Genomic DNA, 259,585 nt, shown 5'->3' on the forward strand with positions numbered 1-259,585 from the left:
TATGCAATGTGACCAGATAATTCTGGTTTTCCTTATTCCCAGTGTTCTGGTAGAAGGGATCAATCCCTGCTAGTCACACAGATGTCTTGGCTCCTGTTCCTCCTGGAAGACTGATCCATACATTGCATGAACCCCTGTGGATTTAAAGGAACTTGGCTTAGGAATGCACTCTCCTCCATTCCAGTCATTATGTGTGGCCAATTCACTGTGGCCTGGAAACATTAGGAAAATGTTTCTCTTGTACAGCATCCAACATGCATAAAATAGAAAATAAAAGCAAATGCAATGTTGTGATTGCAATCATGCATGATACTTTCGGTGTGTGCTCTAGGCCCCAGGGATGAAATCATCTGTAAGTAAACTTGCTGTTTGATTCTGTTTGATTCATTTTTGTATTGAGCCCCCTTAAGAGTATGGCCTGTGAAAAACACACAGATCCCCTCAAAACACAGTGAACAGAGGCCAAAGAATGTGGGCCGGACTTGTGGTCAAACCCAGCAAGTCATGGGGGGTAGAGGGACCTTGTAGATCCACCCCTTGCTCCTTAGCCCAGATTTATGCCAAGCAGTTATATAATTCAATAAACACTTCCAACTCTGTGGCTGAAGTCCAGCCACAGGCAATCTAACCCTCAGACAACCACATGATCAGCATTTCCAGCTGTATTACTACCAACTAATTATAGAACAATTGGAAAAACTGAAAGCAATTATTAAAATGTTTGGATGATAGATGCTGATGTATTTTTATATGGCATCTGGATAACATAGAACTGAAGATATATATTTTTTCTTTGTAAAACATTAACAAATATCTTTCAGCCTTCTACTGTTTACATTTAGATGACCACTGGACATGCTAACACTATCTCTGTGTATGTCATTTTGAGCAAATATCTTATCATCTTATGTAATGCATTCCTTCCCAGTGTGCTGCTATCCAAGCAGGCAACAGAGCAGTGACAGTACAGTACGTAGATTTGCAATACTACAGAAAACACCTACATACATTTCCTATCCTTTCCTTCTCATCAGAATCCCAGACATCCTTCTAACCAGGTACCCTAATCCTTTATTTTGCATGTTTCCCTCTCTCCTCCCCAACCCTTAGCCTTTTTTGAGATTTCCACTCACTAGCCCAGACAGCCTTGACTCGGGGCCACCCCATGCTCTCACTGTCCAACTATTTAACTAACCGCAGTGAAACAGCTTTAATTTCAGCTTACTGCTCAGCTTGGCTGAATGCAGCATCGCTTGGGGGTCTTTCTGGAAAGCCGTGGTATTGGGCCCAACAGGCCAGGCAGGCAGACAAGGGAGAACAACAGCCCTGTGCAGTTAGATCTCAGAGACCCCAGAGACGCATACGTCAGTCAGAACAGCCTCCCTCAGGAGTCATTCAGTTAGTTATGGCTCTCTGTACATCTGCACAATACACAAAGGTGAGGTTGTTGGATCGCCAAGTAAACTGCTGGATACATTTTTATTTAAAGACTGAGTGTTTTGCCTGCTGTATTTTTTTTTACATGACATGAATTTTTGGTGGGCTTAAAAGGAAGAAAACAAAACCTGAGTCTGCTTTCCTCTGTCTGTTTTAACTATGCCCATCATTTCAAGCATTTACGATGTGGTTTCAGGTGGTAGAGCGGTCATCTAACAATCGGAAGGTTGGTGGTTTGATCCCTGGCCCTGCAGTCCCGTGCCGAAGTGTCCTTGAGCAAGACACTGAACCTTAAGTTGCTCCCGATGATGCACCATTGGTGTGTGAATGTTAATTTGAAGCCGCTTTGGATAAAAGCATCAGCTAAATTTAATTTAATATAATTTTACACACCGTATTTGATTGCATGGACATGGGGATGTGGTGACACCACTGGCTTGGCATTGCTCAAGTAACACACGTTTTCTGAAAACCAGGCAGATTTAAAACAAATCTCCATTTTAACCAAATAAACGAAAATGAGAGTAAATGCTCTGCATTGTGAAATTGTGTTGCACTTCTTGAAAGTACACTAGGGTCAAAGATGAGCCAGGAAGTAGCTTTGCAAGTAAAAAGTGACATTCATTGTGTTATTTTACAACATGAAAGCGTGCAAATGTAGGAAAGACCTAAAGACCTACATCTCTTTTGTTGGGCAGGTGCGTAGATGAAAGAGTAACTTATTAGTTTTACATTTTGGGAAATATTTTTTTTTTTTCTTGCCGACAGTTAGATGAAAAGATGGATACCACTCTCATTTCTGTACATCAAATATACAGCTAGAGCTAGCAGCTGTTTAGCTTAGCTTAGCATACAGACTGAAAACAGGGGGACACAGCTAGCCTGGCTCAGTCCAAAGGTAAAAAACTAAACAAAAACAAAAACAAAAAACAGTACTCTGGTTTTTTAGCCAGGACCAGTAACTTTCTGAAGGCTCTGCTGGTTGCTTGGCAACTAATTCCAACCAAAAAATAGTTCAGCTCATAACCCTTTATAACGGGGAGTTGTCCTTTTTACACGTTTAGTACATATGAAACAAGAGAGATATAATGTGTTTGTGAGCTTAGTCTCAACGCTAAGCTAAGCTAACTGGCTGCTGACTCCAGTTAGCCTACATCATTATCATATCATTATCATACAGACATGGTATCAAGAAAGCAAATAAGCATATATCCCAAAATCTTGAACTACATACCACACTGAAAAGCAGTGTTTCATTGCCCTCATTGAAAGTTTGAAATCTGTTGCACCTTCAATGATTGGTGCGGTTGGGTTGGGTCAGAAGTAGTCTATATCCTTGACGTTACACTTCCGGGATTACTCTGGTGCGGCAGGAAATTCCGCTGGATTCATGTCTTTTCTGTTTCCTTCCGCTTTCTTTGTGTTGGAATTTTAAATTCGGTGGATTTATGAGGACTATTCTTGACTGCTCCTCAGATCTCTGCATGGTAAATTGAGACAGCTAGCTAGACTATCTGTCCAATCTGAGTTTTTTCTCGCACAACTATTTTGCCGCTGCTCTGTGCAGTTTAACGCCACCCATGATGATTCTGATTGGTTTAAAGAAATGCCATTAAACCAGAGCACGTTTTCCTCCCATCCCCCGAATGCTATTTAGAGTAGCCAGACCCTCCTTCAGCGTGCTTTGGAGGAGGGTCTGGCAAAGCGAGACTAGGTCAGAAGTTGACTTTGTGGCACCTTAAGCCAAATATCACCTAAGATTGACATCACAGTGTACTGACACACCCTGAGGTACACCTCTACATCACTGCAGTAAGCAGTAAACCACTTGAGGTCAGCAAAAACAAGGTTTGTAATAAGTGTTTTGGATAATATAGTGTGTCTGATGCTCATTTGGTTGCCTTGCAAAAGTTTGGCATAGTAAAATAGTCACTGTTTCAGATTGGTAGCCAAAAAAAGAAAAAAAAGAACCAGTTTGTATATTTCAAGTTATGAACAAAGTATAAGGTAAAACAAAAAGTGAAAAGTCTATGTTCTAACAAAGGTGGATGTGTGTGTATATATTTTTGCTGACACAGACTGTAGATATGTCTGGATGAAGGGGAATATATTTATGGTTTTTGAGGAGTGAGGGCCCACACCAGCCACCCTAGGGTCTTGTTATCCTCTCCTATGTCTATGCTCTTGGGGCAACTTTAATGAATGCTCCTGTTCCAGCCCTCTTTCGACTCCAGTCAGGCTATCTACAGGGCTGCCCCCATCCTCCCTGTCTGTGCCTGCCTGTACAGCAAAGCAGGTCCCTCTACAGCAGGAAGGAAGGCTAGGTGATCGAACTGAATAATTGATGTTCAGAGTTCACTCGGGAACACCTCAAGAGTTGGTCTGAACACACTGACCACCATGTGTGCACTTGCTCCTGTACAGATTTTAAGGAGAAAATGTTAAGATGGTGTATGAGTTCAAACTTTTGGGTGGCAGGCATTTGCCAGACTTGTTGTACCTTATATAAAACTTGAAACATAGAGATTTGCTCATTACAAAATGTCACTGATTACTAAATATCAAATTACCACCAGCATCCAATTAGGGTATACAGTAATTAATGTAAACAGCATAATAAGTAGTGATATCCTTCCCCTGCCTAGACTGATAAGAGACACCAGTGTCTCAAACGTGTACTGCTAATAGGGAACCTCCCATTACCTCATGGGTAATGGGAGTTGACAGTGTAAAACAGCCAAGAGACATGAGGCAGTATGAAGTGAAGACATGTTAAACACAATATCTCCCTTTAATGATAAAAAAGTCAAAAGCAATCTCACAAATGTTCTCAATAAAAGTTCCGTACAGTGTAGATTAACTGAGTTGAGGAAACATGCATTGTTTATGAAGTTAAGTGAGAAGTGAAGCAACAGCTGTTCCTAAATGTGATGTTATGTGAATAGTCCTTTTTTTCAATAGTTTGTGGGCTAAAAAAGATCACGGACACACTGATAGTAGATCTCCATTTGACAGACTGTCCTAGAGCAAGAAACATACAGCATTGGGTATTACTGATTCATATAATGCAGCCAAAAGTTGTATAAAATTAACCAAATCAGGGTTATAATAGTGTATGATTCCTGTTGTATGGTTTGTTACAGTATTAAAAACACAAGTGAGTTTTTTTTCTTATTTTTAGGGCAAAGGTAACAGCACAGTGTGTCTGCATGTACAGTATGTGTATGTGTGTGTCTTTGAATGTGGTGAAAGGCTCAGAAAACTAACACTTCTGGAATGCCCCCTGCAGAGTGAGGACTTCGGGGTTGGATGTGTGTTTATGGGAGCGTTTTGGCAGGAAGAAGCAGGGACCCGGTCCAGAATAACGGAACAACAGTGGAATGTGGTACAGCGGGAAATATCCTGAGTCAAACACGAGGCAGTCCTGGGGTCTGAGGAGGAGCAGTTTGTGGTAAGACTTTCATAAACAGTATTTATATATTAAGATAGATGACACCCAGCACACCATTCTCTTGTGCGGCTGACAGTGCTACATGGATGCCTGCAATTGGTTTGCGTTTGAATCTTTTCATTTTACACCACCACTAAATTAGAAGACCATGTCCCATGAAATATCTTTCAAACCTGTGACTCATTCACTGAAAATCTCTATCCAAATGTGAGAGCCTCAACTGTGGCAGTGTTGAAGTCACAGTGAATATGAAGTGTTAGTATTTCTCTCCAGGCTGTGCATTAGGCCGGATGCCACGCACCTTCGCCCACATGCCTCCCACGACCCAGCGCCCGTATATAGAGGGCAGAATCTGAGCCCAAGCTGCAAGCAGGCAGATAAAGACAATCTCATTGATGTAGGAGCAGCTCACTGGTAAAAAGAGACATCTCTGACACAACCCTTGTTTGCGTTACCCTTGCTACAGAATCAGATTAACCACCGCAAAAATATTGTGCTAAGGCTGGAAGGCGTAGAGTCAGCTTTCACATACATATCAAGCAGTTATGGTGGATCTGTATATGCCAATATGTGTGTGTACACAGCCTTAAACCTGGTGGTTGTAGGGAAATACCTTTAAGTGAAAAATTGACAAGCAGCTCAATCCATCAATTCCTTCAGGAACCATGTCTATGCTTGTAATGCCATAAATATGCACAGTGAATGACATGTTCCACCCACAATGCAGTCTACAAACTACACATCTAAATACTTTATGGTATTTCTTTTCTCATGTGAAAACATAATTTACAAAGAAAGTTAAAATGTAAACTTGGCCATCTCTTTTGGGAATTCAAGGGCCATTTTATACTACCTGGTGAGCTCAGTCACATTTTTTCTAGTGTATGTGTAATCCACACAACCCCACAGTACCAACCACATTAAACCAAAGGACATTTGACAAACACCACCAGCATTCCTGTGTTGTATCTCTTACACTAAACCTGCCTTCAGAAGTATCCCACCTGTTTTGTCTGTTTTTTTTAATTTATTTATTTATTTTAGATTTAGATTTGTGCAGAGCATTATGAGCAATGGTTTAGTATGAGCTAGTGCTGGCTTGTTTTGCTCAATCTGCCTTTTTTCCAACTGATATGCTTTCTCTCTCTTTTCTCCCTCTCTTACTCCTGGTCTGTTTCCTCTCACTCTCTTTGTCTTTGCCGTTTTCTCTTGCTATGTCTCTCTTTGCCAGACCTCTACTTTACACTCCTCCTCCTCCCTCGCCTTCTCCCTGAAACCAACTCCTTGGCAACCAGTTGCAGCGTCTCCCAGAAAGGTAGACAGCCTCTCTGTGGTGCCACAGCAACCCAATGCAACATCAGACAGTGAAGCATGCTACATTATTAATGTAACCAGAAACAGCCAAGAGGGGCTGTCGAGGACAGCATTGTGGACATGAGGGAGGGATTGAGGGAGAAAGAGAATACGGGGGGTACAAGTCCCAAACTGCTGGTTGTTGCATTATAAACTTCAGAGGGGAAACAGCACTTCCAGCTTTGACTGGACATGCTTTAAGAGAGAGAGAGAGAGAGAGAGAGAGAGAGAGAGAGAGAGAGAGAGAGAGACAGAGAGAGAGAGAGAGAGAGAGAGAGAGAGAGAGAGAGACAGACAGACAGACAGACAGACAGAGAGAGAGAGAGAGAGAGAGAGAGAGAGAGAGAGAGAGAGAGAGAGAGAGAGAGAGAGAGAGAGAGAGATAGCGGTTACATTCAGCCAAAACCACAGGGGGATCAATAAGGAACATCTGGGTCTGGGGTGGACAGGGCGGATTTTTTTTGTTGCAGGCAGTACATTGGCCTGACACCTCACCCAGATTCTCTCTGGGTTTATACATAGAGGGAGGGAAGGGAGGAGAAATTTTGGGGGGTGCGATTAGGCAAGAGAAGTTGTTTGCTTTTCTGCAGGCAAAATGTGTGTGCTCCAAGGGAAGGCCAAGGTATTACCAAGAGTGATCATACCATAGTATTTGTAGGAAATTGATTCAATTTTTTAGATAGAAATCTACATTTGTTTTGTTACTTTATGTTTTCAATTAAGACTTAGCTATTTTAGGCTGTATCTGCTTTAATTCTGACAAAATGCGTTCAACCATATTGAACAGAAAAGCAAAGGACATATACAGTACTGCATTTCTAAAATAACATAAAGAAAGCATAACCTCCCCTATAACTCAAATAATAAACATATCTATTAATGAGAGCACTTTTTCAAGTGCTTTGAAACTGGCTATAATAACCCCTGTATACAAATCCGGAGACAAACAGGAGTTAAGCAACTATAGACCAATTAGCATACTCCATGCCATCTCAATGGTCATGGGTAAGGTTGTAGCAGAACAACTGATTTTACACCTTGATTCCTTTTTACACCCTATGCAATTAGGTTTCAGAAAAACTGACACGGCATGCTGCTACTACCTTGAAGTCATTGAAGTAAACTTATATTAAAGGAGGGGTGGTGGAAGCAGTCTTCCTTGACATGCAAAATGTGTTTGACATAGTAAACCATCAAATACTACTCAACAAACTGGCTGACTGCAACCTTTCCATAACTACACACAACTGGATTAAATCATACCTAAGTGGCTGACAACAGTGTGTGCGGATAAACAACCCCTAAAAACCTGGACGATGGGATGCCACAAGGCTCGATTTTAGAACCACTGCTCTTAAGTATGATCTCCCATCTGTTTGCAATGATCTTGAAATAATGATGTATGCAGATGACACTGTGCTAAACACCCATGTGAAAAACACATTAGAAGTCGCCACGAAATTATCAAAGGAAATGGAAAATGTTGCTTAATACCTAAATGACTCCTGTCTAACTCTAAATGTCGGAAAGACAGTAACTATGTACTTTTCCAATAGATACAAACTTAGAAACTGTCTTGAAATCTGTGTAAACGGGCAAATACTTGGGTGTCACTCTTGATCCAACTCTTGACCACAAAAAGCATATTAAAAAGCTTGGTAACACAGTAAAATATTACATTGCAAATATAGTTGCGGCATCACATACCTATTTAAATGCAATGAGTCTTTCATATACTGTATGACAAGTCTCAGGCAGCTAAAAGCTTATGACCACTTTATTATTAAATCATTATCATTAAATAAATAAATAAAAATGCTCTTGGAATGATTCAAAAACGTGTCAATATCACTACTGTAGTATACTCACTTCATATAATCTGTAACATTTTGAAAATGTGTGCTTAATCTTTAAGATCATTCACAATGCTCTGCCTCCCCTGAGGAACTTTGTTACACTCAGCTCAGAAATAACAATGCGAGCCATAAGGTCAACCACTCGGGAGTTGTCTAATCTTCTTGTAATATTTAATCTTTCTCACTGTTTTTTATTCTACCTACCTGCCACGGGGCTCAGGGCAGAAATAGCAATTTGCTAAAACCCAGTACATGACATCTCTATTTGTTTTTAATAAGGTTAATGTTCTTTGTGCACTGTCCTTATTCAAATAAAGCAGGTAATAAAGTAGCATTAGATAACATTTTAATGATAGACAGTAAAATATCTAAAATAGTATCAAGCCCTTTTGTTAAGGCAAACTTTCCAAACTAAAAAAAAATCAGATAGCTTAAGTTGGGTAGCTGGAGTTAAAACCAATAGCGACTGATAACCTGCAAGGGACCTCCAGGGCAAAGTTTAGCTGCGGCCCCCTATCAGCTCTCCACACTCTCTTGCAACTGTGGCTCTGTCCGAAATCACACCCTATTTAATATATTTTAATTTTAATATATAGTGCACTACATCTCCCTCCTTGTGAAAATGATCCACTGTGCCCTCGAAATTTAAGTAGACCAAAAAAATGCAATGCAATACATTGCATTTTATAGATGCAAAGAAATCACTGCTGTGTGATTGGACACCTGGCAGTGATGACACAAAATGACAATGATCCATAAGTGTTATAAAAATGTCTATAATGTGAGTGGATATTGTGCTTTAGTGGTGTATATTCCAAAACATAATTTAAAGACGCTTATGTCGCTTGTAAATCCAGCCTGGGAACAGACAACTAGAAGAATGCCACTAGATGCCTCTAGATAGAAAATCAAGAGTAAATATAAATAATTCAATAAATAAGAGTCAGAATATAAAAAGTATTCTCTAGTTGGATAACATGGACAAAACTAAGGGATACAAAGGCTGTCAAAACAAGCAACAAATCTATAAACTTTATGAACCATTTACATTCTTAATTGTTGAACACAAATCAGAAATGGTTATTGTATGTTGCATGTTCATCTTTCAGTAAAGTTAATACAATAATATGCTAGAAAGATTTCTCTTTTGTATTAGCAGGAAGTTTCATACAGTATCCTTGACTGTGCTGAACTACAGAGCTCCACAGAGTCAGGCGACAAAAGAAAAACATCATCTATTCTTCATCAGGTGGTTGAGTCTCTGGCAGCCAACCCCACTTCCTTTGCCTACAGATGAATGTACTCTCCTCAGTCTGCTCTGCACTTTAAACACAGAGAAACAAATGTTGAACTGGAGAGAGAGACAGAGAGAGCACAAACAAAGGCTGGGGAGGACTGAAATGGAAAAAAAGTAGAGGAGATGAGAGAGGCTGAAGTGGAGAGAGAGGGGAAAACTAAAAAAAGAGAGACAGAGAGTTGGAGGGTGGTTTACTCAGCGAGAGAGAAGGGGAGAGAGAGAAGGAGAGAGGAGAGGTAATGAGGCCAGTGACTGGCTTTACACCTTGTCTCTGTGGAAACTAATTGGGAGAGAGCTGGAGGGCACTAATTTGAGCACTCTGCTGGGTAAATGTAGTGCAACGAACTATGAAGGGTAAATCAATGTACTACCTCTCCCTACACCTCGCTTTCTATTTCTCCATCTCATACCCCCTCCTCCCATTATTGTTTCCTAATAAAAATTCCATTGACTTCAACTATGCTTGTGGGCATAAAGGTATCGACCTGGGTAGATATCATGCATGCTGATGAGGTACAGCTCACCAGAGAGGAGTTCAGCTAGTTAGCCGGCAAAAAACATACTGAATCATCAGGACTCAAGATCTCTGTTCAATCAAAATGGCACCATGAGGAGTCGCCATGTGGCATAGTTCCTACTGAGCACAGCTTTACTGTAGGCCTCCATACTGTAAGGCTGTAGAATATCAGACAATACATTTCCCATCAGTCTGGAGATACAGTTTCTTCCCACAGCGACTGAGAATCAGAGGGATGCAATGATCGAAATGCAGCGATGCTTACATGGAAAGTATTATGTACAACATGTGTGTTCTCTCCCAGGGCGGTATGCTGTCTGATGGGAGAAAAGGAAACAGAATGTATAGTTACCCCCTGTTGTGAGCCCAAGGGTGGTTGAACAAGGATCCAGAATTTGGGAGGTCTTAAGGGGAATTATCCTCACCCTGAGGCTTGGGGATATAGCAGGCTTTTCAGCATCACATAAGAGAGAAGCCCTGCTCTCATCGACATACACAGTGAGATTCAACAATGCTGAAAGAAAAAAAGGCAACAAAGACTGAGCTATGTGCTTTAATAGAAGCAGACGATTCATTGCTTGTTTATTTATCAGATACAGTAGTGCTGACTTGAACTGCATGTACACAATGTATGTTGGTTTATTTGTCAATTGTTGGTAATATGAAATAAAATGGACGTGAATGCAATATACTGAGTGATTATGTGTGTTTGTCTAACTCCACCTTTCATTGTGATACTTGGAGGATGCTGATCTGCTCTGTTCAGCGCCATCTGCCCCCCTCTCTCTGCGACTGTGCCTTGCAGCTCGGCCCCCTGGGAAATAGCTGTGGATAAGTTATTCAATTAGAGGGGCATTATTGGCCCGCTCTCTCAGAGGACAGAGCTGATGATGCTGTGATTATACCGCTCTGCATTCCTTTATGGCTCGGCACCCTCTGTCTGTGTGTGTGTGTGCTGAGACTTCTACACATACACAATTTTGCAGTGCGAGTGTGTGTTTGTGGTTTTATGTGTGTTATTGCAAATCAACAAATAATGTTTGTAGGGTGAATGGCTGTGGAGAGGGGGCGGGGGTTAAAAATAGGGGTCTATCAGTGATGCTTGGGTTATTTCAAATGAGTCAATCTAAGTTTGAATTGAAATACACACTCACACAACACTCATGGACTGACCACGCATCTTGTCGGAGAGGATGGAGACGTGCCCTCTCTGAGTGACTACTCAGTGTGCGATGGAGAGTCTCAATAACTCCAACAGGCTTTCAGTTATCAGTTCATTTTTAAATCATACAGTTTCAGTATGTGTTACCATACAATTAATTGTCATTATGTTTTTTTGATAATAGTAAGCAATGGCTACCACTGGATGGAAGTTTTTCCAAGATTCACACTGGAGTCAGGGGATTTCTTTTCCCCCAGAATTCTGGTCAGAAAAAGAAACAAAGAAATGGAAGGAAGGATATCTCAGCAGGCCAACACTGAGGCCCACACACCCAAATCCAAACACATAACCTCTCTACGGACCAGTGAGGTGGTCTTTAAAGTGCTGCCATGCTGGGTCTGCCCTATCTGCCCAGTGCAGACCCACAGATGCCCTCCCGGGGGGACAGGCTAGAGGGGAGCAGGGCAGCGGGCCTGGAGCCTCATCTGCTCTGCCCAGAATACAAATAGGTCAGTGTGTGGTGGGAGAGGAGGAGCACAAGGAGACACACACACACACACACACACACACACACACACACACACACACACACACACACACACACACACACACACACACACACACACACACACACACACACTGACCATGAACAAGAAGGGGTCCTGCCAGCTGAATTCCTCCATTGGCCATGATGGGAAGGGCCATCTGGTATTAATGTGGGGAAGTCAAGCAAGCTTGTGAGAGCACACACATTCACACCCACACACACAGCAGACATCAATTTGTGCCTCCCAATAGTGAGACCTTTTCCACCATTCAACTTAGATACGCTAAGTAAGCTACAGCTGTCTGTTGCTTGACTAATGCAAACAGCATGTCCACTTGATGAAAACATTATTGTAATGACATATGCATTTACATCTACACCTTTGCTTCTCTTTGAAAATTATTCATCAATCGTTCGTCTTCTCATTAAAACCATAAAACAGCCAAACTCACAAATTGTTAAAGCAAGAGCATTCGTTGAAAGGTTTCTAACACTTTCCCTTATAAGGGACCAAACCAGACAGACTAAACCAATTCAATAAAATACTGTATTTCAAGTTAGATTATTATTAGAATGTTAGTGTATATTTCAAAAGTATTATAGCATTTTCAACAATAAAACCTTCTGGGATAAAAACCTGGAACTAGTTGTTTTAACACAGACCTGCCCTGTCCCAACCCTCTTAGATTACAACTCCAAACACCCCTGGATGATGTTTAATCCCTGTCATGACCCTGCTTTTATGACTGCGGTTTAATTCAATGTTTGCAGCACTGTGCTCAATCTTTCAGATTTCTCCTGTTTTGGAAATTCCTGGAAGTAAGAAAAACTTGAGCTGGGGTAAAAATAGACATTGTTTGGCTGTGATGTAATCCTGTGGCTGTATTCTAAAGTTTTCTTTCTGCTGCTGGTGCAGACTCAACATATTGCTGAAGTTGGCTTAATATCAAAACCTGGCCTGATGAGGGAAGGTTTGCACAGAGTAAATCAAGTAGAAAATAAGCAGGGTTGAATTATTTTCAAAAGCCAGCATGCTATTAAGCCGGAGCAGGCCTGTGGCAGGAGCTCATGAAAAGAAAACATTTCTGGGTTTTCCATCATACAATTTCTTGTTTCCTAATATCAGCACCTCTGCCTAGATACATAAACTGTCAGAAGGACACCAAGAGCTTTACATCAGCTGGCTGCAGAAGTGTATAGAAACGTGTGCCATAAAAAGTTTGTAAGACCTCTGCTGTACAGTATATCTGCCAATTGCAATGTATAAGCAAACAAGAGTTAGAGAGGTCTGGATAGGCAGTACTGTTCATGTACTTTGTTCCGATGTTTCAGACACTAAACTGCTAGTTACACAGATGGATCTGCAAAAGAACCTTCAGCTCAGAAAAAAAGGAATTGATTTGTCTCCCAGACATTCACATCCTCTCACTGAGACGCAGTTATTGAAATTATTACGACTTGAGCCTTCCCTCCTGCACTTGCATTAGCAAGATAAGTTCTGCACCATGGCTTGCAAATATCTCAAGCATCCTTGTCTACACCCACCACAGTCTTATGTCTGGAAAAAAAATCATTTGTTGTGCAGCAATCTGCGTCTTTTTGATTAACACCCCCATTCTACTTCCTTGGCATGCCCCCGCCTCACCTCTCTTTCTTCCTCCTTCTCCCTCTACGCACATCCATCTCTATGATTATTTAAACGGGTGCCAGAAAAACACTGTGACCCGTCTAATTTGGACTGTGTGAGAGCGTAGAGAGGAGAGAGGGGCCCAGCAATTTTCCACACTCCCTTTTACCGAGCGGGGAAGTGGCGGGTGAGAGAGAAGCTGTTGCCATGGCTACCTGCTGGCAGCTTCTGTCCTTGTGTTTGGAGAGCACTGGCTGTTCCCTCTATACCCAAACGCCTGGGAGGGAGTTGAGGGAGGTGAGGCAGAGGGAGGTGAGGGGAGGAAGGAGGTGAAGGGGGGAAGAGTCTGGGAGGGGTCGAGCTGCCAAAGGGGAACAACACGAGGTCTCGCCGCAACAAAACCAAAGGGCTGCTGGCTGGGAAAAGAGCAACAAAAGAGCAACACTGAGGGCTCTGGTGGCTGATCAGCCTCTGCTCCACACACACACACACACACACACACACACACACACACACACACACACACACACACACACACACACACACACCAGTGTGTGATGACAGCCTCGACAGCAGGGGGGGGGGATGTGGAGGAGTGGCAGTGGATAATTGCTTCAATGCTGCCATAGAATTCAGGTGTCTCCATTGCTATGTGAGGAAGCGTATCTCTCAGCCACTGCTCACTGTATCTTCTGGTCAAAACTCAGAGCAACGTAGAGTAAACCAGAAGATCGATATTGTCATATTTCACACCATTACGTATTTGGCTCAAGTTGCTGCCACTAATGCCAATGGTGAACCTTCCCCACATTAGTGTCGAGGTGTTGCATTGTCACTCAGTGGTTTCGCTGATGCCTGATGTCTAACTTAAAGCCTTTGCATGATATTCCTTGCAGCACTTCTTGTGTGTACATAAGTGACTCTGGAATTTCAGGGTGGCTTCAGTGTCCCAGGCTCCACCCTGGGTCTAGCCACCTAGTAAGCTGATCCAGGTAATGAATAGCTATGGAATGGACATAATACAGAGCTAGCAGTTATAAAACACACAGGATGCCTTGTTACTTTCCAAGCTACCCTTTCATCCTCTTAAGCTCTGCCGCTATAGTTACTTTGTCGGCTAATTTCCGTCACTTTTCGTTTGTCTTATTTGTAGAGTAAAAAATGCGAGAGGCTTGCTACAGGCACCCCCTTCCTTGAATGTGTCTCTATGTCTATCAGCACTTGCTTGTTTGGGAATTTATTGTGTGTTTCTGTATTGATGTTAAAGTTCATTTTAGGAGAGTGTGTGTGTGTGTGTGTGTGTGTGTGTGTGTGTGTGTGTGTGTGTGTGTGTGTGTGTGTGTGTGTGTGTGTGTGTGTGTGTGTGTGTGTGTGTGCAAAGCTTTGCGGTTGCTATTAGACACAGTGTGCAGAGGCCCTGGTGGTCATGCTGAAGCGTCCCCCTCTCCGCCCCCGCCCCCCCGCCCCTGGCAGGAGGCTGACCTTGGCAGGGCCTGACAGAGAGCTGGCCTGGAGGGGGATCCACAGAGCTCCACGCCAGCCCACTGAGCCAACCCACTGAGCCAACCCACTGAGCCAACCCACTCAGTCTGTGCAGGTGTACTGACGCCTGGACAAACACATGCATGCACACAGACACATGCATGCATGGCCACTAGACCTGGGGAGGCTCCCGGAGCAAGCAGATGTCCTAACACTCCATTTCTCTGTTTTGCTTTTCTTCTGGATTTCTCTGGTGTTCATTTCCTCTTCTATCTCCTTCTCATTTGTTACTATCTTACTGTATTCTTTTCTTCTACTTGCAGCCGCATATACACTTATTGCATTGCCACATAGTGGAACATTGAAGGCAATAGAAACGTGGCTAAATCGTACTTTTAAAGTGTGACATTCCAATAGTGTGTTTTATTGTTTAAACACAAGAGCATTTCAGCTATTTCTGTCTGTCTTTTCTGTCAGTTTAATGTACCAGCCAATGTCAGACCATACATCGCTGCCTGCCTGGAATCTATTAGTTGATGACAGATGCTGATGAATATATATATATATATATATATATATATATATATATATATATATATATATAAATGTACGTATGAACACTGGTGAAGCTCTCTTCACCAGATATCCATGTATCAGATTAAGAGAGGCCAATACATCTGGGAAGGTAGATAGATCTGATGTGGAGGTCCCAGTGGAGGTACAAACCTAAGTTCAGCCACACACTGATGTTGTATAGTACATACTCTTGAGTTATACTGTATGCACTGCATCCACTTCCATATCCAAACCCTCATTCACTGTGAAAATTCAGCAATCTGTTTTGAAACCTCACCAAGGTATTGCATCATATGAATCTACTGCAGGATCAGAGAAAACACAACATATAAAAGAATAAAAGGAAGAAGGCAATCCGTAAGTTTAATTTAATGAAACCCAGACATGTTTGGCTTTTTCGACTTAATCAGTAACTAAAAGGACCTGTACATCTGTAGCAGATTCATCATCAATCATCAATCTCAATCACATAAAGTATGTTGTATACACTGTATATAGTCAATGTTCTGTTAATTGTGATTCGATGACATCAGCGTGTGAATTAATAAGAAGGTAAGGTCATAGAAAATCTGTGTCAAACAAGAATAATATGGAGGTACATAAGAAAATATGACAAAGAGATACAAATCTGGAAAATTACAGAGGAATAAAGACTAAAGAACAACCTGGCTCATAAAGGCCATGACAAAGTGGGAGACACACCGTTTCTTAAAAGTTAAACAAAGTAATTTCTTAAACAAACTAGGATTAATGAAATAGGCTACACAACAAAGGTACAAAAAGCACACAGAGAGTGGAGGTCAGTGGAATCAGTACTGAAGGGTGTGCATGAGAGTGGAGAAACCATGTTGTGGGGTGCATGTAAACAAAATAAAGAAAAGAACCTAAGAGGAACTGTAACATAACCAAACAGGTGCCTGCAGGGAAGGAAGGAGATATACTGTTTGTAGCAACCAGGGCTACAGAGTGGGCACACTGGGCCAAGGTGTTTCCAGTTGGCAGTAATGATCCCCTGCCACCAAGTAGCGGAAAAACAAGGCCAGAATGGCAGGAAAGGGCAGGGGTCATCTCAACTAATAAAATGTATAATTACATACAAAAATTGCATGATTAAGTTGATGAATGTTTCGGCCTGTGCCAAAAAGTCTCAAAAAAGTGTTTTGCTCATTGTTACTTTACTTGTATGTGCAGAAAGATGTCTGTGCAGTTTGATACTAGAAGACTGTTTTCACATACTGATTTACTTTATTTATTTATTTTACCAGTAAATGTAAGCTTTTTTTAGGAAACAAATGTCACACTAATTATTTTTCCAAGCAGATAATTTTCTTAAAACATATCTGTAGGGGATATCTAAAGATGACGATGATTTTAATTTGTATTTATTCAATAGGAACTGGTCATGTAATATTGAACTTAACCTTATAAACTGGAGGAGTTGTCTTGGGTATTAATGTCTATATTTTTCATAAACAGTTAATGACACTGTTACCATTTATCACAAAATAAAGAAATGAAAGAAAAAAAGCATTATTTCATAGTCACTATATAGGCTGCTGCACATCCCTGACTGTAGCATAAGGCGTTCTTGAGGGAAACTGTTAGATGTTTTTTTACTGAGTGACATGCAAGAAAAAATATTTTCTGCTTGAACAAGGCAGCAGCAAACATGACACCTTGTTGTGAAATGTGATGATATGTGGATTGTGAATAGGATTGTATTCGTCTGTGAGATGCAGAGTTTTGCAAAATCAAGCAAGTACACAAATGTCAATGTAATCAAATGCCAGAATTGAGCCTCACATCAAAAATATTGTGTAATGCTGTGGTAGTACCCTCTTTTGGCAAACAGAAACAGAGTCATGACAGGCATCATTCATTACCCAAAGTTTTGTCAAAATCGGCGAAGATATTGCACGTGACAGGCGGGCAGACAGACAGACGGACAGGCTGGGGCCAATCCAATGTGCTTCTCAGATTTCATTCTGGAGGACAAAAAAAAACCTTGACTTGTGAAGCTGAAAGTAATTCTCATTTAGTGCATGTGGCCCTATTGTGTTGGGCATTCACAGTGAGAACAGAGTGGGACTGCAGGGGATAAAGAGAAGCTCCAGAGGTGAGCACTTTATTGCCTAGAAACCAGGACTGTTTGACAGTATGACTATTCTTGTCCATCCTACTTTCAAGCTTTCATGTTGATTCTTCGCTCTCAGTTTTCTTGCAGCCACTTTAGAATTTTTTTGTCCTGTCAATTCTATTACTCTTTTGATATTCTATCTAAAGCATATGCAAAATAAAATGAGCTATAAATTAAATTCCACCGTGTGTCCTTCAAAATGGAAAGGAAAGTAAAGGCATGCAACATGTGTTTTAGCACATGTCTCCCCCCCCCCCCCTCCTCCCTTCCTCCATCCTGGCTGTACAGTAACAGGTTGTGTTTAGCTTCTCTGCTCCCTACTTCCTCATCTGGCATGTCTGTTCTTTCAGTCCAGAGTCTAAAGTTCAGCCAGAGACAACAGGAAGGGAGCATCACATCGTTCAGTCGCAACATTTCACAACACACTTTTTTTTCTTCCATTTCTACAAAGACAAATACAGGCTTCCTTTGCACAGTAAGAATACTCGCCCACTCAGTGTAGAAATTTTGCTGGGTGTGACTAAATGATGAATGGTGTTACAATAATTTGATGAGATTGGGTCAGATGATGCAAGGAAGAAGTGTGCAATGATAATGCTCTTGATGATGTCTTACAGCTTATTATGCCGCTCCACAAATGATGCCCCCAGACACCCACACCTCCTTTGAACTGCTCCCACCCCAGAGTCACACATTAGCAACCTTTTTTGAGTGGGCGTAGCCTTGGGAGAGGCGTCTCTGGTTGTATTAAGCCCTACTAGGTGCACCAGGATGACACTGGAAGCTCTGACTGGAGCAACGACCCCCTTCAGATACCTCCCTTCCCATGCCTGATCCCTCCCCCATGTCCCTCAGACCATCTCCCACCATCCACTCTCATTCTTCTTCCTCTTCACACTCTCCTCAAAAGATCTCTGTAGCTTCCTCCTCTTTTTTTCCGTCCACACTCCTCCCTCATCCACCTCCCTCGAAGCGCCTGTTTGTGCTCCACTCCGCCTGCCTTCCTTCAACACATGCCAGGACTCCTGGGGCACCAGTTACACAGCGAGGATTTCATTTGAAAGAACTCCTCAGGACGTCATTATAAGGATCATCACCGGGCCTTACGGCTGATGTTACATTAATGTTCCATCACACACAGAGCCTTCATAGCGCCTATTAACTAGCCAGCCCTCTCATCATGCAAATCTGAATTTTTCTCAGAGATTGGTAATGTCATATTAATCTGTAATTGCCATGTATCAATGCACTCAAGACCGTGAGATGAGTAACCATATGTCTGTCTTTTGAAGTGTCCGTGGTTTTATGCAATTGTACAGTATTGTGCAGATTCACTGATTGCTTAAAAACTAAAACAGCATGTTGCATTGGCTTTAATTGCCGCAACATGCACATACTTGATATTTTCATGCAGCTTCAGTTGCAACTAAAATAAATCCAGTGTGCATTTAGCTGTGTGTGCAGTTCAATGTTGTGCAATTCCAGTTCTGTTTGTTTTGTTTTTTTTACCCAAAGAGCTGTTCTTATGGTGTGATTGGTTGGTAGGTGGCTGTGCTTATGGGTGTTTTAGTAGGTGTCATGGAAACACGCACAACAAAAAGCTTTTTTGGAGGTTCACTGATGATAGAAATAGTTTAACACAGTCTTATTTCACCCCTATCAAATCATCCTCAGATCATCCCTCCTCTCCATTATTCTGTCCATCCATTCATTCAACCAGCTCCTCTTCCCATTGGACACCTAGAGCCCCTCCTATTCAGGCAGCCACAAAATACACTTCTTAATTCACCCGCATACAACCATCCCTCTATCCTGCCTATCTAACCTTATTAATCTCGTCCTCCATCCCTTTCGTGCCATCCTTTCGTCTCCACCCAGCCATTTTATCCTCCATTCATTGCAAACACAAGACCTACAGTATCTCAAGTGAAACAGAATGAATATTAAGTGGGCAGCAGTTGGACCAGGCTCACTGTACTACTGAAAATAGTATTTTTTCTCTCTCTGTCTCTCTATCATCTCTGGCTCTCTCAATCATGCTTCTCCAGCTCCACGATAGAGCACAATGTAGAGTAGGTATGGGCCTCTATCAGCCATGCAGATGAGTCCTGCTTCCTTTACCTTAATTAGAGCTCCCAGGGGACTGGCTGTGGGCGCTGAGCAGCATCAGCCTTTCATACCACAGAGATACCTTTCATCAAGCTGGAGAACACCAGGAGGAAAATGACATGGGTACAGTAGCTCAGTCCACAGAAGAGATTTTAAAAGCAATCATTATTGGGAAATGTTCCAGCATGTTATTCAAGGCTGGTCATTTAAACAGCAGGCAGAAATATGGCATTTTACTGTTGGATCAGAAACTAAAATTCACCTGAGAGGAAAGAAATAATAGATATTGTTCATGCAAACTTGAACAGGCAAATATCTGGTGAGAATTTAAAGAAAAACAGCCCACAATCCACTGCTTCCAAGTTTTGAAAACGTGGATTTATTTGCTGCTTTTCATAGACTTATATGGAAGTTCATTGAATATCTTCTGGTTTTAGACTGCGGTATAACAAACAAGCAAATTAAATATACCAACTTAGATTGATAGACAACTTGGATGCAATGTTTGTACTATATTGTTACATTTTATAAAGCAAACGGTAAATCAATTAATCAATAATTCTCTTAATTAATCGTTTGATCTATAAAACCTCAGAAAACAATGAAAATGCCCTTTTTTAAGATCCCAATGTAACGTCAGCAACATATTATATATGTTTAACCTACCAACTGCAATACAAACATGTGCGGTTTACTATAATATGCTATGACGCACACTCTTGAAAACTGATTTGATTATCAAAAATAGTTCCCAACTGGTTTTCTGATCTAATAAAGGATTAATCAACCAGTTGTTACTTTCAGCGCTAAGTAAATTACGTTATTAGATTTGTTATTAAATTAAAATATTTAAAACAATATCATTATATACAGCTATCAAAACATTCTTAAATTCTCAAAAAAAAAAAAAAAACGATCACACGACTAAACTTATATAATTCAAACAGTTATAATAATAAACTGTTTCTCCTTTTCCCTACACCTTCCTCTCCGTCCCCTTTAAACGGGGAGGTGCTCCGGTGCTCACCCCCATCCCGGGGCTCTCCGCTGCGCTCCGGGAGGGGTAGAGAGTGAGTTCGGGCTGACTGAGAGCGGACGCGTCGGAAACCTCCCCGGAGGGGCCCCGTGTAATTCGATGCATGCTGTTAAAGCTTAGAGTATATTGTCTTCCCTTTGCTTATGAAGCCTCCACCCACCGGCCCACCCTACATTTAGCGGATCATGTGACTCGGGGTAAGTCATTTGCAAGTACAACAGTTCTCTGTGCGCTCCCATTCATTTCCTGAGAACTGCCTGAGCCGAGCAGCTGAGAGGCAGAAGGGGAGGGAGCTGCTCACTCACATACACTCACTCTCACTCGCACACACGCATTGTCACAAACACACATACACAAGCACATACACGCAGAGTGAGAGGAGAGGAGAGAAGAGGAGAGGGAGAGGAGGAGAGGAGACAGAGAGGATTGTAGAAAGGAAAACAGTCTCCACGGCTCTGCAGCTTCTGACAAGGTCTGTGCAATTTTTTGTCCTGTTCCTCTGCTGGCTGCTGCTGTGTGCTTCATTTGTCACGTTGCTGGGCATTGTACTTGTGATCAGTGTGTCTCGTTCAGCTGTCAGTTCCCTGTCAAAGCAGATGACAGCTCAGATCACCTATGGTATTGTGTTTGGTGTCTGTCAGTGGGGGGGAAACAAGAGACCATGCATGGTGCTGCTGACTGGACCTGAAACACTTATTGCCAATGTAAATTCATAAGCTGTCATGACAAGAGAAAAAAAGTAATTATACACTGAATGACCATGGGCATGGGCAGCATCCTGACTTTACAATGCCGGCACCAGTTGTGAAATCTCATATGTCTCACTTATTTACTTCTAAAGAAAGTTCAAAACATATCAGCTGAGCAGTGTAGCAGTGTTGTAGAATACTGACTGAGTGTCTTGGTGACAGTGTGAAGTGAGACAGCCCCAAACGCACTCTTAGCACTTATCGCTGGAAAAGTTTGCTGCTTGTCAGAGTTTTGTGCATGCCTTAAGATAGTTGTGTGTGTGTGTGTGTGTGTGTGTGTGTGTGTGTGTGTGTGTGTGTGTGTGTGTGTGTGTGTGTGTGTGTGTGTGAGCGAGAGAGAGACAGGCTTGTTTGCCTACCGTTGCCCACTGTAGCAGGTTAGAGACAGAGAAACAAGGCTGTTAGCAACGGGTTAAACATTAGGAGGCTCGGGTAGCGGAGGAAGGACACTGGGGGGGTGGTGTGTGTGTGTGTGTGTGTGTGTGTGTGTGTGTGTGTGTGTGTGTGTGTGTGTGTGTGTGTGTGTGTGTGTGTGTGTGTGTGTGGGAGTGTTGCAGGGGTGGTGTCTTGGATGTCATCGGCAGCGCTCTCACTTCCAGGGTAATAGTCATTGGTATTGATGGGTGGCTGTCAGAGAAGCAGAGAGCCACCAGGTTGGGTAGAGTGGCCGGGGGCTGGCCCTTGGCTGTTATTTTCAATTACAGGGGACCAGGGCAGAGCTGACAGCAAAGGCATTTGTACATCCAGCAAGGGGGAGGAGGAGGAGGAGGAGGAGGGTGTGTGTGTGTGTGTGTGTGTGTGTGTGTGTGTGTGTGTGTGTGTGTGTGTGTGTGTGTGTGTGGGGTCGGCGAAAGGAGGGGAGCAAGAGAGAGGAGGAGGGAGGGAGAAAGGTGGGAGGGGGATGAGACTCTGGCCTCTGCTTCTGGGTTTGATGTGGAAACTGAGCAGTGACCTCTGTGACTTTACCCCCGCGTTGTGGAGAGAGGCCCTGCCTTGCCTTTAACTGTGTAACAGCGGTTTGTGTGCGTTTAAGTGGGGGGTCTCATCAAAAAAAGTAAAAAAAGTAGGGGGGTTGGGTCATGTGTGTGTGGATGAGACCCCCTGCAGCTCACGGATGTTCAGCGAGTGAGATTAGTAAGCATTTAAACTCTCACTTAAATCCATTTACAAAGGGGCCTTCTCCCTGTGCATGAATAAGCAGGCTAATATTACCAAACAAATTTAGAGAAGACACTGTGCATGAACAGCGAAGAATCATATTGAAGCTCTGAAACAGGTAAGAGAGGCTGCAGGGTATTTCTACGATTTCTACGACGATATAATAAAATGCTGAAGAATACTTTAATGTTAATCATTGCAACAATGAACCACATGTCTGAGGGGGAGGCGTTATAGTCAAAACTAGATAGTGTAGCTGTCATTAGTGGCGTTTAGTACATGTATGAATAAATCTTTCACACTGAATCTTCAAACTGAACTGATTTTAATGAATCATCATTGTCACTTAAGGAATCAATGGCTTCAGCAGTGGAGCTTCTCTCAAACCGAAAGCATTGTTAAGTTTAGTCGTGATACGCAGTACGTAAGCATATTGAAAGACTACAAAAACCACAGAAACAGTCTTTATGTGATAACTTGCAGCCAGGTGGCTGCTGAGCTATTAGCCTAAAAAATAGTTCTTGTGTTTTTGTACTGAACTGAACATAAGGTTCAAGGTTGGGCTTGAACAAGCAACAGACTGTACGTTCCACTGAGCTGAAGTAGTCTAAATCAGCGCTGAATGTTGCACTGCTGTGAATGGTGATGCATTTACTTACTGATGTACTGTATATACTAAAATTCAGTTGAACAATTATGTGATTGGTTAGCTCAGAAAAAAGTTAACAAAATACATAGTCAGTGACTATGTATGATCAATTTTAATCGGCAAAGTGCGTCTAGCTGCCATCTTCCTACAGCATTTTCTGCCGAGTTGTTTTAAGCCATCCGTTTCAAATGTTTGGATTGGCATCTTTAGCAAAACAAAACTTCACCAATTTGTCAATTTTCTTTCATTGTCTTACACTGTATGTCATGTGGAGTACACTTGGTCAATAATTCAAACAAGTCCCTTCAAATTAAAGAACAAAATGCATTGTTTGTCGATGCCCATCTGACCGGCAAGACAATATCATGACAATCTAACGCTATGGTTAAGATTTGGTACCCTGGAAATCCAGAGTTCTCACGAGAGCACAATTTGAATTTGCTCAGCGAGTCACTCTGGCATTCAGTAATGATGCTCATTAACTATGCCCTTGTAGCCGTGCTGCACCAATCACATCGGTGTATCTGATACAGGCGGGCAGTGTTGGGAAAGTTCACTTTCTACATGAACTAGTTCAAAGTTCAGTTCACAAATTTTAAAATGAACTAGTTCAGTTCATAGTTCATACTTAAACATTTTGAACTAAGTTCACAGTTCCAAAAATGAATTAGTTCATAGTTCTTTTTTTTCCATATGTTGCTGCGAGCTATTATTTTTCAAAATTATTACCACAGCCCATATAGAACCACAGACAGCAATTATTTTATCAGTTTTAACACTGAAACTATGCGTCAGATTTCATCTTCATATCCAATCAGTTCAATGTGCCGTTTCAGGTTTGCTGTGGATGTGACTGAAGTGCGGATTTTCTTTTTGAAAGCCGGCGGGCAAAGTTTGCACAGAAATGTAAGATTTTTCCCATCCTCTCCGACCTTGTCATAAAACTCGTTTAAATGATCATACGACGCCTCCTTGCTGCTTCGTTGCCTCCATGCTGCTTTTTGTTTTGATGACGCATGCAGCGGTGTGACACTGGTGGCTGGTGTTGCCAGATTGGGTGTTTTTTTCCGCTACATATTAAGGCCTGTTTACGGTGTGTTTTAACCAGGTTTTCGCCTGGAAGGCTCTATAGAAATCTGGCACCCTATTGAACGAAGTTAAACTGAGAGAGCGTGCTGTTCACAGACACCAGAATGAACGAGTTCACAGTAACGTTCATCAGGCAGTAATTCAGTACGTTCAGTTCACGTTCGCCCAAAATATGAACAAGTTCATGAACTACCAGTTAGCTCCGCTGGTAGCTAAGCGTATGGGGCTCTGGATACGTCACCCCGTGTATTGTTGTGATTGGTTGTAGTGTTATTCAATTGTGTGCAGTGAGATTTTCAAATGCATGCTTGGTGCCGCCCCTCAAGTTGGGCCATTTTCATTACTCAGTGCCAGACCCTTAATCTTTCGGATTTGGGTCTGGATTTCCAGGCTAAAGATTTGGTTAGGTTTAGGAACAAAAACGACTTGGATAGAATTAGGAGAAGATCATGGTCGGGGTTAAAATGACTACTTTGTTAAGGTTAGGGGGCCTTCAACATCATTATTACCTTAACGGCCTAACTAGAAGCCTTTGTCATTAGAGAGTTCTTGGGTATTTGCTGAGACGACTGATGCTGTTGTTTTTCTTGGGTGGACAGTCTCAATAAATTTGGTTATATTTATATATTATATAATTATATAATTATATTATACTCCACAAATGATTTCTGGCTTTCACGTGCAGAATGAATATTCAACCTATCATCTAGTACTCAAACAGGTGCTTCAGCTTGAGATGATGAAATAGGTTTGTTGTGTTGTCATTTTTTGTTGTTAACGTCTATATATAACGTATATACGTACGTATGTATTTGCTTGTTAATGCTTACATACACTATGTAAGTGTACACACTTACATACATACACTTGTTAAAATCCTGATATTTTTTATATCATAAAAAACTATACGGGTATGATCATGAACAATATGATAAGGTACCTAGTTGTTCTCCTCTACAATAGCATCAAGCCGCCTAACTGCCCTCCTGATTCCTTCAATGTCTCAACCTCCCACCCCAGACACGGTCCAAGGGCTTATGATAGAGATCAGTGCAGGTGGGGGGACTCAATTAAAAAGCCAATCACCAACAGATAGACTCTATCTGTCCATCAACATCGCTCTGCCTAGCGCATTTAATTGCGCGGCAGGATTCCCCCACTAAAGGCATCATCTGTCTGCCACAGATCACAACACACAAATTGGTCGCAAGTTGACAGATTGAATCTTTCAGGATGAAGTGCCATGCTCCAGTATGTGCAATCTAACAACATGTACAATCACTCTGTTATTCAGGGAGATTGAAATTCCCTGTATTACCCCTAATCTGCTGGGTTAACTGCTGGCATATTGACTTACTGCTGTATCATTGATCCAGGTGGGTGTTATGGAGTGAATGGTAATTGATTGCAGATAGACTGCAGTGCACTATCTGGCTGGATCCATTTGGGTCTGACTGTAAGCCAAAGCTAAAGAGGAGTGAGACAGATTTTAGAGGTTGGCTGGGCTCAAGGTGCATTGTGGTATATCCTGGTCAAAGAGGTGGTGTTGCGTCAAACCCAGATTTTTAGCCACAGGAGTCTGTCATATGCAAAGACCCTGCAACACATACACAATGACCCCCACACACCCACATGCTCTTACAATAGACCAGCATGTCAAGGGCATTAGTATACAATGTGTGAGACCGACAGCACCCAAAGAGTGACATTGTTATTGATAGATTTACCTGCCCAAAAATCAACAGGACAAAAAGGTCATAGATCAGAAGGATTAAACATCCAAAATGTTTGCAATTATTTTGCTGTTGTTTCATTGTGAATAGCGAGACATACGTTAGTAGTTACGTCAAACTGCCTGCATGTGAAATAAGACAAATATTAATAGGCGATGGCTGTGAGCTGAACTCCCCGAGCTGTTATTTCATCATGTCAGAAGATGACAAAATGTTCTCTCCCTTTGCGATTTCTCTTGTGGATTCAACCTTTGACCCCAGTGTCCAGCCCACGTTTGTTTACCAAAATTGAGTTAAGGGTGTACATGGAGTGCTAGAGCATGTGTGTTTTGTGACAGAGAGAAAGAGAGAGAGAGAGAGAGAGAGAGAGAGAGAGAGAGAGAGAGAGAGAGAGAGGGAGAGAGGGAGAGAGAGAGAGAGAGAACGGAAAGTATTGTGCAACAGCCAGTGACTCCTTGATAGTCTAAATAATGATCACAGACAGAAAGGACTACAATATAAAATGGGTGATTAGAGCTTGTCAAACATCACTGTGAGTATTTTGATTTTTTGCTGCATTGCTCTGTTGAAGTCTTATAAGGAGCCTATTATTGTTTGAACCCTCTCTCGAGCAACCTAGCTTATCTTTAAAATTGCTAACAAACCAACATAGGGAGGCAGAATTTAAGATGATGTTGCCTGACCAGTGCAGTGATCCAAGTTTTTTTTTCTTTCTGTAATGACACCATCTACAGAGTAGCACAATCAGTGCTTACTGGAAGTGACTCATTTAGCAGAGCTTTCCCCAGACTCTGATTTTAAGGTTGCTTGACATGTTTCCATGGCTAGGATGGAAAGGTATGTCAATGGAAGGCCTGTCTATCTGTGGAGATGTTTCCCCTGTCAACCAAGTGTGTATTTTACTTTAGCCAAATATGGTTGGTGAACAAGGGGAAGAAGAAAAGGAAGAAAGCCAAGAGAGGAGGACAGGAGAGCATTCAATGTCAGCATTTTCTGAGTGTTTTGGACTCTTTTTAAAGCTGGTTTTACATAAAGAGTTTCCCTTTACAGAATCTTTGGAGAGCTGCATCTCTCCAGCGTCAATGCCGATGGTTTCAGCAGACCTGTGTAAGGATGCTGCAGGGATTGTACTGTAGGTCAACTGTTAGGAGAGGAAATTATGCAAACAACATGTGGAATCCATTTGGGGTGCCTGTGGCATTCCACAGTCTCTTTGGCTAGAACTAAACCGAATGCAGGTTCAAGCTATATAACGTAACTTCTCTCAATTAGCTGCTTTAACCAGGTATCAGCATGGCAAAGCATCAATTGAAAAAGGCGTGAGTAGATGAGTAATAGAGGTAAACACAGCTGCTGGCTTTTATTGAGTGGTGTTGGAGAGCTGGAATGGGTCAAACCAAGGGGAAAAACTCGGTGAGCGAAAATAACTGTGCACACATTTGATGTAGTGAGTGTCAGTGTATTGGAATGTTTTGGTTGGTCCGTTAGTGTCTGTTTCCATTTGGCGTGCGTTACAGTGGATTTGGTTGTGTCAGCACAAAGTGAGGTTAGATAGGGTAGTCACGTCATGATGCTGCATCAAGAGGAAGACTATTCAAGTGAAATGCACGTGATTGTGTGAATGCCTGCATGCATAGCTTTGTTTGTATCACAAGAGATAGCAAGTGGGGAAGAAAAGGCACAGGGAGAAAAGCAAAAAAAGTGTGTTAAAGTGCTTGTGACTTGTTTAAAGTAGATACTGTAGATGAGTCAGTGGTATTGGTGCCTCTGCATGCTCGCATTGTACAGTTATTGTAAAACATCTAGGTCGATCTTTGAGAGTGCATGTGAGTGCACATGTGCTGTGATGCATTCAGTAGACAAGCTATTGTGAGTAGTACGTACACAGTGCATATGTTGGGGGAAGGGGGATCGCTCACACACACACACACACACACACACACACATTCAGACATACATGTTGTAACACAAGCACACATGCACTATCAGAGCCTAAGGGGATAAAAGGCAGTAGCCTACTCAAAGAATCCCCCATTAGGGCAGTAGTGTACTGGCATCCCTTGGGGATGGGGAGGAAAAGAAAGAGAGTATGTGGGTGGTTAGTGGTGGTAGTGATGGTGGGAAGGATGCAGGTTATTGTGAGGATTCTAATCTAATGTATCCCACCTCTCCCTGTTAGGGCAAGAGATGAGAGCAGGGTTTCACTCTGACCCTCTGCTCCAGTAGAAGCAGCTATAACCTTTGCATGAGACGAGCAATGACTGGGTGTCCTGATTCACTTGCTTACACCTTTACAATATATTCTCGTGTGGTTTTATTTTTAACACAGTCTGTCTACAAAATGTTGTAGTGGTTTCCATACACCGTAGCTATTAAAACGTTCACAAGAACTTATTCACTGGTTTTCAAGTGTTTTATTTACTGTAAATTCTGTACAAGACTGTACCCACGATGTTAGAGATGATTACCAAGCCCTGCAGTGTGGTCACCTCAACCTAGGACCTGTGAACTGAGAGTAAATAAGAGACGGAACAGAGTCACTGAGTGCATTTTTTATTGATTCACTGGAGCTAACCTCTTTCTATCTATCTACCGTTCTCCCATGCGCATATACAGTTCAGCCCTACAGTGTGTAAACTTTACTATAAACATGCAAAGAGTATTGCGGTATCTTCCTGAAAGCTGGCGGCAATTACTAACACACGTTTATCCTGGTTTGCTCGGCCTCACCTCCCCCTCCTTTGGTACAAGTGAGGTTTTTGTGTCAGAGGCTATTTTAGATGCACAGCCACTGACCCTACTGCATTTACTGAGGTGTGTGTGTGTGTTTGTGTGTGTGTGTGTGTGTGTTTCTGTGAAGGGTGTTCTAGAGAGGTCACCCGATTATGTTGAAGCAAGAAGACCTCATAGGGTATTGGCTCTTTAAGAGCTGTTTTGTGGCATCTATTTGTGGTTTCTTTAGTGCCGAACTAAATCCAGCCCTCGCACAGAATATTTAACTTATTCTTTCTCATGATTACATCAAAATGATCTTCAATTGAACATAAACTGTCTAGAATAGTGTCACAAATTGCTTTGACTTCTAAGTCGACGCTCACTTGAGTAATGCCACCTCACTTTAGAGCTGTCACAGTCACAGCTTGTTTAGCTGTTTCTCTGCTGCATTTGAGGTACATGATGCAAGAGGATGTCAGACTCTTCTGTTTACCTCTCTCTAGAGCACTGTGGAGGAGTGTGTGTGTGTATTTGTGCGTGTTAGCGTGTGTGCACACAGTAGGTGTGTGTGGGTGTCTGTTTGTGTTGAATGGGCATCTATATTCTTCTTTCATGAGCAGAGCTGCAATATTGAGAGACAGAGTTGTGTGTGTGTGTGTGTGTGTGTGTGTGTGTGTGTGTGTGTGTGTGTGTGTGTGTGTGTGTCTTAATCTAAGATAAATATGGTTCATTGTGGTTGCAGGCTGAGGTCACAAGGTGTGTGTGTCTGTGTGTGTGTGTGTGTGTGTGTGTGTGTGCACGTGCGTGTGTGTGTGGGGGACTCAGGAAGTCAGCTTTATAAGAAGTGCATTTGACACACAGACGGAGACACAGACAAACCAGACAGCGACAAGTCTTCTTTTCCTCTCGGAATAAGTAGCTTCTTTATTTCACACAGTTTCACAAGACCCGAAATGGGGTGGAAGAGGTGTTATTGGTGGAGGTGGGGAGCTTTCACAAAGAAAAACAGAAAACAAATTCACAAAATATTTTCTCTTTTGACCTATAAAAAAAACTGATATTTAAGACAGGAATATAGAAATTCAAGTTGTTGAGTTATTTATCCTAACGTTCGACATTTTAAAGAGACACTAGAGACATATCTGGTTTAAGTATCATTACTGACACAATTTACCTGTCACCTGCTTGGTTTGAATAAGTGTGTTTGGGCTGAGTGTTTGACAGGCTGGCTGTAACGCATTCTCATGAACGGGTCTGTATGATATCGTACGAAAATGTATGCACACGAAAACGTATGATATCCTACGAAATTAGGAGACCGCTGGCTGGTCACGTGACGTTTAAGCCGCTACAGAGCTTCGTGACGCCGACCTCCATTGTATCAGCGGTAGTTGGTGGTTCAGTTACCCGAAAATAGGTGACTTTGAGCCGGGTACAAAGCACCGCGAGCTGCCGGACGTTTCGGCGGACATTACGGTTAAATTTAGTCCACAAAATATGAGTGTTTTGCCGTGACAAAAATTGAGATTAGGCATCAAAACGACCAGTTAAGATTAGGAAAAAGATTGTGGTTTGGATTAAAACACGCATTTCCCGGGTGAAAGGCTTTAGTTTTCCCTGGGAAGCGAACTCCACTCTTTGGCTTGAAAGTCCTGTATGTTAACGCCTAGCCATCCACCCCAAACACCTTCCAATGTGGCCAGCCGCATTAAACGTGAATTATTCTAGACGCATGGAGCGTGCCATCGTGACTTCAAAATCACGTAATATCCTGCCGGCGCACCCGATTTATGGTGCGCGAGCCGAGGTCGCGCACGGTTCTTTTCTTTTCAGCGGCGCGCGACAAAGCGGAAACAGGATGCCTGAACGAGTTCGCCGACAACCGGATGCCAGGACTCTCAGAGTGACTGCAAGTCTCTCATGTAAACTTACTGGGTTAAGATGAGCTCTTTTATGGTGAATGAAAGGCTTGATCCCACCAAGTAGCTCATCGAATCAAATCGAAGCATTGACGGCAATGCTGCTGCCAGTTCTGCCGTTTCTTCTTCTTCTAGTCCGTAGAAAGAGCAACGTCGGTAGCCTTTGCTCATTAGCGCCACCGCTGTTCAGGAGAAGACTGCAACTAGTGTCGCGAGCACCAGCGCGGGTATAAATAGTCCCATGACGTCACATTTGCACGCGCCAGCTGGGCTGTGTCCAGTGTAAAAGAGCCTTTATTATACAGCGGCCGTCAATGCGGCGAATACAGCAACAAAAATGTGGAATGCTTACGAATTACAGTGCTTAGCTTTTTGTAGCTTTTTGAACAAATGGTTCAAACAGGCTGTTGACAGTGACATGTAATTTTTTTCATTTTTGTTCAGTATGTTTAGCTGCGTTTCTGCCCACTGTTTGATCACCTTTTTATAAAAAAAGAAAAGAAAAGAAGCATACTGACACAGTTGTGGATCTGTATGTAGTGCCAACTCAGCAAAATGTTCCCAAAAATTATTTTCATGTGTATGTTTGTGTGCTAGTGAAGGCAGTGGACTTGAGCTCCATCCGGCGGCCTCATCCCCCTCATCCCGACAGGATTACTGACACAGGATCCCCCTGGCAGAAATAGCAAGGACCCAAGGGCAATCCACCAGAATATGGGAACTTCCGTGGGCCTTGCTAGTGTGCAAATGTGTGTTGTGTGTGTGTGTGTGTATTTACACGGGTATCAACTCTCTATAAATGGAGCTTGTTTCCTCCCAGGTGCTGAGGCAAGAACATGAGTTCACTGCTCTTTATCATACACACACACGCACACGCACTACACATACACACACACACACACACACACACACACACACACACACACACACACACACAATTTACATTATATCAGACTGTATACTGTAAATGAAGGAACATTTTTGTATGAGATGTGTACAGGAACTTACATAATGAGGTCATTGTGCAGGGCTAAAAAATTTGGCACGTCACGTTGTTGCTGAGCCCATTTCCACATACTGTATCAAACCCCCTGGACCCAAGCTTATTTAACCTTACATGGCATCCATTCTGCATTGCACACAATTCAATAACTTGCTGTCTACTATAAAATAGATTATTTAAACTATAAAAGCAAAGGTCGTTAATCTGTGGAAAGTTCCAGTTGTGCCTGTTTTTCTAAACTAGGTCAAATGTGTGCATTTTTTATTTTTTTTTTAGGTTTTTGTCAAAGCTGTGTTTCACCACAATGGAGCTTGATTTGTATTCTGACGTATGGATCAATCAGATCAATGCTCACACTTTGCCATCTCCATTCAGGCTGTGCAAATGGTTTTAGTGTCCATCTTTTGGGCTGTCTCAGTCTATTCTCCTTTGTGTCTTTGGGTTTATAAATTCTTATTTTTTCATGTACATGACATTTTTGACAAGCATTTTGTTGATGACATTCTCCCTCCTTAAGAGTGGACATGCAAGGCATATCCATAAGTCTTGTTGCATGGTGAAGGGCTCTTTAAAAAAAATGATCCTCTATTATGTGTTTATCGTGCCGCAGACTTTTGTGATGCCAAGAAACAGAACCATTAGATGTTTTTTGAATTAAGGCTGTGCGTATGAGTACAGTAGGGAGCCTAGTCATTCATGTACACTACATCAAATTCAACAACAAGTGAAGCCCGGATAGCATCAGAGAGATAGAGGATGACATTCAGTTTGAATTGATGGGACCTGATAAGCTCCCCAAGTTTGGAGAAGAAGTGTATTCTGTCTAATAATAACTGTTTTCATGAAGAAAAAGAAGCTATTTTCCCTCTGTGGAGCTGATTTATTCCCAGAGTAAAAGGGCAGGGTGTTTTGAGGTAAAGTGCATCAGTTGAGTGCATCTCTAAGGGGGTTTTAACCCTAAAGGGAACTTTTTTTTTAAAAGGTAGTGAATATAAACTGTGGTTTGATTCCATTGTGCTTGTCGGGGGTTAAAGAAGTCCACGCTTCTATGAGCAGCGAGGTAGCAGCACTCTGCTCTCTTGAGCCCCGTTCAAAAATGTCCCAGAAACATCCAAAAGACTTTGCTTGCTGCTCCTGCCAAGGAAAATACGGCTTATGAAATGGAAATTCTGAGACCATTCACAGAGTGCCAGGAATGATTAGAAAAAAAGACTATGTCCATCTCAGTACATCCAGGATTGAAGTCTGAGTGGGAACACACATCGCCACCTTTCTCACACACACACACACACACACACACACACACACACACACACACACACACACACACACACACACACACACACACACACACACAAACACACCATAAAAAACAGCATCCTCTCTGTATACCTGGTATGTGCTGTTTGGGGTTAGAAAGTCTTTAAAGGGAAACTCCACCAATTTTATACATAAAGGTCAGTTAACTCGTCATGGGGAGCACTACTCAGCCTGTAAAAGCAGTGGTTATGTGTCTTCTGTGGCTCTGGAGGGAGTTTTGTCAGGTCTGACAAAATAAGCCCTGATGATGTCATCCGAGGCTGGCGACAAATTTATTACGTTATAATTTCTTTGTTACAAATGTGGGACATCAATTGGATGTGGATATTTATCTGGCAGGGATGGTCTAATGACATTTTTTTTTTAAAGTATTGGTTGCATTATGAGAAATGTAGGATCTAATTGGTTTTTAAAGTTTGATCCATTAGGACTAAAAGTCAGGATATCTCCGCCTCTGCTGGTACTCTTTCTCTTGTGAGTGTACACTCTATGTAAGTGCAATACTAAATTGCTGGTATAAGTATTTAGAACGGGGGTCTTCAACGTTTTTAGGCCAAGGACCCCTCAGCTGAAAGTGAGACAGAGCAGGGACCCCTTACTATATAATGTATACAATCTGCATATTAAACTGGGCCTACAATAACGTGTAGGGCTGTTAGGGGCCTTTAGATATACCTTTTTATGGAACATACAATACTAAGGTAAGGTGTTAAAATAATAATTGTTGACATATTTATATATTTATACATCATGTTTTAATGTTAAAATGTGGAACAGTAACTGTATATATGTGTGTGTGTGTGTGTGTGTGTGTGTGTGTGTGTGTGTGTGTGTGTGTGTGTGTGTGTGTGTGTGTGTGTGTGTGTGTGTGTGTGTGTGTGTGTGTGTGTGTGTGTGCCCCTGTTGAAGATCTCTGATTTAGAAGCTAGAAGTACTTACATTTAGGGAATTTTAGAGTTCATGTTTAAACAGAGTAAGAAAACCGTGGGAGCTTAAGTCAGTCATTTTTGAGTTTTCCAGTTGTTCCTCTTAAAGGGTAACTCCACATTAGATCTTGTGTGGAGGAAAGGCATTGCAGCCCTCTGCCTTACAAAGGCAGACAACAGTAACTACAAACTGTGAAATTTAGAAGAACAGGTTTGAAGTTTGCAGGCTAGTAGGCCAAAGTGTGTAGTAATGATAATAATGATGATGATGATGATGATGATGATGATGATGATGATGATGATGATGAAGGTGATTATTACCCCCCAAAGTTAATCTAAGTTAGGTAGCTTTTAGCTTTCCACCCACATTTAGCCAGTGCCTTATTAAGGCTTATGTGGTATAAAAACTCATTTAGAAACAGTTTGGATCATCAAAATAGATTTTTTTTTTTTACAGGAAACATGTTGGCAAATTAGCTCTTGCTAAGCTAGCAGTTTGTTTTTACCTCTGTTTACTATTTTCAATGCAGTTTGTTTTTACATCACACAAGGCACACACTTATTTAAGGCATATTAGTTTCTACACAGTGAAAAAGTTTTCAAAAAGTTAGATTCTAGTGACAAATATGTAGTTTATGGGTTTTGGCTTTGTAGTTCAGGACTGACCTCAACCATGGGTTGAAGGTTCAAGTGTTTTTTAAAATCTTTGACCACTCAAACTGCTGTTCTTTGCCTGGGTGCAGTTACTCTTTAAGCAGTAACTCTGCAGGGAACTATTTGAATGAGCTCTCAAGACCAGAATGAGGCCAACAAGATGAGGTCATGAGCAGACACAGCTTAACATGAAGCAGACTGAGGTTGAGATCGAAAATCAGCTGTGATTCAGCTGTGGCTCTATACTGTCTACACTGCTAGCAAACAAGATAAATGTTCTCTTAAACATATATTAGACTTTTATTTCCTGGAGTCTGCAAAGTGTCACTCAGCAAATCCTATTTTTCAGACAAGCATGTTTATGAATGTAGACAGCTTTCGCTACTTTTCTAAAAGTTGCACTACTCAGTGACTCAAAAGAGAAGAAGCGGAAGAGTGTGCTGGTAAGCTAGAAGTTGTAGGCTGGTTATCAGGCCAATGTGTCACATTTGGGTGTCCAGGGGCAAAGAAGAGGGAAGTGAGCCGCAGCAAAGAGGCCAGCGGCACACAATACTGGCAGAACACAGGACATGCTCATCTCATATCACCTACAGCTCTGTCCTTTTTTTTTTTTTTTTGTGCATTTGCACTAATCCCACTAGTTAATCGTTTTTTCCTGATTTGCAACATTTTGAAATGTTTTCCTTGCTGTTTCCTTCTCTTGCTTTCCCTTTTTCTTTCTTTCTTTCTTCTCTTTGGTAGAGGACCGGGTGGGAGGGGGTCTGTTGGCATTCTTGCACCGTGTGCTTTGCGCTCGACCGGGCCTTGGCTCAGGTCCATATCCCCTCTCTACCCTCTCTCTCTTCTCTGACTCCCGCCCCTCCTCCTCCCCACTAAACACCCTTCCCCCCCTCCTCAACCTCTTCAACCCCTTGGTTGCTTCCCTAACCACTGCTCCTGCCAGCAACTCTGTGCTCTTCAAAGAGCCCCCACCCTCACTCACTTCTCTTGCTATCACCTTCCTTAACACTTCCTCATATATCTCTCGTAATTCAGTGCCCCCTTCCCTTCCCTTACCCATTTCCATCTCTCTTCCATCCCAGCTCGTGGCAGCAGGTCCAGCCTCTGTGACACAGATGCACCCAGTTGCTCTGGGCGCTCGACATGGGAACAAAGCATTGGCGGGGCCCGTCTGTTTCAGGGTGTGTGATGTTTGTGTGTTAGTGTGCAAGTATGTGCACATGAGAGAGAGAGAGAGAGAGAGAGAGAGAGAGAGAGAGAGAGAGAGAGAGAGAGAGAGAGAGAGAGAGAGAGAGAGAGAGAGAGAGGAGATGGTACACACAGCCAGATACTACATATTGTTTCATGAGTTTCTTTGCTTTTCTTTCACTTTAACAAAAAATGTCTTTCATTGCAGTGTGAGCAAAACACAATGTTAAGCAGGATTTGTCTTCACACTCGCATGTCCTGAGAGAACATGAACTCACAGCATAGGTAGTTTATCTGTGTTTTAAGCCCCCAACGTCTCCTGGAAGTCACTAGGATTAGGCAATGGTTAGGGTTAGGTGCCTTTTATATTGATGGTTCGGAGTAATTTCACCCTAGGGTCCTTTGCACCATGACCTCGAGCCAAACATGCCCCCAGAAGCTTTTTTCACCTGGGTCTAACATTGGGAGAGTTAGCGTAGTGTAGCGTTATCAGCTGAATAGCTTAGCGCAGGGGCTAATGGACCCATGTTTGTATCTCGTAAATGACCCCACTAATAATGCCCGAAATGATACCAAACGTCTACACTAGTACAAATATGTTATGCACTCATAAAATGATGGATTGGAAAGTTTGAAAGTACACCAGAAGTTTATGAACACTTGCCTGCTGGCTTCTCATCTCTGCTGCTGCTGCTGCTGCTGCTGCTACCTGCAGTTAAACGAGTGCTTAGGTACCGTCTACAAATTACTACACCGAAAAGAGATACAACAAAAATATGTATTAATTTAATGATTAAATAAGGTAATGTCTCCAAACTTACCTCAATTATTACTTGTCTTCTGCTAGTTATACTACAGCACTTACTTTAAAAAAAAAAGTTAAATTAAAAATTATTTTTGTTGCATCTCTTTTCGGTGTTGTAATTTGTAGACGGCCCTAAGCACTCGTCTTACAGCAGCAACAACAGCAGAGAGCAGAAGCCAGTAGGCAAGTGTTATTTACATAAACTTCTGGTGTACTTACAAACTTTCCATAACAGTACATAACCTATTTGTACTAGTGTAGATGTTTGGTATCATTTCGGGTATTATTAGTGAGGTCATTTACGAGATACAAACGTGGATCCATTAGCCCCTGCGCTAAGCTATTCAGCTGATAACGCTACTCTACGCTAACTCTCCCAATGTTAGACCCAGGTGAAAAAAGCTTCTGGGGGGGTGTTTGGCTCGAGGTCATGGTGCAAAGGACCCTAGGGTGAAATTACTCCGAACCATCACTTTAAGTCAACGGTCGCAGCACTGCCTGGAAGGAGACATTGGGGGGCTTAAAACACCATCGAGCACCACCTGCACTGGCTGATTGGTTTTGTAGGCTTGTTAGATTTCCAGTTTCCTTTTGAAACATTGACATCAAATGCACCAGTGTTAGCCAGTCAGCTAATTTTCAACTGTAGTCCTAGTTGCATGCATGTATTTATGGTGGGAAGAAACCAGAGCACCCGGAGGAAACCCATGCAAGCACGGGGAGAACACGCAAACTCCACGCAGAAAGGCCTGGGACGACCTGGGTTCGAAGCCAGAACCTTCTTGCTGTGAGGCAGAAGCGCTAACCACTGAGCCACCGTGCTGCTTTCTAGAGAAGTTTGTCACCTCTAATTGATTCAGCTAGTCTGTTCAGGGTTGGTTTGCCTGGGCTTTATCCTTCCGCTCTAGCTAGTTGCTATCGCCTCCATCAGCACAGAGTTGATAGCCATCAGCGAACTTTGAGATAGTGGACCTGAGGTCATAGATGCGGCTATTTGGTGGGAGTTTCAGTTTATATTTCGAAATGCATTAGCAGACGCACAAACAGAAAAGCGAAGAGAGCAGCAGACACTGAAATATGTATATTTCAATCACTTTGCTGCTAGGACTGGTCTCAGTCTTCACCTGCTACCTTTTACCATTTTTTTTCTTTTTTTTTTCATTCTAGGGATTTTGGTGGGGATGGGAGGGCGGGGCGGGTATGAGAGAGAAATGAGATGCCTCAACACTCCACTGCTCTCCTCTCTCCATCCAACTCCCCCACACACCTGGGATGGCCATTTCATTTCAGAGTGCAGCAAATGGAAAGGTGATCTTAATCTACCCTGTTTCCCTCTAACCCCCCTCCCTCTCTCCATCTCCCACACACAGAGCCTCATACTGCTGATGGACAGCACACTGCTGGTTGCCTAAGCCTGCCGCCAGCAGACCAAATTTAGTGTTAGAGAATACTGGATACGTATTGGTTTATTACCTTGAACAAATTCTCTTAATTTCAAACTCTTGACCTCTCAAATCTTTGTTCATTTTGTTATCTTTTTGTTTGTGATAACTGAAGTACTAACTGGCAGACATATTCCTTTTACTAGAAGCAAAAGCAGTTGACAGTTGACATCGGTCAAAGCGTTTTGACATAACCTCTTCAATACACAGTGCCCCCCTGTTAGCTGATCATTACTCAGTGTTAGGTCTCTCTCACTGCTGTTAGCTCTTTGGCCATTACAGTCACAAGCAGAGGTATGTAATGGCCATTGATTTCCTATGAATAGCCTGCTGCAGGCCAGTTCATTAGGAAGGTCATCACAAACCACTGGATTAGCTGGACTGTAGGCACACTGGGAAATGTTGATTTCAAGAAATGTGTTTTAAAAAAAGGAAAGGTGTTTTTATTTTTCTGGTTACAGGAGTGCACGCATTTATCACAGAGAATAAATACGTTTGAATGAGGTAAACTTTTTTGAGGCATAAAAAAGTGAAATTTTCCCCATGAGAAAATCTGATTTTATCTGAAGGGCCTTCTTCTGAAAAATATATATCCTTTCAGAGAAGCAGAAAATGCCTCTGCCAGAATGATGGTCATCTTGAGGAAAACATGCCTCACTTTCTGCCTCCTCTCTCTTCTTCTCCTCAACACATGGCTTGAGGCTGGACTGAGGCTGCAGCTCCACCCGCCCAGCTGTTACTATGGTAACGCTATCTGGGCCTACCAAGACCTGAAGCCGAAGGACATCCTGGACAACAATACAAAAGCAGCACAGCCAGGGTACCTGAGGGACTTAGACCTGAGAGGGGAGATCTGGGGGGGTTGCAGATTGAGAGAGTAAATCCCTCTTTCTCTACCTCCCTCACACACAAACACAGTCAGGATTAGCCTTTTGCCTGAGAATCTAAGAGGTAGTGGAACAGTATGTGGCTTTAAATGATTTTTCTGTTGCAAATTCGTATTGAAATCTGTAAAATGAAATGTTTTTGATGACTGTCTTGAGTGGATTTTCTGGTGAGTAAAAAAATCTTGATTATTGGACAAGTCACATGGATGTAGTGTTAGTAGTTTAGTCTGATGATTGGGCAACCAGCTGCAGAGAAAGGGTATGGCTGAGCTTCTTTTTTTCTCCGCACGAGAGTGGCTATGGTGGCTGCAGCGCTGCTGAGTGCACGGATTGGGCCACAGATCTTGCTTCTGGTGCCAGCAGTGGAGAGTAATAGAGATGTTTAGAGTCTATTTGCCTTGCTTGCATTCCTCCATGTACTGCTGCTAAAATAATAAGAGGAAGGGTTACCTCAGGTCGGCCCCAACTGAGGGATACGGAACATGCATTGTTGTCATTGGCTCCACCTGAGTATCCCTCTTAAAGCCACAGCACGGAGCTAAGGAGCCGGGCACTGCTGCCTACTTTGCAGAGGCACAGTGCTCACAGGCAGCAGAGGGAAGAATGTACTGTATATATGTACTAAAAAGTGTGTTTTTGTGTGTGGTTGCATGTGTCTAAGTGTCATATTGTGGTATCAATATTACGTGTATCATCATGAGTATAAAATATTATCTTTAGAAGTGTCAAACGGATCAAAACTTCACTTCTATTTCCAAGTATCAATTATTTTATTAAATCAGTGGTTAGAGAGGACATGTTGCGTGGCTGTTCTGTTGCCATTGCTGTTGCGTAACTATATATCAAACCCAGTGTTTGTATTCCATATAAGTCTTAAGAGGATTTTATTCAGCATTAAGTGTTATTAGCCTTGCAACAGCCCACCAGGCAACTGGAAATCTTTATTATGGAGAAGAGTCATGTTGTGCACTGACTGAGTTTCCACAGTTTGTGTGCATTTCTTGTCCATCAGCTTCTGATGGTTGTGAAACATGAATTTGTGTCTATTTAAAATGTGTTTATTTCTCAGTGGGTGCAGGCACAACATCGTAGATGTGCATACGTGGATAACTGAGTGTGGGACCTGCTTAGTCATGCTAAAACACACGTCTTACACCTCCTCTTGTTTCCTTTTGCAGGCAGCCTAAGAAACAGGATGTTAATGCTTGACGGAATGCCTGCAGTCCGAGTCAAAGCTGAGCCCCTGGAATCGGAACAAGGGGTAAGAGAGCAGTTGTTTTCCAGACAATTCCCTTTTTTTTCCCTGCTTTCCTTTCTGTCTTTCCTCCTCCTGGCAATGGGCTCATAATTACTCCCAGGCCTAAGCAAGTGAGTGAGAGAGTGAGTGAGTGTGGGGGCTAAGAGGAGTGGTCGGAGAGCATGGTAGTAAGCAGGAAGAGGAAAAGAACCAAGAAGAGGGGAGAGCCACAGCTGGAGCAGGAATGCATTGGGGGGTTTTCGTGGAGGTGACTGGGGCCAGCAGAGAGTCCGGTCTGGCTGGGGGTGATTGTGCAGATGTAGCCACTGCTCTGGGGAGGAGGGTCACATGGGAAAATCTAAATCTTATCTATCTCTTTCTGCCCCTGCCCCTTTACAGTACGTCTCTCAATTTCCCTTAATCCTCCCATACCCTTCTTTCTCACAAACACACACATAAGCAATTGCTCTCTCTCTTGCACACATACGCAAATACACACAGACAAATACAACACACCACACTTATAGTCTTCCTCCGCAAACACTTATCACAACTCCATCTTTTTCCTCTACTGTATCTCATGCATGCCTCTACTCTCTCACAGTGCTCTCTGTCACATCTGTGTTGCTTTTTTTTCATCACTCAATATGAATAAATCACAGAAAAGATGTTAATTGTCACTACAAGAATTGTGATCGTTGTTAAATTTGCACCAGGAATGTTTAGTTTGTTTTACTTAAAATGCACAACTGAATCTTATTTTTGAGTTTTATGTTCAAATAGACAGCATATTGACCATGTTAGGAATAATGGAGTTACCTCATGCAAGGTTTTCATGGCCCACATACAGTATCAGGGCTCTCTGGTTCGACATACCTAGAAATAAAGTGGTCTTGTTATGGAGAAGCTGTTGCTAGGTTACAAGGGCTTTGTGTTGCTGCCACAGCTGTGTGTGCAGTGTGTGCAGGCCACTTAATATTTGAAATCATGATGAATTAGCATTCAGTTATTATTGATTTCCATTCATAACATATCAATAATATCCTGGCCCCTAATATATCCCCTAGAGCACTTTGTGGGAGAACAGCAGAACAGTTTCGGTTGAGACGAAACAGAGAGCATTAGCCCATGATTGATGAGAAAAATACCAGCTACCGATAACCCATCAGGTTACCTCGGTAGAGAATTGTTTGGCCGTGTAGGTGCTTTGTATTGATAAGAATCGAATCTGTCTCTCCACATCTAAGAGCTTGACAGAGAGGCAGCAGGTGGTCACTTTCTGGGTGTCCTGCTCTCAGCTGCTGGCTCAAGGGTTTAAGAGCTGTGCCCCCGTGCTGCTACATATTACCTGGGGTTTGAAGTCATTCCCCATACGTGTAGTGATGTCAGTCACAGACAGGATGTGAGCACTGCAGCCCACGCTGCTTTGAGTGCACTGAGATCCAATCTTACCCGAACAGACTGTGCTTCCCTTTAGACGGCAGACGCAGACAGACAGTTTAGGCTGCTGCAGAAATGTGGTCTTCATTTGGGTGGCGGGGGGCCAAGGGCTTGCTGGAAATGGTCTGCCTTGTTAGAATTTGCCCGCAAGGGGCTGGAAAATCTGCCCTGCTAACCAGTATCCCCTAATAAAGACAATGGCATGAGGACAGAGGCAGGCAGGCGGGTCGAGCATATCTTTATATGTGTGTCAGCGTGTGTGAGAATGTGTAGGTTTGAGCGCATACATGTGTTTATATCTGTCAAACTGAGAGCAGGGGGTGGCTTAAGTTTTCCATTTGTGCTGGTTGAGATGTGTCTGAGAACCTAACTCCAATATGCAAATAACTTTCTGTTTTCACTTTTGTGTAATAAGACACACTCTGTTGTTTTGACCTTTCCACACAAGTGTTCTTTTTACACAGGAGCAACACAGGATTGGCCAATTTTAACAGGTTGTCAGTAACTGACTGTATTCCATATGTCATGATCATGATCACTCCACGAACAAACAGAAAGGCTACAATGAAAGTGAGTCTGACACTTTTTAATTTTTTATGCAAATGAAAAGTGGCATTCTCCCATCTTCAATTCCGTTCTCTCAGATGCTTTGCCACAACATTCACGCTGTCACTTTTTCAGTGAACAAATCCAAACTAACACGTAATTTGTTCAAATTCAAAAATTCTAAATAAAAATATATTACAATGGAGTATTAAAGCTTTAGTGTGTAACTTTTTGATATTAATGAACGTCTGTTACATTCAAGGCATTGCCACATGAGTTGCTACAAAACTAATTAAGACTATCAGCTCCACACAACTCTCTGTATTTCTCACTATGGCTATGTTCAGAAGATTGTGTCATCCGGTGACTTTCCTGCGCAGAGACTCGAGTGAAGATAATTACCTCTTCTGAAGAGTCCATCATGTTTTTTTAATCCTCTGTGTCCTCCTTGGCTTCTAGGGGGAGTGGTGCGGAAGGCTTGTATCATGTGGACGCGCCAACAGTTTTGTTGTCATTACTTAGAATTCCTCATGGGGCGGCAGGAACGACACACTATAGCTTTAATGTTTCAATGTTTCTCCACCGCTTCACTTGATTAACAAGCTAACATTACTTTTATGTATATTAAGGCAGTTGCATTTGTGTTAGCTAAAAGAACAACCATAACCTAGTTTACTGATTTGGCAATAGGACATGCGATGGGTCAGAGAGACCTGGAGTACAGTAAGAGGAATTTTGAGTTTGAGCAGACAATTACAGATCAAATATTTAATTGTTTCAGGTGTGTGTTTGCTACAACAGCTTCAAACATGGCTCAGCCAATCAGAGTTCAACAACCTATCTGTTGATGATGAAATGTTACTGAACAGCATTCAGATTCCACTTGTGGTTGGCACAAGTATATTTTCTTCAGTTTTCTCTTTTTCCTCTGCCTTCTTTCAGTGTTAGGGAGAACTGGCAATACGGCAGAACTTTCGTAGCCAACTAGACACACTCTAAGAGCACTCACTGAGAAAGACGAGATTTCTACACTGAGATCAGCCTCAATGGATCTAATGCCTTCGAAGCCTTGAGGCAGTATAGCTCGAGGCGGTCCGTGACACTCACATCCTATACAGAACATGCAAACACAGAGAGATTCTGTGCAAAATCAGCTGGATGATAGCCTGAGGGTCTTTCAAGAAAGGCAGTTGATGCGGGAGTTGATGCAGGAGAAGCATAGATGATTTTACATCACAAACATGCATATTATCAATTAAATGATATTTCTTTTGAAAGGTTTCTCAAGGTAAAGCGGCAACTGTAGATACATTTACAGGCTGGAATAAAATCAAATGAGAATTTAGATAGCCTAAGGGAGGGATTTTTTTTATGAAGAGAGACTAGAATAAACTAGACTAGACTGCTGCAACACCTTATTTTATATACTTTTAATGGTTATGACCATTGGTTAAATGTTTGTATACTTCAAAAAAAAAATTTTTTTAAAATATTAACGAAATTTAATATATTTATTCATGTATTACGCTACTTTTGTGAACCCAAGACTTTTGTAATCTCATTTCAAGCACCAAAACAATGTGGGTATGTTGTGATTTCCTTCTTCTTTTTTTCAAGATAATTTTTTGGGGCTTTTCCGCCTTTAATGGACAGGACAGCTAGGTGATAAAAGGGAGAGAGAGGGGGAAGACATGCAGGAAATCGTCACAGGTCGGACTCGAACCCTGGACCTCTGCATCGAGGCATAATCCTCTATGTATATGTGCGCCTGAGCAACTGAGCCAACCCAGCCACGGCTATGTTGTTATTTTCACAAGAGATTTCAGAAATAGTTCCGCTTTAGGGCCAAATTATCTCTTTATACATTGCTCTGGAACAATTTTGGGCGTCACTATAGTGAGTGTATGAGTATGATTTTGTTCTGAACATTTTGATATGAAACACATTGGGATCAGTTACATGGAAATACCCTTAAAAGGAGAATTCAAGAAGATATCTAAAAATTAAAGTGACTTAAAGTAAAGTGTTACAGACTCTGCTAATGGTGACTGAAATCTCTGCATTTTTAAGCTTATGAATATTGTAAATACCAGTGAGCGCAGCTAATGTTTACTCTACAAACTCAGTGTCATATGATTCTCCACCCATCAGAGTCATGACCTAACAATCGCCCAAGGGACATATTAGCTTTATGAGTGGACAGCCGACATTTGCAACTCGAAAATGGAGCATCGTGTTAACTCCGGCGGAAAGTAGAGCTTGCATCAGCTGATTGGCATCAGCTGCTTTATTCATGCTCTACCATCAGTGGCTCTTTCAATAGCTGCATGGCTACGAACGGACTATTCAAATCCAATCCTATTCTTACAGGTAGCCATTTGCTGCCACAGCTTCGTCCTCCACCCGAGCCTCCTCCTGTTGTGTTGAAGCCTTTACTATTGTTGACTTTGTTATCTATTATCTTTATTAAGGGAGATTAGTTCTCCCAGCAGAATCTTCATTGGATATTTTGAGAGCTCCCTCAAAGAGCATGGGCCTTTTCTGCCAAATATTACTGTTTAACTATGTGCTATAAATGGTCAATTTCTTGAGGGAAGTGTCTCTGATTTCACTGTGCTGCTAGAAGTTTCCACAAAGGAGGCACAAGGATTTCTCCCCACAGCACAACATAAATAACAGCTTTTTTTCAGTTGTGTAACATAAGGCTGTTTATATTCTTATATGTAAAGAAAGAAAAAAGCCTTAAGAACATAATTCCATAATTAAAGTTAAATGTAAAAAACACACTAAAATGCTTGGTGGGTGGTATTAAGAAGCAGGCCATAATGTGCTGTGAACCCTGATCTTGACACCACTGACCCTGCGATGAACCCCATCAAGGCCCAGAGATCATCAGAGGGCATATTTCATGGGGTAGGGTTTGTTTTCTAACTGAGGAGGAGTTACACGGGGAGAAGCACTTTTTGATTCATAGGGCCGTAACATTTCCTGTAGGCCGAAAACAAGTATACAAGTCTGGAGTAAAAATAGCAGTCTACTACATAAAAGAACACACTCACACTCACACACCAAAAATTCGTAATTCACCACAGATCCACTCTCAGCCAGCATTACATAAGGGGAAAGAAATGTAAGTCTCAAAAACAAAACTCAGGATGAAAATCCTCAGTACAGAATGTTTTTTAATATCTGCTGCAGCTGTGTAAGATAGGTAAAGTGTTTCCCTTTACTTTAATGAGCTTTTACTGTATGATTAGTAAAAATCCTGGATGTACTCGCTCCCTGATGGCCCAAACTGTGACTCAGCCTCTGAAAGGCTCCACTGTGAGGATGAACACCACTCACCACACACTCTAGCACCCCTCCCACATCAAACATAGTGAGTCTAGATCTGCTACATCACATGTAACATGGTTCTTTTGACATTATAAGAAAATGTGATATCAAAGAGGATCCAAAAGTACGGCAGTCCGGAGAAACAAATAACTAGTAGCAGGGTTAATGTCACTTCTCTACTGTATATGTTCTTCATTATCTTTTCCAAGTAAACAGGTTCCTGAAACTTGTGCAGACGGAGCGGTTGTGTTACAGTCTGCTTGGTGTTAAGTGAAAGATGTGTTGAGGGATACACTGAGCCACCAGCGTTGGCCTTAGGAGGCCCATCGCTGAGAGACAGAGAGAGACGGTCAGGAAATTGAGCCCATATGATGTTTTTCCACCGTCACAAAGGAGATTTAGGAGAGATAGAAGGGGAGCCAAGAGAGCTGCTTTTCTGTGGGAGTGATGGAAAACAGGAGGAAAAGAGAGAGAGCAACCCACGCCAAGAGAAAGGAGAAACACAAAGTAGACAGTGAAAGGAGGCGAGTGTGAAAGACACTATCTACTCCTGTTTCATCTGCGTATGACATAGTGCTAACCAAGGAGGAGTTGAATGCTTGAATGAACATGAGAAAATCAATTGCTCCTTTCTCAATAAATGTCACTGCATGTAGCTTTCTGACATATCTCTATCATGCAGTATTATTGCTCCTGAAGCTGAATGCTAGCACAAAAACAAACATCCTTCACATGAATTCATTGACACGTCACTTTCTGGCCTGACTGAATGAGCAGAGTATAATTATTGCAGGGCTAGTCATATAATGTTACATATATATGTTGTGCCATGAATACATTAATTGTATACAGGTGTTTCACTTTTTTCATTCTTCCCTGTTGTGTGTTGCGGTCTAGTGCACCTTTTTAAGGCATTAAAATGACAAAAATGAATCACTGGAGAAAAGAAATCTAACATCAATGCTTCTCTTCTACTTCAACAGTCACCTAAAGTGCGCCCTTACTCTGCAATGGACGGCGTTCCCTTCTTCCTCAGCAGAGTTAAACACGAACCTCCAGAAGACCTGCTCGCTAACGACCTGCACTTCCACACACAGACCGAGCCTGTCGACCTGTCAATCAACAAACCCCGCCCCTCCTCTTCATCAACCACCCCTACCACCACCTCGTCATCCTCCCCTCTCAGATACGCTTTCTCCCCGTCTTCTTTATCGTCGTCATCCTCCTCCTCCTCCTCCTCTCCATCGGTTATCACCTCAGCCTCATCGGTGCTAACCCCTGGAACCGGGCTGAGAGGTCAGCCGTATTTGCACATTCTGCACTCTGTGCCGCCACCTCCATCCAGCCCGTTGAGCCTGCAGGGAGCGGGGAAGCTTGCCAGCCATGTTCACCGCATCCCTGTCGTGGTACAGTCACTACCACTCATGTACACCACTGCCGTTCGATCACCCTCCAGCCTCAACAACGCCATCATGCTACCTCTGCTGGACGAGGTGAAAAACCATGGCAAAGGTGAGACCATGCTCACTGAATTTTCTCCATATTCATATGGCTGATTTTGTTCTTTTGGTATTTCTATGAAACCTCTTTCATCAATTCCAGTTAGACACGCTATAACTCAAAGGTGCTTCAGCAGCTATTTAAGCACTGATAGAACTGTAGAGGAAATGATGATGCATTATGATTATATTAGTTTTACATAGCAACATAAGCTGTCTGAATTTTCTCCAACTTTTATAGACTTTTATCCCAACCTACTGAGAAACCTCAATTAGAAATTAAAGCTGCAAGCAGCGTTGGACGGGCCCTTGCTCCTCTGCGCACGTCGGGGTTACTGGCGGACGCCACTCCTTGCGACCGTGCATTAGCACTCAGACACTACAAATCATCACCAATGAAAAGGGAACTCCCTGCTGAGTTCAGTGATACCTCACACAAGACACTACTTCAGTTCATTAGCCATGAAAGGGGGTGTGGCCAAAGCACAGGGGTCAGGGCAAACCATCCCCAATGAAGAAGGAACTCTCTGCTGAGATCAATGATACCTCACACAAGGGTCTATATCAAACCGGTCATAAGTTATAAAAAGGGGCATGGCTACAGCATAGGGGGCGGGTCAAACCATCACCAATCAAAAAGAAACTCTCTGTTGAGTTCAATGATACCTTACACAAGACTCTACCTTAAATGGGTCACCAGTTATGAAAGGGGTATGGCTTAAGCATAGGGGGCGGGCCAAACCATCACCAATGAAGAAGGAAGTCTCTGCTGAGTTCAGTGATACCTCACACAAGACTCTTCCTTAAACGGTTCAAAAGCCATAAGAGGGGGGTGTGGTTAAAGTATAGGGGGCGGCTCAGTATCACATACCACACATTATAAGTTTCATGTAAATTGGATGATGTTTGTCATATAAGGCAGATTTCCTGTTGCCACGAGACTATGTCAATAGTTTTAGACCTGTTACAAAATTCTTGGTTCATCGATAAATGCTCAAAATGGCCGCCACGCCACGGCCACACTGTTTGATGAAAGGTTTTTCTTTTAATACCTTTTCATCTTTAAGTTGTTGAGATGGTACAGACCAAATTTGAAGTCCATTGGATGAAATCTCTAGGAGGAGTTCGTTAAAGTATAGCACCTTGACTTTTAGGTCTACTTCCTGTTGCCACTAGGGGGCGCTATGACTTTGAGCCAATATCGGCCTGTAGATGTTGTCAGGGTTGGACTCTTATGAATCCTGAAAAGTTGCGAGCCAGTTGGACAACGTACACTCAAGTTACACCCACTTCCTGTTTCAATGGCAAAACGCACAAAATGGCCACCCCGCCACAGCCATGCCCTATGACGAAAAGTTTTTCTTTTAACAACTTTTCATCTTTAACGTCTTAAGATGGCACAGACCAAATTTGAAGTTGATCGGATGAAATCTCTAGGAGGAGTTCGTTAAAGTACGACATGTGGAAATGGCGAACGTTCAATTCAAAATGGCAGACTTCCTGTTGGGTTTAGGGTATGGCTCCAATGAGCTTTTTTGTACGTGTTGACATGCTACATATGTGTACCACGTTTTGTACTGCAGGGGATCCATTTTTTAAGTTTTGTAGGGGGTGCTAGCGAGCCATTTTTGTGTGCCTATTCCCGAAACCCTTAAAATACGTAAATATTCACCAGGCTTGATGCGGCCGCCAATTTTTATGAGCTTTTGAGTATGTTAAGCCCCTCAAAAAGGTGATTAATTTGCCGGAAGACTAATAATTCCTTCAGTTTCAATAGGGCCTTCGCTGCTGTTGGCGCTCAGGCCCTAAATATTCACCTGAATCTATATGGTTGAATATTTTCAGTTATCAGTTGTTAACCATCACAATACACCTTGGTTATATTCTTGCGAAGCCTTAAAAGCCTTACCAAAATAAATAATAAAACCACCCAAAAAATTAATTGGAAACCTTTTCAGAAATTGAATAAAATAAATGGTCTATGTTTGATTAGACTAGATCAAAAACAAGGGACAACAAAGACAGGTTCATGCTGGCATCAGGCAGTGAAAAAATGGCTGCAATAACTGTGATGGGGCTTGATATATCCCAATAGCAGGCTGTTCATGATGGTAAGTTTGTCTGCCCAGATGTCCTGTCTTCTGTCAAAGAACTTGCAGACACAATGCTTTGAAAGCTGACTGTGTGTGCATTCTTTCAGAGACGGCCCCTCGGGCCATAATGTTCCCCCTTCAGAGTGAAGATGTGGTTTACAAGTTGAAAGGCTCTCCCATCTTTAACTGACCGAGATTTTGCTTGGTTGCTTACAGCCTCAGGTGCAGGTAAACAGGGCCACACCCGTTGTTGCTTTTCTTTCTATCAAGAAGCAAACATCCGGGGCAGTTTGAGTATTAGACCTCGCTGGCCTCGCCTAGACTGTGTTATTGGTTTTCTCACTGGGTGTGGTTTTACTGCCAACCACTGGGAGTGAGCCTACAGTAGGTGTTTCTGTCCAACTCTGAGCTGTACACAAGCCAACTGTTGGTTTTAAAAGAGGTTGCTTCTTGTTACTCCCTGCAGGATGGACAGACACACTTAGACTTTAACTCACACCCGTGCATGTACTGTACATACAAGCAAACATGTGTAATTAGAGCATGTAGTCAGAAAGACATTTAGTCGGCTGGGTGGGGTGGTCCCCTTAGAGATGGGCGTTTTTATGTCTGCTCCAAGGAGAGAAAAGGAAAGAAGGAAGGACAGGAAAAACAAGACTTGCATAACAGGGTGTGGATGGATATTGAAGATTGGTGGCACTTACACAAACACTTACATGCACACAAATACACAGTCCAACATCAGTTTTGCCCGGCTCTGAAAGCACAAAACACTAAGGAAATGGGGTAAATGAGTGTTGAATGTTGTGTGTACAGTCACTTTTAATGAGATCGCAACCAGTAGACAAATGGAACATTTAGCTATTTATTGCACTTAAAATGATTTAATGTGAACATTTACATAAAAAATCCCCAAGTCTAATGAAAAATAAAGTGCTACAAGATGTAATTATTATTATTGTTTGGATATGATTTTTTATTTGGTCTAATCTTATCAGGGTTTTTTCCTTTAAGGGTTTCACCATTTTTGTGATGGCTGGAAAAATGAGTTCAGGAGAGTTATCTATCTAAAGCCCACTCCCCCCCATATGAAGTTTAATGTGAGGGTCAACAGCCCAGATTTACCTTGTTTGACTTGATACGAACCGAACAATCATGTGCAATGATGCAAGTCTCAGTCATACTGAAGCTTTCAACATAGATACAAAAACACTTCCATGCATACAAATACACACACACACACACACACACACACACACACACACACACACTTCCACTCACCCACACTCACACACACACACACACACAAACACGCGACCGCACGCACACATACACACACGCACACACACAGGTTGGCCATCCTTTTTAAGAGAGGGCGGGTACCCTTCTTTTCACTGCTGTCTCCCTGTCTCCGACAGGAGGTTGCCATGGAAACAGGGCTTGACTGGAAACAACAGGAGAGAAAGAAAGAAATCCGGTGCTCTGCCCACCTCTCCACCACTCCTCCTTTGTGTCCCTCGCTCAAAATACCCCTTTTCAACACACGATGCATTTCCAACTAATTACAGGTTTTCCATTGGGTAGGCGAGCTGGTGACCACTCTGCATGTCTAAGTCTACGACAACACTTAGAAATCATTAAAGCATAACAGAGTTACAGCATTATTTCTGTGCCCCCCCCCCTCCCCCCCTGTAATAACACCATGTCTGCTCCTAACTCTAGACCCTTATTATGGGCCACTATGGCCACAGTCTCGGCTGAGAGAACAGAGGAGGTGAAGTCCTGATAGCTTTTATAAAAGCACCAGGCGTACAATAACTGGGGATGTCGCTGAACTCAGTGGAAAATGTATCTATGTACTATATATTCTGTGTTTGTGACGATTACATCTTCAGAAACAAGAGCAATTGTAGCAGTTAAGTATTCTTCTGTATTTTTCTAAATACCTTTGTAACTTAATCAGCGTTCGATCCAGTGCATTTCCAGCAACTTTTCTTTGACAGTTTTGTTTTTGTTTTTTGACATTCATCTCTTGAGTTATCCAGGATCGCAGCCTGTGTCCTTGCAGACAGAGAGGACAGAATGGCTGCAGGCTCTGGCAATATATCCAATGAGTTGTCCATGGGAGAAGTTGTCACAATTTGTGGAATAGAAGTTACTTTGTCATGCAGCTGAAGAGACAGAAACCCCTTTGCTCACTGGCTCAGAGGCTCATGGTTAATAGCATGTTGGCCACTCAAATGTTCTGTCTTGGCTACTGTGCAAAAGAAAAGAATCAAAAAAAGGGACAAAGCTAGCTTGCTAATTATCAGGATGTTCTATAAAAATGAATACATTGGGAACCGGCTGCATTTAGATGTTTGTGTTGTCTTCAGGGTTTTATGTGAGAGTTATTATCATGAATATGATTCTCTGTCAGTTGCACATGTTGGGGAACAGAGAGCAGAGTGGCACTCGTGCATGCACACATACTTTTAACTTGGACATTTACCCACTGACTCCCGTGTCTGTTTCCCTTCCTCACAGCACACATAGACCCCAACGGCCTGTCGCCAAGGCAGATCAAGAGTGACAGCGATGACGACGACCTGCCAAACGTGACCTTGGATAGTGTTAATGAGACCGGCTCCACTGCGCTGTCTATAGCCCGCGCCGTACAAGAGTGAGTATCATGATCTGTACACGTGTGTGTGGGAAATGTTTGGTCTCCATACTGACCTTTTCTCCTCTACTGACACTAACAGCTCTAAAAAAAAACCTCGTATCTTTGTCTTGAGCTGTTTTTTTCTGTTCTGTGTTGTCACAGGAAGATGTTTGGGAAGTATGGTCTTCTCCGTACTGTTGGCAGCTGGTTAATTTAGTGATATGGGAGGTTAAATTTGTTCTTCTATATTAGTTGGAGAACTTTTCTTCACATTATCACTCACCCAAATAGTAAACCGTTACATCACAATGTAGATATTTATTAAATTAAGTGCTTGATGGTATCTTATAGTAACTCACCAACCATGTAAAATGTCACTGCTTATAGAAACACTTTAATCGTTATTGAAGATATTTTTTAGGGAAAATATTCTGCCATCTTAGAATTCATGTATATGCATATCTTTATTAGGAGATTTTATTTGAAGATGTTGTCCCTCTGCATTGTATCTAGTTCCAATTCTGGGCTACCAATAGTCTCTTTTTTCTTTGCCATTAGCCATTGTTTATCAAGCTGTTGAGTTTCTGGGTCCTAAAAGAAAATATCTAATTTAAAGAAGGGATGACTATTTGAGGAGGGATTATAAAAATTGGCAGCATTTTTTTGGCAGCACGTTTTAGAAAGTTTGTATAAACAAGTATGTATGTACAAGATCTGACATGGCATTACAGAGTTCAGAGTACAGAGTTTAAAATGTTTTTCCTGACATTGCTTATTGTTAGTCACCATAGATGAGAGCATCATTTAAATATAAACCCAGTATAAAACCTAGCATTGTGCACTTCTGTGTGCTTTTGTAACTGCTCTTCCTCATTTGGATGAATATGCGTGGGAGTGCATCTATAAGCCTAAATGCATATGGCTCAGACATAGTTTATGCCCAGACATCACAACTCCTGTGGTGCCAGTCCATCTGTGTTGAATGTAAAGACTTCCCTCTCCAGTGGATGACAGCTTACGGTGTCCTGATCAGAAACAGGAAATCAGGCGCAGAGAAACAGTTGGCTCAGCCTTGCCCTCATACTCTTCTGCCCATAAACCCAGAACAGTCATAACCAGCAGCCTGGCCACACTCAAGTTAATGCCCACAGGACTTTTATTTAGACTAACTGTGAGGAAAGTATTCCGGGACTCTGTGAGAATCCTGCTAATGATGAAGCAACATTAACAAGGCTGTGGCTGACGGTAGCCCGACCCCGGCTGGCTGGGTTTTGGTGGTAACAGTCCAGCTTACGGGGTTGAAAGTACTTTGTATGTACAAGACATTGTATTGTTTGCTTCAGCATTGCTGGCTGTGTGAACATTTACAGTAATGAAGCTAAATGAGCTATTGTGGTGACACTATGCAACACATTGTGGTAAAGACTCGTTCTCTGGCTGTGCTTGTTCAGTGGTACAAGTAGAGGTTGCCATGTTTCAGGGAAGACACACACACACATGCACGCACGTACGCACACGCACACACACACACACACACACACACACATGCACTCACTCACTCTCACACACGCACATACATACACACACTGGAGGACTCAGGTTTCAATGCAGGTTATTGAAAGGGACAGGCATGCCCCTGAGTGCCACACGTGGGCACCGGGTGGTCAGAGGAGAACAGAGGTTGGCAGGACCCAACCTTTCACTGCCCAAGCTTTCACTATGGAGAGAAATCACTAGCCAGGCTTAGCAATACCCTGCCAGGACCTGCCCACACACTCTCTTCTCTGTGTGCAAAGTGCTATGTGGAAACTGTGCTCCTGCGTGCACGCTGTGTATGTGACTGAGCGTGTGAAAAAGTATGTGTGCACGTCTGTAAGTATTAATCCTCCGGTGTATGTGTGTTTGTATTGTATGCATGCACGTGTTTCTGCACAGTGGACAGAACAGCTGGTTCCAGAAGGAGGTCAGCCATTGTCAACAGGAACACAGACTTTGCATGTTTGTCTGTGAAAAACAAAGCAGTCTGTAGTCTTCTTGAGTTACACGCCGGTTTGGCCACATAGAGGAAGAATGTGCATTCTGTTTTGACACAACACATGTGCCCTAAAGGACATCTGCAGTGCAATTGCAGTGCAACAGAAGCTGACAGCACTTCTTTGAAACACATCAGTCAACTGTGTTGTTGTATTTCTTCCTTTTTTTTATTTGAACGTGTGCACTGTGAGTGTAGAAAGATTTGCTTTATGTAATTTAGTATCCACATTTACACAAGCAGTCATCCAAAGAGCATCAGAAAAGTGAAGTGTAAGGGCGGAGGATGGGAGTGCCTGTCGCTTCCATTCCAGGTATCCATATATAAATAAATGAGTGAAAGGAGAGAGTGTCATGTGCTTCTTGGGCAGCCTCCTCCATATTCATGTGTTTCCCTGGGGACGGGTGGATAGGCTATTGTGGGAGAGCACGAGTGAAAGAGAAGAAGACAGTTCAAGAGAGAGGAGAGGGCTAGAAGGTGTGTGTGTGTGTGTGTGTGTGTGTGTGTGTGTGTGTGTGTGTGTGTGTGTGTGTGTGTGTGTGTGTGTGTGTGTGTGTGTGTGTGTGTGTGTGTGTGTGTTGGGGTTTAGGGGCTGTGTTAGAAAGGTTGTCTCTGCTGAAGTTTGGCTTGTCCCCAAGGACCTGGGGGGCCACGGAGCAGAGCAGGTGGAGAAAGGGGAGGGGGGTGAGCCAAGGGGTAGTATCCTCGGACAGGTACAGGAATGCCCAGGGGGCAGTCTTCCAGTACACACACATAGTCACACACACTGCCTTTCCTGTTTTCTTGATAAATCCATTATTACTGTAGGTCTGTTTAAAAACAGTGTAGCTTCTTTGCTGTGTTGAAACGGCCTGTTATGACCTTGTTTCCTATGTGAAGTTAAAAAGATGTGTTTGTGTTTGCATTGTGGGAAACTCCTGTTGTAGGTGACACACATACTGCTCACTTCCTCGCTCTCTTGCTCGTGGAGAGCAGCAGATGAAAACGGGGACAGAAGAAAGGGGGAAACAAATGAAGTAAAACAGAGGTCAGCTCTGTTTGAAATCGTTCTCAGCTGTACTTCCTATTTCTCTCTGCTGCTTTGGGAGACATAAACAGACACATTCACACGGCCATGATGCCGCGGTGACACAGGGTTCAAGGCAGTGTTAGTTTGCTCCTGGGCTCACATGAGAAAATACAATGAATCGATTCTCACAAAACAGCTACTGTATGACACATATGGCCGGAGATGTGGTATTAAAGACATAAAGATAAATTGTTTATGCAAATAAATACACCCTACTTACAACGTTCTTGTTTTCTACAGATTCTGTCACATTTGTTGTCTTCTAAACTGAGAAAGTTATAACTTCACCCTGTTATAACTATACATAACACAAATGTGAAACAGTTGATCTCTAGTTGCTGATTTTGAACACACCAGTTGATCTAGTGTGGGCACAGTGATATTTTACTATATATTTACACATACAGTAAGCCTGCAAATAATAGATAAATAATAAATAAATAGCAACTTAACACTGTTAGCAGCATCTTTCAGAAGCGAAGCAGAATAAGTTTCTCAACCTACAAAGAAGCATGAAAATCAGCTATGAGTTTTTTTAAATTTTTTTTACATGACAAGAGCGACACGGAAAATCTTAAAATTGATTCTTGTATTTAAGGCTGAAACAAAACATTATGGTCATCGTCGAATACTTAGTCAGTTATCTTTACGATTAATCGCTTAGCCTTTGTATGTCAAAAAGTAGTAAAAAATGTCTATCGCAGTTTCCCAGAGACAAACGATGCCTTCAAATGTCAAATTTTCTTACAAGGATGTATACTCATTGTTCAGAATGAAACTTTATTGCTATATCTCTTTATTTTATCCAGTTTTATTTTTATTATACTTAAATGTTATTTCCTCTCACTGAATTTATCATCTAAGTGTATTTAAAAGTTTGTAACTGTAAGGACTGAAGCTTACTAATCAATAGCATGTCTCACAGTGGGAAATTTCTATGAGTACCCAAAATGGTTCAAACCAGAAATCTGTCACAACTATCAGCAGCAGTGGAAAAACGGGTGATGTACGTTAAATGAATTAATTCATGATGATGAGTAATCGTCGTTCGTTCTTTGTTTTAGAACCTATTGTACTTCCTAAATTATATCATAATCATGGAGTCACTTTTTGGATGAAGTCAGAATGTAAACATCCGCCTCATCTGCGAGATGTCTGAGCTCAGAGTGTTTTCACTGTAAATCCTGTCTCCACACACACACACACACACACACACACACACACACACACACACACACACACACACACACACACACACACACATACACACACACACAGCCAAGTGCGTCCCACTATCTTTGTGGGGACCCATCATTGACATAATGCATTCCCTAGCCCCTTACCCTAACCTTAACCATCACAACTAAATGCCTAACCTTAACCCTTACCCTCACCCTAACCATAACCTAATTCTAACCCTAATCCTAAAACCAAGTCTTAACCCTCAAACAGCACTTTAAACTTGTGGGGTCCAGCATTTTGGCTCCACAAAGCTGTCGGGACCCCACAAGTATACTGGACTCCCGGTTTTTGGACCCCACGAATGTAGTTAAACGAGAACACACACACACACACACACACACAATTCTAGATGCTTGTCTGCATTTCTCTGTTAAATTAGTAGATGGCATGATAATCTCATCAATCAATTCTAATTACAATTTACTGTTTTTTCAGTTTCATTAACAGACATATTTCTCTAAATGTTTATTTTTGACGTCACTTTGCAATGAGATATTTTCTGAACTTAAACGAGAGAGAGAGAGAGAGAGAGAGAGAGAGAGAGAGAGAGAGAGAGAGAGAGAAAAAAAAAAAAAAAAAAAAAAAAAAAAAAAAAAAAAAAAAAAAAAAAAAAAAAAAAAAAAAGGGGGTTAGGGGAGTTGGAGTCCACTTCATATCTGATCCGTGTGCTCATTTCCTGTACAGCTTCAGATTGGCAGTAAGCCAAGAGCAACAGGTGATCTGTATGGATGTGTGTTTTGCTGTATTTCTGTGTATTTGTGTAGCCTGTGTGTATCTATCTTGATTGCAATGCGTATATATCTGAGCCTGCATTTGACAAATCGTGCTTCAGTGAAACACTGAGAGACAGGAAGTGGGTTGTGTGTGTGGTGGAGACAGTTCAGTGGAGGGCCTGTCTGTCCTCTTTCAAATCCCTCTAACATGACCAAAGCTGTTCCTTTTGTACGCTCCCTCCTTCCCCTCGCCCCCGTCACCCTCTTACCTTTTCTTTCTCAATATCCACAGCAGAGACTCTGAGACCTGAAAGAAAAGCAACTATGCTCCATCACAGCTGACAGAGCCCCGTTCGATATATCCCACAGATATCACTCCTCCCTTCTAGTAAACAGAGATGTTCTTGTTTTCTGTCATTGCTGTATCTTTCTCTTTCTTGCTTATTTGTTGTGTGTGCAGCAGTCATATGTGAGAAAGTTGCTCGCTGCTAAGCATGAGACATGAACTACTGACCATCTACCACAATCTTTTTGTTCCTTCCTGGATTTCTTTTTATTTTTGTGTGTTTGAGTTTGTGTGTGTGTGTGTGTGTGTGTGTGTGTGTGTGTGTGTGTGTGTGTGTAACATTATATTCAGAGAAGTGAATTTAAGATTTGGACACTACACAGCAAATACTCACACAAACACCCTGGCATGCAAAGGCACACACAGTCTTTGCTGAAGGGCTTCACTGTTGGAAATGACACATTATTAATCAACAGGGATATTGACTTGTTAATGGAGAGGAAATGTCATGCCAAAATGTATTGATGACAGAAATAGCTCAGGAGTCATTAACCTCATTGAACAACATTGAGATAAAACTCCACCTATGAGTGATGAAAGTGTTGGAGCGAAAACAATACCAGCCTTCTTACCTCATCTACTTCCTCAGTTACTGTACAGCAGTGTTGCACTGCCACCTGCTGGCAAAGCTACTGTTGCACTACCTTACATGGTAGTTGTCTGTATATGTCATATACTAATCTTTATAGGATACTGTTTTTTCAGTTGGTACCAACTGTAAACAGGAAATTAACATACTTGACTGTTTTTATACCAACAAAAGAAATATATAATACTTGCGCCTGTGGATGTCAATTGGTTTGTACATGCATTTCTCTATACTGAACGTGCACATGCAGCTCAGCACAACATATTTCCAAAGTATACTAAGGCGACCAAAATACTTCATACACATCTCAGGATCAACTGTCCCAACAAAAAAATGGTGTCCCTCATAAAACAATGACCTAAACAACTGGTAGCATGTGTCACTATTGTCTTTGAAGTCATTTTTTTTTTTTTTGTTCTTTGCATAAATGAGATGGCACCTCCTTCAGTGCATAGGTTGTGCTGAATTACAGTATATGCCACAGTGTAATATGTTTCAGTCAGCTTTATTTTGCTTAACTACTGTAAATAGCATTTTTAGTTGGCAGCTAGACACTGCCAACTAAACTTCACAAAGAAAAGGCTGTGTGTAGCTTTTCAATGTCCTTTTGTGCATAGCAAAGTGTGGGACTAGTTTCAAGTTTGCTTCATGTTGTCACTTTTTCAGTATGAATACATTATATACTCAAAACCTGCTTAGAATGATAATGTTGATGTCATTGTCGCAGTCTAATAATGATTTTATGTTGATTCTCTTTCTCCCATTGCAGTTCCATGTCCCCGTTCAGTATTGACAGCATACGGCGCCCCCGGAGGTCAGAGTCACCAGATTCCAAAAAGAGAAGAATTCACAGATGTGACTTTGAGGGCTGCAATAAGGTGTACACCAAAAGCTCACATTTAAAAGCACACCGGAGGACACATACAGGTCAGTAGGTCTGAGTCTGTATGCTAAGTGGTTTTTATTTTATTATGTTGTCAGCTCAAGCTGTCCAACAGTGATTACATTTGCATGTTCAGAAAGTCACACTCTTATATGTGTTAGGCAGCACCATGAGCTTTGCACATATGTAACACAGGTAATATTGTGCTATGGTTGCACTAAAAGCCATTTGAGAATTTTAATCTGGAACAGGTCAAAGGTCAATGCCAAATCAAGACTGAGACCAGAGCAATTTTAAAAAGACAATAAAGTGCACATTATTCATTCTAAATCTGGAAATAAATATCTAAAAATCAAGTAAAAATTAGCATACGGTAGATGTGAACCTACTCTTAATATTCTGTCCCCGTACCTTTTTAAGCATTTTTCTAATCAATACCTGTGAAATAACTAATATTTGTGTACGTATGTATGACACCTTTACACATTGGTTTTAACTGGACCAAACATCAATACATTGACACATTTGTCATGTACAGTAGCTTGAGTGGAAGACAAAGGTAAATCATGGAAAACTAGCCAGACCTGAATAAAAATAAGCACAAAACAAGTCCAAGATATCAATAAAGCGTCCTTCCTGGTGGCCGGGTTTGCTCAGTTGGTAGAGCAGGCGCACATATATAGAGGTTTACTCCTCGACGCAGCAGCCGCAGGTTCGACTCCGACCTGCGGCCCTTTGCTGCATGTCATTCCCCCTCTCTCTCCCCTTTCATGTCTTTGTCTGTCCTGTCCAAAAAATAATCTAAAAAAATATAAATAAAAGTATAACTGCTACAGGAAGGTTTACCTCCTCAGATTCTGTGCACGTGCATGTCTTTTACAAGTGGGAAAAGTAACGTAACGATCATTTAGTTAAACATATGGATGGCATATTGTCCTTATGAGCCACACAAGCAAACTGTCATGTGGAAATAAAGGCCTAAAATTCCCCCAAAATAATCTTAATAAAAATGAATAAAGCATCCTTAAGGCCGGACTCAAAACTGAGACCATGATCTTGAGAAACCTGCTACAGCTGCCTAACTTATTCTGATACTGAGCTGGCTATTGTGGCATGTAAACAATGTTGTCCTTTTTGTTCAGTTTTTGTCACTCAGACTCACACAGAAGAACATCTTGATGCCATGTTAGGGAGGCAGAATTGTTAACAGTGTAATTGTAAGGAATGTTAAAAAAAAGACAGCCATCACTTCTAGGAACATCATTAATATTGTTCAGTCAAACAAAAATGCGACAGCTTTTGGCACATTTTCTCTTAGGTCTACATCTGTAATGCATTATATCGATATATGTGCCTACAGTGCAACAACACGTGCAGTATAATTTTGCATAATAGTTGCTAACATATTTAATAATTAATGTTATGTGATGTCCTATAACAGCAGTTGTAAAGCATTATTTATGGTTATGATACTTTCGAAGGGCAAAAATCTCAGTTTCTTATAGTCACTTACTCTCTTATACCATAACGATGGAAATCTGTGGTTGTGACTGCCAGAGGCCTTCCTGATAGCTTATTGCCTGCTTTAAAGGACCAAAGTATTTTAGGGGGATCTATATATATATATATATATATATATATATCACTATATAAGTGAAGCTTGGCACACAACATCATGGCTTGACCACTGCATTAGCACTGCTGATGCCCATGCAATCTTGCAATCTATAGAAATTCTATATGGGACATCCATGTCAGACCATGTGCCATTTGCTATGAAGCTTGATGTGGAAAGTCTCCCTGAGTTGACTCAGGGGGTGAATGATAGCTGCAAGACTAAATTGGATTGGGCAAAACTCACAAATGATGATCTCTTGACATACTGTATGAAAACTGAGATTCTTCTTGGGAATATTTGTATACCCAAAAATGCTATTATGTGCTCGGATGTGAACTGTAATGATATTTCCCACTGTGAAACCCTATGTGCCATGTATGACAGTATTGTGGGTGCAATGTGTGAGGCTAGTAGATCATATCTTATTCTACCTGTAAAAACAAACAACATTAAGCCTGGCTGGAACAAGCATGTTGAGGCTCATCATGCAGAAGCTAAGGTAGCATTTAAGGCATGGGTGCAGGCAGGCAGACCCAGAATTGGTCCTTCCTTTGAGTATAAAAAGCGTACTAGCGCTAGACTCAAATATGCCATCCGCTACATTGGTAAACATGAACAGGCTATGAGAGCTAACTCTATGGCTGAGAAACATCTGGGTAAGGATGTTATTGGCTTTTGGAAGGAGGTGAGAGCTCTAAACAGGGTCAATACATTGCTTCCGTGTGCTATAGAGGGGGTGTCTGGAGCTGACAATATAGCTGAGCTGTGGAGGCAACACTATTCTGCCTTATTTAACTGTGTTAAAAGTGACTCCTACAAAGTGGCAAATATTGTCAACAGTAATCCAGAGATAATCACCTCCAGTCCATCCAGACCATATCACAGCAGAGCACCTTAAGTTTGCTTGCCCAAAGGTGGCAGTACTGCTTGCTATTTGCTTTTCTGGATTTATGACCCATGGGATGCTACCTGAATCTATGTTGTCAGTTACTCTTGTACCTGTCTAAAGTACTGGAAAGAATTCTGCTTGATCGTCTATGTTCTTACATTGGTACCACTGACAATCAATTTGGCTTTAAAGCTAAGCTTGGTACTGATTTGTGTATTTATGCCTTGAAGGAGGCAACACAGGGGTACATAAGGCAGAATTCATCTATGCTAGTTGGTTTTATTGATGCTTCCAAGGCCTTTGATAGAGTCAATCATTATAAGCTATTTGAAAAACTGAGCCAAAGGGGTGCACCTGACAGTATTATAAGAATTCTGGCTTACTGGTATGCCAACCAGAATATGCAGGTTAAATGGGGTAATACAGTCTCTGCCTCCTTTGGGGTAAGTAATGGGGTACGTCAGGGGGGGCTACTCTCACCAGCACTCTTTAACGTGTACATGGATGAGTTATCCAACCAATTGACAAGATGTAAAACAGGCTGTATGATTGGTAACGCTTTGGTAAATCATCTCATGTATGCGGATGATTTGGCCATCTTCTCTCCCAGCAATGCTGGTTTTCAGTAGCTACTGAATATCTGCTCTGAATATGGGGTGAAATATGATGTGTTGTATAATGGTAAAAAGAGTGCTGTCTTAATATGTAGGACAAAAATGGACAAAGACATTTGTTTTCCAGACTTTTATCTATCAGGACAAGTGATGAGTGTCTGTAATAAAATTAAATATCTGGGTCACTACATTACAGATCAGTTATCTGATGATGAGGATATACTCAGGCAACGGCGCATATTATATGCCCAAGCTAACATGTTGGTAAGAAAATTTCACATGTGCACGAATGATGTCAAAATGAGTCTGTTTAAAGCTTATTGCACTCCTCTGTATACTGCTCCCTTATGGACTAAGTTCAAAAAGGCAAGCATGCAGAAGCTTAAGGTTGCTTATAATGACTGTATGAGGATACTGCTCAACAAACCCAGGTGCTCTAGTGCAAGTGACCTGTTCTGTAATGCAGGGGTCAACACCTTCCAGGCATTGTTGAGGAGTCTCATCTACAAATTCATTTGTCGCCTGAACGTCTCCCAAAATAGCTTTGTTATGCTATTAGTAAATCCTAGGTTTAGTGCCATACGATACCAATCATCACTATGGAAACACTGGTATAAGTGTCTTTTATAGAAATGTGGTATTGTTGTTTCTTCTGGATTTTATTTCTTTGTATATGTTTTTATTTGATTTTAATGTATGTTGTATGTCATGTCTTTGTCTCTTGAATGGACCTTGAGTCTGGAATAAAAACGTTGATGATGATGATGATGATGATATATACAAAAATGGAATCGTTGTGTTATTGTTAATTTAGAATGAGCCCTTCATATCTACAAGGGAGAGGTTCCTCTTCCACGGAGCCCGCCAATGTAGCACCACCATGTTTCTACAGTAGCCCAGAACAGACAAACATTGGCTCTCGAGAGGGCCTTTTACATTTCTTACCTTACGTTACCGGAAGGCCACCGTAGGTTCTACTTCACTGTTGGAACGGAAGGGGTGAGGGAAGGGATATTCAATTGGTTGCAATCTGCAACCTCACCTCTAGATGTTACTAAATCATACACACTGGTCCTGTGTATACTGATTTTTCATCCCAGAACAATTGGAAAATCTATTGGCAGACTCTTGAACCTTGTTTGAGTTGTCTAATCCAAGTCAGCAATAATTTGGGTCAAAGTACCATTATTGTTATGAGGTAACAAGTGCAGACTTTTCAAATCAATCTGCGCCTTAATAAAGCATCAAGGCCTAAGTATGTCCACAGTACTAACTGTGCACTGTGTTTTCTGCCTTTCTCTGCAGGGGAAAAGCCATACAAATGCACCTGGGACGGCTGCACGTGGAAGTTTGCCCGCTCTGATGAGCTGACGAGGCATTACAGAAAACACACAGGGGTGAAGCCCTTCAAGTGTGCAGACTGTGACCGCAGCTTCTCCAGATCTGACCACTTGGCCCTGCACCGACGGAGACACATGCTGGTGTGAATAAGATGGAGAGCGATAAAGAGAGAGAGAGAGAGAGAGAGAGAGAGAGAGAGAGAGAGAGAGAGAGCGATCAAAAGAACAGACCCACACAAACACAGGCAGCCGGGGGAGCGGGATCTCCCTATGAATGTTTTTCAGCTGGCCTGGACACGCACACATACACATACATACACACACACACACACACACACACACACACACACACACACTCTCTCATCCGTCATAAGGAGAGAAGATGGAGAGGTGCACAGAGCTTGTTGAGCACAAAACAGGGTCACTTTTGGATCCTCTTTGGGTTGGAAGGAATAGACGGCAGGATCTGTTATTGTTATTCTTTGGAGTATAATAGGGAACTGTCTTTTACAGCACTGTTTGTAAATGTTTCACTTTGATTTTTAAAGATAAACTCGCACTCTTTATTTGGACAAAAAAAAATATATATAATGCAATCGCAACAGTCTTCTTTTGGTATCTTTCTTTTCATCATTGTTAAAATGGCTGCTTTTCCAGCACTCATAATGTGAAAGACCCCAATTAATGGAATGGATTTCCTCTGTGAGCAGAAAGAAGTTAGGCCTGGACTAGATCACAGGAAAGGACTTGGGCCTAGTTGGAGTTACAGACAGTATTGTTGCGCCGTGTCTCCATTTGAGTCTGATTTGTGACCAGCAGAGGGCGGCATTTAATCACAGATGGTTTCCTTTGCCTCCTGGCGCCTGCTGTTATAGCCGAGGCATCCCATATAGAAGCTCAAAGAGGGCTGGACTTTCACCTGTCTCGCAGCCAGCAAACGGCAAATGACATTAACTCAAATAGCCACAGCCTGAATGGATTAACCTCATCTACACGTCTACTTTTACAGATATTCATTGCTTTATTTCAAACAATTAAAACTGGACAAGCACATCTTCACACCAGCAAAGAAACACACCGTTTATGACCCACTCACAGGGCCGGACAACCCCAAATCTCATCAGTGCTATTCTTTATGTTGAGCCTCTTGAAAGCATTTCTTTAAAAAAAAAAAAATATTTGGTGGAATTTGTGCTGTGATTAGCAATCAGTAAAGTGCAATCTTAAAGGATAAATATACTTTCAGTATGACAATGTTTTGTTTATTGAATCTTGCTTTTTTTCTTTTTAAATGCCTGCTTATTGCTTATGTTTGACTCAGAAAAATACAACCCCTCATGTACAGTAAACTTTGAAACAATCAGAGGAGATTTCTAGTATGTGAAGAAAAAAAATTAGAGGCACCTTACAGACTCATGCTTTTTATTCTGTCCCGATTGATCTGTTTTATTTTTTATTATTCAGCTCTGTTTTCTCAGCTGGGTTTGACAGTGAAAGGAACTTGCGTTGTGGTTTTGCACAACGGCACTTGAACCATGAGCTGAAACTGACATCAGCTGCAGTGTTACAGGGATAGTGTGCTACCTGATGTACAATACAGAAGAGCAATACATACTGAACAAATTGATGAGAAGGAATGCCAACCTCCTCGTTGTTCTGTTTGCTGATGTCAATACAGGAGGAGAAGTTTCAAACTGGGCCAACTCCTCACTCTGTACCATGACTCCATCTGTTTGATTGGTTCGTAGCTCCAGCACAAGGCTCCACTCTGATGTGTCTCAGTTAGGGAGTTACTCCGAATCATTTTATTTTGTTTTGTTTGTCTCGAATACAGAAAGTCACTTGAAATGTTTCACCTCAGACCAGATATATGATGTGATTTACCTGAGATTTGGCTACATATAATGCTTAAAAAAATTGAGGAATCACATATGCATACATACAAAGTACATAGAATTAAAACAATACATATGCATGTACAGTACATACATGAATTAATTATGTAAGTACAGTAAGACTACGTTTTAGATGCAGTTACTGGCAGAAATATCTTACCTCTTAGAGAACATCACTTAACCTTAATCAGGAAATTTAATTAAAAAGTTTTTTTATAGTCATAATGACAGATATGTTTCCAAGTATTTTCAATAATCTTCATGCTGTGTAAGACCTGCACACATAAACTCAGAGCATCAGGCCATCCCATATTATTTGATAGTGCTGCTAAATGCATTTATTGGACCGAAGCCAGTAAAAAGAAATGGCAACCTTTTTGATAATAGCACCTTGAAAACCACTCACTCACACACTCATGCACATGTGCACACACACCTGCACACTTTGCATTGAACATCCTCACTTTCAGTAAAGTAGCCAAATCCAGGAAGTCATTTCCACACATGCACCCAATGTATGTGATACCCATTTGATGTAACGGAGAATGATAATGTATGTTATCATTATTTATGTATATTCTTTGCGCACATGTCATTATGCCCAGTTGTATTATCATTTTGGCAAAAGCATATCAGCACCTTGTTTGTTTATTAGTATGATTTCAAATTATTTTATTTCAGATGTCAATTTATAAACAATAATCATGATCATATTTTATCCTCCATATAATGTATAAGAGCATTTTATTATTGAGGGGCCCTTCATCTTTTCATACAAGTCTTTTTCTTCTGTAAAAAGGATCTTTTGAAATGTTGTAATATATGTGATAGTGAAGATAAAAGTTATTACAAAGTTCTACAGCCTGTATATACATTTGAAAAATAGGGCTTTTGATTAGTAGATGCAGAAAATACATTTATACATGTAAAGTCTTTTTTCAGAGACTGTAATTTATCTAATTTGATATACAGTGAAATGGGGCTAATGGTATCCATCATGTAAATTTTCATATGTGATGTTATAGAACAGTTTGCTTTCTTTGGTTTGTGGTTAAATAAGTTCATGATCAAATCATTTTTATTCCCAAGGCTGAACCAGTGTTTGCTATATTCAACAAGTTATTTATATACATTGACCATATTAAGGTACTCAATTCCCTATGTTGCTATTTTGCTATACCCGGACAAGAAATTACATTGATCAAGCACATATCAACAACATGTGTACTCTCGTATTCAGTTATGACGTTGCATGCCTTAATACACCAGTTTTTGCTAGATTCAATTAGACTTGAATATGGTGTCTCCACAGGACAGAGTGTATTATAATTCCCTTCAGCATCGCTTTCCTCATTTTAAAAGCATAATTTTGTTACGGTAACCAGGGTCAAAGTTATGCAATAATAATGAATAGTGCCTCATATTGCAAACTTGTAATATCAACTGCTCTGTGCAGAGTTTGGATTTCAACATGTTTGTTCAAATTAATAAATATCAAATGGGAAACCATACATTTTGAAGAAAAAAAAAAGCACAGATAACATTATGCAAGTCGGACCTTTAATGTTTAACTTTCTTTTCGCACTGAGCCTTATGTCATGTGTCAAATGCAGCATCCTCCCATACCACTTTCACAGGCTGTTTATAGCTTGTGTTATTCCTTTGCTTGCAATAAGTCACTTCCTCTAAGTTGGAACAAAAGTGAGTTACAATGATGTTTCATACAATGGTGTTCATCACAGGAACTCAACATGGTAGATAATGAGGAATCTTGTGTCTGGCATTCCGGCTGTAGAGCGACCCCTTTGTTAATGAATTCTGGTCATACAATTCTCTTCAGTTCAATATCTATTTTACTTTCTGTGTAACATCTGCTTTTGATTTCCTGGTTTTGAAAATTTAAGTAGTAAAGCCAATGCCTATGTTTCAAGTTTGCTGATATTACGTACAGTAATCGTTGTTCCTGTATTTATGTAAAGTGAGTGTAGTGTAAATATATTCAGATCTTTTCATTCTTACCGTTAAAAAAAAAAAAAGTTGTGATATTGCTCAGCATTGCTTCAAAAGGGAGATTCTACTCATGGAATTCCACATCTGTAAAAGAAATTTTTAATCCTGATATTTTTCAAAACTTCGAGAACAGGTGTCCTTTTTTTCTGTTACGCTTTTTCTTTTCTTCAAGAGTTGTTTAAGTATCCAGTCAGTGTTTTTGCCTTTTTCTCTGTATTTTTCATATGGATGGAGCTGTGAAATTAAAATAAGTTCAAACATATACATGTATATTAATATGAATGGAGGCATGAAGGTTAATAAAGTTGCATTTTGTATGTAACACACTGGTATGGAGCTAGTTGCTGTCTGTGACAAGAGATGGATGGTATGCGGTTTCGATGTCACTTAGACATCTGAGTACTCTACTCACATTCTCAGGCATTCAGAAACCTAATCTTGGTATTAGTGAAGACATTATAGATGATATACAGTACAGTAGCTTGTACACAGAGTACAGTACATCTGAACACTACAAGAAGTAGGAAATAATATTGGACAACCATTGATTCACCTGCTCATATAAATTTACAGTCTAGTCAAAAAAAATCTTTTGCACCTGAAAATCCTTGATCACATATTTAAACATTCAGGTAAAACGTTATGTTCCTCTTTGTAATATAATATTGCTTTATCATCTAGTAACAACAGAGAGTGGTATTTTAAGACCTGGTATGTTTTAACACGCTAGGGTTGTGAATACAGTTTCTGAGAAAAGGTTGCGCTTAAAAGAAAACGCCCAGTACATCCTGTACGGCACTCTATTATAACAGGATCTGGATGGATGCTTCTGTCAGTCAGCAAAGGATTCAGATGATTACAATAACAAGCATTCAATTCCCACTCCGCTTTGCATTTCGATGTGCAGTGTATCACACGTGTGATTTATCACTCACAAGAGCCTATACTGTGTAGGGCATACTGAACAAGCAAAGAGAAGTACATGAGTAAATAAGAGTGATACTATAACAATCTCCACAGGGGACTTGCTCCATACTCAGGACAAGTTCAGACAACTTCTCTGGTTTGTTCAGTCTTTCTTGGCACCTTTTGTCAGCACCTCTGCTATGACTCATATAAGGACACTTTGCAACAATTAAAACAACAAAAGAAGAAGTCATCTTGTAGGTTATGTACATAAAGGGTGTTCCTGAATAACTACCAAACACTTTAGCCAAATCACATGCTGTTCCACTGAGAACCAAAAAGAAGTGGAACAGCAAAGATGATCGAACTCTGGGAAATGTGAAGAAGGAATCACTTTTTTTTTTATACAATCACTTAAATTGCAAAAAATACATCTGTCGAATTTTGCAAATATTTCACATGCATGCCTGTTCTCTTGTTTCCTCTTTTTAAGTGGTTGTTTAGCAGTGCTCATCCTTTATTTATAATCAGAACATACTTTACATTTTCAAAATGTAATTCTAACTTTAAAAAAAAAAGTAAAGTGTTGATCGTTGCTTGATGTATGCAAATATTGTAAAGTAAAAATGACTAGCACTGCAAAATCTGTTACTGATAACTCGAATCCACATCCATGCCACCTGGTTAACCTTTAACAATAAGCTGTGGTATATGGATGAATAAAAAATATAAAATGCTGAATGTGTTACAAACAGAAGGACCCATACAGAAGATTAAATTACTGTAGTACCTACAATGTGAAAGCCTAACTTTTCTTTTTTTTTTTAAAAAAAAAAAAAAATCAGACATAAAAAAAAAAAAAATATTCAACACAAAACTTTTATTTGCACTGAGGGTCACATGGCTTCATAGCACATTTTATCAATTTAGGCTACATCTTCATGTTATGAAGCTATGACACAAAATATTGTTACGCCTTTCATGTCAAAATATCTGTGTGTATATATATATTTTAAAAGTATTGCAATAATTCACTGGCACATACTCCACTGAGCTGCTATCTTGGCTGGAGAAAGTGATGACAGTGTAGACTGTAACAATACTCTATAATTTGATCCTTCTTAGTCTTAGCCAGAAAATAAAAATAAACAGTCTCTGCAATTAAAAAAAAAAAGTTTAAAATCTTTATACACAACAACAATCACCAGATTGTATCCTTAAACACCAGATAAAAAATATAAACATCTTAACAAATTATTTGTTCAACCCGACTCTAATTATAAAGAAACTTGGTCATAAATAGAGATTGCTATAGAGTGGAAATAAGGAGGGGCAGCCAACATAAAGAATCATTTAAGCAGAGTAGAGTACCTGATAAAAGAACATTGTCCCAACGGGGCAGCTTTGTTTTTCATTCGTCCAAAAAAAGTAGTTAAAGGCACTTTCAAATGGTATTGGAATACATGGATAGTAGTCAAAGAAACCAAAAAGCTTACACCGATGTTCAGACTGGCAGGGGCCCAGTCTAAGCCTGAAAGAAATCTCAGGCTCACTTTGTAACCACTTATGAAGACAAACCGTCAGTAATATGGTAATCCTTCAGATAATTTGCAACCAAAACAAAGTCGAAAGATGAACGAGTTTAAATTTGACCTGCTGCTGAAATGTCACACTGTACTCAAAAGTTATTCATTTAGTTTGATCACGAATCTCTTAACCACCATTGCTGCGTGGCTGAAATTAACATGGGACAAAACAAGCCCAACATAATACGTAGAATCTTTTCAATAATTAAATAAAATCATGCAGAGTCCATAGAAAACAAACAACGAACCATTTGGATTTATCTCTGCAACTGCCTGAAAGACATTTAACACTTTCTGTAAGGACGATATGTTACCATACGGTATAGGGGGCATAGATATAGAACATTCATAATGCTGTCCAAATAAATATGATTAATATCTCAAACCCATTATCTTCCTTTCATTTCAGTGTTACGAGTAAATATAGATTTTGTTTTGAGTTATCCTCAGTGGCAGAGTGACCCATAAATCTGGCAGTGTTAAAGTCATGCTGTAAGCGCTGCACTCACCACACGGCTTGCAAACAGCGCTCATCCCAATATTTATTCCTCCTACTGTGTCTTTTAGTAAATCCCCAACTTATTTACGTACAACTTTAACTAACTGCTGTTACTTTCTATATTAAACACACACTATCAATCCTTTGACCTGCTGACTAAAACAACATATTCTTTGACCTTCCAGTTAAGAGCAGTACTATATCTGCACTCACAGTATGGCCGTTTGCTATTAACGTTAATTTAATAAATGACACGATACCATGTTGATATGATCTGTACAATGAAAAACTTGAAAATAAAATATTGACACTTGAAGTTGTTCATGTACTTCGCAGTGCAACATAATCCAATGAAAATAAAGGTTGAATATTATTTCATTATCACATTTGGTTAATGATTTTTGACTGACATCTTTGCAAATGTCCCCCAATATTGGGGCATATTTGTGGAAATAAAGTAAGGCAACAGTAATATTTAACCTTTTTACAATAAAAGAAACAATTATTTGTGGGCCAGCACTGCTAAGAATGTCTCCACTGGGGAGAGAGTGAAATAATCCACAGTTTTTAATTTGTTTGTTTGCTGATATGTAAGTGCTGGTTCTTTGTCCATGTTTACTGAAAAAAAAAAAAAAAAATGTTGGTTTGATTTGCATGAGAGGGTTTTCTAGCTCTGGTGTCTCTTCATGTGCAGGGCCAGGTGATCAGAGCGGGAGAAACAGCGGCTACACACGCCACACTGGAAAGGCTTCACCCCCGTGTGTTTCCTGAAATGGCGAGTCAGCTCATCAGAACGGGCGAAGCGCCACTCACATCCCTCCCAGGAGCACTGGTACGGCTTCTCTCCTTCAGCAGACGATAGAAAAAGAAGCAAAATGAAGCTACAGTAGATGGACAACACATATTTGGATATGAGGATCGTTTCCCTAAATAAATAACATTACTTAAAAGTATGGAATATTTCTACATATCTCAGATGACTAACAAGTGAGTTTCAATGAGGAAAAAGCTGATACTTTTCCTTACACACAACTCAACTGTGAGCCATAAATCACAGCGTGTCCTGTCTTTTTCCCTGCCGCCTTTATGAGAGCTGTAGGGTTTATGTGATTTGACAGCAGTGAGATGTGGGCCAGGTCTGTCAGCAGACAGAATGCATCTGCATGCCAAGTACATTTTTTCTGCCTGGCAACATCACCACTTTCACCCCAAAATAAGAAGTGCGACTCAAAACATTTTACCTGTGTGGGTCCGTAGATGGGCTTTTAAATGAGAAGACTTGGTGTATACTTTCCTGCACCCTAAAGGAAAAAAAAGGTCATTAAGATTGGGATGCTGTGCTCCCACTTGGATTTGAGTTTTAGCGTTGCAAAACTCTAAATTCAACTTTATTGTTGTTGTGCAGACTGAGCAGAAGTCTTACCTGGAACATCACAGTGGTGAATCCGCCGTCTCTCCAGATCAGGATTATTCCTTCTGTTGTTCCTAACTGAAGCCGACTGGGCCAACACCGGGGACAGCGGGCCAACACCTGGCGTCATCTGACCTGGTGTTAGGCTTGAACGCTGGACTGTCGCAGGACCTGGGCTTTGGACTAATCCACGATTGGAATTCTGGTCTGGGCACTGGATTGGAGCTACACTAGAAGTCTGTCCTGAATCAATGGGATTATGGGTCTGAAAAGTTAACTTGGAGGCGATGCTGGCTTCGTAGGAAGGAGGTGGGGACAGATTGTGAAGAAGCTCCTTCCCCCTGTCTGGACTCGGGGGATCAGAGTTTGGCGGAGAGGGCGGCAAATAGGTTGGTCTCTGCTGATGGCCTAAGTGTTGATTAAATGGAAAACATTCATTTTTGTGGGGGGGTTTTTTTTTTTTTTTTTTTTTTTTTTGGGGGGGGCTCCGGGGGGGTTCCTTAAGAAGACTTAATGGGGCCATGGGGATGGAGTTCAGCTGTGACCCATGAACGAGCTGCTCCATATCAGAGTTCAAAAGTTGAAACAGGGGGACATCCTGGAAATCTGGCACTTCCTGTTTGATGAAAAATGTACCGCTAGCTGTGTCGGCTGCACTAAAAACACCTGTGTATTCTGGGAGTGTTAGTGGCCCTCCGTTGTTGCCCTGACAGCTGGGGTGCATCAGAGAGTGCGATGGCTCTGTTTTGATCGGTCTCATAGTCCTGCAGAGACCAGGGTGCAGGTATGGGACGTCAGGAAGGAGCAGGCTCATGTTGGCGCTGTACGGGGAGGCAAAGTCCTCGCTGAAAGGCGGCTCTGGCATCAGAGCGCTGTCCCTGCACAACATTTTGGAATTCATTATGTCCTGTTGGTGCGGAGACAGGTAGTCCATGTCAGATTTACCCTGGAAAACAGAAGAGAAGAAAATGCGTAAAGTTGTCTTAATCCAAATGCAATGGTGTCATCTAATTTATTCAGGCTCTCACATGTTGTTAATGTATAAGATAGTTTCCTTGAACACTTGATATAAGCAGTTAGGATGGACCCTGAACGCCTCAGCAGTGATTTTCTTCTTATGAAAAATAATGACTGCAATAGCCAAAAAAAGACCAGCTTAATGCAGAATCAGAACTACCCACTATTCTCCACTGATGCTGAAGCACCATAAAACTTACAAAACAAACAACTAACTGGTGTGAATAAATGTGGGGGGATGCATTTGGGGCCTGTACTTGTGTACACACTGTCACATCAAAAAGCCCCCTTTTTTTACAAGCAGCAGACGCCCTTCTGAAACGCTCCAGCCTAAGCTGTTTGGAAATACATGGCTGAAATTAGAACATCCAGTTGCTCTGCAGCGCTATGCATCTCTTCCTCACAAGTTTCGGGAGCGGGTGCAACGTTTCACATCCCAGCCATGCCCTGCTGAATGTCAGCATCAATACCACATTCAATGCGAATTTTCCGTCACGTGCTGGGGCACTATAGCTGTGAATATTACAACACACAAACACACAGGCCTGCCTGCCTCCAATATTAGGCTTACATCTTTACGTGAAATCGGTCTTTTTTACGTGAAATCCAGCAGGCATCATAACCATTGTGACGCTCTAAGGCAGATGCAAGAAGATAAAAAAAAAAAAAAAAAATGCAATCCCCTACCAAATTATAATCATGAAAAGAGGAAGTCCCCGGGATGGCATCCCTCGTGTTACAGAGCACTTGTCCATGATCTTCACCTCTCAGACCGTCGGCTGTCAGTGGCGCGGTGGTTGTATGAAGAAACTGCGCGTCCTGCCCCGGAGCAACCCAAACGTTATTCCTCACGGCAGCGGCCATAAAAGCAGAGGTACAGTCTAACTATCCGAAATCGTTGACAAATAAATTAAGCATAGGTATTGTTTTGTTTCGAAACAATCTGTACGAGCAAGAGAGCCAGCTGTCAAACGTTCATTCTCCCTATTTTTCGCTTGTCAAATTACGCAACTGCGTGATACCAGCGCGTCTGCAGGGCGGGGCGGAACATGTAGAAAATAAACAGGACAACGAGGCGATCGAGAAACACGTAATGTGTAATGAATGTTGTGGTTGTGTGATGAGCTGAAATGACTGAAGGGAGAAATAACACTAAACACTTAGGGGGTAAAGAGGCAATTGAGGAAGTGTCAAGTGTTTGTGTCCATAAAGGAGCAGCGTATTCGCAGACTTCAGAATAAAGTGATAATTGGTTTAATCAGAGCAGCAGTGTTCCTCAGGATCATGCGAAACAGGCTGAGTGGCTTCATTAACTTTCACATGACTCATATATGTTTGAGAGCCAAAGACATGTAGGGTTGGAAAAGTAAACCTTGAATTAAATGCAGATTTGTTCACATTTTAATAAAAAAGGTTGGTTCAGTCATGTTTGACCTTTTTAGACCTCTATTGACACATTCAAAATGATGATTTATCCGCTTCTCAGCTGCCACCACAGTGAATCAAGTTAGTACAGTACAATTTTCCACTCAATTTTGGATGCAGTTTTTTGATTTTCTTTAGAGCCTCCAGGACGCTTGGGTCCTGGTCTGGCATGTTAAAAACGCCACTGCAGTGCAGCTGTCTGTCAGGACTGCATACTTGATGCCAACATTCCTGAGCCGGCAGTGAAGCCTGCACACATACTGGCAGGGGATGTTTACGTCAAAATAGCTCAGCATTTCACTCAAATACATGGGGTGTCACACTTAAATGAAGCAATGATGATCTGTACCAAAGCTGCATGTAGTCCTCTTAACTTTTCACTATGTTAAACCAAACTAAACTGCAAATGCTGCATTCATGATGCACTTTTTTGCAATTGCAATTTTTACTCTTTACATACCTTTTGTCGTGACCTTGTTCGAATTTTGAGGTATGATGTGTTTATCTGCCTTTTTTGTTCTTGTTCTACATCCTTGGATGTATACTCTAGATAGCTGGCTCAGCAATGAAAAACAGTCGGTAACCTATATCCTCCAGCCGTCTTAAGATCACAGTGACAGCAGCTTTATACCTCAGCTTAACACAGAACTCGCTTGTCAGGGTTGTGTTTTTTTCCCACACAGGTGTATGAAGTACTACCCTATGTCGGTGATTGTGTCAGTGCAACATGCTGGAACTGGAAACACAGGTATGCAACAGCATTGGCACGGATGTAAGGCTAAGCAGCATTTTATTCTTCGAGTTTTTAATTATGTGACATTTACTGCCACTCCCTTCCATGTTTTCCTTTAGGCAGTTTTTGTCCTCTTATTGAAATGTTGTAACTGCACCCACTGTAGGCTTGACTGAACGCGTTTTAAATGTGAGAATCTCTGAGGTTAGACAGGGTCACAGGGTTGAAAAAAGCTGTTGATGTGTATGTGTGTGTATGTGTCATATGAAATTACATTTTTAACACTCATACACTGAAAAGTCATATTCATCCACTGCTATTTACTTGGGAATGAAACGTGACAGGTCTTTGCTGTCCAGGCCTCTCAGCTGTGAAACTTCATGACCGAGGATCAAAGTCTTCTTATGAAATCCCTCCTCAAAACTAACTTTTATCTCATGGCCTTCTCCTAACTCACTGTAATTTGTTAGATTTGTTTTAATCATGATATCATTTTACTTATTATAATTTAAATTCTTATTTTATTCTTTTTTTGTTGTTGTTCTTCTGTTAATCCTTGTTTTGCTGCAAAGCACTTTGTAATGTTTTGGAAACATGCATTATAAATGCATTTACATTATCACCATTATTTGATATTGTGTTTCTACTTCTACTAATTATTTTTGATTATGTGATGATATTTTTTCGGGTGCCACACAATAGAAATTCTTCAAAGCACTAATGTTATCCAAATGAGCGTTCACCAAGAAAGTGCTCACATGTTCATATTTTACACGATGCAGTCAAAAAAAAAACGGAGACATATTCAAATGACTGCTGATCATCCAATTAGGGGCTGATTGATTGCATGTCATGTGCTGACCTTTCACAGTGCAATTTAAATCCATGGATGTCTCAGCTCCAAGAGGAGCAACTGTCATTCTTGGCCGTGGCTCTTCCTGCACAGCGAATGTGAGCCGAGCCCTCCTCCATATCCCCCGTATTAAAACCTCACAATATGCCCAACAACTGCACAGCGGAGGAGAGAGAATGCACGGTATGTGCTTACAGCATCACAACTCCTCTCTCCTCTCACATGGACTAATATGGCCAAGCCAAGAGGGGATAGGACAATAAACACATAGAGCACATTGCTACTGTAAGCACAGTGTGCTTTTATTTTGATTTTGAAAGGGTAAAATAACTTTCGATGAGCAGATCAAATTATTGGGTGTTTTGTTTGTGAAATAAATGCAATGACTGATAGTGTGCATATTTGTGTGCAGCTATGTCATCTTTGTTTGTCTGTAAATACTCTTAAATGCTCTGGCATTCAGTGTAACACAAGAAATACAAACAAATCTTGTGCTCTATATATAGTCTATCTTCAAGCAGGTGCTTGGCACTCCCACCAGAGGGCAATGGTCAGCTACAGTGGAACTTCATTTTTGGATTTACGTACTGTAGCTTTGTACTGCTGAACCATCAAATTAACACTGTTAATGCATTCCAGTTTTATATTGTGTATAATTAGCTTCTCTAGCCAGTGAGCGGAAACAGCAATAGGATGCTTTTTTAACGCAATCAATTGACACTTTCACTTAGTGCGATTAAGATTTCTGAATAAGATTGTTTTGTATTCATATGTTTTTGATGGCACATACAAATTAATTTTAAAACACTAATTATTTTCATTGTAAATTAAAATTTTAACATATGCATGGCACAAGAACTATTATTTTTAAATAGCTTGCTGAATACACATTTGTTTCTATATTCTCTTTAAAACCTCAAGTAGGCACTCAGAAGTATAATTTATTTGATGTCAGCTTTACAAAGCCTGCCCTTGGGGAAAAAAAAAACAATCAATAATTTCTTCTTTGGCTTTATTATTTCGTCTCAAGTTTGGCTGTGTTACAAGCTTGCCTTGTTGACTCTGTACAGCATTTATCTGATCTGACACAGTTTCATTAGGCATTAGTAATCATTTCCATAGCACACAACATTAGAGTACTCCTGTTTGTAAAACAGCAGATGAGGCTAATGCCGTGCTCTGGGGAGAAATTCAATATAATTCGTTAATTAAATGGAATAATTTAATTACAGTAACTTATAAAGCATTCATCAATATAATTGTTTCTGGAGCCACCATTATAATTGAGGTTTAAGTGAAAACAAGTCAGTTTCTAATGTTGGTAATGTGCTGACATAGTTCTCCCACCCTCCATTTGTTCCTCTCTCTGATCTTCCACCATGCCGTTTCTCCACAGCGTTTTCGTTTGATAGCCAGCCATACCACATCAGCAAGACCAAAACATTTATTACAGCCATTTAATTTAACCTCTCTACAGGCACGGACAAGAAGACAGAGATGATAGCACAGCCACACTGAAAGACTCTCGCTGTTCAGCTTCTAATCTGATCCTCTCTGCTGCCCTTTCATAAAGACACCAGAGTATTACCCTGACTCCAAACATACCTCTGCCATTTAAACTGTCTTGGATTTCACCACAAAGGCGACCAAATAGAGTCCGATTCATTCTTCAGGGCCAAATAATAAAACATAATTTTAGTCTAATCTGCCTAAAGAATGTCCTCTGTTTGAAGTTGACAGTGCTCTATCTTCTGGGAGAAATAATTGCCTTTTGAGTACAGCAAGAGAGGCCACTGAGGTAAGCCTGTCGAGGGTCTGCACCTTACAGGTGTGCCCTTGGATAAACAACCCCCTCGTTGTTCTGGAGAGAAAAAGAGAGAGAGAGAGAGAGAGAGAGAGAGAGAGAGAGAGAGAGAGAGAGAGAGACTGAAAGAATTCATCTGCCAGTTGAAACTTTACAAGGCACCGGCATAGCAGTGCCACTGCATTCTCAGATCACTGTGAGGCCAAAGTGAAGTGAACAAAGACCCACTGATCTCCAGTAATTCCTCCTGTCTGATACAGCTGACAAATTCTTGTGAGTTTTATCGTTTTGTTGAACAGGTTTGTGAAATTGACCTCATTGTAATCTGTTTGATTTGGACAACTGCATTCGTGACAAAGTTACTGACAGTTATTGTCTAGAAATGTAAACGGCACTCCTCATATCCTGCAGGCTTTGTGTGCTTACAGAAGCAAATTTCAATACATCGGCCAAGTTTGCCTACATGGACACCGAAATTCTGTGCGGCCATTGATTATGAAGTTAAACAATAATTTCTGAGTCATTTTTGTGAAATTATAGCCATTTATCAGCAATAAAACGTGGTTTATTTTGAAGCCTTCTGTCTAAGACAAACTGAATCTCTGCTTCATTTGTCAAACTTCCCCCTGATTTTTAATGGGGCCTATTAATTGAGCAGAGAAATCTGTCCCTTTCTGAACATGGCATTGAAAGCTGCTGAACAGCTGTCCCAGCTCTGGAGAATCATATGGAAGAATGCATTATCGGCCTTGTTTGAATATTCCCTTAGATTTGGAATAATCAGGCAGCTATTCAGCAGTGAGATGGCCACGCACAGATGCCAAAGCACAGCTGAGGGGAACACAATGGTGTAATGCCGCACACAAACACACACAAAACCAACGGCATGAAAAAAACGTGAATAATGCAGGTGTGCTTTATTTCTGTACAGTGTGCTTATCATACATAATAGCTAAGACACTTTCTTTCAGTCCTTTTATCTCCCTTTTTTTCTTTCTTCTTCTCTTGTTCAAGGTGATCCTAGCTTTGCATATGGCTGATTAATCTTATTGCACAGTAGCTAACATTGATCACAGAAATGATTAGAAATGCATTAGTCAGCAGACTGTTTGGAGTGGTTGGGTTTAAGTGCTAGTGCCAAGGCATTTTCCATAGGTGTCCATGTTTTTAATTTTGTTATATAGAATTTTGCAAATGGATGCATGCATGCCGCCCAAATACAGCATCAAAGCTTTAATGCTTACAGACATAATTTAATCTCCTAGATGGCAGGCCTGATGGACTGTGTAGAGAATGCATCCCGGCTAAATTCATTATGCTAAAAGTTGCTAGATCTCACAAGCTGATGAGAGAGAGACAGAGTAGCATAACCTGTGTTTGTATGTTGTGCTGTATAAGAAATCCTGGCTGTGCATTGCAAAGTTGATGACAGCAGACTCTATTCTATCAGAGTGTTTGCACTTTTTTTTACCAGAGGGCTTTCAACAAGTTAGGTGAATGGTACCAACTTCTACATACAGTACATAGCCGTAACCATAACTATAATGTGATATTAAGTTTTAATTTGATATTTTTGGTTGTTTTCTCCACACAAATAAATCAAGCACGGTAAACCATTGCCCAATCACATACAGTAGTTAACCACGTATTGTATAACACAGTGCAAGTCAAGTGCTGATTTGTTTAAAAAGTGACACTGCCACCTAGTGAATCAACTTCAGATGATCTGTTGTTCAACTCTTGAAAGTGACTAACTATCCATTCGCTTTGGAAACAGTGTCGTTCCTTAATCCCTACAAAATAAAAGTTAAACGCAGAAAACCCTGCCTTCATCACAACACTTTTTGAAGCCATTCTTCATTTTACCCTGACCTCACTGACTGCAGCCCCTCCTCCTCCTCACTCGTGTCTCAGATGCCTCCTTTAATCATTAAACAAAGTCTTTCTTTATTCACAAAATGTCTTTTCTTCTTCTGATTTCAAAGGTAATGGAAGTTCAAGTTCACTCAAAATGTCTTTTAGCTTTTACATTTACTGTATTTGGTAAACAAGAACACCCACTCCAAAGCTACACTAAGTTGGGTTTAAGTATACGTTGCAGAGATCATGAGCATAGGGGAACGTAAATTATTTCACAGTTACAAAAGAGGAACAAAAAAACCTAAAAAATAACAACTGACAAAACATTGTATATAAAGTGAAATTAGAATTAAAATAAATAAATAATCAATCAGACTGCTTGAATGAAAGATGCTTGTACAATTCATTAAACAATAAAATGTGCTCGATTACTTAGCCCAGGGACATCTTTACAATTAAAAAGCATGCATCGCTTCAACGGCAGAGGTGCAACTCATAAGGGTCCCACCAAGACAACTCTTGCCACATGTTCAACACTCCCCATTAAAAACCTGGGGAAATTAATGAGCTTCCATTGGCACCCTCACAACAAAGGGATCTATAAAGCAGCCTTAATGTTCTCAGGGAAACTTTACTCTTCAGTAGTTCCCAATCAACCGGTAGCAGCAGACTTTGTTTTATTTCCCTTGTAACCGACAACGGGAGCTAAAAATGCTACTCTCTGCAACTTTACCGAAATGTTATCCTTGATTGAAATTGCTTTAAGCTCATTCTTAATCAAAGAATTGTCAATAATTAACCATGTTGGGTTGTCAAAATGTAATTATGTATAAATATACTGTACATCTTTAAATAAAGGCTGAGCAGTGTGCTTTCAAAAATCTATAAATGTGTAAATATTGCCAAACAATATTTATGTGTTATATATTTACAGTTGAAGAGTACTAAAAAATAAATAAGATATATATCGTGTACATGGAGAACAAACCCTCTCATATTGTGAGCATTGATTTGTACTTTCTACCTGCTTGTACACAATTAAGAACACTTAGGAATCAAAGAGCGCAGAGGTTTGCAGAAAGGTATTAATTAGAACTTTATTTATGCAGATGCTTTGTAAATTTGCATAAAAAGCAATTCCACAGATGGGTTTATGGCAGTAATGACTGTTGCAGTCTGCAATAAAACATCTGCTTAATCACAACAGAGACAGTCAATGGCTGCTGTGAAAACAGGCTGTCCAAGTACATCTCAAAGAAAGTACTGAGGTGAAGAGTTGGTGTGGACAGCTAAGGAAAAAATAGTAAAGAGATTTAGGGGAAAAACCTGTTCAAAAGAAGTGTTAGTTAAAAGAGACACACTTCTCCCAAACATTTGCTGGTGGTACTTTGAGGGCTCTGATGTTGAGAAAAATACCCTTATCGTGTTGGCAGAACAATCCACTTACTGTGTCTAAGAGAAGACCAAATTTTGTTCCAAGTCAAGCCAAGTCTTTGTCAATGTGTGCCAACTATTTTGAAAATATTCCACTTTGTGTCTTTCTAATCCACGAGAGCCACACACAGATGCGAGCGTGTGCACAAACACACACAAATTCTCTTACACACACACACAAACACACACACACACACACACACACACACACGCACAGCAGTGTGGCTGCAAGGTCACTCCAAGTATTGATAAATCACCCAGCTGTGATTCCCTCCTGACAGCTCAAACTAACATCAAGCTGGATGGGGGAGAACAAAAGACCATCAAGCGGCCCTTTTCCTGACACTTTTATTCAATCACGGCCAGATTGCTTACGACAGCACCAGCAGCTGTTTCGTCTTCATCTTTCCCCATTTGATAAAGCGTGTCAAGTCATATTTCTGTAAGTACTTCACCTCACCCCATACTGTGCAGATCTGCAGCGATTCGGCATATGCACATTCCACATGAGGGGATCGTCAAATGGGTCAGGGAGTAATGACACCCCTCTGAAGGTCGCAGCACACTGGCGTGGGGGCTGGGAGCAGGTAGGTGGGTGGAGGGGGGGGCGACAACAAAGCAACAAGCTGAAGGTCAAAGATAAGAACAGCCGCAGAGATATCTAAGATAGCCAGCAGAAATTAAACAATGAGGGAAAGGCAGTCGGGCTTTGATTGCGTGATTGTGTTGTTAAAGAGAGAAGGGGGGTGGGGTTGTTGGTGCTTGGGATTGTTATTTTGGGATCACCATCCCATTCAGAGCTCTTCTGTTGACCCTGTTCCTCATGGGATGGAGGCCTGTGACAGGACAGAGAAATATTGCAGATGTCTATTGTTTGTTTGTCATCAGACATCAGCCCACACAGAAATGAGATTTCCATTTCGCAACTACCTTTTAATGTTTACATTTAGATTGCCTTTACAGGCCCCTGGTTTCCTGTGCGAGTATCTGATAACAATTACAGGTGTTTGAGTTTATTGTAGAGATGACGAACGCCATATTTATATAACTGCACCCAAGGATGAAGTACTCAACACTGCCAAGCTCGGATTATTTTCATGCAATTATTAAAGGCCATGTAAGATTTCATAGCTCCGGTAATGGTCACATATTAGTATAACCTCCTCAAACTTTGTGAAAAATACAGCTGTTTCTATCTTCTGCTTTCACTTATGCCAAACAGAAATAGCCTTCCCTGACTGGACAACCTAGTGTGTATCAAACTTCTATCATAAATCATTAGAGGAAGAAGAGTCATACTGTCGGCTACCACTAGAACGTGCGCTGTAGCTCTTGCTAACTGTGTCACTGGGAAGATACAGTTACACACCTGTTCAAGTCACACGCCTTATAATACTTTATAATATGTCTCAGGATCACCTCTTCAGCATCTTTGATCGGGAAAAAAATGTGATCTTCTAAGTCAGGCGCTATTTTGGCCAGAGTGAATGGCCACCAGTGTAGTGTGTGGAAAAAGAGACATGTAAATCAAGTGGAATGTAGGAGACGCTCGTATCAAAAATGGGACAGCTCACTCCACTCAGACTTGGCCTGGCTCCCAGGAATGCAGTTAGCTAGCACACAATCACTGCCTATTCACGGTGGCACAGCTGCTGTGGACATATGTTCCCCACCAAAGGAGGAGGACATCAACCAGGCACACCTTGAACAGGTTAGCAGATGAATAGCATTCAGTCCTTTGACAGTCTGCCCTCGTCTCGTTGTTTTTTCCCTTGCTCAACAAATAAGTTCCTCTCCAGTGTGGCCTAAACTTTTCCCGTTCATTCATCCATGACAAAACCGAGGGCATTAAAACACGACAGTAACAATATTGCAGGTTAGAAAACGCGAATCACTAATAGCGTTACTTCTGTAAATAAATATCGGAAATCAGTGACATTGTTCAATCATTTAGGGTGTTTCAGCGGGACCTTGAACCTCAAGGAACAGTAATAAGGAATATTAATAGTGAAAGCGCATACAAAGACTTTTTTCCTAGCCCTCAGCAAATGACCAAATGTGAGAGAAAAGATTACATTTATTCATAGCTGGTTTTCATCAAGAAGCTTAAAACCCAAACTTCCACTGTAACCCCAAATTATATGCATATTGAGCTGACCTCTTTCACCCTTTTTCTTAAAGCCATAGAGGAGGCGTGATATGCAAAAACCCACAGATCCTTGAGCTCATCATTTAGACGATTTCAGCACTTTTGGTTTTCCTGCTGTCCAAGGGTGATCACGTTAGTCACTAATAGATAAAGAAGAGGCTCCTCCATTAGCATGGAGGTCGTACGTATAATGTAAAAATTCCCAAACCTTGCCGACACTGCAGTCAGAGAAAAAAAACAATGTGATTTACACTTGAAATTCACTCGATGCAATGTCAAACACTTTGAATTGAGAGACAGAGAAAGCACCAGATAACTGCAATCCATTCACACATTATCCATTGTTAACACTCATGCTTTTGTCACCCATCTCTGCAGCTATGACCTATTAGCTTTAGTGGAGTGCTCTGAGGCCACGGAGCCATGTGAAGGCTGTTCACCCATCCAACAGGGCCATTTACAGGAGAGAGACCCCAGAGCTGCACCGCAGCAGCTCTCTAATGACTCTATCAGCTACACTGATGAGAGCAAATGGCACCCAGAGATTTCAACACATTCGTTGAGCATGCATTTCATTTTCTCTCCTTCTTTCCGTTATTGTGTCGTAATGGTAATACATAAGTGTGCATGTAAGGGCATTGAAAAACATTTGAAAATAGATCATAGCAATATCTTTTTATTTTTTTATATTCAGCAACCCCTACTTACACCACACACACACACACACACACACACACACAAAACACACACACACACACACACACAAACACACACACACACACACACACACACACACACACACACACACACACACACACACACACACACATACCAAGTTTACACTAAAGTTAATATGGGATGATGCCACTGTCATCTTAAGTTGCAAACACATCTTCAAATGATCTGTTAGCTCTTTAACCTAAATACAGCCTCTGTATAATTATTGTGATTTCCAAGGGAAGCGGGATTGATCTTCCACCTCAATCCAACAATTACAGGAAACTATGTGTAAGATAAAAACAGAATATGTGCTTCCCTTTGTGAGAGATGGTGTGAAGTCACAGGAGTATTCATTAAGGCCTTTGTGTCCTGTTTGAAATAGTGCTGTTAAAGGCTTTAGCTGTGGGCATCTCTCTGGAAGAGATATAATGATCCTCCAATTAGAGACAGAGTCATGAGACCTGTTTATTAGTCCTAATTCATCTCCTCATTGTGCTGAGCATATCAAATACCACAGAGGAAAAAAAAATCAACAATTTGCCTACCATAATTACAGATCTATTAATAGTTTCACAACAATGACAAGCAAAGCTATTCACATCATTTTCTGCAGTCAAGAGCAATGCCGTAGCACTGTCAATATATCCATTAAAGCCTGCATTTATACCAGCTCAGTGACATCTTGCATTTCAAAGATGACTCTGAGCCCTTTCAGATAAATTACACTTTTTCATTAACCAGAATGGTTTGGGTATTATTAATTCTTAATGGATTTCGAGACACCTCGCTACATTTGTAGCTTATCATACAATAGCAGGCATTTGTGGCTGTAAAGGTATTTTCAATTAAGAATAAGAAAATTAAAAAAACCTGCAATGCATTGTTGAGGTTTCAGTTTCAGGAGGTAAAAAAGAATACAACCTACTACAATGACAAATACCTATTGTAACTTAAAACTTCCACAAAGCTCACAACATAAACATGGAGACTGTTTCCCTGATCCGACAACCATAATCCTTAAGATTATTATGGTTTTTATTAATTCTCAATGATGACGACAAAAACAAAATGAACATAAAATTCTTGATTGGTGATGGAACCTTTTATGTACATTCAGGTTATCTGTAGTACAAACAGTATACTTTTTTAGCATTACATCATAGTAATTTTCTGAGTGTACAATAGTCCCTTATAATGAGTTCAGTAAGCACTGGGTCTAATCTCATGGTAATGATACAGTTGTTTATCTTTACATAATACAGATGTAATAATTACTATATATGTTAACAGCGATAAAACTAATTAGTCAACTGATTCACAAGGTTAAACTTTTCAGTGCAAAAATATATATATATTTTTTACAAATCTCCCATTACTTTCTTGCCAATATCAAGCCAACCTTTCACTAATTTTCTACATTTTTGTATCATTTCTGTGTAGCCAACACTTCCTTACAAAAAAGTATAATTTTACTGTGAATGTTGGATGGCATTTTCTTTTACCATGGCTATGTCATGGTAATGGCCATGGTACACTGAATAGTAAACCATGGCACTGGCCAGGGTACTATGGTGTAAATACAGCAATACATCCATGAAATACAGCCAAGCCACAAACAGTGGCAGCACAGTACATCACTGTCATCGTTGTTGTCCATATAGTACAGTTTTGCTATGTTTGCCACTGTATGGTGGTTTGTGCTTAAATAATACAATGACACATTGTACAAATAGTATAGAAGTGAAGAAGAAGAAGAAGAAGAAGAAGAAGAAGAAGAAGAAGAAGAAGAAGAAGAAGACTTCTGGCAGTGCGAGACAAGTTGCTGCACCAGGTAAACTGACATTTCGGCAGTATGGACTCTCCCCACTATGAGGTGTTTGACGTCCTGCTAACCACCACCAGACCATTGAAAAAGTAGCCAGTAGTAGCAGGGTAAACTTCAGGTAACTTCGCTTTGACCCGCTCCAAACTCCAGCGGCCATCACACACACAAACACTTGACGACGGAAAAGCGCAGGATGCGCCGCATTTGCGCGCGTGGTAAGAATATTCCGGTGTTATGTCGAAGTCTGTCCCCATATGGTCTGTCCCCAAGTCAGATGGCGTTCCCCTCCCGTCCCGTAGCGCCAGAGACTGTTAACCTTTGGTAGCGCCACCTCAGTAGAGCAGTCCGTTCATAACGTTACGTTAATGATAGCCATAAAACGTTAGCTAGCTTAAAAATCTCAGCTCGTGTTAGCTGGAAAATTATTCACCTAGAAACTAGCTAGCATTAAAGCTTGGCCAGTAACGTTACAAAGTACTAGCTAGCTACCAAAGTACGGAAGGACTGTATCAGCCAATGTAAGTAGCGTTAGCTTGAAAAAGTTAGATTAACGTTAAGCTAATACAGTAAAATGTTAGTTTAATGTTGGCTAAAGGCTAAAGTTCACGGCCATCTATTATTTTTTTTTAAATAAAGAGTTACTATGTTGCAGATATTGTGTGGATAAAGCTAATCTAGCTAAATATAACGTTAACCTAATCTGTTGTGAAAACCTCATACTGTAAGTAACGTTAATGTTCATTAAGTTGTCATACTTGAGTAATGCAAGGCCTATCCTATTTTACTTTATCAAAAAAAGAACCACAGCAGAAAGCAAGAAGCACACTGCAAAATGCCTGTGGAGGACCTGCCATGCCACAATTTAGAAGAATTCACAGTAGATGATATGCAGTATGTCTATTCACAGATTCATTTTTGTTTCTGTTAATCACAGATCAGAAAAGGCACTGTCACTAATGCTAGGAATCAGGACAGCTCATTCTTGGTATATAATAAGATCTAGCTACTGGTTTTGTTGAACGTTTGGTCAGGATCTTATTTTTTACAGTCTATGGTCAGGATGATAAGATGCAAAGACGATATGATGGAACATTGGCCATATTCAAATACTTACATTTAACAGTCCAAATATTTTACAGTCAGTGACTAGAAAATATACCTCCTGTACAATTTAATGCCACCCAGCACAAGAGCCCGGCCATAAATCCTAACTTGGTGAAACTTAAAATATGACATTTTTCTTCAGACAGAGAGACAGAGAGGTGTTGATTCACCTTTATGGCTCATGATACTTTATTGGGTGATTATGTTTTCACTGCATGAGGTGACACAACCTCACCAACACCACAGGTACGCATTCACTGTGGGGAAAGTAACTGATTTCAGGGTCTAGAGGAAGTTTGTCAGCATGAAACATGTTTGGCAGGTAAAATTTACTATTGTACTGCACTATCATACTAGTTATCAAATTACCGTGCCCTTTTTTTCACCTTAGTACTTCTTATATTTGACGTTAAACTAGAAGCTATGGCAACATTTTCACAAGGCTTCATCAAGTTACACATTTGCCACTGAATCAAATTACACTTTCCTCAACCACATGGCCATGAGCTTCAACGTGATGTTAATTTTTTTATCATCTGCCCATGTCTGCCATGGACTTAAAGAACAATCTTTAACTGTAGGAATGCAACCCTATTGAATTAAGGTGAATGACAATTATGTGAAAAGGGGATTTCATAAGAAACTTTAACAATTTAACATTTTTTTCCTGAGTTCTGGCTTCATAATTATATTCGCTCCTGATTGGTCAGAAATTGAATAATGATAGTCTCATGGCAAGTCAGTGATACTGTTTTTTGTTAAACGTTATTCATTCATTATCTAAGGATAGACATTTTCATTCTTCCTAAATAAATAATTTTCCATTGTGTCTAACTGATGATGATGATGATGATGATGATGGTGGAATGATGGTTTGTCATAGTTCTGTTTAACATTCTGGACTTATGGTGAACACAATGCTTGGAAGAGTGGACTCAACTTCAGCAAAGTGAATGGAATCACTAAGTGCATGTGCATTGCAGTTTAGTTTTTGATATGGGTAATACTAACATCATAATGGGACAACATGCTTTTAAATTTGCAGTGTTTGGGATTTTCTAAGCAAGGTGGCTGCAGTGCCGTCGCAATGCGGTCCATCCAATCCTCCTGGCTCGAGAGTGTTGGCAAGCTCCTCTGATCCCCAAAATGATGGTGGCAAGTCGACCTCAAGTCAAGGTAATACTTGTTAACAGATAACATAACTTTATAGTTATTAACTTTAGAAAGCCACAACACCAGTACAGTAGATTTGAAACATCAGTACAGCTATCAGAGCCCAACCCACTGTCATATGCATTTATTGTTTCCTTAAGAAAAATCTTTGCTGCCTCTATGACAAATAGTACAGCTCAAGACAGTAGAAGCAGATGCTGCTGCCAGTTTTTGGGAACAAATTGTGGACTGCACTAGCACATCAGCTAAACATTGTGCCGGCTCCCTTCTGAACTCCATCATATTACCAGCCAGAATGAGGCCAATGTGTTGGCACATCAGAGAAAATGTGAGGTTTTCTTACCAGTATAGTTAAACCTGGCCCAGCTCTTGCCACAACACAATACAACATCATCCGGCAATGTAACTTGAACTAGGTAGTTCTAAAGTTCATCTCATGATCAAGTTGTAAATAGACTGGTTGTATTGTAATCCACTGTGCAGTGTTTTGGCATTTGATAAGCCTTAAAACTCCTGGATCTATTACTCAAAACGGTCTTCCTGGATTGTATTTTCCTTCCACATTAGAACAAGGCTGTTTAAAATCTGATACCCAGCTAATCTGAAACGTTACATTTCCCAAAATCCCTCAGTTAATGAATGATGTTTGTGAATGGTTTACCATTTTATATTGGCTTATACAAAACTTTTTTACGTACAGTTCATAGCAGATATTCTGGGTCTTGTGTTATTTGTGAATTTTGGTTGTGTTCCATATCAGAACTTATGTAATTTGTCTTCATAATAATTTCATACCAATGGTTTTAAGACACAGATTGACCTATAAAGGGCATAATGATAGCTCTATAACTTTTCCATAAATTTGGGGGAACTGCATAAAATATTGCCGATCACGTCACCTGCAATAATATTATACATATTGTTTCAGCAATAACACATTCCATTGTTGTTAGTTTTCCTGGCATTTTCTACTGTGGTGCATACTTTCATCTAGCCTACTTCAATACATAAGCAAAATATCCAGAAATAGCCTACTGTTTTGTGACTCAAAGGATTTTGATGCCACAACTTTTTACCTAGCAGCTTAACTTGAATTTAGTGTCGTAGTGGCATTTAACACATTCATAACATTGTTTGGTAATAAAAGGTCATTATTAATTGGTTAGGTTAATAATTCTCACTTACTCTTACTATGTGCCCACTATAAATGTGTTAGGGTAAATAAGAATAAACAAATGCTGATAAAGAGAAACCTTTTGTTCACCTAAGTGAGACAGACTGAGGCCCGGCTTGTCTGTTAGGACAGGGCAGCTCTACTTTGGACAAATTAATCTCCAGCAAAGATGACTTAGATCAACTTTGAAAAACACTAAGATGAAAACCCATAAAATGATTACGAACGGCGGCCAGAATGACAAGTATTATCAACAAAAATTAATCAGGTGCATCTTTTCATGAACTCAATTAATAATGTGCAACAACGGGGTCTTTTTTCCCTGGAATGAAAATTAATTAGCAGGGGAAGGTCACTCGGAGATGCTGACATCACTCATCAGGCCACTGTGGCAGTTCTAATTATTTGTCTTCCAGGCTTGGCTGATCAAAAATTATTGCCATACCTGAGCAACATTTAGAAAAAAAGCTTTGTTTAAAGCGCTTTTAATTAGACCTGCTATTTGATTAATGCCGTGTAAGCGCTCAGGATCGGCCCTCTTATCAGCATTTCTGACAAGTTTGCTGGGTATTGTTGTGTGAAAGACATTTTACTGACGCTAACCGACTGTTTAGTATCTAATTCGTTCATTTTAGTTGCAATTAAAAAGCTATTTACTGCGAGGGCACTTGTTGATATTAATATAGATGTTGTAAACTTTGACAAAGCACTCTGTATTGATACTTGAAATACATGTGGCATTAAGTGATAATAAGAAAAGAAAATTGCATTATGTGGATTAGACCTAAGTTAAGTTAAGCTAAGCTAGTAACTAACAACCTGCAACATCATACATGAACACAGTGCTCTTATGAATTTTGCAGTGATCACCCAAGTTGCTCCCTGCACATTCTAAGAGTGAGCAAGTGTAGCTCTAAGGCCCCGCAATTTATTGCGTTTTTGTCAGCCATAATTAATAACAAAAGACAAAGGTCACAGCAAGCAAACATGATTACCTAACCCCTGCCTGATAACATATCTAGCCACTACTGGGCCCCTTGGTCACACACTGTACAGTACAGAGAAGACTTGTCACAAAGCAGCGTTATGATCAAGGCTTTATCAAGCTCTTGCGTTTTTCCACAGAGTTACCGTGGTGACTCGTTGCCTGAACTATCTTCAACCCTTACTACATCAATTCACATTACCTGCAAATTAGCAAAGTTCTACTTTCAAGCTCACAGTACATTTGATCCAAATAGACTCTAAATGCCATTTCTGTTCCTATTAACCTACGGATCGGTGTGGCAGATATTTTCATGAGGTTGCTGGGGAAAAAACACGAGGCTAATGGCTTGGTTGTGACAGCGCTATTCATGATGATTTATGATTCTGTGTTTAAGTTGATTACTCCACTGCTGACTCGGAATACTATTTCAATTAGTGCACTGAAGGTCACTCCACGAAATCCCTCCATAATCTATTCCTATTAACACTAATGCGCCGAGTATCCATATCTGTTCACCCTTGTTGATTCAAATCATCCCCACTCCTAACGGCCAGCTTGTTTACCAGTTTACTGGTTCGGACGTATCCTAGATGGTAATTTTCTCTCCTCCGTGTATCATTAATGTCTTCAGTCTTGACACATGGCTAGGAGGGACATCTCAATAGAGCTTGTGTGCATTTTTATTGCTTTTATTATTTCTAATTTGTTTTACAGATCAAGTGATATTTATGCTGAATGAAATTGATCCTGAAAGCCCTATAGGCAAACGTGGTAATATTGTGAGGTTAGAAAGCAACAACCTCCTATTACTTGTCATCATGAGAACCAAAATAGCCTCAGCGTGATCAAACTTTTAGAGGTCTAAATTAATTTTACATCACTTTCATTCATACTCCCACTCACCCATGCAGAGGAGGAAATTAGCTACCTGTATTTAATCTAATATGTTCCCACTGTAAGCGCTGGTGGACATGATAGACTTAATCAGTTCACACTGAATCAAAAAGCTCAGCAGACAGTGCATAGCCATGAACAATGTAATACGTTTTAAAGACAGGGTTTCTAAATTTTATTACCTACAATGGAGGCTTACTTTATTCTATAGCATACGTTACTCTCACAATACAAATATACCTAACCATCTGATTTAGTTGTTCTGATTGCAACTGAGGCAAGGTATGAATCAGAAATTGGCAACATATTTACTGCTGAAAGTTTATTGCATATAACTTAAAACGTTGTTGTTGTTTGGGTTAGAAGCAAAAGATTGTATTAGATGTTAAACAAGCAGAATGAAAGAGGTCAAAACTTTGACGGCTCTTATCAGCTACAACAGACCACTAGGCCTTAGGACAGGAAACATCCCTTTTTGAGAGAAGGGTAAAAGTGCTGACATTGTCACCACTTGATGGGACTCTATCCAAGGGATAGGTGAAAACACTTGGGCACAGTGACATCAATTTTCAAGATGATTTAACTCCATGCTCCTGTGTTGGAGGAAAGAAACTTCAGACCCCTGATTTACCTCCGATGACAGCCACGCGGCCCCCGAAACAATGTTTCCAAGGCTACTAGCGAATGACGAGTGGTCACGTCTGTACAGCCGTCCCCATTGGTTTGATTTATGTGACCGGGATCCAATAAAAATGGCAATCAAATCAACCCAGCCACTTTACAGGTAGAGGGCTGTCTGATTGAGTTGTCGAAGGCATGGCTGAGGCTCAGAATGATTATGCCAGGAAACGGAGAGGGGTCCATCTCTCCGCACCCAACAAGGACACCATACATCTCCCCATGCAGCTTTCCTACTCCACTGTGAAATGTATCCAAAATAACTGCACACCTACTGCTTGCCTGCCTCCCCTCTCTGAAGGTTATTTGTCGTCTGAAGGACTCTCCCTGTCAGAGTATGATAAATACCATGTACACAGACAAGAGCAGCGTCAGGTCCAGGATTAGCCGGAAAACTCACTGATCTGTGAATAACCTAAAAAAGAGGAGCTGAAGATTAGCAATGATGCTTTTAGGAATGATCCATCAAACTCAACTACCTCAGTCACTCAAATGAATCATCTCACTTGATTCTTTAACCCAGGCGAAGTACGAGTGACTGCCGCGCTACCTGCAGGTCACAGAGATCATTTTGAGGATGTTTATTAAATCAGTGCTATCAATTTTCTTACTGATCATCTTTTATCTGTCCTGTCCTTGGGGATGAGTCAAGCACACAATGATGTTAAAGGTTGCGGTATTCAACTTATGGCTTTTCCATTCAGCCTCCAGAGCTCCGCTGGCAATATTAAATTACGGCCATTGCCATAACGTACAAATTGATACCTGAAATATGCCCCATATTGAGAGGGCCTGTCACTAAAGTTAACTCACTTTTGTTAACAGAGCTACTGTACAAAGTAGAACCAAAAAAAAAAAGAACAAACAATAATCGTGAACTATTTGCCTTGGCTTTGAACTAATGACAACTTAGGCAGGCCTGTTTACTGTGCATGAGGAAGCACACATTCAGGAAGTAAATTGGATCAAAGTACAAGCAGCTGCTTAAGTACTTACTCGCTTCGATAAGCAGAGTGAAATCACCATCATTGTTGCATTAGAGTGACTTGCTTCAGTCACCGCCAGGAAAGCAGACAGGAAGAGAAGAGGGGAGCTGATAGTGTACCAGCTCCATGTGTCATGAAGGAGCTGCTGGCTAACAGCCAGCCTGAAAAGGAACAATTGAACATCGCTGTAGAAGCCTTTTTGTGTTGGAAACACAATCACCTTGTTAGAGAATAGAATGCATTGTACAACAGGTACAAACACATCCTCTGGAATAATAGTCAAGCACGTGCAATTTAACCAAATCAGTCCACACATTTCAAGACATACATTTATGAGTAAGGTTTTGTTTTGTGTTTTTTCATTTGGCTGTAATAGTTCAATATTATTTCATAGAAAAGTAGGCTATCACAACAGTCAACAGGATACAAATTTAAAACAAAACATGGAATAAGCTTGTCAGTAATATAAGCAAACAATAGCATATATAGGAACCTGTGGCCCTTTCAATTTTTTCTTTTTAAGGGTCGAGGCACAGAGGGAAAACAAAGCTTCTCTGATCCGAAGGATCCAAAATGACATCATCTTAAGTTTCCACTGAACTCTGAAGACCTTTCCTCTCCAGCAACGAGGACACAAGGAAAGTTCAAGGATTGAGCAAGTCAGTTGGACTAACATGCCACAGAACAGGAAATAGCCATTCATTGATTTTGTGTGTGTCCAGAAAGATCAATTTTATTCTTCCTTTGTTTTCAGACTACAATGCACTAAAGCTCCTGCAGCAGCAGGATGTGTTTCGTACAAGCATGGTCCAAATGAAGCTATAAATCAAGTGTTGGAGCAGAAACACATAATGTCATCCCCCATAGACCACGTACTGTACAGTACCGCACCTCAAACTGCTCCATTCTGCTTTCTGTCTGTCTGCACAAACAGCCCTACAATGTCAGACAATCTAATTAATATGACTGTCAAAATATGAAAACAAGGACTATTGAAAACTGCTCAGAAAATGTAGCTTGATGCACAATATTTTCTTTGGATGTGTTGAATATATGTAGGCTTGTTCTTATCCTAAACTCTTCATTGAGACGTTATAGTCATGGTCTGATTACGTTGTATTGCATTCACTTCTTTATGACTGTTATCTAGTTCAACATCATTCTGTTGTTATGCAGTTTGCTGATTAAGTGTGTGTGTGTGTGTGTGTGTGTGTGTGTGTGTGTGTGTGTGTGTGCGCAAACGCGCACATATGCGTGTGTGCATAAACTGACACTTCTTTAATTGTATTGCACTTGTGCTATCTGGTGCTGGAGTTAACTCGTAAAAGTGAAGTCTCAAGCAGATTCCCAGCGTCTGCCTATTTAAGATTCATAGAAAAGAGCATCCACCCCAATCAATATCTACTTGAGATTTAAGTTGCATTATGTGTCCCCTTCACAGGCATGATTTAAAACATCAGCACAAAGTATTCTTAATTTTATTGCCTGCCGTAAATTAAAATTAATGATGCTGACATCCACAATTAACAATGAAAAATGCAGATTCTTATAATTACTTTAGCAGTAATATTGTTTTCAGCCCAGGCTCAAGGTGCTCCTCATATGCTCCTCAACATTCAGTAAAACACAAAAAGACAGCTTCATTACATTTTATTTGCTATAGGAAACAAAAAAAGGGTCTAACAAAAATCCACAGCTCATTTGGGAATATCTCGCCATGCATAATTAAGCAAATTTGATTGGAATTAAGCATGACTTCTTTTGGTTGGGTTTTAATGAATGCAAATCAGGCATCTACATCCCTAAGATTAATTTCAGCCAATTAAAAAACAAAGCTTGTTGGAAAGTGTAAAAGTGTTCAAAGCAGGGTAGCAAAGCAGTTTCTCTCTCCCTCTTCCATTCCCTCTCTCTCCTCATCTCATCTTCATAACTTACACTCAGGAGAATCCCCCCCCCCCCCTCTCAACTTTGATCATTAGCAGTTACAGGCAAACAGTATGAATTCAAATGTGGCAGAAATGCACTGCCAAGATCCTTATGCCTTTTTAATCTGAAAGTTGCACCCCTTAATAGTTTCTTTAAACAATTATTGTTTAAGTACTTCTGTGTTAACACTGTTAGCGGATGCATTTGTCAGAAAGTATACCAAAGTATACTCACATTTTGATACAATGTGCTAATTTCTTGCATGTGATGCAAAGGTAAACTTTAGAGCATAAAATATATCATTGTTCTGGCTTTTGATGGGACAAAATATGACAATTATTCTGCATTAGTTTGCCCACAATAATGTTGGCATAACCTGAAATCAACCTTTATCAGTGTTCAAGAACATTCAATCCATCTGACTTAAGCACTCAGGAGATCTCATCGTGGTATTTTCCATGTGAAGGCACCATTGCACACCAGACCAGTGACAAATAACGCAGCTCACACCAATAACAAATGCCAGTGTCAGGCAGTATGTATGGCTTACGTAGGTGTTTGTCTCATTATGACAGACAGCCTTACATTATCCTCCATCTTAAATGTTATGCTGTTTTTGCACAACAGCACTGAGTAAATCCTGATTATTTGGAGAGTCTGACGCCAACACTAATGATTGAGGGCAAGCAGGCACCTTCGGGCTAATGCTAATCTGCCTGCACATTGCTCAGAGAACACCGTGTACATTGATTTGATCTCTCACATCAAAAGACAAACAGTGGTGCAAGTCAGCACATCCCCAGTCAATGTCATTCCTTGAAGTGATTCCCCCACATGTGCATTTTCATGGGCCTGGGGAGGGAGGGAGGAAGGGAATAGAGAATTAGGTGATCGGATCTATTGGCATTTCTTTAAAGGAGATTCATGGTGGGAGGACATAGGAAAAGTGAGGAAAAGTGGTTCCCCATTCGCCTGCTAGCCAGAGCCAGTTCTGAGAGGCTTGCTGTGTTTAGATTGCATTAATCCCTCTGTCTCTACCTGTTACAGAGCTTTCATTAATGTTGTCTTTTAACATCAAGTCTCCTGCAGAGTGGGGAATAAGTGGAAAGTTCTCAGAACTCTACCGAAAGTTCAAAGCGCCACAAGAAACCCTTTATGTGTTCCCTTAATCATTCAAAAGCCCATCCTAGTATGCCACTTGCGTAGCTCCTCCATATGACGAGATGAATTAATATTTGGCCTCTGATGCATTCTTTTTGAAAGAATAAAGGAATGTGAAGGAAAAGCATTATCTATTCAAGGAGCGCAGGGAATACCCTGACTGTGTCTCAGTTCTGTTGTAGCTGCTGCGTCTCATTTTGTCTGTAGCAGATCACAGGGCTGCAGACTGGTACGTTTCTGAGGGAGAATGGAGAGTGGGAAATTGTACTATTTTATTAGAACCCTGTGGGAGAGTTTTGTAGACGCAAGCATGCCATTGAGCCTATTTGCATCATGCTAGCAGTGAATAGATATGATAATATTGTAATACTTTGGAATCACTCCCACAAAAGTGGTTTATATGATGATTTTTATGTGGTGAGAGCCTCTGGCAGAAACCCTCGTGATATCAGAGAGACAAGTTCACCTCACCATTTTATATTCATTCATTTTTACCTAAAACATTTTAGATCAACAGCTTTTCAGACTAAAGTATATCTTGTCAAATCCTTGTCAAAATAAAAGTCAGTATAATTTTTATTTCAGGACTGTTCTCTATCATTTATTCTATTCCGCTTCTTAGTATTTTTGTCTGTTAGTCCTCCCCTGTGTTAATGTATTAACTCTAATGCCTTAGGCTTTTTATTTCATTCAGTAAAGCCTCATTGCTATAGAGTTGGAGTGATGCTTACTTTATGCACCAAGGACCACACATTCAAGTGCACTAGAGCAGACCTACACGCCTTTTGAAGCATTTGGACAGCGCTATTATAAAAGTATAGTGTTTGTACATTTGTAACTGCAATTGCAACTCAGCCATCAGTGCAAAATTTGCTATTCTAAGTTTCCTCAATGCAACGAAACAGAGAGTGGGAAAGATGTGTGTACCCTTTATTTTCACACATAATAACACAACAGAGATTATTATGCAGGGGGTAAAACCAATGAAAGGCTATTCAGTGCATTTGTTTCAGACTGCCATACTAAAAAACTGAAAACTGGAGTAATTTGCACAAAGGCTTTAAACGTTCTATGCATGCAGTGGCTTTTAAAAGCATTTTAATTAATTTTCATTAAATTGCATTGAATTATTTAAAAAGAGGGTACTGTGGAAAAACGTCTGTCTGCTAGGTGTAGCCTGGCTAAATTGTGTGGAGTGAAGAGATGTTACTGGGAGATGGGAAGCCCAAGGGACAAGCAGGAGGACAATGCTGTCTCTTGGGAGAATTTTATGCTGCTGAAGTGAATTTGAATACATAAAGGAGAAGTTGGGTAATAAGGAAAGGGGGGTACAACATAGCCTGTGTTCTCCTGGTCCCTTCTGTGGGAAAAGAGGCAGATTCCCCTATGTTTTTTTTCCATTCTGGCCCTATTTTCAATTCATCTAATTTTGCATTTTAAGGTCTGCAATTGTGCCACGAGTACATTAGCTCAAGAATTGCTTATGTTACCTCCGCACATCACACTTTTCAAAAGTCAAATGTGTTGCTCTTCAATGGTAATTAATCTCTTTCTAATGAAAGTAATCATTACCGCTTCAGAAATCTGTTACAGATACAGTGCATTGCAGTAAAAGTATTGGACAGATGTATTGCTTCCACTAAAGAAGTCACATGGTTCCACCTAGTTAGTTAACTGTTCTGCCTCTCTGTCAGCTAGATATCTCAAAACCTCAACAGATGAGCACAAAATTTGGTGGACAGATGGACCTTGTGCCAACAAGTGAAGGATTTGATTCAGGTAGTTCTCTGGATCCAGGATTTCCTGATACAAGTCTGTCCTATGTTAGCTGTAAAACTACCTGATCTCAAACCTTGTTCATAATGTCATAAAATAATGCACTGTCCATGCGCCTCATAGTTCTATTTATGCTCTGATTGTGTATAAACTGAACTGGGATGTTTTCGGTGATTACTTAATTCACTTACAAACAGGCAGCACAACATTACATAAAACATAAAAACAAAACAAAAAAAGAAAGCAACATATTCGTATCAGCACATTTTCCTGCTCAGGCAGGCAACGCCCCGCACATTCTCCCTTCTTAGTTTTCCTGTTTGGTCTGCCCTCTTTACTTTGTCCCTTATCTAAGCATCATTCATTCCTCATCTGTGATCCTGCACTTGGCTGTGGTCTGCGTGGCTTGGCACCCTCCCATTCCTCCTCTACCCCACTAAAGACACTGCTCTGCACTGTTCTTTGTCTTCAACTAAAAGCAGAGGGGTTGGGGTGTGTGAGGGCATTACTTGTTAATATGCAGCAGCCTCACCTGTTTGCATTACACCTTGCCATAATGTCTTTCGGCATCTTGATCCCTACTGTATGCAGCTTATAGTACAACTAGGATGTCAGCAATACAGTATTTAAAAGTAAAATCTTATGTTAAATTGAGATTTTATGTAAAGTTTTTTTCTAAACAATATCTGTTTTGGTCTTTTTTTTTCTTCTCCAAATTGTGTACCAAATTTCTCAAGGAGCAGTCCATGGGTCCCAATTGGTCCTTGTTGAGCCAGATCTAAAGGTATCCCAAGGTAAATGGGGAAATTATTTTTCTTTCATATTTGTATCATAAACTATACATTATACAGTCAAAGCATCTTTAAGAACGACTTTCAAACTTTGGCCGGTAATAACATGAGAAATACAATTTAAACTAATACTATATCAGTAACAGAGGTCTTTCCTTCGTATGTCAAAATCTGGTAAATTAAAGGCGTAACGCATCCATTTCAGGGTCCATGACCTGAAACCATCCGTGAAACATGCAGAGGCATGTTACAGTATCACAGTAAGCTTGAACTCGACTGCAGCTGATGTGTTCTGTGTTCCTGTAGAGGTCACTGTTGTGTGGTGCCTCTGTGTCAGATTGGGATACTATCAGCAGCCATAATGCCTTCCCTAATGAAAGTCTGCAGCAAGTACTGTGACATTGAAATAGACTCAGAGAATGTGAGCAAGAGAATAATTACAAAGTTAATTTTGTTTGCAAAGCCATAATGTCTAGTACAAACAACATTTTAAAAGGGAAAAGTTTGTTGGTGCTTAATCTGTACAATGATGAACAGTAATTATTTTTTTTGTGCCAGTGTTAATCATGCTGTACCAGTAGTAAGTTAATTCGGACCAAATAAAGAATCTTATGTATATGTGTCTGAAGGCATCTTAGAATTGTAGGATTAATTCCTCTGTGGAAGAAACACATTATGTTAATCACAAAATCCCCATATTTGTGTATCTGGGAGATGATTGTAGTGAGCGATTATGAGTGGGCTTTATTACCAAGAACACAAATTAGATACTATGAATGAGTTCATCCCAAGCATTTGTATGTGCCATTTAACTCCAAAATCCTTGTTTATTAAACTCCAATTGCACATATGAATCAACTCTTTGGCATTAATCATGAACAACAAGGGCCCAGATGGTACAATCTTAGCCAAGCTTGAATTAATACGAAAGGTTGAATCGCTGCTGCATCGAGATCCTCTCAAGGACCTTTGAAGAATGACATGAATAATCATTGTTGTTGGATGCATAGTTTACTAAGTCAGCAGAGCATAGTAACCTACTGCAAACTGAGAAATATTATAGCACATGGTGCTGCCCTGCTAAGACTTTTTGATGTATTGCAGCGTGGATACTAAAATGAAGAATGACTTATTGCACTAATTCATACTATAAAATTTTAGTATCATATCATGCACCATAATATCAGTATCATACAGTGATTATGGTAACTAAACATAAACATGGACAATGTGACACCCTAATAATGGTTACAAACCATTGGTTCCTTCCATTGTTACAGCCTGTTGATGCTGTTAATGGTTAGCAGCTTCTCTTTAGCTTGGCTCACATAACAGTATAGTAATTTCAAATTTGTCTTTTGGTGCTCATGTTAATGACCCAAATGAACCGATATATTGGATTGGTATCAGTGCTGATACTGACATTAACTTACGGGGTTTTGCCAGATATGAGTGATGCACATTAAATACAGTTTTTTTTAGGCCAGTGTTATAAAACTGGAACAGTTCAGTTTGAAAAATTTGTCAGAACAACCTAACTAAAATTTACTCCAACTTAACCTATAATATCTAAGTGTAGTTACAGCTTCATGTTACCTTACGTGCAGAAGAATATTCCCAGGCCTTATCAGTTCCACACAGTCAGAAATACATATTTTGAACTGAAAATTAAAACAAAACACTGGAATAGGATTAGGGTGAATACCTTGATCAGTATCAGCAACAAAATGCTTTTCACTAATTAATAGATCTTGATATGCAGTCATTTAGTGATAACTAGTATAACAAATTCATGTCTGAAAATGCAGTCAACAAAAGGTCAACTTGACACTATTGATTACTATTTTCAATCATAATCACTGTAATATAGTATTGTTATATCTGTACCATTACCATTAATAATTCCATGTGTCTTATATCAATAGCATACAGTAAGAAGGAAGGGGAAAGGGAGGAGAAGAAGAAACAGTATTCAAAAGAATGGAGCTAACAAACAAGGGTCAAATGGCAAAACTGGTGTGTATACTACTTTTGTGCAACTAAATGACACTTGAACAAATATACAAAACTGTGTAGGATTACAACTTATTACATGAATATCGTGTCACTGTCTTCTGTTTACAGTCCTCATCCACTTTGCTTTGGCCTCACACCTAATGTATTCCAGCTTTGCTGATCTCCTGATTCCAAAGGACATTGCATCTCATTTCTTGTCACTTGTCTCCTAAATTCCTAAAGGTACAATTAGCATTTTGTTTGACGAAATGTTGAAAGGTTCATAGATTGATATTTGCAAAAATGTAGCAGGGTGTTTTTTTTTCAAATGCAAATTCTGACATTTATTAACTTTTATTACAGAGACTCTGTTTATGGATTGTAAAGCTCTGCATAGATTTAATGGGAATAAAGTAAAATTGTACTGTTTAAACACAATCAGTGTGGCAAACCAGCAAGTGTGTAATTTAGTGTTGTGTGGCAATGAAATGTTTTACGGGCCTTGATTTATGTCCTGTGCATGGCATTTCTAATGAGAGAGACCAACATTGCAGTGCGCCTGTGTTCCAGGAAACTACATTTACAGCAGATCTTTTTTCTCAAGAGTGTTTTTCCCCTGTGAAATAATGTCAGCACTTTCCCACCTTCAAAGTCCTTTTGTTTCCAGATCTATTAACAATTCTAATTGTACAGGAACACTTGTTAAGTAAGGCTGGTAAATAAAGCAGGAAACGCATTATTTCCTTTTAGTGCAGATTAAAGGTACAGCTATGCTGGGTTGAAACACATTAATGAGGTTTTAAATAAAAATGCTGGCAGGGAATTTACACCGCTGACTGGTTTAACTGCAGTAAGCAGTTGATTTTCCTTGATGTTAAAGGGGAACATTATTTCACTCACTAATGAAAAATACATCTTTCCACCCTCCTATCTGTTAATTAACATGTTTGTGTTAAGGGATTTTCAAAAAGGGATACAATCGCTTTCAATCTGATTAAAGTAAGTGATACATAATAGGGAGGTTGTTTTTCTTCGGTCCTTCTGTTAATTGAATAGCTTTGTATGACTTGGAATGTTTTTCCTAGTCACAACAGTTTGCCTGGACCTAGCTGCTCGGGATGCCCCTATCTTAATTACGGATCATTTTCCAAATGTGGTTCAATTTCCTCAGCAGGACAGTTTCTGTTAACTGCTATTTTTAAGGCCAATAACAACGTCAAAGCTAGGGATGATTGTAAAGTTTCATTTGTTTTCAGCGAGACCGTTGTTATTGTCAGTAGATCATCGATGAAGTTTTTCAGACTATTACTTCTATAGCTTATGGCTGTGATTATCTTGATTTCATCAAAAACTAAAAAAAAAAAAAAAAAAAAAAAAAAAAAAAAAAAAAAAAAAAAAAAAAAAAAAAAAAAAAAAAAAAAAAAAAAAGGAAAAAAAGAGACAGAGAGACACAAACAGAGAGAGAGAGAGCGAGAAGGAAAAAAAAAAAGAGAGAGAGAGAGAGAGGAGAGAGGGAGGGAGGTTTAAATATAATTTTACCATCGGAATTTCTCAATTAGCATACCACATTTTCTCCATTAGATAAACTGCCTTTAGAGAGCTGGCTGGTTTAATCTGTTTAATGTCCGTGTAAACTATAATCTCCTGATTCTAAAAAGAAATCCCCTAAGGACATCATTCGCATACACTCTTCATAAGACAGTTTTTGAAAGACATGATCGAGTGCAGCTTTTAAAGAGGGATTGAACGGTGATGGGTTGTTATGCCTATCATGCTTTCTTTTCTGTGGCACATGGATTGCGCAAGTTGTGCTTTCACTTGCTGGAGTTTAGCTAATCATTAGTAATTATGCTTTTACAAGCTTGTCCTTGCTTGACTATCAGTAGAGCATACAGTATAGACGCATTTCCGATTGTTCCAATAGTATATAGGTTTATGTGAGTGCTCAGTCTTCCGTTTAGTAATTCTAGGGAGTGTCATGGCAACAGCCTGTTGTCTCTGAAGTCATATGCTACATTAAGTCACTTCTCTTGAAAGAGGGCAGTTGCCGTTTTCTGAAAGATAATTTAGAAGAGAAATCACCACGTGACCGGATACATGAATCAAACTTTGAGCTCAGATTGAACCTGAAGTGTCAGCTGTGTATACATGTGCATGACTACCAATGATAGCAGCACTGGGCTGTTAGTGTATATAGATATAGAAATCAGGATTTGTTGTTATTCTATTGAACGATGAGCAGAGAGAAGTCAGAGTGTTTACATGCATATCATTGCCTTCCATCATACACTGCAGGCTGTATGAATTAGGGCCTGCAAACACAGTCTCATTCTCCTTGCATCACGCCAAGAGTCACTCCATTGATTACCCTTCCCTGCTCCCAGGAAATGGCTCATGCATCTCGTGTACATTATAACAAATGTTCTCTTTGCATTACAATTGAATTGTGATTGTTATGTTCAATCAATGGGGAAAGGTCACGGGATCGCTCCTGCCAGCGCTTTAATGGAGAAGTCGATGAGGATTCATTTTAATCACTGCGGCTGTGGCAGAATGAGCACAACACTGAGAGACTGTCAATGGCCCGGTAATTACCGCTGTTTATACAGGTTTCTGCTTTAGCAATTTAGATATCCACAAATCTCTCTGTTTCTTGCACCCGTTATATTGGAAGCTGCGTGGCATCAAATGAAGTACTGTAGGATGTGGGCCGTGACTACTCTTAATTGTCGGTGAGGCTGGCTCTTTAAAAATGAAGCGAACTCCATTTGCTCCTCTTTTGAGCAGTCACATTACCAGAAAGCCGTTATTTTACATACTTGGTGTGAAAGAGCATTCTATTAGCTCAGCTGAATCCTGAATGCCTGTGACAGTTCAGTTGTATCGAGAAGTGAAGATTGTGTTTGTACATCACCCATATTTCAACCCAGTCTCACGGCAGTTCGTGAAATGGTCACGTAATTTAATCTATTGATTGGTGTACAGGGACACATTTTTCTTGTTTATTTCGTGGTGGCCAGCACGTTTTTTTAAACTAATGTATTTTAATGGGAAGCATCTTTCGTGATCACAGCACGACTACGGTAGGGAGTTGTATGAAAGGCCGAAAATCCACGTAGGGAGGTTGGTTGGGGTGGTGGATTGGGTCAAACGACACAGGACTTTCACCCCGGACTTTCCTTTCCCCGTTCTTCTTTTTCTAAACCCAACCCGCATCCCCCAGAGACCGGCCCGCGTCCCCCAGAGACCAGACCACGTCCCCCAGAGACCGGCCCGCGTCCCCCAGAGACCAGACCACGTCCCCCAGAGACCGCGGATCGTTTCCCCTGTGTCACATTTCCTTTCTCTGTTCTTCTTTTCCTAAACCCAACCCGCATGCCCCAGAGACAGGCCCGCGTCCCCCACAGACGGACCACGTCCCCCAGAAACCACGGATCGTTTCCCGCGTGTCACGTTTCCCGCGTGTCACGTTTCCCGCGTGTCACGTTTCCCGCGTGTCACGTTTCCTTTCCCCGTTCTCCAACCTCCGTGGACCACCACGAAATAAACAAGAAAAACGTGTCCGTGTACACGAATCAATAGATTAAAAATGACATGACCATTTCACGAACTGCCATGAGACCGCGTTGCATATTTACAGTGCATGTCTGTCTCGGTTGATTCTACTGTAAGTGTGCAAATAAGATATTGGTACTAAATGATCTTATTCTGTAATGTCATTGCTCTTAAAGGAAGTGTGATTGTATAAATAGCTACAGCTAATGTAGACTTAATTTCCCAGAACTCTCGCTAAATGTGGATTCTGTCTTCCTTTTCCGACTTTATTTTCTGTGTTCTTTCTTGTATGCTTCTCTTTGGTCACTTTTAATCAACGTGTGTTGTTTTGAATGTGCTACACATAAGGTCTTGACTTTGTACATAAAACTTGACTGTAAAAAGTAGTTTGCAAATTATGTATAAGCAGTGTTTGGAATAACGCCGTTTAAAAGAACGGCGTTAGGTAACGACATTATTTTTTCAGTAACGGGGTAATCTAACTAATTACTTTTCCCGTCGTTACAACGCCGTTAACGTTACTAGACGTTAAATGCGGTGCGTTACTATGCATTGATTGAATAAACGGTGTAATCCGAACGCACTCCTGGCTCACAGCTAGTGAGGAGGTGGGTTAATAACGAGCTAAGCGATCATGATTGGCTAAGGCAGAGTCATGTTTCATGGTAGCCAATCAGAGCCAGTGTTTTAACACACATGCCAGCACACGCGCCACAAACACAACAGCTAAACAGAGATTCGAAGAAGCAGCAGAGATGGCGAGTCAGGAGAAATCCGATGAAAAGTTGGCATTTTCAAGGTGGAGATATAAGCACTACTTCCAATTCATTGTGGTCAAATGCAAGAACGTGCATGTAATGTGTACATTATGTCCAGGAGCGAAGACTTTGTCGACATCCGTTGTAAGCAACTCTAATTTAATGAAGCATCTCACAACGACACACGCATCTACAAAGCTAGTGGCCAAAACCACAGATACCTCCACCACAGATGATAGCTCGCTATCCACTAGCAAAGAAGGACTCGGAGCAAAGTCCTCCAAGCAGCAAAAGCTAGATCTTTCTGCCTCGCAACAAAAAGCTACGACACAGGCTGAAGGCAACCGTATGATAGGAGGTATGTTGTTAAAAGTATACAGTGCCTTGCGAAAGTATTCGGCCCCCTTGAACTTTTCGACCTTTTGCCACATTTCAGGCCTCAAACATAAAGATATAAAACTGTAATTTTTTGTGAAAAATCAACAACAAGTGGGACACAATCATGAAGTGGAACGAAATTTATTGGATATTTCAAACCTTTTAAACAAATAAAAAACTGAAATATTGGGCGTGCAAAATTATTCAGCCCCTTAAGTTAATACTTTGTAGCGCCACCTTTTGCTGCGATTACAGCTGTAAGTGCTTGGGGTATGTCTCTATCAGTTTTGCACATCGGCTGCATTTTTGCCATCTTGCAAAACAGCCGAGCCAGTGAGTTGATGGGTTTGTACAGCAGTTTCGTTTTTACAATTCCGTTGCGGTGTTTGTTGCCATTTAACACCTGTATTTTTTGTGAACATTCATTGTTTTTTTGTTGTTGTTGTCGGTCCCAGTCAGGTTTTTGCAGATCATCATTTTGTTTATTTTTTTCATCATTTTACCTCTCCCTGCCAGCAGGCCAAACCTGTGCTGACCACCATGTTTGCAGTGGGGATGGTGTGTTCAGGGTTGGTGTGTTGCTTTTACGCCAAACATAACGTTTGCATTGTTGCCAAAAGTTCGATTTTGGTTTCTCTGCCACAGCACCTTCTTCCACATGTTTGGTGTGTCTCCCAGGTGGCTTTTGGAACTTTAAACGACACTTTTTATGGATATCTTTAAGAAATGGCTTTCTTCTTGCCACTCTTCCATAAAGGCCAGATTTGTGCAGTATACGACTGATTGTTGTCATGACAGAGTTCCCACCTCAGCTGTAGATCTCTGCAGTTAGGTGATCATGGCCTCTTGGCTCATCTCTGATCAGTTTCTCATTGTATGAGCTGAGTTTAGAGGGACGGCGGGTCTTCGTAGATTTGTAGTGGTCTGATACTCCTTCCATTTCAATATTATCGGCACAGTGCTCCTTGGGATGTTTAAAGCTTGGGAATCTTTTTGTATCCAAATCCCTTTAAACTTTCTCACAACAGTATCTCGGACCTGCCTGGTGTGTTCCTTGTTCTTCATGATGCTCTCTGGCTTACGGACCTCTGAGACTATCACAGAGCAGGTGCATTTATACGGAGACTTGATTACACACAGCTGGATTCTATTTATCATCATTAGTCATTTAGGTAACATTGGATCATTCAGAGATCCTCACTGAACTTCTGGAGAGTTTGCTGCACTGAAAGTAAAGGGGCTGAATAATTTTGCACGCCCACTTTTTCAGTTTTTTATTTGTTAAAAAAGTTTGAAATAGCCAATGAATTTCGTTCCACTTCATAATTGGGACCCACTTGTTGTTGATTCTTCACAAAAAATTACATTTTTATATCTTTATGTTTGAGGCCTGAAATGTGGCAAAAGGTCGAAACGTTCAAGGGGGCCGAATACTTTTGCAAGGCACTGTATGTGTCATATAAGTTTATATGGTGTAACTGTTTACTTTTCTTACAAAGATAATACTTGAAGTGCAGGATAAACCTCTTGCTGTCTGTCGACGTGCAATAAATATTGAAAGTTATTTACAAACACTTATCTGTTCTACTCATTCAACTGACTTGTGAAAACTGCTAAAAAAAAATCTAAATTCTTTGACATATAGCAACTTTTTTTTAACAGTAACGCAAATAGTTATTTTCCTGGTAATGAGTTACTTTTATTATAGAGTAATTCAGTTACTAACTCAGTTACTTTTTGGAACAAGTAGTGAGTAACTATAACTAATTACTTTTTTAAAGTAACGTTCCCAACACTGTGTATAAGCAACAACTTTGAACCAGAAATGCAGTTTTGTGTAGGGCTGCAACTAAAGATTCTTTTTTATTATTGAGTAACCCACTGATTATTTTACTGATTAATCGTTTGGTCTATAACATGTCAGAAAATTACATATGAAAAATTCCCGGAGGGCACCCCCCCCCCAAAATAAAATATAAAATAATATAAAATAATAAAACAGCAAAATTATCTGGTTGGAGAAGCTAGAATAACATAATGTTTGGAGTTTTTGCATAAAAAAGGACTTAAATGATTAATCGATTAATCAACATAGTTGCTGATTAACTTCCAGTTGTTTCAGCTCCAATAAAATATTATATATATTTTGGATTGTGACTAAGAAATGTAAGTTGTTCTGATCAGAAGAATATAGAAACTGCCACTAAACACTCAATGGGTTAACATTATGCGAGACGTACTATGCTGTTATTTGTAATTAGAAAGAAACTGATGTGGCCAGTGTAGAAAAATGATCACACACCCTCTGCTAACGGTGTGCTCTCTGACATCTCCCCTTCACCCCAAGTGGCGTGTTTGTGTTGGACGGTGTCTAAAGATAGATGGGGTCAAGGCAGTGTAACCTTGGAGAAACAAATATTCATGATCAATAAGTGCTTTATTCCAAGCATCTAAATGATTCCTATGTCTAAAGCTGCTCCCCCTTTCCTTCCCCATTTGCCCATGCAGAAAAGCAGTTTGAAGATTTATGCAGACTAGGTAAAAGGACATTTTAAAAGACTACACAGTATCACTGCTTTCAAATGTCATGTAATCATAGGTTAGGAGAGAGTGCTGGGCACAGAGAGCTAAGTGATGTTACAGATAATGAATTGCCTCTGGAATATAATACATCGTGAGTATGATTCTTTGTTCCAAGCTCTGTACACCAAGTCTGTTCAATTAAAGTTATTTATCTCTCTTGTTTTTTAAGTTCATCAATTATATTGTGATACACTTAATGTCCATAAGAGGATGATGTATGATTGGTCTAATTATTTCTTATTCACCATGCTTTCTAAAGCATATCAATTTTGTTAATACCATGTAATTAAAACACGTCAGTGCGCTACAAGTTGCTGGCTGTATTAATGACTATGAAAATTATTTTAATTAAATAGCCAATTATAGAAAAATCCTAACCATGAGAATTGACATTTAAATGAATTCAATTTAAATTGCTTTTCAACATTGTTTTATCAAAGCTTTATGGGGTGAATAAATTATTACATCAAACAATATACTGTGTCATTGATCATACACAAGTCTCGTCCCATATCCATACATTTTGAATCACTTTCCTGATGCCATACATCATACTGGGTGATTACATTTTGACATAGTCATTTGTTTACTGCAATCTCATCCACTTGTACTGTACTTCTGTGTACTTTTGGGAAAACTCTGTTAACTGTTTATGTTACTTAGTTGACCAAGTATTTAGTCCTGCTAGAACTTCATTCACGGTACTAATTTCCAACTATTTTGCGAAGGACAATTTGACACTGCCACTACATAGTCCAACTGTGCCTGAAGAAAATATTTGAGACATTTTTGTCACAAGTAAACAGTATCTCTTCGAGATAGGTTCCCATACATTATTTTTACATGCAGTGGTGCTTTTGCACTTGTGCTGAATTATATCAACAAATTGTTGTGGTGTAATGTACAGCAGCAGTTTACAGATTTTATGTTATGTTACGCTGTGTTTTCATAACCAGGGTCAGACACATGCGCCCACCCAGTCTGTTGAAAGGCCTTTGTATCTAAAACATCATACATATCCTGTGGTGCCTTTAATACCTATTAGGCTACTCAGGCTCATATATTTTTTTTCCTGCATAATGTTAATGAAAGTCATTTTTCAGACATTACAAGAACAATGATTTGCAGTTAACCCATGCAAACAAGAGAAATAGTAGGCAAACTGTTGTGACATTCATTGTATATAATGAAATCTTAATATGGTGCATATTTAAGTGAAAGGTTAGCAACATAAAGGGCAAATGGATTGCCTTGCAATGAATTTTAAGCAGCTATTGATTTTTACACTACAAGCTACCTCTTTCCCTGAATGATAATTTTGAAATGGCACACTGCTTATCTTAAAGCTGATCTGACAAAACTGGACAACAAATACACAGAATATTAAGGCAAATGCAGACTGTGATAAGCAACACCCTTACTGATGTGCATCACACTCATCCCACCTAATGAGAATACATAGTAAGTGCTGATGTACTCTCCAATATTCAGCTAATACAAATACAAAGTATATATAAATCTAAAAGCACATGGAGAACTTTGATAAAAATTGTGCAAAGCAAAAGTAGAACTAAGACTTACACTTTTGCATATGTATCTCGAGACCCAATGATGGTTGTTTGGAAATGTAATGTAATCTAATAAGCGCTACCAAATAGGGGAATGGAAGGTGAAAGCCCTTATAGTTGGGCTGTCTGTTTAAACATCACTTTAATCTCTGCAAAACTCCAAAAAAGCTTTCTGAAAACCAGACTTCAATAAGTCCACTTATGGGTTTCTGCCATAAATTAAAGAACACAAAAGTATTTTTACTGATCCTATCTAACATATCCAAGTCCTGTTTTTTAGTATAGTGTGATCTATTAATGAATTGTCCAAGTTAGGATTATCCGACTGCATGTTTACATAGTTCACTGTCCTACACTAACAGTTTGATTTGTAAGAAAGGCAGGAAGAAAGTTACTGTAATGCATGATGTGCCACAGTGGTTGAATACATGTGTAAACTCTATCAGCTCTTTATTGTACATGGACTTGACCGACCTACCCCCATGATACAGGGCTGCACTTCCTCCCTCTCTGCCTTTAGCCTTCTTTCCTGTACTGTCTGAGATTGAAAGCAAGTTTGAGAGTTCACGTTCTACGGTGGGTTAAGCTTGGTTCACTTCTCGGCATCATAAAATAGTACAACCCTTGAACAAGCTGATGTTCTATCTGGAGGTTGTGCAGTATGTGTACAGTGGATTAAGTTGACACTGCAATCCTGTACAAGACACCTGAAAAGCAAACTGTTTCCATTTTGATGTATGTCTGGTTAAATGTTGATCTTTTTTTTAGGTTTTAACTCAACATTTGCCAGTGTTCTCACACAACTTTTAAATTGTTAAATGTAAAGGGGTACAGTATGTACATTAGTCATCTGTATCTACAGCTAATTTGACTTCATTAACAATGTTAACACTGTTGCCATAGTTTGTTTGCCATTGTTTGACATGGTCACCTGCTCACCTGCAATTCTTACATTATAAAGTAATAGTTATCGTGGGTAATGAACTTGAAATGGACAGTAAGTGGTAAATAAAAAATGAAGCTGTTTTACGATGCTTTCTAGGGCTGCAAGTAACGATTATTTTCATAGTCGATTAATCTGTTGATTTTTTTCTCGATTAATCGATTAGTTAAATTAGTTAACTAAAGATGGTCTATAAAATGTCAGAAAATGGTGAAAAATGTGGATCAGTGTTTCCCAAAAGCCCAAGATGACGTCCTCAAATGTCTTGTTTTGTCCACAACTCAAAGATATTCAGTTTACTGTCACAGAGGAGAGAATAAACTAGAAAATATTCAAATTTAAGAGGCTGGGATAAGAGAATTTTGACTTTTGTCTTAAAAAAATTAGAGTAAAAAAAAGAGTTGACAACTAATCGATTAATCTTTGCAGCTCTAATGCATTCTGTTAGAGATTATCGATAACAGCCACATTTGAATTAGTAACTTTACTTTTATATAAAGGCAGTATACACTGTAATTTATATAGTGTTTTAGTTTGAATACAAAACGTCCATCTCAGAACAACAATTGCCTCATCTTGTGCCATGCTGTTACTTCATATGAAAAGCTATAGCCACTTTAACTGTGTACATACAATAATCATAAAGGACTATTTAAACAAGACATGTTTTCCTGTCCCACAGGTAGAGTGTACCTTGAACTGTGACTCATATTGGCATGCTCAGTTAGAAAATATGACAAATATATCAGAATTAAAGTTTAAAAAAAACCATTGCAGTATTAATGCCTGGAGGAAAGAAAATTGTAGGTTTGTATAATTCTTTTAAATAGTTGCAGGATGCAAGCAAACAAAGTGCAAACGTTTTTTCAAAAGATTGTGATGCTTAGAGTGATCAACTGTCAATAAGGTCACGGTGGTGCAGTGGGTTTGCATACCGTTGGATGGCAGGTGTAACCTGTGTGACCGTTAATGTGCTGTGATAACCAGAAATAACTGTTAACTGAAATTTCAGGAATAACTTGTGAGTGCATGTTTTTTGACCAAAGAAAAAGAAAAAAAAGCATGCAAATGTTCACGAATATGATCCGATATAACCGGATCTCTCTTGTATGGAATAAACAGTTTTAATAGACCTGAAACCATATTAGTGTAGTCCAAGCCCAGTTATCTGTTCTTCAAAGGCTTCCACTGTCCCCTAGCTCCTCCCTCTCTGTACCGTGTGACAACAACAACTCATCCACAGAGCGGAGCTGCACTTTTCAGCTCATTTTCCTCCTGTCATTCCTCCTCCTATCTTTGATCATTGTCCCGCCGCTCAGCCCCCCCAAAACCCTCACTCAGCACGCCTTTTTTCGGCAGCTCTTTTTACTTCCCAACTTATCTGAGGAGCTAAACTCTCGTGGATTCTTTCATTTAGGGGTGTCTCGGCAGGCTGGGTTTTCTACTTTGAACTTCGGCTACTCTCTTCCCCTCCTGTAGGTGACCATGGCCATACCGGCTGCTCTGATCCCACCAACCCCTCTGGTCCCACCGCCTCCGATCTCGACTCCCTCCGCGACGACGTCCCCGCCGTCGACAACTTCATCACCATCTCCATCCCTGGCTCCCCCATCCGGACCCGGACAGAACCTCTTCAGATCAGACCTCCTTACCACCGGCAGCCCGGGCATCCCGAACGCGGGTCTACCTCCCGGCAAACCCGTGTACTCAACCCCGTCGCCTGTTGAAAACATACCGCAAAACAACGAGTGCAAGATGGTCGAGTTGCGCGGTGCAAAAGTGGCCTCTTTCACCGTGGACGGCAGCGAGCTCATCTGCCTTCCTCAGGCTTTCGACCTGTTCCTGAAGCACCTGGTCGGCGGACTGCACACGGTCTACACCAAGCTGAAGCGGCTGGAGATCACGCCGGTGGTGTGCAATGTGGAGCAGGTCCGCATCCTCAGAGGGCTCGGCGCCATCCAACCTGGGGTGAACCGCTGTAAACTCATCTCCAGAAAAGACTTCGAGACTCTGTACAACGACTGCACTAATGCGAGGTTAGTGGAGAGCTCTGTGCGGCATTTTGGTTTAAATGTCTTTACGGACAGCCGTGCGTAAAGGCGCGGGATCAAGGAAGGGGGAGACATTTTTCCTTTATAAAAAAAAACAAGTGGTTCAAGTGATGTGATTATCTTATCATCCGAAGTTAAATAGCGTGTGGGAATACGTGAGCGTGGGTTTCAAACTCCATCCAAGCAATGTGCTCTTACTTTGTCTGTTAGACGGGAAGAAGCCAGCGCGCAACATCAGTGAAAAAGTTTAGTGAAAGTTTTTAACACGTGCAGGGCAAAGCTGTGCCATGATGGATAGCCTGTCTGCCTCAGAACAAATTAATCGATAATGTAGGCTACACAACGGCAGAGTTTCACAATGCTGTTGAATACACTTCAGGTGTAGAGCTGCCACTGCAAGACAATTTCAGAGATAAGACCCCAGTCATCTTTCATGAGCCTTATTTTACTGTAAATCCTCATAATTTAAGGAAACCTTTAGCTAAACTTTATTTGTATTATGGCTCTGTAAGAAAACTAGGTTATGCCTCATTATGTTTCCTTGCCACAGGGGCAATACTATTTCAATTATGATAACTTTGATTTTTAGAAAGTAAACAAGAAAAACCCAGATTAACAGAATTATATGAATATTTTTTTGTATTAATTGTTTTTTCAGTATTGACAGCCAGTAGATTTTTTTAAAGGAGGTTACAAGGAAATTAATGTATATTAAGTGAGGTAAACCACACAAGTGGCAATTAATGCATTAACCCATATTGCCAATTCAAATAATTTAAGCTTTATGTGTTTTAATTGTGAGTGATTTAAGTGAAGATCAATATTTGATTAAAAGCCATTTTTACTGTCCTGTTGCTCCTAGCTTTGATGTATCGCTCAGTCTCACAGGATGGTTCAGCCTGGTCAAATTTACCATCTTACCTGTCACTATGATTGATTCCATATTGATCTGCTACCCAGAAACGAGCTGGAAATGCAAATATGATGGAAAGGCTCACATCAGTGGGGAATAGCAATAAACACTTCGAGTCACTTGGTTATCTCAGAGTAAAAGCATACAGTCTTTTGGAAAATTAAAGAGTGCAATCAAACTTCATTATGACTTTTAGATGCATGCTTAGTATCAAAACACACATGCACACACTGTGTAAACAGACCCTTTTTTGTACCATTTTGTGCCATTAAGATCCATACAGTATATGAGGTTGAATACATTTTGACCCTCAAAGCACTGCTGTATCTGTAAGTGCATTATTAGGCCTGGTCACAAAATGCAAAATCAAATAACTCGCACAACATTTTGAAGTAGACCGAGGGATATTATTACAGTGACATTTTTTTTTATTTCTAAAGCTTTTCTCTCATGTAGTTCATTTACTTTTATTTTTTAGTAGCCTACATCGTTTCCTATCACTTAACACAGTTCCTCTTCTCTTTATGCTTGCTTCGAAACAGTCAGCCTCACATATCGGCATACTATATTTGGAGCTTTTAATATTCTTCATCTTCATATTTTAATGCCTGTTGTAATCGTCTCAACAACTCACCTGTGCACTTTAGTGCTAAGGCATCATTTACATAAAGCATCAAGGGAGTAGAACACCCCCCTTTCCCTCACCCCCTCTTTATAGAGAAAAACATACTGTGCGGTGATCCTATCCTCAAGCCTGGCGTGGGGCTTCAGGTGACAAAGTATGTGGTTGAACTCTCCGGGTTGTCAATGGGGGGGGGGGGATGGCCAGCGATGGGGTTAAAGGATAATGCAGTGCCTCGCGTCGCTTTAATGACGCTAAAGTGGTGGGCTATTACGGGCACATGGACAGGGCTGTAATTGTCTCTGAAAGCAGCCAGGTACTCCCGGTGCTGGGCTGAAATCAATCACTCAGACCCGGCCTGCCCGCCTGCCTGCCCCATTTGGAGAATTACATCATGGAACAGTGAGGCATCCGCTGGATAAAAGGCTTCTGTTACTTAGAAAGAGTTGATTTTATTTGCAGGGATGTGTGCTTTACACCGTCTGTCATTGAATTGCTGCTGACAAAATGATCAGTCTGAGTAAACAGGACACAGGTTGCCCTGTAGGTGAAAAAGAGTTCCTTCTCCAAAGTCGATGTTCCGTTTTGCACCGACTTGCTGTCACTTAAAAAGTATCTGAGTTCACCGGTTAACCCGCTCAGGTTACACAACAACAGCCTGCTGCCTGAGATAGTTTAGCTTTTCATCTCGTCCTTTTACCACAATGTCACTACTCTTATTATACACTGGCAGAGTGGTAACAATGAAGTGAATAATACTCCTGTACAATGGGTCTTACTATTTCACATGCTGTTTTTTTCCCTCCCACGGTCTATTGTGTTAAAACAACACTACTCTCATTTTGCACACAGTGTGAATGTGAATAGCATCACAGAGCACCGCTGCATCCCGCTGTTTTAGTTTTGATGTGGACACAAACAAACTCCAAACAAATTGTTCCCTACAATGCTTACTTTAGCATAACACTTTTTGATACATATTAAAATGGAAAACTTGTTTTTCAGAAATGCAGTGTAGGTTTTTTCTATTTATTCTGGTGATGAATTGAGGTGAGGAAAAAAATATAATTTATAATGTAACATTTCATTCACACACTTTTACAGTGAGTGTTTGAACTATGTGTACTTTGCCTAATAAGCGACACAGTGTTTTAATAATTATTGTTCATCTTTATAGCTAGTAGGAATATGGTCATTCTTGACCCCTTCATTTTCTTAAGGACTCTTGTGCCAGATTAGCAGTGTTCTCTCTCGCTCCCAGACTGATCCAGGATCAGTAATCTCCCCTACATTATGACTCTGGCCCTCCAGGAGCCCTCTGTTCCAGCTACTTGTTTTCCTTTTCATTTTCCCTGTGGTGGGATGGAAAAGGTTCTTATTGCTGTGTGACACTTGAACTCTCTGAAAGGTTATTATAACACAGGGGGCGGTGCAGAGATATCGCATATCTCTCATTGGTCTGCTTTGTGGGGGCAGGCTATCCGATGCTGGGGCGCAGAAATTCAGCAGTTAATTGACAATCATTGTCTACCCTTGAAGGTTAACCACACGCCCCAGACAATGTCCCACCACTGGGAATGGGACGGCTTTTCACTTACATGCCCTTCTTAAATAGATTTTCCCCGGCTCGTTTCAGTCAAACAGATCTCTGAAATGTTACGAGTGACAGGTCACAGTGGAATGACTTCCTTTTTTAACAGATGCATTTAATTGATACAGACATGGCAGAAAGTGTTATGAGAGCTATCACCTCTCTTGTTCCTATTTCAAGAGTGTTTATGCCTAAACACACATATTTGCAAATGACGGTAATTGTTTTGTTTAGCGCTCAGTGTGAGCTGCCACTGAGGGTGCCAGCTTGTCTCTCTCCCTCCTCTCCTCTGCTGAGCTCTCTTATAATATATTTGTTTTCTACAAGGCACGGATGTGTTTACAGGTACTCAGGGGAGATTTCTGGATTCCATTCAAATCATTTCCAGTCAGAGTGGGTGCTAAGATACCCGTCACCCAGCAACCACATCCAAGAGGGAGCTTGGGCGATAATAACTTCAAAAACAGAGTGACAGATGCCTGATTAGAGAGACGGAGAGATAGAGAGAGAGAAAATGGTATACAAAGCTGTTTAAATCCCAATCTATTCAAGTACTTTCTTGTCAAATTGGCCCTCATATTTATTTCCTTATTGAAGAAAAAAAAAAAAGCAATTTTTTTTTACATTTTTAATCCTTCAGTGGGGCTCTGCTAAATTTGATTAGGTACAGTACATGTGCTCAAGTCAACTGTGCAGTTAGCAGATGGCGGCAAGGTATTTTCTTTTGCAAACAAATAGTCTCCTTAAAAATCAAAATCGCTTTATTGACTTTACATTTATTCAGCTGGAACAAGTGCAAATTAAAACACTTTTTTAGAAAAATCCACAGACTAGCTCAGTAAACAAAAGTAACATCAATTTTCTTCATATCTTTTAAGATCCGTTTTTTTTTTTTTTTTTATATAGCTTGCAATGCAGCTGAGCCAAGACTGTTGAAACCCCAGATTTCACTTGTTAAAGAGGCTTTGTTTGACACTGTCTAATGACATTTGTGGATTTAGAGGCTATTTGCATGGCAAAGAGGCCTGTATTGTTAATTTGGCTGTTGGATGCATTAGTTGTCCAAGCTCCTATCTTATTTGCATGCCTTTACTCGATCGGCAACAGCAATTGAATTACCAATTAATTCCTCTACCAAATGAAATGGTTTGAAATCACATACTGACCTCAGGTCTTTCCATGTTAATCAGCATATTAAAATGACCTATTTTTACTATGCTCAACAACCATAAAGGGGTATTAGCTTTGATTTGTATAGACAACAGACTTAAGCTGTTTAAAATCTATTTGTCAATATGCCTTATCTAGCATATTAAACTAGATTTGTTAACAGTAATTTTACCTGATGATTTTACACTTGAGACTGATTGCCTGACATGCCAGCAATAGATTTTGGTCACTCTGATTTCCGTTCTCCTCTTTCCCCAGTCAGTGCTCCCTTGCTTGTCTTTACTCACGGGCTCCTTCACATTACAGCACATTTAGGGAGCATGGCGGAAGTCACTGACGCTCGTACCAGGATGTTAAATGCTACTGACAGAAGTTAGAGGGAGCAGATGAGATTTTCTGATTGGAGAAGGAATGCAGGCCTTTGCCTGGCTCTGTCTAATATGGTCACATAGAGAAATTGATTTTCCTCAGAAATTAATTAATTTTTCATATAGCCCAAAGCTGGAGTTTAAAAAAGAGTGCACACTTGCTGGTTTCCTATTTCCCCCCCTTTTTTAAAGAATTATTGCCTAATCATATTAATACTTTTGCCCCAAGGATGAAAAGATAATTGTACAAATGCATTTGGAAATATGTATCACTGAGTATTTATGATTAAATTATGCAAATAACTCCGCTCCCATCCTTCGTGGGCCCAGATTGTCTAATTAGGATTGATATGGCGAATAGATGTTGGGGAATCTGAATACAAGCATGTCCAAAGAGCAGAAAATTGAAAATGACAAGGCTGGAATCCTTAAAAAGTGTGTAGGTTTTTTTTCCCCCTCTCTGTCTAATTCAGCGTAGCTGTATCAGGAGTTAATTTTCCCCGGCTTCATTTCTCGTCTGAGCTGACAGGAAAAGGAATCCATCAGGGAAGCAATCTCAGATGGGATTCCACAAATTTCCTCCACTTGTTTTTTCTCCCCCTCTTCATTTTCGTGGAGGCTATCAGGGATGAATCTTCTCCTGAGTAAACATGCAGATGTTATTCCTCCAGTGTCAATGTTTTTGGAGCTCTCTACGCAATACAAAGGACTCCTCCTAATAATTGAAGTATATTAAGAAAGGAATGTCATCTAACAAAAAGCCCTTTGTACTTTTGGAATTTCAGTGAAGTAATTCATTTCATATTATGATAGCACAACTTTTTTTCTTATGTTACTGAAAGTTAGGAAACAACGTGTAAACAGATTTTTCCAATATTATGCAACTAAAATTACATCTTGTGTCAAGTTTAATATGACAATTTTAGGAGTTAGCAATTATATGTTTATGGCAAGTGACTGCAGAGTCGATGCATGCAAAGGCTCAGTTTTTTTTTAAATTAAAAACTTTTAATACCCAAATAATCAAAGAAATAATAATATATGCCAATTTGTTTTTCAAAATGCCTAAAATATATTGCAGTATATATATATATATATATATATATATATTTGTTTTTTTTTAAAGATTAGTTTAGGCCTTTATTTGTATAGAACAGCTGAGACTTGAAAGGGGATAGAGAGGGGGAATGACATGCAGCAAAGGGCCAGAGGTTGGAGTCGAACCCATGGCCGCTGCGTCGAAGAGTAAACCTCTATATATGGGCGCCCGCTCTACCAGGTGAGCTACCCAGGCATCCAGTATATTCCTATTTAATAAACCACACACAACTACATGTTTCCACTAGTGCAGATTATAGAAAACAACAACATATCTTACTACAGTTATGCAGATGACGCACAGATTTACATAACAATATTATCAGGTGACTATGGTCCCGTACAAGCAATGAGTATGACCAACGAGCATTCAACAAATCAATGATTTGATTGATAAGAATATATCAAGAATTAAAGGATTTATTTCTCAATAGGATTAAGAGAAAGTTGTCCAATGCATTTATCTTCAGTAGGCTAGGCTCGACTGCTGTAACACCGTCTTCACAGGTCTCTGTAAAAAGTTAATCAGACAGCTGCAGCTGATTCAGAACGCTGATCAGTCCAGTCCTCAGATCTTTACACTGGCTTCCTGTTCGTCAACGAGTTGATTTTAAAATACCACTGTTGGTTTCTAAAGCACTTAGTGGTTTAGGGCCAAAATACATTTATGACCTGCTGCTCCCGTAAGAACCATTCAGACCTCTCAGATTGTCTGGGGACAGGTCTTACTTACTGTCCCCAGAATCACAACTAAACATGGAGATGCAGCATTCGGTTTTTGTGCGCCACATTTGTGGAACTCCCAGAAACTTGAGATCTGCTCAGCTCTCAGTTCTTTTAAATCAGGGCTTAAAGCTATAGTGCGTAGTTTCTGTCGCCCCCATGAGAAAAATCAAAGTAATGAAAACAAAACTGTCGGCGCGTCCAGATGATACAAGCCTTCCGTGATCGCGCACCGCCCCCACCCCTCCCCCACGCAGTTGCTAGAAGCCAAGGAGGACACGGATGATTAAAAAAACACGATGGACTCTTCAGAAGAGGTAATTTTCTTCACTTGAGTTTCTGCGCACAGAAGTCGCCGGACGACACAATCTTCTGAACATAGCGATACTGAGAAATACAGAGAGAGTTGTGTGGAGCTGATAGTCTTAATTAGCTTTGTAGCAACTCATTTGGCAATGGCTTCAATGATGTTCATTAATATAAAAGTTACCCACTGAAGCTTTAAAACGTTTGTTTTCCACCACTTTTTATTAAGTTGATACTATTTATTTACATCTTGCACTGTGATTTTTACTCTACTGTTTGATTTGTCTCACTGTGTTTTATCTTATTTTTATCTCTTATTCTTTTGTTTTACTCTTTTCAAATTCTGTTAATGTGTCTTTTTATATTGCCTTTTATATCTTTCCTAATGCCTTTCGGCCTTATGTAAAGCACTTTGGATTGCCTTGACAGACAGACAGACACACACACTGTACGTTGACACTTTGAGCGAACAGTTACATGTAATTTAACAACAGCCGTGTTCCTTGCTGGGCTCAGCGGTACATCACAGAGAAGAAATCACGGAGAAATGACATTGGCTTCCACTCTCTCTTCTTCTGTTGTTAGCTTCAGATGAACGGCGCAGCACAGGAACGGCTCCTGTGCTTCCAACAGTATCTATTAAAGGGCTGATTGTTATCTAATCTTTACCTGGCGCTAGCTGGAAAAGCCCTGAAGCTAATGACACTTGAGACTAGCAGCACATTCTATGGTGGTTCAAAGCATCTGCTCAGTCAATACCTTCTGATGAAAAACTAAGAAAACGGCCCCACAGCTATTTACGTGAAATCTGAATTCACTTAGACACCAGAAACACTTTATGCAGTCAATTTGTTGCATTGAATTATAACTAACAATGTGCATAAAATAAGTTCCTGTTGAGCCAGCAGGCTAGGCACTAAACTGCTCTCTTGTGTCTGGTTTTAGAGCTTTAGAGTTTTAGACTTTTAAAAGTAAATACATTATTTAAATTTAAGTTAAGGTAAGCCATCACAAGTCATGATGACAACAATGCTGAAGTCAAAGTAAGTTAGTCCTTTCCTCTTTAACATATTTTTGTACAATCCATGCACTGTAATAACAGTGTGCCACAGATGCTAAGTTACAGATTGTTCTCGTAATACCTTTTAAAGGTAATTTCTAAAGGAATGGTTATAGCAACAGCATTGGACACTGATCAGCAGATTGTTCCAGATCTGTCTATCAAATGATGAAGAAAAAAAATCACTATAACCTTGCTAAATCTGCTCAATCAAACTTCAGTCATTAATCTTAAGGTCATTGTCAGCTTAATATTTCTTAAATTAGAAAATTAAGAAAAAAGTAACACGTTAGCTGACACATTAGCATTTTTAACAACCTGATCCAGTATCTTCTTGAAAATTCAGGTTAAAATTAAAAAAGAATACGAATGTTAAAGAAAAAAAGAACCTTGTCTACACTGTGCTGTGTATGAATGTATTATTTGTAAGGTGGCTCTATTTTCAATACAGAATCATTTCAGTTGTCAGCAGTTCAAAGTGAATGAGGCAGCTCGTTCTCTGTACGGTAAAACGATAAGGTCTGCAATTTTGGCTGTTATCCATAGAGATAGCCACACCCAGAGCTGCTTCCTGACGGCATTGCACACCTGTAGAGGTTATGAGCAGGGTATCAATATCACCAGGTCAACACATTTTCATCTAACACTGACATCTCTCTTTGCCTTTCACCCTCTCTCTCTCTGCATCTGTCTCTCTCCTTGTAAGCCTAGTGAGAATATTGGTGGGAGTTTTTATTGGTTGCAGCGCTTAGGTTTCTCTCCTCCTAGACTCAAATGTCACCGTCTCCCTGATGTTTCTTTAAAATCGCCTGTGCCACCACTTGCTGTGGCGCCCGGCTATTATTACCCTCCTCTTAAAGAGTGACAGTCGGGTCCTCAGAGACGTGACACAAACCTCTGTGGATGGAGTTGTAGTGCTGTGTCAAGCCAATGCTCCCAGCCAATCACGAAACAGACCACTGTACACCTGGTATGCAATAAGGGTTAGTAGTCAGTTCAGTTCTGTTAAGTTTCAAAGATAAACATTCTAAATCATAGGCTGTTGTCAGCTGTAAAAAAAAAATAAAATAAAAGAAGAAGAAACAAACAGAAAAATAACGTTTGTGTGATAGGAATCACTTTAACTTAAGTCGTCAAACTCCATGTCCATGCATGTGCTAATGCCTTGAAAGCAATGTGCTGTTACTTGTGTATGTTCATAGTAATTCCACACTAATGCAGAAAATACAGTGAGACATGTCCTCTATGGAAATCAACATGGTTATGATAATAAAGCGGCCCTTGGCTGAAATGGTTTGTCCACATATATTAACCCTGTGTAAGCTTGTGAGTGTGTTTGCTTGCGTGCAAGTGTATGTGAGTTGCTCAGTGAGAGAGAGAGAGAGAGAGAGAGTGTGTGTGTGAGTGTGAGAGAGAGAAAGAGAGACAGAGAGAATGTGAAAGAGAGAGAGACACCCTCGCACAACTTCACATATGAATGGTCTTGTGTGAAAAGGAGGATGAATTGAGTCAAGCTGACATAGCATGCCAATAAGCTTTGTCTCATTTCCAATGCCGTATTCATTTGTGACACAGAGAGATTTATTGCATGATTGACAATTATGAGAGGGTGACCTAGTTCTTTGTGATGGAACAAAAATGGTTTTCATCAGTTGCCTTTGCTGTCTTTTGCATTGTGTGTGTGTATGTGACGCTCCCTGGTAAAGAATAGGGATAGCCTCCGTGCAATGAGATACTTTTTCCCCCCTCCAACTATTGAAACTCATGCATTTTTCTAGTAATGGCTTCATATATTTTGCATAGAATCACATCATCCACTATGTCTGTTCCACAGCAGAAAAAATGAATTTGCTACCCCATTAAGCAATGTGAGCTGTCCAAATGGATCACGTAAAAGTGACATTTTTACGAATGCTCTTCAATCTCTAACTTTGGTGTGGAAATAAAAAGAAAAGGAAGTAATTTCGCTGCCTGTGAAATATGTATCTTCAGCACACACTAGACCATTTCCTACCACTACTTACTGTACTTTATTACTGGCTTTGGTTTTATTGTTGTTAGCTGATCACTCAAATCACAAATACACTCATCCTTTTACTGTTGTGACTGTCAGTAAAGGGCTTCATTTGTGCCTTACATTTCCTGATTCTTTTACTCCTTTATGGTTCAGTCTACCTGTCTATTAGCTGTGTGTTTTGTCTTTGTGTGTGTGTGTGTGTGTGTGTGTGTGTGTGTGTGTGTGTGTGTGTGTGTGTGTGTGTGTGTGTGTGTGAGTGTGTGCGCGTGCGCCCAGTCAAGCTTAGATTACTACGACTGTGAGAAGGAAGTCTCTGCTCCTCCTGGGACTCCTGCTTGACTGGCCCCACAAATGATACAAGCCAGGGTTTAGTTGGGAGTTAATATCCTGCAAAATTGTCCTGCACAGCCTCGGCAGAATGTGGATGATTAAATGACACAAGCATATCAAAAACATTTTTCTCAGACTAGTGGCTGTTAAGTGTTGCACCGGTGCAGCCCGTCTCCCAAGGTTACCATTAAAAAGAAAGGAATATTCAGTGGGAAGTGGGTGTCATTGAGCTGTGATTGTGTGTGTGTGTGTGTGTTTGCGTGTGTGCACCTGTATGAGTGTGTGCGTGCATGCTTTAGATGTTTTGTGTAATGCCCTGTTTGAGTGGTAATAATATCTCAATAGGATATCAGGGTCTCATTGAGAGGTTTGGTAGAAGGTTGAGAGGACATATGCTAATTGTGCCCAAGAAGACTCAGAAACCCATCCCACAAGAGTTTTCCTTGTAGACTGGATGCCAGACTTCTCTCTGTGAAAAAAAAAGAGGCTTGAGGCTCCAAAGCGATCCATTTTATCCTTTCTTTTTCAAAGGATGCAATGCTTTGTTTTAACCTCCGCAGGAAAGGAGATGAAAGTCAGTGTAATAAAGCCAAAAGGTCTTTCTGTAGTTATCAAATGGCCTTTCACTCCTGACCTTTAAGATGCCACAGTAGGAACTGGAGACAATGCTAGAAATACAGATCAGATTTCAGAGATCAAACACCTCTTTGTATAGTTTACTTGCATGGGGAAGAAAGAACAACCTTTCACAGCCCATCATTTGAACACAGGGAAAATAAAACCAAAAAATATTTGGAAAAGAATGAACTGCCTTGTCAGCGCCTGCACAGATCAAACACTTAAAAAGCTAAGGTAATTCAACAATGGATACATTTGGGTTCAGAGGCATTTCTTTATTTCTTCCTATATCTGATATTCTCTTGCCACAGCAGTGGGTTTTGTGGACATTCATAGTCATCTGGGACTTGACTCTTGAATGTGTGTGTGTGTGTGTGTGTGTGTGTGTGTGTGTGTGTGTGTATTTACAGTACTCTTTGCGTTGATCTTTACATTAAAATGTATGTCATTGGCATATAATAGAAACCTTTTCCCACAGTTATGCCGTTTGCTTTTCCTGTTGTTGCATGTCAGACAGGCTAATATTATTTCAATTGATGCTGTCCACCAGAAAGCTCTTCGCTATTCATAATTAGAAAAAAACAAACCAAAGAATGGTAAAGCTTTAGATGAAATGTGTGTGTGGCTGTAATAGCTCAAGTCAACTTCACTTATATTAACCGCACTCAGTTAATCTTATGTTTCTGAGCTGTACTTGCTGTACTCTGAAGTTATAATGCTTCAATTTACACATATAATCATTTTGCATTGATATGGCTACTGCAACACAATGGTTGGTTATATGTGTGACATGGGAGTTTTAGGATTAGGCTATTTGAAATGACAAGCTGCTGCATTGTAATGACAGGCCTACAATACCCAGCAGCCCATTTTTTTCAATCACGTCCATAGACGGGCTGACTAGAGAGAGTGCTAATCATGCTCTTAGATGTAGAATGTTATCAGGATGCATGATGGCACCCAGCATTCCTGTCATTCTCGACATTCTACCAAGCGGCACTCGCACTCTGAGCGTGGAGTGTCGTTGCCTGTGGACCCTGAAGGGCTCTGTGTAAGAGGCCCAGTCGGGGCCCTGCTGGGCCAGGCCTGTTGACAGTTCCTTGGCCCTGTTGTCTCAGCAGGAAGACATCAGTTGGAGCAACAGAGAGGCTGTGGATCAAGGCCGTCTGGTCAGCAGAGAGAGTGGAGTTGGAGAAGATTAGGCTTCACCCACGGGTAATTGTGTTCCCAGAGCAGGCCCGAGCCCGTCGGCCTCAGTATTGTTAAAGGGAAAGGTCAGGTCCAATGACCAGGCTAAGCCTATTAAACAACCTGCACAGCTTCGTCCTGGAAACCTGACTGTGCTTTCTCTTAACTACCGAGCAGGGGAAAAATCAGCTTTGAACAGCTGAGGTCGGCCATATCCTGATGTGAATTGGAGCCCACAGCTAATTTAAAATAATATAACTGTATACTCCTATGAAAGCATTGCAATCATGTTTCTTTATAACATTAGGCAACACTTTCATATTGCATGTTTCATTTTCTAATGTACCTAATTGTTTTACAGAGCCCTCAAGTATGCTGTACAGTATGTGCGTAAGGCTGCCGGAGGTTTGCTCTGACAGATCCTACCAGTGTCGAACAAATCCTCACATTTATATCCTCTCAGTACTAAATGCTTATGTACCGTATTCATAAGGTCGTCTGAGCCCCAACACACTCCCATAAGTCTCCTTTAGCTGTAGTGATGGCTGATGTCAGGGATGTCTGCTGAATGAAAGGAAACACAGGCAGATAGCGTTTGATCCGTGATGGAGATGAGTCCACATAGGAGTAGAGCTAGTGATTAATAATGGTGCATCTGGGTAAAAAGGATGTCATCCCCTGGACGTCTAATGAAAGCTCTTGAACATATCTGGGAGAGGCGATATGTTGACAGTGGATGATGCAAATGAGGCTAAATGTGAGAGGAAACCTGAAATGAATCACCTAGCTGTCTCTGTGGCGTTTATGTGCGTGTGCACGCGTGTGTGTATATATATGCTCCGGCTAGCAGCCAGCCGTTTACGCCGTACAAAGCTCGGTGTGACACTCTCCCTCCTTTGTCTCAAACTGCTAACTGTATTTAATTTCACATCTTATCGGGCCGGGCTTTGTCTGTCTGTGAGTCTCTGCACAGTGGAGGCGACCCCCGGAGATAAACTCTGTCAGGCTCTGGGGTGATTTATTAAATTCTGATTTCTGTGAAGGACTTTAATGTCGAGGGGGTGGGAAGAGCGGGTGGGTGGATGGGGGTGTTGGCGGGAGGGGGAGAGGAGAGGAGGGGAGGAGGGTGGCGTGGGGGAGAAAATATGTCGCAGGTGTCTCTGCCAGCCCCGGGCACTGTTCTCTCTCCATTACCAGCATTGTTAGGTATAGAGAGGCAGGAGAAAAGAAAGAAGTAGGAATCTATGCTGAATTTCCTGTCTTTGTTGTGGCAGTGGGCTTGTTTTTTCCCTCTGTTCCAGGACAGAACAGCCGTATCAAATCTCACTTGTTTGGACTGGAGATAGCGAGTGGAGTGTGGAACGTGGGTTAGTTTCATCGAGGGCTCGACCCAGCTTGGGTTTAACGGTTATATTTTAATGCTTCTCCTTCTCTCCCTCATGACACCTGAATGGGGCTCTAACCCTCCATCCAAATATATTAGGTAAATCCTTTGACCTTATCGGCCTCCTCATCCCCCCCGATATTTGAAAAAAGCCCGACGTCAAGACACGTGTGACATTTTTTGAAGAGTTCAGCAGATTTTATGGGCAGCTTATTACAGCCTATCTGGACCCAGTGCTTCAATTTAAAATATTTTCCTGTTAAGCACACTTTACAGGTCAATTGTGACTGTGGCGAAGCTCAACATGTTAATTTTAATATCATTTTATTCATCTCAAATGTATCAGCTCCTCCCCCTCGAAACCTATTTTACATTTCTCTTTCATATCACCTTAATCTAAATGGATGTGTTATCATACATGGATCTCAGAGGAGGGGATCAAATAATGACTGTCAGTGGTGCATGGTGAACTGTGTTTTTGAACATAATTTAGTCCGCTGCATTATAAAATATGCTTAAAAGCTAAATCACAAGGTGCTTTTCATATGACCCTTCCCTTTGTGAGAACTGTATTTTAAAGAGAGAACAGAGCTGTAAAAGGGATGTGTTGCTTCCTCTGATATCTGTGAAGCAGTCTGATCAAAAGGTAATATTGGTGATGGGTGCTGCTGGTTCTTGTCCCCTACACGTTACTTCCCAAAGGGCTCTTTTCCCTCTGACACCTCGATTCTCTAAAGTGACGAGGGGATGATAAAGAGGTGTGGATTCCATATATTTATTTATTGCTCGTATTGAAGAAGTTAATAGAAGACCGTGGGCTGTGATGCGTGAAGGGGACAGTATGGGACAGGACTTCTTGTCTTAGATGCAGAACTATAGAAAGCCAGGCTGAAGGCGTACATCAAACCACACAGACGTGCGTGTGCACAACTACCCACACAGACACCGATGCTCTATATCAAATAGTTAACCCCCTCACTTTCTTTCTCTTCCCCTTTCTCTTTTCAAACCAGGGCATATCCCTCTCTCAGGGTGGCTATTAAATCACACCGAGAAGATGTGTTTGCAAAGCCAGAAACTCAATCCTATTTGTACTTCTACAAAACTAAACAGCCAGAGCTTAGCAGTCCCCCCAAAATAGCTCAACAAGATCAGTTTAAATACACTTTCTCTCTTGCAGAAGCAGAGTTTGTTTGACCCAGTATGCAAACCCTGGTTAGCAGGTTTGATTGAGTGGAGCCGGGGATGTTAGGGCCGGCTCCTCTGATACCTACGTCTCCCTGTCTCTATTGTTCTCTGCAAGTCAGCATCTTTTGTCTTTGCCACTGATTTGTCTTTTGATCTGTGCGAGTGATTTATCTGCATGGAATCGTTTTTCTCTCTGTTCCCCCCTCAGGAAATTTGGAATGAGGCTGGCCTAACCTTGCCAGGGCCAAACAAAGCCCGAGAGCTGATCTCATGTATTTTGATGCTGTTTGTGAAAACGACACACACACACACACACACACACACACACACACACACACACACACACACACACACACACACACACACACACACACACACACACACACACACACACACACAGCTCCGACTTTGAGAGGGCTAAAAAAAAAAAGAGAGAAAAAAAGCACCCTGATGGTGTCTGTTGTTTTGTGTTTTTCTCCAACAGATGTGAGTACCTCCAGCTAAATTTACATTTGGAAGTGACATGTATTTCAAACTCGAAATTATTAAATGGTAGCGAGTGGATTTAAGTGGATACTTCTCATGCAGGCTACTAGGCCGCTCCACACAGAGGCCCTCTGGGAGCGTAAACTCTGCTCGCGGTGGCTGAGATCACCAGGTAGGGCTAATGGAACGGGGACCCTGATGTCTTCCGACTGCAACAGTTTTCCCTCTGTTTGCCTGGTTAAAAAACGCCAGAGGTTGGGGGGATTGGAGTTGACAACCCTGAGGGGATTGGAGCTGTTTGCCTTGTGCGCTTTTTTTTCCACCCGCCCTCATGTGCAGCTGTTATAGCGTACTCCCTCCTCTTACCAGCTGCCAAAGAGAGAGAGAGACACACACAGAAAGACATAGAGAGAGAAAGGGAAAGAGAGCCTTAGTGAGAGGGAAGGGTTGGAAGAGGGTGGGGGAGTAAACACAACCACTCAACACCTGCTGCCCGGTGAGGAGAAAAGGTGTGTGCAGGAGAGGGGTGCGGGGGGCGGAACAGAGATAGGTGGTTAGGGAGAGCCGACATGAGTACAAAAGCCTGAGAATGTGTTAATGTGGGAGTGAGGATTGTGAAAATACAAAGATTAGAGGAGAGACAGGTGGGGGGGGTATGCAGGTAGGCTACAGTATCACACTCTAAACCTTTGGTATTCTAAGTGCTCCCTCATGCGCACAGTCTGGTTATCTTTAGTGGTAATCTTGGAAAAATATAGATGGGTATCTTTGTTCCAAAGGCAGGAGTCTCATTGCTTCAGATGTTTACGTGCTTTGATCAACATTGTTTTGGGGTTGCGGCCCAGCGTGTTTGTCTGAGATCTCAGAGAGAGGAAACTTTTCCTCAGCAACGGCTAATTATTTTTCCATCACCACGCCGTCACCAGTGAGAACTCTTCACATCCACATCGCCTCCCAGGCAGCAAATAGAGCACGTAACACTAGGAAAGCACAAAGCTGTTGTGAGTGTGTTTGCACAATTAATGTTTCGGAGATAGCTTTCTTTCTTCAACAATTTACTCGTGAATTTACCAAATGCGGTAGTGTGATACCATTCAGACATTAGCGATACAATCAGCACTGAAAGTTTGTGCATGCAAGGGTATTTGACTCCTGTCCAAAATATGCATATGCATTTAAATTGAATGAAATAAGCAATCTTTTTAATCAGCCATTTTCTCTGTATCTGAGAAGTGCAGAGTTCCCCCCCTGTTCCGTTTGGGACCGAATTGTCAATTGGCTGACATTATCTAAACAAGAAATATTAAAACTAATTAAAGAAATGTCTCTGTAAAATCTTGATAAGGCTGAGGTTATTTTTTTTTTCTGTCTGTCTCTCTCCGACTGCTGCACTGTGCTCTGTTAGGAGACTTGCCACAGGCTTGTCTGAGCAGAGGAAGTTATGAAACTCCTACTGCCATATCATTTGCACAAGGAAGTTTCAGCCTGTTCCTCTGGCTCTGTTGACTTGAGTCCATAAAACAGCTTTATTAAAAATGACACCATTCCACTCTGTATTTGCTCAGTGGCTGCTCATCTAGATTAGGTCACATGTCGCTGTGTAGTGTGGCCAACAATAGCCAGAGTTTATGACAGATAGCAGCTGTCTGGACTGTGTTGTGATAACATATTGCATACTGTACATCTCTAAATCTGCTGCCTTCTCATCGAGATAATCTGCTTCTGTTTTAAACAGAAAACTGTCTCGACCACAATTCATAAGCAAGTCAGCGCTGTTTCAATTTCCTGTAACCAACTGCACACGATAGTAAATCATGAAACTGAAGTGACATGGTAAACGCTGTACCAACTCCACAGAATGTGTGGCTTGTTCTGCAAAATTGATGTAACACTGTTAGTATTGCACAAGTAGAATACTCTAGGTAAATACTTAAATGAGGAAATAGCCCTATTTTTCTCAACCAAAGCACAGTTTCATCTTAATTAAAGGCCCAAAATCAGTACAATCTAGGTAACGCAAAGCAACGTATGTTTGTGTGTGCACTTACAGGAGTGCTTGTGTGTGCATGCCCATGGATGTACTGTATATCATAACACCACAGAGGGAACGCAGAAAGGGAGGGGTTAGCATTCAGAATTATGTTATGGCTTCCTCCTGTTTAGCTTTTCCCAGAGCCCCAGGCGACTGGAAGGCATCAAGGACACCTGGGTGCGACTTTATTAAAGTATGAAATGAGAGGTCAGTGACGCGACGGTCCCACACATGACATCCTGCTGCTGGCCCTTTCTTCCCTGCCTCCTCCCTTCAGCCCAGGGCTCTGATGACTCCTCTATGAAAGTCTGTTTCATTAATCCCCCTGAGGGACCCCTCAACTGCTCTTTCTGCCGCTGATACAAATTTAATTCCTGATAGGTCTGTTAGATGGAAGCCGCGTCTATCAAGGCTTTTAATTAATGTGGCACTACTCTCGGTGTATCACAATGTTTATCTGAAATTCATGACCAGGGCGAGGACGGACGGGATTGTTCAAAGATGGCTTGTTTTCCCTTTTTGGTTGAAATGTGAATTTTAATTAGACACGTGTTACTCTGAGGGGTTGTAAAAGGGGGCTCTGTGCTTGTAACAAGGAGGCATGTGTGTGCATTGTGTGTGCGCAAGGTAACTGCGCCCTTTATCTGTTCACTTACTGTCACACCTTTCGCTTGTGTTTGTTTTTCTTTATTAATGCTCCAGTATTTTGAAGTAAAACAATATTGTAAATAGATTCAGGAAACTACCTACAAAAGTGCAATTGACTAAATTCTTTGGGCTTCACTGTAAATCCACAGCCTGACAATGGGTTGGCCCGACAACTGTTTGTATTGGCAGGCTATTTCCAGCCTAATAGCTGTACAGTATCATTGTCAGCCTCTTATCGTGGCAGGCACAGCCCTTTCTGACACGCTGACACCTCAATGGTGTGTGTGTGTGTGTGTGTGTGTCTGTCTGTCTTTGTGTGTGTTTTTCACACTTGTTTGCATGCAACATTATGTCTGCAAATTATTTGAAGGCTTAGATTGTAAATATAGTATATATATATATGGGGTGTCAAAATTAACGCGATAATAGCAAGTTAATGCAACTTTCATTTTAACAGCAAATTCTTTTCCGACGTACAATTAATGCACGCGCATTCTTTGATTTGGGCGTTGGGCCGCTCCATAGTCTGGGAAATCAGGAAGCGATGCAGCAGTAACGTTGTAGATGGCTAGCAGAAACAAACCTCCTTGAGCAGAAATGGATAATGAAAAGGTTCTTTTGAATGGCAAGTTCACTTTCAAAGCCCTTCCAGATGGTTCTCTTGACAAGACTAAAGTTATTTTCATGTACTGTCGACCACCAGAGTACTTTGAGTCTCAAATACCACTTGCTGGCCAAGCATACGGCTGATGCAGAGCACCCTCCTCCCCCTCGCCTAAGGCAGGCCATGCTGGATAGTTTGCAATGGAGCCGCCTGGACAGCTCTTATGGGCTTGAGTTTGCCATATTATGCTTTCAGCGTGTCTTTTGAGCATACAGTACCTTTGAGGTTCTTCTGGAGAATATTCTACACAGTATTTGTCATCGTTTTGAATTATTGCAAAAAATGATAAACATGCCCTTATCAACCATGTTGATAAGTGCATTAAAAACTTGAAAATATCCCTTTTACACTATTCAATTTTATTTATAGTATCAAATCATAACAAGAGTTATCTCAGGATACTTTACAGATAGAGTAGATCTAGACCACACTCTATAATTTACAAAGACCCAACAATTCCAGTAATTCCCACTACATTTAGAACAGATAAAAAATGTGCGATTAATCGTAAGTTAACTATGGACAATCACTATTAAATATTTTAATCGATTAACCGTCCTAATATTATATGTATACAAACTTGTTTTGACAATGAATACCTACATGTAAATTATATATGTCAACTGTCAAAACAGGTTCGTCTAAGAAAAGGATTTTCTGGCCTCGTTAGCAGGCTTGCCCTTCAGTGTGACAGATAAAGGAGAGATCATGAAAAGCCCATCTCCAGCTGTATCCTCAGTCTCTAATAGCGTGGACAGTACCTTGAGATGGTTCTGATGGAAGATTATTATTTGTGCAACACACTTGTTAGTGCCATCCTTGTCCCTGAGTCTCATCTGTGTTGAGGCTAATTTGTATGCTGTCCTTAATGGTTGTGTTTTGGTTAGTTCTGAGTAGCACAAAGCCTTTAATTGTGAGGTTTAACATTTTGCAATTAAAATCTCCCCTCATTGCTCTGAGGAATGAATGAGCCGTCTTTGATGTGCTTTAATCAGTCAAGATGTATTGTAGTTTAAGAAGCATAAAGATGCCAGATACATTTCTGATTTTAAATTGACACACTCTTCCACCTTTGAAGATGATAGTTTCTTTTCTCCCCGCTGGCTGAAAGCAGCGAAAGCTCAGTCCCTTGAACCCCACTCTCAGATTCTGGGGCACAGATCTCTATCTCCCATTCTAAAGTGGCCAAACAGGATTAGGAAGAGAAGCGCTTCTATTTCACCAGGACCAAGGAAGCGTACACAATGATTCACCAGAGCTTGACTAAAGATCTTAGATGCACACTGTGACTGTATCAGCTGTTATTTTCTCACCTGTTAGAGGAGCTTTTAGTCATCCTCTGTAAGACATGCTGATGTGATCAAAAGAGCATTAAAATAAAAAAATAAATTAAAAAAAGCACACTCGCAATACAAATTCTTATTTAGGTGTTTCTAAATTCCTGTTGCACCATTAGCAAATGCTGGGGAATGTAGATCTAAGTATCCCTGTTTTGCTGTATTGCTGTTGAACAAAAAAACCTCATTAAGATCAGAGGGAAAAAAGAAAAATATTCTTATTTGAGAAAAAGAGGTGGCGGTTTGATGAAGGCTGATTGGGAGCATCTGGAGGCGGTTTTCAGAGGACGTAACCCAGAGTGAGCAACCCTGGCATTTAAGGATGGCCCGCTCCTAGAAACTAAAAATCTCCCAGCAAGCAAATTAACGGGAGCAGGGACTTGATAATAATGGAGGTTCTCAGCTTTTGTTTCACCGTGACAGATGGACAGTGTGTGCTCAAATTGAATTTAGCTTTAATTGCATTGTGGCGTTTATAATTTATCTGCTCCACAGATTTTGTTTACAGGTTTATGGGGTCTTGAAATGTGTGTTTGCTCTCTTTCCCTCTCTTCTACTTTTCTTCTCTTTTCTCTCCCTCATTTCTGTGTGTATGTGTGTGTGCGCGTGTGTGTGTGTACGTGTCGGCCAGATCCTTTTTCATCCTCCGCTACAGCAGGATAAAGGACACTGTAATTCTCTGAGAGTGTGGTGTTCATTACCGTAGCAGTTTGCCCTCCAGGGTGAATGTGTTCAATAAGCGAGATTGTCTTTTTTCCAATATACACTTAAACGGTATAAGATTGCAAATGTAAGCTCTGTAGTGCCCGTCTGCTCCTATGCTCAATGCTCAAATCATTTGGATCACTTGGATAGGTGAACACTATATAATCAAATATCTCTCCTTTTGAATAACTCCTGCACATGCACACAAGGACACCCATGTTACAAGAGGGCACAGTGGCACACAAACAGATCCATTCAGTTGCTTTGTACGTAAGAGAAAAAGAGCCTACTTGAGTTATTTTCTCCTGCGTGCCTGTGTTTTTCTACATATGTTGAAGTGCTTCTTCTGTATCCAGGTTGGTGATTGCTGTTATCCTTTTCATGCAAATTGAGGCAGACACTCGAGAAGTAGAAAAAAGCATTTTTGTATTTCTTCAGAGAAAGAAACAGCTAAGCATAATATATCCACTTTGACATGCTAAGCTTGACAAGCTATTTTTTTGCAATACAGTGATTACTCAAATCTCATTCCAGACACGAATATAAAGCCAGTGCTTTGTCTCATTAATTTGTGCAATATTTTAGCTTCTTTTTCCTTTGGACAGACCTCCTGCCGCATCTCACAGTGGTGATGAAGATTATATGCTTGTCTGCTGCTCCATCTACCTTTTCTCTGCTCTCCTTATCCTAGCCTCTGCCACCCTCTAATTGATGCACCCCTGCCAATTTACACTTCAGCCCTGGCTCTGACCCCTATTAACTACCTGGCCTCACTCTCCCAGGGATAGCACTGTGTTCAGGGAGAATCCTCCACCCCCAATCAACTCCTTTTAAGACTGCCGCTAAACACATTTTCATACTTAGCCAGCGAGAGAACTGCACTTCACACTCTCGCCAACTTTTATCTGGATGAGTGAAAGGGATAAGCCAAGCTGTGCTGTTTCCCTAAATGTGCGGTGTTCCACAACACAGCAGTTTATCATGGCCAAGCCTCACGGTCATTTGACAAAGGTTATTTATTTATCTTTTTCTGTCCTCAGATTACTGACTTAGTAACACTGCACCAGCTACTTGTCATTGTCTGTTTTTCACTTGTCCTAGATCGGGGGTATTTTGAGGAATGTCCGCTCTGTTCTCTGTACCTGTCCCAGAAGTCAGCCCATGTGGATTGTGAGAAAGAAAAAGAAAGATTTGGCCTGTGTGCTCCAGCAGCATTCAAGCTGTGGGTCTCTATCAGCTATGGCTTATTTGAGGTAGGCTTAGCCTGACATATCTACTTCGGGTTTTTCTTGACCTGATGTTATGTCATCATGAAAGTTCTTTGGGGGTCCCGACTCTGCTGATTAAAGGACAGCAGATAATCGTGTGTGAGCGTGTGTGTGTGTGTGTGTGTGTGTGTGTGTGTGTTTGTGTGTGTGAGCTGCTGAGTTTATATTTAGATGATATGGCCAACTGAAGTGGACATATTTAGAATAGGAATTGCTGGGATGGGGACACTTAAGAGGGGTTAGTCACGTAGTTACATTTTTGCAGCAGACATGGTATGTGTACAGGGTAATGGAGTAGGGAATCATTCTGTGTTCTCGATTAACAGTAATCACAAAGCAATTGAAGCGTGAAAAATGAATTTGTTTCTTCCAATGCAGAACAGTCTCAGAACACACACAGCAAACTTATTAATTATACAGCGCTGTTGAGCTCACAGAATAATATTTTTAAATGCTGTCATCATCATTTGTCTGCTTAATTCTAAGGTATTGCACATGGTTTCTTCCCATTAAAGTTGAAGAGTGAAAGAAAAACCTGGCAGTTAGTTTGAGCTTTTTCCCTCAGCTCCACTGAGTTGCATTGCGGCTGTTTAGCCACTTTTCTCTGGGCAAATTGTTTTTGTGACCCATGGAATGTTAGAGGAAATGCTTCTTTCTCATTGGCGGTCCCCCGGGTGTGGAGGCCATGGCCCCTGTCATCGGCCCCAGTGCACACACAGACACATGCACGCAGACACACACACACACACACACACACACACACGGGATCACTCTTCGCTAGAGGAAAGCAATCCACCACAGGAGAGGGACCTCCAGGCCTTTTTATAGCACCAACACCCCCCCGCCCCCCTCCAGACTCCCAGACGTGACATCACAACAATCAGAGATCAATTTCAGTGGTATTATCAGAACCACGCAAACGCACACTTATAAGATACCCACATTCTTTCTCTTGACATCATTGTGTATTTACTGTTTTCCTTTCTTTTCTTTCAGTTTGTGTTATCATTAATTAACCCTTGCTCTGTACAAATAAACAGACACCAGACAGTGATGATTTTTTTTTCAACCCCCTTAAAGAGGCGTTAAAAAGTAATCACGAACGGTCCCAATTCAAAAAGGATTTCCCTAGAATGTACAGTGAAATATGCTCCTCAGATCAATTAAGTGTTTACAGCCTGTAAGAATCAGCAGCACAATAGAGAAGCTGTCTCTTCTGGACCCTGGAGGCTACCGTAGCAATGTTTCATTAAGTGCACTCACTCCTGTGGCCCCCTATAAACACACATTAATTAAGGCACACAGAAACACAGCCTCTGAGCTTGCACTATGGTAATGATGATATGACCCCAAAAGGAGAGGTGCACCAGGGGTCAGGGAATAAAAGCAGGGAGCGTTTAATGCCAGAGCTTGGCTGATCCGCAGAAACACGGTCTTAACGGGTCCAATTCAAATTAGGCCAAGATTTTCTTAACTGGCTAATTTAGATGTGCATGAATGTAGTTCATTTCCAGCAGTGAGTATGGCTACAGTGAGTGTTCTCCTCCCCTAAAAATAATGATGAGGGTCAAGATGACAATTTTCTTTATGTCAGCAGTCAACTCCTAATATAAAAATGTATATACACTGACAAAAGGACCTAATAATAATATGGTAGTCTGTATTGTATTCTATATAAAACTAGAAAATATGATTGTTGCCGGACAGACATTTTTGACATCATTTTTTAATAAACAGAGGATGAGCATATGCTCTTTGACATGCTGCTACGTGAGATTGAAGATTTACAGAACTGAGAACTTCATACACTAATCCAAAACTTACCTTGTAGACATGCTGCAGTTGACCTAAGATCAGTGCTTGCTCATCCCTCATATCACTCTAGTTTCAATAGCAGTCACCTCCCATAGACAACTTAGGTAGATTTGACAGTGGCAAATGGGTGTCATCAATATGATCCCAAACATTGACATTTTCTTTAGTGGGCTAAGTGAAATGTCCCATCCCATCCTCTCAAAATCTGCAGCTAGAGGCCAGGGTGCTGGTATCCATCTTCGTAACAGTGACTGTGTTGGAGGAGGAGGTGAAGGAAGAACAGGCGAAGAGATGGAGGGGAGGGAGGCAGCATGTCAATGAGCCTGCCCAGTGTCACTGAGCACCACACAGAACAGCCATCTGGAGAATCAAAGACTCCTACCATCTGGCTGCCTCACCCACTCTCTACCCCCACAGAATAAGAATCAACCAGATATTAGTTTGCCATAACACTCCTTGGCCTCTTGGAGGAAAAAAAAAAAGTCAGGTAAAACTGCGTTCAAGTGAAAAAAAAAAAGCCTGTCAAAATTCATAAACACGATAAAAGAAAACAGGCTGCGGTACACCTCTTTTTTTTAACCAATGAGAAGATAGAATTGACCCTCATTCGTCAAGCCATCATATGTTAAAATCAGACTTTAAAATGAACATATGCACATCCAAACCTGATTCCATCTTTGTCTTACGCTTTAAATCAATCTCACATCTGCAGGGAAAACACATGTTCATCGTTCAGATTTGCAGTATATATTTGAATTATGTATAGAAAGGTTTTTGCAATAACCGTTTTTAACATTATCCTATTGCTTTAGAACAAAGAATAACAGCATATACATTTTTTCTAATTATATTTTAGTTTTGAATTTTTTATATTAAATGCTAATTTACTGATAAATAAAACATTTTAGTAGACCAGCTCTTGCCAAATGTGCAGAATTTAGGGGATTGCTATCTGTAAATCGTAGCCTCTCACATCTATGATGTTTAAGGATCATTGAACTCTTGTATTTTTCCTCTTTTTAGTGATGGTTTTATCCTTGATTATTTGGAGATATTAAAGCTTTCCAAGTCTTTAGTGAAACCCAAAGTTCTGCTTAAGGGACTGTAATGCAATGAAAACGTCAAGCGTAAAAGAGTTCTTTTACGTTGAACCAGTCTTGCTGAGTGGACCTTCAAAGTCTTGATTTAAATTATGTATGCTCTGTAAGTATGTATTTGGCAGGAAAGAGTGGGGAGAGGAGGAGGGATGTGCGCTGAAAAGTCATCAGCCATATTCCAAAATGCCATTTCCGTGTTGCTGAGGTACCATTGTTTACAGGGCTTTGATGGAGAGGTGCCCTGATCGCCACTAGCTGTTTCTCTCCCTCTCTCTTTTTCTTCCCTCTCTTAGTTTGAGAGAAATCTCCTGACGCTGTAAAATGGGCAATGATGACATATGTGGATGCAGGCCTGTTCATATCTTTGTGGGGCCTTTAGGGAAATAAATATCTGAGAACATTCAGTGAAATGAAGCTCACTCAATAAATCACCATGACACAATAAACACTTCTGGCACATGAGCACCCCCCCTACCCACCATCCCCTGGTGCCCAGCCCCCTCACACACACACACACACACACACACACACACACACACACACACACACACACACACACACACACACACACACACACACACACACACACTTTCGTCTCAGACACCACCTACCTCTCCCCGCCTATTCTTGTGCTACCAAATGGTGCCTCCCCACAGGCCAGTAAATCAAATCCCAGCACAAATACAGTGGGAATTTATTTGGAATGGGCTTTTGTTCTCTTTAACGTCTGATTGTTAGGCCGACTAGGTCACATGATACATTTTGAGCTGGTTGTTTCTGTGCCATAGCTGTGTTTTTGTTGCCCCCTGTACCTCACATGAATCATACTGCGTTTAAACTCCACACCTTTGCCCATGTATACGCAATAAAGAAAAAAGCCTTTTTTTTTATAGGAGACATGTAAAGGAAGTGATCTGTCCATCTCTAGAAAAGACGGCGGTGCTTTACGTTAGTCATAAAGTGTGTTTCCATCCACCTGTTTTTATGCGCGTTTTTCGCATAACAAAAAAGAAGGGAGTAAAAACATCAGAAATCTTTCTGTGTATCGATAAAAGCAAAATGCGACAAATTTCAATGGAAACAGACTTTGTGAAGTTATCATGACATACATGAAGCCTGTGACTTAAAAGTCTGCATTATCTTTACGCTCTGCTGTAGAGTGAAAAAAAGATCAGATCTATTTTGAGCGATATGGAGACCTTCTCCAAATTAATACATGAAACAAACAAAAATGCATATTTTGCCATCATTTTTTCTACATTGTTTTCGTTTGTTTTCGGTTTGACTGGCTGTCTTTTAATTACGCCATCTGCTTGCGCCCTCCTCTTCTGTAATGGCGTAATGGCACCTAACCGGAGAATTAGCACCACTAGCGGTGTATTTGAGACACCCAATTCCTAATATTCGCATAACAGTAGTGGATGACTTGTCTTCTCATTTTCTCATGACGATTGTCTGGAAATTTCTTTTACACTTCATTTGAATGGAAACTTGGCTATAGACACCAGAAAAGTTATTGTTAAACTAGTCGAAAGGACAATAGATTACATTTAATGTTATTAACAATTTTTATAAAAATGTTTTAGTAAATGGAAATAAAAAAGACTGTTTGGGTCTAAACAACGTATCCCGACACCTCCTGGGCGACACTGAGAGGGATGGAGGGCTCAGCTTTTCCGTTGGCTCATGACACCCAGTCAGTCTCCTATGACAGCCGCTGTTTATGCAGAGGTAATATAAGCAGTAATATAACAGACTCTAATTGGTTTATCAGTGTTTGCTATGGTAACCAACATGGAAACAGCACCTTAAACAATTATATTTTTAAACTGCTGGCCAGGATATATTTTGCTTTATCTATGGGCACTGTGGATATGATTGCTCACTGTTATAAATGGCACATAGTTAGTACACGGAGAGAAAGACATTGTTTACACTAGGCCTCATGCGGTGAATCTGTCCAGTGTAAGGTAATCTGCAGTAATAAGCTCCATTTGTTTTGTTTAGCTTTTAAGCTGAGGGAGAGAGGAAGGGAGAGGAAAAAAAAAATCTCATTTCAAATCCTACCCACCTTCTTATCTCTATTTGTTCAGTTGTTTTTAATGCCACATACTGAAAGAATTTCAATAGCTGTTTTGCCATGAAGTCATTTGTTATCCTTCAGCGGGCTTTCGTCTCCCTATTGTGTGACAACCCCTGAGTGCTCGAATCCTCCAGATGGAGCAGGTCAGACACACAAAGACACACACACACACACACACACACACACACACACACACACACACACACACACACACACACACACACACACACACACACACACACACACACACACACACACAGAGGCACACACTCACAGGCAGGTTCACACACTTTCTTTTCAATGGTTGACATAGATCTACTTGCCTTGTGACATATACGGAAATGATAATGTCATTTTTGGCAATTTGTCTTTCCCCTACTTTTCTTTTAAGAGCTGCCTGGCAGTTATACAGCTCATGTCATGTTTACAAACAGTCCAAACGAAAATGTTTCCCAACAGTATTTTCATTTGACGCATATTGTCAGTTGGTTTGTTATTCCCTTGCAGATTTTACTTCCAAAAATGTGTGGACGCCTCACAGAACAGATGCCTCTACTTGTCTTATTTGGCAATTACATTCATCTAAAGAGTTCTGCCCAAAAAGCAAAGCACAATCTGAAACTCTTTATTCTAGAGATGAAACACATTATGGTTCCTCTCGTTAACTTAGTAAATACAGTTAATAAGTTATTCTCTCAGAAAAATAGGTTGGTTTTTATCATTATACTGACTTTTTTTCTCTTGCTTGTTTCCTTTTTTTCTCTTTTCCATGTGGTGTCCTGCTGTGTCCCTGTTTGGATCCTCTGATGTACAGGTTAGTCGTCTTTAAACTACCAAAATGTGAAGTACACCTACAGTACCTACACCTAATCCTCTGATATATTACTTCATAGCTTTATGTTTTTAAAGTCATTATTATTCCTCAATTTATTTTTACATATATTGATTTAAAGATTTTACAATATGTGTCACTTTTTCAACTTTTTTCATAATGCTACTGCCTAAACAGGTGCTGTAATAAAAAAAAAAAACTTTTGTAATATAATACTCATATTAAGTTCTCTGTATGTTTGTAAGAGACAGATGGCTTGCAAGTGCACAGTTTCAGAATCTCTGCATGAGAGAAAATATACAGCATTCACAGTAACGTTTTAACATGAAAACAACAGGTGTAATTCACTGATCGTTCACTTTCACTTGCCAGTGATGGCAATAAAGGTAAGAGCAGGTTCCATAACAAGTAGAACGTAATAACCGTAACAGCCATCCTTAAATGATTTGATTGACTCACGCTAGACCTCATCGCTCTATTTTAAACCTAATGGAGTCTGGGTATAATTTGACCAAGCTTTGATTGACAGCCCCTTTCTCTATCTCAACAGTAACCCCTGACGATGTACATTAGAGTCGGATTAAGGCAAGGTGCTAACACATATTAAAAAATGAAGCCAAGCCAGTGGACTGGCAAAGCTCCCTTTTTCTTCCCTTTTCCCCCCCCTGTTCCATGTACCTCCTTTTGGATGGCATCAAGTAGTGATAGGGACTTGTTAATACAGCTGCAACTTGCCCTTGTGAAGGAAATCAAATGACACAGTGCAGCAGGCCACAGAGGAAAGAATGATAGGACAGTATACTGCGCACCGAGCCTTACAGTAGAAAAGCAAGGATCAACTTCATCAAATATAGCAATGTAGCCTCGGTAACTAGGTGCTTAATTTGTCAAAATGCCTCACTTTTGTCTAGGGCATATTTTACTGTGCCTCGAGCCCTTGGCATATTTAAGAGGACCATGCTAGTATTTCCTGCGGCAGGATACTAGCCTTATTGTACTGCTTCAGCTGCTGTAAATAGTAGTAAATCTTTAGTGTTGCATTTAGTCTAGCATGACACCAAAGCCTCCCACTCAGAATGATTGAATGTAACTTATTTGATTCTGCTTCCCTTCATTTGGGGATTTTGTGAAGAGTCTGGTTTGAAGACAATGAACTAACAAAAGATTGTTTTAACAGCTGCATGTCTTTGATTACACGCTTCTTTGAAGTATCACTCTAACTTAGCCTTTGAACTTGGATAGAGATCAGAAATGAATCGAGCTTCTTTTTGATGTAAGAGGAGGGGATTTTATTGTTGAAATGTTCATAAACTGCTTCCAACCGTTTAGAGAACAAGTTCAGTGTTGATTTTTAAATTGAGGCAGGAGAAAGGGAGGGCGGCATGGGGTTTGAAGAGAGGAAAGGAGGGTGAACGTAGGTTTCATGTTCACGTGCACTCAATGACAAGGAAAGGAAAACAACGGGTTTTATTCCCCTCAGTAGAGGAGAGCTCTTGGATACAAGTTTCTTCAAAGTCTCAAGTTCCACATTTGCTTGTGTGGCTCATAAGGACAATATGCCATCCATATGTTTAACTAAATGATCGTTACATTAGTTTTCCCACTTGTAAAAGACACGCACGTGCACAGAATCTGAGGGGTTAAGCCTTCCTGTAGCAGTTATAAATATTTTTTTTTTGGAGATTATTTTTTGGGGCATTTGTAGGCCTTTATGTCCACAGGATAGATGAAGACATGAAAGGGGAGAGACATGCAGCAAAGGCCCGCAGGTCGGAGTCGAACCCACGGCCGCTGCATTGAGGAGTAAGCTTCTGTATATGTGCGCCTGCTCTACCAACTGAGCTAACCCGGTCGCGTAGCAGTTATACTTAATCTGCTTGTTGCTTTTGACAGCAGTAATAATGTGCATTTGAGGTACTTTGTTGTTTTGGACAAAACTCAAATTCTATTAAAGGATTAAGTAATTGAACACTAATCTAAAGGACTTGAGGTTTCTGTTCTTTGGTAATGCCTTTAATCTTGGCACAGTTTTAGAAAAGGCAGAGAAGTACTGAGTCACTGAGGGAAAAGCAGATTAGTTCAATATCACGTATTTTAGGGGAGAACTACACTAGCTTAGATGGATTACTGTTCAATCAGTGAATTGAAATGTAATGACGCAAATATTTCTCTATGTGCATAAACATGCAGCTGTGTCAACTTTCTATTTGCAAATTAACAGCAATAACTTAATCATGGGAATTATGTGGGTTGTCTGTACTGTGTCACATGTAATGCTTTAAAAAAAAAAGTGTGCTGAATTTGGATCACGAAATACCCAAACTACAAATTTCACACAATACCACATTTAGAAATATAATACAATCAGCTGTAGGCCATTGTGTCTTTTTTTTTCTTCCTCATTGCCAAATTAATCATGCTCCAGATCCACTCCTATTGTTCAATTTTACTGTTAACCCGTAACAATAAAGAAACAAAAATTGAAGAAATTGCTTGCCCTACATCTGTCATTGTCATTGAAAGACTGGCCATAATACTTTATTTATATTCTGCTCTGCAGATACAGTATGTGGTGTCTGTTGTAAATGTTCATTGATTCAAGGGCAGACAAATACACCCCCGACACCCTACATGACCCACATAGAGCAATATGTGCAATTCACCAGCCATTAAAATAACATGATAGACACAAATAAACTGCATTATACATTTCGTTACCCTTCTAGCTAAGTCAAATTACATTTTCAATGTCGTCTGCTCAATCTCCTCTCGTCTTTTGTGCTTTCTTTGATATAAATAGACAGACATTCAGGGGTCTGAAGAGTGGAAGTTAGAAGAATAAAAAAGGAAGAGGAAATTTAGATATTTTTAAATGATGTCCTACATTTTGTCAGCTAAAATCAGGATATTGCCTGAGCGGGGAGAAGCCATGTTCTTCAGTTGTCAAAAGGCAGTAAGTAATGATTAAAATAGCAGTGTGAAACGCGGGGAGATTAAAGTGATGCTAATGATAAGTGAGAGAAGAAAAGGGCAAGCTATATTTTAATTCCTGGGAGAATGGTTAATGACTTCTATTGCCTGAGATTAAACTAAACCTGTCTCATCAGCTTTTTCTGCTCGCTGAGGAAAAAAAAAGCCCCCTGCACTTTAATTTATTAAACTCTTTTAAGGAAGCACATTGATCTACATAGGTTAAACTTTCAAAATTTGGGCAGAAAGACGCCCCATAAAGCTGTCATGCAGGGCAAAGCTGTTGAGTTGCTCAAGGCACACTATAAAGAATTCATTATCTCCAAACTGCCACGTTTAATCAGAAAATATCAATTATTTAAAAGGGGAGTTTGCTCCTGTTTAGAGCATCAGGTTTTACTGACACACTGGATTATACTGACACGTTGAATATATTTTTCTGCTGTCTGTGGTGATGCTCTGAACTTTACCATTTTCAGCAGCCTTTTTTCATACCTTTGGCTGAGTAAATGTGCATTTGGCCACTGTAAATGGGTCCGTATAATCACATAAACAGTATAATACCATCCAACAAGTAAAATGTTTATCTCCTGTTTTCAGCTTGTTGGAGGGAGTAAGACTTGTGCTGTGAAAATTCTTCTCATGGCATTAACACAGAAGCACTGGTGACCTCTGTAATGAAATGTATGGTACTGTTGACATGGCATTACAGCGATTCAACACTGTTCATTAATCTTTGTTTTGCTAGAAGCCTTCTGGCATGTCCTTCGCCAAGGTGCGGAGCAATGCCAGAAATTGTAAGGCTCACCACATATTTCTGATGGCAATTAGCATGCATTCCGATCCACTGAGCCCCTCACATAACAGCCCAATCCTTACAGCGGCCAGAGTCTTTATCAGCACCCGGGTGATAGGAGTCATTGAACATTCCGCTGACAGCAGATTATTTTTGTTTTTATACAGATGTCAGGCTTGAGTAGGTGGTGTTTTCCACTCTTTCTGTGGGACTGTGGGCCCCGTTGTACTCTCTTTTCATCCGCAGAGGACAGAGCAATACTAAGTTTTTCATTCTCTCACTCTTTGTCGTAGTTTCTCGTTATCTTTTCTTATCTTGAACTCTGTCATTTCAGGTCTGGAAATAGGTCTGATATTTAAAGCACTGGTAAAGAATAACTGGCATCCCTTAAAGGACAAATAACAACACTCCACCAGCGCTGACTGCTGCGTGCCACAAGATTCTCAGTGGATCTTTAAGCAGGAAGCAGGCATGCAAGTAATAAGCCTTTGATTTGAAGAGACACTCATACAGATATAAGAGAACATTTCTGCAAATCTCCATAAAGAGAGGAAGCACATGTCTGAAGTACAGTCGTAGTAGCCATGATTCTGATCGATATCATCAATAGCTACTGCTGCCGTGCAGAATTTGATCCAGGAGTCTCGTGCTAATGTTCACACCTGTGTCAGACACAATGTAATCTCTTCTATTTGAATCAATGACACTTTTTATGGCCTCATCGCTTTTCCAATGTAGATAGTAACACTATTCTTGAATCACATCATCTGGAGCCCTCAGAAAAGCTTTGGATATGCTGACAGCTGAGTTAACACTTGTACAAACTTGATGAGGGCCATTTTTCTCGGCAGTCTCAGGATGTACATTGTAGGGTACATCTATGCCTCTACAGTGTTCGCGGCACTGTGCATAACCTCTAGCTTATCTTTTGACAAAGTCAAAATTTTCTTTGGGATGTTAAAGATTTAAATTTCTAGATTTGCCTGGAGTCAGAGGGAAATGTCTCTGTATGATTTTGTTGACATATTTAGGATGAAATGATTTTCTGCCCCCCGTCCCCTTTCTTGCGTAAAGTAATATCTCTGTTTCTGGGGACACATTACAATAATGCATTAAGAAATCACATTAATAATGCACATATTTTGTCACATATTTATAACTATCCCCCAGACATCAACATGTCACAGTTGTTGTTAGATCCCCTTTGGTTTCAATTAAAATCTCGCTGAGGCAATAAAAATAGCCAATTAAATTGGAGCAGGCTCTTCAGAGGTACAATTGGTCTGATTAGATTAACCTTGAACATCAATTAGGGTTAAAAATAAGCTTAAATGTGTTTTAATAACTGCCCACCATATTTGATGCTTAACTTACTACACTTGTATCACTCATTTCCCCTGTATGGATTCCGTAAGTGTCATTATTTTCACTTGATTAGCCCGCATTATTATTTATTTCCTCTCGTGCTTATTTGTAGCTTAATTATTTAGACCAGAGTATTTTTTTTTTTTATTGCGCTCTTGTTGTCAAACATTGAGACTTGATTATCTAATTACAGGAGTGTGTTTCCAAGTTGCAATAGACAATAGTGATGTAATGATGTATGACAGGCATCGTTCTACATATTAATCAACACAAGTCTCAAAAGCAGACTCGCAGCCCAGCTTTAACAGCTGTAACTTCTGCAACTTCTCTCTCTGTCAATTACTTTCTTATCTCTCACTCTGTGTCACGCACATGCATAAAAATACACACTCGCGTCTCTTCGATAGCTGCAGAGTGTCAGGCCTTTCTCACCACCACTACTGCCTGGCTCCCTTCAGTGATCCAATCCCACCTGGTAACTAAGAGCTGAGCATCCAGACGCTAAAAATATGCCTGACGCTAATGTCACACCCCCCTGCCATTTCCAGCACCCGGTTCCCAAAGCCCAGACTGGTGTGAAGGGAGGGAGCCCGAGCAGACATCTTTGTAATTCTTTTAATAACATGTGTAAATGGGCAAGGGGCCTATCGGTCTTTATCAGGCCTGGCGAGCGGAGCAGAGCAGCTGATACCACCTAGGGGCTGGGAAATGCCTGATTCATCTAACAGCCCGTGAAGCTGATTAATTTCACTCTTCATTAAGAATGTGTTGTGGCCTCTTCTCTGGACTTAAGCATATCTCTCCACCACCACACAGTCTTTTGGTCATCTTTTTTGCTTCTTCTCCGGCCTTTTCTCTCACTTCTTTCCTGGGCAGCGTTCGCAGCAGCGGCCACCCTCCTCCTCCTCTCTTTGCGCCCTTGGCAAATGAAAGGTCAGAGACGCTGCAGTGATTAATGAGCAGTAGACTCTGGGATCTCTCTGTCAACCCCCAACCCCACGCCAGTCCCCCTCCTCTCCATCCCTCCCTGCTCCTTGCATTATTTCATCTGCTAATGTCACACAACGCTACTTAGTTAAGTATGTCGCGGAGAAAACAGTGTTGTGTGTGTGTGTCTCTGCCGAGCTGTATAGACACCAACTCTGATGAACTTTTCTGTGAGCCATAAAGGGAGGGAGGAGAGCATTATCAAGGAAGGGGAAGCGGGGGCAGCGCTCACAGAATGTTTTTGGGCCAAAGAAAAGGTGCTGTAGTGTAAATGGTGGGCTCTCCACTCAGCTTTTCATTTCAAGATGTTGCTACCAAGTCTAATGATTTAAGTAGTGTGCTCTCAGCACAAAAAAACTCCACTTCAGAAGCTTGGCGGTTTTATGGTGTAATTGAATGTGAACGTCACCGCTCCTTTCACAGGATAGATGACACTTCATGGGCTCAGACCAACTGTTTATTTGAAAAAGTAATGAAATATTTACTCTCCATTGCAGAACAGATTAGCAGCCATAATTGACTGCGACAGAGGTCTATGCACAAGTATGTGTGCGTTTTATAGCGCGCATGAGAGAGAGAGAGGCAGAGGGAGAGAAAGAGTTAGAGGGCCCCTCATGTTTGAATGCAGATCTTCAGCACACAATAGGCCCGTTAGTGAGGCTGAGTTTCTGCCTGTCACTTTCTCTCCACATGTTGCTTTTTCTTTCAGAGATAAGTGGGCCTAATGCTGAACAAATAGTGGAAATCAGAAGCCACTGAGAATCATTTGCCTCCCTTTTTCCCATGGCTCCCAAATAGACACCCAGACTCAGAGACGGAGGGAGTGACGATGAGAGAGGGAGAGCGAGACGGGAAAGGGGGGGGGCAGGGAGAACAGAAGAAGAAGAAGAAAAAAAAAATACTCAATGAGCAAAACAATTTTGTCACCACAAGCAGATCCAATTGAAAAGTCTCCTGGATGGGGAAGAGCTGGAGTTGTCAGATCAGGCCATGGCAATGAATAGATCCAAGCAGGCTAAATTGGCATCAGGTGTGGGCTTCCCCTGGCCGGTGATAGGCTCCCACATTGTGCTGGCTAGACATTTGGCCATTTTCAAATATAATGGGAGAAATGAATGCAAATGAGTGAGTGGACTGAAATGTATTTAAATGCAGATTGAATGGGGGGCTCTGCGTAGCGCCTGATAACAAGTTGCTTTAGGAGAAGGGCCACATTGTGTTGGATCATCCCTCCAGCCCCCACCGCTCCGATCCCCACACCAGCCGTCCTGTTCTCTCTCTCTCTGTTGCACTTGTGTCTCATAAGGGGCCATTGTTCACTGGGTAAACTCTCTCAAAACTATTTACATTACTCATTTATTTGAATTTCAAATATTTTGGGTTCTTTCTTTCTCCCATATATAGCTGACACACATGCAGCCTGCCGCCTCGGGCTAGCCAGTAAAATAGTAATTGCAAAAGGACAGGGGGCTGTGGCAGAAAAAGAAAAAAATAAAGCCGGAAAAAGGAGGGGTTCAATCATTAATGATAATGTTGCTTATGTCCATAGCCTCATTAGAGGCAGTATAGCAGCTAGTAGCATGTGTTTCACAAACAAGTTCCCCCTGCCCACTGCCGGTCGACCGCTAGCCCACGGCGATCCATCTTCTCAAACGTCTCCTTCCCATATTTAAGGAGCTCTCGTTACAGCCTTTCCCAGACCTGTGAATTTATGGTGCACTACAAGCGGTTAGCATAATCGCCGGGAATGCAGTCATTTCAGCGGGAATGTGGGAATTAGAGCAGGAGGGAAAAGGAAAGCTGTTGGTCTGTTAATTGAATTCCATAAGAATCCTTTGCAGTAGCTTTGCCTTGTGGACACATAGGGCTCTGAATCAAATTCTCTCTCAATGTATTTGTAAATGTTTCCTTGTTTTTCAAAGACCTAATAGAACAAAAATAACGAAACCTTGATATTAGACAGCAATTAGAGACATAGCTTACTTTTACAAACTGTTCCACAAAATTTCCACTCTCTGATCTCAGCAAATAGAACAAGCGGAGAGTAAGAAGAGGGTGCGTTCGCCTCCTTAAAAAAAAATCTGCATTTAAAATGCAATTTACATGCAATTAAATGTGATTAATTAGAGACACTAACCTCTGCCCGTCCTGTGTGCAAATAATGTATCATGCATTTCAGTGTCAACCAACTCGGATGTTTACTTCAACTTTGTGTTCATCAAGAGCCATCATTACAGTATGTTTAGTTTCCACAAAGGCATAAAACTAAAAAAAGGCATTAAAAACCCTTCAACACAGTCTTGGCTTTAGGGAGGTTATTTAGATAAACAAGTTGTACAGGACGTTGTGTTCACAGTGGACTCTGACTGTGTTAGTAACTTTAAAATGAGACAAGATAATGTTCCGAATGCCATTTATTTAAAGTTGGCCCTGTTAGCATGGGGTGGGGGGGGGGGCAGCTGGGGCAGCGGCTGCAGAGATGTTTCAGTGTCCAGAAGTTTCCATGCGGTGATTAATAGGAGGGGTAATGTAGTGGGGAAATGAGTAAACACTCCCTTGCTCCTGGCTTTGTGCTTCAACGGCTTGATGACAAGGGCAGAGCAAGGTGAGAATTAAACAGACCTGCAGAAGAAGAGAAAAAGAAGGGGAAAAAAAGCAGGCTGGAGGGAGGAGTGAAGCATGACAGACCTGGGCAGTGAGTGGGAGTGGGGAAAGGGCGACTGGGAAGAAAAAAGGCCGCCCTGACAAAAGTGGAAGTGGAAGTTTCTCCTGAAGAAGAATAATTAAAAGCGCTCAAGGGAGGGCAGTTTTAATTTCACATGTAAGGGGCTAAAGATTTCATTTAAAGGCACGGCGAGCGGAGAGGAGGTTAATAAGATGAACAAAGCAGGGAATGTGAGAACATACAGTGTGAGGAAGCGCGTTGGACTTTCACCTGACACGTTTTTAATTATTGAACCTCTGATATTTCTCTGTTGAAGAGAAGGGGTAAAAAGAGAAGATTAACTGATTAATGGTCATGGTAACCAATTACTCACTCATGGGGAAATAGATGTAACTTCACCACAGTAACACTTCTCTTCAGCACTAAACGTCACAGAGTGTAGCATCGCTTCCAACACCAAGGCTAAAAGCATACTCTTGGTTGTGCTGGCGGTCTTAGTAGCTGCCTACTGGGAACCCCACCAGAGCATTGCATAATAACTCCTTCTAAAAAAGTGAACTTGCTTCTACAGTCGAATATGTGCTCTTGATCACTGAAATCTCACTCCATTAGTGCTATCTGAAGCTGATGCATCCCAATTATCATAATAAGATCAGCTTGGTCCCATACTCCATGGGACTCCAAACTCTCTTACTGCCACAAAATGATCAAAAGGACTTTGTGAACTAGACCCAGAGTCCCAGCTGTGGGCTGATTTGTTCAGTAGTGGTGAAAAAAGAACTTTAATTGAATATGATGTATTTCTTTTACTTGTACTTGTGGGCCCAGGCTGCTAAAAGAGAACAACAGAGCTATGCCAGCTTGTTTTATCTTGGCTAGATATCGACCCTAGAATACTTTTCTTTACTTAGATCACCGTTCAAGGATATAATACAATTCAGTGTTTGCCAAGCTGTACCCCAGTGATAGACTCTCTCTCTGGGATGCCAGCAGCATGCTCCACAGATCTTGATATGTCCCCCGAACTCCTCCCTCTTTGTGAAATCATTAACATTGTCATTGTATGCATGGGAATGACTGTTGTACTGCAATCCCAAAATCCTGTTCCGCCGCTGCGTCGCACTGCACACACACTGTTTGACACTTATGTATTATATGTTTATCAGTCTCTAATGAAACACTGACAAGTTCCATGCACAAGGGATACTGTGTTCCATTAATTGCCCTTAAGGAACCTTGGGCACTCACAAAAAGGCTGGTCCTATTGCAGCTGACAGCAGAGGGGCCCTCAGTCCCGGCCCCCTGGAGAGGGAAGATATTAAGCGTTAGCAACGTCTGCACTCGCTCCTTCAGTCTCTCTGTCATTCCTTTTCTCTCTCTCTCTCTCTCTCTCTATGCATCTGTCTCCCTTGGATGTAAAAGGTGTCTCATTCTATTTCTTCAGCCACACGTTACTTGACCACGGTGTTTAGCACGGAGCTTGACAAAGAGAGCTGTGCCAGTTAATTTGTCAGAGAGTGTTTGTGATTGATTTATTCATCTAGGGCTCAACAAATGTTTGCACTGTGATGAATCCCCTGAACCATAATTTACTTCAAATTAAATCCAGGCCTCTAATGACACACAGATATGTATTTAGCAATTGATTAATAAACACAGTTTATTTGGATTTATTCGAACATTTCCAAGATTTATTAAAGTGCCCATATTATGAAAAAATCACTTTTTCTGGAATGTGGGGTGTTATTTTGTGTCTCTGGTGCTTCCACACGCATACGAACTTGGGGGAAAAAAAAGCCTTCAGTCTCCGGGTGAGCTGTTCAAAATCGGCACGGCTTTCTACGTCAGTAGCTGAGACGAGGTGGCTAACCGTAGCATGCTAGCTCGTTCTCAATGGCAAAACACTGCTACAACACACACTAGTTGACCTTAATCTACAAAAGAACTACTTACATGTCCCTGTTCTGCAGGTATTCCACGCAAAGTTGTAAGTGCGCCCTCGTTTAGAAGAAGTCTCCCGGCTAATCCTGCCTTGTACTAACTGAAGTTGTAGAAACAAACAGCTAGATGATGTGATCCTTACCTAGCTACTGCACATGTGCAACTGCCAACAAAGATGGGATAGAAGTGCGATGCCTCACTCTGTAGCTAAAACAGAGACCTGAACACACAGGGTGAAAAGAGGAGCTGCAGCAATGTGCAGTACAACAAAAATATGGTGTTTTTTTGAAAATTAAACCATGTAAACCTTTTCTGGTACAACCTCAAAATACAATTATGAACCTGAAATGAGCATAACATGGGCACTTTAAGCACAAAAGTTGTAATCACACCCAAAACTGTATGTGAGATATATATGCTGTGAGACAATGAGGGAATCAATTATACATTTTTTTAACCCCAACCTTTTCTTTGTTCTGGATGGCTTTAATAATTATGGACCTAATTAGTCTCAATGTTTTTGTCCAACAAAATTGTAAAGGACTGAGGGGAAATGCCTGTATGACATTTTTTTATTGATATTAAACCCGATGGGAAAAGGCCACTGGTGTCACTGTGTTATTGACATTTGTTGCAAATATTCTGTATTTTCACCGTTATTTCAGCGTTTGTGGCCTTACTATGTGCTCATATTTATTTTTCAAATGTGAAAAACCCTTCTCGCCTCAGCTATCCTTTCAAAATCTGCATCTCCCTTGTGAGATCCGCGATCTCTCTATTAGAATGTGACAAAACATTTATTCTCACTAGAAATTATGGTCTGTAACATCCTCTAATGTGATTCACAGTTTATTTGCAAGTCCATCGCCGCGTTGAACAAGGGGTTATGGGCGCCTCACACATATGGATAATTTTAAGCAGATGCATCTGGCATGGCTACCATGCTATGATTAGTTTTCAGAGCATTTGTGAGTGTGTAAACCATTGCTGACATGGATGAAATATAGCCTAGGTTCACTGGGAGTGCAGAGAGAAGAAATGTACCCCATCTGTAATACACTGTGTAGACTAATATCAGCTCCTTTTCTCTGATATTGCAGTGAGATATCGATCTGGTAAAATTGTCCCATATTGGAGCTGTCTGTTGTGATATTCATCATGCTGTCACCTCTCCCCAACACCTACGCGTTATTAGAAACCCGGGTTTGAAGAGGTTGAAGGGTTTTAGTCTCCGAGATGTAGCGAACAATTCATCATGAGAGAGAGACGGAGAGACGGAGAGAGGGAGAGAGAGAGAGAGAGAGAGAGAGAAAAGAATTCAGGTGAGGTGATGCTTGGGTAAGATTTATGTCTAGTCAGGCTGTACATTAAGAATTATATCATCAAGCAAGAGGACACCAGCAGCTTCACTGCTATCTGCTGAGCAGGCCTATTTGCTCTCCTGCCAGGCTTAAATGGAGTTTTTTTTTCTATCTCTTATGAAGCTTTTAAGAGAAATCTGAAGTCTCAGGGAGCGTAGTATCTCAACCCAAACAGAGTTATTTGTGAAATGCACGGCAGCTTGTCAAAGGCAATTGTTATGTATGTGGGGATTTCAGTGAGCCTGACATCATATTTTGCGTTCAATGCCAGTCGCTCATCAGGAATAAAGCCTGTAACTGCTACGTGCCACTTTCAATTCGGCCCACTTCAGGGTGGGACTCTATTTTGAGTTCCTGTTATTTCTTCTCTTTGCTTGCAGTCAGAAATTCTTCCGGGAAGATCACAGAGATGTACACAGACGGAATCCAATTCTTCCGTGTCTTGCAGAGGAGTCAGACTTTGATTCGTCTTTAACTCAGTACAAATGCTCGTCTGGGAATGTGCAGGCTGGGGGCTGCCTCTGAAGTTCTCTCTCTCTCTCTCTCTCTCTCTCTCTCTCTCTCTCTGGGAAGTGTGTGTGCTTGCACGCTAGGCTCTGCTCTGTTAGCCTCGATGTTATTGGTGTAAACAGCATTTAAAGCACAGCTGGCCAAATTGATCAGGGCTTGCGTTGGAGTGAACTTGAGCAGCAGAGAGTGGGGCTGCATAAACAGGGCTGCTTGTATCTAAATATGCAAACACTCTCACAGCAGTCCACACTCAGGGGAACAGACACTGTTACTTCGGATGGGGAAACAGTGAGAAACAGGCTCGAGCCATAACCTTTCCGTGTATACAGAGAAAGAGAGAGAAGACAGGAACATTTTTCCTGATTATGTAAACATTTCTTTCCCTCCCAACATCATTTTTGGACTCCTCCAAGTATTTACTTTTCATTAATTATTGAAAAAAAGAAAATCAGGAAAGAAATTGAATAAACAGTAGATAATTTTTGTTTAATGTTTCACACAGGATCCCAGTCCTTGGTGCAATTAATGCTAATCACCATGGTCTTCCTGTTTAGCTTGAACTTGGAGTGTGTTTGTGAGTCGTTGCTGTCTCTCTGTCCACATATTTTCCTCTGTCTCTCTTGCCTTAACTCTCTCTCTCTCTCTTTTTCTCTCTGCGTTTCCTTGCTCCATGTCTGCTGTTAGTCACCGTGTCTCCTCGTGTTATGATTACATCACCCTTTCTGTCTGTTGTGTCCATTTAGACCTGAAATTAATCACATCCGACAATCTGGTGGTGCTATTCCCAAAGTTCAAAAGCTTTAGTGGTGAGAGGGTGATATACAGAGAGAGGTGGAGGGAGAGACAGAGCAAGGTGGAGCACATCAAGCATGTTGGAGGTACTTACCATTTGTAGAGTACAGTATATTAATTGCTTATCGGTTTTTGATTTCAGAGTCATTTAGAGTCAATCGAACGCATAATTTTCACAGCTATTGTTCTTTGGGGTTTGTTAATTGTCACCCCACTGGCAGAATTAAAAGCAAATTAAAAGCCTTAACTATTGACTCTATCTGAAGTCACTCTCCACAACAATTTCACAAAACAATGGGGAGGATTAATGAAAATACAGCTTGATTTCTGTTCTCCAAAGCTTTTTGCTATGGGGAACCAATTAACTACCCTTCAGGATGACTTTCACTTCTAACTGCCGGTCTGTTCCACTGCCAGAAACTGGGATTAATTCTCAATTAATCCCTCCACCAGAACAACTCTGCCTTTGTCTGCTGGGGAGGACATGAGCATACAACACCGAGGTTACCCCAAGCCTGTTTGGTGGAGGAACTCCACCCCTCCTAAGATTGATACACCCTGTAGACTAGCTCTTCTCAAGCTGAAAATAAGAGCCATTAAAAGGGAATGGTTGACAATGATTTTTGTTTTAGGATTTTGAGCTTTATTAGCCATGCATATTAATGAGTCAATTAATTCCATTCGTCCTCGCGAGTGGTCTGTTTGTTTTTGCCTGACCTTTTTATCTTAGATGCGTTCACGCTCGGCTTGGTTTAAGCACTTACTCCATACTGTGTTTCCCATAGCCTCACGTCCAAAAAGGGAGTTTTTATGTGTTTAGCACTAAGATTCTCCCCCCCCTCTCTTTTGTTTTCTCTCTGCAACTCTCTCGTTCTCATCCGTCCACCCTCCCCCTCTATCTTTTTCTTGCTCTTTCTCCCTCTGTCAGAATGCCTGCTGGATGTATTCCTCTCTAAATGTGACAGGAAATATGCTATTATAGCATGCAGAATATTTGCCTGATGGGATTTGCAGTAAAATTACTACATTTCCTTTCCATTAGGATCTCTAAAACCCCTCTCTCTAATTTATGATTAGCCTGGCAAAAAGACATGTTATATACATAAAGACTAAAGTAGCCCCCAGTCCACATTTAGCCCGTCCTGCTTTCAAAGTTAGTTGAGAGGACAGGAGAAATAATTGAAAAGTGCAGCTGGACTGTGTACAATCTTGTAAGGGATGCCTAGAAAATGAGATTAATCAGTGCACAGACATTGTGGGGAAAAGTTTGCAGTGAATGCCTGACAGTCGTGCTCTTTCTCTCATTTCAAATGTTGGCAGGCTAGCAGGCAGCTCCAAGGGAAATGCGCTCCTTTCATACTTGAGTAATTGATGAATTGTATGCAATATGCAAATGAGAATCCATAAATCTTATGAATGACAGCTTAATTTATGTGAGCCTTAATGAATGCAGGATTAGATTTTAATTAAATATCCTCAAAGGCACCCTGACTGGGTAAGTTTTTAAAGCCTTGTTTTGAAGACTTGTTTCATATGCATCGCAGTTCATGAAAACGAGAGATCAGTGAGAGTGGTTAGATGAAATTTCCTCGCAGTTTGAAGATAAGACCTGTTCTGTTTTGCTAACCAAAGGCACTTGCAATTAATAAATATTGGAGCAAAATCATATCTACCAATCTCATTTAGGCTTTCCTGGAACTGCTCATTCTCATACATTTGATTAACTGCATTTACTTTAAACGCTATCTGATTTCTAGCATTTGGTACAGTATCTTTTTAATTAAGAGAATCATCCATTAGGCATGGAAAAGTCAACCAATTAGGCTTTCCTCATCAGTTCCCGTGATGTAGGAAGTCTGCTTACTCATTATCAGAGTCTGTTGATGTGATACTAAACAATCTTGGACTCTGTAGTTATGGGACATACAATTATGAAATCAGCTTCTAACATTAATGATGCATGGGAATAATCAGCAATTTATCGCGTTTCAGATCTTTTTTTAGATTGTATTTCACAGCTGAGAGGCTTCAAACAGCTCTAATAGAATGTGATTACAAGAGTAAGCTCTTTGGAGCTACTGTACCAGTGATTTTCTTCTGAAGCCTGGCTGTGGTTTCATGACACAGGCATGAGGAAGGAGCGCGACTGACTCCCAAGTTCCTCCGTACCATCAGGCTCTGTGATGGTCACAGCCAGCGTGGTTCTAATCAGGCCTGAGCCTAGACAAAGGCACCAGGAAGGCACCCACTCTCCTAACTACTACTGATCTCAACCCCGCACATTAGTCCACACAGGGATCAGAGCACAGACAGCACTTTAAAAGGGGTTTTAGCGGGATTGATGCTAACTCTCTCTCGCCTTTGATTTCACAACATTTGATCTGTGATATATTGTTCCGTAACAAAAGGTTCACAGTTTGCAGGCGGATGCAGCTGTTTCTACCCCTAACAAATAAAAGTGTGTGTTTTTTTTCCTTCTCTCCCCTCGCACTCACAGACTCGCTGTAATCCAGCTATCTAGATCAGATAAGCGCGATGTGGCTACCTGTGCGAGGCGGTGTTTGACAGGTGCAAGGGGAAGCTGATTGAGATAATCCAAGAATAGGCTCAATGCAAATACAGATACAAGATGTGGATGAGGATAGATGGATGCATGAAAAAGACGGATGAGTGAATGCATTCCCATGTATCACACTGTGACTCTGAGATTATGATCATCACAACCAATAGACTGCCAAGGTCAGCAGGAAGTATAAATCATCTTTTTTCTTCTTCTTTTTGTTGAAGGATACATATTTTCCTGTCATTTTCAGATTTGTTCTGTCAGATTATCAGGATTGTTATTTTTATATTGGTATTATCAAGGGCTGCGACTAGCAATTATTCTCCATCAATTAATCTGACAATTAAGTTTTTAATAATTTAATCAAGTGGTGTATAAAATGTCAGAAAAATGTCAAAAATGCCTGTTTTAAAAAAACATTCCTAAGGCTCAAGGTGAATGCCTGAAATTGCTTCTTTTGTCCGTCCAGACTAAAACCCAAAGCTTTTCAATTTACATTCATAAAACAAAAAAAGCAGAAAACATTTAAGAAGCTAAAACCAGAGAATGCTTGACAGTTTTGTTTGAAAAAATGACTAAAACGATTCATCAGTTATGAAATAGTTGTTGATTAGTTTTTGAATAATGTCTAATATTGTAAGGAGTCTAAAAAACAGAAATACTCGTCAAAAGGAAACGTACTAATGAAATACTTCTCGGTTCCTCATCTGTTATCGCTGCTTCTGTGTTTGCCCACACTATTGTGTTCTCCATAGCGGAGCTGAAGGCAGTTCATCAAGGTGGGTTACATTCAAATAAGCTGATAACTAATTAGACATATACAGTATGTTATCGCCACGAATCCACAGTGGGAAATCAGAATGTGTTCATTTTTACTACACTGCAGCTTAAATGTCCATCTTCCTTTTTTTTTCTTCCTTTTTTTTGCCATTAGGCAGCTTTTTCTTCAAAGTGGAGAAAACAAACAGTAGACCTTGTTTCCAAAATAACACATTTCTAGAATTAAAGTTAAAACATTTCATCCTTTCGCCTTAACCAACCCTGTTATCTTATCTGTGGGGATTTTAAATTAGTGGGAATACACCACAGCCATGTTATCCCGGTCTTTCAACAAACATGACCTCTTAGGGGAGTTGTGCGCATAATGTTTAACTGTCTGATTGACCCACATAAATAAATAAAAAAAAAACTCTAAACTCAGCATATTCTGGCCCCTGCTGGTCTGAGGCATCTGCATTTCTGCCTGACCTGGCACTTAAAAGCTAAGGTGCTGCTTTGTTTTATCAATAAGACCTTGTTTTCATGGCTGGTCACCACCCCGCCAACCAATCAATGGGGCATGCTCTGCTATCGCTGTGAGAGAAATGAAAAATAAACCCCAGATAATCCTTCAGTTAAAAGGTTACTCAGGGCGATAAAAGCTATTTTGTTAATTTATTTACTCTCTGCACTGGAGAGATAAAGAAAAGGAACAATTAGGGAATTCTAGGTGAGAGATTTTAAAAGGGCAATGACATTGGGTTAATATTTTATAAGGCCTGATTGGCAGAGACCTGGAGAGGCCTTTTGTTTACACAAGCCCCAGACGGAATGATTCACTCGCTTGTTTTGGCCGACTGGGCGGAAATGGAATAAATATCTTCATCCTTACCTTTTAGAAACGTCAAACAAAAGACCGAGATAAAAGGTTAATGGCTCAATCATAACCACCAGGAAATAATATTATGCTCTTTCTCTGCAAACTGGAGTCACTATTGACATAATCAGGTTGAATTCCTAAAGATATCCGAAGATGGGAGGAGCAGATGATTTTTGCGTGTAACTAAATCCACTGAGGGAGTGTGCTCACTTGGGCTAAACATTACTTTTGTGGTTTCAATTGATTTATAACAGATCATAATCACTGCATTAACGGCGTTCTGGGTAATAAGATCTCAGTCACCGCTTCCGTCGACAGAACAGAGTCTGATAGTGAGATGTCAGAATTTTGCCATGAGATCAAAAACCGTCCTGATATCTCATGCGATATTATACCTCCTATTATACCTATCACCTCATGTTGGCTTCCTGTAAACGGGGTGAGAACGTGAATTTAATTATTGTGCTTTTATTGCATTGTAGCGCTGAAATTGGACTCGTGTGGAGTGTATTGTTGGGCCCCGTGTAATCTGATTGCCTGCGCAGCGTAGTGTGTTGGATAGTATCAGGTTCCAGCCGACTCTGCTGGGTCAACACACGGCCGGGCCATTAAGGGAAGTCTGGTTCAGGGAAAGTTCACCACTATTTTCTTTTCACCATGGTAGCGAAACAAAAAAGAGAGAATAGATGTATAACATATTTGTGGCCCCAGCCCAAAGCTGGTGAGGCCTATTTTGTTTCCTTAATTAAGGCCAAAGATACGAGGGCTCTGGATATCTTTAGTATAAATATAAATAAAGCAGGGAATAAAATTCTTTCATGATTGACCTCCAATACAGAAATAATATTATCCAAATGAATCCATTCGAAACATTTTAAAGTAGAGAAGAGAAAATGAAAAGAAGGCGAGAAAGATTAGAAAAGACAGCGGATAAGGCATGAGAAGAACCAAAATTCCAATCATAAATCCAGTTGTGCTTTCTTTTCTTTTTTTGTTGCAATAATGGCCTAGTTTGGAGCAGTTTCTGTGCCAGGCTATTTAGGGAATCAGCATCTGCTGCTTGATAAATAGCTTGGCTCTTTTGTTTCAGGCCAGGTTGAGTTCCTCTCTGGACCCGGCTTATTAGCCTGGATGGCTCTGACCATTGCAGATCTGCAGTGATGTTAGCATGCATGCCTCAGCTATGGCGTTTCCAGGAACTAAATTACATATTTTAATGAGTATTACGCTAAACTACATGAAACACAAGTCTGCGATAACATTGAATAAAAGAGGAAAATAGTCACAGCACACCCACTTATATAAAGTGTATGCCTTTTCTGTAAATTTAAAAACCTGCTCAGTCATAAGATATGAAGATAATTTTGGAGAGGCTTTCCTGTTGCTTGGGGGCTCCTCAGTTCAAAACTCCTTTTCGGTTGGTGTATTGCTTTCATGGCTAGCCAGTGTTATTTGTGTGCGGAGAGTAGCTGAAACGCTATCCTTTTAAACGCAGACACATTCTCTTGCAGCCTATCTAAACATTTCCTTTACTTAACTGGGTCTTTGTACCTGGGTTCACATCTTTTGACATGATCTAAGGCTGATGTGACATTTTTTTGTCCATTTGAGGGCCTTTTTTGCTTTTAGTATTGTTGGTAAAAAGCCTTTTACCCATCACATACCCTCTATTGAGGTCTTTCATAAATAATTCAGCCAGAGTACAAGTGAAAGTGATGACAGCAAAACTGTGTGCGATCTCTCCCTCTCATAAGATCAAAGAGCGGCTTCTATAGAAATAGGAATTACATTTCCAAACCTTCCTAGGGTGAGCGGGTGCTCATTTCTCTTTCTCCCTCTCTTTCTCACTGCCCTTCTCTCACTTTCTGTCATTCGCTCTCCCGCTCGCTACTTCTTTCTATCACTTTTGTGTTTTCCCTCCAAAGGGACACAGTTGGGTGAAGGTCTGCTTTTAGTCCTAAAACCTCCAGAGCCGGTATATGAGAGAGTCAGCACATTCAGACAGATAGAGCGAGTGCACTCTATTAGCAGGACTGAGGTAAATAAACCTCACAAGACACGGCTGAATACATTCAGCTACTAAGGCTGTGTGGTATCTGAACTAAAACGCTGCATCACTCGGCAGATACTGCCTTTGGGAAATGTAGTGAAATGTACTGTAACACAAACAGCCTCATATACTGTACTGGCTGATAAAGTCCAGAATGGGCCATCATTGTTAAAACAATCAGAACAACTCTTCAGTTAGTTACATTGGTTAATTCAATTTGAAATGAATTTAATTATTAACCCCACAAGTCATTTATCATCTGAAAGTCATTTGACAAACAGAACAAGTTCACCTACAAAAATACAGTAACAAATAATGTCATGAAATACTGTTTTATAAGTCTAGTGAACAGTGGTGTATCAGGCCACCAAAATACTTAGTACCTAGTATTGACATATATTTGTGGAGAGATTTTTGATATTCTCGAGATTAAACAAAAGAAATTACAACAAACTTGACTGATTATTTACAATAATAATGCAGTCTTCTAAAGGGCTTTAATAGGACGGAAGCTCAGCCAACAGGTCCCGGGTTTGATTTCCAGCCCTGTTCTTTCTCTGTAAAATTTATCCTGTTTATCCATGTTTCCTCCCATAGTTACAGCACGTTACGGAAGCCCTTTGGTGTTTTAAAGATGGATTGAACTCAGTTCATATTAGAGAGAACTTAGTATCCCGGTAAAGCTTGAAAATGGACTATTGTATGTGAAATAATGTATGAAGCCAATATGTCACCTGTGTCAAGTCACCATAATTCATCTTTAGCTGAGACATCCAGCTCCTTGTTCATAAAGAATATACCTCTATAGAATCTTGGCCTCCTCATTATATGCTCATTGCATTTTGTTTTACCCTGTGGCCTTTTCTTTGTAACTATAAGCCAGCAAAGTAGGTATTGATTGCAACTCAAAGCTGTATTAATAAGTGAATGAGTAAGATGTGTGGAAAGTCAGGGGTGTATCTGCTTTGAAGGCCTTTTCTCCTGCACACTAAGGTGGCACAGTCATTTATCACGGCTGGATCTGTGCCCCTCGTTTGGTGTAATAAAACTCCCCCATCAGAACCGTCCAACAGGTCTGAATCACTCTGTCACACCACCTTCCAGCTAAGGCACGCATTAAATCAAGCAAGCAGAACATTTCCTAAGGCAGCCATTGCCTTTTAATTTCCTGAAGAACCTTAAAATATCATTCATTACCAGAACTACACATATTTGGTTTTTAAAAGTCTCATAAATCAATAGTGGCCTGACTGCAATAATTATAACAAGTTAACATGTAATTTCCAGGCCGAGGGCCGCACACTGGATTTTAGCATATGCAAACGAGGCAATTCAAATAGTGTGGGGATATTAATACGGAGGAACAGGTAACGAGGTACGGGTTATGAATTATGCATCAAAAAGTGGTTGATCTTCAATAAAGGAAATGAATTCACCGTGTAATCTAATTAGTTATGGAAGTCTATTATGTTGAGCTGCAGAAAGCAACTGTCCTTGAAAAGAAATTTATTTACAGTACATGTTAGCTCTTTGGAATGGAATTTCATTCTGGAGTGCTCCAAATGTTAACACCCCCCCACTGCCACCACCACCCACACAACCCCTCCTTCCCCTGCCAGTCTCCTCCTTGTCTCTCACCCCCCATTCTCCTCCTTCTTTGCCCGGTGTTTTAGCTCCAGACCCGGCCGACCTCCGAAGAGGACCCAGAGTGTGACATCGCCGGAGAACCCCCACATCATGCCCCACTCGGTCCCTGGCCTCATGTCCCCTGGCATGATCCCACCCACAGGTATGGTTTGTTCTTAGTCTGTAGCGCTCTGTCACTGTTGCTAAGGCTCTAATTCAGTCTGTCTGGGTCTCTCCTATCTCTCTTTTCCTTTCTGTCACACATACACACACACACACACACACACACACACACACACACACACAACCTTCCCACCAGTGGCCTCCCCGCAGCTTGTCCTCGAAATGGCAACCAGTCCAAAGTGACACATGCACCCAACCACCAGACACCAGCCGCTCATTCGTTTACCAAAAACAGATCCTCTGCTCAACCCCCGGAAACCAAGCGGGGGAGAATAAATTGGAGTGGAGATCTTTTCTCTCAGATTATTCCAGTAGATGCTGCATTTTGCCTTGAGTGCATTCTAATTAGTGCGATTAAATCCACTCCACTGGTATATGTACATAGGCAGTGATGATGCTAAAGCAAGCTTATCGCCACAAGAATCAACAACAACCGTTTGTGCCCTAACTTACCCCTGGGCCGAGTCTTATTGCAACCAATGCTTTTGTTCTATTTGTGGCTGGCTTCATTGTGACTGCTTTGATGTTGGTGGCTGTAAGTGCTCTGATTTGCATATTTTGCTCTCCCTCTTGATATGTCTTTAATGATATTGTACTGTCGAACGGAGCTCTTTGAATGCTCATACAGTGTACAGTACACACTGTGTTTAACCAGCTATTTACTATAGTACTTTACAAAGAGATGAAACACCATAGCTGGTTTTCCATGGTAAAAAAGCGTACAACTATTTTGACAGACTTGTAATTATCCTACCTTTTTTTTTTCCATCTCTGTAAAAACAGTCTGGAAGTGTTTTTTCTTTTTCTCTTTCACCAAGAGCTAGCGAAGCAGCGTCTGTGAAGGGTTTGAAACTCAATATTAAAGACAGATTGGGCCATCCTTGTGATTCAGTACAATGGAGGCTCACAGGCTACTGCTTTGAACTCTGGGAATAGGTTGAGGTCACTGGCTATCTACGGCGTAGTACAGAAGGCGAACTTAAAGGCCGAAGTGAACACAGAGAGGGACAATGATGAGAAAGACCCATGTTATTTAGTGGAACATAAAGCAACAGAAAAGCCTTTTGATATCATCCCCTTTAAGCCCAGAGGGACTCTATGATCTTGACATTTAGTCAGGGTATTCAGGGGGCAGAGATAAAATAATTGAGGTTTTTGGTCTTCTTATAGCTGCCTTGAGCTTCTCAGCTGTGGCGAGACAGAACTTTTCCATCAATTTATGTGTTAATTAAACCATTTATTGTTTTGCTTATAGTATTGAGCATCAAACGACAAGGAAGTTACAGATTTTGACAGATTCATAATTAAGTATAATTGACCACACATAAGTTAGCATCTAAGTAGGTGACTAATTGATCTCCCTGTCATGCCCAATGTACTGATTGATGATAAAAAAGAACGCATTGAGAAACTGTCTTAAATAGTTACACTATCATGCCATGTCATATTAGTTCATTTTTCAGATGAGTTAGTGCCTGGCCTGCACACACAGACAGAATGTGGGCCGACGGCTTTTCCTGAGGCTTCACCAGTACTCCAAGACTCCAGGAAAAAAAGTCCACTGCACTGTTTAATTTGGGCTGCAGAAAAGGAGCGAAAACACTCCATGAAATGTTTAGCTCCCACAGTAGCTTTTCATTTCTCTCCTGGTGTTACATTTGCAAATGTACTATGTTGGTGCTTCTTCCCCAGCTCCTTATCACTCAGGAGTGGCTGAGTGTTGCTCAAATTTAGCAAAAGGTCTCACCTCATGATAGATGCAAGATGTTTTTCAAATATCTAATCTCATAGCCTCAAAAGGCAACATGCCATGACAGAACCAATGCGGCATTCTTCACACAATTTGCTCTGTTTTAGGAATTTTGATTGCTGTGATTTCTTCATGCAATCTGTAAACAGCCAGTGTTTTTTTTTTTTTAACATTAGATATAGAAATTAGACATAGACACAAATCATATTAGATTAAAATCAATAACCATATTCAACACAGTGGAAAGATGTCTTCTTCACACTCTAACAGGACCAGAGAGGCCTATGTGAAACACATTGTTAACATATGTATCTTTGCCCTTGACTCCAGTTCCATTTAGAAAAGGACATCTTAATATGCTTAGGTTTCCATTTAAGGAAATACCCTCATATATGTGTGTGAAAGCACATGTGTGTATGCGCGAGTGTCTGAATGCGTGCGTTCATGCCCCCGGGGCAGGTGGGGGGGGGGTTTGCGCTGGAGCCTTTCCAGTTGCTGATGCATTACAGGCAGATTGGCCCCCAAATCGGATTATTTGCTGTGGACTGACACCACACTGAGATGACATCTCCTTTAAAGTGGAGAGGGCCTCCACTCACACTCTGGCCACTACTTAAGCAGCAGCTTCAATATAATTCATTTATGTCCTGGATATGGCTTCAACCTTTTGAATAACGCAAGAGTACTGCATTTACCATTAGAGAAATGAATGTCACCTACGTCTAACCAGGGTGCTTCCTGTACTTTACTGATAAAAACAATATCTTCTAATGCTGCCTGTCACTGGCTTACTGTACACGTATGCATGTGCATTCCAGTGCCTCAGAGAGCTGGTTCTTCTTACAAGTACTGTAGGTGGAGACATATTGTAATATTTATGTTCTTTTGATGTACAATTAGCACGTCAGCTTCTAGAGTGGATCATCTAATCCGGTGCCACTTCAAGCTGCTTTAAAATAGATCCAGTGTGCACCAGGTAATTTAGTGTCAGTTCTTTGTGTCTCTACCCCTCCTCTTCCAGTCCGCTGCTTGTCATAAGGTTAGCACGCTGTGTAATTGATACTAAATTTGTCATGATGTGGATAGCACAGTTCAAGTGGTGCAGTGTACCTAAGATTCGCGTTGTTCCCAACCCCAGTTTGTCATTGCTGTGCTGCCACCAGTCCATGCATAAAATTAGGCGGCCATGCTCATTGACATGGAGTGTCTCTTCCCTACTTATCCTGCTTGCCCGATAAATAAAGTGTGTTTTCATTGTTGCCCATGGTGCAGTACCTAACAGAGACAGAACAGAAACACACCAGATAAGCTCTGGTTATTTTCTTTTTCTTAATCACTGCTAGAGAAAGTCGTAAAAGTCAGTCTTTTGTGTACTGATGTGAAGTTAATCTGATTTTAATTTAATTATACGAGTTAGTTGCGGAGGGCACAGGCATTGGGGTGTTTGTTGTAAGAATGTTCTGACATTGGCGCAGGTATGGGGCAGCTAGCATGTTAATTAATGATGAAGATCCTGACAATATGCAGAGGCATGACAGCGTTAAGCCAGTCGGCTGCTGCTTCCTTTGCATATTAATAGATCCTTCATTATTATTTAATATGACAGCTGCTCCAAGGGCTACCATCAGACCTTGTCTCTGTTATTTGCTGTTTTGTGCTCCCCATGTGACAGTGCCATGCTATTCTCTATTTGTTGAAATGTTCCCTTTTTTCTTCTCTGGCTGGTGTGGCTCTCTACATGCTGCCGTGATGCGCTGTTTGTTTTGTGCTCAGGAGGATTCAGACTTGCCCGTGCGTCTATATAAGAAAAGTGTCTGAATCTAAAGGTGACTTTGAAAGAATATATGAGGCAGGATTGTTTTGTTTGCATAGTAATGAATGCAGATTAGCACTGAGTGGGATTGGTCTTGTTGACGTTTAGACTTCTAGTGGCTTAATAGACTTGTTGCTGGGCGCCAACATCTCCCTGGCTTCCTTATTACATCCACAGTATTGAGGTGTTTCTTATCTGGATATGACAATTGATCTAGTGAAATGGAACAATTATCAGAACAAAGATTTCAATTTATGGAGTGTGTCACTTTGTCAAAGACAGGGTGGAGGTTGGAGCGGAATGATAAATGAAAAATGGAAAAGTGATCATTCCATCTTTTTCGCTATAGTACAAATCAATTTCTTAGCATTTATTTACTCAACAACACACATTTGATCAATACCTGCCACCTTCTTCTTCATGGATTCATTTCCATGTTTTTGTTGTTACAATTAGTTTGTTACAATATACAGTAGTTTAATTAAAAAAGAAAAAGAAAATAAGAAATGGTGAGGCCACACAGGCTGCAGTGCAATAAACCACTGTGTTCTCACAGCCAAAGTTAGAGAGCATCAGAAAGCACCACTGCGGCACTCCTTTGAGCAGCACCTGATTTGTGGGGGGAATTTATCACACAAACAGCCCAGAGGTGATTTCAATATTTACTCGGCAGTCTGTTCTGCATACGTCTCATTTGGAAAACAGTTGACTCTTGCCCATTATACACAAATGAAGGCTGACCTTCAGACTGGGCAGAGGCTACATTCATTATGTGGAGAAGTATCACCTTCTTATAAAGCAATGGCTTTTTTTCCCCCTGCTCTGCCCATGCATATTGAACAGCAGCCAGGGCCCATTGCAAACGAGAGGGCCCTCGCTGACATGATGTATACTGTACGTCAATATGGTACTGATGTATTTTAAGATGCAAACAAGGCTTTAAATTATATGCACCTCCATGTCAGTGGCTCAGAGTGACTCTCGCCATCTGCCTATCAGCTGGGGATGAGAGGAGCGGGTGCCTGGGTCGGTATGTTATTGTGTGCGTGTTTGTCAGTGTGTGTTTGTGTCTGTGTGTGCGCATGCTCTCATGTATCTATTAGAGCCACATGTTCGATTTCTAGCTCTCCTTGTACTTGCGTTCCCCCCCCCTCAGATGCATGGCTAATAGCTGCTCTTGAGTCCCATCACGGAGACGTGACAGCTTAGCGACGATAAACGCAGACGTTGCCTTGTTCTGCGTCAAACACAAGGAAAACCTGCATATCCAGTATAAGCAGCCCCTGTAAAAGGGCAGGTGATATACCGTATTGTGGATATGAGTGATTCCAGTAATAGCTACATATCTTTTTCTCGCCATGCATCTTTGATTTTGTTGCTCGGGTTGGCAAGAGGAGTCGCGGGACTCTCGTGAGACACACCAGGCCTAGAGGAGCTTTAGCACTATCTGTCCCTGCTGTTTGAGACCAGCCTCATGAATAAAGATTTCAGTCACGTTCAATACACCAGAACCCTGGAAATACCACAATGACAAACCAATGCTTTATGATCTCTGCAGTGTGCTCAGCATACGTATGTCTGTAATCTCAGACTTACTATATCAATCACATCAAGTCTATTTTGATCGAGGTGGACGACCATGTCAAATATTGCTATTCCAGTGTATATTTAGAGATGGCAGTGTAAATGTGAATGGTAATTTAAAATGTGATGTCAAAAGTCATTTAGTCTGCTCATGAAAACAGCAGCCTCAGGCCTGAGGAGAATCCATGTAGCATTCTCAAAGATATTTGGCATGTTGTCAGAATCTTTCAAGTCATATGCATACTGAAGAATGTATTATAATTGCTGTATTATAAGATTGAAGCAACCATAAAATCATTTGTGCAGCCTATATTACAGAGTGCAGTGGCAAGACTGTCTCGGTAGAAAAAAATACTTTTTATATTTCTATAGTTTTCTACCGTTTTTCAAGTTTTATGGGCACTTAAAAAAACACTAGTCTTTTATGTCTTAAGAACAAAACACCACATTATGTTCTGTACATTATAATCCATCCTCCTTTTTTCATTGGATTTTGTGGTGCCCATATGCCCAATATGGGTCTTTTTGTCTTTTGCCTCATTAATTTGTATGTTTTTGAGAATGTAATAGATATCATATTGAATTGCTACATTCCTCTGCTTTTTTATGGAGCATATTCTTTAGTTAATTCCCACACATGGTCCTCCAAGTATTAAATGTACAAAGCCATTAACAAGTATTAAAATATAAAAATCCTTGGCACATTGTTTTTAGTTTAATGTTAGGCATTATTAAGGGCAATTAGATCATGTCAAGGACCCCTAAACTGACACAAATTAGACCACGGACCCCCATCTGATGGATTTTTTGCTTTCAGATGTTTTATTACAGACCCATGACCAAAATAGTCATACATTCTGTCACTGTGTTACTTATGGATGGAATTATAGTGAAAATAAATGATTCCCCTTTGTGCTGGGGACCCCCTGGAACCCCATCAAGGACCCTTAGGGTACCACTGCGTTAGAAGGCATCATTAAAATACCCTCTATAAGATTTTAAGACACAGTTTTCTCTCTGTATTTATTAACATGTTGAACCCATCTCACTTTCTGTCTCACTTTTTCTCTCCCTGGACGCCCCTGTGTCACACTGTATCACTGTTCCTCTATTATACTGCATATACACATAAATTGTGTATAATCAGTTGTACATACAAAATGCTTGCATCATGCACTATTATCTTGACTGCATCTGTTCCCATCAAGGTACAAATACATCAATATAGTGGCGAGGAATACTGGAGTCTGTGAAACATTCATAAAAATCATATGCTGTCACACACACACACACACACACACACACACACACACACACACACACACACACACACACACACACGCACATCCATCCCGTCAGCATGATAACCTGCTGTGAAGATATCCCCTCTCACAAGATGAAAAACCAAGCTGTGATCACAAAGGCGCTTATTCCCCATAGTGCATAAAATTATTCATTGTTTTATTATTTCAAAAGTCCTTTTTCTTTGTTTTTTTTTGTTCACCAGGGCAGGTTTCTGAAAGGTTTTGCAGGTGCAGTGGCTCAGCCCCAGCAGACATGTAGCGGTCTGTAAGCGCTCTGTCTCTTGTGCCTCCTCTCTCCAGGCCTGACAGCAGCGGCGGCAGCAGCTGCCAACGCAGCCATCGCAGAGGCCATGAAGGTCAAGAAGATCAAGCTGGAGGCGATGAGCGGCTACCACGGCAACGCCAACCACCATGGGGCTGACGGAGAGAATGGAGACCTCAGCTCCAGCGTCGGTGAGGATGCCCTTCACATACACTGTCACAAACACATTCGCACCCATATAAACGGAAGACAAACGCTCGTTGCAAACTATTTCATGTGGCACAAACGCACACATTAAGACTTATATACTTATCACCCTTTTCACATACACTCAGAGAATTCAATATGCTATTTCAATAATAGAGTCAACATGTTTAGACATTTAACATCTGCATCAAAATATAGTACATATATTGATTTAAAGAAATGCAGAGTGAATGTTGGGCAGCAATGGTTTTTGAAGAAATCTTAAATCCTGTCCGAAAATTAGGGGTTTGGAAAAGAATGAATTTCAAGTGAGTCAGACGCATGACTTCTGAGTTAAGACTAGGGCTGGGTATTGTTTGAAACATTATGATACTAGTACCAATACCAGTACCCTTAAAGTGATATTGATACCAATACCAGTACTTCATTTGATACTTTTTTTTTCTACTTCATTCGTTACCCATCTCTACTCTGTCAAACACACAGCGCTTGAGTTCACCACACCAAAGACTGAATGGGTTGTTGCTGCTGCGATAGTGTGCCATTCACACGTCAGATTAAATCGATGACTGCTAGCTGTGATTCGTTGCGAGCAAAACCATACAAATAGTCTTTTTTTTTCTACATCTGAGTACAAAAAGGATTGAATGTAGTTATCCTTTGGCTGGAGAGGTTTCGACACTACTTGGTACCGAGTTATTTTGGTTGATATCTATATCTATCTAAGGTATTGAGTGTCGATACCCAGCCCTAGTTATGACCATTTAAATGAGTCAAGTTTAGTTATCACCACTAATGGGCAGAATACCATAACATTTTGCAGGATCGCTAGGGTGAAATGTGTGTGCCTGTCAACTAGATTTGGTGTCAGTCCATGTGTTAAAGGGTTAAGGCTTAAAGTTTTTATTTATTAGGCCACTTGCAAGAAATTTTCAACCAGTTACTGGAAAATGGTAGGGCGTATCATCAAGCTAAAAAGAAATTTTTTTCATGGCTCATGCAACTTTGGGGAGGGATGGTGAAATACTGATACATTTTTCTCAAGGATTCCTGTAAAAGAAATACATATACTATTTTTATCACTTGTTCCTTGACTTTCCACCAAATTAAATTGAAATCTGTTAAGTAGCTTTTGATATTCTGCTAACTGCCAACCAAATAAATATACAGGACCAAAAACAAAAACCTCAATGCCAGAGGTAATGAATGATCCCATACAAACCAAGGACTATACAGCTGTTAATGAAATGGATAAATGTTGTTTTCGTTCAGTTTGTATGAACTGTAAATATCCACGTTGGTGGAAATCTTGTTTTCACTTTTGTGTTGAAAGATAAAAAACTAAACATTGTTAATAAGTAAAAGTGAAACTGTGAACACAGTTTCCCAAAGCGATCAGCTTTTAACAAGGTCTAATTGAATTGCTGTGAGAGCATTGGTTTTTTCACTATGAGCCATTTCAATTAATTATTAGCCTGAAAATGCATAAGGATTTTCCTAATATCACACATAACCACTTAGTGTATTAAAGAATCATAATGTATCTTAGTGTGGATTCATGAGCCCATTCCAAATTATAAACCAAATGTAATCCCTGTAGCTTTGGTTGCTAAATGGAGGTTTTGATTCACTTACTGTAATAAATGGCTCGACTCCTGAATACATTTCATCAGCAATTCTTGACACCATGGAGCCTATGGTGTGCGAGATGAAAACAGGATGTGTTTCTAAGCAGATTTAACAATGCAAAATGCATAAAGTGTGAGGTCATCACTCCAAGAGAATGGAGTATGTAAAAAAAAAAGAATACGAGCCTACGAGGTCACGGAAATAAAGATAAATGTGAGTACCAACAGCAAGGCTACGGCAATGGAGCTAATAAGAAACTGTTTTATCTTTTTACAATTTAAATTGTAACCTTGAGCCCACAGCCAGCCACACAGGCTCCCGGTAGAATCATAATTCTGGCAAGGGGGAGCAGCTCTAGGTGTGGGTGCATGGGCCACAGCATTAGCTCTCTGAGTGAAATATATGGCAGTGACGCCTCTCGGCCCCATCCACAATCAATTGGATTCTTTTCCTTTAATATTTACTCGCAGCGATGAGATGCTCGTCTGCATGGTGATGAACAGTCTGCCACTGGCGTTTGAAGGTGACCTGTCAGTGAGTATGGACAAATCTCTCGCTCGCAGAAATGTAGAAAATAAATCATTAGGGGCAGGCAGTCAGACAGGGGCCTCTCTCTCTCCCTCACTCTCCTCGGATTTAAATCAGCTCAGATTTATGATTTGAATTAATGCTTCGTTTGGTCAAAGGAATGGTCGCAGAGACAAATGATGTTTGGTACTGAAACCATCCTAATATTGATTACTGGGTGTCGCAGCAATCTCTTGTTTATATCAAGCACTCTCCTGTGACAGGGTGGCCAGCAGGAGTCATCCTGATAATACGCCTGAGAAATATGGCCTGCTCGGCACCGCAGGGCCATGAAACACAGCTAGCAGCATGCTGTCTTCTTCATCTAGCCCCAGGCTTCCACTCACATGTTTATTTTTGATAAAAGCATTTTGTAATTTCACAAGTAAGAACTGACTTACAAGAAAGCGTGATTACAGAATTATTCCAAAAGTGTCTCACTCTTGCCTTCTTTCACAAACTATTTTGGAGTATGAAGGCCTAATATGTCCAGCTATCAGCCTATATACAGCCCTATATCCAAATGCAATCCAAAATATATACATAATATAAATCACTTGACTGATATAGCATGGAGTGGGCAGAAAATGAACCGTATTTGGCTGTAGCTTTGTTGGTACTGGACTGACTGTTGTTCACAGTGCTAACTAGGGTATGACTTCATGCTGTTTTTCTCAGACCACAGCTGCTTCGAGGAAATGGACTGGAGTTTTATAATCATCCAGCTTTAACTAAGACTCACGCAAATGGATGTGTTTACGTACACAAAGTATGTTACCAACATTGATAGGAATCGATATGATCAAGAGCAAGCTTCTGATAATACCACTGCGGACATAGATCCATTTAATCAGAAAGAGCTCCTACATAAACCCATTGGGGGAAAAAAATCCTCCTCTGGCTAAAATACAGGTGCCTCATCTCTATATTTGTCTGAAGCAGATCTTTGTGAAGAGCTTAAAGCAAAGCACAACAGAGCCAGCCAGTGAAGGACACTCTGTTCTGTTTGTAGAGTTGGATTGCCCGTCGCTGTCTTTGTGTTGATGTAAATTGAACAGGCTAATGTTTCTCCCTCGCATTAAATATTCATCACAATTAGACCTTCCTGTTTGCATCAATTTTATTAATTATGAGGAAAAAACAGCCAGTTCAACTCTCAGCCAAAATAACCAAACATCCTGAGTGAGTGAAGGGAAGAAAGAAATTGATATGTTTGTAGGATTATATGAGGAAGAGACAGTTAAAAAGATAACGAGTGAGAGATGGAGATAAAAATGTAAAGAGAGATAGAATGTGAGGTGTGTGTGTGAGGGTGTCTTTCTTTGATTTTCCCCTCACACCATTTAGTTGGCAGAGGGAGCCCTCTCAAAGCACAATGTGGATTGTTCCTGCGCCTCTCAGGAAATGCCACAATTACAGATCACAGACCAAGCAAAACACGTGTGGCGCTGGGCCTTTAGGGGGATAAACAGCCCGCCATTCCCTCCCAGTGCATTGACCCCAGCCACAACCTTCATTACTGGGGGAGAAAATATTGTCAGCTGCCCACTAACAAACACCTGCCAATTTCAAGAGAAGGAATTGCTTTTATCAGCCGCGGAAGGAAAACAAAGTGTTTCTCAGACCTGCAAAAAAGAAGTGGGAAGAAAAGTAAGGCAGCGTTCAGCCTTGTCTCTTTTTTTACTCTGTCTCACCCACTTCTCCATCTTTGGCCCTCTGTATCTCTTTGGCCACTGGGTGCTGCCCTGCCACTCATCTGACTCCTCACCACACAACTCTAATGGAGCTGAAATCCTGTTTGTAATTAGATATGGGAATTCCACTGTCATCAGCCAGATGATGCCACGACATGCAGACCAAATAACTTGCTGACAGACAGCCGTGAAAGGAGGAGACACAACAGCCACTGCTAACTTTTAGTTTTTAATGCACATTTTGAATGAATCCTAAACCTGTAACACCACAACTAAGCTGTATAGCCAGTCACGTTGTACAGCACTACTTCAAAACCTGAAAGCCCTTTGTCTCACTTCTGTGGCTTCAGTCCAGGCTGTCTGCGCCCAACCGGGAGTGGAAAGCCACATGCTGGGCTGAAGCTGGACGTCTGGTGACAGGTACCTGGAGTGTTGCCTGACTGAGAGTTGAGAGAAGAGGTTCTGAGTGAAATGATGAGGAAGCATCATTCTCTCTTCCCAGGGTCATCAGGCTAATTTCTGCAAACCCCACCCCCACGCTTGTTTGCATGTGTGTGTATGCATGTGTGTATGCGTGTATGTGTGTGTGTGTGTGTGTGTGTGTGTGTGTGTGTGTCTGCGCGCGCACTCACGTGAGAGAGAAAGAGGGGGCCTTGGCCCCTGAGAGCGCTCTGTGAGGAGACCACAGCTGTACACTCCCAGCAGCTAATTGGTCCTTATCTAGCTGTCCCATTCATCTTCATTTTTTACCAATTACTGAGCATTATCTGTGTTCTCAGTTGGGTATGGGACTTAATCCTTTTTGGTTAAGCTGGTGCTACAGCTTGCACATTTCAAATGGAGAAGGGGGGTGATGGGGGGGGAGGATAAGGGGAGAAGGGGGCAAAAGTCATAGCAAAAACAAACTGAAAATTCCCATCATCCCTCACTGGCAGGAAGCAATCAATAAACAATGACATCACACGTAGGAGAAAAGAAAAAATGGAAGTGATCAATTATTGGCTTTATAATTCAAGTCCTTGTTTGCAAACGTTGCAGCCTCATTGATTAGGCTGTTCTTGTTGCACTCACCATTATTGACTTGTTAAAACCATATTTTCTCATCATCAGTGGTTTTACGTTTGCGGTCACACCGATAATAACACTTTAAGGGGGCATCATTAATTATTCAAGATGTATTCATTTTAAAGCACAGCGAGTCCAAATCATTCTGTTTACTCTACAAACAATACAAGTATAGTACATTGCTCATCCAGAAGGTACATCAAGACGCTGCAATCTGGGGCAGTTAGCCTTAATTTTCTAAGATCAATGCATAACTAGGCTCCTCTCTATATGGGGTCCGTGCTTGGCCATGCTGCAGAGCTGAGTGGAGTCAGCCTGGAGACCGTGCACTAATTACTGGAGTGTTTACTGCTCTGCTGGATAGCATTTGTACCATTTTGGATCATATCAGTGAGTCAATGTGCTCTGCACTGGACAGATAAATAAGACATTAAGATGTGTATGAATGAAATTAAAAGTGGAAAAAGTGATGCACAGACAGTCATGCGCACAAGAGCAGGGCACATATAGAGACACTGCTCCTGCACTTTGATAGGGATCTGTTTGGTCACACTCTCTGCGCCAGCTGTCAGCCCAGCTCCACTGCTGCGATTTAATTAGTCTGTTTATGTCCTTTCTAATAATAAAGCTCTCTGGGTGGAAGGACACATCCAACTAGCTAGCTGCGCGGTCTAACCTGCTAGCTGCACTAGTGCTGGTGGCCCAGCACCACTAAATGTGGGCCATGATGGAGGATGGTGGCTACTTCTTGCTCCTCTAGACAGAACAATGGCCCTCGGGCTCAGATCTAGTATCACCCCCTACTCAATCCTAACCTTAACCATTAGGGGATAAAGCACATACTGACCTGATATGAGTGTCTAGGGGCAACTTCATCCATCTTCCTCTCTAGCTCTCTTGTGGGAGCCTTTGTCAGCCGAAGCTCTTGAGAGAGACTAGATTGTAGCCATAGGCTGAATGGAATTCATTTCACTAACATATCATAACACCTCTTCCACTGCGACAGATTATTGTCTTGTAAGATTTATGCAATTACAAGTGTGGTTTGTTTAGATTTTCTTTATTCTGATATCAAGGCTGCACTGGACACAAAATAGGGTCTGCTTAAGCTGCAGGTGTTGGGGAAAAGGGGAGTAGTGGTATTAACGGAATCAGGCACACTGAGCTAGACAGAGAGTGGCAGAGCAGACAGACAGCCTTCCAGCCTGAGTAAAGAGCTTGATGGGTCTCTGTCTCTCTCTTGGGCTTTGGCCCTCACCATCTCTCTATTAGTCTGCCAGGCTCATGGGAGCCAGGTGACAGATAAGTGAAGAACGACACACACATTTTAATAGACATTTCAAAAGATAAACCTGATAATCATTTCTCTTTTTAATGAAGTCTAATGTCCTCGTTCTAATTCCAGTTGCGTCGCCTGTTAAGCATCAGCGTAATACTTGAATATGCATGATTGGGAAATTGTGAGGCACACTGATGTTGCTACAAAATACACAAACGCAGACAACTGCAGAAATAGCTTACAATAGCAGGGGAGATTGATTAAACATTATTTCTGTAATGATCCATATCAAGTTCTATCATCTTTGAGTGGCAGCGGAGTTGCAGCGTTATGGAAAGGAATAGACACAAGGAGAGACAAACCTTGCGTCATGGAAATATTTGTCTGATTGTCTCTTGTGGTTAGTTCATCATAGCAGGAGCAGAGCTATAAAAAAACAACTGACCAGTCGAGTTGTCATCCCTCATCAACATTAGGCCTCGTTCTTCATTAATTGGATAGATTAATTTGGAGCGCTTTGATGCGGGGGTGATGCATGCGTTGGGCTGTCCCCTCCTCACTATTCTCTGTCAGGTTGAATTTAGCCAGGGAAGGGGCTGACCTTTGAAAGTGAAGAGATCAACAAAATTTGAAAAGACAATGTCACTAGGTGTAAATGTGATACGTGTAATAAATGACATTCAACCTTTCAGTGATGATGAGCTTTCGCAGGTTGGAGTAATGTGAAATATGCACGGTGTGTAATTGCATAGAATGTGGAGCAGTTTTCACATACACAGCTAAGATGGTGCAGCATTAGAGCCTGGATATCATTTGCTCTCATTTCAGTATGATTATGTCTAAGAGGAAACATTAGCATAGCGTAATAATATTACTGTGTGCACAATAACAGTAATGGTGGTGACAACAACAACATGACTCTTTCACTGTGATTACCCTGTAAAAGTGTTCCATTGCCTGACTGTGCTGCAATCAGGAGGAGAGTCAAAGAGCATTTGTGTGATAGAAATAGTTGGTTCTGTCCCACGAAAGCACTCTGTCGGTTACCTGAACCGAAAGGTGTTTCTTCTTAATTATGATATGGGAACCCTCATCCGAATAGAGCTATCAGCCATACTGAGGCCAGACATCTTCACCATCACACAGCCTCTCCTCTGGGACCAAGATAAAGAGAGAGAGAGTAGAGCAAGTTCAAACAGTGTTAAGGAATTTTACAATCTCAGCATGTCCTTCACAGTGTGAACAAACAGAAGAAGGTATTTCTTGATAAATTGTGTTCCAAACTAACAACATTTGTCTGGACGGCAGTCATATAAAAATCACGTTACAGTCAGTTCACCTTGAACTCATTAGCACTACTGTAAACTATACACTGCATTACTGATTTTCTCTCAGGAGGTGATTGTATTGGAGGAAGTGAAAGCACAGGAGGTAGTGATGCTAATTTTGTAATTAAAACAGATGATCTGATGACCACATGCAAACTGATCCCCCTCCCACCCTGCTCTTACACCAAAGTGATATGATGGCAGAGTGGGCCGTGATTGATAACGCTCGTCAATATATTTCATTTCAGGAGCCTTAGTCAAATGACAACTGGTTGTCATTGACTGAAAGCAATCTTTTTAAAAGGGGAGCCTTTGCTAAGTATCAGATGAAACTGATTCCTCTGTCTGCTTGGGTGTCACTGTCTGTAGGAGCTTTATTGATTGGGCTTGAATATATTGCACCCGCAGTAGTAACAGCTGCTAGTAATATCTCTCCTCTCCTTCTGCTCTCCTCTTCTGCTCACATCACATTCTGTGCCACAGCTTATTGTCAGTGATCAGATGTTGGTGCTCTCGTGCCGATGTTGCGTATTTTATCAAGAGTGATGTGTGACAAATGTAAAGTGAGCTTGGTTCCGACCCAAATTAGAGAAGCGAACATGGTTTGCTAATGTTTCCTGAAGGCCTAGCTGTCCTAGCCACCCCCAGCCATGTGCATGATTGCGTTAACTAAACCCACCATTGTCTCCCCCCCTCTATACGCTCTGCGTTTTCAAGCACAAGGATGTTGGCATTGGTTGGTAAAGGTCATTTACTGTAATGAGATTTGCCACATGCAAGCATATGGCTTGATTATTGCCCTGTTTGTTAACATTTTCAGCAAAGAGAAAAATAGACAGCTAAAACAGGGGCTAGTGCGGGTGGGGCGATGGCGAGACGTGTTTAGCATTTTTTTTTCCTTCAAAGACGAGGGAGAACTTTTTTTCACAACAGATCTGTCACAGAGATGATTGATCTTTCAATTTCCATAAGGAATGCGTGCCATTAGAGCCGAGGATTGGAATTATCCTATAAAAGTTGCCTGCTTTAGATTTTATACACTTAAAGGACAAACACCTCTGTCTGTCTCCTTGATAATTTCTACCACATGTTACACTCCAGTGGTTTGGGCAGGAAAGCAATTATGTTACCTCATCAAACCAGCAATGTTTTCTTATCATGGTTTCTCTTACATTACATTACATTAGGCATCTTGGCAGGGAATCTTCACCCACCTGAATCATTGGAATGTGTATGTCTTTATCCTGGCGTGCAAAACACATTTTGTTTGTTGATGTGAATTAACTCGAAATGTGTCCAATCATCATGGCTCTTGGAATGTAAAGGCTATTGTTTGCATGTGTTTTTATGTTTGGCTGCCTCCATGTGTGTACGTACCTATACAGCACAGAGTTATCTATACGGCATAATTGTCTGAGTGTGTACCCGTATGTTTTCATGTTTACCTCTTCTTGTTACCACGAGAAGTATTCGTTTTATGTGTCTGTTTGCGTGTGCGTGTGTGCATACGTGAGTGTACAGCAGGTATTTAACAAAGGCAAGATGTTTGCTTTATTATCAACATTAACTGCGTAAACACAAAAGGCTTCAAAGTTTCATTCAATGACACTGAGGGGCTGTGGGTGGCTACATCAAAGCTCAATACCTTCCTCTCTCCCCCCATTTTAATGAGAAACAGGACTCACCAGCCTTGACTGAACCTGCCATCTGTGTGTGTCTGTTTTTTTGCTTGCATGTGTGTGTGTGTGTGTGTGTGTGTGTGTGTGTGTGTGTGTGTGTGTGTGTGTGTGTGTGTGTGTGTGTGTGTGTGTGTGTGTGTGTGTGTGTGTGTGTGTGTGTGTGTGTGTGTGGGAGCAGTTGTGTTTCTGTGCATATGTAAGCATGCGCTTGTGTTGTGTAAAGTGGCACCACTATGCCAGACAACATATTTATGGAGGCTGTGTCTTATGTTTGATCTAATGGCTATAGGGCTCCCTCCATCTCACATGGCAGGGCTTCTGATTTGGGAGATTAATAGTTATACTAAAGATGAATAGCTGATTAGTGCTATGGAGAGACCTCTAAATGTCTTGCCGCATGACAGACACTTTTTCACGAGCCATTCATTTCCTTTTGGGACCGGTGTGCAAATCCTAGATATGACCACAACAAAGACTCTCCATGTGTGTGGACCGCCGTCTCACCTTTGTTGGAGAAATACATACACGACATGGGGGCATTTTACAAGCGCAATTAGGAGGAAAGCTGAGATTGTTTTGCTGCGGCGGACTGCATATGCATTGTGCAGTCAGTCAGTTCATTTAACTTGTGTGCAATGCTCCTGTTCAGTTTGACAGATCAGAAGAGGAAAAAATATCTCAACACGATGAAAACCAAAGGCTTAGCGCTGAGCAAATCAGCCCTTTGTCTTGTTCAATTCAAATCAAAGGATAACCAGGAATGTTTGTTTGACAACAGCATTTACAATGCATTGTTCTGAAGCCCAGAGCCTCCCAAACAAAGACAGATAGGCTTTAAACAAGTCATTTAATTAGCACCGGATCTCCAGCTTTGGCTGCGCCAACCAATTATACATTCCTGAGGCATGTGCAGGTCCTATTTCACGGCGGCGAGAGGCAGATCCTCTCCAGCCCTGTCTCTTACAGTACATCTCTCCCCTTCCATTTAAGAGAAGGTAAATAGCCCAGACAGACAGCTTCATTAGCCAGCGTCTGAAGAGCGCAGGGCCGATTGTCGCTTAAATAGTGCGCTTTTACTGCAGGCCCAGCCGGCGACCTCCGATCAATTACAGCTGACATTATTGTTTGTCGAGAGCTTTTTTCCTGGACAGAGGGAGTAAAAAACGAGATCAAGCCTGAGCTTTGGCTGGAAATGTAATCTTCCCCCTCTCTTTGGTTCTTTCGCTCCACAAACAATAAATCATTCAGTTGAAGAGATAATAAAGTGCCAAGTAGGAGCTAGTTTAATTTTTGTCAGGGGAAATCTGTCCACAACAGAGTTAAGGGTAAGGGGCTGGCTGCTACCTCCATACCATTTTCAATGACAATGGCTTAGTTCCTTTTTTCTTATTTTCCTCCGTAGGGTTAGACGTCCAGAAAGGCTGAAGTCCTGTTTAGATGAAGATTAACTGCTGCACAAATCACTGCGGGTTATCATTTCTGTCATCAAAATAAATTACTGCTCTCTTTTTAATCATTTTAAAGCATTCAACATTCAATCTTTTTTTCGGTGTGATGCTTTTAAGTGTCGGACCTATCGTCAGCCGTGCGGTTTGGTTCTGATGTAACAGCTTTTTAATCACGCTGTTACCGAGGGCTGTTTTAATTCATTCAATTCATCCTCCGCGATTCAGATCTTTGCTTATCCATGCGTGAACTCCCGAGCACTGCACGACATAATAGCTGAGCTGTTTATATTGGTATTAAGTGATTTGTAGTTTTAATGATGGTAAATAGGAGTTCACCTTTGCAGGTCCCTCAGGCTTACTTCAGGTAAATTACTCCAAATGCATTGTTTATGCCCTTCAGGAGAGGGGGGGGGGGGCTTGTGGGAATTCACCCCTCATCAGGTCTGAACTTCTGTATCAGAGATAAACACAAACTGACAAATATGTTTCTAACGATTTGCCCACTGGAATATCTACACAATATCGAGGTGATTAATGAATCTGACTAATGTTTGTTGATTTGTTCTTTTGGTAGAGAAATACACAAAAATCCCTGCATATTATTGCCAACTTAAAAATTATACTGCAGTTGCTTTTATTTAGCAGGAATAAAGCTGGCAAAAAAAAAAAAAAAAAGGAATTGCATATAAATGAAACCAAAAAAAACACTTGTCCGGCAAACATGCCAGATTCCTTGAATAAACCAATATCCTCCTCACCTGGCTCCTTTCAGCGACAAATAAAGGGATTTGGTGGACCCTTGTTGATCTGTGGCACATTCCCCTACACTGGCCTGAATGGGCCTTTATGGGAGAAACACCGCTTCAGGATGGGGTGACATGAAAGGGGCTGGACAGGCACTGAAAGCGAGACTAATACCACTTAGAGCGAACAGAGGTCCAGTGTCCCCCCACCCCCAGGCTGTCTGTCAGGTGGAGACACATCATATAAATGAATATACCATCAAGTACAAGATATAATGAAGATACAAGTAGAGGAATGTGATTAACAGTAGTCTTTTTCATTTTAGATGATTCCCAACCTTTTCGTAGTTTATTGATTTGGTGAAAATGTGGCTTCATGTTCAAGTTTGTGTGTCTTTATTCGAGTAGCTGTGTTTGATTGAATGGGTGTAATGTATCCACCTCAAAAGCAGAATAAGTCTCTTCACTCTGGCCCTTGAGCGGCCTTGAAAGGCTGATAGGTAGCCTTAACCTCCCCATGTTGTCCTACAGTAAGTACCCCCGCAATCAGGCCCTCTGTGGTGTTTTTTAATTGAGCTTAGCCTGCTGAGTGGTAATTGATTCAGTCTGAGCTACAGCAGAGGCGCTGATACAAGGTGCTGCTTGGCTTCCGCCTTTCTTTAATCTCCACTGCTTTATATTGTTTGGGAATACTCGCCACAGAGAAACTGCATGCCATCTTTCTTATGGAAATCAATGCTTCTTTTAGATGGAGGGGAATGACAGAGAGGAGTACCTCTCATGTCCTTTCATTCTCAACCAGTGTCCTTCTCTTTAGAGGCGTCGCCATGCAAAACTCCTTGCCCTTTGGCTTCTGATGTTTTGTCAAAAAAGAGAGGAGTGGAGTTGTTTTGTGGATCAGCTCTCTGTAGCGCAGTATCTTTTTTCCCCTCTTTTCTTTCACACAGCTTTTCTTACCTTGAACCGAGCTGCCAAGAAAAAGAGAAAAAAAGGAGTGAAAAATCAACAGAGAAGCTCAATCAGATCCAATAGTGTCTATGAGGTTTTCTTTTAAGCATTTGAGGAAAAGCATCTGAGTGGCGGAGGAATGAGACCAAACTGTTCCCAGTCACTTTTGATCCTGCCAGTTCAAAGTCCCCATAGAGCAGAGGGGGAGGAAGGGGGAGCCGTGGTTGGGGGGGGGGGAGGTACAGACACCTAGCTTTGACCTTCTGTCTGCGCTCATGTCCTTTGAAAGTTGGCTTGTTTTCATTAAGCCATTCAGAAGCACAGTGCAGGGCCACAGTTTGACTAACTATGAACCCCCTATGGTATCTTTATAAGACATTCTTTACATTTTCGGACTACTAATGTCTTTTAATTTTCCCAATTAGACTTCTGAAGCCAGACAGCAATTGAATAATTTAAAACATTTGTAAGACATCTCTTATGTTGTAATGGAATAATTTGTGTGCCTATGAAAAAATAAAGAAATGAAAATCCCATTATTGTGCGAGCTGAACGTGTCTTTACTCTTTTTGGTCTCACTCTCTTCTTCTTCTCTCTCTCTTTCTCTCTCTCTCTCTCTCTCTGGTCTGGAATATAGGCTGCTATAATTAGCCTACAGTCATTGCCATACTGTGGTCTGATGGTACTTGTTTGTCATTAGCACATTTAACTAGTCATTTGGGTAATGGCTTTCAAGATTGCCTTTGTTTTTACAGAGATATTTTTTTATATGTAAATATTGAGACAATTTCCATAATGTGCCCTTTTTATTCATCATAGAATAATTGATGCATCTTTATGGCTGTGTAAACTTTGGTCTTTGAATGACTGTGTATATAGTTATCATCACCGTTTTCTTTATTATTATTGCAGTAGTATCTATTATTAACATATGTTGTAAAACATTTATGTGTATTATGTTAACATGGAAAGATACCCGGGAAGCAATTAATTTGAATTGTTCCATTCTTTTCCTAATAGATGGCAGTGTAAAGCTTTAGTGTTATTGGACACCAATTTTAAAGGGTATCTCAGTGGTGGGAATTACTGATTGCTGAATTAACAGCAGCAGGTTTTGAGTTTTTTGAGCCTCAGAACTTTCCCCTGTGGATATCTCACTCATAATATGCATCATTGAGTAACCAACGACCTCTTCATGTGTCTCAGGCCTGGAACTCCCCTTCATGATGATGCCACACCCCCTGATCCCAGTCAGCCTGCCTCCAGCCTCTGTCACCATGGCGATGAGCCAGATGAACCACCTCAGCACCATTGCAAACATGGCCGCCGCAGCACAGGGCCAGAGTCTGCCCTCCAGAATGGTCACCTCTGTTATAAAGGTAAATTTTAAAGCAGACCGCAGAACGTCATGCTATACTACTACATGGTTAAACATGACTTCCTCCTTCCTGTGGTCTTAACGTTACAGTCTACCGTAGATATTTATTTTTGGGTTTGTGTTTCTGGTGCTGCTGGGGTTTCAGGAACGGGTGCCGGACAGTCCCTCCCCTGCTCCTTCCTTAGAAGACCACAGGAGGCCAGGCAGTCACCCATCGTCTCACCGCAGCAGCAGTGTGTCCAGCTCCCCAGCCCGCACAGAAAGCTCGTCAGACAGGATACGTACGTTTATCACACAGATAAATGGTGAAGAAAAAAAGCGAATGCGCTGTGCCGATTGTTGTTGTTTTGTCTAATTTCCTAAGACGGAGTAGTAATACATCGTCTTAGTAATGTTCCTAATGCCAGTCCTGCTTTGTCTCCAGCGATACACAACAATGGTCTGTCCATGAACCACGCCCTGCTAGGCCTGTCCCCCAACATCCCGCCTGGGCCTAAAGAGGGAGACCTGGCCCACGACATGAGCCATGAATTAAAGAGGATGCACACTGACAAAGGTGAGTCAGGTTGACTTAAAACAAAAACAAGTTTGATAGAGTGGTGTAGTCTACATGATACACTGTGTGCTGTGAAGGATTTTCACTATGCCCGCTACAAAAATGAACTGTGATTTGTATTGTTTCTTTTTTCAACTCATAATATACATTTTAGGTTAAGGACTTATGATTAGCTTTTAGTTCCTTGTATTCAATGTTCATAATGTATGAAAATGACAGATGTTATGAGTGAATAATAAGCTATGACTGAATACTAAATTTGTGCTCTACTGGACCGGCTCTCATCGAGTAGCCTATAATACATGTTGTAATTCTGAGAATTAAGTCTGATAACAAAGACAAAGGCTCAATAACTTAAGGAGTGCAGAGCAGGTTTGTAAATCTGCAGACAAATCTGAACCCAGTCAATATCACAAACTCAGTGGAGGCATGAGAACCCACTGGGCTACACCAAAAACATTTGGTTAATGTGTCATCAAAGGTAGAACAGCTTTCTGAGACTGTTGTTGGTCAGGGTGCCGTCAGGTGTAACCAACTTACTTATTTGTACCCGTTTGAGTGGAAGATACCGGTACTCCAATTTTATCACTGAAAAAAACATCTTGAAGAAACTGTAGACCCACCATTAAAAACATATTCTGTATGCCTATGGTATTTTTCTCTCCGAAAAAAAATATTTTAAGACTGTGAATATTGATAATACAGTTTGTGTTTAGCCTTTGGCAGGAATTGCAGTCACCCTCGTTATTCTTCTTGCTTCCAATTTATCCCAGTTGTAGATTGTGTCACTATATCAATACACCTGAACTAGCCGAGCTTCAAATCAAGAGGTAACCAGAACAAGTGTATATATGTATGGATGTGTATAAATGTTTGGAGGAAATGACGCACACATTTTGTTTGTTGGAATCATCTCTGTTTTTGGAACTCCACAGAAACACAGTGTTAATGTGTTTACCTGCTGTAGATGCTTTACAATTACAACACGTCTCAGCCCTTATATTACAAATGCTATGATGACCTTTAACGTCAACCTCTTACAATACAAATCTATAGATAAAGTGCATTGTTTTTTAACAACGTTTTGCAAGAAACACGTGCATTTAAATCACATAAAATGCTCCGATCACTTTCAACTAATTTTCACTCAGATTTTACGTTCCCATTCACACGTTTTCTGCATTAATAGGACACTGTTAACTGCCGTTACAGTAAACGTGTTGATAGCTTAGATTAGTATTCTGTACACAGTATGAAAAGAAATAGTTATTTACACAGTTGCTCTGTGTTCCCAAATAATTACAAAAACATTAAACAGTGTCACCACTGAATGGTAGCACTAAAAGTAGGTTTGTATAATCCCATGTTCACACATATTTTGCATTATTGATTTATTTTATAAGTTTTTTTTATATACCAAATAATACTGATATTTGTACATAAATATGGGAAATAATGAGTCCTTTGTATAGAGCAGTAGACTTGCTGACGTGTGCTATTTCCTATCATCCCCATTAACTCTGAACTTGGATGGAAAAATATTCAAAATGTTGAACCTCAATCACACAGAGTAAATGTTTTTATTATTAATTGCTGGTATTATTTCATTACAATTTTGCCATGCTTGTAAAAAAAAAAAAAAGAAAAGAAAAGAAGAAGACAAAAGATAGAAATCTACTAAGCGTGGTGGATTAAATACAAAATGAAGCAAATAATAGATTTTAGTATTCTCTGTTGGTTTTGAGCCGAGCGGGGGCGGGCTGTGCTGTGCTGTACTGGGTGATACAGGGTGGGGTGAGGCTGATAATGATATTAAAACCACTATGGAAATCATTGGGCTGTATGTTCCCTGTTGGCTAAGCTGACGTGAAGATCAGTGTTAGACCTTCACTCACAGGGTGTGAAGCAGTGAATAGTAATAATTAGCAGGATCATGAGCTGAATTTATGGGTCACAAACTGTCTAACTGTCTAACTGTCTGTGTGTGTGTGTGTGTGTGTGTGTGTGTGTGTGTGTGTGTGTGTGTGTGTGTGTGTGTGTGTGTGTGTGCGCGCATGTGTGTGTGTGTGTGTGTGACAAAAAAAGAGAGTCAGACAAAACAGAGCAATGCAAACAGAGAAGGAAGAAGATTTAACCAAATATCCACACACTAAATCAACTGAATGTTTCCTCAGTAGCAGAAATCTTACTTCTTAACTGAAGTGCCTCCTCCATACTCTGATAATCAACACAAATGGACTGTAATTTCTTCGCAATATTAGAGGAGAAAGCAAATGACCCAGCACGCCACACCAATTCTAGCTAGTTGACCCACACACATCTACCCGCAAACACGCGCTGCATTATCTTTGAGATTGTCAATTCCTAATATGTCACTGGACTTGATTAGGATTCTGAGCTCTCCAGTGTGTGCACCAGAGGTCTCGGGCTGTGGAAAACATTTTTATAAAATAACCCATTAATGCAGAGGAGTGCAACTAAATTAGTTACCAATTTGCTGAGCATGAATTAATGAAGAGAGCTTCTCCCGGCTCCCACAGTTGTAATTTTCATAATAACCCCAGACCTTTATTTGGCAGGTTGTTTAGTTTTTTCGTTTGAAGGTTTTCATTAGTCTAATGAGGACTGTGCAAGGGCGAGCAGTCAGCACAATTTACATGAGGAAGCTATCATAATAAATGAGGCAATTTGAATAACATGCACAGGTTTATGCAGCGAGATAAGAGAGATTGTAGCAGCCAGATTCGGAGGTAACCAATACATTAGAACCAACTAATAACCAAAGTAATTCCAATAAAAGCTTTAAGTGAGAGGAATAAAATTAATGATAGATATATTGAACTGTAATGATATGATACATGATGCATTAGATTAATAAAACAAATGTGTTCCATTGTTAAAGAGAGGGTGAGGCCTCACCATCCGAAGCTTTGTTTATAGTGAGCTTTTTAATTAGGCTTGTTCATCGCATCAGTTTGTTTAGATAAATGAGATAACATTCCAATGGTTTAATGATATCTCTCCACTTGTTTGATCTTTATGATCCTGGCAGAGCATTAAATTAATCTCTTGCAATGCACTCTTAGAAGAGAGCACAGTGGGCGCAGAGGAAGGATGCAGTGCCCCGGCTCATATGGAAGCTATTTAAATAGCCAAACACCTCAGAGACAGGCACTGTAATGTCACATCACTCATATCCTATGAACATGTCTCATCTTTTTCATGTCATCTCTGCTGATGAAGGACAAAGGCTGTTTGTTGTTGTCTAAAAAAGACCATTTCCAAAGTTGTGTCACCCAGTGCAGAGTAACCAGATGGTAGTTTTTTTTTTTATTTATTTTATTAGGGGAGGCGCTGTTGTTTGAACTTGATTATTTTTAGTCCAAAAAATTTGCCCGAGAAAAAAAAAGGGGGGAGATTAGATGATGTGTGAGAAAAAAGGCTAGTAGAAAGCTAAGTGTTATCTCACATGTGACTAATTGAATTGCTTCAAACAAAAAGTCTGTGGCAAAAGCTTCCGACAAGCCTCTGTCTCGTGAAACAGCAGGTAGCTGACAAACAAGGGGGAATTTTAAAGGTACGGAAGCCTTTGGCTGTAAACTCACTTTGGACATCAAACACTTGACATCATTTTATTTCCTTTGGGAGAAGGTGTTTGAAACGCAAGCCATATGTATAGTACGGCGAAGTATAAGAGTTTTCTGTAAATACCATGTGGCAGTTTAAGCATTTTGCCAACAACAAATTTCACCACTTTACCTCAGCCCTCCCACTGCAGTTAAACATGCCACATCTCTTTTACGCAGAGCTAAAATGCCTGACAGGGAGAGTCAACTACAGTATGTAAACTGATTCTGTAAACCATATTTTAAAAGTGGGTGATTCACTGGTAATGTGATATTGGCACTTCCCTGGTAAATGTTATATATCCTTGTTGACACAACAGGAGATGCACTCGTAATGTCCTCCCAAGCACAAATGGATGCTCGCGGTGTGTTATGTCATCTAGAGGTGCATCATTTCATACCTGCTATCAACTGAGCAATCGTTGATGCATCCAACATCGGTGTGACCACAATGACACAATGGCTGATTTGCCTCGCCTTTACTTTGTCAGGATGCTGCCTAGATGTCCAGTGGTTGGTGCACTGTGCACTGTCTGCAGTCCCAGTTTACAGTCTGAATGATGAAGTGGAGCAGGTACCAGTGTCACAGTCTATTACATACAGCTGCTATGGGCAAGGACCTGTGGACACTGATGAGCTCATGTAGAGAGGAGGATATATTTAGAAGAAAAAAAAGATGAAAAAGGCCCAAAAAAAAGTGATTTCTAGCCTTTGTAGTCTTTGTTCTGCTCCTCCTTTGCATAAGCATTTGCAATGATAAAAAGGAAGTTAGGGGACTTTGGGTCAGGTAAAAGTTTCAGCATCAGTTGTGTGCTCTTTTTGTGGCGTAAATATTTCACTGACATTGATGGTACCTCCATACAGTATCATTAAAAGTTTGATATGTTCAGTGTAAGCTCCTTCTCTTCATCTTTCTGACTTTAATGCATAGTGTTTTGTTCAGTCCTCCCGATGTCCTTGGCGTTGCAAGCTTCAAACACATGCTGACTACCTGACTTTCCCTAAGTCAGGAGGCAAGATCATTAGCCATCACAACCCTGAAATGTGACTTGGCAGACAATAATGCTTTATGATCAAACAACTTGTCAGTGCGTCCTGTTGAAATGAAAGAGTGCAAAAAAATAATTCAATAGAGGATCAATCAAATTTCCACAGCCCATGTGAGAGAGATTGCTGATGGTGCAGAGAGGGGCTATTCCTCGAGGACATGGGAGTTCATTTGGATATTTGTTCTCCCCCTCATGAATGTTCCATTGCGTGACACCATCTCCTGCTAATCACATTTCACTGAAAAGGGGGATGCTTTTAGGGACGTTGAAAAGAGAGAGGTTCTTTTTAATCTTTGAAATGCCTCAAAAGTGACAGAATGCTTTCTCCTGCCAAGATGTGAGCCTCGGATGGGGAGATAAATATGCTGTGGTCAGCTAAGTGTATCTAGTGAGCAGAGAGGCAAATTTAATAATGCATTATCATTCACTGGCGAAGGTGAAATCTCCCTGTCCATCAGAAGGCTGAGGCCTGTTTCATGTTACCCTTCACTGCAAATGAACAAGTGCTTTACTCAGCCATACCAGAGATGCACAGTAGGCACCAGTGCTCTACTATATAATGCTGCTGTGGACTGTCAGGAAAACAGGTCTGTAATCGAAACAATCATCTCTCCGTCTTGACTGGAAGACATTAATGATCCCGGTCCTTATTCCTGATTAAAACCGTTTTGAACAATAACCTTTTTTTTTTTTTTTTTTTTGTTCTTCGTCTCTGAGAACACACGGTGCGTTTTACATATCTGAGCATCTGCTATTATGCAGATTATGTGAACATATTTACCCGAATGCCCTTGGACAACAGCATTTAACAATTATGAAGATTATGTACAATGCGGGAAATTTGTGATTCAAAACAATTCGTATCTTAGCAGTGGCAACTGTTGCAGACAGATAAGGTTGACCCTGAATATGTATTTCTGTACTTTTTGAGACATTCTGTGCGCTTGTTTGTATAATTTAATATTTACATGTAAACAGTAATTAAGTGATGCTACCGACATGCCAGGGCCAGGCTCTGCCAAGGTAAACACCAGCCCTAGTAGTTTGCCACAGTCTATCATGTTTACAGACTTGCAGAGCCGAGTGCTGTTTTTGTGCTCTTCCTTGGCAAAGCCCATAAAACACAACCAATTGGATGCCGAGTGTTGAACACAGTCACTCTTATCGTCTGGCAGTCTGCTCGCTGACTTGAGGACATTGTGAGTCAAACCTTTAAATTTTCACTCTGCGATAATTACGCCGCTATACTTGAGCTTTTATATCCTTTCACTGAGAGAGTAAATCATTCCTAATAAAGAGAGAAATAATAGGGGGTGGAGGGAAAAGTGCTTGAGGACTAATTCTCTTCACTCCCTCCATCTCTGCTCTCTATTCTGCTTTTTGAAAGCCTTTCTCTGAGTATTCCAGTCACCTTGACTTTGCAGCTGCAGCCTTATAGTCTGTTGCTTATCCTGCCTAACCCCAGCCTGTCAATTAGGTGTTTAAAAATTAATCTCTTTAACTGGAAATACCATGCCAGCTTTCTTCCATCTGTAAATGAAGTGTTATTAATTCACACAGCGCAAAGCCAGTGTTATGAATAATGTTATCAAAACAGATTTCCACACATTTATCACGTCGCTCCCATTACAACCCCTTAAGTATTTTTATAACTGTGAAACCGGGACTACTAATGGATTTGCATCCATTTTTGAGCTTTTACACCAGGCAGCCATAGAGCAAGTGCTCCTAAGCTAGGCCTTTTAAAGTTTACATTTCCCATTTCCTCTTTTGTTCCTTCATCTTCATTTAAAAGCAGCTCAGTATATCCAGTCTGGATTAGCGCCAGCCTGTGTCGACGCTTGTTCTGCAGCAACAGAACGGCGTAGCCTCTCCCTGTAGGATTGCAATGCCAGGCAATGACACCAATGTGTCTCCCTGTCCCCCCTCCCAAACCCAGCGAAGCTCTGATCTAGCAGCAGGCTATCTGGCCAACCACACCAAGCTAATACTTGTTCCATTAAAACCTGGTGATTACGGGGGATTTCCTCTCTGTTTGTTTGTTTGAATTCTTAATTATCAATATGTAATTGGCATGTGTATTGTGATGTTGGGTGCATATTCGGTGGCATATTTTACTGGAATTCACATTGCTATCGGGTAGAAACAGGACTCCCCAGTCACTGTCTAAGTTAAGCTGCATGAGAAGTTGCTCTAATGAATTAATAAATGCTAAACAAAGGAGAACTAAACAAAGAGTGAGAAATAAATGGCTTGATGATTAGTGGGTCAGAGAGATTAGCAGGGTATACAGTACAAATGATTCCCTTCTGTAATGGGAATGATTCAGGCAAAATACCCAATCAATAGTTGAGGCCAATTTAATCTCCCGGATTCTTCTGTCAATAAACGGACCTGGTCAACAGAGGTCAATATGCAAAGACAATCTAAACACCTTCAAAGTGCCTCACTATAATACCCTTCTCTGAGTATTGTCTTCTTGACAGTTTGGGCTCATAGTCAATAGGTGAATTACAGAAATCTATTCAAGCCTGCCTGGCTGTCATTTTCCTTTTCTGAGTTTATTTTTGCTCCTCCACTCTGAGCCTTATGCTCCTAGTTTGACTAAAAACTAAGGTCATGGATTTAGCGCTGTGATCGCTCACCTTTAATCACCTTGCCCCGTTCCGTTTCGACCAATCTAACTGTGATCGTCTCTCTACAAAATGGCATTTTGTCTCCACTGCTGTTTCGCTTTAAGAGCTCATTTGAAGGTGTGCGCTGGCAGAAACAAAAGTCCTGTATGCTTTTATGCAGTCATCACAGTCAGCCAAGCCTGTAATCCTCAGAGGTCCGATAATGACATAGCCCCTGCATTTATTACATGGAGGAGAGGAGAGAGGGAAAACGCTGACTTTGAACAAATGAACACTCTGACCTTTATGCAATAAATATGACATGGGCCGCATAAAAAGACAAGATATCTTCCTCCTGAATGGAAGTCAACACAGATTCTGCTCCCTTGCCTCTTGCTCTCTCTGTTTCCATTTCTCGCTCTCTTGCTGTTTTTTCTCTCCCTCTTTTCTCAGCTAACAGTTAAACAAATGACGAAATCGATTTTAATTGTTCGCACCATAATATTTTAATCTATGCTCTAAAAGCACAATTTGTAGTTCAGAATTTTCTCTGCTGTGATAGTGTTTTACATAATGTACAATGGAGAATATTATGGACAATCATCTATCAGTATTCTAATCTCCATGCATGGTTAGATTCTTAAATTTAATCATTTAGCGGGTGTTTTCTCAGTAATGAAAGCAATAAAAAATATATTCTTTATCCCCGCCGGGAAAAAAATCTTTTTGAAAAGAGAGAATCAACCTTTAACTGTGTCTTTTGTAATCTTGGTGTGATCCCAATTGAGCATTGCGATTGTCTTCTTTTGTCACCTCCGACTGCCTCTCTGACAGTAAAGGATTTATGGTTATTTCCTCCATGCAGCCTGTCCATCTGTGGCTCTATCTTCATGTGGCCTTGAGAATACGATTCAATTTATTAAGGCAAAGCAATGGACTCATTACTTTAAAAAGGTGGCAAGAGAGAGAGTGAGAGAGAGAGGGAAGTGACACACTGAATTGGTTATTAATGGAAAGGCACAGCCATAGGGCAGTTGAAATTTAATGATATCCTACAAGAAAATATGAGGGTGTCACTCTCCAAAAAGTCATGCTAAATGTCAACATTTTAAGGTCCCGGTGCTAATTTTATGCCTGTGCACAGTAATGTTTTGGAGAGCATTTAGGAAACACGGCCCAGTGGCCAGCCTGATTATCCCGCTCACCTTCTCTCCTCTCTCCAAATGGGTTTGTGCAGCAAGCGATTTCATCTCTAAGTGAAGGGAACATTAGGGAGGGGAGAAAGAGAGAGCGATAGAGGAAAACACGCGGTTTGATTTTCATGCTGTGATAAGAGAGTGGGAGCCAAATGTTACCTGTTAATCTAGCCCAAACCGACCGGGGCTCTTGACTTTGTCCCCCAGCAGGGATGGGGCAAACACTCATTTTCCTCTCTCCGTGATGAAAAGGAAATTAGCTTAAATGTGATGAGGGCACATTAGTGTGTGCGCTGTGCATGTGTGTAATGAGTGTGTTTGAGTTTTTTTTGTTTGCATACAACTGCGTGCGTGTTTTTTTCTTTCTTCACAGTGTATACAGGACATTACACACACATGTGCACAACATATGCAAGGGATAGTCATAGTCATTCTAAAGGAATTTGTGTTGTATGGATTCATGACACACACATTCTCACAGTACATCGCAGGTTCTTACTTAAGAGAAGTGTGCCTGTAAGTCAGCCTAACCCTCCACTAGTTGGATTATAGTGTATCCAATTCTTTCTGTCAAGATGCTTAGAATAAATACATTTCAACCTTTGTTAACACTTGGAAACCTGCTTTTAAGTGTGCAGAGGTTACAATTTAAAATGTAGATACATACAATAATAATCTGCATTGATTAAAATAACCCTATGACATACTGTAAGAGCTCTTGTTATATCAATACAAATAAATATCATACAGTTAAAGCTGAATTTATTTAGTCCAAAGGACCCTTCAGAGTGCAGACATCATTTTCAAGATAAGCTGGGCTCATGTTTTTTTAAAGTGCTCAAATTGCATGCAACTACCTTTTTTGCCTAGCTCTGCATCACTGCATTTGTACCAGACAAGACAGATATTTCCCTTGACAAGATTTTTCCAAATCCACTTTAAGTGCAGGTGGAATAATGCTGTGTTAGCTGCTAATGGCTGTCCAAGAGGTCATAACTACTCCATTTGAAGGAGGCTGGTTTCTCCGCAGCCCTGGCAGGTCAAATCAAATGTAATTGTGCAGTGAAAAGCAGTGCCTTGCTTTGTGTTGCCTGTGCTGACAACCTCCAGGTTTAGCATTCAGTTCTCCTGCTGGGAGGAACACAGGTTTGCAAGGACAAAGGCTTCACCTGTCAATATATCACACTGACTGGCCAGCCAAATGTACCTCTGCTCTCCCTCTCTCTTTCCCCCTCTCTCTCCTATCTCTTTTCCTCTCTGTCTTTCATTCTCAGCACACCCATTCTATTTCAGCCTCCTCTTCCTCAGACTCTGCCTCACCTATCTATCCATCCATCCATCCATCCATCTTCTGTCTTCAACCATCTATCTCTTATTCCTGGCATCCTTCTCTTCCTCTTTCTCTCTCTTTGTGTGTCTTTCTGTATCTTCCTCTCCTCTTGCTCACACTGCCTTCGTGTGAGGACTCAGCTGAAATGTCCTGAGGGACCCAGTTTCAAACACAGGAACCAGAAACATATGGCACATTTTCAACTCCCAAGGTCAATTACAGCTATTTATCCAGAGATTGCAGCTAAATTTCCCAAGGTTTCTTCTAGATTTACCACAGATTGCAATGTGTGTCTGTCACATTTTAAATCAGGCCAGTTTCCTCTGCTTCTCTCCGCTCCCTGTGACTTTCCATCAAATATTTCAAAGGCTTTCAAGTGGGTTTTAGACATGTTTTATCTCTGGTTATCATGTGCCCCATCTTTTTTGCCTCAGCTTTACTAGGTCCAAGTGCCGCTTGCAACACAAATCTAATAACATGTAAATTGGAGATAAGCCCAGATCCCTCCAAGTGATATTTTTTACATTCATAGTTTGTCAAGTCAATTCCTGGGCCCCTGTTTTAGCAGCACAACACATGAGGAGTGAGAAAATTAACTGGATAGGTGATTCATCATTGCTAGCACACTGTCAAGGACTCCCTCTGCAGCTATTGAGAGCAGGGTGGAGGAGGAGGATGGAGAGAGGAGGGGGGCGTTGTTTAAATTATGGCATTTCATTCAGAATGCATTGTATTTACAGCGTCCCATTTTTATTTGTGGCACCTATTATCCGCCGAAACAGTTGTGCATGAAATGTTATTTGTGACAGGGGTGACCTGCGAGTGTTTTTCCACACAGTATTTCATAGTCGGGGGGACTTAACTGTACCTTTAGCGTACGGTAAGCACAAGAGGCTGTCACAGCTGCTGTTGGCAGCCTTGCTAGTGGAGAAATATCACCTGGAAACAGAGTACTCCATTCCACCGGCCCCCATCACTCCAACGCCTGTCGCTGTAATTAAGTTGAAGTCAATGATTCTGGAGCAATGGTGAGAAATAAACACGCAAACACATGCCAGCATTTGCAGCCAGGCACAGAGAGAAAATGAGGGGGGGGCGCGGGGGGTTGGGGGGCAACAACATTAGAAGCACAGAAACCACAGATCTAGATCGAATTTAAATTTGTTTCATTAAGCCAGTTTTGATTATATTGATTAAATTAGTCACTTATTAGCTAACAGTTTCCTTTCTTTTAAAATGCCTGTATTTATGCATAGCTCCTGGTGGAAATGTTATCTGACAAGGGGTGCTGCACCGTAGTTGGAGTCTGTCGAACAAAACACGCTGTTTGCTTTTCCCAGAGCATGACAGGTTGTTTCCCCTGCAACAAAGCCATCAAATATTCTGTGTGATCCAACATTGTGTTGGAGGGGAGGCCTGCTGAGTGGGAAGCCGGAGTTTGTTAAAGCAATGATTTATGATTAATGCCAACACTAAATAAGGGACAAAGTGCCTACAGTACAAATCAATTACAAAGCTACAACAGCAGACCTTTCCCCGAGGTCTACTACCGTCTCTAGTTGTTATGGGGATTTTATTGGAGGTGGGTGATGCATGCATATAATGCATGCAATAGATCTATATCAACCTGAGCTGGAGCTAACTGTAATGCTTTTGATCTTTGATTAGCTATTTTATTGAGATAAAATGGGGCTTTCATGTTGCGCCACTGTATAAGGAGAGTACATTTTATATTTCCTCCCAGACGCCCACCTCAAAATGCAGACAGGACTGCACCAAACAAAACAAATTACCACAGGAGTGGCTTCTTAAAAGTAGGCAATTCATTATTTTTATGAAGTCAAATTATAAACAAATTTTAATCCATTAGGCAACCATCCATTCTAATTAATCAACAAGAGTGAACTCCATCTGAAAAAGGAGAAAGGTTGTTTACTCTCTCCACGGACCAGCGGTGCATATTTCACCATCTTCCCCTCTCAGAAAAAAAAGAAATCGTTCTTCAAATTACAAACCTAAACTGTGAATCCTAACACTCGACTTTTGGCGCAGAGATGTTTCCAGGGCATTTGCAGATGCTTGAAATAATCTCCAATGTTTTTGCTCAATCTGCTCAGAGGATGGGTGAAATAAATACTTTAAACTAATTAATGTAAGACCAGCTGTTCCCAGCACTTGGCTAGCGTCGGTGAATATTGATGGGAGGGAGAGGCAGGGCTGTTCAGCTCTACTCGCTGTTTGTACAAGATTCAGCCTGCCACATAAACAGATATGAATACTGGATGAGAGCAGAAAGGTGCTGTGCACGACACAGCCAGGGTTCCACATTACAAATAAAACTTTTTCCCCCTTTCCATTAAATTATCAATTAAACAGCTGATGGTGCAGACTTCCTGTGGAGACCTTTTAGACTGGTGGATGTGTTTAATGAACTGGCTCTCTGCAAGATGGTAGCACTAACAAATTGTTGGCTTGATAAAAGCTCACTGGACAAAACATGTGTCAGATCTGATGGGGCAACAAACGGCAATGCCTGACATACTGTTTTAGTTTGACCAGCCTGTATCTGTGTCTGCCGGTTTGTCTGCTGCTTTCTCTCCCTCCCTCTTCTGCTCCTCTTTCCTCCTCTGAGGCCTGGTGGATGGGCTGGACAGCAGATGGCAGGGCCCTACCCCTCTGCCGGTGATGAATGGAGGATGATGTCATCTTAGGTTTGACAGGCACCCGTGCGTGCATACACAAAGGAAGCCCGAGCCTCTGGGGTCGAACTGTGGGCCTGCTTCTGATTTCGGAGTCCACATGACATCTCTTAAATGGGGGAAGCTGGATTTATGTCCTGGTTGATGTTGTTTAACCCCAAACTCAGGACTTGATAAGAAGCACTACAAAGGAGTCTCCAAGCGACCAGTCAGTCCACTATATTTCTGAGAGGATGAGAGAGCTGGCATTGGCTGCTGGAGATCAATACTGACCCAGTCTTTGCTACTGGTCAATTGAAGGCGGGGTCAATATGTGTCAGCATCTCCAAAATCTACTCACAAATTCTACCACTTAGTTTGTTTTCAGGTTTCACAAACGGTATTCTATGGTGAATCTGTTTTCAATGTTATTAATTTCTTTTCAGAGGACAACTCCATGTGCACCCCGACAGCAAGAGATAGCTACGAAAGGTTGTCATTTGCTGGACAGGCCCTGCCTCCTGGCTTCCCCTCACCATTTCTCTTCCCAGATGGCTTGTCGTCAATAGAAACTCTCCTCACCAACATACAGGTATTGTCCACCGACAGGGTTTTGCCCCCATAGTAAGAGTTAACACATTTAGACACAACTTGCTTAAAAACACACTGTTAGGAGCAGTACGTTCAGCATCTTCTGATGGTTAATACAGTAAAGGATCTCTGCACTGTACCTTTAACCTCATTTAGCCAGACAAATTCACAATTTTTGTTTCAAGCTGGTATGTGTAAAATGTTCATGAGGTTTGAGCATTTTTGAAATTATTCTGATGGGTTTGTTATAGAACAAGAAGACAATTCCAATGCTGTGTCTGCCACAGTGTCTTTGTTTTAATTACCATTTGGGGGCGCCAAAGTGGAACACCATTAAATTCTATACTAATACGTAGTTGCTTTAAATAATATATTGTCAATATGATTGTACAATACTACCTTCTCCAGAAAAATGACAGCTTTGGCTTATTGTTCAAACAGCTTAAAACATGTTTACAATCAGCATTAAATAGTGTGACTTTCTTAAGGCGTAACGTTAGGTTAGAGTGTTGAGGTCAGGTTGCATGATTGGGCATACAGAGTATTCGACTTCTCCCGTGTCCTACCATCAGGCAAAAATTGGTTTTTATTTAACCATAATGCCAAACTTTCCTTTAACATAACTTTTACCGCAGTTTTTTCCAAACATGCCCATTCTTGATCTTGGATATATATCATAGCTCAAGCTCCACTAACTAGTTTTTTGTCCGAAGCCTTCTACAGCTGATGTCCTTGACAATTGAGCAAACTCCATCTGCTGAAAAAGACTGTGAGATCCATTTGAAAACCCCTGGAAAAACGCTAGCAAGATAATGTTGATTTAAGATTTATTTTCTTTTGTCAAACAACTAACCACACCATCACCGTAGGTGTGGCAGAGGCAAAAATGCTCATATGGTTCATTTTGAAATCCACCGACAAGCAATCAGTTAAGTAAAAATTACTTACATTCGTGCCCAAAGAAAAAAACCAAGCAGGTGATTTTAGAGACTCTGTTCTTCCACAATTTAAGGCTTTCCATGCTGAATTATGTTGATAAAAGTCATTGTCATGATGGAGACTTTCTACAAGAGCTCATTTTTAGTCAAAAAGGTGGACGTCATCCACATCCTCCTTCCAGTATACTTTACATGGACATCAGGACTAGAGATACACTCAACTGTAAATCTGCATACCTTAACAATACCCATCGACTCAGAGTGCCATTTAGGCTTCAGCTCAAACACCCCCAGTCAGAAAGATAAATGTATTTGCCTTCTGTCTGAGTGTAATGATGTGTGTACACTGCTGCCCTTTCGTTGCACTTGTACCGTTGGCATCAGAGTCCTGCTTCTCCTTTTGCTCTGCGTGGTAATTAGAAAGCCACAAGTAAACCCGTTGTGAGCTCCCAACACTCACTAAGTCATCTTTGATAATGATCTGCACGTTGAATATTTATATATGAATCAACAAAATTAAACCAAGCAGAAAATTAAGATAAAGCAACTTAGAATAAATTGGGGTCAGAAGAATCAACAATTAGTAAGATATAGCCCAGTACATTTGATATAATTGCGTGTGGACGGGGAATAATTGTGATGAAAATGGCGGCGATACTGTACAGCTTTCACACGAGAGCGTTGTATCTTTCAATTCAGGACTGTCAGGAGTATATTTGGAATGGCAGTAATGTAATTGATACATGATGAGATACTTGTCATTCATATTATTCATTCCTGCCGTGCTGTGTGAGGAGCTTGAAAATGCGCTACAGAGACTAATTCTGGATATCAATTCCAATGCAGTTATAGACAGTCTGTAGAGTAAAGATGCTGACCTTGCCTGTAAACCTTTTACCCTCTACTTAGTAGACTGGAGCTTTGACCAAGAGGTGAGCTCCATCATAACCTTTAGTGTGGCAGGGCTGAACATTTTTTCCTTCTTACATTTTCTCCTTCAACCCTTCTTACTCAAGCGATCTTCTCTCTGGTTTGGTTCAGAACAGCTCTAAAGTGTAATGTCTATCTAAACTTGTATTTCACAGCTCTGACCAAAAGGGGTCAGACATTCCCAGCACTCCCATTTCAGCTATCATTATTTAAAACAAATAAATGATTATTACAAAAATGCTGGTAGATCTATGTTCATGTTTGTAGATCTCGTAGGAGCTGTGGAGCAGCTAAATGACAATGACATCTTCACCGATAAAACGACCAGAAAAGGTGGTGATACGCCAGAAAAGGAAACATGTAGCAGCAGTCAGCTTTTGGCCCTGTGTTCTGCTTCACTACTGTGGGCAGTACAAAGAACTGCTGTGACACACTTTCAGTGTGGTTTGCTGTCGCTTCATCTAGAAGCTCTTAAATAGCCCACATCACTCTCTTTTTCCCTGCTACCCACTCTGCCTTTTTTCTGTATATCTCTGTGGGTACATATACTGTATATATATATATATATATATATATATATATATATATATATATATATATATATATATATATATATATTTGTGTGTGCAGGGCCTGCTCAAAGTGGCTATTGACAATGCGCGGGCTCAGGAGAAGCAGGTGCAGCTGGAGAAGACGGAGCTGAAGATGGAGCTGTTCAGAGAGAGGGAGCTCAGGGAGACTCTGGAGAAGCAGCTCGCCATGGAGCAGAAGAACAGAGGTACTGCCTGACGACTACCTGGCACTGAATCCTCCCTGTCAGCCGTGTGTGTGTGTGTGTGTGTGTGTGTGTGTGTGTGTGTGTGTGTGTGTGAGAGAGAGGGCGGGCGGGCAGGCGTAAACATGTGTATTTTCACAGCAGTTCAGACATCCCAGGCCTGTACTCATGTCGACGTGATAGCTCCTGAATGTACACACACAGTTCTGCGTGTATGTTTAATGTTTCTTATTGCAACACTGACATGCACGGTGGCGTTTCTTTGCTTACATATACACACACACACACGCGCACACACACACACACACAGGGATCTGCTTAGCGCCAGTTTTCCTGCTCTTAAGTCAGTTGACATAATTGGTAATACACATTAACTTAGAGAAATTCACTCTCAGTCTCATGTTAAATGCATCAGCTTCATATGCTAACTGTATCGTTTATGTTTAATGAGAGAAATTCATGAAAAATATCCCAATACATTTTTCAATTTGCTTTAATTCCCTCTAGCAGTTTGTTAAGTCGCAGTCAGTATTGTCTTTTATTAAGGAAGATCTTTATATATTATAAAATATTTAGGTTTAATTGATTTCCCCTTTTCTATTATAGTGTGCTAGATTTTAAAAACGAGGTTATTATCTTTCCCTGCTAGAATGCAGTAGCTACAATAATCAGATTTCAGTTTAAAATAAGGCTGCGCTAATTTGCCCCATAGCTCATTTATTGTCACTGCGGTCTTTCCCTATCCAAGCAATCATTCAGAAGCGCCTGAAGAAGGAGAAGAAGGCCAAGAGGAAACTCCAAGAAGCTCTGGAGTACGAATCCAAGAGGAGAGAGCAGGCTGAGCAGACCCTGAAGCAGCCCTCGCCCTCTGACAGCATGCGTTCACTCAACGGTCAGATGCTCCACAGTGAGACGCTATTACTGTACTTTTCACTGCCAACACTTTCAGACATTTAGTGTGGTTCCTAGTGGGACAAATCAGGTGATCTAAAAATGTGTTGATTCAAAATGTGATTTTTCAGGAGTTTAAATGTTACCTGAAGCAAATATTGTGAAGTCACAGATGGCTTTATTTTTAGTAAAAGCATCCTTATTTTATAACAATACTGATAAAATAACTCACATCCTTGCAAGTATCTTATTATAGCAGCAATAAATAGATTACTGCTGTTTCATTCAAAATGTCAATGCTCTGTATCTTACCTATAGTGCAACTTTTCAGTTGTTAAAATCTACGTTTGCTTTCCGTTGTCATTACATCCTATCAAGTTTTACACCCTGTGCACTTGGACTGCAGCTAATCATTGTTTCCATTATATATCAACAATAAATATATATATATATATATATACAGTATATATACTGTATATCTGTCAATTATGTTCTTCATTATTCGTTTAGTTTGTTTTAGCTCATTACAGTTCCCCAAAGCAGAAGGTGACGTCTTCACATTTATCCAACCAACAAAATATTCCATTAACAATGAAATAAAGAGAGAGAGAGAGAGAGAGAGAGAGAGAGAGAGAGAGAGAGAGAGAGAGAGAGAGATTGGAGTGTTTGCTTGAAAAATGATTGGAATAATTAATTGATTATTAAAACAGTTGAATCAGTGCTAAATCATGTGATGCACATTTACAGGACATTTCAATTATTGGTAGAGGTGTAAAGAAACTATCTGCATATATTCAATACTAAACTTAAATAGAGTTATTGTTCAATACTTTTACCTGACAGGAGTTACTGGTCTGTTTGCAGAGTTTAGGTTTTGCATACAAAAGCTGATGAGCTCATAAAATATGATTTAACTTTTTTTAATATATAAAATCACTTCATTGGTGGGCACCAGCAGTATACAGTACGGGGTTATAAGACCCAATTACAAAATCAAAATATGACAATTACTATTTAGTGCAAGTACAATTTTACCTTTGACATTTTGGTACAGTACACTTTACTACCAACACATTCAATGTAGGGTCACACTTTTCAGTAATAATTATTCCAAAGTGTTAAGTATCTTATTTTACCACTTATCATAATCACACAGAGACGCAGAATTCATCCAATTCAGACGCATTCAGCGTCATGCGGCGGAGAGATAGCTTGAAGGCTTTAGCCTCTTGTTTTGAATGAACGATGCTGTGAAACTGGCATTGTGATAGGTGGATGTCAGGGATGTTTAACGGCGGTGATTCCTCTCTTCTCTCAGAATCTCTGACCCCTGAGATGGAGAGTGACCGCAGCAGTGGAAGAACAGATGCTGAAAGGACAATACAAGGTACAGGGGCTCAGATGAGACAATAAATCTCTCTCTTTTTCGCTGGCTCTCACTCTTGCTCTCTCTCTCTCTCTCTCTCTTTCTCTCCCCCCACCGCCCCGCGCTTCCTCTCTCGCTCTCCCTCAAACACACACACACACACACTCTAACACACACACTGCTTCAGTTTATGAACATTAGTGTTTCTGTGCCTGCTGTTCAGGCATACAGCTCACCATCTGGGCCACAGCACTAGGTCAAGATCATTGGTTTTCTGTAGAAATAATATTGTTCTTTTACTTGACTTTTAGTGGCCAGGATGCTTTTTAGAAACAGATCTTTGTTGTACAACACTGTACAATACAGTAGATAAAATAGTGAAACAACTAAGCTAGAATGTAACAGAGAAAGAGCGAAAGAAGTGGTTTGTTTACAGCTCAGGAATCATTAATGAGTCATAAAACCACAAAAAGCAGTGGAATCCCCCCTTTGATAGTAATAAACGGGGCAAATCAATCCATTTTATGAATAAGCCTTGTACATTTTTAATGGTTTGTTTGTTTGTTAGCCTTGGGGGTGCAGTATGTGTTTGGGGAAGGGCGCTCTAGTGATAACCTCTGTAGACTGTCTGCTATCTGTGTTTACCCAGATACAAGACACCTTGCAGAGGTTGAATATGCTCATTATTACTCGGAACGTCTTCCTTTAATACGCCTCAGCTGCGTCTGCTCAGAACCGCCCTTATCAGTGGGAGAGGTCCCAATTTATCTGGGAAAATGCTCCATGTAATTTGCTGTGAAAAGTGGAAAATATTCATCTTTGTATGCAAGAATAAGTTGGGTCCCTTTAACTCTTTAATGTTTGATTAGTCTACTTGAACTGATATTTTGTAAAAGGTCAAAAAGAAAGAAAATTGTTCTAAGAGAAATGATGACTCCTCCTTAATTAAATGTCATTCAGTCACTGCAGGGATCTGAAACAGTTTGATGTCCCAAAAAAGGAAATCCATATGTCATCATTTAAAATACAAAGATAACTTCCAGATACAGCGTAATTATAGCCCCTTATTTCATACCAAATTAGTATATTTAGCCACTTTCATTTCTTTACACTTATATGAAGAGCGGACCCTTTTCTAGTATAATTGTATAAAATGAAATGTGTTAAAGCTTCTACACTTGTATTGACAGCACTCATGGTCTCTGCTTAAATGTACAGTGACTTGCATAAGTTTACACACCCATGCTAAAGTTGACTAAAAAGAGGAATAAAAAAAACATATTTTGGAAATTGATGTTGATGCCTTAATTAAAACAATTAGGAAAAATCCAACCTTTAAGGACACCAATTTTCTTTGTGAATGAATAATGTATGAATAATGTATCGTAAATAAATAAATGTTCTTCCTTAAAATACAGGGGGCATAAGAATACACACCCCTATGTTAAATTCCCATAGAGGCAGGCATATTTTTTTATTTTTAAAGGCCAGTTATTTCAGGATACTATGCATCCTGATAAAGTTCACTTGGCCTTTGGAATTAAAATAGCCCCACATCATCATCACATACCCATCACCATACCTAGAGATTGGCATGGGGTACTCTCCATAAAATCATCTCTCAATGCAAATCAAAGCAGCTATTAGGCTAACCGACATAAAACCATGGCAATCTCTAGGTATGGTGAAGGGTATGTGTTCCAAAAGATGTTTTTTTTATTCCTCTTTTTAGTCAACTTTAGCATGGTTGCGTAAACATATGCAAGCCACTGTAGGTTCTACTGAAATGGAATTTGTTTTTTTTTTTTTTTATCTAATCGCTGTTATGAACAGTACAATGCGGCCATATCGTTTTTTGCGGTCTCTCAATCCCTCTGATCAATGCCTTGAAGAGTGGGCTGAAGGAGGGAACTGAATAACAGGCTGCAGTTTGTGTTTTTGTTCAATTAGAGAAGCGTTTGTCTGCCACCCATGTCTCCTCTGCTCTACTCTGCAAGCCTCGCTGTATAATTAACCTCAAATGGCAAAAAATGATGTTGATAAATTACACAAGCAGAAGGGGAAAAACAAGCCTATCACTCGCATGAAAGTCGAGAGAAATGTGTGGGTATATTCTCAACTCCAAACTCAGGGAGGCGAATGGAGCAAGAGAGAGAGAGAGAGAGAGAGAGAGAGAGAGAGAGGGAAAAAAATAATAATGAGGGCATAATTTTAGAGAACTAATTATTTCTATTTGTCTTTTGTCACACTTCTCTAATTCTGCGATATTAACACAGTCTGTGTTTATTAATTGCTTTTACAGTGTTTTGAATCGAGTCCAAGAGGGAACGTGGCTCTTTTCACAGGCAGACAAGCTACTAGGACTGTACCTCGCCAGTACTGCCTGGCAACGGTGCACATGTGAATATCTTCCCCCAGTATCTTCTCTGGTTCCCTGCCGCTTCCCACTCGATGTGTTCGGCAAGTTTACACGACCCTGTGCACAGAGATAAAGTTCTTTGTTGCAAGATTAAACATCAAAACAGTTAAAGTGAAATTAAAATTAAATGAATGAATGTCACTGAAGCAAAAAAGACTGTAATTAATGGATCCCTTAATTGTCTTCATAAAATATTTGCATGGGCATAATTTGCATAATTTACATGTATTAATTAATCTTTCAAAGGAATTTTATGCTGAGAGAAGCCAAAAATTCCCTTTGTTTTATTTAGCATCTAATGAAATATTTATTCTCTTTAATGAACTTTTCATCTTGATTTGAATATAAAAATACTAAAGTTTTAACATATTTTAATGAGACGCTCTTTCATAAAACAATGTGTCAAGACGTCACCAATTTTTCAAGTCATGTATGTGAAGCAGATGTTTCAACAGTTGCACCAATATTGCGTCCTGATTTGAAAAAATGGATTTGAATCAGTGAGATGTGCTTATCAGACCTCCTCGCCCATTCTCTGCCGTTCATGATAATTTGATCTATTAAAAGTAAAATAACCTCCTCCCGAGAAGGTATTAAATGTCGTCGTCCGTCAAATAACGGAATCGTCCTCGTTTTCATTAGCACCCCTGCAAACTGCTCCAACTGTGAAGCTGGGCCGGCAGGTAGACAGACTGTGAGCTGAGCACGTGATGTTTCATCTGCTCTCGTTATGAAAGGCGTGTGTGTGTGTGTGTGTGTGTGTGTGTGTGTATCAAGTTGTGTATCCTGGACCACACTCTTAGCGCTCTCTGGCCCCCTCCTTGGCTGTCTGTTCTTCATAGCGCTGCATTCATGCTGTAATGACTTTTACACAGAACTCAGTGGTTGTTGCTTGAATAGAGGCTGCAATAGTGCAATGCCTTTGAGACCTACAGCAGTGCCGGGTAATTAGCCTGTGTGTTTGTACCCCACACACACACACACACACACACACACACACACACTGTATACACACACACTGTATACACACATAAAACAAGCCTTTGTTGTCTCCACTCTCCATGCACGACAATACATTAAAAGAAAAACAGGTTAATAGGGAGAACCAGACTAATTGATAAAATATTGATAATGTAATACAGATTTTAAATTAAGCAAAATTCTTTGTGGTAATGTAATGGAATTGTTGTAGAAAATAACCTAATCATTGAAGTGTGACTACCAGCTAAAGTAAATGCACCGTCAGACGTTGTAACCAGGCATATTCTCCATGTCTCTGCAGAAAGGGAGTCGAGCGATGTCCGGCGCGGCTCGAGTCATGTCCAACAACTTGCGCTGCTAAATGTCTTTGTGTGCGTTTCTCTTAACCATTGAATTATTTAGGCGCGCTGCCATAGAGAGGTGTGCTTTCTTAAAGGCATTACTGTAGCATTCTCTGGCAGAGGAAATGTGAAGGTAATAAACGTCAAACATGCTCCTGAGCTGTGCCTAACAGATGCTTTTACCAGCTCAGCGTCGGAGCAGCACTGCTCGCTCAGGCGAACACTCAGACAAGAGTGTTTGCTGGAAAATGGACAAAGCTCGTTAGGTTGGAGGTGTCTGGAGATAACGCAGCGGAGGAATGTCTGCCGTTTTCAATAAACACTATTTCCATGCAGGAAATGTCACTTAGAGAGCGCTTTACATCATGAGTGCAGTATTATGTTCAAACAAGCGTATCAGTAGAGATGTCTTAAACACATGTGGCATACAAGTCTGATGCCTGGAGTCAGGTTATCATAGCTGCTTTTACAGTGGGCCCTTTGTTGATAATAAAATATTCATGTAACAGTGTAATTATATTTGCACTGATGTAATGTACTGTATATGAGCTTAAATACAAAGGTACAACTATTTTGGTTAGTCCTTATTTGCCTTCTACCTGACACCATGACACATTATACTGTCTTATATATATTGCAAGTAAAGTAAATGACTGTATACGATGTTTAATCGTATTCGTCATGGTATCTAACTTAATCTTATCCTCAAATCGGTTCGTGAATCCATAGTAGCACTGGTGAAAGTCTAGGGGGCAATATTGTGAAGTTACATTTCATCAACTATCACATCCTGAATAGTGCATGTGCGTCAGCAGGATGTTAGCTGTTGGCTAATCCTTGGCTCCTGTGTGTCCTCTGTTGCAGATGGAAGACTGTTCCTGAAAACCACCGTGATGTACTGATAAGGCCGTGAGGAGCTGGAGGAAATAAAAATTTCAGAAAAAAAGAAGAAGAAGAGGAAAAAAAAAAAACGAAAGAAAAGAAACCCCATGAAGATTCTCAAGAGCCCTTATCCAGGCTGATTTAGTAAGAGGAAAGAAGTCAAGCTGCTTGTAGGAGTTCAATGGAAAATGCTGTGTTCACCCAAATGCTGGAGGAGGTTGTGTCTGAATGTAGAATAAGAAGTCTTTTTCTCACAGAGGCCGACATGAAATAGTTTGATAGAGCAGCTTTTGACGTAGCGGGTTGGCCGACGTGAAGGATAACCATATATATTGAGCACAGTAAAAAATGTACCCATGGTACACTGTTGGTAATAACTCGTAAATTCACAGCACTGAAGATTTTTATACTGTATCTCAGCCAGCGAGAAAGCTTTGAAAAAGAAATTCGACTGAAGTTGTGTTTTGTATTTCAAATAGAATTTTGAGAAGCTAAAAATGACACGTGGAGATGAACCTTGTGAGGAGAAAAGAAAAATGTGAATCTATCCATGTGTTCATCAAAAGAGAAGACTGATGTTTGATTTTCATGTTTTCTAAATTAGATGACAATACAATCATGTTTCGTTTTTACCATTGTTGTATATACAAGATCTGATGATAATGACAGTAAAACTCGCTCTATCGAACCCGAGTGGATTGATGAGGTATGTGTATATAACGTTAAGAGGTATTGTGTATGCAGTAGAGATATTAGGCAAACAATACCACCATTTATATAAACCTACAATTTTGTTTTGTTCTATTTCTGAGCCACCATTCTTTCCTATAGCTGCCATTTTGGTGAGAAAGCATGCAGGCATGTAAATGTTTGTCCTGGAATTATGATATTTAATAAATCCTATATTGTGCTGAACAAATACTAGGGTTGACTCACTCAAGCCCAGATGGTTTTGAAAACATAATTATCAAACATTTCACTTTCAAAATGAAGACTTTTGCTGTCGATAGTACTGTAATCTTTGTAACAAAGGTAATATTTCTTGGAATTTACTGTACATTTTTTGTCATGAGGCACTCAAAATCAGCAACTCTCAATGCTTTTTTAAAAAGAAAATATCCAGACTAATTATGATCACGTGTCAGTTTGAGAAACGGTCACGACACAACTTTTTCGAGACTGAACGCCATTTGATTACATTGCTCAAACACAGTTCTCTTTTCTTTTTTAGAGTGTTTCATGATATCCTGGTGAGAAAGAAAAAAAAAACATAAGTTAAAATTTCCTGTTACTTTCCCTAAATGCGTTTTGAATTTTGGTGCTGTAACACCTGTGTATATTCTGTAGACATGAGCTGATGTCAGTCCTTTTAACTGAAAAACAGTTTAGACCTTACGTGTTACAATCAGGAGAGGAGTGTCCCATGTTCACAATGTGTTTGTTCTTTTTGTTCTCAATGGAGTGTCTAGGTCTGTTGTCACTGATAACTTATATAGCTTCTCGAATCATCTCTTCATTGTACTTCAAATTCAAATAAAGTTAACATGTTGATGATAAACTATGTGAGTTAACTATGTTGCCCGAACACACTTCTCTGTCGCACTTGTGTTTGAAAACGGCGAGTGTTTTTGAGGTAGAAGTCACACAGTTTTAACATTCCAGATCCAGCTTGATACAGAAGACAGCCAAACGTATCAGTTCAAGGTGATCTGATACCAATGTAAACTAATGTTAAAGGCAGCTCCTTTTTGTTTTGCGATTCTGAATCATCCTTGTGTTTTTGGCGTATTCGTTTTTTTGAGACCTTTACAATCAGCGCTCAGTCTTGTAATTCATTTCAGTGTATTATGTATGGCCTGAAAAAAAAATTTGCAGGTATACTATAGAAAAATAAATGAGCATATTGTTCTTTGCTTAAGAAAATGCAATGAGTAATCAAATGGTGAGAATATCTTGTGTAACCTTTCCTTTTCACTGAGTGTGGATGCGAGAGTGTGTGTGTGTGTGTGTGTGTGTACCCTTTGACTTTTTTAAAGAAAAACATGCTAATCCTATATAAACTATGTAAATGAGGGTGTGACCGAGCTCACTGTAAATAAATTATTTCATGTTTACTTTGAAGTGTATGACACTAATTCACAATACAGTATATCGCCATAAAATAATCAGCACTCCTTTAAGCAGTTGTACGTGCTGTAGGGTCATGCATCATACTATTCACTTTATATAAGCTTCGAGGGAGTTGTTAGGAAATTATGAAGCTGTTCTGTTAACGTTGCATTTGTCAAATGATTCTGTTTTGTAAATGTGACATTGTCAGTTTTTATGGCACTTCATACATTTTTCTTTTTGTATGTTTGTAATTATAATCTGTTCTGACTGTTCTTGAGTGACATTATTTGTTTTGCTCTCGAGACACAAGGGTTATCCACAGGGATCGTTTCAGAACAACTGTAACAGGTACGGCATAAGAAAAATACGAAATCGACATTGTGAGACAAATTTCTCTAGTAATCAAATTCTGAGTGAAATGTGTTGACACAGCATGCTCGGCCCATTCCCATTTTGCATGCTTTTTAAAGCATGGCCGGAACACATCCACAGAGATGAATAATTGACTGATTGCTGCATAATTCAATGCTGCATTGTAAAGATTCAAGGCCGGAAATATTTCAAGCTTTTCTTCTTTTTATTAAAAATGAGGTTAAAGTTTCAATCAACCTTGAAAGAACAATATGACATATGGGTAATCAATCATGAAACCATGCTTCTCGTTGAGTCCAGATTCACGCTGACTGTCTCAGCTCCTCCTGAAACGTAAGCTCGCTCTGGAGTCAAAGAAGCTCGGACATGACGTCCACTTTATCCATTTAATGATTCAACCGTTACTTCTTTTTGCTGCAGTGAGAGATTCACTCCTCTCGCATCCAATGAGCTTGTGAGACGTGGGCTGTTCGCAGCTATTACTCAGATATTCTGTTTATTTCTCTATCTGAGGCCTTTTTTTCTGCACTGGCATCTGAGAGAAGTGGCCCTGCAGCTACATGTTTCATATCACTGCACATTCTGTAATAAATTCAATTCAGTACAAATATGACCATGAGGCACGAAGACTTTAAATACCAAATGTGCATTATAGCTGTGTTGTTGCATTTTACTTCACTGTAGTGTGGAAATCACAATGCTGATTGTACATTCGAAGCCTCGTGAGCCGTGTGCTTTATTTACTTGGCTTGACGTGGAGATGTGCTCATGAAGACATCATCCAGACGTGATTATTCCGCATGATCCTGCCTCTTATTTCACTGTTGGTTTGCCTAACATCACAGTGCACATTGTTGTTTTGCGCTTGCTTGACCAGCTGGAGAAACATGTTCATCCGGACACTGCTGACAGATTTGTTTTTTTACACTTAAGGGATAAAAAAAAAAGTTTCACAAGAGAGAAATGAAGTTTGTACTTCCGCATATGTGTCAACTGCATTGTTAACCTCAACTGGGCTCCTTGCTCATTTCATTTTCATTTATTTTTAATTTATAAAGAACATTTCACAATAATCAACATTTCTGTAAATGTGCTAATTTTGTAGCTGTAGTCCTTTGGCCAGATGTTTTAAGATGGTTAAAATATACAGATAGAAGTCATAAGACACCATGAAGACAGCTAAAGCAACAGAATAAGCTTTCTCAAGAAGCCACGCAGAGTGACAGTAAGCAGCAAGACATTAGTAAGTTCCACATCAACATTACTCTATATCCACAATGCTCCACTTCTGGGATTGTTCAGGTGCCGCCGAAAATTCTGCCGGATGTCTTTCATTTCGGCTGGATGTCCATCACCTTCCGCTTTCTTTGTGTTGTAATTTTAAACTCCGGTGGATTTCTGAGGACTATGGTTAACTGCTCCTCAGATCTCTGCAGGGTAAATCCAGACAGCTAGCTAGACTATCTGTCCAATCTGAGTTTTTTTTCTGTTGCACAACTAAAACAACCTTTGAACGTACACATGTTCCACCAAAACAAGTTCCTTCCCGAGGCTATTTTGCAGAGGCGCCATTTCTCCGTGCGCCCCTTAGCGCCACCCCCCCTCCCAGACGATTGTGATTGGTTTAAAGAAATGCCAATAAACCAGAGCATGTTTTTCTCCCATCCCAGAATGCTGTGTGTACTCGCCAGACCCTCCTCCGCAGCGCTGTGGAGGTAGGTCTGGCAATACGAGACTACAGCAACAGTATTAGTACACGATGCCATGCGAGCAACACAACACAGCCAAGCAGCACCGACTACAGTATAGCCATGTTCTTAAACCAGTCAAAGCAGTAATAAGCAATGACAGAAAGAGATGAAATAAAATACATCACTCATGATGGAGATCTTGATACAATTTTAAAAGTCGCAGTACAGGTTAATAAGAAATAGTTAGTACAAGTTAATCGTTTATACATACCCAGGCCATGCAGTACTGACTATATCTGACAACGGGCAAGACATAATACATGTTAGGAGTAATACCAACAACAATAATAATAATAATAATAAAATTACCAGGAGATTAGAAATGTTTGCAAGTCTGACTTTCCACAAGCCAGGTCTTGAGACTTTGTGTGAAGGTATGGTAGGTGGTGCAGTTTCTTGTTTCAGTCGGTAGAGTGTTCCACGTATGAGAGGCTCTTACAGAAAAGCATGATTGGCTGAAGGAGCTGGAACTAAGGGGTTACACAGTTCCCTCTTAGAGTAGACCTTATGGATCTATTGTTTGAATTTTTTGCATCACGACCAGGAGATGGCCATTTAGTGAAAGCAGTAATATTGCACGTCTCTTGATAACTGAGTAACTGAGTGGTGCCCCGAGTCTGTGGAGAGACATTAGGAAGGTGCAGGATGATCGTCTGAAAGATAGGACTAATGTCACCTAATCAGATAGACCATTATGTATTAGTGAAACTACAAAACAGTTTTATCTGACAAGGGCCAGGCCACATTACCTAAATTAACATTTTGCAAGCGTGAACATGGAAGACCACAGAGGCGAGGGGAGGGCTAGGACGGCGGCCTGCGTTTAGACATTCGGCAGTAATTATTAATTTATGATTGTCTCTGGTCTTAATGAAAATGAAAGCCAGGAAAGAGAACAGGGAGGGATAATGTGGCGTGAAATTGAGTTTCATTTGTACAGAGTCCACCTTTTAACTCTGCGCTTCTTAGGCGGAAATGGAGCCGAGCGCTTCCCTCTCTCTCTAGAGAATGTATTCCAGTTTGTTTTATCATGCTCTCTCTCCTTTCAGTCTTTCAGTCAAAGCGTGTTCATATCCTCTCATCCTTTTGTGATGTGTGGGGCCAACACGCCCTTTAACATCTCCATTACTCTCATAAGGCCTTTTCAAAATGACACAAGGCTCTTTGATGTCAGATAACTATGTCAACAAGTTTCTTGAATGGAAATGTCTCCGCACAGTGCTTCTTTAATGTCAACAAGGCAGCGCAGAAAGGTCTCGGACCAGGATTGCATGAGAGGGGCCCAAAGAAAGGTAGATTGATTTACACGAGATTGTATGAAGTATAATGCCCTGTTGATATAAAACAAGATGCTGCCTTGTGACAGACAATTTAAGGCTTATAGTTGTGATTTACTGAAATGATGATGGCTTAACAGCACGAATGATGGAGATGAGAAGGATCTTTGCACAAACATTTGCAGAGATGATGGGCATTAGATTATTTAGAAATTATTAAGTAATGATTTAATTAAACAATTATATAAATAAATAAATAAATATAAATATTTTAATCATGGCCACTGTTTAACAGGTTTGTGGGTAAACCAATGCACAGGAACAGCTCCCTAATCATACCACACGCATTATACTTCAGCTTGCTTAATTAAAGAAAAAATTATGTACACTGTATATTTGTAGGCGTGTCAAAGAGTTGTTTAAATACGTGTTTTTGATGTGGTTATGACCATCGTAATAATAATTTCCCTCAAAATACAATACTTTTAAGTCTCTGGGACATATTGACGTTTCCCATCTGGCAACACTGTATGGCAAACTTGTTAGCAGCGGTTGAATATTACACATCCAACAGACACGGAGCAACATAAGCATTCATTTAGAGATTTGTTTCTTGCCACCCAATACATTTAAGTCCAATATTCTCTCTTTTAGCTCTGTTTTTGGTCATCACCAGCTCCTGAAGGAAATATCTGCCTCTTTAGCTGCTAAAATATGTTTAGCAGCTAGTTGCTGACTTTGCCTGTTGTTTGGTGCTGAGTAGGTAGCATTTAGTGGGTTTTTCGAGCTTTTTCGGATTGAACCAAAACAGTAAAGTTGCGTGCTGTAAAACCCAAACAATGAGCGGAAGGGTGTTACGAAGCTCAGTCCAACTGGGGAACTGCCTAATCGGCTGATGGACATGTGATCCATTGTTAATATGAAAATATTAATTATTGCCACTTCAAGTATAGTTTCTACCTTCCATACCTTGAAATAAGTAGATTTTAAGCATACAATGTATAAAATTAGCATTTGAATTATGCCATCGCAGCAAACATCAATAAAGGGAGTTGATCCACAAAATGAATCCCAACACAAAGGGTTGTTACAATATCAATAACTTGCATTGCTCTTACAATTGTCTTGTTGTCATTTTTCAAATTAGCTACAACCACAAAGCCACTTTGTGTCAAGATACATCAATACAATATTAGACTTTAAAGACGCCTGAAATCTGAAGTGGCGTCTGTAAGCTTACACAAAATTACTCACAGCACAGGAGCATCCAAATCACCAGGGTTGGTTATATTAAGTCAATTACATTTTTACAATTGTGAGCGAGGGATGGTTAATTTAGTTTGACCCAAGAGCCCCCGACACTCCCCCAGATACGCAGATGGATGAGACGAGTGACCACAGGCGTGAGGGAGTGTGTGTCTGAGTGTGTGTGAGCCCACTGGATTAGTCTTCATTTGGTGCCTCTGTCATAAGGGAGGAGAAGACTGAACACTATGTGGCAGAGCAAAGAAAACACACAGGGTCAGTCAAACACACACAAACACAAGCGCGCTATTAACCTCCCCCCTCCAACTCATCAACATTATTTTGCAATCTTCCCTCAGAACCATTAGAATACCCTGAAGAAATGACTTTCCAATTAAAGGGGATCTAGAAGAAGGCTTTCTTTTTTTTCTTCTTTTTTTTTTTATCTCCGGCTCCCGGAGTTCTTTATTCCAATAATTTAAATTGGAATTGATTTTTCAATTTACCCGCTGACTGCTACGGACACAGAGCACAGGGCCAAATAGAGCTACGTTACCAGAATGTTTGTCTTGACAGCGCGCTACACGTACATTTGCACAGGCTGCCTAAATAGAAATATATTTCCTCCTGTGAGAACAATCAAGCAGGACAAATAATTAAGGCCTTGTGTGATTATACTATAGCATCAGGTACATATCTTTCACTTTGTCTGGTGTTTTGTGGAAAAGTTTGTCTGATTTCCCCTTTAACAGGTCAATACTAGTTAGCCAAGGGAACCATTTTATTATTTAAAAAATCACATTAAGAAGTCATAATCTTAGCAGTTTGTTTATCAGACAGACAGAATGCGTGCAGATTTCGTGTTTATGGGGTTTTCATCACTCTAGCCAAACTTTACTATTACATAGCATTTCCCACATGCTCTCAGAGCAGGAGGAAACAGTAGTCTGTCCCAGGCTGGGAGCTAGGGCCTCACAACGTTTAAATTTGACAAACTATGCCTATGAACTCTGCAACAACAGCCGCTCCAGCTGCGTTCTAATGAGCATTTATTGTGTCTCTACTACAGCGAGCGCTTTGCAGAGCCTGCTTCAAAGCCAACCAGATTCTACTCGAGCTGTTTTACAGATGCGTCTAGAAATCCGAGGCCGTTCTTCTGTGGACGAATGGTTCTGTCTTTTGCTCCTGACAGCTGCGCGGGCTTGTTGTTCGCTCTCTCCTGAGTTGTTTTAATAAAGTTGTGCTGCAGGAGTAGTGAGAGAAGATTAATGGACGCACAGGAAGTGTGGCAGTTGTGAGAGGATGCAGGACAGAGCGGGCCAGCAGCCATCTGTTCCCTCTCCTTTACAGCTCTCTTAATGGAGAAACAAACCAAACAACATGGATCTGAGCCCTGCAGACAGACACACGCGCACGCATGCACGCACAACATGCACGTACGCACACCTCACTCGCACACAGCTAAACACAAAACATCACTTTATGTGACAGAGATGAGAGCTAGGCTTTTGTTATTGTATTCCCCCTTGTTGGATGTGTGTGTGTGTGTGTGTGTGTGCTTTTTTCCCCTACCTTTCAGCGAAATAAAGTTGGGTGTGAGCCACGGCTGTGAGATTTAGATGAAAGACACAGCCTGGATGGAACGTGATTAAGAGATACGTTCTTGAGGCAAAACAGGACTTGGCATTTGCTGAGACAAAACCTAATCAAATTAAAGCAAAACATGGCCATTGTTGTGGAGTGTGTTCTCTGCTTGTGTCACGTTTGAAATGAAACACTGTAAAATAGATATGGGCTTGTGTCTGCACAGCATCACCAACACAGTGGTTTTATTCAGATTTACACACAGGCACTGACTAATGACGGTTGTGCCCAATGATGCCTAAAGCCCTTTATAGAGCTGTCTGGGTTATAAAAAATGTTTACTATGATGGAGCTGAATGGCTCACTGAAACAGTATTATTGTTTACAAGTTATTTTTTTGAGATTAATTCACTCAGCAGAATTGTTAAATTCTCTATCCAGCAGGCCAGTTCATTCTTCCTTCAGTAAGTATTTGCCGTTCCTCCTCCCGTGAGTTCCAGCTCTTTACTGGTGCTCCCTATTCATTATTAGTCTATAATGAAATCTATAGTCCAACTGTTTCTCATTTTGTTTGTTTTGAATGAGCGCAGACCATGTCACGTTAAATGACAACATGCATCGTCTCCCTCTTTCTCCCAGTGAAGACATCTGTATGACATGATGAAGTTTCCTCTCTGAGTATCAATCCTGTAATTGAGCTCAGGGAGAGGAGACGTGATGTGCACACAGAGGAAGTGAAAGGGCTCTCTCGCTCTCCCCTCCATCCCTCCTTCCCACTCTGTCTCTTTCTCACACACACACACACACACAAACACACACCATGGGCTAACGCTGTGTACTCCTTTTTCCTCTCCATGCACACACACAACTCTTTCTCTCTACCTGCTTTTACACTGAATTTGTCAGTCAGCTCTCTTTAGATCAGCTGAAATGAGTGCATTAGCATTAGCTGCCATAATATCACTCACTGTTCAGGGCACGCTGCACAATGGCCCAGGCCTCGGCAGAGAAGAGAGACACGAGTGGAGTCTTGTAATAGTGTCTTCACAAGCTTTTTACAATGCTACATCCTGAGTGAGACAGCGTCCTGGAGCTACAATGTCTTTACTCGTGTCTCTTTATCCGTCCTGTAATGTTGCCTTCTCATTCTGCTCTTACGATACCGTGGATCATGAGGAAAATGAAGTGAGACCAGATTAAATATTAACACAACCTGACACGGTCCCCACCGGAGCTCCTATTCCACTTCACATGATACAATTAAAAACATTCCCACATGCATTGAGCGGAACACTTGAACATGCTGCTTTACAGATTTAAAATAAATCTCATACTAATCTATGGAGAACCTGACAAGGAGGAGGCCAAGGTTTCCGTGCAGGCACTTAGCTGAGTAGAGAGTTGGAAGAAAAAAACAGAGAGAGATGAGGGCCTTACATTATTTATACGCGCTAATGGTGGCTGTCTGTGTGTGTGAATCAGCAACAGGACAATCTGCTAAAATAGACACACAGCTGTAATCAAGGCCATACATATCCTTTTCTTCTGCTGTTCTCTGCTAACTGCAGGGTCAATTGAAGTCAGTTTAGTAGCATTTGAAACTCTTGCAGTAGATTATCTCTTTTTAATGGAGACTAAAGACAATGCAGGAGTACATTGCCATTGCCAAAGGAAAAGATTTCCTCTGCAAAGCCGCCCTGTGTACAAAAGAGATACCTCACACAGTTCCTACTGTAGATATCACTGTACACCGATAAGAACAATAGCTCATGTGCTTAACCTAGTTTTGTCCCCAAAAGGAATCCATTAGTCTTATTGCGCAGCCCTTAAGCTCAGCGTCACAGGGGGGAACCCACTGTTGCACCGCTACATCCATGCACATGTGCCTCTCATTTCCTATGGCAGTCCAGAAGTATCCTTCAACATCCTATTGTAAAGTTTACCAGGGGAGAGGTTCAGTGTAATAAAGTGCCCTGAGAGAAACGCTAAATGATGTAAATGCAGGCAGCTGCTGGTTGCTAATGCCGTACAGTATAGACGAGGAGGCCCAGGCGAATCTGGATGTGTACAGTATCTATATAACATTATGGGCTCTCTTTCATGTCCTCGTGCTCTCTAATGGGAACAATATGAAGACTAATGGTATAGTAAAAGTGAACAGAACAGTGTTTTAAAACCAAACTGCGACATACCGGTATTATGTTTCTGTTGTTTCAAACACAACAACACATTTGGGTGGCAAACACTGCTTTTAATTATGTTGTTTATATATATTATACCAAATATATTATATTGTGTTTTTTAGGTTAAATATATGTGCTAAATTAGGTCATGTGGAAATATTACAATGGCTTAAACCACTATTGAAATGTAATAATGTTTAATAGGCTCCCCAACCTTTCTTGTGTGACGTTACGTACCCCCACAGGCCGTAGCAGTAACTCAAACTACCCCTATAGGCTATTCACACAAACCATCATGTTCCAAATATGTTCATTTTAATATGTTTTAAACCGAATGTTATTTAACACTATTAATTATATAAAAGGATATTGGTACGATAATTGTATAATATGTTTTAATACAATTTAACTGTTGATTACGTTGGTTTGGTCAAGTTTGCATTTGTTAGCTACACTTGGAGTGACATAAACTGGGCATTTCAACCATATAACCTTTAGCCTTTTCACCATTTATCCAATACTTTTATCTAACTATTTCTACTGTTTATCCACTACTGCTCTGTGAAAGGTGCTATAGGCTACTAAACTAGAAAACTGCATGTAGTAAAGTGCAGATCTCCGCCAGGTGTGTCTCATTCCCCCTTCCCAAACAAAGTTGATTCTCAGTCAATTGTCCCGCCCGGTTCCCTTACGGTCAAGATGGCGGCGAATATTTATCCATTACTTTAGTGGATCATAACGCATCGGGTATGGAATTAATCTGCAGATGCTCCGGTTCAATGAGTCCAAACATTTCTATGGATGTCAGTTTTTAAGCCATGACAAAATGGGCAAAATGTGGCCTGCAACAGATGAGGTAAGTCTTGTTTTTATCTTAGCCGATTGCCAGAAATGCCCTTTTGCTACTGAAGTAGTTGTTGATCACTTGCAGCCCCTAGCGGCCTGTTAAGAGCAGTGAGGAGCCAGCAGTCAATGGTGGTTAAAACAAGGCAGTCAATGAAATAGGTTCTTCAGAAAATGTAAATCTCCACAACAACGAGAGGTCCTTGAGCATGCAGTCATACATTTGCACAAAAGATTTTAGGCTGACTGGTGGAGTAGTATGCAAGATTAGCTGTGGACAGACATAGCCGTAACAAACATACACACGACCGAACGGATAAAAAACTTTACTAAGCTATCTTTTTATTCTTATTTATTTATTTTTTTATAGTAGTGGAGCTATTCCACAATTTTTACACATAGCTCCTGACCAGGGGCATAGCACAAAGCAATGGGCCCTCCCCATATCCACGGCTATTCATTCTATTATCTTAGTGGACCTTCCTCACATGAGGGCCCTGTACTCGGTAGGATACCCTTTTCCCCTCTCAGTCTGACGCCCCTGCTCCTGGCAACAGCAGAAGTAGGCTACCCCTGTTTTAGGCTGTTCACTGTTGCACCATATATATTTTTTCATATTCAGAGGGGTCATTTGCCCGAAATCTTTTTCAACATTCCAAATAGCATGGGACATAAATTAACATGTAAGATACAAACTCTTGAGAAACCCTTTTAATCATGATAAAGATTAGTCGTCCAACAAAGCACTATTTAGAAAAACAAATACAGCAACACTGTCTCTGATCATCATTTTATAGTGTGCTGACACGCAAACTCTATTAAGCTGTCTTCAAATATGCAAAAATGATATGATTTTACAATGATTACATATTCACTTCCCCAGCTGGCTGGCTCCAAGCGTCTCCATTTGTCATCGACTATTGTGTCCAATTATATGATTAGCTTTGAACACTCCAGCACTTCGAGAGCTCTCGTGTGTTCTGCCGCGCAGAGTGATTCACAAACAAAGTCATTACAACATGTATTCACACATATCAAATAACAAAACAGATGGCCACTGCGCTCGCCGCCTGATTTGTTTTCCACACGAGTGGTAGATAAAAAAAAAAAAAAGTATTTTGTGCGAGCTGTGTTTAATGCTGACTGTTTTTATTCCCAAAGAAGAGCAGCTGGCTGTCGCGCTGTTAGATCAGCTCCTATGAAAGACAATCTTGTTTTCATTAATTTCTCTACAACAAAGGCACTTGTTGGGAAGATTTAGAATTACAGCGGGTAAAGCTTCCGGATAATTCATCACAGGGACTTGACAGGAAACTTAATTGTTTTAAATGCCAGTTGCTGTGAGCAGCATGGCTGGTTTTTCTTTGATGTCTAACAGGTGGGACAGATAGACGACCCTCTGATGTTTCATTCGACCTTTGACCTCTTGGTTATAAATCCACTTGTAGTCCACTGGCCAATAAACCTATCATCATGTGATCAACTGCAGTTCCCAGAATTCCATGTGAGATGGAAATCTTGTAGTCTGCCTCCTTTTATTAAACACGGTGTAAATCTAGCCTGCCTATATCCTACGGTCTGGCCACTTCTTGACCCATGAACACTGTACAAACCAACCAAGAACCATATGGACTCCCTGTGCTGTTTATCCTTTTACCACTGTATCACATTTACTAATCTCAGTGAGAATTTAACTGGGCTTGGGAAGAGAAAACATTAATACAACCAGAAACGTTTTAGGAATTGCACAGCATAAAGCAATCTATTTAGTTCTGTTTGCAATTGATCAGTCATATGATAATCATTCCAAGAATTGCTATGGTACATGTGGTTACACCACAGGGCACATTGACTGTCTAATTGTATAAGACATTACATAGTTACTCAGCCACACTGACTCACTGTCTAACCCAGTTGAGACTGTGTAGGGCTGACGGACACACTAACTCCATTATTTTAACAATTGGCAACACCAAATCAAATTTTAGCTCGGGTGATGTTTGTGCAGGACACCTATTAAAACCATCCCATGCAAACCTGAGTTTCTTTCCTTAATTTAAATTAAACAGTATCCTCACAGAAATAGAACTGTCACACATGCAGTACCTTCTAACAAATCACTTGTCTGTCATTTTAGGAATATATTGGGGGTCATTTGCAGGATCTAGCATCGTGGTGCTTATAGTCCCAGCAGTAACCGACATTAAAGTATTCCTGTGCAGAAGAGGTTTTTCTTTCTTAAGGTTAAGGTTGCTTTAAATCTAGTAAATACCCTCGCTGACATCTCTTGAGGATGTTACTGTAAATGCACTTCAAGTGGCTGAATCATTTAACATCTGATCAATATGATTTGCATTGAACCATAAACACACTTTAGTCTGACTCCTGAAGCTGTGTCATTAACTTTTCTGTGATGAGGTGGAATGGTTATTTCAAAGCATAAAATAATGAAATGTTTGGTCTTATAAAGCCAGTTGAAATGTGATAAAATGCAGAAACAAGAAAAAGTATAAAGCAGAGAATCAAAAATCTTGCACTATCCACTTTAAAAGTTAAAAAAAAGGCAAGGTTTTGACTTGTTTGGGAGATGTGGTCTAGCTGTGCCATGCTGCCATCACCTGGTCAATAAGTTAACAGCAACTTTCAGGACGATTGTGGTGAGTGATAAAATTATGTCTTGTATATATAAGTGGTTGGGCTTGAACTCAGACTTCCCAAATATGACACGGTGAAGTAGCACCAGTCAAGCAAACTTAATTATTTGCATGTGCATAACATTATGCAGCATTCACTACTTATATTTAAGCCATGATGAAGCACTGAGGTGCTACAGAGGCAAAGTTGAAAATGTGGTGCAGCGACCAAACAAAAGCAACCTTCCAGAACCCACCATTGTTTCCTGTTGGTTCCCCCCCCACCCCCCGTGGAGGCAGACAGGCCCTTTATAGGTGTTGGTTGACGTGGTTGAGAAGAGTTTCAATGTGCATAACAACAAAGCAAATGCTGCGATACTGTGGGCTATGTTTTGAATGATTATGAGCTTTATTTTCGCCTGCATGTATTACACCTGAGCCACACATACTCGTGCTTTGTCTGCCAAAGCAAAGATGCACAAAAAACATCTCAAGTCTCATGGGTGAGTCAATCAGCTCTGAACACAGATGTTTTTGCCACAACAGCAGCACTCCCATACTGTGAGTGTAAATTACACCTTGGAAATTAATTGCAAGTTTAGATCCTTTTGATAACGAACCATGTACACAGTGAAGCATTCAGTGTTACATTGTGATCCAAAGCGTGCACAGCACATATCAGTGCGCTGTTTGACATGAAAGTTTGACGGTTGTTTCATATAATTGCGCTGGTCAGGTTGCTCATTGATCGGATGCTGCCTGTGTGTGTGTGCCTGCTCTTCCGTCTCACACTTCGCAGATAGTTCCTGTACAGAATCACGCTGATCACCCTGTCCTGGAACTGTTTGGAGACGATGTAGAACAGAATGATATCCAACACTGTGCTCAGGTTCATCAGGAATGTGGTGAAGACCGCCCATGTGCTAAACCCTCCATCTTCGCCTGTCCCCACCAAACGGAGCACTAAACACACATGGAAAGGCACAAAACACACCAACATTTGGACAATCAGTGTGATGATAATCCGGATGGACTTTTGCTTCACTTTAGGTTTGAGTTTAGAGGTGCGGCCGTGGATCAGATTATCCACAATGACAATATAGCAGCCAATCATTATACATATGGGAACCAGGAAGAAGAAGATGAGCCGCACAAAGTTGACAAGGTTGTCACGGCGCATGTAGATGATGTCTTGCATCTTGATGCAGGTGGTGAAGTTGGAGACGCGATCGGGATCATCCTCAGAGAACAGCAGGGGTACGGTGCTGCCCATGGTCATGAGCCACACCCCAATACTTGCCACCACGGCCTTTGGGACATTCCTCAGCTCCTTGCTGTGCTTTGGCTGAACGATGGCCATGTAGCGGTCAGCACTGATCAGAGCAAACAGCCACAGAGCCATGCAGGGGTAGAAGATGGTGAGAGCTGCACTGATTCGGCAGAAAATGTCTCCAAAGGGCCAATAGTCCTGGTGGTGGTAGACCATTCGGAAGGGAAGCAGCAGGATGAAGGTGAGGTCCACCACCGCCACGTTTATCATGTAGATGGTGACAGAGTTCTTCTTCTTGGTAGTGAGAGAAAACACCCATAAAGCAGTGACATTGACTATGACTCCTATGACGAAGACGAAGCCGTAGAAGATCAGGCCTGCCATGCGGTACTCCACCGGTCCCTGCTCTGGCTTTACAGCACCAGACTCCACAGACATGTTGGAGAAGTTTAGATCCAGCTTCATTCTGAAACTCAGCAATATATTGGTGTTTATTTCCACTGCTCTTTAAAACCATTTGTTTTTATGATGGAGTTGAACTCCTGTTAATTCACACATGTTGAAAGGTCATGTGTGTCTAGCAAAGTCTTAAAAAGGAAAAAAGGGATACGTTGGCCATATGTGGTGTCTCTACATACAATAAGTATGAAATTGATTAAATCTAAGATAGGTAGTTCTGTAATTTACTATTGGCTACAAAAATAGCACAGAAAAGGTAAATATTTAACATAATATAACATAATATCTTAGATTTTGAGTTTGAAATAGTCCGAGGAGCGAGGCAACTTACTTTTGAACATTATGTAGATGTTATTCCTCATTAGTCCACTCGAGTTTTGAAGTCTAAGAAAAAAAACCAGAAAACATAAACTCCATAAAGGTGTGATCTGAAGTACAGTGAAAAGTTCTGTGTTAAAGAAAACACTGGGGGTTGAATTACATCAGGCTGCTTCTATATATGTTTCACAGTTTGCAGAACTTGCTGCTTGATAATTTGAATACTTATTTTTAAAAGCTGTGCAGCTGCACTGTAAAGACAGAGGCAACAGACCATACCTGTCTAGATATGTCATTAATTAAAAACTGAATAAACAAGCAAATAAAGAATTATATACACATTACACTGTATAAAGAATGGAGTGACGGTAATCTATGGTGAGGGTAACAACGTGGAAGTGAATCCTCAGTATCCCTGAGAAAGTGATGCTGTGTCTTGATAAGAAATCATGTGACTTCTGTGTTTGACATCAAAGCATTTTTCAACTGTACTTTCCTGTCTGTGCGAATTGTGGATAACCATTTAAAATCAGAAAACCAATTAATGTAAAGCTGCCTCATAAAACAAATAAGTTGAGTGATTTAAATTAAGTTTGTCCCAAAACTCCAAAACACACACACACACTCACACACACACACACACACACACACGCACACGCACACACACACACAGCAAGTGACTATGAAATACATTGCCAAAATTACTTTTTCACGTCCATCTTAAAGGTCAAACAGATCAGACAGTCTTACCTGAACAATAAAAGACTGCACTTACCACAGAAATCACACAACCATCTTGACAAGCTTGCGCCAACAGGTTTATGAAGCCGCACAGCGATTTTATCTGAGCACTCAGCCAAAACAGGGAAGTGAATGCTTTCTCAAAGGGTAAAGTGATGGAAATGGTGGCGAGACTGAACACAGTGTAAAGCCCCCTTCACTTCCTGTGTCACCCGCATGCTCTAGTTTCTGTACTTTTAGATTCCTTTACAGTATCTACGTAGTTGGAACACAAAAGGCTACAGCTTTCCACAGTCTGCAATTACACCCCCTTAAAGAAAATGATGTGCCATTAGAAGTGGGAGTGTGTTTGGCAGGCAGAGAGATGGCAGATTTAGGGCGAGTTATTGATTGGAAAAGTGGGGTCTGTCACAGCACATTAGTTCTCAGGGGAGTAATCCACAGCAGGTTGCTGTGAGAAGCATCTGCTGCTGGAGAGAAGTAATTAAAAACAGGATGTTGAGGCAGTTGCCATATAAACAGGAAATAAGACGGTGGTAATAGACACTTCACGCTGATGCTGTGAGATGGTTTTACACCACATCGACTTAATGGATGCAAAGCGCATACTTCAGGTGAAAAGCTCAAGGTCAGTCTGGACCCAGATTGAATACAGATTAATGTGTGTGATTATTGTGTGTGGTATCAACTATGAATTGGGACATTTGGCTCAAAATTGTGCAATCCAAACTTCTTCCTCTCTTAACTGGTACTTTCCATTCCCACATTTAGATCTTATGAAATAGAGAGTTAATCACACGTTCCCACGACTTGCAGCATTTCTTTATTTGTGGACTGCTCTCCACTGTCTGTTTGGCCTCCATAAAAGGTTATATCTATTCGTCACATGTTTTTTTGATGATGCAGTTTGATGCTGAACTTATTTCCATGCTTAATACATTATATATTTTTTTATCACAGTGCTCGGATGGAAGCTGCTCATTCAGTCTAATTCTTATTCCCGGGAAATAATTATCTATCGGCTTGTCCTCTCGATGTATCTCATACCAGATGGTACTTTGTGTTCATTGCAATATGTTGTTATGACAACAGTCTGTGTGATGTTTTCCTCTCTTTGATACTTGTCATGTGGTTGCCTCCCTAGCTCCTCCACTCCATAATAAATCCTTGGTCTTTATTATTCACCTGCAATATAAATATAACTAAATAAGAGCATTCACTTGCCGGTATCTATCTTCTGTCTTTTCGTACTTCCCTTAAATTATTTTATTTTATACTTTGCCATTCTTTAAACAACAAAGATGAATTGATACTTTTGTTATACCTGTCAATATTAAGATCTGCTATACAGTGCCTGTGAAAAGCCTGTTTAAGTTCCTTTGCTGTCATCTCTTTACCCTGTTTTACACTGCCCTCTAGAGGCCGGAAATAATCACTACAAAATTATTATTATGTTTAGGTAGCATACTTAACAGTAATTGATTTTGTCTTGGAATAATCCATTTCTCATGTCTGCAAGTAAGTCTAGTCTATTATAATATAATCTATTAGATAATATGTTAACAGCAATTAATGCCGAAAGTAACTTAACAGACCTTTTAAGTTTTCTCTTTTACAGTACAAAATAGCATCGAATTGTATCTTCATGATCATTTTATGTATTGTTCTGTTGGTATGTTCCCTTTTTACAAGCTGTCCCAATTCAATTTTTTTATGTCTTCTGTCTTTTTCTTTCTTTCCATCACTGAGTTGGTAATTGAAGTTAGCTGCTACAGTGTAATTCAAAAGTTAAAGCCCCCCGCCAGACGTTTTAAAGAAGAATAAAAAGTACTCTTCTTTAAATAGTAGTATATGTGTGTGATATGGCTTTTCCACAAAAAAATTATATTAAAGTGTTGAAAATTAGAGTTACATCCACTCCTCCCTTGTTTAAATTCCATAATGTATAAATACTGTTAATACATTTCATTGAAAAGTCTATCCTCAATGTAGGTTTCATATTGTACCAAGATTGGCTTCCAAACTAGTTGTGATGTCACAAAATCCTGCGCATACATACATGTCTTAAACTCAGTTTTAGGTGAGCAGAGAAACTTTTCCTCCTCATCACATGAGTGTGAAAACAGCCTTCTAGTATCAAACTCTGCACGTACATCGTTCTGGACAGTGAAGAACAGAGAGAAGTAACAATAAGGAAAACACATTTTCAAGTGGAGAGGGATCTTAAGTGAAGAGAAATGCATAGAGAGTTATCCAAATCTAAACTGCAGAGATGCTATATGTATTTTCTGGACAATACACTAATGCTATTGACATAATCAGATTAATCTGAATGTATCTGCACACAATTGTAATGTTGTGTTAAATTAGTTGATGCTTCAAGCCCATCCCTTTAAAACAACCACTTTCCTCTAATCCCCAAAAGAAATCAGGCGATAGAAGAAAAGGTAGCGGTGAAGCAGGTGGCAATTATACGTGTGAAATACAGTGTTCATTACAAGTGGCTAGACTATCAGCAAGAGACATGTTTCAGTAAAATATAATGAAAAAATGTAAAATAAAACCGTATGTAGAGGTCAAGATGCAAACAAACATCTAAAAACACTGTAGAGTGTTACACTTGATAGCCAATGAATAGTACATCTTAGTTTTCTACGCAAATTTCGCCAGAAACAGAAAGTTTGTGTGTGTGTGTGTGTGTGTGTGTGTGTGAGGGCGGGGGGGGGGGGGGGGTGTACAGGCCAGAGAAACCACTCTGTAACTTCTCTGTAAGTGCTGCAACTAAGGATTACTTTCAGTAAAGATTAATCTGCTGATTATTATTTTTAGATTAGTCAGAGAATTATTTGGTCTATGAAATGTCAGAAAATAGTGAAAACTGATCACAATTTCTTAAAGCAAAAAGGGAAGTTTTCAAATGTCTTGTCATAATTGGGAAGCTGCAACTAGGTAATGTTTGGCATTTTTGCTTAATTTACTTTGATTAATTGATAATCAAGATAGTTCCTGTTAATTGACCGATTGATTAATTGACTGATTCCAGCTCCAGTTCATGTACTAGTATTTGTACTGTGGTTTTATAGTACCATTGTGCTCATTTTTCCACACAAGCCAATTCAACAGTTCCTGGAATTGAGGACTTCAATTCATTTTGGGTAATAACCTTCTTGTCGTGAAATTGTTATGTAACAAAACATATAATAAACAGCAGGTAAAAAAAATGACTTGTATTGTTAAAAATTAAACTGCTAAAAGCAAAATTGTTTGTTTAGCGTAAACACCCGTTTTGCTCTGTAGTTTTGTTGGAGCCTTGGCAGTGACAGAGAGCTTTGCCACAAACAGGATGAAATGAACTCTGCTTGTTGTTGCCTGGCTCTATCTTTTTTCTTTATTTTTTTTTAAGATGATTTTTTAGGGCATTTTCGGCCTTTATTTTGACAGGACAGCTGAAGAAATGAAGGGGGAGAGAGAGAGGGGAGAATGACATGCAGCAAAGGACCGCTGGTATATATGGGCGCCCACTCTACCAACTGAGCTATCCGGGCACCAGCCTGGCTCTATCTTAACCTGTGTCTTGTTTCTGTGCCATCTGCTGTTAAGGCTTTCCGGATGAATAACTGTGATCACACATATGAAGAATGGTTGAGATGATTATTGTTTCTGTTTTACTTGCTGTTATTTCCCTAATGCTTTACATTGTGATCGCAGCAAAGTTAACATATTACAGGGCTTTGTAAAAAAAAACAAAAAACTTTCCGATGTTCTTTTGTCTCTCAGACAAACCAACCTTCCAGTATCATAATGAATGTAGTGCTGATTATTGTACTTGCAGCTGCAATGAACCTAAGAGCAATATGTTAAAGTGAAGTAGACTGCTTGTGTTATGTCTATAAATGACTTCCTCAAAATCCAGAACTGAGAGCAAACAAAGTGCAAATTTAACATCCAAAAGAGCAAGTAAAAGCATTAACATGAATCAGCAACACAATATAAAACTATAGCATGTGCACATTTGATTTTTACATTCATAAAGGAAAGAAAAAAATCACTATATGCACCACAAACATCTGAAGACCGACAATACAAATAAAATATAAAGAAAGTTTCTTTCTGCAGACAAACAGACTTAGATTATGGGTACACACACACTCCCACATGCTCCATGCAGATCTATGTGTTACTTGTTAAGCATCCTATAAACTGCGGGTGCTGTAGGTATGGTGGGGTGCCATAACATCAGCATGATTCTGCAGTACATGATTTACATCAGTTGCAAAGTGTAATGAGGAAGCAGTGTTATGCACTGTACCTCAGTGTGAAGTAATGCTGTGATGTTGAAAAAACTTGTTAACACTTCAGGCTAGCATGCTAGAGACCGGTTTGCATTCTGCTGCAGACCAACAAGTTGTCTTTTGAAAACCACGTACTTTGACTTACCCCAAACAAAACTGAACCTAAACCTGAACCATAGTTTGCCATAACCATTATCTAGCCCTTAACCTTAACCACATCTTAACTATACTGTAGTTGCATAGCTGTATTGTAGAAAGAAGTCTCTCTCAGTCTGTCGTCACAATATTCCACACATCAACAGGGTGTGGTAACATGCCAAGATATGAAGCAATGCACCAGCAAAGACAAGAAAGAAGAAGACTGCAAGCTAGTAAACATGGATGTAAACGATGCTGGATTCAAAATACTTAAGAAAATGGCTTCACAATTGTTTAATGAGGAATGCGATGCACACATTTGTTAGATCTCAAGAATACACATATCGCATTATGATGAGTAACACTCAATGTAAACATACTGTAACTTCTTTATGTTTACAAGAAAACTCCACAGGGGCCATTAATTAAATTACATCATAGACCACACCCGCTTTTATCACAAAGAAATTATTTACAGACAGACAAATGTGTGGTACTTTCCACTTGTCAGGCAGTTGAAATACTGAGTAGACAGTTCCCTAAGACAACTATGTGCTGAACTGAAACCTGAGGCAAATAACCTGAGATTGTGAATCTGATGTCTACCTTAACATCTCAGTTCATAAAAGTAACTCTGTGACGATGGCATCAGGTGAGGTCATTGTCTGGTTGCGTATATTATGTTATGTTGCTTTCAAAAAGTTATTTCAGGTGACCATATGGCTTCACTTTTACATACTGTACATGAGTTTAGCTTTTAACTACTTTTCAAGTCCATAGGAATTTCAATGTGAGTATCAATTTATGTCAACTCGACTGTCCACTTCCAACATGCTCACTCTATAGGCAAGGCAGGAGACAAGCATGCTTTAAAGGTGCCCTGCCATACAAAACCGTTTTTCCTTGTATTTTTTGAAATATGTTAGGTCCATATGTGTTTGTGTTATGTGGTGAATGTGAAAATGAACTGCTGCCTCTGTCAGCTCTAGCCACTGAAAAGAAATAGGCAGAGAAATCAGGCCAATTACAAAAGATGGTCAGTCTGACATCATGTTGCCTGAGCTCATTACTATTCATTAGCTCGCCCAGTTGCGCTGGGCAAAGGATGCTGACAGCCAGGCTCTCATTGGCTAGCTGTTATCCAATCAGATTCAAACAGCTTAGCTTGTTGAATATTAATGAGAACTGGCAGAAATCGAGCTGAGTCTTCCTGCAGGCTTTCTATACCAAACTAGAATGGCTTGAAACAAGGTAACCAAGGCATTTTTTCCACAAAAAAATGTTGTAGAGTCCATTGTAGAACTTCAGACATTACCACAAAGTAATAAAATACGTGTGGCAGGGCACCTTTAAGGAAAAGTATCCTTTATTTCCTTGCTGCAGTAAACTCTGCTTTCCTGAGAAATATGGAAATACAGGACATGCTGGATTTTCCTTCTTGAGATTCTCAGTAACTTTGTTGATGTTCTTTTACAAACCTTTTCTTATGTAATATGGTAAAAATATTAAAATTAACTGGATTTCTATGGCTTTGGATACTGCGTAGCTGCTTGAAGTCCCTGATCGCATAAGTGGGTCCATTTCAATGTTCGAAACGATTTGTTTGGGACACAATTTGACCGGTCTTGATTAAAGTAGGCCCATGTGTAAAAAGTCCTCTCATCTTGTGTAACTCTTGGTGCCTCAGTTCTTTTTTACTCATTTACTCATCCTGGTGAAATCTCCTTTCTGTGAGTCTCTCACTGGTTGTACCTGCTAAACTATAACTGTTAAGATGGATCTTGTTGCCATCTATGACATCCTTGGAGGAGCCTTCAGGTGATGTCCTCACTGCACTGGAGAAGGACATGCTGACCTGTAGCTTTAGCAGCTTCCGAAGTTTCCTCTTGTAGCCCTTACAGGCAAAGAAGTAGATAAAAGGATCCAAACAGGAGTTGAAGTTCATCAGACACACAGTCATGTGCAGCGACACCTGAAAGGCCGTGAGATCAGCGCAATCAGGGCTGGACACCAGCTTGCGGATCATGTACTGCAGCAAATCAATGTGATAGGGGCTGAAACAGACAATAAACACCAGGGATACGCAGCAGATCACACCGATGGCCTTGCGGCTCCGGCCAGACTTATCCGTCAAGTGGTTGGTCTTGGCTGTGAAGTGGAGTTTGGAGCACAAGACGGAGTAACACACAAGGATGGTCACCAAAGGCACGACATAACCAAGGAAGACGGCACCAATCAGTATAGTGGCAATGTGGTCGACCTTCTCAAAGTTGGGGTATTCCATGCAGGTGATGAAGCCATCAGGTTCCGTGTTGGTCATAGGCATGCCCAAAAGGGGGAGGGTCTGTGCCAGGACCAGCAGCCACACACCAACACAAATGTAGCGCACGTTACTGACCTTCCTGAATCGGCCAAAGCGCAGAGGCAGGACCACGGCGATGAAACGGTCTACACTGAGACAGGTCATGAAATTGACCCCCGCGTAGGTGTTGATATAAAAGATGAGGCCGGAAATCTTGCACAGGGCCTCACCCAGAGGCCAGTGGAAGCCCAGAGCATAGTAGACGATCCTCGCAGGCAGAGAGAGGGTGAAGAGGATGTCAGAGATGACCAGGTTGAAAGAGTATAAGGTGGTGGAGTTGATCTTTTTCAGATTGGGACGGATTACATGGAGGGCGAGGCAGTTTCCGAGCAGCCCCACCAAGAACACAATGCAATAGAAAAGAGGCATGAGGACCCTGGCATAGGCCCGGTGGGCATATAGAGTTTCACACGTAGATTCATTGTTGGTGGATAGGATGTTGAAAGTCACAGGTGCAGTGGTAGAACCCATCTTGATATATTAGGAACCAGTAACTGCAAACAGGAAATTAAAATGTGTTAAGGCTTTGGTTACTTTTGACATTGTGCATCTTCTTTTCTGTTTTACTTTCTCCTCTGATCCTAAAAACATACAGAAAATGTGTATTTAAAGGAAACAAAATCAAACATGTCCATTTACAAAAAGCAATGAAGCAGTGAGTCTATACTTTTGTAGAAATGAAACTCTTTTGTCTAGTAAAACCATGGCAAGACCTTGCTTTCAAAAAGGAAACAAAACAAGTTACAGTATTTGTCATTACCCCTGGAACTTACTGGCTGTGTCAGTAAAGAAAATAACAATGACAATGTCTGCCTGTAACAATAGAGATGGTTTTTTTTAAGTGTAATAAATTATTAAAAAACATTATTTTTTATGATTTTACCATATGTTGAAGGTTCTCCTAAAGACTAAATGAATGCACAAGGCTGATATGACTTTATTTGTATTTCTTTTACCCTCAGCAGGTAACTAAAACTTGATGAGACACAAAGTATCCTGTGAAGTAGAAATTATTTTTTTGTGGTGTGTGGTGCCACCTTGTGGTTCTTTTTGAGCAATGCCCAGCAGACGCCTAACTTTACTTTTGCCTCAGTTCCACTAACCAAGTCCTAACAATTCACATTTTCTAAGACATATGAAGAAGGTTCAAGTCAGATCTGATTTGCTCTGGTGTCTAACCTTTCCTGTTTTCACTTATCATGGGGCAATAGCCTATGTTTGCAGTTTGGCATATGAAGAAATGGCTTTTTATTTGAATGTCAAGCATAATTGAGATACTTCTAAGTAAATTTCCAACCTGTTTACACATGAAAATGGCAATAACGGATTTAGAGATACAGTAACTGTCCTTCACTTAAAAACTATTAGCCCATTCAGCCATTCATGTATTTAACTCACAGGACATAGCTGTTGTTTTTTAACGCCGTTTGTACCTAAAAGTGACACAAAGGGAAGACTGTGAACAATAACTCGGCTTTACTGTGATTCTGAATACAGCTGCAGCACTGTCACATTTACAACGCAAAAAAATATATAAACTTGGTGTTGAGAGACGACCTTGTCTATGAGGATGTCAGCTTTCCCAGGGTGGTCTGCCTTAAAAGCGTAGGCAGTTGGAAAGTCATATTGTTTAAGCAAAAATATTAACCCGCTCTATCTGCTCGAGCACATGGTGCAGTGGCCAACATGGCCAGTCAACATGTTTCCTGGCCCATTTCCCTAAAGTGAAAGGGTATTTGGGGCAAACATCCACTATTTTCCAAATGCCTTTCTTATAAAATTTAGCAATTTGAAAATAAATGTGTTTTTCTGCCAAAATATAGTTTTTCCTTTTCCAAAAACACTCGAACTGTTGTGAAAGTGGTTTGCTTGCTTCTAACTGTGGGTGTCGCAACTGTGGTGAATTGCTTTGACTCTGGTGTTAGCACTACATTTCCACATAGAAGACCAATGTTTTATTCATAATCCAGTATTCATTATGTTTAAATTATAGAGCCTACAGTTTGTAAAGTTGTGATGATTTGCCATTAGTTTTCAGACGTTTGCATGTAGTAGATATATCTGACTCTGGAATACAACACATTTTTCACAACATAAATCTATTACAAGCTAAACTGCAAGCAGACACAGTTACATGTATTATCCGCGTACATTTCACACAATCTATGTCACTATGAATGATTCAATCTCAGCCTAAAAAATACAGTTTGGAAAGAAAACTTACCTCACAAATGGAATATATTTTTCGTCAGATTTGCTGAAGTCACATTGATCCAGAAGCCATGACACCCTTTGTGCAAAGATTAACTTAAATATAAGGGCTGTCCTGGCAGCAGTTGAACCATACTGTCCTGAATGAGAGCAGCATAACATACAGAAATCAAGATCCGTATCTGCTGCAAGTAACCATAGTGACAAAATATCCTGTTGTAGCTCTCTCTCTTTCTCTCTCTCTCTCTCTCTCTCTCTCTCTCTCTCTCTCTCTCTCTCTCTCTGGCAATGTGTGCATGTATTTCTCATACCTCTCTCAATTTTGCTTAACCTTTAAAATGTCCTATCTCTCACGACACACTTTTGAAACACCTACTGATTGCACCCAAAAAGTAATGTGAGAACTTCACTGACGTGTGTAATGTTGTATTTGTGATTGATAAAGCTGTGGGGGTTGAGCCATCTGTGACATATTTTGGGAAAGGAAAATCTAGGTTTCATACAGCATGCCATGCTATGCCATGCGAGCACTTGTTGGAGGCTGTGGCTTCAGCTGCACAGATGAGATTGTCCAGAGTTGCTTTTGTTAGACACCTATCTTGTTGTAGGCTATTGGTATACAAATACTTGGTGTAAGTTGCACAATAAAAAAATAAAAAAGTCTCTCTTATTACACCTCTGTTTTAAAAGTAGGCTCTTTTTCAGTTTCTGGTCAATTTCCCTTTAGACTATGCAAACACGTGAGAGTAAAATGAGGAACTTCCCCTTTGCTCCAGAAGCACCTTTGTTTTGAGGTTTTGAGCTCAGAATGACTTTCTAAAAAGATGAACACTCCAAATAATGATTTCTTTTTAAAGATGTACATTAAATGACCACTTGCTTTCAATCACTGAGTGTAATTTCTGTTACAGAATAATTTGAGGTGAGTGATCATATTTCTTCCAAATATCAACAGAGACTTCCTGTGGTGAGAGAACATCGATGCCACAGAGTCAAAAAAAAAAAAAAAATAATTAAATTACTGCAAATCAAAATATAAAAAAAAAATTTAATGCCATTGGTTGATCAGTTGTTGCACATCATTTTTTGTGTGTGTACTAAATGTTATCCTGTGGTTTTAACACCTCTGAATTAGTGCCGCCCTTCTCTTAACTGCTTTCTACTAAAGCATATCTTCAGCTAGGCGAAATGCCTTATGACAGTGATTATGAAAGTAGCGGAACTCTCTCCCAGGGGTCCGGAAAAGGTTTTCAGATTCCAATCATTTCATTTATCATTTGTATTTTATTTGTTTGTTTTTTTACAAAAGGCTTCATAGTAAAAAGAATAATATAAAAATTTTTAAATCTATAATTTTCAATTTCATTATATTTATAGATCAACAAATCTAGAACTCTTAGAAATACATAAGACATGTATTACACAAACAGATTCTAATACATTTTTCTTGTGTTGTTCTTTCAAATAACAAAGACTATAGAAGTGTAAAAAAATAGGCAAATGTCAACATTTTCCAAGGGACATATATGAGAGGGGCCCAAAAGATTTTGAGTCCATGATATCACATGCTTGATGGTATGTACTGTATGAAGACTAAGAGCACAGGAAAAATCTTACTACACTACGAAACGCAGAAAAGTTCATAAAGTGCCCAGTATTGATTTCTTGTCCTTTCCAGCTCAATTAAAATGTTTCTGTATGGGGAATGTGAGGCATTGTGCTGATAGTTAAAGGCTTCTGAATACAAATGAAATACATCAACAAGAATCATATTCTGTTGTTTATTGAGCACAACCTTCTTTTGTTCAAAACAAGTCCGGTGGCGAGGCAGGGGAAGCAGTTTAACTTCCTCTTGGCCTTGCCTTGTGTGTCTGACTCACTGGGCATCAGACGGCCAGATCACACCCATAGCTGACAGACTACAGAATGGTATTTTGCCATGGCTATTCATAGAAGACAATGGGGTTAAATACCAAAGATAAGTCCCTTCCAGCATCTTTACGCATCTTATTTTCAAATAAGGATATGAAATGATATTAAAAAAAAACAATTGTGCAGAAACTTAAGGCTGTGAGACATTGGCAGATTAACACCTGATACCAATCAGTGTTATCTACATCCTGTGCATAATAAAGGAAGTTATGAGTCAGAAACTCTTGAGCTATGTCTGTTGAAATATACATTTTTTTCTGCCATGGATGCTGTAATTTATATGTTGCATTACATACATTACATTGTTCATACAGAAGATTGATCAACCTCATACTGACCAGTTCAGAAAGGCTGTAATGGTGCTTTAATATATCCCTGTCGCACACTACCATTTGGTTTCATCTAAGTAGGTTCTCTTATATGGCTCTTATATGATTATATGTCTTCTTCTCTGAACATGGGGAATTTAAGTTACAGTCGGTAATACACTGACTGGATAAGGATATACGTAGCAATGTCATCATCCAGAAACCTACGTCAGGTCACATTGGAATAGGTTTTTAGAAGACACAGAATGATATAAAAACCTTAAAAATAAAATAATGGAATCACCCTTTAATGTTAAACTAATTATTTAAAGTGTACCTCTATATAAAATAAAAACATAAAAAAATACCATTTAAGTTATTTATGGATACAGTTTATAGACTGTCCAGTTTACAAATTAATTTTCACCATCTTGAGTACCATTGGTACAAAATTGCAGTGATGAATAAAGTGTCTATAGTGCTGTTGTTCAACACGTGGTTAAGATCGGATTGCAACAGCTTTACCGGAAACTTATGTGGCTGTTCTTCTGAAAAAAAATCATCAGTTGGGTAACAGAACTCAGATTAGACCACTAACTGATGACATTTCACAGTATTTGATTCTTTTGATAGTACTTGCATCTAACGTTTATTGACTCTGAATAGTGTACTATAGATTCAGAGAATTATAATGGTTAGTGTATTATTTATTGAAACAAACTACTTTTAAGTTTGTGGTTGTTTTCACCCCCAAAATATTCAGTTGTACACATATTAACACATCTTTAATACATTTTCTGGAGTGCTTCTATATTTTTACAACCATCAAATTATAGTAATAACTTTTATAATGCTTGTTTATTTGACTTAATTTTTACTTTGTCTTGTAAGCAGCAGATTTGGACCAAATTTCAAACCAAATGATGCATTATTTGTGAAATATAGTGCAGTAAAGACAGAATGTATACAACATTGACACATCTTGTTGTATTAGCTCTGCACATTTGATTTTAATTTAAAACAATATTGAAGGCTGAATTAATGAACTGGACAGATATTGATTCCCTTTTTATACAGAGTCCCTGATACAAATGCATGAAGAGCACCTCCCCTCCCTCCCCCTTAGGGTTAAAAGGGCTGTGAATCCTTCACTTGCAACACTGAGGGTGTTCACCCAAAACAGATGTGAACACCCTTAACCACATTTAAAAGTCCAATTCAGCACAGCCTCACAGTTTCATTCAAATCCAATGTGTTGAAGTACAAACTGTTGGAACTAGCTCCAGGTACAGCAGATGTGTTTTAATGATTATGTTGCCTTATACTTGTCACAGCTTCAGAGAATGTGTAGGACCCAAATGCAGAGACTGACAGGTAGTGTAGTGTTGCTAGAGGATTTAATATTAAATCACAGATATACAAAAGTCCATACCCAACAAAAGGTGTCCTGAAAACAGCAGGCAAAATACAAAACAGGAACAGGCATAATCCCCAAAACAGGAGCAGGCAGAATCCCCAAAACAGGGACAGGCAGAATCCCCAAAACAGGAATAACAAAATACCAGGAACACCGAGACCAACAGGGTAGCCGCCACACACTCTCACATGGAATACCATACACAGTACAATGACCTGACAACAGACAAGGGGAACACAGAGGGTGTTTCTCAATCTCAAGAATGCAAAGAACGGCCTTGTGTTCTTGGGGAGAACGTTCTTGCTGGTTTTTCTTGGAAGAATGAACCCGCAAGTTCACAAGCACAGAAAACGCTGTTAACAGTTTGAGCCAATGTGTGCTTCCTTTTATTGCTCAACACTCCCAGCACAGAGGCTACCTGCAGTGCTCCAAAATAACAGCTAGAAATAAAAACCACAACAATATAACCACTTTGTATTAAAACAATCTCCGGACAAGAAAACCTCATAATGCTACAACTATTGCAATAATATTGAAAAATAAAACTAATTGAGCTTTAATTTTATTGTTTATGGTTTATCTCAAACACCCCTTACTTATTCAAAAGAGTGGAACGCGATCCCTACTATTATTAGTGTATAAGTTTAAAGGAACACGCCGACTTATTGGGAATTTAGCTTATTCACCGTAACCCCCAGAGTTAGACAAGTCGATACATACCCTTCTCATCTCCGTGCGTGCTGTAAGGCTGTCTGACGGCTCCAGCGGCATCAGGCCAGCACAGAACATGCAGGTGAATGGTTCCAGTAATCCTACTGCTCCGAATAAGTGACAAAATAACGCCAACATGTTCCTATTTACGTGTTGTGATTTGTAGAGTCACAGCGTGTACAAAAAACAACATAACATGAGACACAGCCACCTTCTATCCCTAAACAAACCGGGAACTATATTCTTAGGTGGAAGAATATAGTACTTTGGCGGAGTGATATGCTCGCAGCAAGTCTGTCTGAGAATATTGTTCCCGGTTTGTTTAGGGTTAGAAGATGGCTGTGTCTCATGTTACGTTGTTTTGCGGTACACGCTGTGACTCTACAAATCACAACATATAAATAGGAACTGTTGGCGTTATTTTGTCAAAATTTGGAGCAGTAGGATTACTGGAACCATTCACCTGCAGAATCTGTGCTAGGCTAAGCTAATGCTGGAGCCAGACAGCGTTACAGCACGCACGGAGATGAGGAGGGTATGTATCGACTTGTCTAACTCTGGGGGTTACGGTGAATAAGCTAAAGTCCCAATAAGTCGTCGTGTTCCTTTAAGTCAGTTTAAATTAAAAAATAAGTAGGCATATGCAGTGGTGTGTCCTATGTGTTCCCATTAGTGTTATGTGGAATTATCATTTCTATATTATTGTAGTGCACTGTATATGCCCAGGGAGATGGAAATTAGCAATTCAAATTATAAAGGTTGGTGTCTCCCCTTTAGTCTACATAACATGTCATAGCATGTTACCACTTTATGTACAACTGTTAATTTATCATACAGACTGAAACTCAACTTCTAATAAATCAGAAAACAAATACACCAAAAACATATGAACTAAATACTAAATTGAATGTATAACCTAGTATGTGTGCTTGTGGAGTTTAACTCCGAAAAGACAGTTAACCACAGGTTCCCGTTAATCTTATGATGGACATGTGTTGTGATATTTAAACAAACGATGCGTCAACGGCTAGTGGCCCCAGCAGGTGCAAGCTGTCTGCACTTTATGGAGCTCCGAAAACTCTGAAAACTTTGGAGCAAATTGTCAATTCGGCAAAGATTTTCGCAAGACTGCCTATATTCGAAATCTAAACCGTTCATTTCGCGCCTAAAATGTTCTCAGAAGTGAATTTAGTGATGAATAAGATGGCGTTTTTGGGCTGTCTATGTACCGGAAACCCGACCATAATTGGATGCAGAAATGAATGTTGGGATATGGGTGCTGCGAAGTTCATACAAGTTACCAACCAATGCATCCTCGGTAAAACGGGCATGTCAAGAACATTTCCGGGACCTTAAAGGGATACTTCACCGATTTAGCATTCAGCTTTGTATCAGTAGAAACCAAGGGGGTAAGCTTCGCTTCAGAACTCGAGCCATCATGGCGCCATTTTGTTGCTAACTGGCCATCACCTCCTGTTAGCATTCCGCTGACCGCCATTTTTTTTTTACGTCACTTGACTGAGAATAACTTTACATCCGAAGCGTTTAAAGACTCGATTTGTCCATTGTTTAGTTCTAAAGAAACACGACAACGTATAAAAAGCTCCATTACCTTGTATCTCACGTTATGGCTCCGTAGCAGATGTTTTTGTAAAAATAGGCTAACGATTGTGTCATAACCAAGTGACTTACTGTCGCACAGTAGAGGAATTACCGTATAGTACAGGAGAAGCTCGCAGGCAGTTTCGACTTACATTAGCTGTTTAGGTTTAATTACTAATGTTAACTAGCATTTTAGTTAGCAATAATTAGCCTGTGCTTATGTTATCTCCTTACATATACCTACACTCTCCGTCTCTGTAAGATTGGGAATGATTGAGATTTCTCTTGGCACAGCTACCAGAACACTTACAACTTTCAGACACGTTGCTCACGTCACATTTACGCTGTCTCTCTCAGTTGAAGGCTGCGCAGTAAAGCTGGCCATCACCGGAAAAGTGCTTCTAATAGCCTTCACTGGTCTCCGTCCAGAGCAACGGGCTCTGTTGGTCCATTATATATATGTCAATGGTAGAAACCTGATAGTATTTCTGAATGACCGTGCCTCCCTCCCTCATGTCCCCCTGAGACGAGAGATTTCTGCATTTGGGGCCTGGAAAAAATCTTCCGATGACGTAAAATGACGATTTTTGCGTCATTGGAAGATTTTTGGGCCAGAGGCAAAGGACTACAGCCAGTAGTAGGATCTACTTCCGTATGTTTTCAACACGCCCACAGGGGGTTGGACTGCCGAGTCTGGCCGAGGTATTCCGAATGAAAACGACTGTCAGCCATCTTGAATCTTCGCTAAACAGGCTCTTGGTTTTCAGCAGAAAACATTTACAACAATTATCTGCATTCAAACTACCGGATGTGTGTACCACCGGGATACATTGGTACAAATCGGAGAATATGGAGGAAACGTTATTACAGACGGAATACTCGGCACACTATGTGAGCTTCGCCTGCACGGAGACCAGCGGTGTCGCTCAATGCCGCTACCCGGCTAGGGGACATCCTCATCGGCTAGGTGGAAAGCTAACGCTAACTGTCCACCTGTCCCAGCCATCCTGCTTGCAAGTGTCTGCTCATTAAACAACAAGCTGGACTACATCCTCCTTCAACGAAACTCCCAACGTGAGTTCAGTGACTGCTGTGTTTTTGTTGTTGTGGAAACATGCCTGAACAACAATGTACCGGAACCGGGACTATCCAGCTACCAGGCTGCTCTCGCCGGCCCGTGGAGGTGGGCTGTGTTAAACGGACTGGTGTAGAAATAAAATCCAACTAGCTACCGCTAACTGCTGGTGGAGCTTGTGATTGTTAAATGCCGACCATTCGACATTCCACGCTAATTCACGCCTGTGTTTATACTCTGTGTTTAGCTAGCTACACCAATGCTAGTATGCGTTAGCTGAACTTTACGGATCCTGCTTGCAAGTGTCCGCTCATTTAGACCACAAACTGGACTACATCCAACTTCAACGACACTCCCAACGTGAGTTCAGAGACTGTTGTGTTTTTGTTGTGGAAACATGCCTGAATAGTGTACCGGACTGTCCAGCTACCAGGCCTGCTAGCCCTCCGAGCTAGAGATGCTCTGTCGCCAGGTAAAAGAGGTGGGCTGTGTTAACACCGGAAATGTGACCGTAACTGGTGATTTGTATCCATTTAACTGCTAACTGCTGGTGGAGTTTGTGACTGTTAAATGCCGACCATTCTACATTACACACTAATTCACGGCTGTGTTTATGCTCGGTGTTTACAGCCCACCAAGCGCTAATGCTAGTATGTGTTAGCTGAACTTTACGGAGCCTATAAAGTGTGTGTACTAAATGTAGCCTGTTTCTTATGTCGTTTTTATATAATGTCGTTTTTATATATGTTAAATGTGTAACACCACTTGAGTCACGATGAAACGTTGTCTCGTGTATATGGTTGAAATGACAATAAAACACGCTTGAGTTGAGTTGAATGCCTCTGTCGGTCTGTCAAGCGGTAGGCGTGGCTTGGGAGTGGACTCAAAGCAACGAAGCAGGTGCATTCTGGGATTTGGTGTTTTTCATCCATATAAGACCAAAACACATTTTCTGGCTTTTCTCGGCCTAGAAGGCACCAATTTCAATTTTTTTTTTCACATTTCTACTACATAAGTGACCCAATTTAAAGATATATTCAGCTTTCCAGCAGTGAAATATTCCTTTAACTGTTCTTGGTGAAATGCAAACTTGTGCATTGGGACAGTACTTTGGCAGCACAAGATGCCATTCCACAGGGACACAATAACACAAGTCAATAGAAGAACACAGACTGAGAAACGCCCAGAGACTAAATACACAGTGTAACGAGCTAACAAGAGGCAGGTGACACTAGGGCTGGGGAACAGGTGAAACACATTAGGGCTGGGCAGAACAATCAAAAAAGGCGAGAAAACACAAGGCAGGAAGTAAAAACAGACATGACCAGGGAGAAAAGACAGACGTCAACATAAAACAGGAAACAGAAACATACACAACCATAACAATATAGGCTTACTCTAGAAGCCATTACTGCTGCTCTGCTTTGCCCTAATAATCTGTTCAAAACAGTTTATCAAATCATATATCCCTTTGAATAATAAGCCAAGCAACTACTTTGAAGGGGATAATTCGGAGTACATTCAAAATACCACATGGCCAAAAATATTCCCTTTTCCTCTATGTACACTAAATGCATTACATTAAGTCATTATCGTCTAAAACCAGGAACCTCTTCTCAGACTAACAGTGAACTCTCCTGGCAAGAAAAACATACTGCAGCTGTGGAGGTTCAGCTCATTTACAGTTTCATGAGGACTCAAAGAACATTGAGTCAAAGATTAGCATTTGACATCTGTTTAGAGTACACTAAGACTTGGATGTCACAAGATGGCAGCAATGTCTATACTGCTCCTGTCAGAGGCATATTCTCTTCCAAAGAAATTGAAAACAGTGTTGCAGACAAATGTTAAAGCCTATATATGTTCTTTTACCCAGCTAGTTGTAACTACAGTTAACTCCATGGAATTTAAACAGATACTAAAGGTTGCAAGTCCATGGTCTTGATCATCTGAAATAAAATGTTATAAACATAAATTCGAAATCTTACTAAATCTGCAAAAAAAATGTCCAAAATGTTACTCCTTTTTGTATGAAATGAAAATCATAAGAAAATGAAAGCAGAAACATTGTATTATATGTAGCTGTATATGTAACTGTCTGATTGTGAATTTACAACAAGATTGTTTATCTGACAAATTTGGTTGCTATTGGTTAGCTTGACACCAAACCAAAAACCACAACAAAAGAATCACTCTTCATACGCTTTTCAACTACACAATAGAACATTATTTCATTGGGCAATGGACAGTATTTAAATATTTTGTTTTTCATTAACTTGTCTAAAATCCCAAAGAAATCCCAAAGATAGAAGATGAACCCACACATGAACATATGAACATGGATCTCCTCTCAAGTTTGTTCTTGAAGAGCGGCCTTGTGTCTGCCCCACCGTCACAGTCTGCACCTGTCTGCAGCGTCTCCACTGCCATGCAAGAGGAGATATAGAGACTGAAACAATGGCAAAACTCATAAAGATAGTCCACCTACAATACTGAAGAAACTGACTGCTGAACTGTTGGTTTTAGTCTTTCTATGAGATTTGTTGGTCATTGGAAAAATAGAAGATTTTTTTTTTTACAAACAACAGCCTTGTCATTTAACATGTTTGACTGTGGTGCCACAGTTTTCTGTCCCATCGGCCAGCAGTTGTATTATAAAAAAAACAAAAACAAGAGTTGTCTCATCTGGGTAGTTTAGTGAGTAGTAGAGGCGAGATTAAAAGTGTCTCGCGATATCCGTACACAAGTGCATAGAAAACATCCGCCCGTTCTCCAAAGCTGACTCTGAGTTTACTTTTGCAGAGCGATAGCGGAAGAAAAAAGCTGCCTGTAAAACCCAGCGTTAAAACAATGAGTACCGCCGCCGTGACCGCCGCTCTGTCTCTCTCTCTCTCTCTCTCTCTCTCTCTCTCTCTCTCTCTCTCTCCCCCTACCCCCTCCCTCTCTCTCCCCCTTTCTTGGCAGACAATACTAAAATAAGCTTTATTTCTCTCGGTCTACTGTACAATGACAAATTCAAGTACAAAACAACACACCAATTGGTCTCAACTAGGCTACTGCCAGAAAACGCTTAGTTATGTTACAACCTTTGTTCTCTGAGTGAAGAGACTCTCTCTCCACCATACATAGGCCTATGGAATAAGTAACAGTGTAACTGTCAGTTATACAGGAGAGAAGCCAGTCATTTGAGTTAATGGCAAAACCAGTGCTCGGTTTTCATTTTGAAGGACTAGAAGTCTTTCGATTGAAGGACTCTTTTTCCAGTCTTATTTCTTAATTGAGGTTTTCTGTAAAATAGTGTTAAAATCTTGTCTCGTCTCGATCTCGTGAACCCAATCTCGCGAACCCAATCTCGCGTCTCGTCTCGTGAGCTGGCTGTCTCGTCACACCTCTAGTGATTATAGTGATGTTATCTAAATGCTGTGAATTCTTGACGCTTTTACTCCGGCTGCTTATAATCTTTGGCTGGTTGGAAACTTTTTTATGTGATGAAATTGCACTTGAACAAACATTTTGAACTGCTCCTTTCTGTGATGTAGTTAATAAACCTCAGACAGCTGCTTCCTGTTGAAAACCAAATCATTTACAGTGTGAACAACCTGAGAAATGTCACCAATGTGCTTCATGACCACACATTGTCAAAAGCTGCTGGATAGTTAGTTATACCGAATGTGTCACAAAAATAGGAAAATGTCTCACTTATGCGTGGTAAAGTTTACTGACATTATTCATACCATACGCGTGTAATTGCCCAAAGGGCTACAGGATGGATAAGTGCCGTGCATAACGTTCCTACTCATGAAAGCAGAAAGTCCGGAAGGCTAACTTTTAGTCAATTAATTAAATAAATAAATTTTTGGAACAAAAAGAAACTTAGGTCTCTCCTTACAGTTATTTTATGCAATTTGGCACTTTGTTGTGTTGTTAGAACAAAAGTGACAGTAATAGCTGCCCAAAAAGTCACAATTCAGGTCCTATTCCAGCATCTAGGGCCATAAAAACTAAAGGCAGCATTGCCGGACTTTGAATTGACTCGTTGTATAGCAAGAATATTAGAACCACATCACATAAGAAGTCTGAGTTTTAAGCTAGTCTAGCATATGTGTATGGTTCGTAGGTGTTTGTCTGATTAAACATCTTTAAAGAGATGAAATTGTGCCATTCTGAATGCATGATGTATCAAATGAAAAACATTTTATATTTCAACCTTTTCAAATTAGGGTCTGAATCAGATTCAAATACTGATGGATATGATCTATAGATATAGGAGTGGGTGCCAGTGTTAAGGAATTATGATTCCTCCAGTTTAATTCATGTTTTATTATCATTTGTTCATTTTCTGTATGCACTGTGTTCAAAACTGTCTCACAATGTTCTCTTAGCTGTGATATTGAGATGCAGCCAGAGGCCCATCTAGAGGTTTTGCTTACTGTGACAGGTGCAGGTACATTCCTAGGCTATACCCTTGGGACCAGTTATGGAAATCTGTCTGTCAACTCAGCCTGTCACCACCGGTGAAGAAGACAGTATCTCTGAATGACCGTTACAGGAAAAGCTATATATGAAATCTTATGGAGACATGCAAAGCTTCTCATTGGTTATTGAGCATGGTTATTGTAAATAAATCTTTCCATTGGTTTAGAAAAATATTAATTTGGCTGCTTTCCAATTAGCATAGACTTAAAATAATTGTTTCCCTGTGTTCTGTGGGAGTTGCAGTTAAAAAGCTGATCTGGTGAGACTTGTTACTTTTTCTGTAACTTCACTGTGATTAATTACATAAAATATTTGCGATATATCACATTAACCATCTCTGTGTTTTCTGTGATTTGATTATCTATAACACCAGCAATACTGCCAGCCAATCAAAGTAGTAGTTGTGAACAATGCTACAATAATTTTACTAAAGGGGTGATAGAATGATTATATAGGGTATTTTACACTGTTCCTTAAGGTGTCCTAATGGGGTATGTAACATTGGTTGGGCTGAAAATTGCCCGAATGCTATTTTATTAGGCCCTTAACTACCCTGTGAATATGGCTCTATTTGGAACAAGAGCTTTTCTTCCAAATATGGTATGCTAATGAATATTCAGAATGAGCTACGCGCTGATTGGTTTGAGCAAACTACGTAGAAACACATGGGAGACTCGGCAGCAGGCCTCATATTTCAGACACTGCAAAGTTATACATTGTTTGTCGGGCTATTTCGTTATTAAATTCCCTTCTGAGACTTTTTTAAGTGAGAAATCAACTATATAAAGCTCAAATATGGGCCGTTTTACAAAAATGTATGGCTAATTGCAAATTTGGTAAGACTCTGTGTCGGAGTTCAGCCGGTGCTGCCTCACCGCCCGGCCTGCCTTCCTTCACAGACCCTGGCCTGCTATGAGGTACTTGGAGCTCCGTCACGGCTGGCAGCCCACAGCAGGGACTACCAACACCGCTGCCCTGACAGAGCTGCAGGGCCTTCAACTCCCCTCTTCCTGCTAGCTAAATGGCCCGTTCTGTGAGAGTGAGAGCGCGGTCAGCGAGCTTGTTACACCAGCAATCTCTTACCACATGTTACACACATGTCACGCCACTTAAACAACATCTAACTAAATGTCTTATAAACCTAACAACGGTGTCCGATTTCAAGTTAATATTTGTGAAGACTAGCTAGGTGTTTCGTTAACTGTGACTGTCCCTTCAATCCTAGCTACAAATCACGGATAGTTAGCTTCCTTTTCGACGTAATTGTAATATATTTACAGTTTGAATTTCGTCACGCCACTTACACAACATCTAACTAAATGTCTTATAAAGCTAACAACTGTGTCCGATTTCAAGTTAATGAATATTTGTGAATTTCAGAGGAATTCTAAGAGCTAGCTCTCATTGATAGAGCTACATCCAGCCGCAGGCTCTATCAATGAGACTCGCGGACAAGCAGCGTTTATTTCCCCAATCGTTTGTTTAAATAACTCAACACATTATAATTACACACATTAAAAGATTAACTGGAACGGGTGGTAACAGATTGCTGGTGTAACCAGCTCGCTGACCGCGCTCTCACACTTGATTTCTCGCATAAAAAAGTTTCAGAAGTGAATTTTGTAATGGAATAGCAGAGATCTGCGTGACCTAGATTCAGAAGACTACCTGATCTCAGGTCAGTTGTGTAGCCTATGTAAATGTTGGGGCGTGACCTTTCTCTTAATACACCCATGGCCGTGACAAAGGTTCCGGATTTTGAGATGCTTACGCAAGCAACTAGCTTTGTTGAGATTCGCCCGTTTTCAGTGGCAGTTTCAAAATATGAGATTTTCATAGTAAAGGGGTGTCAATGGGATTTTGAGCTTCTATGTATGTCCTATTTACCCACCGAACTGTCGTTATTCAACGATGACAGGGTAAAATCGGTTTTGCATTCTATCACCCCTTTAAACCTCACAGAATGGTTCATTGATAAACCTATCCCTCCTGCTAGAAAACATTTTGCCATTGGGTGATTCTCCAAATCTCTTTTTTCATGTTTTTTGTTTGTTTGTATGTACATACATGTACATAGCAACTATACAATATGGCATATCAATTATTGTTAAGGTGGTTAAGGTCCAGCTCATTAACAAGAATGTTTCTGGTGAGAACCTTAACATTTAATACTAAAGGTTTTTCTTTTGAAAGGAAAACAAAACCGGTTGTTGTGTAGCCTTCCAGACAGCAAGCTAACATTGCTACATACAGGGGCTGCAGTGCAAGTTCAAGTGTAGCTGAATGACACTTTTACTTTGAATATATCTACCGTTGCTCCCTTTTATGGAATTTTGCGAGTCTATTTTGGATTAGCGATTTACTGAGAAGCATTTACAGAATGTATCAATCAATTAAAATGGTAATTTTTTAAGGACTAACATTTTTTGAGCAGGAGCTGACTAAGAATATGTAGAAGAGTCATATCATCAATAGGATGGCACTTTAATCTTACTGCTTTGGGATCAATTCTCACTACACAATTTAAGCCAAATCTTAAAATCTTTATTGCGTAACTTTTTGATATTAATGGACGTCCGTTACATCAGAAAGTATAGCTTTAAAGTTGCTCCATTCAATAGTTTTACACCAACAATGGATCAAATATCTTAATGCATTGTGAGAGGGGTCACTTTCTCCTTGTGGTTAGACGTTTGTCATCTAATGCATATTATTGTCACTTATGGACTCAGTAACTGACCCCTAAACAATTATTTATATAATTTCTTTACTTGTTTGTTTATTCTGTATTTGACAAATATATCAATTGTACAATAATATCCAAACACATCAGTAGTCATTTAAAGCAGTATAACATTTCTTTGTGACACAGTTTGTGCACATTACTTTCTATGCAAAATCATAGGGCAGCTTTTCCAAAAACCCAGGAAATGTTAAAGGTTAAATTTAAATACGGCACTCTGCACTATAAACAGACAGCATGCACCTGCTTAAATTTGTAAGAGAGAGACACACACACAAACACACACACACACACACACACACACACACACACACACACACACACACACACACACACACACACACACACACACACACACACACACACAGCCCACAACAAGATGTTCAACCCGGCTGGAATGAGGTCTGTGAGGGGGAGCAGGAAAGGTGGTTGAGGAAGTGGTGACGGTATTTTTCTACGCACTCCCACACAAAACTCAGATGTGGGTAAGAAAGAGAGATCTGTAACATGTTCTCATTTTGGCATATTTAAAGTTCTCGCATAGTACTTAAAACTGTGGGGACCATATGAGAAATGTTACAATAGTAGGAGAGCACACATTACATATTTATCTATGAGTAGGTCCAATAAACTAATTAAACCCACTTATACACATTCTAGAAAATATTTGCGACTTGTTCCGCATGTGTTTCTCTTCATAGAGGAAGTGAAGGTTGCCGTTTTACTGCATTAATAACCACAACAGTTTTTCAAAAGAGTTGACAAAAAAGCATAGCTTAATAGGTGAGGACATTTCCTTCACCCTGCACATATACACAATTAAACACTGATTCACCAAAATAATTTTTTACATTACTGTATTACACTACTGTATCACACAGGCATGTTAACAAGAAAGGCTACACCATTATTCAAAAAGAAAAATATAATACATATAGAACAATAAATTGTATGCAGCGTTCTCAAACAGAAGCATTTTAATGGACCTCTACTGCATATATACATGCAAAATTGTCACAAAAAGTAAAAGACTTGTTAGTCATATCCGAACAGAGAGACTAAAATAGGCCTTTTTGAGTTCAACAGAGTGAACTAGGTCTTCTCTGCGACACTGGTTGTATGTATCCTGCAAGTTCAGCTGTGGTTTCTCTCAGGTGTTGCTGCTGCTGTTCTCAGCTGTCATTTTGGAGGATGCACCGGAAGTATAGAGGTAGTCTTTAAACAGGCTCAACACCCGCTTCTTGTAGGTCTTAATGGCAAAGAAGTAGATGACTGGGTCCAAGCAGCAGTTGAAGTTCATTAGAGAAACTGTGATCTGTGGGGAGGAGATGGCTTATGAATAGGAACAATTGATAGGGCATCTTTCAAATCAAAGAAACACAGTTCCTACCTGTAAGGACACCTTAAAGGCTCTCAGTTCCTTGCAGGTTGCCTGGTGGTGTATCTTTCTGGACATAAACTGCATAACGTTGAGGTGGTAAGGGCTAAAGCATATGATAAAGGTGAGGAGGATGAGAAGAATAATGGTGTTGGCCCTATGATTCCTCCTCGATCGACCAGTTACAGAGTTCTGCTTGGCTGCAGCTCGCAGCTTCAGGTTGATCTTGGCGTAGCAGCCCATGATGATGATGAGCGGACAGCAGAATGAGATGGTACAGGCCAGAAGCAGGAGATAAGGGGTGAAGCGGGAGCCGTCAAAGTTGAAGTACTCCATACAGGTTTGTTTTCCCTGGTGCTCACGCAGCATGCTGCGGAACATCAGAGGAGCTACCTCCAGGGATACCAGAGCCCAGACCAGGCAGGAGACCCTGCGAACCACCCTCACACTCCGCAACCACTGCAGCCTTTGTGGATGCACCATGGCCAGGTATCGATCCAGACTGATACAGGTCATGAAGCCAATACCTGGTGGAAATATAATAGATATGCAGTACAGTTTATGCTTAAGGCATGCAGACCAGAATGGCAAATTAATTTAGGGTAGTCACTCCATGACTTTGTAGAAGGTGTTTTCACCATCCTGGTCCCATTCTGATACTTTGGGTAAAAAGTTGGTCAACAAGCTTTTTATACTTCATATACTTGGAGTGTATGAAGGTTGGGTGCAATTTAATTTTAATAAACTAATATGCTTAAACTGTCTTGTCCTATGTAAATGCTGACATATTTGACACTTTGACAATGTAAAAGTAAACTTAACTGAACCTGATGTGGACATGTGGTTGCATATGTGTAGACTCATGTTAAAACACACTCAATTATATGGTAGCGTATTAGCAACAGAAGCACTGATATTACCTGCATACGTATTTGCGAAGAAGAGAAGTGTTGTCAGTCTGCAGAGAATGTCACCAAAGGGCCAGTCAAAGTGACGGATGTAGTAAATAATTCTGCCAGGCAGCGCCAGTGTGAACAGGGTATCAGATAGTGCTAGGTTGACCAGATAGATTGAGGTGGAGTTAAACTTCTGTTTCCTCTGGCAGATCACAAAGAGTACCAAGCTGTTTCCACTCGCACTGATAATGAAAACCACGGAGTAGAAAATTGGGAAGAGGACTACGGCAGCTCTTTGGTAGATAAATACATCACAGCTGCTCTGGTTCAGAGAGTTTTCGGCTGAGTCCAGGGTGATATTTTCAACAGCCATCTCACCTGTCATTTTGAGAAAAAGATGAAAATCATAAATCATTACAATCAGAAAACAACTGTGCATAATAAGCAAAGAAACATGAGACCACTGAGCTATAGATGAAGATTATCATAGTATAGTACTTACAACAAGAGATGGGCTCCCAAGTTAATTCACTGTTTATGCTCCTGAGTCTGGTGGTTGTGGTAGTAAATTGAACTGTGATACTTGAAATCTTTTGAAATACCAAAAGGTTGGATGCAGTGTTCAAATCCCACCTCTTCTTTTTGACATCATATGTCTTTCATCCTAAAACCCCAGTAGTTAGTTGATTCAGAGTACACAGTAAACTGTTATAGCTTTATATTAACAATTTAACACAGATTTGATATATAGTCCAATAGTGTATTGTTTATAGTGTTAACTTAATAAATACAGACAAAATGAGAAAATGCAGTTTGTTTCTTGGAACATGATCATGTATTATTTTGATGTCCTTATGCTATTTTATTGTTTTTATTTCACTTTCATCGTTTTAATTTAGATTTTAATTTTACATCTCTCTTTGTAGCTATATCTACCATCAATAACAGAATATCTTTCAAAATGTCTACAAAGAAATATCTTGCCAGATAATAGAATAGGCACATACTTTGTACATGTATGTATGTATGTATGTATGTATACGTATTTATGTTTGTATGTATGTATGTCTGTATGTATATATACATACAGTACAGGCCAAAAGTTTGGACACACCTTCTCATTCAATGCGTTTTTTTATTTATTTTCATGACTATTTACATTGTAGATTCTCACTGAAGGCATCAAAACTATGAATGAACACATATAGAATAATGTACTTAACCAAAAAGTGTAAAATAACTGAAAACATGTCTTATATTTTAGATTCTTCAAAGTAGCCACCCTTTGCTTTTTTTATTAATAAGGGAAAAAATTCCACTAATTAACCCTGACAAACCACACCTGTGAAGTGAAAACCATTTCAGGTGACTACCTCATGAAGCTCATTGAGAGAACACCAAGGGTTTGCAGAGTTATCAAAAAAGCAAAGGGTGGCTACTTTGAAGAAACTAGAATATAAGGCATGTTTTCAGTTATTTCACACTTTTTTGTTAAGTACATAATTCCACATGTGTTCATTCATAGTTTTGATGCCTTCAGTGAGAATCTACAATGTAAATAGTCGTGAAAATAAAGAAACACATTGAATGAGAAGGTGTGTCCAAACTTTTGGCCTGTACTGTATGTGTGTATTACATTTTTTCAATCATTTATCTGTTTAGTCTGCTTGCTTTAGTATCACTTTATATATGTTAGGTTTCTTTCTCTCTGTTTTCATGTTTACTTGGCAGCTAGTCTGTTTCAACTTCATCCTTAATTTCTTTCATTCATGTGTATCTATTTAGCTTGCATATGGTTTTTATATTTTAAGTTGTCTGTACTGTTAGTGTATGTCTGTATTGTATTACTATGTTTAGAACCCCAGGAAGACTAAAGGCACACCCATATTCTACTTATGGGGATCCTTAGTAAACAGTGCAATATATATGTATATATTTTCCCTTTTTCTTCACAAGCAATGCCTTCCGATTTGTATTGCCTTACTATTCACCTATCAGCTACCTTTAAAGGTCATTCAATTGCACTGACCTCTATCAAAGCTCCTATACAAATACAATGTTATTGATGCATTTTCCTTATGTGAATGTTATACATGTATGCATTTATATGCGTAGACCGTATCACCCTTTTTGACTGGCCATTTGTCAAATTTTCACATTTGTTGCTATTTTTCTTCAATTGGCTCACACATCCACACAGCCATGTGTTTTTGTTACTCAAGACATTGGACACTAACCATGACTCTAAAGGAAATCAAGTCTTAAAACTCTACTGATGGTTTACTTTGTGGGTACTCGCTTTTTGTTCCCAAATAGGAGGTGAGTCCCCATAATGGGACTGTGAGCAGAGACCTTACAGTCCCCACAATGTGGTTGATACAAGAGTGCTACAGAGCGCTTATGTGTGTTAGAGAGAAGGAAAGATAAATAGCTAGTGATAGTGAGAGTAAGCAAGTACTGATTGTGTTAATGTTGCTTCTCTGAATGCATGCAGTATCTATTTCGATGTGGTTGCTGTTTAACACATGAGAAAGGCAGCTGTAATGTGATATGTACAGTGGCTACGAGTTTAATAAAACAGTGCACATATTTGCACTACTGCTTGCACTGGGTGCAGCACATTTTTGAGAAAGGTTAGATGAAGTGATAAAATGTGAGGTTCTATAAAAAATGTTCCTGCCTCTGAGGTTTTTTAAGTTTGTACTTTATGTAGCTGAGGTGAAGGCAGGCAGGCAGGCAGGCCTGAGGTGTAAGCTCAAGTATTGCTGTCGCAATCCTGTGATGTGTGGATGACTGACAAACAGTTTGAAGAATTTCACATCTTCATACATCTCAACCACCAACCCCCGAAAAAGATTAAAAACGAACAACAATCCAAACTGAAAACACATGCTGTTAAATTCTGAGAATGGTTATGGTGGTAAAATTATGGCGAAGTAAGTCTGCTTCAGCAAAGGAAAAAGCAGCAGCTTCACTTCAAGCAAACAAAACCGAGTCAGTTTGCAATTCTCACTACTCATTTCTTTTCTCAGTGAAAGCCACTAATGGACAAAAAATACTCATTGGCTGATAGTTTACAGAATAGATCATCTGCTCGGAAGAGTTCACTTTGGCACGACCGTTAAATGATATTAAAGAAAAAAAGAGCACAACATAATAACCATTATTACACACTTAAAGGTCCAATATGTAATATTTGTACTGTAATAAATCCCAAAATGACACCAATGCCTCATCAGATATTAAGGAAACATGTTAAACTGAAATACTATCTTTTCTGACAACAATGCTAATTTCAGTATTTTTTCTTTTTGAAATTTACATTCCGTGACGGAATTTATGTTTATGTTTTGATCTGTGTGTTGTTATCAACGGCCCAGTTTGACAGCCAGGCCGGGTTGCCAGATATACCTGTAAAAACGTAAAACCCAGCCGCTACCAGCTGTAACGTTAGTACAGCCATTAAAGCAGCAAACAAACAAACAGGATCAATGGAGATAGATTCTACCCGACCTAAAAAAAAGAAAACAGCATGTTTCTAACAGTTGCGTGACCAGAGACATAACAACCCCCTGGTAAATAATGGAGATGTATTTGAAAGATGGAGACAGCTTAGAGCCCAAAAGGACGCAGAGTTGGCTTATTTTCTCCTGAACCGGTAAGCATTAGCTTCAGGCTAATTTATCACAGCTACTAGGGACGGGCATTTTTTGTCATTTCAACATTTGTGTTCTCACATTGAATTATATAGCTAGAGTACCCGGAGTTGGTTACTCCCGCAAAACAATTGAGACACAGCCAGTAAAGTGATCCCGACTGGTCCTGGCTAACGCCGCCATGCTAACCCTGCTACCTGTTAACGCGACCGGAGAACCAGGCAAGCAGCCCACGGCTGTTTACAGCGGTGTAGCGCCTCGTCAGCGGCTGGAGCCGACAACGGTGAGTTATTTTAAGCCACGAGAGGGGGGCTGTAAATCGGAAAGAGAGGACTGTGAGTTTGCAGTGTGTTTAGCGATTTTTGCCATAATTCTAAGCCAATGAAGTGTGTTCCGTCGGTAAGGTAGTGGTATTTTTAGCGTTTCGTATTGTAATTCTAAGCCGAGGAAGTGTGCCTGACTGGCGTGTGGAGAGGACAGTGAGGTTGTTGTGTTTTTAGCGGTTCATACTGTAATTTTAAGCCGAAACAGTGTGTCTGTCAGTTGGTTACAGAGCTCCGCGTGAGCACGGGCTTTTATGACTGTCAATATAGCTAGCATCTACCGTTAGCTACTCCGCTGTGCTGTGGAGTAATGTCTGGCTATGTGAGAAAAGTGTCTAGCAACGTTGTTGTGAATGCTGCGGTCTCAGCCTGGCAACCCCCGTGAACTTCGAGTCTGGGCAGGAGGGGGCGGGGGAAACGACTCTCCAGTATTTTGAATTGGTAGTGCAGTAACTATTTTAACCGCTAGCTGCCAGTATTACACACAATATTACATATTGCACCTTTAAACCTCAATCAGAATAGTGTGCCAAATCATATCAGTATTATAAGTAATAAGACCAATAGCCAGAGGTGGAAAAAGTACTAAAATATTGTACTCAAGTAAAAGTACCAATACTTTCTATCTGAAAAAGTACTCAAGTGTGGCTTATGTGGTTAGCTCAGGCAGGTACACGTATACAGAGGTTTACTCCTCGACGCAGAGGCCGCAGGTTTGACTCCAACCTGCGCCCCTTTGCTGCATGTCATTCCCCCTCTCTCTCCCCTTTCTTGTCTTCATCTATCCTGTGGAAATAAAGTCCTAAAATGCCCCCAAAAATAATCCCCCCAAAAAAGAGGCGGTTCAGAATTTTGGACATAGAACCTCATTTCCAAGTTAGCTAGTGTGTTATTTATCAGTGGAGACAGTTTTCAACACTTTTCATCCAGTCCTTCCAGGTGCAGAGTTCGCTGGTGCTAGGCTAGCGCAAGTCAACATTATCTGCTAGCCTGCCATTAAAGTCAGTCTTACACACAGTACATCAGAGGCAAATAAATTATAACGCCAGACTATCGATGTAAATGTCTGTTGATAAAATAATGTTATAAATAAAACTACCCTTGCATCTCAATGATCACATTACATTTTGAGGGACTAGTTTCTCAGCAGCGGCGGAATTTTACTTAGCTCCGGTTAGTAGTACTGCGCCAAAAAGTAAACAGAGAAGTGCACTCCAGTCTGGTAACCTAATAGTAGCCTAGTACATTGGTATTGAAGCATTGGATTGGAAACTAAGGACTAGGCAATATGGTGATTCAGTGTGCATTTAGAAATTGTAAAAATAAATCAAACAGATGGGCACCACAAAGTTTACACAAATTTCCATTGCGAGATCCACAAAGGAACCAACTGTGGCTTCTTGCTGCTGGCTTGGACATCAAGACACCGGCCGAAACTCTACTCAAGTGGCAAATATGTAGTGATCATTTTAGATCAGACGACTTTGAAAAACCCCGCAATCTAGAAGGACCACAAGTCACTGACAACGAAGGCGGTTCCATCTGTCTTTCTAGATGAACCAACAGCTATGAACAGGTAATAACTTTTGGTAGGCTACTCTAGCTAATAAAGCTAGCACCTTTCATAACGTTAACCTAGCTGCTACTGATAGATTGAGACTGACAACGTTAATGGAGATAACATTACTGTTAAATGCATTGTGGAAAGTGACAACGTTAGCTAACGGTATAGCTACACTCTTGGTAGATACCTGGCTGGGCTAACCACTAACTTTTGGTAATTCCTGACAGAAAAGTCATATAAGCTTGGACAGTTTACATGCAAATTGCTAGCCTGTGCGCTTTCATGTACCGGTAACGTTATGTGAGTTATAGCCTGGCAGAGTGGAATTAGTTGGAGCTCACAGCCACAGGTAAATAAACTTGCGTGATTGTCATGTAAACCGGCTTTCTCGGTAGCCTAGGTAATATCACTCTGCCGCTGCTTTAGCCTATGCTACCAGCTAGGGAACAAGCGATGCAAGGGTAGTTTTAATTCTAACATTATTTTATCAACAGACATTTACATCGATAGTCTGGCGTTATAATTTATTTGCCTCGGGTGTACTGTGGAGTGTGTAAGACTGCTTTTAATGGCAGACTAGCAGATACTGTTGACTTGCGCTAGCCTAGCACCAGCAAACTCTGCACCTGGAAGGACTGGATGAAAAGTGTTGAAAACTGTCTCCACTGAAATGAGGTCCTATGTCCAAAATTCTGAACCACCCCTTTAAGTAAAAGTTACTTAGTTACATAAAAAAACTGTAAAATGGGGCGGAGGGGGGGGATTTAGCCAGTGTCCTACATACATTGCCCTATGGGTGCTAGACAAAAATTAACAATGCCATGAAACGTGTTTTGCTGATTGGCAATTTGCTATTAGTCATGAAAACTTCTGGACTTATTGAATGCTGCCAGTTCAGGCACCTTTGGCAGGCACATCTGGCATTGCATGATGATACTATTGGCCCTCTTGAATTTTGGGCAGCAGAATTCGATGTTTCAGCTAGCCTGATCCACCTCCATCTCTTTCTCAATCTCATACAGAAGACTTGGCGCCTGGTAAGCAGCCTAGATGCTGATCATTCGTCACTGTAGTGGTTCCAGGCGCGATTTTTAATTTTCTTCCTTTCGGTTTCCGTTAGTCTAAGTTTTTTTTTTTATTCAGTAACGGATGGGATTTGTAATGTAGCGAAATACAATACTTCACTCAATACGTAATCAAGTACATTTTAAATTACCAATTTTACTACTTGAACTACTCGTTACTTTCCACCTCTGCCAGTAGCACAGTAGCTAAGCTAACAATAGAAGTACAGTAGACGCACATTGGCTACAGTATCTCATTTCGCTCGCCCGCCAAAGCTCTCCAAGTTGGTGTAATTGAAATGGATGGCTGCTGGAAAGGCAAAAGGTCACTAATTGTCACCAGTCAAATGCGGTTATAATACAGCTCACTTAGGTCACAATAAGGGCTTCATGTGAACCAATGTCACCTGCAGGTTAGGAGCCTGCTGCACTTCAGGCCTACATTTCATGCTCCATTAATTTTGTGCCTAGAGATAAACATCTCGTACCATCTGAACGGTGTGCTGGAAAAGGAAAAGACAAGTCATTTGTTGAGCGCTCGCTAGGTGTCCTGGGGGTCTCTCAGTGTTAAATACAGCAGGAGAACAGGAGGACATGGAAAGAAGGAGACGATCACTTCTGCTCATGCATGCCCTTTGTATTCTCACTACCCTAAATAAGCAATGTAAACCCATCCAGAGATTTTAACTATGAATTATTCAGAGCCACATCAATATCTTTTACCTCCTCTCAACCATAATACATATCTGTGCAATCCTGCTCCTGATGACGATTTTAAAGTTGAACGGAAAGCTTGAAGCTGCAACAATGCCCGTTTCCTTTTTTTTTGCAATAACTCTACACTTAAATACCTTAATGTTATCCAGTTAAAAGGGCTGCTTCGAAAATGTCGCATTTTGATTTACAGTTTTCTATTTTATACACAGTATCACACCACCACTATGAAAGTGGTGCACATGGACGTGTGTAGTAGTAAGTTTGCAGTTTTCTGGGTTGATGGGTGTGTGACATGAAAGGTCTTAGGAAATTGAAAGTGACGACCCAGCATGGAACATGCATGGAAGTCACTTCTCAGAAATGTGACCTTTTTCTGGTTGTTAAGTCAGGGGTGGGCTAAAAAAAAAAAAAAAAAGGCACGGAGGAGGGGGGGAACAAACTGATTTGAAGAGAATTATACAATAGTCAATGGTGCAACTGCAGCCCATAAAAGAACACCCCAGAAGGCATATCGTTTTAAACACACCCTCATGGTGGAGGGCGACCAGTGGTGTGTTGGTGAGGCAAACTGGGAATGACTTCTGGTGTCCACAACATGTGTGGAATAGCCAGCATGGTTCGACAAATGATGCCTAACCAAATTTGGGATGTTTTTTGCTGCCAAAATGAATTGTGTATGAAACTTCCCCCACATGGTTGAAAATTATGTCTGGTTTATCAAACCAACTTCACTGTGCTGCTGTCCACCCAGTCAGCAGCCAGATAAAAGCAGTGTTGGTATGTATTGATGGACAATGACTTTTTGGTGATAGGGATTTTTTACACATATACATACTTTCAGAAAAACACTGTATGTTCATGTATACAGTCGTAATGGAGGCTTCCAGAGTTGCTAGAGAACTGCTATAAAACATACCACCACTAGAGGGGGTGCAATCATTACGAATCAGAAACATAAAATAATACAGTGCCATTCATAGTGAAGAATAAAATTCATTTGAACAAAATGTTTCAGGTTTTAACAAAAACAACCTTCATTTACACATTTACACTCTACACTTAATACAAAGTCAGTGTAGTAGTGTTAAAATTGCGTGCTTGTGTGCATTTATGCATTTGTCTGTGTGTGTGTGTGTGTGTGTGTGTGTGTGTGTGTGTGTGTGTGTGTGTGTGTGTGTGTGTGTGTGTGTGTGTGTGTGTGTGTGTGTGTGTGTGTGTGTGCATAAGTAGACTGCTGGACATACCGCAGGGGACTCCTGCATTGTCAGAGGGCCTCATGTGGCTCGTGTCTGTTCTCATCATCACCATCCCCCCAACCCCCCATGCATCAGCCACTGCCTGCCCAGATCAGGCCCCGTCCCTGCTCCACCACGCTCGCGTGAATACTCTCCCTTCACACTTTGCTTCTCGTTTGTCACCTTTACCCCTGATGAGCTATTTGTTGTTTTTCAGTTAACACTTTTAAACCCTTTGCAAGTATACTGCTTCACTCTGCATGCCTTATTTGGTGTGAGAGCAAAACAAGAGCCATGCGATGAAGAGAGAAGTGTTTGAGGCTGTGTGCGTGTGAAGGACCATCATTTTATGCTGTCACAGGTGTCTATGGACAGAACGAATGTCCAGAGTCCCTTTCATTCATAGTGAGTCTTTCTTAATCTAACATGTCACAGTGTTGACACTAGTGTAGCTGGTTGTGAAAAACACACACCAGCTCATTGTGCCTAGTGTCCATTTGAACTGATTATGACTTCACACTCATGAGCATGCTGTGAACTACGCCTTCCAACCACATTTAGGAAAGTCTCATGGTACACAAACTCATCGGTTGGATGGGCTCATCACACATATACATAACTCACAGAAGCACCCACATATGGTAAGCTCTGTTTGTTCTATACACATTGAGGGATTCTTGATTGATAAAACTTGAAAAAGGATTAAGTTTAATGACTTTTAGAGGACTGATCATCCGTGCCAGAGGCATCATTTTTTAGTACCTCAGAAATTGCTCCTGGGTTTTGGGCATTTTATCAAAATGACAAAAAAACAAACATTGCAGCACAATGAAACACATATCAAGATTTGAAGGTCCAATTCTGAAAACCACTGCTAAAAACCAAAACATGGCACAGTATTGTCATTTAATGATATTGTACTGCAGTATAAAAATAGCTTTAAATTATATTAAAACCATAAAGAGTATAGCAAAGAGCACTGTAAAGTTATTTCTCAAAGCCTTCGATGTTGTTTTTACTAATCATTTCACTTAATTTGTGAGTTCACTGGCCATAAAAATCACTTTGCTTTCTATAACATGGAATTTATATATTTTTGTATACTGGTTTATACGTTATGTAATGCTTGTTATATGTTGTTTGTTGTTAAGTTTCTAAATGTTTTGATAGTACTGTCTATTGTCTATATTGTCCTTTTATCTCCCTTGCCCATGGACCACAGATGTAAATTAACTGTATAGCTAACTCTGGTACAGGGCTTGAACTGTGCATGGTCCCTGACAAATAAACTAATAAACTAAACTAAACTAACCTTTCTAAGGAAATACTAGTAAGTGTACTGAAATTGATCAAAACTCAAAAAGATCAATTCAGAGGTTTGCTTCAATGCAACAAAACATGGACAAAACCATTTCAAATCAGACATTGCTGATGAACTTATATTTAAAAACAACACTTTTGACTAGACAAATCACTAACGGTATCCTCTATATACTCTACTATTTTAGATGAGTTGTATGCTAAGTGTGCACTTTTACTTGATTGACTAACTTCCATAGAGCTACAGTAACTGGAAATATTTAGTGTGGAACAAAAATGTTGATATTGCAAAACAAAATAATTAGAATCCCACATGTACATTTCATTTACAGTGTTTAGTTAACAAATGAACTAATGCAGTATAAACACATGCATATGCAATTGTGTATTTTGAGTTGATAAATACTGAATAATGAATATAGGGCTGGAATTGTAGTCAACACAAACAAAAAAAAACCATATTGCAGACACAGACGCAAGACTTTTTTGTAGTTTGACTGACTTAATCAGTTTTAGATTACTTTGTTATCAAAAAATAGCGTGGTACATTATTGATCCTCATGCCAATTAGCCCAATCCCTTCCATACAGTAGGTGGATCAGAGGTCAGAGGTCAGCTACAGCACAGGACCCCTGGGGCTGGTAAGGCTTTAGTGACTCCGTTAGGGACTGGTAAGCAGCATGGATAGCCTAGTTTCACAGTCTAATACAGGATCTGAAACTAGCTGACAGGAGGTCTCACATAACTGTCTAATGTGTACTTCTGTATTTTCAAAAATACAGAAATTGTGCTTTTGTGCTGTCTCTGATTTGATTTGGTGTTCAAGGTAATGTGTGCATCTTTAAAAAATAATATTGTACATTTTTAACTTTCTTTTCAAATCTAATGAAGCCTGAAATGCAAGCTTTAAGTGCGGGAAATTCCTAATAGCTTCACGGCTTCATAGATAAAAACCCATGAACATGAGGTCAAACAAATGATGTCCCAACAACTGCTGCAATTTTTTTTGTCTCTGTTCCTCTTCACTAACGTTACCACAACATGTACATACTGCACTTAAACAAAGCCTGTATTCATCTGTGGTCAGTGACTGAGGCGGCGTTTGAAGATGTGGCCTTGTTCCACGGTCCGTGCCGGGGCAGGTTTCCAGGTCATCTGAGGAGATGTGCATATTGTGGATGTTATCTCGGCTGTTGTAGTATTGTTTTATTCAGAGGGCATGGACTAATTATTTCAACAGCTCTCTTCATTCGAGAGCAGACTGACAGTTGCCGTCATCGGAGTGATCAGTCTCTTCTTGGACTCGGCTGAGGCTATTTGATGTATATTAACAATAATTGGTGCCACCGCCACAATGATGTTTAGTAAACCTTTGTGCTATTTTCCAGGAGGATGCCCATGAGGAATTTTTGAGTAGCTGCACGGTTTACAGAGACGCCTTGAGAGTCAGGACAGATCGGAGCACTGCTGTCCTCTGCAGATCAGAGACACCACAACCTAATCATCATCACATACAGTCTTTCTCGTTGTCTTGTTGTCTCTTCTGATCAACAGAGAGGCTAATATCTACCACATGCACTCCAATTCCATTACTGTAACATTTCATCTACTGAATCATATTGAGCGAGTCAAAAACAATGTGGCATTTGTTATCATAAACAAATGTAAAATACCTATGGGCTATCATTAAAGAGAGAATTTACCCTTTGTGTAATCTTTAAATGCGAGAAAGTCATACTTATTAACAAATAGGTTTATGTGGGTCATAAAGAAGATAATGAATAAAACGTTTTTTTTTGTTGCTGTCTATAAGAAATAATATGATTTGTTTGCAATTAGAAGAAGAACAAATACCCGTAAATACAAATACAATTGTGTTCAAAAGTCTACACACCTTTTCGAATACATTAGTGACAGCAGTTTGAGAAGAAGTTTGCTGACAAGATAAAGGACAAATGGAGTTGTTATTAATTACAGTTTTAAATTTAGATAAAAATGAATGTTGTTCTTTAGTCAATCAAACTTTGTTACTGCTTGTCCACTATAGCAGTTCTTGTCATGCCTTGTCATTCTCGGTGGATGATAGGGCACAAACTTTGTATTGTTGTCATGTTTGATTCTGTGGTACAAGTATACGTTATCTTGTTAGGTTCTTCGTAATCTGGCAACCAGGGCTGATGCAGTGAGGTGGCGGTGTCTTAAGTTCCAGCATCTAGCAGTGACTCCAGCAGGTTTTGAGTCTGCCAGATTCTACAAGTGAATGAGAGGCAGATGTGTGGTGACAGCACTACGCTCATTAGGCAGAATCAGTGTCACACTGTGACAACTGGCCAACTTGAGGCTTCTCTCATCACTCAGTACTTACCCCATTCAGCCACGACCAGCTCAGATTCTTCCAGACCTCATTTTAAACCATTAACTGTTATAGCTTCTCTCTTGTGCCTAAAACAGCAGTTTTTAGGAAAAGTGTCTGCTACGCCAATAAACAAATTTTCTTGTTACCTTTGAATACACCATCTCCAGCCATAATATTGCTCTAAATCTTTAACCAACTTTTTCTCCACACCAATCTTTGATCCCAGTGGTATCCCTGCCTCTGACCAGTGGTCTACCCCTGCTCCACAATCTCAGCTGTGTGGTCAGCTCCGGCCCCTCAGGGCCTCCGTCCCTGGGCTGAAGTTGTGATATCTATTTCAGTCCACTAGAGACCAGACAGCCGCCACTGTGGCTCCAGAGAATTCCCTGTCCAGCGATTACTGATGGTTGCACTCCGCTCATATGCTTTAGCATCTCCTGTGTCCAAACTGCTTAGCATCTGATGGGTCGCTCTAAGCCATTAAGGCCAGTTTGCAATTATAGATGTGTGGCTGCTGGACACAGAAACAGATGTGCTTTGATCTATTTACGGTAGGATGGATTTGGGTGGTGTGTGTGTGTGTGTGTGTGTGGGGGGGCTCATAACAGCTTACTACCATGCGTGG

General features: G+C 40.6%; 6 protein-coding genes and 1 long non-coding RNA gene across 26 annotated transcripts; 3 read left to right on the forward strand and 4 right to left on the reverse strand.

The window, feature by feature from the left end:
- The first annotated feature begins 20,627 nt into the window (after positions 1 to 20,627).
- On the forward strand, positions 20,628 to 67,181 carry klf12b (Kruppel-like factor 12b). 6 transcript variants are annotated; one of them, XM_039817669.1, is made up of 7 exons: positions 20,805 to 21,059; positions 40,003 to 40,085; positions 41,966 to 42,071; positions 46,367 to 46,895; positions 51,502 to 51,637; positions 58,380 to 58,537; positions 62,920 to 67,181. In XM_039817669.1, the coding sequence occupies exons 3-7, from the start codon at positions 42,027 to 42,029 to the stop codon at positions 63,099 to 63,101; spliced, it is 1,050 nt and encodes a 349-aa protein (XP_039673603.1). In that variant the 5' UTR covers positions 20,805 to 21,059; positions 40,003 to 40,085; positions 41,966 to 42,026; the 3' UTR covers positions 63,102 to 67,181. The 6 variants fall into 6 exon arrangements, with proteins under 6 accessions (XP_039673600.1, XP_039673603.1, XP_039673601.1 ...); XM_039817666.1 differs by lacking the exons at positions 20,805 to 21,059; positions 41,966 to 42,071 and adding an exon at positions 20,628 to 20,784; XM_039817667.1 differs by lacking the exon at positions 41,966 to 42,071.
- A 1,444-nt stretch (positions 67,182 to 68,625) lies between these two features.
- Positions 68,626 to 74,328, reverse strand: klf5b (Kruppel-like factor 5b). 2 transcript variants are annotated; one of them, XM_039817664.1, is made up of 4 exons: positions 74,164 to 74,328; positions 71,274 to 72,207; positions 71,092 to 71,151; positions 68,626 to 70,696 (listed from the first exon to the last, which is right to left on the reverse strand). In XM_039817664.1, the coding sequence occupies exons 2-4, from the start codon at positions 72,193 to 72,195 to the stop codon at positions 70,518 to 70,520; spliced, it is 1,161 nt and encodes a 386-aa protein (XP_039673598.1). In that variant the 5' UTR covers positions 72,196 to 72,207; positions 74,164 to 74,328; the 3' UTR covers positions 68,626 to 70,517. The 2 variants fall into 2 exon arrangements, with proteins under 2 accessions (XP_039673598.1, XP_039673597.1); XM_039817663.1 differs by lacking the exon at positions 74,164 to 74,328 and adding an exon at positions 72,966 to 73,567.
- Positions 73,053 to 75,597, forward strand: LOC120569671. Of its 2 annotated transcripts, none has more exons than XR_005640940.1 (3): positions 73,053 to 73,152; positions 74,387 to 74,451; positions 74,781 to 75,597. It is a non-coding gene; the product is annotated as an uncharacterized LOC120569671 (long non-coding RNA). The 2 variants fall into 2 exon arrangements; XR_005640941.1 differs by having other exon boundaries at positions 75,308 to 75,597.
- A 9,431-nt stretch (positions 75,598 to 85,028) lies between these two features.
- On the forward strand, positions 85,029 to 206,510 carry dachd (dachshund d). 11 transcript variants are annotated; one of them, XM_039818131.1, is made up of 13 exons: positions 85,029 to 85,087; positions 87,231 to 87,361; positions 110,992 to 111,548; positions 160,419 to 160,534; positions 167,306 to 167,458; positions 181,061 to 181,233; positions 181,360 to 181,537; positions 181,657 to 181,788; positions 194,729 to 194,874; positions 197,372 to 197,519; positions 198,265 to 198,423; positions 199,726 to 199,794; positions 204,379 to 206,510. In XM_039818131.1, exons 2-13 carry the CDS (start codon positions 87,332 to 87,334, stop codon positions 204,414 to 204,416), a joined length of 1,899 nt encoding a protein of 632 aa, XP_039674065.1. In that variant the 5' UTR covers positions 85,029 to 85,087; positions 87,231 to 87,331; the 3' UTR covers positions 204,417 to 206,510. The 11 variants fall into 11 exon arrangements, with proteins under 11 accessions (XP_039674065.1, XP_039674070.1, XP_039674072.1 ...); XM_039818136.1 differs by having other exon boundaries at positions 198,265 to 198,408; XM_039818138.1 differs by having other exon boundaries at positions 181,360 to 181,513.
- Positions 206,511 to 216,459: 9,949 nt separating this feature from the next.
- Positions 216,460 to 230,335, reverse strand: gpr18 (G protein-coupled receptor 18). 3 transcript variants are annotated; one of them, XM_039818659.1, is made up of 3 exons: positions 230,201 to 230,335; positions 220,457 to 220,509; positions 216,460 to 220,132 (listed from the first exon to the last, which is right to left on the reverse strand). In XM_039818659.1, the coding sequence occupies exon 3, from the start codon at positions 220,129 to 220,131 to the stop codon at positions 219,112 to 219,114; it is 1,020 nt and encodes a 339-aa protein (XP_039674593.1). In that variant the 5' UTR covers position 220,132; positions 220,457 to 220,509; positions 230,201 to 230,335; the 3' UTR covers positions 216,460 to 219,111. The 3 variants fall into 3 exon arrangements, with proteins under 3 accessions (XP_039674593.1, XP_039674594.1, XP_039674592.1); XM_039818660.1 differs by lacking the exon at positions 230,201 to 230,335 and adding an exon at positions 221,219 to 223,837 and having other exon boundaries at positions 216,460 to 220,138; XM_039818658.1 differs by lacking the exon at positions 230,201 to 230,335 and adding an exon at positions 221,219 to 223,836.
- gpr183a (G protein-coupled receptor 183a) lies at positions 226,878 to 230,328 on the reverse strand. Its single transcript, XM_039818657.1, has 2 exons — positions 230,201 to 230,328; positions 226,878 to 228,470 (listed from the first exon to the last, which is right to left on the reverse strand). The coding sequence occupies exon 2, from the start codon at positions 228,445 to 228,447 to the stop codon at positions 227,317 to 227,319; it is 1,131 nt and encodes a 376-aa protein (XP_039674591.1). The 5' UTR covers positions 228,448 to 228,470; positions 230,201 to 230,328; the 3' UTR covers positions 226,878 to 227,316.
- Positions 230,336 to 245,446: 15,111 nt separating the features above from the next.
- si:ch211-184m13.4 (uncharacterized protein LOC798560 homolog) lies at positions 245,447 to 247,110 on the reverse strand. The gene is made up of 3 exons (XM_039818758.1): positions 246,750 to 247,110; positions 245,842 to 246,356; positions 245,447 to 245,766 (listed from the first exon to the last, which is right to left on the reverse strand). The coding sequence occupies exons 1-3, from the start codon at positions 247,108 to 247,110 to the stop codon at positions 245,602 to 245,604; spliced, it is 1,041 nt and encodes a 346-aa protein (XP_039674692.1). The 3' UTR covers positions 245,447 to 245,601.
- Positions 247,111 to 259,585: the final 12,475 nt, after the last annotated feature.

This window comes from Perca fluviatilis, chromosome 12 (assembly GCF_010015445.1).
Source record: "Perca fluviatilis chromosome 12, GENO_Pfluv_1.0, whole genome shotgun sequence".
Taxonomy (NCBI): Eukaryota; Metazoa; Chordata; class Actinopteri; order Perciformes; family Percidae; genus Perca; species Perca fluviatilis.

Bases quoted from the DNA above. Each gene is read 5' to 3' on its own strand.
- klf12b (XM_039817665.1), top strand. From the start codon at position 37,677: ATGGGAGGGCGGGGCGGGTATGAGAGAGAAATGAGATGCCTCAACACT. The intron at 37,804-40,002 runs GTGATCTTAATC...TTCCTTTTGCAG, and splicing joins AGAGTGCAGCAAATGGAAAG to GCAGCCTAAGAAACAGGATG. The intron at 58,538-62,919 runs GTCAGTAGGTCT...CTTTCTCTGCAG, and splicing joins ACACCGGAGGACACATACAG to GGGAAAAGCCATACAAATGC.
- klf5b (XM_039817663.1), bottom strand. From the start codon at position 73,142: ATGGCCGCTGCCGTGAGGAATAACGTTTGGGTTGCTCCGGGGCAGGAC. The intron at 72,208-72,965 runs GTAGGGGATTGC...TCTGTTTTCCAG, and splicing joins CTTTTCATGATTATAATTTG to GGTAAATCTGACATGGACTA. The intron at 70,697-71,091 runs GTAAAATGTTTT...CGTCTGCTGAAG, and splicing joins CCATCTACGGACCCACACAG to GAGAGAAGCCGTACCAGTGC.
- dachd (XM_039818131.1), top strand. From the start codon at position 87,332: ATGATGGTGGCAAGTCGACCTCAAGTCAAG. The intron at 181,789-194,728 runs GTGAGTCAGGTT...ATTTCTTTTCAG, and splicing joins GAGGATGCACACTGACAAAG to AGGACAACTCCATGTGCACC. The intron at 198,424-199,725 runs GTGAGACGCTAT...CTCTTCTCTCAG, and splicing joins CAACGGTCAGATGCTCCACA to AATCTCTGACCCCTGAGATG.
- gpr18 (XM_039818659.1), bottom strand. From the start codon at position 220,131: ATGAAGCTGGATCTAAACTTCTCCAACATGTCTGTGGAGTCTGGTGCT.
- gpr183a (XM_039818657.1), bottom strand. From the start codon at position 228,447: ATGGGTTCTACCACTGCACCTGTGACTTTCAACATCCTATCCACCAAC.
- si:ch211-184m13.4 (XM_039818758.1), bottom strand. From the start codon at position 247,110: ATGACAGGTGAGATGGCTGTTGAAAATATCACCCTGGACTCAGCCGAA. The intron at 246,357-246,749 runs GTAATATCAGTG...TATTTCCACCAG, and splicing joins CTTCGCAAATACGTATGCAG to GTATTGGCTTCATGACCTGT. The intron at 245,767-245,841 runs GTAGGAACTGTG...TCCTCCCCACAG, and splicing joins CCTTTAAGGTGTCCTTACAG to ATCACAGTTTCTCTAATGAA.